General features: G+C 47.0%; 3 protein-coding genes across 11 annotated transcripts; 1 reads left to right on the forward strand and 2 right to left on the reverse strand.

Moving 5' to 3' along the window:
- Positions 1-7,342: 7,342 nt before the first annotated feature.
- Positions 7,343-37,641, reverse strand: TRIM35 (tripartite motif containing 35). Of its 3 annotated transcripts, XM_058433428.1 has the most exons (7): positions 37,148-37,641; positions 24,968-25,063; positions 20,560-20,790; positions 16,628-16,650; positions 15,643-15,761; positions 14,137-14,609; positions 7,343-10,852 (listed from the first exon to the last, which is right to left on the reverse strand). In XM_058433428.1, exons 1-7 carry the CDS (start codon positions 37,580-37,582, stop codon positions 10,559-10,561), a joined length of 1,671 nt encoding a protein of 556 aa, XP_058289411.1. In that variant the 5' UTR covers positions 37,583-37,641; the 3' UTR covers positions 7,343-10,558. The 3 variants fall into 3 exon arrangements, 2 of the variants coding, with proteins under 2 accessions (XP_058289411.1, XP_031999409.1); XM_032143518.2 differs by lacking the exon at positions 7,343-10,852 and having other exon boundaries at positions 11,545-14,609; XR_004246170.2 differs by lacking the exons at positions 7,343-10,852; positions 16,628-16,650 and having other exon boundaries at positions 14,468-14,609.
- Positions 37,642-39,550: 1,909 nt separating this feature from the next.
- On the forward strand, positions 39,551-186,924 carry PTK2B (protein tyrosine kinase 2 beta). Of its 6 annotated transcripts, XM_032144129.2 has the most exons (32): positions 39,551-39,631; positions 51,884-52,001; positions 123,842-124,082; positions 146,467-146,645; positions 147,229-147,316; positions 148,919-148,998; positions 156,686-156,748; positions 156,958-157,012; positions 157,471-157,611; positions 157,989-158,063; positions 158,849-158,950; positions 160,180-160,297; positions 160,836-160,875; positions 161,257-161,303; positions 162,485-162,535; positions 162,994-163,091; positions 163,868-163,952; positions 164,145-164,245; positions 164,514-164,629; positions 166,301-166,401; positions 166,579-166,668; positions 167,805-168,009; positions 170,431-170,539; positions 171,780-171,845; positions 173,368-173,493; positions 178,305-178,451; positions 178,599-178,634; positions 179,015-179,039; positions 180,652-180,698; positions 181,692-181,829; positions 182,070-182,150; positions 185,820-186,924. In XM_032144129.2, exons 3-32 carry the CDS (start codon positions 123,879-123,881, stop codon positions 186,033-186,035), a joined length of 3,030 nt encoding a protein of 1,009 aa, XP_032000020.1. In that variant the 5' UTR covers positions 39,551-39,631; positions 51,884-52,001; positions 123,842-123,878; the 3' UTR covers positions 186,036-186,924. The 6 variants fall into 6 exon arrangements, with proteins under 6 accessions (XP_032000020.1, XP_032000019.1, XP_032000024.1 ...); XM_032144128.2 differs by lacking the exon at positions 39,551-39,631 and having other exon boundaries at positions 51,820-52,001; XM_032144131.2 differs by lacking the exons at positions 39,551-39,631; positions 51,884-52,001 and adding an exon at positions 52,957-53,239.
- Positions 186,925-189,199: 2,275 nt separating this feature from the next.
- CHRNA2 (cholinergic receptor nicotinic alpha 2 subunit) lies at positions 189,200-204,905 on the reverse strand. Of its 2 annotated transcripts, XM_032144135.2 has the most exons (7): positions 204,794-204,905; positions 198,525-198,733; positions 197,306-197,526; positions 196,873-196,917; positions 194,802-194,911; positions 190,560-191,574; positions 189,200-189,325 (listed from the first exon to the last, which is right to left on the reverse strand). In XM_032144135.2, the coding sequence occupies exons 2-7, from the start codon at positions 198,595-198,597 to the stop codon at positions 189,200-189,202; spliced, it is 1,590 nt and encodes a 529-aa protein (XP_032000026.1). In that variant the 5' UTR covers positions 198,598-198,733; positions 204,794-204,905. The 2 variants fall into 2 exon arrangements, with proteins under 2 accessions (XP_032000026.1, XP_032000027.1); XM_032144136.2 differs by lacking the exons at positions 196,873-196,917; positions 197,306-197,526; positions 198,525-198,733; positions 204,794-204,905 and having other exon boundaries at positions 190,560-191,569; positions 194,802-194,868.
- Between the last annotated feature and the right edge of the window lie 7,040 nt (positions 204,906-211,945).

The raw sequence follows: 211,945 nt of genomic DNA on the forward strand, positions 1-211,945 counted from the left end.
TGCCACCTCCACCTCCCAGGTTCAAGCGATTCTCCTGCCTCAGCCTCTCAAGGAGCTGGGCTTACAGGCACATGTCACCATGCCCAGCTAATTTTCGTATTTTTAGTAGAGATGGGGTTTCACCATGTTAGCCAGGCTGGTCTCGAACTCCGGCCCTCAAGTGATCCATCTGCCTCAGCCTCCCAAAGTGCTGGGATTACAGGTGTGAGCCACTGTACCCAAACTTGTCCTGGAAATTTTAGAAGTCAATTATGATATACTCCACACAAATCATTGGAGCCAGTAAAACGGATGCCATAGATTTCCATAAAGGAAAATGGTACACTTACGGAATGTCTATTTAGTTGAAAAGGTTTACAGCCACTAAATCCTATACATTTGAAGATATTTAATAGCAAAGAAAACAGTAAGTGAATAAAAAGGGCTACAAAAATGTAGTGTGATCCAATTTCTGTACAAATCTCACACTTTTGAGTTTAAACATATAAAAAGAAACTGCATAAAAATGTTTAATAGTATTAACTCTGGATGGTGGAATTCTGGGTGAGTCCTTATACATATGTGTTATTCCTTATACATATTTCTGAATGAACATACATTATGTATAAATATACACCATTTACAATATGGTATATTATAATGTATATATGGTATATTTTTTATATATGGTTTATGCAGTGTGTATATTTAACAATACTTATATAGTTAAATATATATAAATTATATATAAATTTATATATGGCATATGTAAATATATATTTATATAAATTATATATAAATTTATATATGTAAATATATTTATATACACCATGTAAAAATATATTTATATAGATTTAAGGTATATATATGTATATATGTGCATATATACACACGAGTGTGTGTGTATATATATACACACATATATATACACCTATATCTATAAAACCTGCCCGTCTGCTCTTACTCAGTTTATTTCCATTTCCACCTTCTTACTCCTCTGTCTGGCAAAGTATAGCCAAAAAGCTGAGGAGGGTTGTTTTTGTTGCCCCTATGGCTTAGGAAGAGTTAATTAACTCCTAATTAACGCATTAGACTGGGAGGAGCAACTGAGTTCAGATTGGATGACAGTGACATCATGCCAGTCGCGGGAGCCAATAGCAGCGCCCCTGCCGCTGAAGTTTCTTAAGCCCCGGATGCTGTAATGAGCCTCAATGAGCCTCCTGCACCCGCTGCGTAGTAGTAGTTGCAGTTCTATACGCGGCCGGCTGAGCTCCGCGGACGCCCGCCCTGCATACCCGGACCTTCTGGGCTGTGCCTAGCGAGGGCCGCTTCCCACTCTAGTTCCTCCCCCAGCCCCTCTCTTCCAGGGACTCACCAGTTTCTCTCCGGGGAACTTCGCCGCCTTTTTCTCAGCAGGTGACTGCGTCCTGCTAATGAGTCAAGGCGGCGACTTTCCTTTGTCCCCATATTTTTCTCTTCCTCTCTCTTGGGACTCAGCCCAGGGGTTACGCACGCTCTCGCTTGTGGTGAGGCTTCCTCATAGCCTCGCAACTCTTAAAACCCTGTGTCCAGGGCACCAAGAAGCACCTACTAAACCAAACCTAACAGACTGGCGTTTTCATACCGCGACCCTTTCTCACGCTTCTCATTCTAGAAAACAGAGGAGGGGAGGAGTCGGGGGGTGGGGGGTAGGGGTCAACAAACGTGTAAACAGCATCCAAAGATATCCATGGCTAACAATATCTAAAATATGATAGATTTACAAATTTGGCATGGCACTGACTATAGTTTTAGGTTTGGCTTTAGTCAAGTAAGCTTTTCCTCATGTCTGTAAATATTCTTGTTTTTTTAATTTTGTTTTTTAAGTGGCTTCGTAGCATTCCAGCATATGGAATAATGTACTGAACTCTTCCCCTACTGTTGGATATTTAGATTATGTTCAACTATTTTCTATTTTAAATAATTCCATGATGAACAATGGATCTTTTGTACATATTTTCCTGTCCTAATATCTGAGTATTTCCTTAAGATAAATCTTAGTGAAATTATCAGTTTTCCTAAAAATATTTTGCTAAACTTTTTTCTTGTTATTCCAAATTAAATAAAAATCCCTTTGTCTAATTTCAAAACCAGACCTCTAGGTATTTTGAGTTATGACTGTCTGCTTATTCTAATTAGTTTTTTAGATTTCAGTAAAGTTTTATAGTTCTGTTTTAAAATTTAACTCAAAGTAGTTTTATATTTCAGTTGCTATTATGAATGGAGTCTTATTTCCAGTATATTTTTTTCCTGGATATTGCTGATATCAAGAGTGTTCATATTTATAAATTAATGTCATTTGAATTCACTTCACCAAGTCTTTTATTATCAGTTGATTCTTTTGAGTTTCTAGGTAATCATTATGCCACCAAACTTTCAGTGTATATCAAAGAACTTGCCTTATGTATTTGATGGCTTTTTTCTTCCAGGAAAAAAAATCTCTTTATATCTCATTTTGCCCTTTTCCTTTGAATTCCTGCCTGAAGTTATCACCATCCTGTTTTCTGTTTGGATCTGTTTTGTTAGAAACCAGACTCCTTGGTACTGTGATTCAGTTGGTCATTTAGTTTGAGATATTTTTTATCAGAAGCTGATTATAGGGTTTTTTTAATCTAATTTGAGAATCTTAGTTTTTAATAAGAATATTTAGATAATGTGTATCTGCTGGATAGCAATGATGAGATTTTCTTTTATGACTATTTCATTTGTTGTCATTCTTTCTGCACAGACTTCTTTCCTTCTCTATTTTTTCATGTTTTAGAAGAAATGTATGTATGCTGTTTTCAAGGTCTCCTAGTGTTTTAGTGGGCCCTGAAAGCAATCTTTCAACACATACTTGTTTCAATATCAGAAATACATAATAAAACAATATTTTAAAAAATAATTCTGTTCCTTCCCACCTCTTTTCCTCCATATGGGGATTTAAGAAAGTTTACTTCCCTTGCCTCCAAATTTTCTGGATTTGGTTACTATAATCTGGAGTTATATAACATGAACACTGTTATTAAATTCTATTTAACATTATATATCATCTCTTCCAAGAACAACTTTTGACATTTGCAATATAACACATATTCAATCAAATTATTCCAAGTGGGGCTCATTTATGGCATATTTTCTGAATCCTTGCATTTTGAAAATGTCATTTATTTTACCTTTGCACAACTTGTCTGGATATAAAACTCCAGATGATTCACAATCTTTGCTCAAAATCCTGTACATATTTTCCCATTATTTGTCTTTTGGCAAAGCAGACTGATTTTTATTCCTTGGTAATTGCTAGGTTTTTGTTGTGTTGTTTTGCTTTGTAGTCCTGGATGTTATTACAATTTATTTTGTATCCTATAATTCAAAGTATTTGCCATGAATTTGTTTGGAGCATGACAAGCACTTCCAATCTTCAATTCTATCAGTCATTTCAGTTTTAATTTGTTCTTATTTTTTTCTTATAGTTTTTGTTAGACTTTAATCCTCCCCCTCCCCTCTCTCTCCTCCCTTTCCTTCCCCTCCTCTTTCTTTTTCCCCTCTCCCTGTCTTCTGGCAATGTTTCTCAAATTTGTCTTCCATGTTGCTTACTCCATTTTTCTCAATCTTGGTTACAGCTCTGTTCTTGACTGTCTCTTCTATGAGTTTCAAGTCCACTGTGATCTTCTCAGTTTCCTTGCAGTGTTTCTCTATCTCACTCACTCCCTTCTCATACTCAGCCTCCTGTCCTCTTCCTCCCTCTGTTCCTGCTTAAAGAGACGGCTCCTTATTAAGGATGCCAAAGCTTCCTTCCAGGTACTGCAGATGGCCTTTTAAAGAGATTATTTTCTTCCACAGAATCTTCAGGATAATTCCTCCCCTTTGTTCTGTGCTATTTTGTCATGCCCCCATGTTGTTTTTATTTTATTTATGTTAAGAGACAGAGTCTCACTGTCACCCAGGCTGGAGTCCAGTGGTGTAATCACAGTTCACTGCAACCTTGAACTCCTGGGCTCAAGAGATCCTCCCACCTCAGCCTCTCATGTAGCTGGGACTACAGACACACATCACCGTGCCCGGCAATTTTTTTTTTTTTTTTTTGGAGACAGAGTGCAGTGGCCCGATCTTGGCTCACTGCAAGCTCCGCCTCAGGATTCACGCCATTCTCCTGCCTCAGCCTCCCGAGCACCTGGGATTACAAGTGCCTGCCACCACGCCCAGCCAATTTTTTTGTATTTTTAGTAGAGACGGGGTTTCACCGTGTTAACCAGGATGGTCTCGATCTCTTGACATCATGATCCACCCACCTCGGCCTCCCAAAGTGCTGGGATTACAAGCATGAGCCACCGTGCCTGGCCCATGCCCAGCTAATTTTTAAAAATTTTTTTGGAGAGACGGGGTCTCGCTTGTTGCCCAGGTTGGTCTGGAATGCCTGGGCTCAAGTGATCCTCCCTTCTTGGCCCTCCCAAGGTGTTGGCAATACAGGCATGAGCCACTGTGCCCAGCCTGTTGTTTTTAATTAATAGACTCAACACCGAAGGAGGTGAAATCTAAATCCTAGATTCCCTCAGCTACACATAAAACCCACACAAGAGATGAGACGGGTACAACGAACAGCAGTTGGGGTGACCCAGCTTCCAGCACCTTCCCAGCCTCTCTCAGCATCAAAGGGGGTGGCTCTGCTGTCTGGAGGCGAAATCTTCTATGCCTGTAGCACTCCTGAAACTATGAAAATGAGGACTGACAAAAACACAGAACAATAAACTACAAACCCACATGCACACCGGAAAAGGTGCTTCCTATCCCTGCCGCACTGTCCTGTACGAATTCCACCTCCCAGGATGCACCATGTTGCCACCAGTTCCCCCTTCTCTCTGCCCAGTTGCTTCCTGGAGCTTGCAGTCGCTAGGATGGTGCTGTAGGATGAAGGACAGAAGAAAACAGGATTCCTGGTCACTTCAAAAAGCAGCTGGAGAACAGTACAGACTTAGGACATGTCAGAAAACTCCCTTAATTAAAATAATGCCCTGATGCTCAGGAGAATGGCTAGATCTCACAGCTCAATTTTTGTTTCTGTGAACCCCGAAAATCTGAGACAGGTCTCAGTTAATTTAAAAGCTTATTTTGCCAAGGTTGAGGATGTGTGCCTGTGACACAGCTTCAAGAGGTCCTGACGACATGTGCCCAAGGTGGTCAGGGCACAGCTTAGTTTTATCCATTTTAGGAGATATAAGACATCAATCAATGTATGTAAGGTGTACATTGGTTCTGTCCGCAAAGGCGGGACAACTCAAGCAGGGAAGGGGCTCTCTCATCTATCAGGTCACTGGTAGATGAGAGACAAACAGCTGCATTCTTTTGAGTTTCTGATTAGCCTCTCCAAAGAAGGCAATCAGATATGCATTTATCTCAGTGAGCAGAGGGATGACTTTGAAGGGAGTGTGAGGCAGGTTGGTCGTAAGCAGTTCCCAGCTAGACTTTTCCCTTTAGCTTGGTGATTTGGGGGCCCCGAGATTTATTTCCCTTTCACATTTCCCAAATTCACTTTCTCCCTGGGGGTTGATCCAATTGTTTAGGCATTCACTCAACAAATGTCAAGCTCAGTAAGTGCCCCTGTCACATGCTGCAGATGTTCCTGGAGCCCCAGAGTGGGAGTCCTCCCTTAATTCCTACAGCTGAGACCCAGCTCTCAGAGAGCAGAAGGGCATGCTGCAAGGAGTAACCCAGCAGCACGACTCTGCAGCACCCAGACCACCTCTTTGGATCCCAAAGGTCCAACATCGGAACCTCAGTAGCGTCTGATCCTCAGGGTGTAGACAGGGGAGAGGGAGGAAGGGACAAAGCAGCTTTCGATTTGTCTGGGTGGCTGCTGAAACTCAGGCTCCATGGGCTTCATAGTTAGGGGAAATCCTCCCCAATTTCTGCCAGTAGGCTCGTCATCCATCACTTTTTGTTGGTCGTCGGTGTTTTCGTCTTTGCTTCCGTCTTCCCTGGTACTGGGCAAAGCCATGCTGGGGGCTGCAGGCTGTATGCCGCCTTAAACAAGTCGATGTGTTACTTTCCATCCCCCTTATACCTGAATTCGGGGTCTTTTGGCACCACTGTTCAACGTATTTGTATTTGCATCTGTTACGCCGCCTTCCTTTGGTTGCAATTCTGCCTCTATTCACTCCTCATAGGTCTTTAACCTGAATCCTGAGCCCCCCTCTAAAATGTGCCCGTGCCGCACGACTCCGTATCTCCCGTGCAGATCCTGGACTCCAGAGCTCTCTAATGGCCTTCCCTGTGCTTCCACCCAATGTCCCCAAACACTGCACTGACCTCACTACGCCGCAGTGACCAGCACCAGTCATTCAGGCCAGAAACCTGGCAGCCCCTTTCTCCACCCGGTCCCGTCTGTACACGGTCTGCCTGGTAATCCCACCTCCTCCAGGATTTCTAATCGCCCACTTCTCCCCCACCCCCTACCTTACCCCCACACCCCCATCTTAGTTCAGCCCCTTATCAACTGAACTGCCTGGATTATACCACATTTACTGCTGCAAACCCAGATGTTTTGAGATCTAGGGACAGTAACGCCAGGAGACTAGGGTCTGAGGTTCAGCTCTGTCACTAATTAGTCCTGTGACCTTGAACAAGCCCCCTGACCTCTTTTTTAAGCCTATCTCACACAGTGCTCAGGTAGTAGGGATTAAAATAGAGCCTACATGAGATGCTTTATTAAGTAAACAAGGGAGGTTTTGCACGCCTATAGCTAACTTAAGAGGAGGTAGAGTAAAAAGCACCAATATTTGTTGAGCCCCAAGTATGTGCCATACCCTGGTTGGGGCACTGCTCACACACCACCTCCCTCCATCCTCAGGGCTCCACACTGCTGCCTATCCAGAGAGCAGGGGAAGATACAGATTCGTGTCCCTAGAAGGGGGCTGTATGCAACCCGGCTGCCCAGACCCTCCAACTCGTTTCCATGTGCCTTTGTGTTCCTCCTGGGTCCACACTGTTGCCAGACTGTCTGTTCTCTGAACTGTTATGCAAATCCCAGCTAGTCCAGTATCCATAGAAACCAGAATCTCCCATCTTCCTCAGCTTATTCCCTGGCAGAAGAATCCCACCCAGGTGACACCCACAAACAAGGACAAACAGCACCCCAGAGAAGGGGAGCTTCCCCCTGCCCTGGGCCATCAGACTTCAGTACTTATTGTTTAGTAGTTCCTGAAGGCATTTGTCAGGTCCTCCAGTCATGGCTGGGAGAAGGAGTGAGTGGCACTGGCCAGTGTAAGCAGCTGCATTTTCGTTTTGAAATCTGGAAGGGAGATGCTGTAATCCCAGCATCTCACATCGCTAACAATCATTTTTGTCCAACCCAAATAGTTCCACTGCTACTGGAAGTTAAGGTCACCTTCACAGTGGACATGAGTCAGTATTTGTCATCATCTTTAATCTCATACATACAAGTACATACGTCATCTCTGGAACATAACAACATGATTTCATTGTGCATAATCAATTACTAATTTTATGAACATTTTTTAAAGATCTCACTCCTCTCCAGGATAACCTTTCTTATGCCTAAAATATTATGACTCATTAGTCTTTTTTTTTTCGCTAAAGTCAAAACATGAGAAAAAAGTTTCTGCTCCCAATCCCAGGTTCTGGAATATTGGCCGGCAGCAGCACCCTGAGTCAGCAATCCCTACTGTGCACAAGCCATAGGCTTTTGCTAGTGACATAAATTATGAATCACAGGATGCTAGAATTGGAATGACCTGGAAAACACATGCAAATGCCCAAGTTTCCCTGTTGACAGAAAAATGCTTCAATGGCTATATCAATCCTGCAGCTATTTAAAAAGCAGAGCCAGGTAAGACAACAGTAAACTCTCAACTGTGCCAGATCCTCTTCTAAGTGTTTCACACACTTGCTCATTTAACCTCATATCCACTCTATGAGGTAGGAACTCTATCTTCATTTGCCTCACGATGAAACTAAGGCACAGAGAGGTTAAGTAACTCCCCCAAGGTCACACAGTGGTTGAGTCAGGGTTTAGGTCCAGGTTGTCCAATCTGGTATCCCAACCTCTTAACCGCTAGAAACCTTTGTAAGGGTTCTAGTGAATTAAGATTTTAAAAATGTACATTGAGGCCGGGCACAGTGGCTCATGCCTGTAATCCCACCACTTTGGGAAGCCAAGGCGGGAAGATCACCTGAGGTCAGGGATTTGAGATCAGCCTGGTGAAACCCCATCTCTACTAAAAATACAAAAATTAGCCAGGTGTGGTGGCACATGCATCCCAGCTACTCAGGAGGCTGAGACAGGAGAATTGCTCGAACCCAGGAGGCAGAGGTTGCAGTGAGCTGAGATCACACCACTGCACTTCAGCCTGGGCAACCTGTATACTGAGGTCTCAGGTTTAAGGTTTCTGCTTGGCTTTTTCTCTGTTTTAAAACCTTAAGGTGAAATATTTAAACATGAACAAAAAGTAAAATCTATCCACTGAATAGACTGCATGAAAACATCAGTACAAACCTCCCCCTTGAGAGAAAAGGATTTTAATAACATCTTTGGGGTTTTCACCTCTTGGTTGGGTTGCTTAGGGATGAGAGCTAGAGTTGTCTGCTCTAAATTATAATGTATTGGGGTGAACAGAATATACCCATCAACAGGGTATGTGCTATGCATAAAATATCTCTGGGAAGATTGAAAAAAACTAGTAATACATATTGCCTACCGGGGGGTTGCTGAGTGTTTGGGCAGAAGAAGGAGACAGACTGTTCTAGTACATTTTGTACCTTTGGAATTCACAGCCATGTAAACGGATTATCTAGTCAATCAACACAAATTAAAGACAGGCTCCTGCTTGTCTTGTTGTGAGTACATTGCATGCCTGTACTTACTGCTTTGAATCCTATTTTTTTGGTTCTTACAACATAACCATTTTCTCATGCTACTGAAAGTTTTTCATGAACATGAGTTTTATGCAAACATTCTTGTTAAAAATCTGAATAAATCGGAGGACTCCCAAAACAGGTAACTTCTATTTCTCAATCTCTCACTTTTCTTTGGAACATTCTTGTTAAAAATCTGAAGAAATCGGAGCACTCCCAAAACAGGTAACTTCTATTTCTCAATCTCTCACTTTTCTTTGGGATTTGTCATTATTGGGAATCACAATTTCTACATTCAGAATCTCCCATTTCTGAAGAATTCACCAATGTGTATTAATCCTATCCTAGGTTTAGAACATAATATTTGGCATTTTTACCATCGTTTTCCTCATCGAATCCCCACAAGTGCCTGAGGTAGATATTGTCATCTTCGTTCTGTGTGAGGGAGCAGAGGGTCAGACGATTCAGGCAGCCCAGAAATCACAGAGCTTGCATCTGGATCCAGAATCTGGACTGTGGGCTTCATGCCACTTTCTCCTTACCAAAATGCCACCAGTTGGCCTGTGGCACTTTCAAAGGCAGCTTTCCTGCCCCGCAGTGCACGTCTCTAACCATACGTGCACTCAGCAATCATTTATTTATTTTTTATTTTTATTATTATTTTTTCTGAGACGGAGTTTCACTCTCGTTGCCCGGGCTGGAGTGCAATGGCACAATCTCAGCTCACCGCAACCTCCGCCTCCTGGGTTCAAGCGATTCTCCTTCCTCAGCCTCCCAAGTAACTGGGATTACAGGCATGCGCCACCACGCATAGCTAACTTTGTATTTAGTAGAGACAGAGTTTCACCATGTTGGTCAGGCTGGCCTCAAACTCCCAACCTCAGGTGATCTACCCACCTCGGCTTCCCAAAGTGCTGGGATTACAGGCGTGAGCCACCGCACCAGGCCTCAACAATCATTTATTATGGTCCAGCAACATCCACAGATTTGGGACCTGAAAGAGGAAATGACATGCTTCCTGCACTCCCAGGTCTCCAAGCAGAAAAGACAGCAAGGTGCTCTTCCGAAAAACAGGTGGCATGCAGTGGCAGCCCAGGGAGCCCTGGGCACGTCTGGAAAGGTACCTCCGAGCTGAAAAGGGGGACGGAGGGACAATACAGGGAGGGCAACAGGCGCTGCAGGCAGGAGGAACAATGGGACCCCGCACCCAGGAAGGCTGGGCAGGGTCTTTGTAAACAGTGGTGACCATGGTAGCAGGAGTCAGCCAGGGAGGGGTCTTGAATGTCACTCTGGAGCTGGGAAAACTCCCGCCACTGCCCCATCACTCACCACAAGGGTCATGAAAGACTTCCACTATTGTGATATTGAGCAATCAAATACTGTTGAGAGAAATTTCATCCCCCACAAGCAAGAGGAAGCAAAAAAGGAAATGGCCCCTGTGCACTTAATTCTGACCAACTGATACCTGGTGGCTGACGTGGACGTGACTGGGAGCCTGGAGGTTACTGAGGCTCTTGTGTGCTCTGAGACTCCGGTTTCTGAGGTGCTCACGCTGCTCAGACATTCAGGAGGTGGGGAGGAGCCCCACATCTACAGATGAGGAAATAAGCTCAGACAGGCCGTGTGTGCCCTAGGAGATATCACGTAAGCAGCAGAGCCAATGTGATCAGGAGATCCACAGCAACCAAGGTCAGGACATTCCAGTGACAACGGGCCCCTGGAGAGGGCAGGTGGCCTGTTTCAAGGTAACAGGAGCCTGGTCCGGCTGGAGCCATGTGTGACAGGACTGAGAAGACTCCGGGTATAAAGGCAGAGCACAGTGACAACGTGCCCTGAGAGCTTGCCCTGGAGAAATGCACTGCAGCGGGTTGGAAATGGGGTCCCTCCAGGTGACGGGAACATGAACGATGGTGCATGTGGAATGGATGCAAAAGTGGGAGAAACTGGAGAACAGGAGCCTTCCCAGGGAGCTGCTGCTTTGAGCCTGGACACAGTAATGAGAAGGAGAGTGACAGGGGGTGAGTGGAAGGCAAGGGCAGGAGAGGGGCTTCAGGGAAGAATTAATGAACTCGTGGACTAGGGCTTCCTGCCAACAGAACAACTGCCCCATCCCTGAGCCAAAACCCAAAACTTACATGGACCTAACGGCAGTATCAAAAGTGAGATTTCTAAGATACATGTACAACAAAAGAAAAAATAAATAAAAACTGGACATCATCAAAATTAAAAGCTTTAGTATTTCAAAGGACATCATCAAGGAAATGGAACAGCTCACAGAGAAAAATTTTATAATCATATACCAGTTAAGGGGACTTGTGCCAAGCTATAAAAGGACTCTTACAACTCAATAATAAAAAGACAAATAACCCAATTAAAAAATGAGGCCGGGCGCGGTGGCTCACGCTTGTAATCCCAGCACTTTGGGAGGCCGAGGCGGGCGGATCACGAGGTCAGGAGATCGAGACCACGGTGAAACCCCGTCTCTACTAAAAATACAAAAAATTAGCCGGGCGTGGTGGCGGGCGCCTGTAGTCCCAGCTACTTGGAGAGGCTGAGGCAGGAGAATGGTGTGAACCCGGGAGGCGGAGCTTGCAGTGAGCCGAGATTGTGCCACTGCACTCCAGCCTGGGTGACAGAACGAGACTCCGTCTCAAAAAAAAAAAAAAAAAAAAAAAATGAGCAAGTTATCTAAAGATAGCTGTCCTGAGAAGATATGCAAATGGCCAACAAGCTCATGAAAAGATGCTCAATACCATTCGCCATCAAGGAAATGCAAACCAAAATCACAATGAGATGCCACATTACCCCTACTAGGATGGCTAAGTTAAAAGACAGATAATAAAAAGCACTGAGGGATGTGGAGTCATCAGAACCCTCATGCCCTGTTGATGGGATATAAAATTGTGCCACCACATTGGAAAACAGTTTGGGAGTCCCTCAAGGGTTAAATAGAGTTTCCATATGATTCAGCAAATCTGCTCCCAGGCATATACCAAAGAGAAATGAAAACATATGTCCACACAAAAACTCATACACAAAAGTTCCTAGCAGTATTATGTATAATAGTCAAGAAGTAGAAACAATCCAAATGTCCACCAATCAATGCATGAAAATAAAATGTAGTACTACCATTCCATACAATGGAATATTACCTGATGAAAAAATAAAGTTGAACACATGCTACAACATGGATGAACTCTGCTTTTAAGAACATTGAAAAGAAAATGCCAAAAGAAAAATGAGTTTCAGCTCAAATTTTTTTTAAGAGGCCTAGCCTGCTCAAGTTATCCTGTTAAAAACAAAACAAAAAAACTCTTCCCATATCTAAGGTGAAAATAAAAAACATTTTTAAAGGTTTAATATAAAGAATGAGATAATTTCAGGTCAAGTTTATTATACAGAAATTATATTAATGGGTGGGATAAATACTTTACAGGAGAGGGTCACACTCTCAGACGCTTTGACTCCCAAAGGGCTTGGAGCTTTTGTGAGGCTGAGCATCTTCCAACCAGGTGCATGCACTGGTTTGCCAACATCCTCACCACGCCCAATCCAACCCCTTCACACACTGACATCGCCTACCTGGGCCCTCCTTGTGGCCGTTTGTCTAACCAGTGTACACAACATATTTATAACCAATTAATAGGTGCGAGTCATGATTTGTTTAAAATGTCAGCTTTTGTGAACTGAATGGGATGGGCAGAAGGCAGGATGCTGTCCCTGGTCAGGAATGTGACCCAGATTTTAACACTGCTCCTAGGAAAAAAAAATATTTCCTTTTATGATGCCACTTCCTGGGACATGATGAGCTGATGATTAAAAACTCTCTTCAGAGATGTGGGAGAAAAACCAAGCCCAGGGAAAAGTCTGCAGGCATGGTGGAGGAAGAAATTCGGGATGAAATCGCAAGTGGCAGAGCAAGCATAACCAGGCTGAAGTCAGCAGAGACAAGAGGGCAGCAAGGCCCAGCCTCCTCTTCCCTCTCCCACAGCGTTTAGGGCCACGTCCACGGTGCCACCCCTCTCCTTTCTTCCCAACTGAAAAGGGTGCCCGCTTTCCTTCCTTTCTGCAGTCGCTGATGAGAATTAACCAGAGGAATTTCCTCCACAGCAACTACAACAGGACATCCTCATCCAGTCCTCCTATCTCATTTCCTGGTGGGGAAACGGGCCTGGCAAGGAAATAGGCCGAAACCACGATTTAAAAAACGTTGTGTTTAAGTGCTCTGGAACCCTGTGTTCAGAGGAAATCGCTCAAGAATAGATCAATCAGAGCTGATCTGATGGAGACAGGGGATCCAGCCACACAGAGGCCCTGCATTAACTGTATTTCCTGTACTCTTGATGCTCTGGTATCTTGGGCCTCGCTGACCTGAACAGACTGATCCTCCCAGGCTAGCCAATCCCCCAATCCCTAGAGATGGCAAGCATCTGGCTGAAAGCATGCCTTTCCTATGGAAACCAACTAATCCGGAGCGATGGTGCCAGCTGCCTCCTTCACGTGGCTCTCCCAGGGCTGTCACACCCCAGGCCAACATTCACCTGTCCTGACTATCCCGGGGCCAGGTATCAGACAAAAAGGGCAATCCCTATCCTGAGAGCCACTGAAATTACTCAAGCCAGGTACCCTTAAACCTGTCTCCCCTGCTTACTCTGCCTTGCCCATTTCCTCCTGAGGAAACCAGAGGAAGTCTCTTGCCCACACGTTCCCCTCCCTCCTTCCGCCTTCTGACCCACCGTGGGGCTTTCCTATGTGGCCCCTCCTCTCGGAACCATAAGTAACAAACTCTCCTTTCCATGGCAGTCCTCTCCTCATCTAATGGCTTTACCACACCTGGATGAGATAGTTTACAACAGGCCCATTCTAGAAGTAAACATTATTCCCAGAAATCCTGGAATGGGGATTCAGAAAATTCACGTTGTGGTGTCACGACTCAGGAGAGCCTGGCCAGCGAGGTGCCACCCGAATAGCTCCTGACCGTGGGCACAGAAGGGACCAAACATGGAGAGAGGCACAGCCTGGAATCACGGAAAAGGACCAGGCAGGACAGGAGGAAGAGCCTGGCAAGGAGGCGGGGGCACAGCAGTGCCCGGTGTGGGCATTAGGAAGAGGGCAGAAAGAAAACAGTGCCGTGGCACAAGACCTGGGCAGCCCTGGGCCAGCTCAGCCATCCAGTTCTTCCTTGACACTGATGTGCAAGGGGCAGATACGCAAAGGCTCTGGAGGCCCAGCCCCCCGTGCACCCCCCAGGTAGAAGTAGGGGCGCACCTCCCCAAAGCGGGCGTGGAAGGTGTACAGGTGGCAGTGGCGCTCCGCGTCATAGAAAGACAGCTCGCCCTCCTCGCACTCCAGCTCCACACGCAGGCGGCGTGGGATGGCCAGGACCAGGGGCGATGTGGCTGGGTCCGAGGTCACGCAGTGGTCCCCCTCCACGCCCTGCGTGCGGCAGACATACCAGAAGCCCGAGCGTGTGTCGTGGTAGCAGCTGTGCGAGTGGCCCTCAGCGCCCGAGTCCTGGCGCACACGTACCACGCCCACCCGCCAGCTCTGCAGCCCCCCAAGGGCTACCTCCCAGGCATGCGAGCCCTGCGAGAAGACACGGGAGCCCAGTAGGCAGGGCGCCGAGGAGAAGCGTTCTGGGTTCTCCACCTGCACGCGGTAGCCATGGTTGGTGACGCTGGTGAGGTCATCAGATACGGAGAGCCAGCCGGCTGCGGTGTTGGGGTCAAAGGTGAAGGGTACTGCGAGCAGAGGCGGAAATGGGGAATCAGCAAACCTGAGGTCCCTTAGGCCACACGTGGATTATCTCCAGCCCCACAAACCAACCACTGTGTCCCACCTGGCCCCAAGTCCATGCAAGGAGTGGTCCAGTGCTGGAGTGGTGGCAGGGGTTGGGCTGTATCCCCCAGAAGATATGCAGCAGTCCCAACCCTTGGTACCTCCGAGTGTGACCTTATTTGGGAATGGGGTGGTTGTACATGTATTAGTTAAGATGAAGACTGGAGGAGGGTCCCCAGTCCAATATGACCCGTGTCCTTATAATAAAGAGGAGACAGACACAGATACACAGGAGAGAATGCTGTGTGATGGCGGAGGTGAGGATCAAAGTGCTGAGGGGGAGCCAATAAGGCCAAGAATGGCCAGGAGACACCAGGAGACAGAAGAGGCAATGAAGACTCTCCTCTACAGGTTTCAGAGGGGGCCTGGCCCTGCCAACATCTGGATTTTGGATTTCTAGCCTCCAGAACTGTGAGAGTCAACTTCTGTCATTTTCCAGTTTGTGGTCCTTCGTTATGGCAGCCACAGGAACTCATACAGGCAGAGACTCTTAACACTCACACGACCAAGGGATGTTAGGACAGCATGGCCCATTCCCTGAGTCAGTGATATTCCTCCCTGTAAAACCAGGACACTGTGGCTCATGTGGGCTGCAGCTGCCTTGGGAGAGGCGATCCTGGATGCAGGAGGTCTTTTATCACACAAAACACAGTTCTGAATAGACAAGAGAGCCAGTTTCCCTCTCTGAAGAAGGGACCAAGTGTCAGGGCCCTGAGAGAAGGCATTCTACCGGGAGGGTTGGAGGTGTCGGGCAGAGTGGAAAAGACCAGGGTACAGGAACCTGCCTGCTAGGGACTGGCAGAGGGATCAGCTGAGAGAGGAGGGTAGCTGTGAAGAGGTGGGAGGTGGGCCCGGCAGAGACCAGCCCTGGTGCCTCTTTGCTAACATGAAGGGCTTCCACCCATGCTTGGGACACCTGCCTGCACCCCCGCTCACCAGATTCCACAGATGCAAGCATCTTCTTCCAGACGCGATACTGCAGGGAGCCCAGGTACTTGCAGACATCAATAAGCATGCCGGGCTGGACTGGCTCTGGCTCCATGGTGCAGAAGAGTCTGGAAAAGTACAATGGGTATGGTTGGCAGGGCCAGAGCCATGCAACCTGGGCCAAACTGGGCCAACTAGAAACCAGCAACAGGACTCGTTCCCTTCCCTCAGGCCCAAGTTTCATGGCCACCTTCCCCAAGACAAGACCGGACTGGGCTATGATGGGAGATGGGCCAAGGCTGCTACCTCCCTTCAGAATTCAATCCGAGGGCTCACCCTGCCCCAACTAGGAGAAATACAAACAGGAGGTTCTCCAACATGGCTGCCATCCTTGCAGGCAGAAATCACACTTACACAACCGGCTCACGGAATGTCTGAGTTGGAAGGGACCCTAAGGACGCTCTAGTCCAACAGTCCCAAGGTGTCCTCCGGCCTTTGCTTGCACACTGCCAGTGGGAAGTGAGCACAGGGAACTCACTCCCTCCAAAAACACTCTATTCCATCTTTGGACAGCTCTGACTGGGACACAGCTCTTCCTCACTCATCCCTGTGAACCTAACAACCATCAACACAAACCACCATGGCCTAAGGCTCTCAGAGGGAGGGGGCTGATCAAGAAACAAGCCTGACATTGACTGGCCCTGAAAAATGCAGGCCATGTGCAGGATAGTGTTCTCCTTCCCTGCACGACAGGTGGGGACCCTCCACACTCAGGAGAACAACACTGCCCCAGAGCCAACTGGAACTGGATGCTGTGAGAGGGCTCTCTCCACCTGGCCATTGTCCACCTCTCCCTCTAAAACCAGGGCCAGTAGCTCATGTGGGCTGGTGCACCCAGCTGGCTGTTACCTGCTTGCCCCGGGGCCACTGGAGTTTGCACCCCTGGTATTTCTGCCCACTCTTCCCCTCCCCTCCACGGGCTTTGGCAACTTACCGGCGTTTTCGGCTCTTGTGTTTCTGAAAAAAAATAAAAATAAAAAAATAACAACACAGAGACACAGATGTAGAGGAAATGCATACGTTTCTGACCTCAAAAGAAGTCATGCATTCCATGGATCATAAGTCTTAATATTGACAAGATGTTAACAATAACATCCCTGCTATGATTTGAACATATTATCCAAAAGTTCATGTGTTGAACACTGAATCCCCAATGCAACAGTGTTGGGAGGTAGGGCCTAAAAAGAGGTGATTGGCTCATGAGGGCAGAGCCCTCACAAATGGATTAATGTCATTACTGTGAAGTGGTTTAGTTGTCATGAGACTGGGTTGCTATAAAGCAATGAACGACTACTCTGTCTTGCACTCATTTCCTCCTTCTGCCATGAGATGACCCATACCAAATGCCAGAGCCATCATGCTCCTGGACTTCCTGGCCTCACCCAGAACACTGGGCTGAATAAACTTGTGTTGTTTTATAATTTACCCAGTCTGTGATATTCTGTCACAGCAACAGAAAACATACTAAGACACTCCTTAAGTTGATCTACTGATTCAGTGCAATCCCTTATCCTAGCTGGCTTATTTGCAGAAACTAAAAAACTGATCCTAAAATTCACACGAAATTTCAAGGGACCCAGAATAGCCAAAACCATCTTGAAAAAGAAGAACCCTGGGACTCATAATCCCCAATTTCAAGACTTACTACAAATCAACAGTAATCAAGATAGTATGGTACTAATATAAAACCAGGCACTGAGATCAATGGAATAGAATTGAAAGTCCAGAAATAAACCCTCATATTTACCATCAATCAATTATTTACAATAGTGCCAAGATGATTTAATGGAGGAATAAATAGTCTTTCCAACAAATGGTACTGGGAAAACTGTATGTTGACACGCAAAAAAAAAAAAAATGAAGTTGGACTAACCCTTACTATACCATATACAAAAAAAAAAAAAAACTCAAAATGCATCAAAGACCTACATGTAGAGCTAAAACCGATAAAGAACTTGTATCTAGATTATATAAAGAACTCTTACAACTCAACAATAAAGACAACCCACGTTAAAAATGGGCAAAGGATCTAAATAGACATTTGTCCAAGGAAGATCTACTAATGATCAAAAAGCCCATGAAAAGATGTTCCAAGTCATTAGCCATCAGGGATGTGATGACATGCAATACACAAGGAGATACCATTTCACACCTACAAGGATGGTTATAATTTTTAAAGAACAAATTTTGGCAAAAATATGGAGAAACTGGAATCCACGTACACTCCTGGTGGGAATATAAAATGATACACTTGCTCTGGATAATGGCCTGGCAGTTCTTCCAATAGTTAAACCTAGAGTTACCATTTGATCCAGCAAATCTACTCCCAGACATATTTCCAAGAAAAACGAAAACATGTCCACATAAAAATTGCTACCTGAATGTTTACAGCCATATTATTCATAATAGCCAAAATAGAAACAACCCAAATGACCACTGTCTTAGTTCATTTTGTGTTGCTGTAACAAAATACCACAGACTGGGTAATTTATAAACAATAGTTTATTTCACTCGTGGTTCTGAAGCTGGGAAGTCTAAGAGCATGGCACCAGCATCTGACGAGAGCCCTCATGCTGTGTCATCCCATGGCAGAAGGAAGAAGGGCGAGAGACCACACATAAGACCAAGAGCAAGAGAGCAAGAGGGGCCCAAACTCACTTTTATAACAAGCCCACTCTCTCAATAACTAACCCACTCTGCAGTAACAACATTAACCCATTCATGAGGGCTCTCATGACCCAATCATTTCTTATTAGGCTCCACCACCCAACACTGTTGCATTGGGGATTAAGTTTGTAACACATAAATTTTGGGGAACATATTTAAACCACAGCAACCACCAACTGATAAATCAATAAATAAAATGCAATATAGCCATGTGCAGCGTAACGATGTTTCAGTCAACAAGGAAACACATATATGACTATGGTCCCATGAGATTATATCACTGTATTTTTACTGTACTTTTTCTATGTTTAGATATACAAATACTTAACAGTGGGCTCCAGCTGCTTACAGTATTCAGTACAGCAACATGCTGTATAGGTTTGGAGCCTAGAAGCAAAAGGCTATTCCATATAATCTAGGTGTGTAGTAGGCTACACCATGTAGGTTTGTGTAAGCACACTCCATGACATTTGCATAATGAAGATACTGCCTATTAATACATTTCTCAGAACATATCCCCATCACTAAACAGTGCATGATTGTATATCTATGCCATGGAATATAATTTGGCCATAAAAAAGAATGAAGTACTGATAGATGCTACAACATGAATGATGTTTCAAAATATGCTGACTGAAAGAAGGCAGTCACAAAAGGTTACATGTTATATAATTCCATGCATTTGAAATGTCTAGAATAGGTAAATCTATATAGATAGTATGTAGATTAGTGGTTGCCAAGGGCTGCTAATTCTAGTAATTACCACTCTGTTAGACTCAATTTAGGTAGCAGTTTTTATGTGGGAGGAGGAACTGGGAAGTGACAGCTAAAGCAGGGCTGCTTTTGGAGGCATGAAATGTTCTAAAATTGTTGTGATGGTTGCACAACTCTGTATATACTAAAAATCACTGAGTGGTATATTTTAAATGGGTGAATTATTTAGCATGTAAATTATATCTCAATAAAGTTGTTGATAAAAAATAAAAAGGAGTCACAAACCAAAATCATCCCTGAAAGCACTCTGGGTACTGGGCAAGACAATACTCCCAATTCCCTAAACAGAATCCTCGAGACACACAGCTTTTAGATCCCACAAAATGATTTTTCTTTTTCTTTTTCTTTTTTTATTTTTTTCTTTTCTTCATTTTTCTTTTTAGAGACAGCTCTGAACACAGAGTGATTTCATAATCAAGGACATTTTAGAGACAAGAGACTTCATGGTTCCAGGCTTTAAGTGAGGTGGAGAACTCCTAAAGGACCCACCCAGGAGATGACACTGCCTGAACAGATAACTGTCCCTGTCGCCTCCCACCCCGCTCTACAGAGACACCCCTTCCACAGCAGTCAGCTGTTTTCCAGGTACAGGAGACACCTCACCACCCTGGCCAGTTTACAGACCAGCTTTCAAGCTCAGAAATTTCCCTGTAGGAAATTTGTAAGGACCAATGGCTCATGGGGAGGAAATAAATCAATAAAAGGAAGAAAAAATGAATAATACTGTTCTATTAAAGACAGAATGGAATCATCCTTTTCTTAAGAAAACAGAAAGCCAAGGCATTATATTTAAACAAAAAATTTAAATAATTGAATGATTTTAAAAGAATTCATTTTATTAAAAGGTAGAGACAGGAAAAAAATGAGAGTAAGAGAGAGGGCAAGAGAAAGGAAGAAAGAGACAGGAGCTGGGCACAGTGGTGCACCAGTAGTCCAACCACCTGGGAGGCCAAGATGGAAGCATCATTTCAGGCCAGGGATTCAAGACCAGCTTGGGCAACATAGTGAGACTCCCCCCTCACCCCCACCTGACTGTTAAAAAATGAAAAAAATTAGCTGGGCATGGTGGCTTGTGCCTGTAGTCCCAGCTACTCAGGAGGCTAAGGAGAGAGGATCACTTGAGCCCGAGTTTGAGGTTACACTGAGCTATAATCACCCATTGTACTCCAGCCTGGGTGACAGAGCAAGACCCTGTCTCTTAAAAAAAGAAGGGCGAGGAAGAAATAAGAGGGTTTCAAGGAACTCTGCCCTGATAAGTCTTTTTAGTTTCATGAAACAAGCAGAGCAGGTCACTTGTGAGCTCCTCCAGGCCAGTACCCAGGGAGCTCCGGGAAGATGAGGTTGGCCAGGGCTGGTGGGCTGTGGCTCCCAGCTGGTCCCGGAACATCTGGCCCTGTCACTGAATCCAGACGTTGAGCTCCTTACCATGAGAAAAGAAACGTCGTCCTCCTTCATCTCCATCTGCAGCCGCTCGATCTCATGTGCCAGCACCTCCGTCTCCTCTGTGAGCTGCTTCATCTTCTCATCGGCCAGAAGTTGCTTCTGCCTTGTCTCCTCGGCCATGGCATCCAGAATAGCCTGCTCCTCCACTCTCAAGAACTCGCGAAGCTTATCAAACTCCTGCCGGATCCGGCCTTCCAGCCATGCAGCCTCCACCTATGGAAGACAGCAGGAGGGAGTCAAGGGTCAGATGTGAAGAGAACATCCATAGCCCAGCAACTTTCCCATTTTTAGCAAAGGAACTTTATGTTGAAATAAATCATGTATAGAACCCCTACAGATAAAATATCAACGTAATAGTTTATGTATAGAACCCCTACAGATAAAATATCAACATAATAGTTTATAAGCACAAATTTCTAAGTTCAGATTTCAAATGGGAAAGTCCAACAACCTAATATTAGGTTGTTTTGACAGGGTTTTTAAAAATAAAATCACAGCTTATATAGATGGCAACTGCAGTACTATAATCTCATCTACATACAATGTTCAGTTCCTTCTTTAGGTTGTACCATAACAAGGGAAGTCCTGAATCATAGAAATGAATGGCTGCAAATAGCAATGATTTTTTTAAAAGTATTTACCTTCCAATCTTAGGACTTAAACTTTGTCTGATCCAGAGGCTTTACCAAAAGAGAAGGAAGTATTCATTTTAAAACAATCATTAAAATAATATACACACTCCAAATCACAACCACAAAAAGTTTGTTTTTTTTTTTTTCTTTTTGAGACTGAGTCTCGCTTTTTCACCTAGGCTGGAGTGCAGTGGTGTGATCTTGGCTCACTGCAACCTCTGCCTCCTGGGTTCAAGCAATTTTCCCTGCCTCAGCCTCCGGAGTAGCTGGGACTACAGGCACCCACCACCAAGCCCAGCTAATTTTTGTATTCTTTACTAGAGACAGGGTTTTGCCATGTTGGTCAGGCTGGTCTCAAACTCCTGACTTAAGGTGATCCGCCCACCTCAGCCTCCCAAAGTGCTGGGATTACAAGCGTGAGCCACCGTGCCCAGCCTCACAGTTTTTTAAAAGGGAAGATAAAACCATAAATGTAATTAAAGAAAAAGCAAATAAATATTTCTCAGCTTGGAATAAGAAAGACATTCCTTGGCACAGTATGAAACTGAGAAGCCTTGAAGAAAGAATGAGATAACTGAATACATAGAAAAATAAGAGGTGTGTATGGCAAGAGACTATTCATAAAGTTAAAGACAAAAATACAATTCCATGACAACTGTTAGAAAAACTATTCAAAATGTGTGCTGTGGCAATGGCAGGTAATCTCATCTTTGGATTGAAAGTTAAATATAGATGCTCCTCAACTTATGATGGGGTTACATCCCAATAAACCCATCATAAGTTGAAAAACAGTTAAGTCAAAGCAATGAATACACCTAACCTGCTAAAAACATCATAGGTTAGCCTAGCCTACCTTAAACGTGCCCAGGACACTCACATTAGCCTACACCTGGGCAGAATCATCTAACACAAAGCCTATGTCATAATAAAGCACTGAGTGTCTCATGTAATTTATTGAATACTGTACTGAAGGGGAAAAACAGAATGGTTGTATGGGTACTCAAAGTACAGTTTCTACTGAATGCATATTGCTTTCGTACCACGGTAAAGTCAAAAAATCATAAGCCAGGGACTGTTTGTATGTTTACAGCTCTGAAAATATATGAAAAGGATTCACTGAAAAAGTGAAAATGGCCAAAAAAATTGAAAATGATCCACTGAAAATGACAAACTAGGAAATATATTTGCAACATTTATGACAAAAGGCTATTATTCTTAATGTACAAAGCACTCTTACAAATCCACTAAGAGAAAAGACAAATATTCCAAGGGAAAAAAAGAAAGTGAATTAGCATTCACAGAAGAAGCATACATGGCTATTATGCTTGTGAAAAGATGTACGAACTTACCAATAATCAAAGAAATGCAAATGAAGACAAACAGCATGGTTAACCTATCAGGCTGAAAAGACTGATAATGTCTGCGTTGGAGAGAGTAGAATCCAGGGTCATTCTTTTTGTTTTTTTTTTTTTTACATTTAGGTTCCAGGATACATGGCAGGACGTGCAGGTTTGTTACACACGTATATGTGTGCCATGGTGGTCTGCTGCACCTGTCAACCCATCACCTAGGTATTAAGCCCTGCATGCATTGGCTATTTATCCTGATGCTCTCCCTCTCCCCGATAATTCCTATCACACAAAAAAAATCAAGAACAGAGCATGGCAGGAAAAACCAGCAAGTGCAAGGTCAACTCCTGCCCAGTCACTGTGGGCAATGACGGCCTCACTGTAAAGGAATAAACACCAGAACTTTCACTTTTCTCATCGACCTGATTAACTGAATTTAATAGAAAAAGTATTAATCAGGCTGGAATCCTAGGGGTTTCCCATGTGACCTCATTACCCTCAGCCTCAGCAAAAAGCTCAGGACTCCTACACTCCCTGGGATGGGCAGGCAGTGCCGCCACATGGACAGACAGACACTCCCTAAGTATCCCCAACCCAGTCCTGTACAAGGCAAGCCAGTCATATGGCTTTAGCCACAAAAGGAAACCAAGTAAGAGAACAATGATAAAGCTACATGACTCCACGATGACTACTGGAAAAACAACTCAACAAACTCCAGCAACAGCAGGTTCATAATCTCTATTTGGAGTTGGAATTTCAACATGCATTTATGGCTCTGACATCGGATGACAAAATAATCCACTGAAAAAAGTGAAAACTCTCTCCCACCAGTTTGTTGGTCTATTAGACATCAGAAATGTTAATGACTTCTCTCTGTTGGGCACTTATATGCATTATCTTACCTGAACTTTTTTTTAAAAATCCTAGTAAGAGGGAATTGCCCTCTTTTTATAGAGGGGGGGATTAGCTTGGAGGGTTGAAGGATTTGCTGGGGAACTGGACTTAGATTTGGAAATAGGTCTGCTTTGCGGTTACTGCCCTGGCACCCAGTGTGTCACATAATCCTTTCTTCCACACTGCTCCACCAGCTCTGTGGCTCAGGGTAAACTCCACAGCCAGATGTTAATGAGGCTCCTTCCTGGGACTAATCCTCACCTATGGACACATGGTGGAGGGGACCGCAGGCTCCTGAGGACAGCGCCCAGCAACCCGGACCAGGCGTGGCTCAGCTGTGGCTAAGATGAGTCTAACAGAGTGGTAATTACTAGAAGCAACCACTTGAGAAAGCCAAAGACCAGAGCCAAGATCAACAGTCAGAAACAAGGTTGCCAATCCACACAGGACCTGGAGGAACAGAGGGTGCCATGCAGAACAACCAGAATGGGGACAGAGGGAGCCCATTCATTCATTTGATTAACAGTTATTGGTCACCTACCCACTTCACTCATTCAATCAACAAACATTTTTATTGTTCACCTATTGTGTGCCAAGAACTCCTCTAGATAACTGGCAATAGTGTGCCCTGTTTTCATTATATTTTGACAGGAGGGGATAAAAAGCAAATAGAAAACAAAAGGTAATTACAGGTAATGAAGTGTCATCAAGAAAATAAACCAGCAAAGTATGCCATCGAGTAAAAGAGGAGGATGATCAGGAAAAGCTTCTTTAAGGGAACATCTGAGCTGAGATTTTAATGGCAAAGATGCTGGGCATGTGTTCTGGGGAGAAGATTTAGTTTGCTTAAGGGACAGAGAGAAGGTGAGGCAGAGAAGTAAATGAGGTTGAGGATAGGCAGGGTCAGGCGATGGCCTTGGAGGCCATGGTAAGGAATCTGGGTGGTACTGAGGGTGACTGGAAGCCACTGGCAGTTTTAAGCAGAGGAGGGGCACGGCTGGTGTTTTTTTCTAAACGATCACCCCAGTCCATGGAAAGGAGAATGCACAAGAACGAAAGCATGAGGCCCAGGCAGGAGGCCCAGTGAGAGATGATGAGGACCTGCACCAGAAGGTGGAGGGTTTTACAGAAATAACATACTTCGGAGATGGGGGAATAGGACTGATGGAGTGGCTGTGGGAACTGAAAGAAAACAAGAAATTACATGAGTCCCAGGTCATCACTGAATGCACAGGTGGCGGTACGATGCACGTGCCATAGTGCAGATGGTGTTGGTAGCTTTTTAAATCACTCCTGTGGCTGCTGGGGTGACCATACCTGGGTCTTTAGAGGGGCCAAGGCAGAGAAGCCACAGTCAGCATCCAGGACGTGGCTGCACAGGACCGTCAGAGGTAAGGCAGCCCACCTCTACCCAGTGGGTTATGTGAGCCCAAGCCATGGCTGACACATCTTCACTCCTCCCCCGACTGCCCTGAGTGGACCCAATCTTCCCACTCAGCCCCAACATTCGCTCACCTGATTGTGCTTGGCGATGGCCTCATAGGAGCGCCGCATGGCCCAGAAGGCCTTGGCCTTCTCCCGCAGCGCATGCTCCATGTTCCTGCACTTGGCCTGACGTGGGAATGAGAGAGAGGGAGGAAGACAGTTAAGGCTGGCGGCTGGGCAGGGAGGGCAGACACATCACATTTACAACTGGGACTCCACTTCAACACAAGTGTAACTCAACTGCATTTGCCGAACCCCATCCATGCCAAGTGCTCTGGGCACAAATGGTAAGTAGGTTCCTGATCCTGAATCAGACGTCTATGGGATAAAGGGCCCTCAGACATCCTCTAGCCCAGCCTGGTACAGACTGGGAGATGTGGCTGAGAAGAAGCGAGCTGCTCTCTCTCATGTTGGTCACAGCACAGGCCGGAAGAGTGTCCCATGTGGGCCAGGAGTGTCCCATGTGGGCCAAAAGCTGGTTCATGCTGGGTCTGAATCCCTGAGCTGTGTGGACAACTGCAGACAGTGTGGTCACAGGGTCCCTTTGCAATTTCCTAAACTGAATGGGTCTGCAATCTCTAACACGAGGTGACCAACAATGGGGGTGGAGCCAGTCATTTCCCATGGAGGGTTCAGTGACCTCCCATGAGGCCTTACCTCAACATGCACAACATGCCCCTCTATACCTCGCCTGCATCCTGACATTCTAACACTGCTTGTATCGCATGGAATACTTTAATCAGCAGGCACAAATACTTTTTGTTTAGTAGTTTTTGTTTCTTAAACTTCAATGATTGTTTCTGATGTCCTTGGACGACCTGAAGAACCACTAGAGTGTTTTAGGTTGGATTCCTGCCTCTTGTACCTTAGGCCTATCATTTTTTCTCCCTGATTATCCTTTTCCATCTACATTCTCAGAAAGCTTCTCAAGTTTTTTAAGAAAAAGAATTCAAGTAATTATAAATGGTTATCATTTATTCAGCACTTACTCTGTGCCAGGGACTACACTAATCACTTGAGAAACTATGTCATTTAATCATTACTTCTTCCTAGTAGATAAGTTATATTATTGGCCCCATTTATAGGTGAGAAAGTGAGGCACAGAAGGGAAATGACCAGCCCAAGGCACACAGCTAGTATGTGGAAGGACGTGAACCTGGATAGCTGTGGAGGGAGCTGCTGAGACAGCACCCAGTGATCCCTCCCTCCTGTGAGATGAGAGTGTTTTAAGCTGCTAAATGTTGGGGTGACTGGTTATGCAGCAATAAATTATACAGATGTGTCCCCCAAAGCCTCATTCTCATCTGGACCTGATTTAGATGACAAATCTGGACTTTGGGCTGATGCTGTAAAGGGATGAGATGTTTGGGGAGCTTAGGAGAGGGCCAGTGCATTTTGCATGTGGGAGGGACATGACTCCTTATGGGGCAAAGGGCAGATTCAGGCAGGCAGCCTCTAAAGTGGCCCCAATGACCCTCACCTCCCAGTACTCATGCCCTTGTGAAATCCCCTCCTCTGTGGGCTAGTGACTTGCTTCTAACCAAAAGAATGTGGCAAGTGATACTAAGTCACCTCTGAGGTTAGGTGACAAAGGCTGTGCACACCCTGCCTTGCTCTCTCTAGCTTGCTCACTGGGATGGTAGCCAGCTGCCCATGTGGTAATTTGCCCTGGGAGTGACTGCTGGGGCAAGAAACTGAGAGTGGCTTCTGATCTACAGCCAGTGAGAGACTCAGGCTCTCAGGCCAACAGCCTGTGAAGACCTGAATCCTGCCAACAACTACACATGTGAGTGTAAATGAGGATCCTGCCCTAGCTGAGCCTTCAGATGAGACCACAGCTCCGTACCTACAGCCCCTCATGAGAGACCTTGAGGCAGAGGCACCCAGAGCTAAGGAAGGCCCAATTCCTGACCCAAAGAAACTCAAAGATAATAAATGTTTGTTTTAAGGCACTAAGTTTTGGGGCAATTTGCTAGGAAATACAGAACTAGCCCATTGGTCCCACTCAGTAGCCCATTCCTTTAAGTCTTACACTACAGAAAACAAAATCATTACTGATTTCATTTTCTGCAGTTCTGTTTTATTTTCAACTCATTTTGATCTTTTCATCTTAAGTGACAATATTTAAGATTTTTAAACGTTGTTTTCTGTAGTATATCATCTCTAATTTGCATGAGTGCCCCCATGAAACCACTGAAATGTCATTCCAATGTTTTATTTTATAGAATGAGATTTTTGATACAAAATCATGTCATAGAGTTCAAAAGGACAATTTGGTGATTTGCCAAATTAGTTATGTGACAGGAGTGAAGCAGCTGTCCATATGCATTACCCAAAGGTGTGCAGGCCCCAAAACAACACAACTCAACCCCTGCCCTTCAACCCTGGCCCTTAGGAAGTTATGGGACAATAAGGATGGGAAGGGGATAGTCCCTTGATCTTCTCAAACTTTTCAATCACTTAGAGAGTTCTAGTTTCCTTCAGAAAAGACCAATCCTAAAATGGCCCTTCTCTGAGATGTCAGCTGATGAGACTAACCAACAATTATATTACTATTGCTAGCAAGCAGTTACTATTAAGCATGTACTACACAAAAGGCACTAAATTATGCACTTTACAAACATTCTATTTAATTCAATTATTTAATTCGCATTCTCCCTATAAGGTTAAGCACTGTGAGTCCCATTATACAGAGGATCAAGTCAGACCCAGAGGAGGTAACCCTCTTGTACATGTCTCCTGGGGACACATGGGAACTCGTTTCTCCATAATATATTCCTGGGGATAAAGCTGCTGGGCCACCAGATGTGTCTTCACTTTAGGAGGTAATGCCAAACTCTTTTCCAAAGCAGTGGTACCAATTTTTACAGCAAGAGCAATGTTAATAGAAACTATTTATTGACCACTTCGATGTTTATTTTTAAGTACTCAGTAAAGTATTGTCCATTTTTCCATTGCATTGCCTGCCATTTTCCTAACTGGTTTGTGGGAATTTATTATATATACACAATGTATATCCTTGATTAGTTAGAGGCGTAATGGATATTTTCTACTTCATCATTTATCTTTCTTAATTGAAATATGGCCAAATTTATTAGTCTTTTCCTTTAGGATTAGTACACTAGTTTTAAGAAACATCTCCCTACACTGAGATCACAAAAACAATTGTATTTTTCCTCAAAGCTTTATAGCTTTGTATTATTATTATATAGCTCTGTATTATTTTCTCAAAGCTTTATAGCTTTCCTTTCACATTTAGGTCTGATGTGGATACCTGGAGTTTATTTTTGTACACGGTGTGACCAGGTAGCTCATTGTCTCAGCACCATTATTTAAAAAGACCATCACTGCTCACTGGTCTGCAGAGCCACCTCTGTCTTAAATCAAACACAGATCTGTTTCTTGGTTCTCTCCATCTGTTTCTCTGCCCATCTGTTTATCCTTGTGCCGATAACACACAGCCATAATTTCTGTAGCTGTAAAAAAAAAAAGGATTTCTGATCGGTTTCTCTTCAAGAATGTCTTGGCAATTTTTGGCCCTTTGAGGGTCATATAAATTTTAGAATCTGTGAAGTTGCATAAAAATAATCATGTTGAGATTTAGATTAGTACAATATTGTCTCTATAGATCAATTTGGGGAAAACTGAAAGGCTTAAATACTGACTAATCCACGAACATAATATATCTCACCAGTTACTTAATGTTCTTTGATAGCTCTCAATGAAGTATATTTTTCCCTATCAGAGTTTTCCATATCTTTTGTTAATTTCTTCCCAGATATCTTATTTTTTATATTATTATAAACATATTTTTAAATTAAAAAAATCCAAAACAGGGTCCCCCTCTGTCACCCAGGCTGCAGTGCAGTCAGTAGTAGTGCAATTATAGCTCACTGCAGCCTTCTGTGCTCAAGTGATCCTCCCACCACCTCAGCCTCCCAAGTAGCTGAGACTACAAGCATGCACCACGACACCTGGCTAATTTGTCTTAACTTTTTGTAGAGACAGGCCGGACTATGTTGTGCAAGCTGGTCTGAAACTCCTAGGCTCAAACGATCCTCCTGCCTCAGCCTCCCAAAGTGCTGGGATTACAGGTGTAAAACTCCATGCCTATATTTTGGTTTCTATTTACTAGTGATACATAGAAATACAACTGGTTTTGCATCTTGATTTTGGATTCAGCATTCACCTAAACTTATTAATACTCATGATTTAACTGTAGAATATTTATTTTCTACACATAGAAATCTCAGTGCAAAAATATGCAACCATATTATCTACACATGCCAGTTTTGCTTCCCTTCTTTCCAAACCTTACATCTTTTATTTATAATTCTTGGCTTACTTCACTGACAAGGCTATCCTGCACAAAACTGAATAGAGTTGGTCATAATGGGCATTCCTGTCTTTTTCTTGATCTCAATAAGAAAGCTTTCAATGTTTTGCCATTAAATGTGATATTTGCTGTAAGTTTTTTTGCTAGATATCCTTAATCAAACTAATAAAATTCCTTCCATTCCTAGTTTCCTGTTTTTTTAATCACAAAAAGATGGTAAATTTTATCAAATGTTTTTTCACTGAGTGAGATAATTATATTAAGCAACACAGAATTAGGTTTTGTTTTCCTATCCAGTCAGATCAACATTTTCATTTAACTGGAGCATTTAACACATAATTACCGATATGTTTGCATTTAAATCTGCCACCTTGTTCTGAGCTATTTGTCTTGCTTATTCTATTTTTCTTCTTCCTTTCCTTTTTTAAAATTTACTACACATTTTTTATTCCATTTTCCCCTTCTGTGCATCTAGTGGTTAACCTAGGAAATATGACATGTAAGAAGTGTGAATTTGAATGTATCTAAACAATATTATTTTGTTTGCTCTTGGTATTAATTTTAACCCTAAATATGCTTGGATTACAAATAGAACTACCACTCAAGGGGGCCTGCCTGTAGCCCAAGGAGCACATGAATGAGCAGAGATGGGCAGTAGCAGGGGCCCACGACAGATCTGGAGCATCCCCCAGCCCAAGCTCAGGAGAGCAAACAAGCTTCGATGTTAGCATCACATTATAACATTAAAGATTTTATTTTTATTTTATTTTATTTTTTTGAGATGGAGTCTCACTCTTGTTGTCCAGGCTAGAGTGCAGTGGCACAATCTCGGCTCACTGCAACCTCTCTCCCAGATTCAAGCAATTCTCTTGCCTCAGCCTCCCAAGTAGCTTGGATTACAAGTGCCTGCCGCCAGGTCCAGCTAATTTTTGTATTTTTAGTAGAGAGGGGGTTTCACCATGTTGGCCAGGCTGGTCTTGAACTCCTGATCTCGCCTGCCTCGGCCTCCCAAAGTGCTGGGATTACAGGCGTGAGCCACTGCGTCGGGCCTACATTAAAGATTAGTTATAAACACACACAAAATAGGTTTTTGTTCATACTAAAGGATCCAGAATGTGATCATATAGACTACATGATTTCCCAAAAATGACAAGTTGATTCCTTAAGCAACAAATTTCAATTGCATATTGAAGACCTTAAGCACTTTACGAAATCACGTTACCCACAATTTTCATTAACAGGACAGGTGCTCTGTGGTATAGCTGGAAGCAGGAAGGTAGGGGCGAGGGAAAGAATGAGTATCATTGCACAAGGTCTTCACAGCCCCTTTGCAAGGACTTACCAAAGTGCTAGAGTTGCATTTGAAACCAGCTCTGTCTGGCCCGAGCCAGGTTTTCTGTCTTGTGAGACTCCATACACACTGTTGCTCTGCCTGGTTCCCACCTGCTTCCTCCAACTAACCCAACATCACCTTGAAAACTTGGCTCTAATACCCCTCATTTCCTCCAGGAAGCCCCCTGATCTTGCCAGCTCAGGTTCCATTCCAGGGTCTCACAGCACCCTGGCCACTTCTATCTCGGCACTCACTATCCAGGGTCATAGCTTCTCTTTCCTGAGGGCAAGTCTTAACCTCCAGGTCCTCTCTACCTCGCATAGTGGTGCTCGGTACACTTCTGCAGAAGAAATGCCTGCTCTGCAAGATGAGAGACTTTGTTTTGTCCCCTGCATGTCCAAGTCCCTGCACAAAGTAGATGTTCAGTTAACCACCTGCCCAGTCAATGAGTACATGGAATGCCTGTGTTTTTTCTGCTATACTACCTTGCCTCCTGGACTGAAGGTTAGGGCTGGTTTGGAGCCTTGTCTTTGTCACTACCCACTGGTGAGTTGGTAAAAAGTTCCTTCTCTCTTCGGCTATCAGGCTCCTCACCTTAAAAATGAAGGCAGAAAAGTCTCTAAAGTCTCTCAAATTTCACCATTTGTTTTCAGGCAGATTGATGTAGCAGTTAAGAGTTCTGGCACCTGGCCGTCCAGGTTCAAATCCCAGCCCCTCCACCTAGTAGCAGGTGATCTTGAACATGTTCCTTCACCTCTCTGCACCTCCATTTCCCCATCTGGATAAGAGGGATAAAAAATACTACCAAGCTCAAAGGACTGCTGTGAGGACTCCACGAATCAATCCCTTAAGATGCTTACATGAGAGTGGCAGTCACATGCTGTGCATTCGGCATAGCTCTTAAGTGCCACCTACATGCCAGGTAACCTAACTCTCCTGCTGGATATGGTCCAGGTTTCTTAAACGAACAGCAAAAATGCATGGAGCTTTCTTATGCAACTCCAACTCAGTCTCCCAGATCTGTCTTTCCCCTTTGTGTTCAGACCTCATTCCAAAGCAGGTGTCTGCCAAGAAGCCCACTGCTGGAGGCCATCACACAGGAGCCTCAGTGTGCAGGGTCTAGTGAGACACCCCCCACTGCCCCCCACTCCCAATATCATTGGGTACAGGCCTGGATAAGCAAGCAACAGACAATGTCCTCTGGTGCAACTGAAGAGCTGGTAAGTCCTCACCTAAAAGCTGGGGATCAGGATGGGGGTGAGTGGTTAGGAAATGGGGAAAAGCATGGGAAGGGGGAAGACCTGGAATGTGGCTTAAGAGGTATCAAGAGTATCCTCGGGTTAGATCCAGCCAGATGGACTCTAAGATGTTGACGCCAGAAGGGGAGAGAGGGCTGGAGCTGGGACAGGGAGAGGCTGGTGGCAAAGAATGGTCATCATGCCAGTCCTGCAAGATGGGTAAGACAAGAGTCTGGACAAGGCAGCTCAGCACAGGGCTGCTGTTGAAGATGCAAGCTGGAGAGTGCTGGACTGGGAGGCAGGAAACCTGAGTTCTGATCCTAGAACTTAATTAATTAATTTATTAATTTATTTATTTATTTATTTATGTAAGAGACAGGGTCTCACACTGTTGTCCAAGCTAGAGTGCAGTGGCCCAGTCATAGCTCACTGCAGCCTCGAATGCCTGGCCTTGAGCAATCCTCCCATCTCAGCCCCTTGAGTAGCTGGGACTACAGGTATGTGCCACCACATCCGGCTAATTTTTTTCTGCTTTGGTGCAGGATCTTGAACTCCTGGCCTCAAGCAATCCTCTTGCTTCAGCCTCCCCAAGCACTGGGATTACAGGCATGAAACACACTGGCCTTGATCCACTTCTCATTACTGAGATGTAACCATTTCCTCACAAGATGTAACCATTCTGTCACAATGGAATGACGCATGGTCTGCGTCTGAGGATGTTTTCATTTAATGGTAACCTTAACCAAACCTAAGACAATCCTACTCCAAGTCACGACATAAACAGCGCTGACACATGCTTTCAGTTCGCAACTTCAGCACCAGCATTCATATTTTTTTCTTTTCTTTTCTTTTCTTTTTTTTTGAGACAGAGTCTTGCTCTGTCGTCCAGGTTGGAGGGCAGTGGCACGATCTCGGCTCACTGCAACCTCCATCTCCCGGGTTTAAGCAATTCTCCTGCCTCAGCCTCCCAAGTAGCTGGGATTACAGGCACCCACCACCATGCCTGGTTAATTTTTGCATTTTTAGTAGAGACGGGGTTTCACCATACTGGCCAGGCTGGTCTCGAACTCCTGACCTCGTGATCTGCCCACCTCGGCCTCCCAAAGTGCTGGGATTACAGGCATGAGCCACCACGCCCGGCCACCATTCGTATTTTCTTAACAGCTTACTTGCTATCAAGACATACAACTTTCATGGTCTTGTCCTGATAAGGAAAGAAGAGAAACACACATAGCAGGTAAAGAATGTGCCGGACCCAAATGAAGGCCAATCCCGTAACAAGAAAGCTCCAGAGCTCTTCAGAGAAATTTGGGTGGATTAAGTAGTCACTTGGAACAGAGTAATGGGAGAATCAGAAGTATCTTGGCCAGGAGTAGAGATTTTGTTCCAGCAAAATAAAACTTTAGAATTAATATTTTAAGTGGAATGTTATTGATTATAGTTTTGTATTCAATCTGTTCACTTCCTTTGGTTTTATTGCTTATATGTGGCGTGAGCAAGTGCTATTTATACCAGGTTTGCGTTTGTATGCATGTAAGTAATAACATAATTTAACTCTCACTGCTGGACTGTTTTTTCCTTTAAGAAGAATGCATACTTGTTCAAGTTTGAGAAACGCCACACTAGGATTTCTGAAGGTCCTTCTAAGCACTGTTCCTTGCTACAGCTCTGCTGTAAGCATGATGCCAGGCTCCCAAATCTCATCAGTCCTTCCATCAAGCACCACTGCACCTACGACAAAAATCCCAGCTCCTTAGCAGGGCCCTCTGTGTCCTGTGGGATCTGTCCTGCAGTCCCTCATCCCCACGTGAAACCTCTCTCAGTCACTGCACACCCCCACGCTGTGCCCTGCCGTCGCACCCCCGCCACACACACACACTGCTCGCCACCCCTCAATCAGCTCCTCTCAGCGAAGTCACTTCCTTGGAGACTCCTTCCCACACCCCGCCAAACAAGAGCAGCCTCTCCCTTACAATCTCCCACCACATCCTGTACTGTCCTTCTCAGGAACGTCGAGCTGAAACTATGTAATTATTAGTGAGATGATACAACCATGCCCACAAAGGCAAGGTCTAGGACCGTCCGGTCCTGTCCTGGACACGCAGTACTGGCACACAACCAGTACCTTCTGCTAGCCCTGACAGTGGTCAACAGACACTCAAACCCCTAATACACAGTCAGCTGCCCACAAGTCCAGGACCAGTGTGTGAACTGAACAAGACTCCAGGTGATCTTTAGAGCTATTTGCTCTGTGACTTTGGACAAGTTTCTTACCCTCTCTATGATTCTATCATTGTCTATAAAATGGGGATAATAGTACCTAACTGTAGCAAGCTGAATAATTATTTCCCCCAAAAGATGTCCCCATTCTAATCCCCAGAATCTTGTATGGCAAAAGGGACTGTGCGGATGATTAAATTAAGGATCTTGCTGTGGGGAGGTTATCCTGGATTACCTGGGTGGGCCCAATGTCATCACAGGGTCCTTATGAGAGGGAGGTAGTAGAACTGGTCAAAGAAGGCAAAGTGACAACAGACGCAGAATGGAATGACACACTTCAGAGATGGAAGAAGGGGCCTCTGCGAGCTGGAGAAGGCAAGGAAATAAATTCTCCCTGGAGCCTCCAAAAGGAATGTAGCCCTGCAGACACCTCGATTTTGGGACTTCTGACCTCCAGAACCATAAGAGAACAAACTTGTGCTATTTTAAACCACCACATTTGTAGCCATGTATTACGCAGTAACAGGAAACACAGGACCTGAAAATAAGTTTTTGTGAGCATTAAATTTGTTGATGTGTGAACACTGAAAAGCATCTAGCACACAGTGAGCACTGAAATGTGTTAGCTGGGATGATTTTGACTTTGCTATTCCTCACATAGTTAGTTGGCAAAGTAGTCTTTTTCTAAAGCACACATCCCATCACAAACTCCCCTGTTTAGAATCTTTCAGAGCTCCCCACAGCACACGATGGAAAACCCCCTCAGCGAGGCACACAGCTTCTTACCCAGTCCCTTCTTACCAAGTGGTGGAGGGAATCTTCCCATACCACTCCCCCACAACCACCTACCTTGAATCACACAGAACTACATCTTGTCTATTGACTGTCTATGCCCCCTGCTCAAATGGGAATTCCATGAAGCTAAGAAGAGGCCACGGCACACAACAGCCATCAGTACCCATTTGTCTAGTAAATGAGTGATTTGCACCCTGCATCAGGCTGACCACACTTGGCTCTCATTCTTCTCAGATCCATTTGGGACTAGACTACTCAGTCCCTGACATCATCCTGAGTGTCCACTGACTTGACACCATCATTCTTCTGCTAAAACCCCCAGCGTGAACCACAGGCCTCCTGGATCCTCCTGCACGTCCATCCTCATTCTAACTACCTTGAAATTCCCTCGGTGCCTGGAAAGTCAGGCTTTCCCACTTCTGGACCCTTCCAAATGCTGCTGCCTCTATCTGAAATACCCTCTTTCACCTGGCTAACACCTCCTCTTCCCCCGGGTCTCTGCTGGAAGCTCCTTGAGGCTGGAAATTGTCTATCTTGTCTCCTGCAGTATCCCTGGGACCTTGCAGTACCAGGCATCTGCTGGTGCGTGGCTCTCTGCTCTTGAGTCCTGGCTTGGCCCCAACCTGAGGGCTGTGCCTAGGTGTTCTCAGCCTTGACCCCTGCCCATCTCCTGATCAGCACCTCAGCCAGCCAAATAGGGATCAGTCATGACCTGAACCATGATCCCTCCTTTACCTGGGCCCCAGACCCCAGGCTGGCCAGCACTTATGCCAGCTGTCCCAAATCAGGATCTGCCACTTCTGCCAGTGGAAACAGGAAAAGCATTGACAGGGACCCACGTTAAGCAAAAAAGATGACAGGAGTAATAGGGTTACTCATTGAGACATGCGTACTGACAACATCTTTACATTCCCCTTCAGTTAAACTTTGTCAAATGCATTTGGAGTGGAACAGACTTCTGTATTTAAAAAGGTATTGCAAAAAAAGAAGGCAGGGCCGCAGAGGGGCCCAGAGACCAGGCACTGGGGACTCGAGCAGCTCCTCCTCTCCAGTCCATGAAGCTTCAGGCCAGCTACCCAGTGTTCTCCCAATTGGGGCTCTGACTCATGCATTGGCAGGTGATGAAATAAATTCAATGTTTCACATTCTGGGTAATTTTTAAAAGTAACAGAGGCCAGGCAGAGTGGCTCACGCCTGTAATCCCAGTAGTTTGGGAGGCAGAGGAGGGCAGATCACTTGAGGCCAGGAGTTCCAGACCAGCCTGGCCAACATGGTGAAACCCTATCTCTACTAGAAATTTAAAAAAAAATTAGCCAGGCATGTTGGTACATGCCTGTAATCTCAGCTACTCGGGGGGCTGAGGCACCAGAATCACTTGAACCCGGGAGGCGGAGTTTGCAGTGAGCTGAGAGCACGCCACTGCACTCTAGCCTGGGCGACAGACGTCTCAAAAAAAAAAAAAAAAAAAAGTGAAGTAACAGAAAATACCAGAGTGCCACGGACATGTTCAGAAAAGTTTTGTTTCAACTGATACATGTGTTCTGGGTCACAAGGGAAAATATATTGCTTCCTATGGGCTAAGATTAAACGTTTTGGAAAATGCTGAGTTAGGCTAACCATTATCTTCTGTTCATTTTTCCTTCCTATATCGAAGAATTCTCCATGTTAGTTTTGCCCTGTAAGTTGCTCCTGGGTTTATGTATAGCCACTAGAACTCTAGGTATGGAGATGCTGGTTTATAAACCAGAACAGGCCAGCCAGCCAGCCAGCCAGCCAGCCAGCCAGGGTCAGAGACCTCTCCCCCAGATAATACAAACCGTGGGATCAGCTTGGCAAGTAGGTGACTGGTTTGGGGGAAATCTTAAGGCTCCACACCCCTGGCCAGGTCTGTGGCTCCTCCTCCACTTCTAAACTGAGTGTGCCAAGCTACAGGGCTCATGGGCTGCACCCACATCCGTGCCGCTTAAAGGGACCTGGGCCACACCCGGCTGGCACAAGGGGTGCATGGCCTGGGCCCTTCAGAAGCAAGTGTCGCTGTCTTGGGAACATCATGTAACCTCAGCTCTCACTTTCTGTTCGCATTCTCTTCTCCCAGCACGGGCCCCTGGGCCGACCTTGAAGAAGCAGGCAGCCCTGGGAACCTGGGTCGGAGAGGTGGGGTCCTGCATGCTGGGAGCGAGACGCGGGCACACTGGGCTCTGGCAGGCAGGAGGGGCGGGAGCCGCAGAGCCAAGGGGTTCCGGGTTCCAGACCCGGCTCGGCCGCCTCGTGCAAACCGCTGCTCTTACCCGAAAGTCGTGGGCAGTGTCCTTCACCGGCTGCACGCGGTGCCCCTGGTGTCGGGGGTCGGCCTGGCAGGAGCAGCACAGTAGCTCCTTGTCCTCGAGGCAGAAGAGGCTGAGCTGGCCGCGGTGCAGGCGGCAGACGCGCGAGAAGCGGTAGCTGGTCCAGCGCGCGCCCTCGGCCTCCTCGCGTAGCAGCTTCTCCACCAGGTTGTTGAGGGTGTGGTTGGTGCGCAGGTCGGCGGGCGACGCGCGGTCTTTGCACACCGGGCAGGTGGGCGACACCTGCACCTCCCAGCAGCGGCTCACACACCCGCGGCAGAAGTTGTGGCCGCAGCGCAGAGTCACTGCGTCGCGGAAGGGGTCGTAGCAGACGGCGCAGAGCAACTCCTCCTTGAAGGAGCGGGAAGGCCCGGGGGACACGTCGGGGCTCCGCTCCATGGCACGAGCAGCGGGTTCAGGCGCCCGGAACTTTTGCTCCGGCCCCTCCCACCCGCCTGGCTGCCAGCGCCCGCGACCCGAGTGCTGGGAATCGCCCAGTCCCTTCCCCTAGAACGCTGAGAGACAGCGGCGCTGGCCAATCGTGCGGGGGGGAAGGGGGAGGAGGGCCGGAGGAGCCCCACCCACTTCCGGTGTGCACGGGAAATCCTGGGAGAGTGGGGCGGGCCTTTGTGCCCGCAGTTCCCGCCTCCTCAGGTCCGGGCGGGTCCCTGGCCGGGGTAGCACGGAAGGGTCTCCCAGGCGGCGCAGTAGGGCTTCCGTGTCACTGGAAACCTACTTCCGGCTGGAAATGGGAAAAGGAGACTCTTCCGTAACCAATCCCTGGGAACCTCAGGCCCGCGGATGGGAGAAACCAGAGATCCCAACTTCCTGCTTCCGAAGTAGTGGCTGGGTCTTAAAGCACCGTGAGTGCAATCACCACTTAAGTTTGCAGCTCCTTTTTGAGGACCTATGCCACTCTTGCATTAGTCGTTTACTTATTTTGGCCAGTCTTCTTCTGCCCCGCCGCGGTAAGGAGAAACAAGAGAGGAGAGGTGGCAGAAGAGCTCCGAGAAAACCTGATTCTTGTCCTGTGGTTGAAAAAGTGAACAAGTCATCATGTTTCAAAGTCCATTTACTCATGAGTACAATGGCTGTAATATCTCTGTTTCAATGAAATGTGAGGATAAAGTGAAATAAATGTGGAAAGTGCTCATGACAAGCACTGTTTTATGGGCAAGTGTCCATTAAAACAGTGAAATTGAGGACTTCTGCAAAGTTTAGCTGAAATAACTAGAGTTCATGCTCAATTCTTGCCTGGTACAGTAGGCCTGGATGGTTCCTTCAAATCTTCATTCCTGCTTCAGTTTGATCACTTTACAGCCTCCGGATGCAGAATACTTTTCACACGATGCACTTTCATTCCTTTTCTATTGGGAGACAATTCACATGTGTCATGTTCCTGCATGTCTTGAGAGAGCAGAGGCACTGACTGCCTTTTTCCAACTATCTTTTCAAGGATGTTTCTGCATTGAATAGCCCTGGAAGGCAGTATTCTTGTCTCTCCAAAGATCTGGCAGACTTATTCCCAATTATAAGAGATTTGAGTTTCCTAAACTTGGGGCCCCTCTGCTATAATGCAACCTGCTGTGGCCTTCATCACATAGTCGTGCAAGAATTAAGGCTCAGAAACTGGCCCCATGACAATACTGTGACTACTGTTATTGCTGTTAGTATTATCCTTTGTCTCTGACCCAGGAGTCTCGTATCTTTTACCAGTATTCATGAAATTTTGGCATGCAAACTTGTTAGTGTTGAAACTCAGAAAACAATACCCCAAAATGGCCTCAAAAGCAGAAATTTTTCTCTGCCTTCCTGCCCTCCTGTCTCTCAGTTCCCCAAGGATAGCCATAGAAATTAGAATTCCTTTTCCCCAAGGCAGGTCATAGAAACCAGAACGCCTTTTTCCTAAAGCCAGTCTTGAAACCTTAAAATATTACTCTAACTTTCTCTCTGCCTTTCTGTGGAAAAACCGGCCATAAAGAAATTTTCTGACTTACCTTGTTTGACTGCAGGCCGTAAGAGCCCGATTCCCGAGAGGGTCCTGCCCCATACCTGTTAGGGGTAGAAGGTGTCTGAGTTAAGAGCAGTGAATCTGTATGGGTCTGCAGCAACCTCAGTTCTTGCCTTCTCAGAAGAAAGAATTAGACTGAGGGGCATGATATAGTTTGGCTGTGTCCCCACCCCAAATCTCATCTTGAATTGTAATCCCCATAATTCCCACGTGTCAACGGAGAGATCAGGTGGAGGTAAATGAATCACAGGGATGGTTTCCCCCATGCTATTCTCCTGATAGTGAGTTCTCATGAGATCTGATGGTTTTGTAAGTGTTTGGTAATTCCTCCTATGTTCATTCTCCTTCCTGCAGCCTTGCAAAGGAGGTGTCATGCTTCCCCTTCACCTTCCACTGTGACTGTAAGTTTTCTGAGGCCTCCCCAGCCATGCGGAACTGTGAGTCAATTAAACCTATTTCCTTTATAAATTACGCAGTCAGTCTAAGGCAGTTCTTTATAGCAATGTGAAAATGGACCAATACAGGGCATAAGGCAGAAAAAAAAACTGAGGCAAGTTTCAGAGTAAGAGTGGAAGTTTATTAAAAAGTTTTAGGACAGGAAAGAAAGTACACTTGGAAGAGACCCAAGCGGGCAACTTGAGGGACAAGTGTGCCATTTAACCCTGATCCTGGGACTTCATATGCTGGCCCACTTCTGGAGTCTTGCTGCCCTCTCCCTTCATTCTTCCCTCAGTGTGAGCTGCCTGAATGCACAGTGCCCTCCTTATGCTTGGGAGGTGAGCATGCACTGTGTGCTTAGGAATTTGTACACATGCCCATCTGAGGCTTTCTTCCCTTTTCCAGTGGAATGCCCCCGGAAGGTCATACTCCACTATTTTGTCTCTTAATGTGCATGCCCAAGCTCACTCACCCAATTTCTGAAATTTTATTGGAAGCTGATTACAAATCTCAAGTGTTTTTATCTGTTTGGGAAATTGCCTATGCCTGGCACCTGCTTTAACATCAATTAACATCAGTTAACACTTTAGTGTGACAGCTGTGGACCATCAGGGAATTGTCTCTCTCTGGCCCATCTGCCAAATTATCCATTTTAAAAAGGCAGTGTGATAACTGCGAAACCATCACCTGGCATTCTTGCTTAAGGGGATTGGGGAGGATAGAGTCCTCTCCTGCCCTGCTCATGCCTAACTACCTGTAACATACCCAGAAGGAAGAAATGCATGTTCATAGAGGCCAAGAAAAATCTAGACAGACAGGCCTAGGTTCCCCACTCAGTTTATTAACATTAGCTCATAACCTTTTGTCCAATTATATTTCTACACAGCTACTCATACTTTGTTGAACCTAAGCATGAAAATGAGCCACTTCCCCTGTATCTTTAGGTCTTCATTCTGAAGGCTCCCATGTCACATAAAACTATGATCAGGCCAGGCATGGCAGATGAGGCCAGGTGCCGGTGGTGGCTCACACCTGTAACCCCAGCATTTTGGGAGGTCGAAGAAGGCCTTGAACTCACAAGTTCAAAACCAGCCTGGGCAACACAGCAAAACCCCGTCTCTACAAAAAATACAATGAGCCGCGTGTGTGGTGGTGTGTGCCTATAGCCTGAGGCAGGAAAACAGGGTGTGGAGGCAGGGAACATAAGGCCAATTCACACTTCAGTTGCGACAGGAACTATCCTCCCCATAGGGCGTAGGCCAAGTAAATGACTTTGTAACTTTACTTCATCCTCTCCATTTACATAGGGCGTACCCCAAATAACCAATGGAGTCCTCTAGAGGGTATTTAAACTCCCAAAAGTTCTGTAGTGGGGCCTTTGAGCCCCTGTGCTCAGGCCGGTTCCCACACTGTGGAGTATACTTTCATTTTCTATAAAACCCTTCATGCCTTCCCTGCTTAGTTTGTGCGTTTTTTCCAATTCCTTGTTCAAGATGCCAAGAACCTGGACACCCTCCACCATTAACAGTCCCAGCTACTCTGGAGGCTGAGGTGGGAGAATTGCTTGAATCCGGGAGGTGGCAGTGAGTTGAGATTGTGCCAGTGCACTCCAGCCCAGGTGACAGAGCCAGACCCTGTCTCAAAAAAATAAATAAATAAATTTCTATCCCTTTCCTCTTCTTAACCTTTTTGTCAGTGATTTGCAGTGAAACTTCAAGGGGCGAAGGAGATGTTTTCCCTTGGCCCACACATTAGCTTGCAAGTAGGGTAAAATCTCAGACCTTTAAAGTTCTTAACAATTTCCTTCCACACTTTTCCTCAGAATAGTCCTTTCCTCACAATGACAAGGGATGAATACCACTAACTCTAATTGCCTTCAATGTTTCTTAAATGTGGTTCATGGTTCTCCTGCAATTACCTGGGGAGTTTTCTAAAAGCAGTTTCCTGGGCCCACTTTAATCTACTCACCTCTCTTGTGGAAAGTGAGGCCCAGGAATCTTCATTTTCACTTGCACGCTAGGTGATTCTCAGGTGCAAGGAAGTTTGAGAGCAATTATCCTAGATCTATTCACCCAACAAGTTGTTGGGTCTCCAGCTATGGTTAGTGGTTCAAAAATTAACCTTAGAGGCAATATCCAAAAAAGCCACAAGATGGGGCTAACAACGCTACACTCCAGCTAGCCCTCTCCCCTCCCGCCGCAGAGAATCTTACGTCATCTTATTCTCTTTCGTTGTGTTCTCTTATCTATGTGTCCCAGTTGCTTTGTGAATCGATATGTGTTGCTTTCTATGTGTTTCATTCTGTTCTTACCTGATCTTCCTTATTTTGTTGGTTTTTTTTTTCTCATATTCTGAATGGGGCCACAAATCAAAAACAAGAAGGAAGAGTAGAAAGAACTACAATACAAAGGTTAACGTTAAACCAATAAGGCTCTTCAATCATTCTGGAAATCCAGAAAGGACTTAGTTCTAGTCCAAGCTCCACCACTACCCAGGGGCAGGACCTGGGGCATATTATTTCACTTTTCTAACTTGCTTTTCCTCCACTATAGAAGAAAATATGGAACTAATTGCTCCACATTCTGACCAACTTAGACACTCTGAAACTGTTTTATTCTTTGCATATGGTGAGGGGGTGGGTAAGGGTGACTACGACTTCACCAGAGACCAGGAAAGAGAAATCTTGGTGACTAGAACCAATCTGTCACCAATTTATATTTCTCCTTTCAGTAGAAAGGACCTTATTCAGAGGTCCTTATTGATGTTCAAGTCCTATGTATACTAGCTAATCTTCTGCAAGAGCTTACTCAAAAGTTCTCATAATCTCTAATTTCCTGCATCCCGCCTCTCAAATGCCCTGCCAAGCGCTGCCAGATTTCCAAACCCCTTGCTATCACCATGTAAATTTGTGTAAGGAATAACTTTTTAAATTGTTAAGAAAATAAATTCCCAGGTGCAGAGGGTAAAGGAGGAAATTGCCTTGTTTTTTTCTTTTTGAAACAGTGAACTAGAAAGTGGCTACTGCAAATAAAGGCAGAGATTGTTAGATTACATAAAAAGGCAAGACTCAACTATATGCTGACTACAAGGAACTTACTTTAAATGTAAGCATACAGATTGAACTAACAGGATGGAAAAAGATATACCATGCTAATGCTAATAAAAAGAAAGCTGGTATGACTGTGTTAATATCAGACAAAGCAGATTTCAGATAACAAAATATTGGGATAAGGACAACAGTTGCTAAAGTCAGCCGCAGGGCCGGCAGCAGCATCTTCAGAAACAGGCATCCTGGCACTGCAGACATAATAGACCTTGTTCATCAGAGTTACCAAGTAAATCTTTGAGGAAATCACTGCAGTCCGATGTACCTTTCCTGAGGCCTAAACTACAGAAACAAGGAGGGTGGGAGCTCTCAGTTCATCTGAATAATGCCGGGAGAACTTCTGTGAGAAATAGTGTTTAATCCAAGTAACTAGGGAAACACTGAGGGTGGTAAACTGCCTGCCTCTGGGTCATATTTGACTGCAAACATCTTTTATTTGACCTATACTTTTTTCTGTCTGTATCATTTATGATCTTTTAAGCGACATATAGATAAAATGCAACACAAAATGATTTAAGCCATAAGGGGGTGGATTATCTCACATACCAGGAAATCTGGAAGCAAAAGGCATCCACTGTTGGTTATGTCAGTGACTTTAGATTCATCCTCTCTCTGGTCAGCCTATGGCTTCCTTTTGGTTGGAAAATGACTGCAGCAACTCCAGCATCTTATCCTGATATGAACCAATGTCCAGAAATGAAATAAGGCCATTTCTCCCTGTATGTCTCATTTTTAGAGCCAAGAAACCTTTCTTAAAACCTTCCAGAATACTCCCTTGCATCTTATTGGCCAGAACTGGGTCACATGTTCACTTCTAAATTCATCCCTGGCAAAGGGAATAAGACCATCATGATTGACTTGAGCTAATCAGAATTTACCTGAATCATGTGATGAAGGCGATTACCTGAGATACATTAGGGGCTCTGCTATTTATTATAAAAGAGAGAAAATTTTCTATTAGATAGGCAGTGACCTAGGCAATATTATGTCTTCCAATCCGTGAACACAGGATGTCTTTTCCATTTCCTTATGCCTTCTATTATTTCTTTCACCAATGTTTTGTAGTTCTTATCATGGAAGACTTTTGCCTCCTTGGATAAGTTTATTTCCAAGTATCTTATTTTTGATGTCATTGTAAATGGAATTGTGTTTTCTTAAGTTCCTTTGCAGATAGTTCACTGGCTGCCTTTGCGTTTTGAGAGAAGGAGGATCTGGCTTCATTAAGCTTACTTTTCTGCATGGCAATAGACTTTTGAGCTGAATAGCAGCTGCTCCCTGTAGGAGGGACATTTGTTCTCCCATTTGCCACAGTTCCTATCCAGCCAGCTTCCCTCACATTCCCTGCTCGGCCCCTGTAGGCATTTCGGCTTTCGACCTCTTGTTTAGATCATCCACATGAAGTTACACATTGCTGCAATTCATTAGAAAGACACTGGAGTGGTACAGGAATAGACAGCCAACTTGGCAACTGGACACAACACAAAGCTGATTTTCCATGTTCCTGAAATTTATATTGAAGCACTCAATTATTTTATTGGAAACATTTTGGATGGGAATATTTCAGAAATATGTTTTGTGGTTTTTTTCTCTAAAGCATGCAGAACGTAATATAAATCATACCTCATGATGCACCAAAATAGACAATAATACTCTACTGTGCTGGCTAATAAAGTAATAGGAGTTAATGAAGTATGCAGGGTTGTTTGTCTCTGTCCTGTAAATGGCCACAGATGCTTGTGTTTTGAGGGCTCTTGCACATGCTAGGCATTTTTTTCCTATCTAGAAGTTCTTCTTGCTCCTAACAACGTATTTGCCTGCAGCAATCTGCTTTCACTTCCTAGTTGATGTTTCCTGCACACGGTGGGCTGGGACCAAATCACCACGCTTGTTAAAATTATGGAATTCGACACTGGCAAGCAAGGTTTGGGCAGTCACTCAATGCTTCAGAGCTTATCCATGGGATGTCGGGGACCAGATGAGCCCACTCACAGATGGGTGTTAGGGGTTCAGAGTCAAGAAGACCAAAGTCATAGAGCCGATTCAGAGTCGGCAGGGCATCAGGGCGGTCTCCTTTTCCAGGCAGCCACTCTTTCTAGGAGCACCCTGCAGGCCAGCCCTGCAGCGACCTGGGGAGTTATGGAAATCCTGAAGCGTGTCCAATAGCTGCGGAAACCATGTGTCCTCTGTGGCAACCATGTGTCCTCTGTGGCAATGAGGCTTTCTCTGCATGGTTTTTGTTTGTTTGTTTTTGAGACAGAGTATTGTTCTATTGCCCAGGCTGGAGTATAGTGGCATGACCTCGGCTCACTGCAACCTCCGCCTCCAGGGTTCAAGCAATTCTTCTGCCTCAGCCTCCGGAGTAGCTGGAATTACAGGTATGTACCATCATGCCCAGCTAATTTTTGTATTTTTAGTAGACACAGGGTTTCACCATGTCGGCCAGGCTGGTCTCAAACTCCTGACGTCAAGTGATCTGCCCGCCTCAGCCTCCCAAAGTGCTGGGATTACAGGCGTGAGCCTTGCGTGTTGTTCTTTAATGGAACAATTAAAAATGCTCTTCTGTGTTTTCCATCCTTCCAAAAATTGGCCCAAATCAATTTTTCAATGGTTTAACTATGTCTTTATTTTTCCCAAAGAGATTCACGTTGGATTATTTCCAAGAGCCCTTTTTTATCCTCTGTGGAAAGATCTTATTTTGTTCATTTATTTTAACTTTTTCATTATGTGCATTTTCAAATGCACTCAATATTTTAGAGAGAACAGTATAATTAACCCCCACATACCCATCATTCAGCTTGCATTATTATCAACTTTGCTATTTTCATTTTATCTCTCCCCTCTACAGATTTTTTTTTTTTTTTTTGATGGGGGAGGTGGAATATTTTAAAGCAACCTTTTTTTTTTTTTTTTTCAGGAACCCATCTTAAAAAGTTACAACAGGGCGGGGCATGGTGGCTCATGCCTGTAATCCCAGCACTTTGGGAGGCCAAGGTGGGTGGATCACAAGGTCAGGAGATTGAGACTGTCCAGGCTAACATGGTAAAACCCCGCCCCTACTAAAAATACAAAAAAATTAGCCGGGCCTGGTGGCGGGCGCCTGTAGTCCCAGCTACTCGGGAGGCTGAGACAGGAGAATGGCATGAACCTGGGAGGCGGAGCTTGCAGTGAGCCAAGATTGTGCCACTGCACTCTATCTAGCCTGGGCGACAGAGCAAGACTCTGTCTCAAAAAAAAAAAAAAAAAAGTTACAACAGGACATAATATCCATTAATGGTCAGTTATGAGCTATAGCAATAGCAAGGAAATGCACATGTATTTCTAGTTTTTCTAACAATCCCATAAGGTAAATTAATCCCATTTTATACATGAGAAAATTGAGGTTCTGCCTTAACTTGTATCTAAAAGAAAATAGGATAAATGGTGGTGTATTAGCTAGGATGCTCTGAAGAAAAGAAAAACACTGCTTATTTCTCTGTACTCTCATGTACCACTGAACAGTCACGTCTGATGCTGGATGTGCAGGAGTTTCTCCCCACCAACAACTGATTCGCCAGTGAACGCCAGCTGGTGAGACAGCCAGGTGGGAAGGGTCCCCAGAGAAACTCCAGTCAGCCTGTATACTGGGAGGAGTGTACACTGGGGTGGAGCCACAGAAGTTCCTGCTGTTTGCAGTGGGGAGGAGCCTGGCCCCTCCTTTTCCTAGGTGGTACCTGCGATTCAAACTATGAGGTAGAAAGCACATAGGGACTCCGGCTTTGTGAAGGTCCCCTGTTGCCATTTTTTTCCCTCTTCACCCAATAAAACCCTGCCTTACTCACCCTTTAAATTGTCTGTGAGCCTAATCTTTCATGGCCATGAGACAAGGACCCCGTCTTTAGCTAAACTAAGGAAAAGTCCCACAACACTGAGTGTCCCATAGTTCAGCTCAATTCAGACACTATCTACCTGGAGATAGCATCAGATCCCACAGGCTAAGGGCTCAGTCCCACAAAACTGCCCCAACTCCCCACCCTGCAACCCCGCTCCAGCTTCAGATGCCAGTAGCAAGTCCCAGGTTGTGGCCTGTGCTTCCGACTGGCTGGCTGTACATCAGGATTCCCATGACCCCTCCTTAGGTTTGATTAATCTGCTAGGGTGGCTCACAAAGCTCAGAGAAACACTTTTCTTTCTTTTGTCCTTTATTAAAAAGGATATTGTGAAGGATACAGATGAGCAGCCAAAGGGAAGAGATGCACAGGGTGAGGTCTGTGGGAAGGGGCGTGGAGCTTCATGCCTTCCCTTAAAGTGCCAACCTTTGAGAACCTCAGCTCAGAACCATGACCATGTTCTTTTGAGTTTTTAGGGAGGCTTCTTTATGTAGGCATGACTGATTACAGTGTTGGCCATGGGTGATCAATTCAACCTTCAGCCCCTTTCCTTCCCCAAGTTTTAGGGGTAGCGCTGAAAGTTCAGCCTTCTCATCATGGCTCAGTCTTTCTGATGACCAGCCCTCATCCTGAAGCTATCTAAGGGAGCTAAGATATCTAAGTCACCAGGCATCTCATTGGCATACAAAAGGCACTTTTTTTTTTTTTTTTTTTTTTTTTTTGAGGCAGGGTGTTGCTCTGCTGCCCAGGCTAAATTCATCCAGTGGTGCAATCATAGCTCATTGCATCCTCAATTTCCTGGACTCAAGCAATCCTCTTGCGTCAGCCTCCCAAGTAGCTAAAACTACAGGTGCATACCACCATGCCCAGCTAATTTTTGTATTTTTTTGTACAGATGAAGTCTTGCCATGTTGGCCAGGCTGGTCTCGAACTCCTGGCCTCAAGCAATCCTCCCGCCTCAGCCTCCCAAAGTGTTTGGATTATAGGCATGAGCCACCATGCCTGGCCTCAAAAAAACATTCTTAACACCCCAGAAATTCCAAGGGTTTTAGAAGTTGTGTGCAGGGTCAGAGACCAAATATATATTTCTTATTATGTCATAATATCACCAGTGCAGTTCAGGCAATGGTAACAGAAAGGCCAAAATGAAGTAACCCAAGCAACTTAAATTTCTTTCTCATGTAAAAGTTAAACTAGGTTCTGACTATGTCCAGGGTAAGCGTGGTGGCTGGATGACATTAGGTACCCGGATTCTTAACATCATAGACCGGATGGCTGCTCCAGGTTTCATTGTCAGGTGGAGGTGGAAAAGACAGAGTGGAAAATATTGGAGGATGTGCTCATTCCCTTGAAGGGCATGATTCTGGAGTTGTGTGCATAGCTTCTACTCTTCAACCGTTGTGGAGAACTTAATCACATGGTCGCACCTGGTCACACCTGCAAGGGAGACTGGGAAATGTAGTCTTCATTTTGGGCAGCCTGTGACCATCTGAAAGTCAGAGATTCCATTATTAAGGAAAGAAAAGAGAAAGTTCTTTTTAAGTTGAGGGCATGATTTTGAGTTCCATTCAAGCCATACTCAACTTATTTTGGCTTCAACTGTGGCCCACTTGGCAAACATAGTGATGTCTGGTTAAATTAGAGGCAGACATCCCTTGGTGACGAAGTACTTTTTTTACTACTTGTACCCGTAAGTTTTTCTTTGTCCCTTTTTTTTTTAATGGAATATCACTCCTGTCGCCCAGGCTGGAGTGCAGTGGCACAATTACAGCTCACTGTAACCTCCGCCTCCCGGGTTCAAGCGATTCTCCTGCCTCAGCCCCACCGAGGAGCTGGGACTACAGGCATACGCCACTATGCCCAGCTAGTTTTTGTATATGTCCATTTTTTTTGTTAGAATACTTATAACCATACTATTCTTTTAAAATAAAATGTATTCTACATAATAGTAAATTTACATGATGTAATTTAAATTACATCCTTTACAATGGAGAGATGCCAGTTATGTAATATCGCAGCCCTGCCAATGATGGGTTTTGATTCAGTCCTGCTCTTTACCACCTGGGAGGCTGTGAATAATTTATTTACCTTCTCCAAACTTCCTTTTCCTTTCCGCAAACCAGGAATAGGACTAGCTACTTCATAGATGGTTGTGAAGACAAGCTAGACGACAGATGAAAGTCCTTGGCACAGAGTGAACACTTGATAAATTATATGGCAGATATGTATGTACTATCTCCCCATGAAGCTTACTTTAATTGCTATCATTTCTAAAAATTATAGCCATAGAATTTTTCATAGCATTTGTATACCTATCAATTAGGGCTTCACAATACCCTGGGAAACAGGTAGAACAGATAATACTTATTTTTCTACTTTTCTAGATTAGGAAATACAAGCTCAGAAAGATAGATTCACATGCCCAAAGTCACAACCTCTTCCCTCTTGACTGGATCCTTCCTATGAGCATTGAAACCTGCTCTACTGGCTATCATCCTAAATGACAAATCAGTCCTCTTTCAACCCACGACCCCCTCCAATACCCCCTGGTCTCAATTGCCCTTGGCAGTCAAGCTTTCCAGGACTCATCAGCACATGCCACCTCTGTGTCTTCACTTTCAATTTACTTATTAGCCCACCTCACTTGACCTTTGGCTCTTCATTCATTTGCTCCTGGTAAGAGCTTCACTTGAAGTCCTCTGCTGTCTCTGACTCTTGCCTTAGACAAGCTTATCCATTCTTGTGGTTTCAAATGCCATCCCAAAAGTTAATCACCAGCTCAACCACCTTTGTGATCTCCAGTTAGTGAAAAGATAAGAGAACCTGAACCAGGATGGGTCAATAGGACAGGAAAGAAAACAAGGAATAGGAAAAATGTTTGTGGGGACTCCCAGGACTTAGAGATTGGAGATTGCATGGCTGCAGGGTAAGGAGGGAGAGGGAGAGTCAAAGGTGACTCATCTTTTGTTGACATTGACGGGGAGGGCTGGAACGGTTGTTTGAAGAGCAAGATGAGCCAGGGTTATAGACCTGAGTTTGTGGTAAGAGTGGAACATCCAAATGGAAGAGTCCAGCAGCTGAAAGGACATTTGTTCAAAGGCCTTTTTCATTATAGTTTTCTCCTTCTTTTGATCCAGTTACACATCCCCCGGACACCCCCACAATTAGGGCCTCCCACATGGTACTTGGTCAGCTTGAGATACAGAAGCAGAAGGGAAATATTTTTCTTTTCTAACTGGGGTAGATCATTATTGCAACCTATGCCATATGGACAGCATCACCATGGATAGTATCTTTTAGGGATTTCCATGGAATTTGAGGGCTCCTGATGCATTTCTGATGGTTTTTTTTAAAAGGCGATAACAGGCAGAAATGCATGACCTTGTCACCTGAGTTGCTTGTACATGACACCGGACAGAACCTAGGGAGACCTGATGGCGGAGTTGGCCACCCCAGAGAGTTTCTCAATGTCTTTTTCATTTAAAAACCTATGGGTTTATGATTCTATGAGGTAGATTTTGGAGATTTTTTTTTAAAGTGCTGAAGAATTCAAAAACCTCTGAAAACTCACCTTTCCCAGAATTGGTCCCAGCAAGATAAGATGGTAGTTCATTTATGTGGCCACACAGGGGCAGCATACACAAACTCACCTTTTCTCAAACAGGTCTTGATTGTCTTTGCTTTTAGTTCCCACTGCCACCTCCTAGTACAGACTCTCAACAACTCACCCAGGTATCTAACTTTCGTGCCACTCGGGCTTCATCACTTCATTTCCAAGCGCAAGAATACGGAGGGGACACCCACTGCCAGATGCCCTCTGACCATGTCCTTGCCATGTAGTCAATTACCTGCCTCCTCATCCCCCCACCTTCCCTGCTAACTTCAGTTTACCTCTGTCTGACTTGCCTCTCCCACCCCTGCCCAAGTTCTCCCACCTGACCACCTTCTGACCTGCTGACCGCTGTGTAGTCACCAAGATTACCTCCAAGACGCTGAGTGCTGGGAACGTGACAAATCTGTGAATAGCACGAATGGGAAGGGGTGGGGGGCTCCAGCTGTCAAGGCTGGCAGTGCCCATCAATGGGTTGTGAGCGCTATGCTGGGCAGGTAGGCCCTAGCTGCAGAGAGTCTGATCTTCAGTGGACCCAGAGTGGCATCCAGCCAATAGCTGTGGGTAGTCCACCAATTATAATTTGAGAAACATTGACTTCCTAGCTTTGTTAACTTACCTAAGTCTCCAGTTTCTTTTCAGAAATGAGGAGTCAGTGCAATCTTGGAAACTGAGTGCTTCCTCAGCACAACTCCAGGGGGCGCCATTCTCAGAAAGTATATTGTGAATAGCACCCTCTAGAATTGTGCAACAGGGCAGCCCTGGGAATCAGATTCCAATCCTGCACGGGACACAGAATAAAGAAGCTTGGGACAGGGGCTCTGGAGAGGACATTGTAGGATGAGGGTGATGCTGAGTACACTCCACCTTTTTGACCTTATGCTAAGTCCAGGTCACTTCCTCCTCCTACTCAGGAGCAAGTCTGGAGTTTTCCTAGGGATAGGGAAGAAGTGTTGCTAAGTGCCCTTGAGTGCCCGCTCACATATCACTGGCCTGAGGAAAGAGGGGACCAGCCTCTGGGCAGCCAGGCGGACTCATGTGGAGACGAGGCCCCTGGAAGGGGCTGTCCAGCACCTCTAACTATTCTTGTGCTGTCCTCAGACCCTACTTGGTCACAGCTCAGGGACCTGGTCTTCGGTGTTCAGGGACCTGGACCGGTCATGCCAAAATCCCTGGTGGTATTTATGATTTTTCATGCCTGCAAAGGGACTGGGGCCACTTTAGGACATGGAGCGATTAGGACACAGGTGCTCAGAGTACCATGTAGATAACATCTGCCACTGCGGGGGTTTTCCCCCGCCCGCCCTGCCCCCCTGCCCCCCGCCCCCCCGCCCCCCCCACACACCTTTTGGCCTCCAAAAGGCTGCAGGTGGAGTGGGCAGAGGATGGAGGGATGTTAGAAATTGGGGAGTTAACTACTCACAAGGGGCACATAACATCCAAGGATCCCATTTGCGGCCGGGGGAATGGCAGAGATAGCCCCCCAGGTCTGCCCGGCGCTCAGGGAATTGGTGGCAGCATCTATTTCAGAGTTTATGGTAAGAGGCTGGAGCCGGCACACACAGACAACACACCCCACCCTTTAAGGAAGTGGGGAGGAGAGCAGCAGGGGTGTGGTTAACAACTCAGAGGAGGAGGGAGAATCTAACCTGTCAGCCCTTTTACTCAGCCACAGCCTCCGGAGCCGCTGCACACCTACCTGCCCAGCCGACTTACCTGTACTTGCCGCTGTCCCGGCTCACCTGGCGGGGCCCGAGGAGCAGTCGCTGGAGTCCGCGCCTCCCTGGGTGAGTCCCTCCCGCCAGCCAGGGCTGAGCGCTGCGCCCGGCAGAAGTTGGAGGCTTGACCGGGTGGCAGGGGTTGGGGACAACAATTCCGGTATCCTGGGCACCTGAGCTGGGAGTTCCCGGAGAAACGGCCAGACCCAGGAAATCGGAGCCGTGGGTGCTGTGCACACGCCCGGAGCTTGCCAGCCTTCCGCGGGGAAGAGGGATTCTATTTTTGGAGTAAATTTGACACTATAGGGTGTTTCTCCCTCTTTGTCCTCTCAACATATTCAGACAGGGGAGGCTGGGGGAGGCTAGGGGTGAAGGTGTGAGGGCACAGCCAGGCTGCTGCCTCTAAAGGTCAGGTTAGGGAGCCACGGGGTTTCAGCTCCTGTCTCAGACCTCTGACTGTTCCTGCTCCCGCTCCCCGCTCCCTCCCGGGCCCTTCCGCAGCCCCTGGGGTCACAGTCTCACCCCCAGCCCACCCTAACTCTCCTGCAGCCACTCCTTGCACCTGAGAGGTCATCTTCTGAATCAAGCCATGGCTGGAGGAAAGCAGGGGTGTTCTGGGGCACAGGGGAGCTCGTCTGTGTGTGTGTGTGTGTGTGTGTGTGTGTGTGTATGTGTGTGTAGTTAACACTGGCCACTCTGGTTCCTTGAGAAGCCGCCTCCTGAGTGCCACTCAAGGGTTAAGTACGGAGCTGCCTCTGCCTGCTGTCAGGCTGCGCGTGGGCACCACTTTGGGTGGGCGAGCGTGGAGCGGCATATGGGTGATGTTCTTCAAGCCCTGCCACCTGCCCTAAGCCTCGGCCACATGACACCGGCATCTCCCTATACCCCAAACTGGGAGCAAAATCCAAGTCCGCTCATTTAAGGGGCCAGTGGAAGGACAAGAGCAGAAAGTTGTGCCTAGAGGTGGCTTTAGCCAGGAGGAACTCGGAAGCTGCGCTGTGACTGGGTCTGAGCCCACTGGGGCAGTGCACATGGCATGACCCAGTGGTGGGTGCTGGGAGGCCCCTCCACGTGGGATGCTCTCTGTTCACCCTGAGTACTGTTGCTGAAGGCCCTGTCTTTCACAACCACTCTGGGGGAGGGGGAGGAGGACACTGATGAAAAAGTGACTAAAGACAGAAGGGAGGAAGGAAGTAGTCACATTGGAGAGCCCCAGCATTGGCGGGACAGTCTGCAGTCACTCATTCAGGAGGCACTCACTGGCTTCCCACCTGCAGCCAGGTGCAGGTGCAAGGTGTGGGGACAAGGTGAGTGTGGCATGGCCTCTGCTCACCAGGGCAGTGTGGGATACAGGGTGGTTGAGGGAGGGCTGCCAGGGGAAGGTGCAGGGTACTATCCAACCCTGCACTAGAGGGCTGTGGGGGGAGCCAGTCAACAATGGCCAGGAGGGCATCCTGGCAGAAGTGACTCCAAGTTGAGAGCTAAAGGATGACTAGAAATTAGCGCAAGAGAAGAGGGGAAAGAACAGCAAGTGCAGAGATTGGAGGCTAAAAGCAGCAGGAGGCTGGAAGCAACGGGAGGCATCCAGGAAAATGAAAGTAGCTGGGCTTGTTGGGAGCCTAGAGCGTGCAGGGGCAAGGGGAAGCTGCAGGGGTGAGTGGAGACCGCTCTAGAAGGCTTTGGAAGGCCTGCCAGGCTGCCATGGCAACTTCTGTTGGAGCAACACTTGGGACCTGGAGCCAGGCAGGAGACTTCCCAGCAGGAAGGGGTTGCCAGATTTAGCCAATAAAAGCACGGGACACTCAGATTTGAATTTCAGATAAGCACTCAATGTTTTTTTTTTTTTTTTTTTTTTTTTCAATACAAATATGTCTCATGAGCTACATGGAACATACTTATACTCAAACATGATTCACTGTTTCTCAGAAATTCACATTTAACTGAGTGTCTTGTATTTATCTGGCAACCCTACTCTAGGAGAAGCTGAGGTTGGCGCAATGTTGGGAAGTAAAGGCTGGAAACTGCCCAGGCACTCTGAGAACAGTCTCAGGTCTATCTTGTAACCATTCTTCCTGGATTTTATTTTTGAGCTCATTGACTGATTGACCCTATTATTTAAAAAACAAAAAATCAATTCCTTGGTCAGTTTATTCATCTATACAGGTGAAGGAGTATGGTACCTCAGAAGAAACAACATTAAATCCAGACAGATCTGGGTTCAAATCCATGTAGACTGGTGAGCTTCTCTGACCCTCAGAATCCTCTTTTCTGAAATGAGGGCAGGAGTATCTGTGCAGGTGGTTGGGAGGATCCCTGATAATGTATGTAAATTGCCTAGTGAGTACTAAAGGAAACACGGTACATATTGAATTTTGCAACACCTTCACAGGGGTGAGCAAAGCAACAGCCACAGAGTGCTTGGGTTCATTTACTTCCACAAGTGAGCACTTGGAGGTCTCAGGTGAAATACATAGTAGGGTTCATGCTTCCAGTGAGAACTTGTGGGGTTAGCCCTTGGGTTGGGGAGAGTCTGCATTATGTTTTTGGCTTTGCTACTCCCTTCCCATATGACCTGCTTCGAGGGGTGGAGATATAACACTCTTCTTGAGGGATGGTGGGTGGGCAGAGAGTGACTCAAAGTAGAATTAACTGAAGGGAAATGTGAATGAATTAAAGTAGAGAATCCACATAAAATATTCAGCGCAGACAAATGCGCCATGAAATTTGGCTGTCATGATTCCCAGTTTTAGGATGAGTTCCTTATTAGAAAAGTAGCGCTGAGAGATAGAGGAAGTGAAGGTGCCTTGTGAACTGGATTTTGACTTTAATGGGAGCATTTGTAACAGCAAATTAGGGTCCTCCTAAAAGAGAACCTAGAGGAAGTCAAGAATTCGTTAAGAGAAAGAGGAAATGGAAAGTGTGTTTCCCTTGCGGGAACGGCTAGGTTAAAAATGGTCCTTCTTTCCAGTGGCTAAATCTCCCCATCCCCCTGTGATAAACATTTTGTCCCCAGGCCCTTGGATTGTTTGCCCAGGTGGTGTTGAGAGAGACCCTATGGCGTGAGAGGGATAGAGGTGTTCCACTGATGAAACGTTCAAATGAGCCTGCACTTGGACATGTGTCTTGAATATTTGCAAGATCAAGGTTATGATAAGTCCTGCATAAAAAGACACGTGTCATTGCCTGAGTATGGCTATAGAGCCCATGCACATTCTCAGGGAAACAGCATTCCACATTGAGTGAACCTTGATGTGAGTGCAGTTTGGGGACCAAGCAGGTCGTTCAGAAGGCATAGCCCTTCTCATAACTCTAGCCAGGATGGACCTAATTCATTCTAGACTAGGCAGTGTCCAACTTAGAGAAGATCTTCAAGGAAGGAGCCCTTGTGTGCAACCTTTTTTTTGAGATGGAGTCTTACTCTGTTGACCAGGCTGGAGCACAGTGGCACGATCTCAGCTCACTGCAACCTCCACCTCCTGGGTTCAAGTGATTCTCCTGTCTCAGCCTCCCAAGTAGCTGGGACTATAGCAACGTACCACCACGTCCAGCTAATTTTTGTATTTTTAGTAGAGACGGAGTTTCACCATGTTGGCCAGGAGGGTCTCGATTTCTTGGCCTCATGATCTGCCCGCCTCAGCCTCCCAAAGTGCTGGGATTATAGGCGTGAGCCACCGCCTCCGACTGTATGCAACCTTTCTAGCATTATGCATCCTTCAGAGACACAAACTCCCACCTGTGCCAGCCTGAGTCTTCCTATTGCAGCTCCAGCCACGTTTCATCATGCAGTGGACCCTGGAGAAAGTCCAAGTCCCTTGGACTTAGCTCTCTATAGTGACGACAGTAGCTCCATGTGCCCCAAATACTGCTAGGACAAAGGAAACTGATGGTGAGGCTAGGGAGGGGAGGGAGGCTACCCTGGGGCTACCCTGCATGGTAGGTCACTCAGTCTCTAGTTTTCCCTGCCTGGGACCCATATGTCTCAGGACCATGTGACCCTGGCCTCCCAGGTAAATGGCCACATCGGGGGATGGAGTAGAGGTGCAGAGCTGCAATGTGCCTGGGGCTGAAAGTGTGGTGATGAAGATAAGTTTTGCTGGCTTGAGGATGAAGAGTTTCCTTGCAGAGTACCGGTCAGTTCCAGGGTTAAGGAGAAAGAGCAGGGATAGTGGTGACTCTGCAACACTGATACGCCTTTCCTATCCAAGCAGTCGGATGGTCAAGAGCTCAGGCTCAGAGTCAGTCTGCCTGGGTTCCAGCCCAGGTTTGGTACCCCCGAGTGACCTTAGGTAGGTGAGTTAGCCCTAGCTTCCTATCTGCAAGATGGAGACAATAACAGGGCTTTGGGTGAGGGTGGCATGAGATAGTGTACATTAGAGAGATATTCAAAATACAGCTACTAAAACCTGAGTACAGATCAAACAGAACAGCCACCACCATTACTCTGAGCAGCGTCAGAGAGGCCCCCTTCCATGCCAGGCTCACCCCGTCAGTGCATCTTGTGGAGTCTGGGGGTGGAAGAAACAGGCCTTCGGAGGGCTGTAGCATGGACATTTCCAACGAGGATGGACTATTTCGATATTTCAACAAGCCAGATGCACCTGCTTAATAATAGCGTCTTATGCACCCACTTAATAATAATAGCATCGAAGTACAATAAAACATTCAGTCCCATAATTAGGCAGATGATATGCATCCAATAAGTATGAGCTCTCCGGTGTCTTTACACGTATGTCCATACTTGAGCTGGCGGGGCAGCACCATTTATTTTTCCAGAGGTTATAGGCCCTCTTCTGTGAGGCGTCAGGCTGCTTCCCCTGAGCACTGTCTCACAAGCATACATCAGGTATTCAATGATGTTTGTTTTTGCCTAGCCCCACTCTCAGTTCACTGTGTTTTGGGAACAGCCAGCCCTAATTAACTCTTTAGACAGCAAAGAGACTGTCTATGAATGCCCATCCGGCACTGAAGTCCAGATGGTCATGTAAAGTGTTCAGAGAGCTGACAGGCAGGAGAAAATGGTGGCTTCACTTTCTGGGCCTCCTAACACTGTGTACAAAGCTACGAGCTGTGCGAGGGGGCGGCAGAGGGGGAGGGGACAGCTTTTTGAGTCACTCTGCTATTTCTCAAGGCATAATTATTACTCATGGTGACAGTTTATTAAGAAGAGCAGACTTGAGGCTGCATGTTCGGTCACACTTTTCACCCAGATGCAATGGACAGGTTGGTTTAAATGCAGAGTTTAATTTTCAGGAGACCCTCCAGGTAGGCCACAGGCGGCCTGCAGGGGTGGACACTGCTCTGAATTTCATGGTCTTCGTGGCCTCTTACCTTTTCCCAGCACTAAGGTGGTTGCTGCTTTTATGAGGCAGCCGGTTAGTGTGACTAAAACCAAGATCAGCAATGGCCAATACCTGCGGGAGGCAAGCCTTCCCGTTTCCTAGCTTGGCTATGTTCACTAACATCTTCCCCCTCTCCAGTTCTCTCTCTTCCTTTTATGTTCTGAAATCCACCCACACAGAATCTGGCAAGATCACTCACTAGAGACAGGGGGACTCAAAGAATCCACCTCGCCTAGGGTTTAGAGCTCGGTACCAGGTTTAATTCGCATCTCCTGCATTTGTCTTCCTTTAAATTGGACCAATTCTCCCAATAATTGTGGGGGCAGACCCCGTTTTAATGCCCTTTCTTTCTTGAGGGCCTTGCACCTGATTCTGTGAGAACCTGCCCCCCACAAGCCATAGCAGTCCCACTGGTGCATATGGGGGTGATTGATAGGGAGGAGTCTACTGGGAGTTCTGACCTGAGTTTGGGTTTTGCGCTTCGGGGGGTTCCCTTCTCACCTGGGATGGAATGGCCCCTGTGGTGGTTCTGACCACTTGGAGCACCATCATTTTCTGGTTTCTTTTTTTTTTTTTTTTTTTGAGATGAAGTCTCACTTGGGTGCAGGGGCATGAGCCAAGACTACAGGCACATGCCACCACACCTGGCTTATTTTCTTTCTACAACCTCCACCTCCTGGGTTCAAAAGATTCTCCTGCCTCAGCCTCCTGAGTAGCTGAGATTACAGGCACCCACCACCATCCCTGGCTAATTCTTTTATTTTTAGTAGAAACGGGGTTTCACCATATTGGCCAGGCTGGTCTCAAACTCCTGACCTCAGGTGATCCACTCCCCTCAGCCTCCCAAAGTGCTGGGATTACTGGTGTAAGCCACCATACCCGGCCCATTTTCTGATTTCTAAATTAATGTACTATGTCCATCCCACTGCTCTGGGAACCTCAAGTGCTTCTCTGTGTTCTCTGGGAGTATTTGGAGTCAAAACCCAACCCCTCTCACCCAGCTCAATGTACACAGTCCCTGCCCCCAGGTCCCACCCCAGGTAGGTTATGAGAGATCTGATGCTGCTGCACTTTGCACCTCTGCAGAGGCTCTCGGCAGCATCTGGTCACATCCCCTCCGCTATTTAGACACGTTTGGTGCTGGCAGACAGTGGTGCCAACCAAGACAGCTGCAAGTGGCTCACTGCAAGCTTGAATCCCAGCCCCCAGCTCATTACAGGCAGAAGCTCAGGCAGTTTTTCAGCCCGGGCAAGAGGAAAGAGAGTCAGAGGGCAGGAGGCCTGGGCTTTGGTGTAGATGCTCTCACCTGTTAACTGGGGTACATTGGCTAAATCTCTTTCCTCTTCAAGCCTTCCTTTTCTCATTTGAAGATGAAGAATTGGTACTGCCTCCCTAATAGGGTAATGGAGAGACATACTTGACTGTGTGAAAATCCCCCAGAAAATATCACAGGCATTGTCCCAGGAAAAGTGATGAATTTGGGATCTGAACATGGTGGGTTTGACTCTCGACTCTGTCATACTCTGCCTGTCTGACATCGCCAAGTGATAGAACCTCTCTGAGACTTACTTTGCTCATTTGTAATTTGTTCTAGGCACTTGTTGCATGTTTCTCCCCATCACTCCCTTTACTCTCAGGGTACAGTTTTTCTTCCCCCAATTTTTTTATCTCATTTTGAGACAGAATCTCACTCTGTTGCTCAGGCTGGAGTACAGTGGTGCGATCACACCTCACTGCAACCTTGACCTCTCAGGCTCAAGCAATCCTCTGGTCTCAGCCTCCTGAGTAGCTGGGGCCACAGGCACATGCCACCACACCCGGCTAATTTTTAAAATTTTTGTAGAGACGATGTCTTGCTATGTTGCCCAGGCTGGTGTTGAACACCTGGGCTCAAGCAATTCTGCTTCAGCCTCCCAGAGTGTTGGGATTACAGGCATGAACCACCACTTCTTCCCCCTAATTTGAGGAATTATATCTGTCCTCACAAAGTTTATAGTATGGTAGGGGAGGCAGTACATGAAGATAAAGAACTGTAAGATATTTATTTAACTCCAAGTTACTTAAAGGTAAATAATGTGCCATAAAAGAGGCATGAAGTGCTATGAGATTGCAGGGCAGAGATTCCTTCTGGTTATGGACTCTGGGAATGCTTCCTGGAGGAGATGGCATTTGGCAAAGCTCTGAAAGGATAGATAGGATACACTGTGGGAACTTGAGAGGGTGGCTGTAGTCGAAGAAGAGTATAAATAACAGCAGAGAGATGGAGAGGTGTGGTTTGAGTGACTCATTTTGGGTGGAACCAAGAGTGGCAAAAGGCAATCAGAGATGGGGGTGGAATGGAAGATAAGGCTTGGACAGGGAGGCCAATGTGTTTGGGAGTTATTCTGGAAGTCCCAGACAGCCATGGGGCTTTATTCTGAAGGCAGTAGGAGCTGTTGACCATGCTGACTTTGGTGGAGGTGCGAGGGTCAGGTTCTGGTGTGTAGAGTGGATGAGAGTGAAGAGAGCTTGAATTCACATGGGAGCAGATAAGAGAGTGTTGTAATAGTTCAGGCCTCACACATCTGAATAAATTGCATAACTCAGATGCTTTGTGGTCCTGTGGAGCATCCAGGCATCCCCTGGAGGCTTCTACTTTCTCTGAGTTGAAATTGGTTCTTTGATGAATTTGAGAAATATAGAACTTATGAGAACATCCATGAGGAACCCACCATTCCTCTTCGCCTCTGTCTTCCATATTCTTGTTTCTCAGCCTGGCCGCTTCCCCCTGGGCCTCACCTCTGCTAGGAGTGTGTTAAATGCCAAGCCTATCTCAACTTCTATCTGGCAGCACCTTGAAGTATCAAGCTAGGAATATGCACTTAGATCCACAGGCCCCTTCTCCATCATGTCTCCGGTGACCATCCAGATGTGATGATTCCCAGGACCCTCCCTCCCTCCCTTAGCCCTCGCTTCTAAGAGTCTGTAAGATATTCCCACTTGAGGAGCTTGTCTTCTTAAATGCTGTATCTCAGAAATTAAACTCCTCCTTTTCTTACGCCAAACCATTTCTTCCTCCTGGCTTCTCTCCTCTTCATGGGGTTGTTCATCTCCCACACTCTCAGGTCAGAAACCTTGCTATTGCCTCCCCTCTTTCCACGCCTCCACTTTTTTCTGCTCATATCTTGCCCATCACTCAATCCTGTAGATTCTTTCTTCATGCCTTTCATTCCTTCCTTCCCGTTTCTGTGGCCCCTACTCCGACCCAAATCATATTACCTAATATTGCTTCATATTTTTACGCAAGAGCCTCGTCCTATCTCTGGTTCCCTTGGAAGCTCCCCAATGCCCGCAGACAAATCCAGCCCCCTTAAATTTACCATTCAGTGCCTCCCATAATCCAATCTTGATCCACTCTTCTAACTAAACTTTCTGCATACCCAAATGAAGCCCCAGCCAGCCTGGTGTGCTCCCCAGTCTCCGGCAAGCCTCTGCTCAAGTCCTGTGTCCTGTCTGGAATGCCAGCCCCATGTGCTTCACTAGTCCTACTTACTCCTTTAAGGCTCAGTTGGTGACCCACCCTTTTGGAGGACATCTGAGCTCCCCATGGCAGCTTCTGGGCTTCTTTGCATCCTGGGATCTCCCAGAATCTATTTTTCAACCTGATGCTACATTCCTCCAGAGCAGGGAGATGCCTTTTATTTTGTCCTTCTTCCTTACACTATCAAATTCCAAGGATAGAAAATTGCATTTCCTTGGGCCTGTGAAAAGGGATCCCTCCCTCCCTGCACACTCATGCCTGGCTCACAGGGAGTGAGCCAGACAGCGCTTCCTCATTCCCCGCAGTGGGTGTCGCAACAGCCAGTTGCAACTAGAATAGGGGCCACATCCCAAGTCTCTTGAATTCTTGCCCTGTGGTTAGGATGCCCTTCTTGCCTGTCCTGAAGGTGGAGATTTCCTACAGCCCAGAGAGAGGGAGTCAGCAGTACAGGGCAGGAACTCCATCATTTCTTTACTAAACCACTCCTAACTCTCTCTAATCTCTGTGAGTCTTGCCTTTCCCTTTTCTCTCCTCCTCCTGCTGTTGAGTACAACTAGGCCAGGCTGAATGAGAGGAGAAAGACGGGGAGGAGGAAAGAAGTTAGGCAGCCTTGGCAGAGGGTGCAATGCTCCAGGAAAATGGGAGAGATTTACAAGGCAGAGATTGACAGTTTTTAGTAACTTGACTTTGACCTCCAGTGTACACAGACATAGCCATGGCTGCTGGACTCTGAGCTTTCTGGCCCTAGGAAGCTCGAGATTTGCAAACACTTGGTCAACAATCACCTTGTTTATCTGCATTGTCACCAGTGCAGCCTCTGAGCCCTCTCCCCGTCTTTACTTGACGCTGTATAGAAAAACGCTTTCGGGGCCAAGTGCGGTGGCTCATGCCTGTAATCCCAGCACTTTGGGAGGCTAAGGCGGGCAGATCACCTGAAGTTGGGAGTTTGAGACCAGCCTGACCAACATGGAGAATCCCCGTCTCTACTAAAAATAAAAAATTAGCCGGGCATGGTGGCGCAGGCCTGTAATCCCAGCTACCCGGGAAGCTGAGGCAGGAGAATGGCTTGAACCCAGTAGGCGGAGGTTGCAGTGAGCCAAGATCATGCCATTACACTCCAGCCTAGCTGGGAAAAAGAGCAAAACACTGTCTCAAAAAAAAAAAAAAAAAAAAACGAGAGACAGAAAAGAAAAATGCTTTCTGCACCCAACACTGAACACTTAGCCCCAGCATGTGTTCATGCCCTGGGGGTCCCTGGAAGAGGGCCCAGGAGCTGCCCTGAGCCTAGAAGCCCTGGGCTAGTCGCTGCCTCCTTCATATCCCACCACATGCTATGGGATGAGTCCCCTGGGTAAGCCTGTTCAAGCCTCCTGTTTTTTATTTGTATGTGCAATCAGGGGGTGTGGGGACTTTTTAGCAAAGCTTTCTTCAAAGCAGATCTTAGGCAAGAGCCCAATATAAACCAGGCAAAAATATTCCTGTCCAGGGTTGAAGTGAGAAAACGAGGTACCTACCAGGTCCTTAAGTCCCCTCCACGGATCTCCTGGGGTGCAGGTCATCTGGAATTCTTTCTAGGTCTCAGGCTTGTGAGGTGCTCATTGTATATGTGTCATGGGAGCTGGAGAATGGCTGTAGGTGCAAATGGATTTGGAAAAGAACAATCTCGAAGTCGAAGTCCAGCCTGGGGCATGGCAGGTTTATGTATGTGTGAGTGGTGGGAGGGGCTGTAGATTTGAACTCCCTGAAAGAAGATGTGTAATTCTCACCACGAAGAAAATGCATATGTTTATGAAAGAAAGTTCATTACTATCATCTGACTCTCCAAGGCACCTGTGACCCCAAAAGATTAAGAACATCTCTTATGAGATATTATCATCCGTTCTACAAACCTTTCATAAAAATGACCTCAACCTTGAGCTCCTTTTTAATTCAGACAAACTAGGCCATAAGCCCTGTTGAGGAAAGAACCAGTCACTGTTACATCCCAAGGACACAGCCTGGTGCCTGACACACAGCTGGCATTGGGTACGTACAATGTGTGCCTGACATAAGGCAGCTCTGTTCTCCCAATAAGGAAGGCTGCTAAAAAAAATTTAAAAGCTTATTTTCATATGTAAACTTTATAGGATAATGTTGAATAGATTATTTTAGCAATACATTTTCAATCACATGCTAATAACAATACATTAACTTAAATACTGCTTTCCCCCAACTCTCCCAGTTTAGGAAACATTGTAACTGTTCACTCCCATCTCTGACATCAGTGTCCTTCTTGTCATCAGAACCCTTTCTGCTTCAGCTCTTCATGTTCTGCACGCATCATAGTCCCTGTGGTCTAAAGAGAGTTGGCTTTTTCATATTGATCCAAAAGGAGTTTATTTACTTATTTATTTATTTTTTATTTTTGAGACGGAGTATCTCTCTGTCACCCAGGCTGGAGTGCAGTGGCACGATCTCAGCTCACTGCACCCTCTGCCTTCTGGATTCAAGCGATTCTCTTGCCTCAGCCCCGCGTCCCCCTGCCCCCTGCCGCCGCCAGTTTATTTTTTAATAACCACTAATTGATACTTATTGATGAATAGTATTTTTTTGAGATACAATTCACATACCATAAAATTCACCTTTTAAAAACGTGCAATTCAACGATTTTTAGTGTATTCACAGAGTTGTGTAACCATCACCGCTTTTTTTTTTTTTTTTTTTTTGACAAGAGTCTTGTTCTGTTGCCCAGGCTGGAGTGAATGGCATAATATCAGCTCACTGCAACCTCTCCCTCCTGGGTTCAAGTGATTCTCCTGCCTCAGCCTCCCAAGTAGCTGGGATTACAGGCACCTGCCATCATGCCTGGCTAGTTTTTGTATGTTTTAGTAGAGATGGGGTTTCACCATGTTGGCCAGGCTGGTCTTGAACTCCTAGCTCAAGTGATCCTCCCACGTTGGCCTCCTAGAGTACTGAGATTACAGGCATGAGCTACCGCGCCTGGCCCTCCATCACTGCTATCTAATTGCAGAACATTCTTGTCACTCCAAAAAGAAACCCCCGTACCATAAGCAGTCACACCCTGTTCTCCACTCCCCCGTCCCCTGGCAAGACTAATCTACTTTCTATTTTTATGGATCTGCCTTTTCTGGTCATTCCATATAAATGGAATCATACAAAACTGTGGCCTTTCGTGACTGGCTGCTTTCACTTAGCACAATGTTTTGAAACTTCATCCATGTTGTAACATCTATTAGTACTTTGTTTCGTTTTGATTGATATTTATTGATGAGTAATATTTTGTTGTATGGATATGCCATATTTTGTTTATCTCTTCATTAGTTAGTAAACATTTGGGTTGTTTCCACTTTTTGACCATTGTAAGTACTGCTGCTATAAACATTCACATACAAGTTTTTTGGCAGGCATATGTTTTCATTTCTCTGAGCTATAGACTTAAGAGTGGAGTTGCTGGGTCCTGTGATAACTCTGTTTAACATTTTGAGGAACTGCTGAATGGTTTTTCACAGCATCTGCCTCATTTTTTATTCCCATCAGCAGCACTTGTTGGTTCTAATACCTCCACATTCTTGTCAACACTTGTTGTTGTCTGTAATTTCGATGTTAGCCATCCTGGTGGGGATGAAGTAGTATCTTACTATGGTTTTCGGTTGCATTTCCCTGATAATTAATGATAGTGAACATCTTTTCATGTTCTTGTTGGCCATTTGTATGTCTTCTTGGGAAAAATTGTCTGTTCAAATCCTTTATGAAGTATTTATTTTTTATGTCAACAATATAACCATTCAGTACACTGCTTTTTAGACAATGATCTTTTAAAGGTTTGTTTACAACATTTAGCACTTGAAATTTTAAGGTTATGCCCTCAAGAAAAATTGCTGAAGGAGCTAAGCTATGAAGATGCAAAGGCTTAAGAATTACACAATGGACTTTGGGGGAATCGAGGGAAAGGGTGGGAGGGGGGTGAGGGATAAAAGACAAATTGGATACAGTATATACTGCTCCAGTGGCATGAGTCCATCAAAATCTCAGAAATCACCACTGAAGAACTTATTTATGTAACCAAACACCACCTGTTCCCCAAAAACCTATGGAAAGAAAGAAAGAAAAAATGTTTGAAAAGAATAATTGCTGAATCTATGTTATAGTATGGCGGTTGCTTTTCATAAAAACCAATTCTTTTAAGTAACCTTTGTAAGCATCCCAAACTAGCCTTGATTGGGGTGCTAATACTTTTCCCAGAGAGTATATTGTTGTTCAAAATAAGATAATTGAGAAAGCAACCCATAACATGAAAGATTCTGTAAGGGCTTGGATATAAACTTTCTCCTTTCCGACAGATAATTTGGGAAAGTAGAGAGCTTTACCTCCTATTCAAGCAAATGTGATATTTAAAAATAAGTAGATGGATGAATGGACAATGGACTCATGAATGAGTGAACAAAAGAAGAAATGCAAGCAAGTAAACCAACCAAGCAACCACACCAATCTTTCCCTCTTTATTTAGGATTTTCTAATCCCCACTTAGTAAATCAGCCTTGGTCTTTAATTTACATTTTACGGAACCATATATAAAATTGTTTAAAAAACAAGTTTGCAGTTACAGATTGGAAACAAGACACTGTATTTTCTGTCACCTGGAATATCTTTATCATCTTCCTTTAAAATGGGAAGAAAGTAAGGCTGTGCAGCGTCCTGGAGGCAGTTGAGAAACTCAGACATCAAGTGATGTGATTGCAGGCCTTCTTCCAGAGTTGTAAGTCACCAGAGTGGGACTGTTAGGCTTGTGACCTGATAACAAGGATTTTCTTGGGTGGGCTCCCCAGCTCTTCATTGCTCTTTCCATCAGCACAAAGGCTTCTGGGTTGCTGGTGTTTTGTGTGGTGGCCCTGGAGGTCTCTCCTTCTACCTTCTCTGGGGTGAGACAGTCTGATCCATCTTAGTGGCCACACTCACCACCTACTGCACAGAGACACAGCCCCCTCCCATCCTTTACCATTGGTCCTTTCTTAAGAAAATGTGTGACCTGGCAAATGGTACTCTGGAGTTAGGGGTAAGAGAGAGAATGAGGAAGAATATCGGGCAAGAAGATAAGAAAGGAAGCTGTGGCCTGACATGGGCACAGAGACATGGGCAAAAGCTTGAGAGATGACCTTTAAAGGCTCAGACTCCGGAAAGGGAAGAAGTTGGGACAATGGAAAGACTGGCAGGGTGGTAACATAGCAGGCAGGCTCTGGCATAGTTGACTCGAGTGTGTATGGTTGGAGTTGGGAATCAGAGGGCCAGGGACAGTACACAGCAGTGTGGACATACATGGCCTGGACTCCTTTCCTTTACTGATGGGGGTTCGCAGGTTCAGAATTAGGAGTTCAGGTCAGCATCTATCAGAGAAGCATCCAGATCCCTTCTGTAGAATGTTAGTCCATTCCTGGGCAGGATCCCATTGTTTCCAGTGACAGTGACACCTAGTCCTTTCTTCTGTGCCTGTCAGTCAGGACGGAGTCTCACCTATCCTAGCAGGTGGCTGTTTTCCTTTTGGCTTTAAACATCTGCAAGGAATGAGTCTATGTGCTTCCTTGAAGCCATGTTTCCTATTTTTGAGAATGCAGAATTGGTGGCTTTGACATGGTGAATCTAAAGCCCAGCTCCACATCACTTAGCACCTGCTATGAGCCAGGTACCATGCAAGGCATGAGTGGTTTTGGAGGTGAACAAGGGATACTATTCTCAAGATGAAACAGTAATTCAGGCAGCCACAGTGAGACAAGATGTTCTGCATGACAGTGGAGCAGATGCCATGGAGGCAGGAAGGCCAGAGCTACCAACTTTACCAAGAGGAGGCCCAAAAGGCTTCATAGTGAGGTGGTGCTGGAGAGGATTTTGAAGAAGATAGGGGCGTGCCAGGCAGAAAAAGCGTGGTGAGGTGAGGTGCTTTACAGGTTGAGAGTACAGCATATGCAAAAATAAGAAGGCACTGAAGAAATGGGGCCTGTTTGAGAAGCTTGGAACATCTCAGGGTGGCTGGATCTAGCAGGAGCACGGTGGAGATAAGGCGGGAATGCTATAGAGACCCTTGATCCGGGTGGCTTGGTGATGGACATCATTCTCCAGTGACAGGAAGCAATAGGATAGATAGGATAGGATAGACAGTTGCAGGAATTTTTAAGCAGGGAAGAGAGTCCGATCTTTGTTTAAAGAAGACTTTGGCACCAGGCCGCAGGAGCTCTTGCACCAAGCATGGAGAAGCCTTGACTGGGCATGGGCAGACAGGCATTTCTGGGGAGTGGCCAGGGCTGCAGGCAGGGCTGAGCTAGTGCAGCAAGTGGGAGGTGCCAGCCCTCCAGGGGCATGGCCCAGGCTGCCGGCTGCTGCTCGGGCATTGAAGCTGTCCACACTGGCCGCTGGCCAGCGGGGTTGGTGAAGGAAGAACCCACTTCCTGCCTCTTGCTGCTGTTTGCATATGTGCAGTGGGGAGGGGGGCAGAGAAAACAGACAGGGCTTGGCCAGGTGGGTAAGAACCAGCCAGCTGTCAGCAAGAGGTGCAGAGGGAGAGACGGATGAAGGGGATACCTACCTGGAGAGCAAGGGGGTGGCCTGGCAGCTATTTTTGCCCCAACAGTTGGGCTCAGCTATTCCATCGGAATGATGGCACACAGAGGATGTTCAGGACTAGAAGGCGCTGTGGTGGAGGGAAGGGCATCCTCACGTTCTACCTCCCCCAGCGCCCTTCCTCCCAGAGCTCTTGGCTATACCATCCGTTTATGCCTGGCACATGTTTTCTTGAGATAAAATTATTTTTCACAAGTACATGTGTTGCTAAATGGGATGAAGGAAAGGCGGGCTCCCGTCTCGTGCCCCTTTGTCTCCCAATCATGATCTAGCAAATGTCAGGATACGGAGCTCACACTCCGGAAACATTTGTGCAGATGCAGAGAAGTTTTAGGGAAAAGATTATCAAGGAAAAAGTGCTTGTTTTGGGACGGTCTCTGATACCTGTGGAAATGAGGGGCATCAGAGAGATTCAGATAAGAACAAGATGCACAAAAGCTCATCCACTCCCAAAACAGCTGAGTGAGTGGAGGACTCCCTGGCCCCAGGATGTGGCCACTTCAGTGGAGAGTGTTCCGAGGGGAGGTGTGTGTCATGACCAAGGAGGGCAGTCCTTCAGCATAGCATGGAGTCGGTGGCATCAGAATCACTTGCAGGGCTGTGGGGTTTTTTGTGTGTGTTTTTTTGTTTTTGACAGGGTCTTGCCTTGTTGCCCAGCCTCCAGTACAATAGCACGGTCATACCTCAATGCAGCTTCTACCTCCCAGGCTCAAGCAATCCCCTCCACCTCAGTCTCCCTAGTAGCTGGGACTACAGGCACCCACCATCACACTCAGCTAATTTTAAAATATTTTTTTATAGAGATAGAGTCTTGCTCTGTTGCCCAGGCTGGTCTTGAACCCCTGGGGTCAAGTGATCCTCCTGTTAAGACAAGCCTCCCAAAGTGTTGGGATTACACAAGTATGATCCACCCCACCTGGCTGCAGGGATTTTAAACTGGGCTCCAACTCCACAGTTTCTGTCACAGTACATCTGGGGAGAGCAAGAATTGTACTTCCCACAGGGTTGCAAGTGATGTGGACGCTGCTGGCCTGGGAACCCCACTTTGAGAACCACTGCAGTGGAGGTCCCCCACAGGGATGTACCCTCAAGCACCTTTGCAATTCTGTTCCTTAGGGGTGTGTATCAGAACCCTCTACTCCACGGGTGAGATTTTGAGACACTTCTGTGCCTGTCTGCTGTTGTGCCCAGGCAGTCATTTCTTCTTCTCTTTGGTTTTGCTTTACTTTGTTCTTTTCTTTTTTCTTGAGACAGGGTCTCACTCTCTTGCCCATGCTGGAGTGCAGCAGTGTGATTATAGCTCACTGCAGTCTCAACCTCCCAGGCTCAAATGATCCTCCCACCTCAGCCTCCTGAGAAGCCACTGAGCCCAGCCTGCTTTGTTCTTAATGCTTCAAAAATAGTTTTGGTGCCCACCCTGGTTGAAACAACGACTATGTTTCCTTTCCTGCCCACGGCACCCTGACGACTTGGTTGGCTTCCCCAGTTTTTTGTCTTCGTTCCCAGTGTTCTCCGAAGGCAAGACTGCCTCTCCCAGGCTTCCTAAATTCCCAGCTCTCAGATTCCTTCGAACCCTCCCCCTGTGCCACCTCTGCCGTGCCCTTCTCCCAGCACCCCGGGTTCATCCCGTCCATGCTCCTCTGATCCCACAGTCTTCTTCCTGACTCTGTTAGGACTTTCCTTCCACCTTATTTTATCATTCATTGGACGTGTGCCTTCCCCACTTAGACTATAGTCCTGAGGATGGAGTCCTGGCACCTGTATCCCCCCTCAGTGGGTCACATAGAAGACGTGTTCCATCCATATCTGCTGAATTGCAGTGAAAAGGGCCTGAAAAACAAACCAAGGCAGACCGAGACCTGTTTACGTTGGCCCTTGCTGGACACCAGCTCTCGAAACGCACCTACCAAGGCCTGGGTGATGGGGAGGAGGAGGCGTTTGTGAAGCCACCCCTGAGCTGTTGTGGCCGAGTGCCAGGGTCCGATGTGCTCATCAGCCTTGAAAATAATTTGATTACTAATTAGCATCGCTCAGGGAACTACCACCCCCAGAGCTGTATTAAGAATGTTTTCCTCAGGCAAAAAATATGCGGGCTTTGACATCCAAGTCAGCCTCAGGAATTTCATTTTATGATTGATCCTTTTTTGTTTGTTTGTTGTGTGTTTGTTTATTTTTTGCTCGTTCTTGTACATCTTCCAGATCTACCTTCTTCTTCTGGATCTCTCAGTTGACATACAGCCAAGCCCTCCCACTGCTCCCTTCCCCTCTCAAATCACTTCCAAACATGGTTCCTCTTCCTCAAGCCTGACTCAAGGTCTTGCTCTTTTACTTTGTTACGAAAGTCACAAATGACTTTGAAATGAAGCCACTGGTGTTTTCCAGGCACATATAGTCCCCTGACCTGGGGACCCCATGTAGCCCCCAAAGCTGTGGAGTGTTCCAGATACCTGTCTGGGAATGACTGCCCTTTGCTGCTTTTTTATACCTGTCTAATGACACGTCACCCTGGAGGGGATGCTCAGCTCACAGAACGCACCTTCAGCCAGTCTCAGCCCAATGCCGCAGAGGTGCTCTTGACAACCCCATTCAACCTTTACCTTATTCATTCGCTGTTACCATGTTGCCTGCCTTCTGGCCTTTCTCCTTTAAAAAAAATTTTTTCGCCAGACATGGTGGCTCATGCCTGTAATCCCAGCACTTTTGGAGGCTGAGGCAGGCGAATCATGACGTCAGGAGACTGACAGCATCCTGGTTAACACGGTGAAATCCTGCCTCTACTAAAAATACAAAAAATTAGCCAGGTGTGGTGGCGGGCGCCTATAGTCCCAGCTACTTGGGAGGCTGAGGCAGGAGAATGGCGTGAACCCCAGGAGGCGGAGCTTGCAGTGAGCCGAGATCACGCCACTGCACTCCAGCCTGGGCGACAGAGCGAGACTCTGTCTCAAAAAAATAAATAAATAAAAAATAAAAAAATAAAAAATTTTTCATCAGTGCTGTAACTAAAGGAAAATGCACTAAGTTTGGAGAAAGGACTCCTAGACTCAGTTCCTGCCTGTATTTTACTCTTCAGGGAAATGGCATACCCCTCAGCCCATGTATTTGTGCGCCCTCTCGCACTTCTCTCTCCCCAAGACCTCCCCTCCCCAGCATGAAGTTGGAACTGATATTATTGCTCTTTTAAATTTGGAGCGATATGTCTCACTGTGGAGAAGGACGAATATCTGGTTTGCACGCAATTATTCACGCTGTATCAGCAAGGCAGGTCCCAAGGGTTAGGAGCGAGGGCTTCTCAAGGTGTGGCCCCTCTACTTCCCAGCCACGTGACCTCAGCACCTTCTGACACCTCCCATCCTCAGCTTTCCTGCATGCTGACGGGTGACAACCCCGGTGTTTTCCTTAAGGGATATTACAAAGATTAAAAGGAGCTCATAAGCATATGTATATAAAGCGCTTAGCATTCATTGGTGTGCTGCATGTAATAAGTATTCAATCCATGTAGCTGTTACTTGTATTGATGGCATATATTACTAGAAGACAGAAATATAGATAACTAAGGTCACCCAGGACCCCACCCCTCGTCCACTTGATGGCACTTGGCAGGAACTTCAGTCCCTCAGCCGGGGGCTCCCTTGGTCTGTCTACACCAGGTGTAAACTCACTTCCTTGTGCTTCTGCCACCTCTGTACTGTTGCGTCTTGTTTGGCCACATCACTCCAGGACACACAACTCAGCCCCTTCACCAATGACCCCAAGAAGTCTCAGACCATACACAACACTTACGATTTTTCCTGGAGGAAGGAAGGAGGGAGGAAGAAGAGTATTAGGGAGAGAGGCCGGGCACGGTGGCTCATACCTGTAATCCCAGCGCTTTGGGAGGCCAAGGCGGGTGGATCACTTGAGGTCAGGAGTTTGAGGCCAGCATGGCAAAACCTCGTCTCTACTAAAAATATAAAAATTAGCCAGCCATGGTGGTGGGCACCTGTAACCCCAGCTACTCAGGAGGCTGAGGCAGGAGAATCGCTTAAACCCAGGAGCAGGAGGTTGCACTAAGCCGAGATGGCACCACTGCACTGCAGCCTGGGAGACAGTGAGACTCTGTCTCAAAAAGTGTTAGGGAGAGGGTCAGATCATGTGGGCATTCCCATTCCACTACTTCTTTGGCCTCCTCCTTGCTTTTATTTCTCCCTCTTTTCCCAGAGCAATGAACAAATTATACCACCCCAGCTTCCGCGGGCCTCATCTTCTAACTGCAATGATTTAGTGAGCACACGTTTCTAAATAGTTTTCTTCTTAGGAGGACTTCTGCTGCCATCTCCTCTTCATCTTTTATATGTGTTTAAACACATGCCACATCCTTGGGGCAGAGCTGCCCATGTTGACATCTGGGCCATAGCGAGGACCTGCCTGTCCCTGGGGAATGGTGGGGCTGCTCTGAGTGAGGGGCTTAGTGGCCTGGAGAACAACCTCTATTGGAGAATCCCCCTGATTCCCCTGCAAAGGCAAGCCGAGCCAGGAGTGGGGTCTGGATGATTCTCTTTGTGAATTCTGGGAAGTACTTGCCTTCCCCAGTCTGCAGATATGACATTTGGATGATGGGACCCAGTAACCTATTTGTGCAGAACGTCTATGCTGACTTTCTGATCAAAGGAGATGAGAGGTAGGCAGCTTCTATGACATATGGGTGATTCCAGGCATGGAAAACACACAAAACCTATGACATTAATGGGAAGGCGAGTCAGGTCAAAATGTGTATACATGCCCCAGATCTAGCAGCTGCCAGGGAGGAGACCAGGACATCATGATCCTGGAGGCCACAGTAAGGGGTTGGAGCCATGGAGAGGAACTTAGAGGAGCAGGAGATGCTCACACCACTGGCTACAAAGTGACTGAGCCTGTCTGAGACACCAGACCAAAGGTGTCCAAACTCCTTGCTCCCCAAAAAAAGATTCATGTCTCATCCCTCTGCCAGAAGAGCTGTTTCTCCTACTCAGATGTTCCTCATTCCCTCTTGCAATTTTGAAGTTAAGGAGAAGCTGATTCAGCTACAAGTCTGGTTGCTGAGGACTATGGCATATGTTACAGGTAGTTCGCCCTCTTTGAGCTACAGTTTTCCATTTGCAGACGGGGAAGAGCTCATAAAAGAGGTTATGTGGATCCATGTTTTCACTCTGTTTTCTTAAAAGTACTTGCTTTCTTTGCGGGGTGCTGTGGCTCATGCCTGTAATCCTAGCACTTGGGAGGCTGAGGTAGGCAGATCGTTTGAACCAGGAGTTCAAGACTAGCCTGGGCAACATGACGAGACCCTGTCTCCACATACACAAAAAATACAAAAGACAAAAATTAGCCTGGTGTGGTGGCACACACCTGTAGTCCCAGCTACTCAGGGGGCTGAGGTGGGAGGATTTCTTGAGCCCGGGAGGTTGAAGCTACAGTGAGCCGTGATTGTGCCACTGCACTCCAGCCTGGGCAGCAGAGCCACTGTCTTGAAAGAGAAATAAAAGTTGCTTTCTGCTCTTCATGCTGCTGTGAGTGATGGAGAAAGTGAAGAGCAGTCTCCTTTCATCACAGAAAAATGGAACACCACAAAGGACCAGAAATATCCCCATTGAACAACAAATTATTTGGGGGAAAAGTGGGGTAGACCACTAAAAGTCATCCAGCCCAAACTCCTCCTCATGGAGAAAGGTCATCTTTTCCTTGAGCACCTGTTGGGAATGTTTCATCCCAACACCTCATTCCAATTGTTGGATAACGCATGGCTGGAAGGTTCTTTCTTTCACTGAGCCAAACTATCTGAAACTCACGCTCCTTTGGTGCTGAACTGCACTTGGCAATAGCCCAGAATGATGACTGTTTTGCAGTTTGACAGCCCTCAATGATAGGGAGCTACCCACCCCATTATCCCCTGATCTAGGCTTAACATCAAGAGTTACTTCTCTTCCTTGCATGAGGTGGGTTTTCAGATGTCGTGCATTTCTGGCTCTCCACTTCTGGATCAATGATTCTGTTGCCATCTTAAAAAGTCATGGCTAGGCTGGACACTGTGGCTTATGCCTGTAATCCAAGCACTTTGGGAGGCCGAAGTGGGTGGATCACTTGAGGTCAGGAGTTCCAGACCAGCCTGGCCAACATGGTGAAACCCCATCTCTACTAAAAAAAAAAAAAAAAGTTAGCCAAGCATGGTGGCATGCACATGGAATCCCAGCTACTTGGGAGGCTGAGGCAGGAGAATCGCTTGAATCCAGGAGGCAGAAGTTGCAGTGAGCCGAGATCCACCCGCCTCAGCCTCCCAAAATGTTGGGATTACAGGAATGAGCCATTGTACCTGGCCATTCTTAGGTTAGTTTGCTCAACTATCATCAGAAAGTACCACAGACTGGGCAGCTTCAACAACAGATTTATTTTCTCCCAATTCTGGAGGCTGGAAGTCCAACATCAAGGTGTCAGCAGGGCTGGTTTCTTCTGAGGCCTCTCTATTTGGCTTGCAAATGCCATCTGTTGCCTGTGTCCTCACATGGTCATCCCTCTGTGTGTGTCTATGTCTTACTCTCCTTCTCTTATAAAGACACCAGCCATACTGGATTAAGGCCCACCCTATTGGTCCCATTATAATCACCACTTTAAAGACCCCATCTCTAAATACAATCCCATTGTGAAGTACTGGGGGTTAGGACCTCAACATAGGAATTTTGGGGGACACAATTCAGCCAGAACATTCTATCTTAGCATCATCTAGCCAAGCTGATTTACCTAATCTCTGCAATCAGTATATCTCTACCTCTCATGCATTTGACCCCACTACCTCTTGCCTTCCTCCCCTGCTTCTCTTTCAAAGCTGCTCTTCCAAGAAGCTCTCATGCCAAGCAGGTGTCCAGTCTGTTTAAACACCCACAGAGATGGGGAGCTCCTTCTCTCTGAAGCAGCCCATTTTTCTGGTTTCAACAGCATCATACTCTAGCAATGTGGACCTGGAGAGGCCTCACATTTCACAAACCCACGGTGCTTTTCAATTCAGATAAAACAATCTCCAGATAAATAAAACGACCTCCAGATAAAATGAGAACTGAGTAACATATGGGAAAAAACAGAAATATCCCCGAAGTTGAAAACCAGTGAAACTGGATGCCTAAAGTCTGTCTACTCTGAGATACTCTTCTTGGGGAGCAGCTTTAAGCCAAATCTGGCCCTTTTCCTATGTTACAAATACTCAAATGTTTCTTTACTTGATTCCAGCCATGTGTGAGTACCGTGGTCTCTGCCCTGTTTCCTCTGCATGACAGGGCTCTCCTAAATTTCACTTGCCAAGACCCCTCGGTCAAAGTAAAATCAACAGAACCCCCTTTTCTTCCCACTCTGCTTTCCAGCTCTTCCCGGCGTGCACACACACCTCCTGGATCTCCAGCCTTGTGCATCATCTTGATGCCGTCGCCTAGTAACTATATGCTTAGCAACCGGTAAGGGAAGTGCGATCGCACCTCCCAGCACTGTATGTGAAGCACTGCAGACAATACAAACAGTTCCCTGGTTCTCTTTGCAGCTAGAGGAAGGTAATTGTCAGAGGTGGCCAGCATTATGCTCCAGAGATAGTGGCTCATCATCCGGGGGCCCAAATTGGTTGTTGCTTGGCTTCTACTTGGCATTGGGCAATATCTTTGTGGGGGCGGCTGGGTAGGTGGTTCTTGAAGGGCCGGATCTCTCTGCTTGCACTTGTTCTCAGGATGCCAGTGATGCAGGCTGGGCAGCTTGCAGAATCCTCTCTGCTCCCACGCAGCCCTGCCCTGTACCAAGCCACATCCCCCCACATCCCAAGCCATTCCCCGCTGCCTCTTCCGTTTGGAGGCTGTTCTTCTATGCCCTGGCACTGCGCAGGCCTCCACCTTGCAGCTGACCTGTCCTCCCAGTACCCATGCCTCTGTCTTTCCAACACCCCATCAGGCGTGTTTCTCCCTCACCACTATCACATTCTTGTGCATCCCAGCCTCAGACCACTGGGTCTGATGCCAAACAGAGGGGACTGAGGCCCGCCTCCTGCTCTCTTCTGGTGTCCTTGTTAGAAATTGGATCATTGTGACTTAACTAAAGTTTCCAGGGTGTCATGTTGCACCCAGAAAACAACAGAGAAGGCCAGAGAGTCTAGAGTCTAAAAGTGTATTTCCAATCCCAGATCCCTTTTTCTGTTTGTTTTTTGGTCTTAACTGTATGACTTAGGTCAAGTTTCTTTAACCTCTTTAAGTCTTAATTTTCTAGAGGGGATGGACTATTTGCCTCACAGGGCTAGGATGACAATTACATAAAGTACAAATAGAACCCCGTAATAAACCGCATGGCATACAGTCAGAAAACCCGTTAAATATCCTCTTCCTGTCCTTCCATCTCTGCCTCTTTGTTCTTCCTTTCAAACCTCAAGCTAAAGCCAGTTTTGGATTTGGATTCTCAGAAGGCAGCACAGTGCATTGGCAGGAATGCGGGGCAGGGGGTGAAGACTTTGGCTCTGATCCTGGGCCCCACCCCCAACAGCCCCGAGATTCCCTTCATTCCCCTGTAAAATGGAGCGAAGAGCACCTGGCATGTCTCATGCAAAGAGTTGCTATAAAGCTCAAAGGAAATAATATTCATCAATATCCTGTACACATTTCGAGATGTTTTACACATTTTAGAATAATTTTCTCGGGCAAACCTTGTCCTATTTTTGCACCTGTAAAATGAAATAAGATTCCAAAATGTCTAAAACCCCCTTAAATCCTAATATTGTGACAAACTGAGAGGTGATGTTTGCTTGGCCATCAAGGGCCACCCTAGACAGGACAGACTCCTTCATCACAGGCAGTCTTTGTTCTGAAGTTGTCAGGATAGATTGCAGTAATGCTTCCATTCTCTGTTCACGGGGGCCTATTGAACAAGGTGGCTGGTTATCACCCAGTCAAGACCTTAGCCCAGTAACATTCTGCAGGCTTCTCATCCTAGCATGGAAATGTATATAACTCTGTTCTTTCAGTAAGGAAAACAAATGAGTCAGAGCATACTCAAAGCATGGTAAAGGTACGGGGAAGCAATCGCTGGTATATAGGTGTTTGAAGTTTATGTGATGGATACTTCCATGTGTTTAGTAGCAGCCTAAAAGATAGTAGAATTTGCAAATGGGGGATACATTAAGCAAGAAATTAAAAAATGCATAACGTAAGTCACAGTAAGTCAAATAGCAGAGAGACAAACAAATAGAATTTGGATGTTATTGAAACCTTGAAGGTTGGGAGTCTGGCCAATGATGAGCAAACATTCCAGAGACATTTGCATTCTCTTCTGAGAGACTTCCCCCAGGCAATTATAGGGTCTCCAAATAACAGAGCATCTCAGCAGATAAGATGGGAGATTCAGAGCTCTCAAAGCTCTGGATTTGTCTGGAAGATCTATTTCAATGACCTTTGAGGAGAGGGGTGCAACCCCACTCAGGGACCTTGCTGTTACACGTTCTCCAGTCCCGTGACTTCAGGGCAAAGATCAGTAGAGCCTCCTGTTAATAAGTGGGGGAACTCCTGCTTCATAATAAAGTTGCAAGAGGTCGGACATAACAAAAGTGCAAACTGTTAACCCCAGTTGTAACTAACTTTTAAAACATATATGTATTTGGGGCTGGGCAAGATGGCTCATGCCTGTAATCCCAGCACTTTGGGAGGCCTAGGCAGGTGGATCACCTGAGGTTAGGAGTTCGAGACCACTCTGGCCAACATAGCGAAACCCCGTCTCTACTAAAAATACAAAAATTAGGGTGTTGGTGGCACATGCCTGTAATCCCAGCCACTTGAGAGGCTGAGTGGAGGCAGAGGTCAGTGACCAAGTCACACCAGTGTTCCACCTGGGGTCAGAGAACTTCTCAAAAAAAAAACATATATATATATATATATATATTAATATATATATATGTATTGGGCAGGATGGTCACACCTGTATCTGTAGTCCACTACCAGGGGTAAGGTGGAGGACTTGACCCAGATTCAGGAAAGAGTATATTATACCTTGAACCAGTCTGGGTGACAGAGCAAAATATATATATATATATATATATATATTTCACAAGGAGCAGTGGGATTTAATCTATGTTCTTCCTGGACCCATAGAATAGAAAGTCATGGAATCAAAGACTATTAAGCCGTTAGGAACTGTAATAATCACCTGGTCCAATCCCTTTAATCACGGGTGAGAAAAATGTTCTCCAAGATGTTAGAAATGATTAATTTGGGATTGTAGAAATGTTTCATTTGCCTTTAAAATAAAAATACAAAAATAAGAACGCATGAAAGTGACTTGCCTAAGGTTCCACAGCCGCACAGACAAAGAATTTGTCTAGACTCTGAATCCGTTGACTTCCATCCCCCTACTGGTCCCAATGGATTCCATCTGAGCTTAGAACTGAGTTTCCAAAAATATCCTTTACCAAAAAACAAACAAACAAAAAACAAAGTGTACTAATGCCTCCAACTAGTCTTTGCAATGTAAAACTTTCCGTTTTCAACATTTCAAAATCTCCAGGATAATTTCATCAACATTATCTTTTGAATAAAACATAGACTTATCTATGGGGAAACGTTACACCTAAAATGTCAGCAGTCAGCAAATCTCTCAAAACACACCTGGTTACGTAGGGTTAAAACTGCCCGTTGAAGGGCAATGTGAAAATGGAACCTCTGTTTGATTTTCGTAACCCACTTCCCACGTAGCCCGTCCACTCGAGGGAAAGAGAAACTGCTAATGGGATGGTAAAAGCAGTCTGAATGCCATCCCCCGCAGAAGGTCCTGTCTACAGCTTTTGTTCCCATGGTCTCTTCAGTAAATATGACTCAGTCTGCTGTTTGGGCTTCACCTCCTCTGGGCAGGGAGCTGACAGCAACGGCTCTGCTGTGCTCATCATGGTTGACTCAGGGGACCCATGACACGGTGGGGCTGTCTGTCCTTTTCCCCAACTGACCAACACCCTTCTGCTCTTCCAAGCACTGCTGTCCCTGACTCTTCCAGCTTTCAAAGTTCTCACCAATTCGTAAGGCTGGTGGCTCCCCATCACTCCCATTACTTTTTCTAAAGCAGTGCTGTGCACGTATCTTGATAAGCTGCCAAAGTGCTTTTTTCACCCACCTACTCACCTATAGAATTCATAGTCTCCAGTGTAGGCATGACGCATGGAAGGCCAAGGAAAGGCCAACATGTGTTCCTGCAAAAAACAAAAGCAAAAGACAGGAAAAGCCTCCCAACCATCTCACCTCTTCTAAATGCTTGTTGGAGCAAAACCACAATCTACTTAATGTCTTCAGGGGTGGAGGGTGGCGGTCATCTGGGCCAGCCTACACTTGTAAACTTCTTTTTGCTATAGAATCAGCTATGAAAGGAGCTTTCACTTATTTGGATGCTCATTATTTGATATGGTTTGGCTGTGTCCCCACCCAAATCTCATCTTCAATTCTTACATGTTGTGAGAGGGACCCGGTGGGAAGTAATTGAATCATGGGGGTAGGTCTTTCCAACACTGTTCTCATGATGGTGAATATGTCTCATGAGATCTGATGGTTTTGAAAAACAGAAGTCTCCCTGCACAAGCTCTTTTTGCCTGTTGCCATCCGTGTAAGAGGTGACTTACTCCTCCTTGCCTTCTGCCATAATTGTGAGGCTTCCCTAGCCACGTGGAACTGTAAGTTCAATTAAACCCCTTTCTTTTGTAAATTGCCCAGTCTCAGTTATGTCTTTATCAGCAGTGTGAAAATGGACTAATACATTATTATTCTATACTCAAGGGGATGGATTCTAGAACAAGAACCATAGCATTTTACATAACAAGAACAGTTACAAAGGATTGAATAAGGAGTATGGGGGTCTCCTTTATCTAAGCCAGCCCAGGCTACAGTCACCTAAAGGATACAGAGAAGTGGAGAACCACATTTTCATGGGACTGCTTATCTAGTCTTGGGATTAAAGGGGATTAATTGCAAAAATATTTAGTTAGCAATCCAAAAATATTTATTTAGCATCCACTACAGAAGAGAGCCAGAATATTTATGGTATGTTTGCCATGAGCCCGTATCAGTTGGGCTGTTAATGTTGGGGGCTGTGTTTTTCTCTAATACTCAAGGGCAGTAGGGGGTGGATGGGGAGATACCACATCAGGCTAGTCAGTCATCCTCCGCTTTGGGATGGCACTCCTTGTCCAAGAAAGTGCAAGTTCTTGCTAGGACATCTCAGATGCAGGGTGCATTGCTTACCAATCTGCTGTGGAATTTTCTCCTCCTTATCCTTTCTTCATATGGAATAGGAAAGGCCCAGCTTGGCCTAACTATGCCCTCACATGCTGATCTGTGAGTATGAGTAAACACAGCTCCTAACTCATTCACTCACACATGCTCGCTCTCTCTTTGACACACACACACATTGATCCTGTGGTCACCATAGCACAGCCCTATATCTGCCTAGTAATGGCAGACCAAGAGAGCACTTGAACAGATGAGGCAACTAGGGTAGGGCTGTTCCCAGGGGAAGCTGCTCAGGAGGCACGATTTCTACTGTCGGCTGCATAAAGGTTAATATCCTGGAGTGCCAACTCCATAAACCTTATCAGTCACTTAGACCTGACTATGGGTGGCTTTGTAAGATGTTTCCCAAGAGCAGGGGAAAAAGAGCATCAGCAGAAATGGGCCTGCCATTGAAGATGAAGCAGGGAAAGACAGGCATCACACCCCTGTTTATTGTCCCAGCACTCTTTTAGTTGCAGATGACAGAAACCCAAAAGAGAGGATTCACCTTGGCTCACATACCCAAATTAAGGGAAGATCCAGGAAGCAGCTGAACTCAGGTGTGGTGGGAACCAGGACCTCATCCCAGAACCTCAGGCATCTCTGGGTCTGCCCCTCTGCCTCTGCTTCTGTCACTCACGTCTGGCTGTCATTACATGTTGGCTTAATTCTTTCAGAACAACTTGTGCCAAAAGCAAGGAACTTGGTGGCTAATGGTGTCTGAGCTCCCAGCCATAGCCCCATCACCCAGAGAAAAGCCCTTTTCCCCAAGCCAGAGTTTAAAAAATGCCAAAGAAGAATTCTGATTAGTTTGGCTAAGATCGTTTGTCCATTTCTGGACTAACCCCCACAGCCAAAAGGGTGGGGTACTCTGTTTGCTTCCTCCTGATTAATGTGCCCCATCCCGTGGTCCAGGCCAGGACGCAGAGGAAGAGAAGATGGTGCTCTGTGATGAGCCGTCTCCACTAACAGCACAAGGCTGGCCTAGGAGGAGGAATAGTCTCACAAAGCCAGTGAAATTCTCCCAAGCAGGGAAAGGAGATGTTGCAGACAGATGAAACAATTGAGGTCCCCTGCAATCTATGTGCAAGCAGTTTGTGATTTGCGGCCAGCAGATATGTTGACTGTTGGGAGGACTGTTAAACTTGGAAAACAGAGGAAAATAGTGACATCCGAAGTGCTTGAAAAATGGCAGCGTGTAATTATGTTATAGCTGGGAACAAAATAAAACTTTGCAGAAAGAATAGGTAGTGAGGGTGTGAAGTATACGTCAATAAATCATTTACATACCGCTGGGCTGTTTGATGATTGTTGTTCTATGAAGGTAACTGAGCTTGCCTTCCTTGTCTCATTGGCCTGCTTGTAGGATCTCACCAGCCAATTTGTGTGTTTGCTCCTTGTTCTCTCTCTCCTGGGCTGGAACCCAATGTCAGTATTAGGGATGATCTTCCAACGGAATCATCCTTGATTTTCAAGGATGATATTTTTATTATACTGCTTATGTCTAGAGCTGAAAAACCACCTTGCTCTTCAGTCTTGAGGGAATGATGTTCTTACAGTAAATGACTCTTTTTGATTCTGCCTCTTAACTCCCCAGACTATACTTTGTTCTTATTCAAAAGGAGCATTAGCTCTAATACTCTGCCACAGGCTGTCTAATAACAACCTCCCAAAGATGTCCGCATCCTAATCCCAGAACTTGTGCGTGTGCTACCTTACATGCCAAAGAGACTTTGCAGATGCAATTAAGTTAAGGATAGTGGGATGGGGAGATTATCTTGGATTATCCGGTTGGACCTAAAGTTATCACAAGGGTCCTTTTAAGAGAGAGGCAGGAAGGTCAGAGTAAGAGAAGGCAGTGCAACAACAGAAGCAGAAGTCAGAAAGAGAGATGAAAGAGAGAGAGAAGAGAGAAAAGAGAGAGATTGTAAGGCACTATGCTGCTGGTTTTGAAGATGGAGGAAGGAACTGTGAGCCAAATAATGTTGTAGCCTCTAGGAGCTGGAAAAGACAAGAAGAAGGATTCTCCCCTAGAACCCCAGAAAGAAGTCAGCCCTGCTGGCACCTTGGTTTTAGGACTTCTGACCACCAGAATGGTAAGATAAATTAGTGTTGTTTTAAGCCACTAAATCGGTGGTAATTTGTTACAGCAATAGTAGGCAACCAATATAGCTACCTTTCTGGAGAGCAACTTGGCAGCATGTACTAAGAAATATAAGAGTGTATTCCTTCTGACTCAGTAATTCTAGCTCTAGGCTTCTCTCCTAGCGAAATAATCAGATCTGTAGAAATACACTTATATATTAAGAAGTTTGAGGCCACGCATGGTGGCTCATGCCTGTAATTCCAGCACTTTGGGAGGCCGAGGCCAGTGAATCACAAGGTCAGGAGTTTGAGACCAGCCTGGCCAACATAGTGAAACGCTGTCTGTACTAAAAATACAAACAATTAGCTAGGCATGGTGGCAGGCACCTATAATCTCAGCTACTTGGAAGGCTGAGGCAAGAGAATTGCTTGAACCCGGGAGGCAGAGGTAGCAGTGAGCCAAGATCACGCCATTGTACTCCAGCTCGGGCGACAGTGCAAGACTGTCTCAAAAAAAAAAAAAGTTCCAGTATTATCTAGAATACTAGAATTGTAACACCTTAGAGCCATCTGAGAGCCCTATTGGTGGCCCTATCTATATTATAATTATAACATTGTTCAAGTAAGAAAACATGGCCCCCTTAGTGATGACAGTCCCTCTCTATGTGGCTTCCAGCAATGTGTTATGATCACAGGTGGGGTGGCCTGTATTAGGAAAAGACTGTGATGACAGCTTTGCTGTTGATCTGTTGGTTCAACAAATGCTCACTGACCATGTTGGGCCCTTGGCCAGAGCTGAGGGCACAGAGTAAAGGATGTCTATGGGATTATAAGGAAGCTGCAAGAGTCTGGCCAGGGAGATGGTTATCAACACAAAGACTTCACAGAAAAGTTGGTGTTTTACTTAAAACTTGAAGGATTGATAAGAATGAACTGCAGCTGAAAAGCCAATGAATTCATGGAATGCAGTATAGATCCTCACTGCTCACCAGGAATTCTGAAGGCTCTGATGAACCGCAGCTGAAAAGCCAGTGAGTTCATGGAATGCAGTATAGATCCTCACTGCTCACCAGGAATTCTGAAGGCTCTGCGGCCTGAAGCAGGACTCGCCCTCTTGTCAAAGAGCTGCAGTCAATAGCAGAAAAACGTAAACAATGCAAATGTCCTTTAATGGGAGACTGGTATATTCATACCATGAAATACTACTCAGCGATGAAAATGAACAAACTATTGACACGGGCAACAACCTGGATGGATCTCAAGGGTATTATGCTGAGTGAAGAAAATGTTCATCTCAAAAAGTCACATACTGTATGATTCCATTGACATCACATCCTTTAAGAGATAAAACTGTAGAGATGGAGAACAAACTAGGGGCTGGTGGCGGCATGAATGTGTCTAAAAAGGGTAACCCAAGGAAGTCTTTTCATGGTGATGAAACAGTTCTGTATCTTGACTGTGGTGATGGTCTCATGAGTGTGTTCACAGGATGAAATTGCATAGAACTACATATATACCACACACACCCACACATATGAATGAATCCATGTAAAAAAATAATGAAAATGGGATCAGGCCTGTAGTTCAGTCACAGTATTATATGAATGTCAGTTTCCTGGTTTTGATATTATTATTATTCTACAAGGTGTTCCCATTAGGGGAAGATGAGTCAAGGGTACTCAGGACTCTGTGTGCTATTTGCACAACTTCCTGGGAGTTGTGCAAATATAATTATTTCAAAATAAAAAGTACAAAAAATAGCGACAAATTAAAATTCCTCTGACACTTCTTCTGTCTCCAAGAATTTTCTCACCACTTGTATGGTTCCAGAGCCACTTCAGTTGGTGTTTAAGTATTAATCCCTCATGGTCCTCACATCATTTCCAGGGGTCTTCTCATGATCTTGTAGGATAGGGAGGTAACCAGCAACTGACAGCAGAGGAGAAGGGGAATGCATTTTGCAAATCTCCAGTGCAGGGCCACCCTGTGCCTGCCATCTCCCGTAACCACTATCAGGAGCATCATTTCCCAACCACCAGCTTTGAAGGAAATTGGGTCTCTTGTTGTGAAACTGGGCTTTCTTCTCTCTCCTTTGTCAACTCTGAATGAGAGAGGGGAAATGGGTCAGGCTAGAGAGAGGAGATGCCTTTTTTGAAGAGGAGATCTGAGTGATATAAAGATATAGATAGCCAAGAGTAAGTGAGATAACAGAGTAGGTGCTCTGGCATAATAGAAAATGCACAGGCTTGGAATTACAGCTGCATTCATTCATTCATCTGATATTTATCAACTGCCTAATCTGTGCCAGGCATAGTTTTACATACTAGGGATATGGAGTGAAAATATGGTCTCTGGCCTCATGGAGATTATGTCAGATGACTACAGTTTAGACTCTATAGCTCCCCAATCATGTGACCTCTGAAAAGTTACTTAATATCTTTGAAGCTTGGTTTCTACTCTGTAAATTGGGGTTACTAGTAGTAGTTGGGGTAACCAAGCCAACCTCATTGGATTTCTATGAGGTTGCATAAGAAGGTTTACTTAGTTCTTGGCACAATGTCTTAAACATAGTAGATGTTCCCTTTTTCTCATTAGTTCTCTTTGTCCTCACTCTTTGCTCCCCTCCTTGGTAGATTGGTTAGAACCATCTAAATTCCCCCAGGGCAGCACAGGGCTGTGGACATAGCTCTGCACTGTAGGTTCAGCTGAGTTAAGCCATCCTCAGCTGAGTTGACTGCTACACAGTTTTGTAGCACTCAGGCCAAATGAAACCATGAAGAAGAAAAGAAGCAATTCTTTTTGCATTTCTGTCCATTTTTGCTTTATATTTTTAATTCTCTGTGTTTTGGTGCATATAAGCTTATGATTGTAACTTCTTGGCAAATTTTTCCTTTTTAACATGATTCCTCATAATCATATTTTTAATGTTTTCCTTCAAATCTTATTTGCTATTTTATATATCAATATCGACTTTCACTTAGTAACTGGTTTATATTTTTCTGTCTCTTTATTTTTAACTTTTGATGTCTTAATGTTTTTAGGTTTGCTTCTTGTAAACTACAGATGGCTGGATTTTTAAAAAATTAAGTCTAAGCGTCGTTGTCTTTTAACAGGCAATTTAAGCTTCTTTATTTATTAAGACTTCTAATATATTTAGTATATGTATACTACATTATTTTGTTTGCCATGCTTCATCTTTGCCTTTTCTCACCTCTTGCCTTTCACTGTATTGATTATGTGTTTATTATTTTCTCCTCTTGTAGCCTATTGGTTTAGAAGTTATATATTAGTTTTCTATTATTTTAATGGAAATAATAGGTTAAAAATAAAACCTAATAATAGGTTTCTATTATTTTAATTTTTTAACACATACTTGAATTTAAGATCTAACATTAATCAATATCATTATCCTCCTCACTAAATTGGAAGGATTTTATGGCACTTTGACTCTAATCTTTCTCTTCTCATGTCCCAAACTGTTATCCACTGGTATTATAGTGTTATCTTCTTTTCAACATCTCCCCTCCCCATTTTAGCCATTAGGATTATTATCTTGGACTTTGCATACCTTCTTTTTTTTCTATTTAGATATTGCAAATATATATATTTTTGAAACATAGTCTTGCTCTGTCACCCAGGCTGGAGTGCAGTGGCACGATCTCAGCTCACTGAAACCTCCACCTCCCAGGTTCAAGTGATTCTCCTGCCACAGCCTCCCGAGTAGCTGGGACTACAGGCATGCACCACAATGCCTGGTTAATTTTTTGTATTTTTAGTAGAGAAGGGGTTTCACCATATTGGCCAGGCTGGTCTCAAACTCCCGACCTCAAGCGATCTGCCCACCTCAGCCTCCCAAAGTGCTGGGATTACAGGCTTGAGCCACTGCGCCTGGCCTTGCAAATATACTTTTTATTGTCTTAAGTTATTCTACTTACTTCAGTTCTTGATTTTCTAATCTATAATGTGCATCTGCTTCCCCTTTCTCAAGGTGGGTTATTTGGTTGTATGGATCGTCACTGTGAATTGGGGCAGGAGGAGCAGGGTATTTGTGTGTTTTTGCTTATGGAAATGCCCTCCAGAGTTCTGCTTTTTCCTCTGCTTGAATCACTTGTCACCATCTCTGGATTTGTTTTTATTTTAATTACTTGGATTAGAATTCCCACTGCGTGTAAGTAGAATGACACAGGTTTTGGGTTTTACTTTCTCTCTTTCTTTCTCTCTCCCTATCTTTCTTTCTTTCCTGGGACCCAGACAGAGGTCAAGCTTCTTCATGCCCAGGGCTGGTGAACAGTGTTTCTAGTGCCCACCTCGTAGTCAGGATGGTATTTGCTGTGTTAATCCCTGCCTCACAAGGGTCTGGAGCCTGAAGACATCACCCTGCACGAACGTTAAACCCCCGGCCCCAGCTCCTGGGCCAACATCCTCTGATACCCAGGTGGCCTCCATAGCTTTAGTGCCCACACACTGCTTTAGATTTTTCTGGATATTTCTGACACCTGAGAATTTCTTCTCTACCACTTGGGTGTGATTAAGATGTCTTTGTTATGGTTTATTTAGCATGCCATGCATATGAAGGTGGAAGGGCCCAGTTGATATTAGGTCTGTCTATTATAGCGACTGAAAAATCATACATCCCAATGTTCTTACATTGGCAAAAGCTCACTTTCATTTATTCAGTCAACAAATGTCACTGAGTCCACTAGAATCTAGGGCTAGGGTGACGCATAAAGAGACACAGTCCTCCCTGACCTCCGAGAACTTAACCCCCAGAATGGGAGATGGGCTGGAATCAGACAGCCCAAGAAATCCATGTGCGATGCCAGCAAGCGCCGCAGAGAAGGAAGGGCATGCTGATGGGAGAGGGCTGATGCTCAGAGGAGGCCTGGCCCAGGCAGAGGTCAGGGAGGGATAGAGACAGGGAGCTGTCACAGAGGCCAGAGGACAGCCTAAGAGCATTCAGTGTTTCTGGTGCCTTCCCTCCTTCCAGGTCCCTCCCTCCTTCCAGACCCGTTCCTCCACCATGGAAGCCAGTGTGACTTGTGAGCTAGCTGGCTCCTGCTCCAGTGGCAGAACCCCATGGCGATGCAATCATAAAGGGGTGGGGGTGGGTGAGAGGGCAGGATTTCCCAGGGTACGATGCCCCAATACACTGTGAACTACCAAATGACACGTATATTCTGTGAACTTTCAAAAAAGGATGTGAAAGACTTCTGTGCAAACATTGCACCTGGGATCTTTTCACTAGCAAGATGGGGAGAAAACGCCAAAACTGCATTTCTCTCGCCCTCTGGGTCTAGATGTGGGGATTTCTTCTTCCAGATGACAGCCAGGAAGGGCCCCCAATTATTCTCTAAATAAAACATGTTAGTCTTTCAAATGGTCAGCAGGGTGATGTAGGGAAGGGTGGGCAGGATTTGTGCTTTTTGTTGGTATAAAGTTAAGGGGTACAAGTGAGTGTGATTTTGTTACGTGAGATACATTGCATAGTGGTAAAGTCTGGGCTTGTAGTGCAACCATCACCCGAATACTATATATTGTACCCATTAAGTAATTTCTTATCCCTCACCCCCTTCCCACCCTCCTGAGTCTCCAGTGTCTATTATCCCACACTCTATGTCCATATGTACAAATTATTTAGCTCCGGATTTAGCTTTTTACTTCTTTTTTGTTTCCTTTTTGTTTGTTTGTTTGATATAGGGTCTTGCTCTGTTGCCCAGGCTGGAGTGCAGTGGTACAATTATAGCTCACTACAGCCTCAAACTCCTGGGCTCAGGTGATCCTCCCATCTTAGCCTCCCAAGTAGCTGGGACCACAGGCATGCACCACCACGCCTGGCTAATTTTTTATTTTACTTTTTATACAGACAGGGGTCTCATTTTGTTGCTCCAGCTGTTCTTGAACTCCTGGACTCAAGCAATGCTCCCACTTTAGCCTCCCAAAGTGCTGGGATTATAGGCATGAGCCACCGCAGCTGGCCCAGATTTGGCTCTTTAAAGGAAAGAGCAAGCCCTGGACCTGGCAGGGTGGGAAAATGGCCCCAGCTCTCCCTCTGACTTCAGGGAGGGACCTTGGATAGGGGGCTCATGGGCTCCAGGCACCTTCTCTGTAAAATTGGGTCATACTAAGGGAGCTGGACGGCCTTTCTGGTATCCAAGACGGTCTCCCCAGGGGTGGTGGTTGTGGCTGAGGCCCACTGCCTGCTTTTCTGGTGCTCTCAATGAAGTACGGTCCTGGGGTCCTCTGTATGTGGATGGACTGGGCTGTGGAGTCTATCCGCTCCCCTGCTCCCCTCCACACCCACACACTGCTCTTCACTGATAACCCCGATGATGCAGACAGCCTCCCTCGGGAATTTTTCTCATCCTCCTATTCATCATTGCAGTCAGCCCTGCCCCGTGTGCCAGGCAAGCACACTCTATGTGTTCGGAGGTGGCGCGCCGAGCGTGCCCTGTCTGATGTTTACTAACCAACCTGACTAGGTCTGTGGGTGAGAAGGGCAGGCCCCGTTTCCCTTGGATCTTCCTTTTATGGACACAAATCGCTGACCTGTCTGGGCAGGCCTGCTCTAATCCAGGTCTGGCCCTGAGCCTCCTGTCATTTTGCTGACCCAGTTCGTCATCCTGGAGGCAGGGCGTGAGTTGAAAAGTTGGAGCCTCAGGGCAGCACCAGGAGCCTGCACTTTCCGGGGCCTCCCCTTCTCCCTCCCCTAGGCTGACCTGTCCTCCCCTCTCCACTTCCTGGGCGTGACTCACAGGCAGGCCCTATCGGCATGGCAGGTATGTGTCATTTCCTTATGCTGGTGAGACCCAGACTTTCAGTGTTAGCACCCCCACACTGTGGCTCTTCTAGCCCGATGGAGAAGGGCTAAGGGTTTCTAAAGTCATTGACCTAGGGATTTACTGTTGGGATGAATTTCTCACCTGGGGGAGGTGTTCTGTTTTTGCTGAGAGATGACTGTGGGGAGCAGGGTTCTCTGTTCCTCTGACACTAGTCATCCTCCTTCCTGACACCTGTGGACCTTTAGCAAAGCAACACCCCACCCCCACCTTCACCCTGACCCCAGCAGTGTTTTCTTTCCCCCCACCAAGACTTCCTTGGAACCCTCTGGCCTTGCCAAACCCCCTTTGTAGCAGCCTCCCCTTCCAGCAGAGACAGGAGGGACCCAGCCTCGGGAGCCTGTCTCTGAGAGACAGGTGCAGGCAAAGAGCCGTTACCATGCAAAATCTAGAACTGTTCCCACGTGAAATCTAGAACTTGTCCCACACGAAATCTAGAACTGCTCCCACACGAAATCTAGAACTGCTCCCACTCGAAATCTAGAACCACTCCCATGCGAAATCTAGAACCACTCCCATGCGAAATCTAGAACTGCTGGGTGGAAATGAGGTTTAGTAGGCGTGGCAGTGTCACCTCTCTGGAGCATCTTCCCAAGTCTTTATGACAAACAGGGATACCCTCATGGCCAGAGTCAGCTGGGAATTTTTATGGAAGCAGCTCCTTGGATAGCATCACTCCTGTTCTCGTCATGGTGGAAAATGAGTAAAAACTCAGGATATCCCACTGGCCCTGGGCAAATTCCCTCATTGGAGTAGGGACTAGGACAAGGGCCAGCCCATCCTGTCAGGCCAGGGCACTTCTGTGGTCTTCAGCCCAGTTCTGAGGGCCCCTCTTGAACCAGCTTTTGGGAAGCTTTGAGGGAGAGAGGGGAGCCAGAGATGACATGTTGTGAGAAGTGTTTGGAGGAACTGAGGCAGGTCCAGAGAAGGCCTGGGAGAGCAGAGGAGCTGTTTTCCACTAGTGAAAGGTCAGGAGGTGGAAGTGAGATGGGTTTTGTTCTGTGCATCTCCATGAGCAGGCCCAGGAAGTTACAGAAAAGTAGATTCGGGATGAATATAAAGGAAGGCTTTTTAATAATGAGAGCTCTGAGCAATGGGACAGTTTGCAGAAATGTTGAGATAGTGAGTTTCTCATCACTAGAAGAATTCAAGCAGGAAGTGGGCAAGAGGGAGTGCCCGCATGGTCTGGGATGCAGGGCATGGACTCTGACTGCTCTTGCTGCTCTGAGCCTCTGTGATTCTGATTTGGGTCTACCCCTGCCCTTCTTGCAAGTCCTCCTTTTTCTCATCATGGACCTCTTCCCCGGAGCCAGGCAGAGGCTCAGGGGCTCACCCGTGTCCTGTCTGAGTAGGCTGCGTGATGACTATTGATTGGCCGAAGCCCCAGAAATACCTGCCTTGTGCTGGGCTGTGACAGTCACTTGGCGTTCCTGGGACATGTTCATGTGAATTCTCATCGGCGGCTTCACCCACCCCCAGTCCTGTGGGCCACGATTACTCTCCTACGTGCTGGAGATGAGGAAGTGAGGAAATACCCAGGGCGCTGCAGGGCTAAGATTAGACCAGGGCCCGGCCGCCTGTCTTGACACATGCGCACAAGCAGCTCCCCCAAGTTAAGAGCCTGTGTACCAGCTGAGTCCCAGGGCCCGGGGCTCTCCACACACTCTACATACAAACACCTGGCAAGGAGTCCTCACAACAGCGCTGAAACAGCTGCATCAGCGTCCCCATTTTACAGAGAAAGAAGCTGGGGTTCAGGATAGTTGGTGCATGATAGTCTGTGCATGACTAGCAAGGGATAGAGCTGTGGCTTGTGCTCAGCTCTGCCCTCTGTGCCAGTGGCTACCACCAGAGGCTGTAAGCTGCCTTCCATGCGATGCACCCCAGGCAGCTCAGAGAATGCACCTCAGGGGCTTCAGCCAGGGCAGTTTGGTTCCATGCTCCTGGGTGAAAGATGGCCTCCTCCAAGAATTCCAGGTCCTATGCTAAATACAACTGGGAAAAAAGTGCATAATGCACTATTTCCAGCTTACCAGAAACCTGGAGCCCCAAAGGGTAAACACAGCACATTTACAATAAGCAAGATGTGCTGAAAAGGGAACAGCAGCCATGAAGAAAAGCTTCCTGATGGAGGTGAAACTTGAGGTGGGCTTTACCAAGAGGAGCCTTAGGTAGGCAGAGATATGGAGACGTGGGACGAGGAGACATTACGCTCAGCACTGCAGGGACTGAACAGAATTTTGCTGTGAATTCTTGAGCTACAGTTAAGCAAGCATTATTGACTTTCCCACTTTGTCTACCTGCATATGAGTGATCCCAGAACCTTCCAGCCCCACCTTCTCATCCTGACTTGATGAGCAGCCTCACTGACGTCCAATTGACGGGAGAAGATTGTAAGCAATATTCACTCTTCTTCTAACTGGCTGTCAATTCCTGTGGATTCCACCTTGGGACATCTTCCTTCATCTACTACTTTTTCCTCATTATCACCCCCATCTTGAGTAAGACACTACTTCTTCTTGCCAAAATCAATGCATTTGTCACTCGATTGCTGCCCCAGGGTTTCTTCCTGCAAATCCGTCCTATGCATAGCTGTGGGTAGTCACCTCTGTAAACCTTGACACTTCTGATGACATCTTCAGCAAGCCTCAGGCTTTCCTGCAGTTTTGCCCATATACATTCTAAGTTTTTCTGACAGCTTTCAACCCACGTCTTCTTGTTTGCAAACCTATCCAGCCTGGAAGGTCCAACTCATATCCTGCCTTTTCCATGAGGTGAAATTAACTTTCTTCACCCGTGCTGCTCCCCAGACATAATTTCATGTCCCCTTCTCTTGCGCTAACCACATTGTGCTGCATGGTATTATTTGGTGGTGATATCTGTCTCCCCAACTTGGCTGTAAGTCCCTGGATCACTGCTTACTCCTTTTGTACTCTCTCTCGTCTGCAGACCTGGTGGGTATTCAAAGGTGTTTGTTGAATTGATTGTAGTCACAATCCCCACAGTTCATCCCTAGCCCGAGGGAAGGCAGGACACCCATGACACCTTAACCTTGGCCTCTTTCTTTGGAAAAATAAAGAATTTAGCAAGAGAGGGACCTGCCTAAGCCTTGGTTTATTTCCTCTGCAACATGGCAAAGTCCTGTATGTTTCCTTGAGAGACAGTGTGGTGTACTGGTTAAGGAAATAGGAAACAGATCTGCCATTTCCTACCTCTGTGGCACTGAGAGAGTTCCTTTAATCTCCCATACCTCAGTTTCCCCACATGTAACATGGTAGGAGAATGATAATACCAACTTCTTTGCTTTGTTTTGCGGATTAAATGAGTTAACATTTGTCACTACTCATTAAAAATACCCCAAAGATATTTATTATTTTAAGGTTATTATGAGTAGTAGCCTGTGCTCCGTCCTAGAAGGCAAAATGCACACACCCTAAAGCTAGGAGGGCCTGAGATGACCCTGGTGATGGGGACTGTTCCAGCCAGACGTTGCTGGTAATTTACCTTCCTTTTAAAGGCTGTAAAACTGCTCCTCAGTTGTGAAATAAACCAATGAAGGACTTCGGACTTAGCCAGTCCTGACAGAAGCATTTCAAACAGAACCACTAATCATACCTGATGTTTTCATCGTTTTCTGTTGACACTGCCCCAGAAACATGAGGCTTCTGGCAGCCAGCCCTGGCACACCTGCCTCATCTCTTCGTGACACCACGTTTCAAAGAAGCTTCCTTGTCAAATAGGAGAAGGACCCACCTGTGCTACTTCCTGTGATTGACAGGAAGTTCTGAAACCCAAAGAAGCAAATCATGGCTCTTGGGTCTTGGGGTGGCACAAGTCACTAGAAAATCTCACTCCATTGCTGATCCTAGAATTAGTTCAGCCTCCCTGAGGACAGATCCACCCCAGTACCTCCCACCCCTTCAATCTCTCCATCCCCCGGTGGGAGGCTGTCTACTTCTTTTGGGGCTTTGGACTAATCTACCCAGTTCCCATCTTCTGAGGTTTTGTGCTAATCTTGTTTGTCTCCTATGTGTACAAAGCAATCACCCAGGCAACATCCAGCTTCTAGATTTGGGTGCCCAGAGTTCATGTGGTGCCATGTTGGCCTTTGCCTAATTAATTTTAGGAAGTCTTTCCACCAGCCAGATCATGGTCTGCCAAAAATCCTATGGAGTCAGTTCTAGGCAGAAGCTGAGCAGGCATCTGGGCATGGCAACAACTTCTAGCCTCTTCCTCTTACCACTTGGCCTCTTGCTCCCAGGCAGGTATTTCCTGAGCCAGGGTTCCTGTGCAGGTCAGTCTTTACAATATGCAAATTTCTTGTGACCCAGCCCATTTCCCCCCCAAGGGAGGCAGGAAGTCCTTTTTGAAATTTCTGAGCACACACAACAGAGGCTGGGAGAGGACCAGCTCTGAGACTCCCACTCAAGCATGTCAAGGGGTGTTTGTGGCTGTGTGGCTGTGTGTGGAGAGCAGAGGGCAATGCTGGGCTGGGGCAGGGGAGGGTGCAGAGGAAAGGGTGTGGGGGAGGGAGGAGCTGCAGCCTCAGACACAGAATTGGACTGGGAAAAGAGGATGCGGCAGAGGAGGAGGCTGAGTGTGGTGGCTCGGCTGGCATTGGAATGATAAATGTGAGGAGGTAGAAGGTGCTTGAGACCAGGGTCTCTGGAGTTCTAGAAAAGCCTGGGCCTCTTCCATGTTTGGAGTCTCTCTAGATTAAGAAAGAAGAAGAGACAGAAATAGCCAAATAGGGTAGCAAACATTATGATGTTTAAATGTTTACTTTCACCAATTAATAGTTTTAAACACACACGCACACATGCTGCACACACACTGACTACATGAATGGATTCATTTAGAAATAATGTCAAGGGCTCTTTGTCCTGTGAGGCCTGAGCCCAGTGGCCATCCTGGTTTCGGGAGCAGCCCTGCCTGAGAGACCCTCCAGTGGGCATGGTGGCAGCTGGAGGGTATTCCAGGCTGTTGAACAAAAAGTCCAGAAAGTCCATCTGGACTGGTCCTGCTGGGGGTGGTGAGGGACTGAACAGCCCAGGTGCGGGGTGTCTGGGCTTGCCCACCTGTCCATGTTTAGCCAAGTGTCCATTTCAACAAAAAGGAAGGTGACAGGCTCCCAGGACGATGGCCTTTCTCCTCAGTCACCCCAGGTCAGCCCCCAGCAAATGCAGTGGGGCCTTGATGGGGAAAGTCCTTTCAGGGTTTGTATCAATTTGTTTGCATTGTTGTAACAGAATATCAGAGGCTGGGTAATTCATAAAGAAAAGAGGCTTAATTGGCTCATGATTCTGCAGGCTGTATAAGCATGGCATCAACATCAGCTTGGCTTCTGGTGAGGCCTCAGGAAGCTTCCAATCATGGCAGAAGGGAAGAGGAGCTGGCATCTCACATGGCAAGATAGAAGCAGGGGAGGTGCCAGCCTCCATTTTAAACAACCAGATCTCACATGAACTCATTAAACTCATTACATGGGGAAGGCACCGTGCCATTCATAAAGGATCCACCGCATGACCCAAACACCTCCCACCAGGCCCCACCTCCCACACTGGGAATCACATTTCAACATAAAATTGGAGGGAACAAACATCTAAACCGTATCAGGGTCTCTTTGATTCCACAAGAGCCAGGGGAAAAAGCAGGCCCCATGGAATAGGGTGCTTTGGGGATGGGATGGGCCTCTATGGGTCCAAACCCACGCTGCCCTTGTTAGCAGATGCCAGATGGCCTAGGACTATCCTTTCTCTCTGCCGTGGAGTGAGTGCGTGATGGACAGGTGGCTCCTATTAGAGCTGATGCTTACATGGGTGAGGGAGGGGAACAGCTATGTCCCCAAATATCCTGCTTTCTTTGCTTTCCTTCCACTGACGAGGACTCCCTCCTTGACTGAACCTTAGGCAGGCTCTTCTGAGCCCTCTTTTTGGCTCCCCCGCCCTGCTCCTTGGGCTGCTAAGCTCCAGAAAGTCCAGCAAGAACAACCCCCTCACCCCCTACCCCGCCACCATCGCTACCTAACCAAATTCCCCTTAGTATTCGTCCCTCCACTGACTCCCTCACCTTGCCCACTGGCTGTGAATCCCCAGCTGTTCCTCTTGTGGTTGGAATTGAGTTCAATCTCCCTCCCCTATTGGAATAGTCTTGGCCCTATTGCAATAACCTGGAAACAAGCCTTCCTGCCTGATTAACTTCACCTGGTGTGATTTTGCTCCTGCTTACATGTGCAAGCACACACAAGCTCTTAACACAGACACTTAGCAAACCCTCTGGTTCCATCCCATTGTCTCATTATCTCTTCTGCTCCCAGCAACGTTGCTTGAAAAGGATATTCAGGTCCAGGGAGAAGGAAGCCATCTGTCCCACTTGGCCATGGAGCTTCTGTCCAGGAACACTGACCACTCTTGCTGGGGTCTGGAGTGACGGCAGGGCCACACTCTGCTCTGTCATGTGCCTGCCCTGGGCCCTGGAGACCCTGGAAAGAAGAACTAGGGCTGCTGCCTTGGGCTAGGAAGGAGGAAGCAGGGGCGGGCACGGCGGAAGTGGAAAGAGATCCAGGAGTGTCTCCCCTCTCAGGACCTCTCTCATTCCAGCCCTTGTGAAGGGCTGTTCTAACCCTGTTCCCTCAGCAGCAGTCTCTGTCATCAGAGGCGTTTCTCAGCATCTCTATTTTGGAGCTGCAGCTGGTTGCTTCTCAGAATAAACAGAGCTGTGATATTATATTGAAAGCAGAATGGAATAACATCTCTTCCTTATGCCCTTCCTCTTCCCCATGTTTTCCAACCTCCACTTCCCTCTTCTTAAAGGCCTTGCCCTAAGACCTCTTCCTACACACCCCTTGCCCTACAGCTTACCTTCTACCCTCTTATAATCACAGGATCCCTTCACTGGCATGTAGGGGGACCTGAGATGACCAGGCCGTGTGCTGGGCCTGGGGGCTCCGCGGGTTTCTATCTGCAAAGAACCCAATGCCAAGTGACATAGGAGTTCATGTATTAAGAACTTAAGGCTTAGTGTGGTGACTCACGCCTATAATTCCAGCACTTCGGGAGGCTGAGGAGGGTGGATCACCTGAGGTCAGGAGTTTGAGACCAGCCTGGCCAACATGGTAAAACCCCATTTCTACTAAAAATACAAAAATTAGCCAGTGGTGGTGGGTGCCTGTTGTCCCAGCTACTGGGGAGGCTGAGGCAGGAGAATTGCTTGAATCCAGGAGGCAGAGGCTGCAGTGAGCCGAGATCGCACCACTGTACTTCAGCCTGGGTGACAGAGTGAGACTCCATCTCAAAAACAAAAGAAGTTAAGGCTGAGTGTGGTAGCTCATGCCCATAATCCCAGCACTTTGAGAGGCCAAGGCAGGTGGATCACCTGAGAGCAGGAGTTTGAGACCAGCCTGGCCAACATGGCAAAACTCCCTCTCTACTAAAAATATAGAAAAACTAGCCAAGCCTGGTGGCATGTGCCTGTAACACCAGCTACTCAGGAGGCTGAGGCAGGAGAATAGCTTGAGCTCAGGAGGCAGAGGTTGCAGTGAGCTGAGATCACACCACTGCACTCCAGCCTGGGTGACAGAGTGAGACTCCATCTCAAAAAAGAAAGAAAGAACTTAAGTCAGAGATTATCAGAGCTGGTCCAGCATTCTGCTTCAATGAGGCAACTGAGGTCTCCATTGAAGATGTGTTGGGCTCAGGGTCTCAGAGCTCCTGGGAGTTCAGGTAGGAGCCATAACACCCTGTGCGGTTTTCCTCGTACCTGGCTATATCATTATCAGAACAGCTGTGTTGTATTGAAATCAGTGAAAGGGAGCTCAGTGCTGCAAGAGTCAGAGAAATCAGACCATTGTTTGTCTTGGACAAAGCAGATGTGCACTACCCAGTGGATTTATGGACTGAGATGGCTTCTAGGAAGAACAGGGCAATCAGAGATGCTTTCCGGATACCAGAGGGTGGGAAGGTTTAATCATTAAGGAGCAAACGAAGTGTATGTGGCCACATTCGAGACCAAGTTATTAGCTTACTCTTTTGTAAACCAGTAAGTCTGACAGTGTGTGAAGGCCCAGGCATATCACTCACCTCCTCTGTGGTCTATCCAGAGCCCTTCCGTTACGACCTTCATCCTTTCCCTCTCTTGTCCCTTACCTGTGGTTGGTATGATTTCCCTTTTGTAAAATGTGCCTAACTCCACTCACCACCCATCCTCTATCTGCCGATCTGCTGTGTAGCTTCATCCACATGAGACTCAAGAGCAATGCAGAATGCAAGGACAGGGAGTTCCTGGAAACTGGGTATGTTGCCTCACGACCTTCTTCTACCCAGGCCCAAGTGTGGTCAGCCTCATCTTGCTCCGTGGTCTCACTTCTCAGCCTGTGCATCAGACCTTTTTCCCCTGTTACCTGAAAGCAACTCTGTGATGAAAAGAGGATGATCTGAGACTTCAGTGGGTTTCCTCTCTTGGTTTTCTCTTATTTTTAAAGAGAAAACTGTGGTGAGACTCTCGAGTTAGTCTTTTTAGTTTTTTTTTTTTTTTTTTTGAGGCAGAGTTGCCCAGGCTGGAGGGCAGTGGTGCAGTCTCAGCTTACTGCAGCCTCTGCCTCCCGGGTTCAAACGATCCTTCCACCTCAGCCTCCCAAGCAGATGGGGCTACAGGTGCTCGCCACCACACCTAGCTAATTTTTATATTTTTAGTGGAGACCGGGTTTTGCTATGTTGGCCAGGTTGGTCTCAAACTCCTGGACTCAAGTGATCCACCCACCTCAGCCTCCCAAACGCTGGGATTACGGGCATGAGCCACCACACCTGGCCCCAAGTTAGTCTTTATAAGCCCCAGTGGAATGTCCAGGAGTAAAGCTGTCAGCCTGGGGGTAGCTTGGGCTTGCTGAGCATTGAGGGAGCTACACGGAGGGCATTCTTGCCAGCTGAGAGAGTTGTAGTTGTGAATGCCAAGGTCAGGGGCTGGAGGCGGGCCTGGTTCTTCCGTGCACACTGGGAGTGGGCATAGGGTGAAGATTGTGAGTTTTGAACTCAAGGGACTTAGAGGTATGTCTCAGCTCTACCATTTCTTAGTTCTGTTACCTTGGGCTGGTTATTTATTGTCCTTGAGATTCCATTTTCTCATCTGTAATATGGGAATATAAACAGAATCTATTTTTATTTTATATATATATTTTTTTGAGGCATAGTCTCACTCTGTCATCCAGGCTGGAGTGCAGTGGCACAATCTTGGCTCGCCGCAACCTCCACCACCCGAGTTCAAGTAATTCTCCTGCCTTGGCATCCGAGTAGCTGGAATTACAGGCATGCACCACCATGCCCTGCTAATTTTTGTATTTTTAGTAGAGATGGGATTTCACCATGTTGGCCAGGCTGGTCTCGAACTCCTGACCTCAGGTGATCTGCCCACCTTGGCCCTTCAAAGTGCTGAGATTACAGGCATGAGCCACCATTCCCGGCCAACAGAATCTATTTTAAAGAAGAGTTCATTTCTTGATTTCAGGAATAATCTACTGAGCACCTCGTCTGTGCCAGGCACTGATCCAGGCAGAGGCGCATGGCCTGGGAAGGACCAATATGATGCTTGAGCTAGGGACACTCATATGTTCTGCAAGGGGAACGCGGTGTTATGTGGATTGCATAAGAAAGCATATATGCATTGCTTAACCCCATGCCTGATACATACAAAGCACTCGATAAATAGTGGTTGCTATTGTTATTATATTCAACACTAGAAATATGATATAAATGTGGTCAGTGAGCCAGAAGAGGAGCTTTCATTTGATAAAATTTTCAGTTTCTTCCTCAAAGCTGTAACTGTCTTTTGATTAAAGGGAGTGTATTAGTCCAAGTTCCCCAGAGAAACAGAACAAACAAGATGTAGAGATGTCTATAAAGAGATTTATTACGAGGAATTGGCACACAGGAATATGGAGACTGGCTAGTTCCAAGATCTGCAGTCGGCAGGCTCAAGACCCAGGAAGAGTTAATGTTTCAGTTTGATTCTGAAGGCAAGAAAAAGCTGGTGTCCCAGTTGGAGGGCCCTCAGGCAGGAGGAATTCCCTCTTACTCAGCAGGGGGGTCAGCCTTTTGTTCTATTTAGGCCTTCAACTGATTGGATGAGGCCCCTTCTATGCAAAAGCACTCTCACAGACTCACCCAGAATAATGTTTAACCAAATATCTGGGTACTCCATAGCCCAGTCAAGTTGACACAGAAAATTAACCACCACAGGGAGCAATGGCCAGAGGACATCATAGCTGAGAGAGCCTAGAGGAGAGCTGAGGACACCTGGGCTGTGCTGGCAACCACCCTGTTCTGGAGGGGAGGGTAACCCTAGCTGAGGTTGGGACAGAGGATGTAAACTAGTGGTCCTGGAACTTGATCCAATCCAAAGACGTGTTTTTGTTAGCTTATACTGTTTTGTAAATCTGCACTAGCATTTAAAGATTAGAGAGTTCATACACAAAGTCCAAATTTCCACGTAAACATTTCCAAAGTCTATGTGGCCACTTCAAGTCTTCTCTTGAAAGATTAGAAGTGGCCACATAGAGGTCAAGCATCCATTCTCATAAGGCAAGCATCAGCTGAACCCAAGCCACAGCTGCCCCCTGAGCCCAGATACCCACTATCCTATCGTCTTAGGCTCCACCAGCCATGCCTGATGGGCTTCACTCATGCACATTACCACTGCTGCTGCTTTAGCAGAAAAGACACCCAGGCCTAAACATCAGGGCCCTGCCCCTGCCACAGTGGGGAGCCCATGGCAGCAGCATGCTGTGTTCTGTGTGTGGGAGCACAGCAGGGAGGCAGCATGAGTCTGTGTTCAAAGCACACATCAGACATCTTACTCCCTAGTCCCCACACAGACTTCTCCAACGAGCTGCTGTCTAAAGCGTTCCCCGTGACCAGAGTCTTTGCATAGTTCTTTGCCTGGGGAGGGGACTTGGGTAGTGGTGGGAAAACTCTGCCCCCTCCAACTAGAAAGTAGCTAAACAACTGGAGAGAATTGGCCTTGCGCAAGCAGCTAGGAGAGGACCCATTGCTCCTTCTGCCTCTATATTGTGTAAGTTTATCCCAACATTTAAAACTTAGAGCTGGGTATAGTGGCACACACCTATAGTTCTAGCTACCTGGGGGGCTGAGGCAGGAGAATCACTTGAGGCCAGAAGTTGGAGGTTACAATGAGCTATGATCACACTACTGCACTCTAGCCTGGATGACACAGCAAGACTCTGTCTCTAAAATAATTTTTTTAAAAAAAAATTGGAGATATCACATTAAAACTCTCATGAAAAACCAGCAGTGGTCATATGGAGGTCAGGCATCTTTTCAGGGCAGGGTGTCTTCTCCTTCTGGTTTAAAGCAGGAGAGGCCCTGAGAGAAGAGCCTTGGGATGGGATCTTCTAGAGCCACAGAATAGTGAAAAATACACCTCTCGAACAAGAGGTGTTTAGGTGGGAGAAGAAAAGCCTCTAGGGAACCCAGAGCTGCTGCTTGTAAAAAGCTGAGGAGACATCGCAAGGAGGAGGGATTGAACCAACCCTGCATGTCCCCAGAGGACAGAAGTCCAAGCAGAGACCAAAGCAGTGAGAAAGCAGGCTTGCGGTGAGTATAATGCAGGCTTTACAACCAAGGAGAGCTCCTTGGAAGTGGGAACGCCGATACATAGGTGGTAAATCCTGATGCTGAGAGGCAGCAGGGGCTGCACATTGGGGCTTCTGTCTTTTTCATGTGCAGTGCACATAGACAGTAGAAGTATTTGCAGGGCACACAAAGTAGACTGGCGGGGATTTGAAACCCCAAAGGGGACTGCATTTAAGCCTAAAGGTTCAAACCATGACTGGCCTGTTTTGAGGATACTTGGGATTTGTTTTAATCCAGTATGGTAAGGCATGCAGATGCAGAGATGACTGTCATGAAGGAAGAAGTTCACATTCACAGACTCCTCATAACAGGAGTCCCAGCACACCATACAGGGCCCCGTGGGGCAGCACGGGTGGGTCAGGAGGCGAGAGAGTGAGAAAAAATGTAAGCAGGAGCATTTGTTGTGATTTCCGTGGGAAGGAACATGAAACAGCATAGCAGGTTTAGGATTGGCTCATGTGAATAATTTCAGCAGGCTCTGGGCTCTCGCATAGGCACTGTCCCCAGTTACCTGGTACCTACTCTGGGGTGATTAGGACAGATGGATAATGGCCTCCAGTGTGAGTGTGACAGGAGGCGGTTGCAAGTGTGGGCTCTGGATGGGTTGGTTTGCATATATGAAAGGCAGCTGTCAGAAAATTGCTGGCCCTGGGGAAAGCAGTCCCTCCAGGGTCAGTGGGGCCCCATGTCAAACATCAAATGTAGAAACGAGAAAACGTGGTTATTACGAAGCCTGGCCCACATCCCTTGAGGGCTGAGGGGATCAGTTTGCCCAGGTGTACCAGATGCAAAGCACTGCACTACGTGATGTCTGCAATTCCTTTCAGCCCTGAGATGCTGTAAATCTAATAGCATAGTGAGCTGGAAATGACTTGGGAGTCCAGCCTTATCTCCTGTTTGAACAGAAGGGACCTGAACCAACTTGATTAGTCTTATGATGGATTATAAAGTGGGGACTGGAACTCAAGGCTTTCCCCCCATCCTGTGAGGCTGGAAGGGGCTGATGGGAGTGACACGACATCTTCATCCGTGTGATCTCACAATCACAAGGAGGACATGGGCTCAGGAGTGCCCAGGCTGCAGCATAGGGAGTTTCTGGGGCAGAAGGAAGGTGTGGGCAGTAGCACAGTCCCTGCCAGACCAGTGAGGCCCTCCTGAGTCCCCTTACCCTGTCCTTGACACGTAGGGAACTCAGAGCCTAAGGTCTTAGAGCCAGGATGTAGCCTGGGATGAGGAGACCTCAATCTGGTCTCAGCTTTGCCCTGAACCAAGTGTCTGACTTGGGCAGTTGAGTTTCCCTCTCTGGTATCACCCTTCCCAACGGTCATCCAGTCATTTCTAAAGCATGCCATCATCATTTCTGTTCAAATAAAGATCCCTTTGCCCCACCCACTAGATCTCACCTGTAGGTCCAGGGCAGAACATATGTGTTTCCCTTGAGGAGCATCCAGGTCCTAGAATCCATCGGACCCTTCCAGTGTTAAATCCTACAATGCTCTGATTGACTGCCTCCCAGTCATAAGCTACTAGGTAGTGAAGGGCTGAGAACCAGACCCCATGTTTCCTGCCTCCGGGGGCTGTGTTCTTTCCCTGTCCCATGTGCCTCTCCCCCAGTGGGCACCTCCCTCCTCCCCAGTTATGCACGGGTGCCCCCAGCTATATAGAAGTGTGCCATGTCCGCTCATGTCTGGTTTGATATTCTGCCTGTACGACCTGTTTGTTCTCAGAAGGGCCGTGGGCTGCACTGGTGAGCAGGGTACCCTGTGTTCTGGAGCCTTCATTCCCCTCACCAGGCGCACGGCCATGCAATTAGGCACTTGTCACATGACGCCAATGTTGACAGCCGAGAATAGAACCCAAGAGTGGGAGGTTAGTCTGCTCAGCCGTGCTGTGGGATGAAGAGGTTTGTGGTTGCCACCTCAGCTCGAGGCTGAGGAGAGACCAGAGCTGAGTGGACCAAGCATCAGACAGGAGTCCCAGGTGTGGGCTGTAAAGCCGTGGGAGAGAGTCCAGGGGTGCATGATCTTCAAAGCCCATTCAGGTCTAAAGTCCTCAGAACCCAAGACCTAGACCCAGACAGCAGGGAGCTGTAGAGTGGGTTCAGGCCAGGCCAATCCGGGCAGGACCAATAGAAGGCTGCCCCCACCCCAACTAGTGCCATTGGCCGTTCTGGGAGGGAGCAGTCTTTGGAGACTTCTGGTGATCATCACTGGTGTCAGCAGATCTTGTCCAAATTGATTCCTGTGGGCTTTTTGAGGTCGGGACTAAAATGTGTCTGCACAGCAGGTGGTCCTGGACTGGAATGATCTTGAACCATGCAAACCCTCATGTTGCTTTTTGTCAGAGGCATGTGAACAAGAGCAACTCCATCTTAAACAGGAGCTAGGTAAAATGAGACTGAGACCTATTGTGTTGCATTCCCAGATGATTAAGGCATTCTAAGTCACAGGGTGAGATAGGAAGTCAGCACAAGATGCAAGTCATAAAGACCTTGCTGATAAAACAGCTTGCATTAAAGAAGCCAGCCAAAACCCACCAAAATCAAGATGGTGACGAGAGTGTCCTCTGGTCATCCTCACTGCTACACTCCCACCAGTGCAATGACAGTTTACAAATGCCATGGCAACATCAGGAAGTTACCCTGGTCTAAAATTTCTGGTCTAAAAAGGGGAGGCATGAATAATCCACCCTTTGTTTAGCATGTCATCAAGAAATAACTATAAAAATGGGCAAACAGCAGCCTTCAGGACTGCTGTATGGAGTAGCCATTCTCTTACTCCTTTACTTTGTTAATAAACTTGCTTTTACTTTATGGACTCGCCCTGAATTCTTTCCTGTGTGAGATCCAAGAAACCTCTCTTGGGGTCTGGATCGGGACCCCTTTCCTACAACATTTTCACTCCTGTGTTTAGAACCAGAGACTCGCTGTGCAACGTGGGAGTGAGGAGGGTGCAATTCGTGTCTCACAGCTCCAGAGGCAGAGCTTCCCCCTGCAGGTAAAAGGTGTAAAAAAACGCCTTTAACGTATCCTAGGAAAGACCTCTCTGGTACTGAAAACCATCCAGAAATGGAATAGATAGGTTGTTTTTGCCAAAAGGGGCCCCTGTCATTGAAATATGCAGATGCTTGAAGGAACCAGAGGATCTCAGGTGATCTGTGATCACGGCCAACACTCAGGGTTGGGGATGTGTAGTTTACCACGTACATGACAGATATTATTTTCATTCATGTTCACAACAGTTCTGGGAAAGATAGTGCTAACATGCCCAACTTTTATGGGTGAGTACACTGAGGTTCAGGGAGGTAACAGGATTTGTCCCAGATGATTTGACTGGGCCAGGACAGAGCTCCAAAAATGTGCTTGTTTCATGCCAGTGTGATAAGAACTTTGCGCACCTGGCATCCTTCTTTGGCTGCCGTGGGGAGGTCTTAGTTCTAGTCCTGATTCTGTTTCCGGCTGAGTGTGGTCTTAACCCTTTCTGAGCCAGTGTCTCCTTCCTGTAAATGGGCCAGGGCCACCTCCAGAGGGAGGAGAGAAGACAAAGAGCTAGTGCTCTGTGAGCTCTCTGTCACGAGCACTGCCTGTGTCACGGGAGGGTATTTTTACTGAAGGGCGCCATTACATTAAAATGGAGACTCCATTTCTAAACAGGTGGGCACATTAGCTCTAGCTGGAAGGAGCCTCTCCCAAGAGCACAGTTCACAGGTAAAGATCAGGAAGTGTTGGGTGCAGGTGGAGAAGGTTCTGAAAAAGGTAACCTCCTCCCCTACTTAACACTATTCCTGGTGTCACCTGCATCGTCAGTCCTCAAGGGATTACTTGAAAGCTAGCACCCCCCAGGGCATTTACTTTGGGGAAGGGAACATCCCTACCTTCGGTTCCCTCACTTGTAAAAAAACGAGGGAAATCCATGAGTTCTCATTGTTCAATTCCCACCTATGGACACAGGAAGGGGAACATCACACTCCGGGGACTGTTGTGGGGTGGGGGGAGGGGGGAGGGACAGCATTAGGAGATATACCTAATGCTAAATGACGAGTTAATGGGTGCAGCAAAACAACATGGCACATGGATACATATGTAACAAACCTGCACATTGTGCACATGTACCCTAAAACCTAAAGTATAATAATAAAAAAAAAAAAACGAGGGAAGTAAACACAAATTATCTGACATTCCCTTTAGCTCTTTCCTGCCATTGGTGAGTTTACAATCTTAGTTGTTACTTTTCTCTTTTATCAATATCTCCTTCTATCTTTTTCTTTCTTTTCTGCTTTTCTCTCCCTCACCTTTTCTTCCCTCCACTGTCTCATATCTCCCTCAACAACCAAGGTCTCTCATTGTAGCTAACGAGTTTAGCTCCCAGAATTATAGGCCAAGACAATGATCCTGGAAGCATCAAATCTAGTCCAGGGGCTTTAGCCCAGACCTTAAGGAATCCCGGGCTATGCTGAGGGATTCAGGGGGGTTCTGCAAGTATGCAAGTATTTTCAGCCAAACAATGAAGAAATAAACCACTTCAGGAGCTGAACGATCACTTTAAACAGTATGAAATATTCATATGCAAGACTGTTGGAAGAACCTCCCTCTCACCTAATCCCCTCACTTTTTAGATGAGAAAAGCTGAGGTCAGATAGATAAGGTGATGTCTCCAAGTTATCCGAGTGTCGCTCTGGGGTTTAAGTTGCATGTGATTCAAAAGAGTATAAAATCTTACAGCTTATCCGTGTGTGTGTGTGTGTGTGTGTCTGTGTGTGTGTACATAAGGCAATCAAAACATTCTGTCAATAGAAGCAGAAGAGTAGAACTTGGTTCCTTCTGGGGCTCCTGAAAACTGGGGTGTAGACATAACCCGCACACTCCACTCCCACCTGCTTCATCTTATCCCCCACCCCAAGTGGAGCTAGGGGAGAGCAGCACACAGTTCCCCTCCTCACTGGCTGTCTCCTCCCTGCTGCCTCTTGTCTGCGGTGAGGCTGTGGAGAAGTGGGTTGCTGTTCTTTTTTCTGACTTCCTGTGTGCTTCAGAAACCTCAATGAACAAAGAGCTAAAGGAAGAAAGGGCCCCGGCACCGTTATGCCAAACATAGACTCACATCCGACATGGGGGAGCTGGATGCCCGATTTTTATAGAGATGAAACCCAGGATTCAGGATTCCGACTGCCCTGTTCCCAACGTGGCTGCATGGGGAATGCCAGTGCTTGGGAGCTGGAAGTAGGTCGCAGGCTTCTCATTCTTTTCAGGCTTAGGTCTAATGTATTTAAAGAGGTAGCTGAAGTGAGTCTTTAGATGTATCATGGAAATCAACATAAAAGGGAACATTTAATTTCCTCTCTGCAACCACTGTTTTTTGTTTGCTTTTGGAGACAGGGTCTCATTCTGTCACCCAGGCTGGAGTGCAATGGCACAGTCATAGCTCACTGAGCTTTGAACTCCTAGGCCACCTCACCCACCTGGGTAGCTGGGACTACAGGCACATGCCACCATGCCGGGGTCTTTTTAAAAAATTTTTGTAGAGATAGGAGTCTTGCCTGTGGCCCAGGCTGGTCTCAAACTTCTGGGCTCAAGTGATCTACCTACCTCGGCCTCCCAAAGTGCTAGGATTACAGGCGTGAGCCACCACACCCGGCCTACCACAGCTGTTTTAATTTCTCTGTTTTCCCTCGGTGTACAACTCAGCTGTAACCATAGGAGCACATTTCCATAGATAATTTGCATATAATCTCTGGAGTCTTCGTATTCCCTTAATTGAATATGCCTAAGTAGTCTGCTTATTACTTACCTTTTAGCACACATAAGTTAATTTACGAGTGAGTCTCTCCATCCAGGTGAGAACAGCATCGCAGGGAAAAATTTGTGCCTTTTTTTTTTTTTTTTTTGAGATGGAATCTAAAAAAACTGGACCGCAATGGCGTGATCTTGGCTCACTGCAACCTCCACCTCCTGGGCTCAAGCGATTCTCCCGCCTCAGCCTCTCGAGTAGCTGGGATTACAGGCTCCCATCACCACGCCCAGCTAATTTTTTTGTATTTTAGTAGAGACAGGGTTTCACCATGTTGCCCAGGGTGGTTTTGAACTCCTGAGCTCAGGCAATCTGCCCGCCTTGGCCTCCCAAAGTGCCAGGATTACAGGCGTGAGCCACTGCACCTGGCCTTGTGCTTTTTTGATGTTGTTTTTGTTGTTTATTATTGTTTGGACGACACATTGCTGAGCTTTCTGTCCATAAGCTCCTGTTCTCAGGGACTTGCTACTCACATCATGATCCACAGGAGACTCTCGGGGTCAGGTCTTTCTCTGCCCAGCCCTGGCTTCCTGGTGCTGTGTTCAAGTCTGATTTTGGATCCCTGAGACCTTTTTCTCCTACCTTTCTTCTGAAAGGATAACAGTCATTTTGTGACCTTGCTCAGGAAATTTTCAGCTGGGTTTTCCCTTTGTATTTTATTTGATGTTTTTAACCAGGGAGGGAAACTCCTGCTACCATGTGAGTTGTGCTGGGGAGACTTGCCAGAGAAGAGCTGCCTGCAGGGGGATTTCTCCCTACCACATTCAGGGTTTCCCTACTTTGGAAGCCTCGTGGCTGGAGTCTTAAAGGCCAAAGTTCCCCCAAATTTTCTGAACGCTGAATGATTGAAAACACCTATTTTTTTTTTTTCCCATTTTACCCAAGCGCCCATTTCCCAATAAAGGGCTTGGGTAATGACAAGAAACTAAAACTGAAACCACAACTCTGCTCTAAAATAAGAGACTCAGAGACACCCAGGAAGGGCCTGGCTTTGAGACTTGTCACTCCCTGAGATCCACTGTGGCACCAAATGTTTGCCAAGCTCCGCCCTGGGAGGGAGGCCTGAAGCCTGGGAACTGGGAGACCTGGGTCCCAGCAGAGAGGCCTCACCATGAGTGAGTCTCTCTCGATTCAGTTCTCACAGTGAGTTGAGGGCCAAGCCAGCCATTCTTCAGCCTCACCGGGTGGGTACCAGAATCACCTGAGATGTTAGGAGGGTGGGGAAAGAGGGAGGTGTTGGTCAAAGGGGACAAAGTTATTTATGTAGAATGAATAAGTCCCAGAGATCTAATGCACAGCATGGTGACTGTACCTAAGCATGCTGTATTACATATTTCAGATTGGCTAAGAGAGTTGATTTTTAAAATTTTAGTAATTTTTTAAATGTATGCATAATAACTGTACATATTTATGGGGTACAGAGTGATATTTGAATATATATATACTCTGTGTAATAATCAAATCAGAGTAATTACCATATTCATCACGGAAAGCATTTATCATTTCTTTGTGTTGGGAACATTCAAAATCCTGTCTTCTGTTTAAAAATATACAGTAAATTATTGACTCTAGTCACCCTACAGGGCTACAGAACATTAGCACTTAGTCCTCCTATCTAGCTTTAATTTGGTATCCATTAACCAACCTCTCTCCATCTACCTTCCACCCTGCCCTTCGCAGCCTCTAATAACCACGATTCTCTCTACTTCCGTGAGCTCAACTTTTTTAGCTCCCACTTATGGGTGAGAAAATATAGTATTTCTCTTTCTGTGCCTGACTTATTTCACTTAACATAACATTCTCCAGGCTCATCCATGTTGTTGTGAATGACAAGATTTTGTTCTTTTTCATGGCTAAATAGCACTCCATCTGTTGATGGGCACTTTGGTTGATTTCCTATTTTGGCTATTGTGAGCAGTGCTGCAATCAATGTGGACGTGCAGATATCTCTTCGACATGAAGATTTAATTTCCTTTGGAAAAATCCCTAGTAGTGGGATTGCTAGATCATATGGTAGTTCTAGTTCTATTTGTAGTTTTTTTGAGGAATCTCCATACAGTTCTCCGTAACAGTCACACTAATTTACATTCCCACCAATAGCGTTTAGGAGTTCTCTTTTCTCAACATCCTCACCAGCATTTGTTATTTTTTGTCTTTTTGATAATAGCCATTCTAACTGGGTGAGATGCTATCTCATTGTAGTTTTGATTCGTATTTCCCTTATGATTAGTGATATTGAGCATATTTTCATTTATCTGTTGGCCATTTCTATGTCTTCTTTGTTTTTCTGAGACGGAATCTCGCTCTGTTGCCCAGGCTGGAGTGCAGTGGCGCGATCTCCTCTCACTGCAACCTTTGCCTCCCGGGTTCCAACGATTCTCGTGCCTCAGCCATTGGAGTAGCTGGGATTACAGGTGCACCAGCATGCCCAGCTAATTTTTGAATTTTTAGTAGAGAGGGGCTTTCCCCATGTTGGCCAGGCTGGTCTCGAACTCCTGACCTCAAGTGAACTGTCCACCTTGGCCTTCCAAAGTGCTGGGATTACAGGTGTGAGCCACCACGCCTGGTTGTATGTCTTCCTTTGGGAAATGTCCTTTCAGATACTTTGCTCATTAAAAAAAAATTATTATTTTTTACCATTGAGTTGTTTGAGTTCCTCATGTATCCTGGATATCAGTCCCTTGTTGGATGAACAGTTTTCATATATTTTCTCCCATTCTACAAGTTGCCTGGTCCACTCTGTCAGTTGTTTCCTTTGCTATGCAGAAGCGTTTAGCTTGATACAATCCCATTTGTCATTGGGAGGTCAAGACAGGAGGATTGCTTGAGGCCAGGGGTTCAAGATAAGCCTGGGCAACATAGTGAGATGCTGTCTCTATCTTTTTTTTAAATCTCATTTGCCTATTTTTGCTTCTGTTACCTGTGTTTTTGAAGTCTTACCTGCAAAATATTTGCCCAGACCAATGTCCTGAAGGATTTACCCTGCTTTCTTCTAGTAGTTTTATAGTTTTGAATCTCACATTTTAGTCCTTATTCTGAGTTGATTTCATGTATAGTGAGAGATAGGGATCTAGTTTCATTCTTCTGCATATGGTTATTCAGATTTTTCAGCACCATTTATTGAAAACACTGTCTTTTTCCCAATGTATGTTCTTGGCATCTTTGTTGAAAATCAGTTAGCTATAAATATGTGGATTTATTTCTGAGTTCTTTATTCTGTTTCATTTGTCTTTGTGTCTGTTTTTATATCAGTACCATGCTATTTTGGTTACTTTAGCTTTGTAGTATTTTTGAAATCAGGTAGTGTGATGCCTCCAGCTTTGCTCTTTTTGCTCAGAATTGCTTTGGCTATTTGGGGTCTTTTTTGATTCTACATGAACTTTAAGATTGTCTTTTCTATTATATTTCTGTGAAGAATATCATTGGTCTTTTGATGGGGGTTGCATGGAATTTGTAGAGCGCTTTAGGTAGTATGGTCATTTTAACAATATTAATTCTTCCAATCCATGAACATGGAACATTTTTCCATTTTGTGTGTGTGTCCTCTTCTAATTCTTCCCACCCCCTCCCCCAACCACCATACACACACACACACACCAAGATGGAGTCTTGTTCTGTCACCCAGGCTGGAGTGCCTTGGTGCAATCTTGGCTCACTGCAACTTCTGCCTCCTGGGTTCAAGCAATTCTCCTGTCTCAGCCACCCGAGTATCTGGGATTACAGGCGCGTGCCACCACGCCTGGATAATTTTTGTATTTTTAGTAGAGACACGGTGTCACCATGTTGGCCAGGCTGGTCTCGAAATGGCTGGTCTCGAGCTCCTGACCTCGTGATCTGCCCACCTCGACCTCCCAAAGTGCTGGGATTACAGGCATGAGCCACCCCGCCTGGCCTCTTCTATTTCTTTAATCAGTGTTTTATAGTTTTCATCATAAAGGTCTTTCTTGGTTAAAAAATATCCTCTCATTAAATTTATTCCTACTTATTTTATTATGATTTTTGTAGCTATTATAAATGAGATCATTTAGTTTTGTTTTAGATAAGGTCTCACTCTGTTGCCCAGGCTGGAGTACATTGGCACCATCATAGCTCACTGCAGCCTTGACCTGGGCTCAACTGATCCTCCCACCTCAACCTCCTGAGTAGTTGGGGCCACAGGTGTGCATCACCACATCTGGCTAATTTTTTTTTTTTTTTTTGAGACAGAGTTTCACTCTTGTTGCCCAGGCTGGAGTGCAATGGTGTGATCTCGGCTCACCACAACCTTCGCCTCCCGGGTTCAAGTGATTCTCCTGCCTTAGCCTCCCAAGAAGCTGGGATTATAGGCATGAGCCACCATGCCTAGCTAATTTTTTTGTATTTTTAGTAGAGACAGGGTTTCTCCATGTTGGTCAGGCTGATCTCGAACTCCCGACCTCAGGTGATCCTCCTCCCTCAGCCTCCCAAAGTGCTGGGATTACAGGCATGAGCCACCATGCCCGGCCCAACACCTGGCAAATGTTTAAATGTTTTGTAGAAACCTGGTCTCCCTATTTGTGCAGGCTGGTCTCAAACTCCTGGACTCAAGCAATCCTCCTGCCTCAGCCTCCCAAAATGTTGGGATGACAGGCATGAGCCACTGTGCCCAGCCAAGATTACTTTTTCTATTTCTTTTTTAGCTAGTTGATTATAGGTATACAGAAACACTACTGGTTTTTATATGTTGATTTTATATCCTGTAACTTTACCGAATTTGTTTATCAACTCTAAACAATTTTTGGTGGAGTCTTTAGGTGTTTCTTTATATAAAATCATGTCATCTGCAAAGAGGAACAATTTGACTTCCTCTTTTCCAACTTGAATGCCTTTCGTTTCTTTCTCTTGCCTAATTGCACTGATTAGGACTTCCTAGAGAATAGATCTTAAGTGTTTTCACTACAAACACAAGAAAAGGTAACTGTGTGGAGATGAATATGCTAATTAGCTTGACTGTAATAATCAACTTGCTATACAGCTCAAATATATACAATTTCAGTTAAAAATATTTTATAAAGAATCACCTGAGATGTTATTGAGAAATACAGATGGCTAGGCCCCAACCCCCATGGTCTCCGTGCACTAGGTCAGGTTAAGGCTTAGAGATATTTACACTATATATTCCAGCGATGCCAAAATGCATGTAGACAGGGTGAAGAACCCAGGGACCAAGTGCTGTCTGAGGTTGTTTCTCATCTAACAGCAACGTTTTACCATTAGAATCCAGAGCCCCAGAGGACCTTACTCTGGGGGTGTCTATGGAATGAGGCCTCCTTCTTAGGTAGATCTGTACTCTGAATTATAGCCAGAATCTTCATCACTGCAGGGTGTAGCGGTAAAGAGCCCACACCTGTAGCCCCTTCTAACTCCACTTAAATCACAGTTCTGCTCTCTACTTGCTGTGTGGCCTTTGGGAAGTTGCTCAGCCTCAGAGACCTCATCCGTGAGATACGGGGTAATAGTACCTACCTTTTGGGTTTTTCTTAGGATGGACTGGGCTCATTGTGCATGGAAAGTGCTAGCCCAGGTTTGGGCTAGGGAAGCACTCTATTACCTGCTGCTGTTTCTCAGAAATGAGCCCTTTGGCATGGAGAGCTGGAGGAAGAGAACGTGTGCTCAAGGTCTCAGGGCTGGAGAGGAAATCATGATCATGGGGTGGCAAAGAACCTCAAGGCACTGCCAGACACTCTGGGCTCTTGGAGAACTGTTCAGAGTTGGCGATAACTTTCTGTAATCCTAGGCATCTCTTCTCTTGTCACATTTCATTGAGATATCTGTCTATCCTATTTAACCCAAACCTGATTTTGGATAGGATCCAGAAATCTAGGTGAATTTCAGGGGCCTAGTTGCTTCCTCATCTGACTTGGTGGTAAGATCAGCCCCTCTCTGTGGGCCATGTGGAGAGTACAGAAAATAAAACTGTATCAGGGCCGGGTGCGGTAGCTCATGACTGTAATCCCAGCACTTTGAGAGGCTGAGGTGGGCTGATCACTTGAGGCCAGGAGTTTAAGACCAGCCTGGCCAACATGGTGAAACCCCCTCTCTACTAAAAATACAAAAATTAGCTGGGTGTGGGGGCGGGCACCTGTAATCCCAGCTACTCGGGAGGCTGAGGCATGAGAATCACTTGAACCCGGGAGGCAGAGTTTGCGGTGAGCCAAGATCATGTCACTGCACTCCAGCCTGGGCGACAAAGTGAGATTCCATCTCAAAAAAAAAAAAGAAGACTGTATCCAAGAAGGAGCTAGAGATTGATGCATAGGAGAGAGGTCCAGTTTTTATCCTTGTGCAATAGACTTTACACATTTCTAAAATATATTTAACCAAAATAACAATATTATAACCAATGTAACTTAAGATCTTTAACTGCATGCAGTTCTAAATGTGGACTGTGTTTTTATGTAGTTCTAATCAGTATGTAAATTTCATTCTCTGTCACTTAACTTTTTATATAAATCTTTTCATGCACTACTCATATTTTTATCATAGTTTATCATTATTGCTAGTGCTCAGACTTCCCCCTGAGCATTTTGTTTTGATTCTCATTATTTCACTACTATAAATAGTACAGCTAGGAACATCTTTGTGCAAATGCTTCACACCCCTCGCCTTGGATAGATGCGGTATGTTTCCCAACGTTGGGTAGCAAGATCAACACATGTGAGTTATTTTGTATTTAACTTCCTTGCTTCAGAAAGCCAGTTCTGAGTAATTGGCAATTGTACTAGTTCATTTCAAGTCCATGAACATAAGTTTTTCTTTTTTTTTCCCTAGGTAACTTGGCTTGTTGAATAGGTTTATGGTGGTTCCTTAAAGTTGTTTTTATTAGCATTTTCAACTGCTGAGGGCTTTTCCGTCTATTTTTAATTTTCTCAAGCCTTTTCACACACAGGTGGCATCCTGTTTGCTTGAAGGGGCATTAAAATTGCTGTTTTATCCAATTCGCATTAAAATGAAAGCTAAATACATCTACAGATGGGGGCTTGGTCATGTTTAATGGTTTTGATATCTGTTTACATAAAGCAAATGTTTGGCGTATACCAGGTTTGCAAAGAGTGGCAGACTAGAGGGTTGGCAGGTGAAGCTTGTTCAAGAGGATGGTTTTGTTGGTTTTAAGGTGGTGAGAGATGGGAAGCTACATCTGTACAGTTAGACTTGGGTTTATACTTTCTAGTTAAAAAAAAGTACCTGAGTTTTTTTTTAATCATCTACTTTTTTTCTGTTTATTACATGTATCATAAAATATACCTGAATCAAGTCCTACATATCCACGACTATGTACATATTAACATGTCAAAAGTCTGCATTCCTTTCCATACATGTATGAGGAATTTGTGTTTGAGCAGAATTCTGGGGGCTACATCAGAAAAGCAAGTTCATCTGGGCTGTACTCTTTGGCACAGAAATAAGCTTGATGTGTGGAGACCAAGCTCAGAGCAGGGGTGGAGGGAAGGTTGGGGGGCACTCACTGCTGGGATGTAGGCTGTGGACTGTGTTTGTTGGGGTACAGTGGGAAATCTGAGCTCTGGTCTTATCTCTGCTACTGAAGAAAGGGGACCCCAGGCAAGCTGCTCAGTCAGTCGCTTTTCCTCATCCTCAAAATGGGAGAGCAGCCTGCCTTGGGGGATGTCAGTGAGGTAGCAAGGGTGCAAACGCTATGAAGGGAGATTCAGTGTGTGATATGCAAATGTGAAGCTCCTCTTCCTCTGGCTGTTACATTTCTTCTTAACGTTGACTTGGGCGAAGGAGTCAGATCCATCTTTCACTGGACAGTCCTACAACCATTCAAAACCAGCAATCCATCCTGCGTTCCCATGACTCACCCTGTCTTTGGTTTTAGGGGTCTGCAGCATGTGATAGGGCTTTGTTGAATGCCCTTGCCCTAGAAGACGGCCTCTCAAACCCCAGGCCCTCAGCTTTCACTGCTGAGGTGGGATCGTGTGTGCAGAGCCCAGAGGGAAATCACCATAGTTTCTTAGGGGTTTTCTGGTAATCCCAACACTACATTAACTTTTTTTGGCAGCCACATCATAATGACTAACAGTGAATCTACAGTTAGCCTAAATCCTATTTTTTAATCCATCCGCTGCTAAACCACATCTTTCTCATCCTAGACTGGGGAAGACATTTTTTTTTTTAAATCTACATGAAGAATGGCTCATTTATCCCACTTCACAAGTTGCGTTTTGTTAAACTTGGCATGACTTACCAGCCTGTGAGGATTTCAAGAACTTTTTTTGATCCTCTGTTAAAGCCATAATCTCTCCCAATCCTGTGCTCAACTTGATACTTCTTGTTTAATAACCACAAGCTCCTTCATACCCAATTAAAAGGTGTGAACAGGAACAATTAAAACAACAGTCTGCCATCCAGGTTAATGCAGACATTTGATTAGCAGTCTTTAGAAGAAACCATTTGACCAGCTAGGAATTCACCTGCTATCATCTGACCTCCTTGTTAACCTCTCAAGAAAATGGGGAAGAACTCAGACAAATTGAAGCATTGATTCATCATGGTACCAAATTTCTCTGCTCAACAACCAACTTTGTAACCCACTCAGAGGGGGACATGAGATTTGCAGGAGTTGGAGGTTGAAAGGGAAGGAAAAAGCTGAGATCATGATCTGAAGAGGAGAAGTTGGAAGATAACTTAGTTTGGGGTTAAAGATGACAAAGAGTGTGGTTTTGAAAATAACAACTTTCAGAGGACTGGAGAGTAAAAGAAAAGAAGCTCTTGGGAGGAAGGGGCACATGGTAAGATGCTATGTCTCCATGCACCTTGTACATTGTTGTCTTGAAGTGCTGGGTGGTGCCACCACTACAGGAAACAAGTGGGCTATCAAGGGTCAGAGGTGGCTTGAGGCCGGGGACCCTGAGATCTGCCCTTTTTGCCCAGTCTGTGACTGTTCAGACAGTGGTATGCTGGAACCAATTCTCACAAGCCAATGGCGTCCATTTCTCCCCAACTCCCCTTTCAGTGCCATCGTGCTGGTAGCTTGGAATCAGCCACAATGGAAGTATTTACACCAGAGAAATTGGCAAGTGCTACAAATCAAGGCATCCTTCTCTCAGATTGCCAGTGGCCACACACACACCAGGCACTTATTCTCGCTGCCCCCTGCGGCCTCCCAGCTCACACCGGTGCTGTATCCTTGTGCCAGATTTATACATGGATGATGTTCAAAAATTTCTTAGCAGATTGCCACCTTCTGGTCTCATTTCCCAATGACCTCTCACCCATCCTCTTCACCAGCCCTACAGGCAGCATGTCATGGGGTTTCCTGATCTTTCTGGGTCACTTTTTCCTAAGATCCTGAGGCCCAGTAGGCAGATTCTCTTCTGTGATCCTCTGCTCCCATGCGTAGAGTTCTATTAGAGGCCGTAGCAGGCTGTGGCTGTTTTTGTGTGTTTTGTTCTGTTTTATCTTTTTTCTTTTTACTGGATTATGATCTAATAGATGGGGACCTTCTTCCCTCTCCTGTTTATCTTCATAGCTCCAGGTGTGCTATGGCTCCTGAAACATAGGAAGGCAGAGAGAGGAGGGAAGGAAGGAAAGAATGAAAGAAGAAAGGAGGGAGGGAGGGAAGGAAAGAAGGAAGGAAGACAGGAGGGAAGACAGAAAGACACTCCAGCCAAAAGGCATTCATGACCTGGCAAGTAAGGAGCACGATGAGTATGATTTTTGAAGAACTGAGGGAAGAATGGAGCCCAGAAGTCAAATAGGACATAAGAAAAATCTGGCTAGCTGCAGGGATCAAAGGCTTTGACGGGAGGGGAGGTTCCCTTAGCAAGAAAGCACAGGGTAATGCATCCCTGTTGCTCCCCTCCTGCCCCACAAGACCCCCCCAAGTCAGCTGGCCTCTGGGCTGGCAGGAGCTGGCAACAGAGGGATTCCCGGTGAGTAATGGGTGCGGGGGTGGGGAGCTGAAAACGTGGTAAAGTCTCAACAAATGCGTTTTGAATTACATTCAATTATAGCTGGCAATAATCACAACCTTTCTGGTTCTTTCCTTCGCAAGGTAATGGGGAGAAGGCTTGGAGAGGAGGGAGGTGATTTAGCAAATGCTGGACTGGAGGGCCCTGGAGCAGGCAGAATGCTGGCCCTGTGGGAACTGAGGGCTGAGATGGCTCTGCCTGGGGAGGGGGCACTGTGAGGAGCCAGCAGGGCCCAGCCTTGCCCAGAAACCTAAGACCAGCTCCCTGAGACTGCAAGGTCATTGCCAATTAGTTAAGTGGCTGCACTCAGCAGGCCTTTGGCTAGGAAAGGCCTGTGTTCTCCATCTTGTTGATGTGGAAACAGCAAGGGGAAGTGACTCAGAGGCAGAGTGGAAATAAACTGTGTGTCTCATGACATTCTGACTTCTGCTAGATCCAAAGGGCTGTGCTTGACTGTCTCCTGGGAAGCTTCCTTCCACGGACAGGCACCTGTGGTGCTCTCAGGACAGGCAATTAGGCCGTGCAGGAGCGGAGGAGAGGGAGGCGTGATCTGTGGAGGTGGGGCAGGTGCATAGAGGAAAGCAGGGCTGGGTGAAAAGGCAGCCTTGGCGCACGGAGCACTGGAGGTAGAAGGGGCTGCCACAGCCACCTGATCCTGCACTTAGGAGGTCAGTTTAGATTTTTTAAAATAAGATTTAAAGGCCAGGCATGGTGGCTCATACCTGTAATCCTAGCACTTTGGGAGGTTGAGGAGGAAGGATCACTTGAGGCCAGGAGTTCAAGACCAGCCTGGGCAACATAGAGAAACCCTATCTCTATATAAAATAAAAATAAAAAATTGAACTAGGCATGGTGGCATATACCTGTAGTCCCAGCTACTTGGGAGGCCAAGGCAGGAGGATCACCTGAGTCCAGGAGTTTGAGGCTGTAGTGAGCTATGATCACATCCCTGAACTCCAGCCTGAACAACAGAGCAAGCCCCTATCTCTAAAAAATAATAATAATTAAAATTAAATTTCAAAATTAAAAAGTGGGTCTTAGTATTATGTTTCTAATTCTCTCTTTTTCCAAGTCACAGACGCTTAAAAAATGTATGTGCCAAGGAGTTTACAGAAGTAACGGAAGTAACGTCTGATCCTCCAGAAAATTCTGCAGGATAAGTAATAGTGACCTCATGCCCCAATAGAGGAAACTGAGGCTTACAGAGATTATCTTGTCCAGATCACACAACGGGTCCATGGCAGAGACTTAAGGCTGCCATGTTGCCACACTCAAGTAATGGCCCAGTTGTATAGCTTACCAGCCCTGAAGAAAGTGGTTTAAATCCAGGTTTGAATGAGTTAGATGTACACGCCTTCTCTCTGACAGCATACGGCCTTTCTGACTAATGGTCCCCTTTCCACACTCTCTCAAATCAGGACCAGAACCTTTTTTTTTTTTTCCTTGAGGTGGAGTTTCACTCTTTTCCCCCAGGCTGGAGTGCAATGGTGCAATCTCAGCTCACTGCAAGCTCTATCTCCCAGGTTCAAGGGATTCTTTTGTCTCAGCCTCCCGAGTAGCTGGGATTACAGGCACACGCCAGCACACCCAACTCATTTTTGTATTTTTGGTAGAGAAGGGGTTTCACCATGTCGATCAGGCTGGTCTCAAACTCCTGACTTCAAGTGATCCACCCACCTCAGCCTTCCAAAGTGCTAGGATTACAGTCGTGAGCCACTGCACCCGGCCAGAAACAGAACTTTCAGTCCTCAAGACCATGCATTTTATGTTTGGGACTTTCAGCATCCCCTCTGGTGTCTGCCTCCCCAAGAGGCTAAGCTGTTTACTGAACACAAAGTGTGTAACATTACCCTATAATGTCTTCAAGGGCAAGAGTTAAGTTTTCCTGTGATATTTATTCCTGTAACCCTAGCATCTCCCCTGTGCCAGGAGCACAGTACTAGGTACAGTTACAACCTGGTACATCTGGAAGGGACTTAAATGCTGCTTCAGTTCCCTCTTCTGCAGGCAGGTCAATGTCTCTTGCCATTCAGGAAGACCATAATTTATTTTCTTCCTGAAGATCTTAAGAACTTAGAGATTGTCCATCCTCCTGTAGTACCCTTTGCAGATTTTGGCCAAGAAGTTCTTACAGCCAATCAGAACTTTTCCTGTTTTAATTTGAGCCCATTTCCTTGTGTTTGTTATTCTTTGACTTTGACTGTGGCAGATTTGGGGGCCAGGAGGCAAACCGAAGCCCAGGATGGCTCAGAGCCAGAGTTTTCAGTGGTGCCACGGGTTGTAGTCTCCTCTGACTCTGCTCCAAGGATCTGGGGCAGACCAGGAAGCAGGGAGGATGGAATGCCAGGGCTTGGAGAGCCAGGAAGAAGGTCTGGAGAAAGGGGCAGAGTTTTTGGCTCATGAGTTGAGCATCAGAGGATTTTGTGATCATTAAAGGCCAGAGATAGGCTATTGACGAGTAGTTCAAATAATCAGACAATATTTAGAGGCGTGAACAAGTTCTGTCATCAAGAACAGGAGCTGGAGTCAGCAGATTGTTCTCATCTCTTCCTAACTTAGCATTCAGCGGTGATGTGCATTGGTACCTGAAGGTCAGTCATGGTGGGAATTTTTACACTACAGAAATTGGCAAGTTCTACAAAGCAAGTTTTTTTTTTTTTTTTTTTCTGGAGCACTACTGACAGGAGGAGCAAGATACAGGAAATACAGGTCATCAGACAAGATTTTGGAAAAAAGGCAAGTGAAAATAGTCATGATGATAGAGCCTTTCGCTGGTGTCCCACTTTATTGCTTACAAGGAACTCTCACTTATATTTTCTCACTTCATCCTCACCACCCTTCTATGAGGAAAACAGGGTAGGCAGCGTTACCCTACTATATAGGGGAGGAAAATGAGGCTGGGAGAGGTAAAGTTACTTGCACAAGATTTTAGAGCCAGTCAGAAAATGAGCTGGGAGCAGAACACAGGCAGGGTGAGCGCGAGGGAAGATGGCATGGAATTGAGAGCCTATGTTCTACCAAGAAACTGAAGAGGGCTGGCAGATGCCTTCCTTTCATGGAACCGTTCATTTACTTTGCTTCAAAGAGTTCTGAGTGTTCATTACAGATCTGTGTCTACAAATCAGAGTTTTGGGTGCACTTGAGGAAGTTGCCATGTGTCAATAGAGACGTGGGCACCACCTTCCTGGGCCTGAGGCTTTTGATCAAACCTATGTTCTAGTGTTGAGTCCATCCAGGACCTCTCAAGACAAAGTCCTGGCACAAGAAGGGTGATTATCTCTAAGCCAGGAGAGGTTCTGGATTCTTCACGGACCAGGGATATTTGATGCTAATTGTCATCTTTATCTTTCATGGAGTTTTTGCCGCCCTTCTTCGAAGGCAGCTGGGGAAGTGGGAGAAATTGTGGGTTTTGATTCAAACCTGCTTTGGGATCTAAGTTTGCTACTTAGCAGGCATGAATCCTTGACCAAATGGCTTAGACCTTTTTGAGTGTGTCATCATCTGTAAAATGGCCATCTTTACTCCTGCCCACCTCCCAGGATTGGGCAGCAGATTGTTGTGCAAAGCACTTGTGTTTCTGTATAGATTTTTAAATTGTAATTACTTTTGGAATGAGCATCCACAACAGAAGTTTCTGCTGCAAAGGGCTAAAGGGAGAACTGAGGAACTTGCATCAGGCTGAAGGTAGAGGTAGATTCTGGGTGACAGAAATGACTTTGCTGAAATATTTCTCCTTGAGCTATATTGGTGACTGCAGTTCGTGGCTCTTGAACCAGGGGCCAAGGGAGACTGATGAAGATAAGACACCAGGGTCCTCCAAGCACGCTGATGATGGTGTGGGCTGCATTGGGTCTGATGTACAGTGTGAATCTTTCTCTTTGGTCAGGACCGATATGGGAGTTGGGTCCTGAGTGGGCTAGACCCTGCCCAGCCAGGCTGCGGAATGGGAGGACAACTATCAGGGTGTGGTTTCTCATTGCTACATTTTTTTTATTAATAGACTATTTTTAGAGAAGTTTTTGGTTCACAGCAAAATTGAGCCGAAAGTGCAGAGAGTTCCCACATGCACCCTGCCCTGACACAAGCACCGCTTCCCCCACTATCAACATCCCACATCCCCTAGAGTGGCGCATTTGTCACAGTCCATGAACCTGCCTGGACACATCACGATCGCCAAAGATGTCCAGGGGCCTCAGGGCCATAGGCTTACTAGATACAGTAGATCCTGAAGCTGGGACCTGCTGCATGTGCGGTGCCTCCATAGCTGCATATACAGTCACCTGTCACTTAAGGGTGAGGATGCATTCTCAGAAATGCATCATTAGGCAGTTGTGTGAACATCAGAGTACTTACAGAAACCTAAATGCTACAGCCTACTACACACCTGGACTATTGCTCCTACAGACCTGTACAGCAGATTACTGTACTGAATACTGCAGGTAATTACAACACAATTGAGGGTATAAATACCCTAGATCCCTCACTCTCTGGGTTGGGTACATTCTGTCCTGGTTCCTAGAGTTTCCAGCAGGATTAAATGGCAGTTGCCCAAATGATCACTTACTTGATCACTCTTTTTGACTGTTTTCCCTTCCCTATCATCATTTCTCTGGTTTACTTACACAAACCTAGATGGTACAGCCTAGACTATATGGTATAGCGCATGGCTCCTACAACCCTGTACAGCAAGTTACTGTACTGAATGCTGTAGGCAATTGTAACACAGTGGTAGGTATTTGTGTATCTAAACATAGAAAAGGTACAGTAAAAATACGGTGTAAAAGATAAAAAATGGCGCACCTGTCTAGGGCACTTACAGTGAGTGGAGCTTGCAGGACTGAAATTTGCTCTCGGAATCTGCGAGTGAGTGTGAGTGAATGTGACAGCACAGGACATTGCTATACACTACTGTAGACTTTATAAACATGGTGTACTTAGGCTACACTAAATTTATTTTTTAAAACTGTATTTCTTTAGTAATAGATTAACCTTAGCTTACTGTAATGTTTTTACTTTATAAACTTTTTTAAAGCTTGTTGATGCTTTTGTATAATACTTAGCTTAAAACACATGTGCATTGTCCAACTGTACAAAAATATTTTCTTTCTTTATATCCTTATTCTATAAGCTTTCCATTTCTAAAGATTTTTATTTTTTATTTTTTTACTTTCTAAACTTTTTTATTAAAAACAAAGACCACAAACACACACATTAGCATAACCCTACACAAGATCAGGACCATCAATATCACTGTCTTCCACCTCCACATCTCGTCCCACTGGAAGCTTTTCAGGGGCAGTAACAGGCATGGAGCTGTCATCGCCTATGAGAGTAATGTCTTCTTGTGGATACCTCCTGAAGGACCTGGCTGAGGCTGTTTTACAGTTAACTTTTTTCTTATAAGTAGAAGCAGTATACTCTAAAATAATCACAAAAAGTATCATAGAGTAGGTACATAAACAAGTCACATAATCTTTATTATCATTATCAAGTATTATGTACCACCCATAATTGTATGTGCTAGACTTCTCTATTCCTGGCAGTGTGGTGGGTTTGTTTATACCAGTGTCACCACAAACACGAGTCATGTATTGTGCTGTGACCTTAGCACTGTTACGATGTCACTAGGTGAGACGAATTTTTCAGCTCCGTTCCACTCTTCGGGGACCACCATTGTATATGTGGTCCACTGTTGCCTGAAACATTATTAGATATGCCATATTGTGCTGTGTGAGTGTATTTGCCTGTTGTCTCTCTGACTAGAGTGTGTGCTCTTTAGGGAAAGGCATGCTTTTCTCATCTTCATACCCTGTAGAAAGGCTGCCACTGCTCCCTCCTGTGTCCCCTGGGCCCTGCCATTTCAGTCCAATCCTCTCTTCTACCCACCTGCCGCCAGCTCTGCACCTCTGTGCCTGAGGACTTTCTCAGCTCTCCCTTGTGCAGAACTGGCTGGATGTGCTGGAACAATGACTGTAAGAGTGGTGTATAGATACCCCAAATCCCTCCCTCTCTTGGTGGGGTACATTCTGTCCTGGTTCCTAGAGTTCCCAGCAGGATTAAACTGTGGTTGTGCAAGCGATAACTCACTTGATCACCTTTTTAGCTGTTTTCCCCTCCCTGTCATCATTTCTCTGATGTTTCCTGGGGTTACCTCTCAAACGACTTCACCCTGGATTCCTTGTTGAAGGTCAGGGGATCTGGGATACATCTTCACTACACAGCAGAGTACTGGCACACAGGACATGTCCAGCAGATGTTTGTTGGAAAATGGTATGGATACCTCCAGAATAGACAGATACTTCTAGAATATATATATCTTTTAGGTAAGAATATATATATCTTAAAGCAGATTGCATATTCTCTCCATAGGTCTCATGCCACATTTTGCTGCCCTTGTGGACTCTGAGCTTGGTGCTGCCGGTTGTCTGCCTGCCCCTGACCTGAAGGACATGCCCAGCTCCTTCTCTCATCCTTGCCTCTCTTTTGTATCTTCGTAATACATATTCACTTTTTAAAAAAGGAATGGTTCTTTGAAGCTAATGGCTTCTAAACATTTCTTTTCTATTTCTAAATCTTTTCTTTTCTAAATCTTTCTATTTCTTTTCTAAGTGTGAATAAATAAATACAGGCTATGATTCCACTTTTCAAATATGTGACTCCATGTTGGTGTTTTAACATTGCCGACTCCATCATTTTGCCCCCAACTCCTGGTCAAGGAATTTCCCTCCCTCTAAAATCAAAGGGGATATTTTTCTTTAAGAAGGGGTTTCAGGGTAAGAGCTAAGCTGTTCTAGAACAGTGGTTTCCAACCCAGGCCAAACGTTAGAAAAATCCTGGGAAACGAATATGTCAATGTTCAGCCCAGACCAATTTGACAGCAGTCTCTGAGGACAGGGCTTGGTTTAGGGTTTCTGAAAGCTTCCCAAATGATTATGTGGAGCTAAGGCTGACGCCACCCATCTAGAGCTAGAACATCCACTTCTTCCTTTGGGCATTCCCTGCTTTAGATCAGTGGGAGATAAACCCTACTCTACTGAGTTGTATTGGATCTAGAGGCCCGGACCAATGTTGCTGAGATTCAAGGTGAACTACAGATTCCTAGGATTCTTATCGTCTACATCTGTGTCAACCCAGGCTGTCAGCAGAACTGGGCTGGGTTTTCTAGAGTCCCAACTCAGCTCCTTCCCACGTGCAGAATGCCCTTCCCTGCGGGGCTGCTGGGCAGAGCACTGTTCCTCTTGAATCCTCCTGCATGTGATGAGTGATGTCTATGTGATGAGCTCCTGTCGGACGGAAGTCTCCCACCCTGAAAGTATTTGATGGCAGCTGAGGATGGGGGTGGACAGCATCAGTTGACAGCCTGGCCCTCCACCTGGGCCCTTTCCTGCCTTCATTCCCATTCCCTCCTGGCCACTTTTCTCCAGTCTGTTTCTTCTCGGATTTTCCCCCTTGTCCCTGTTCCTCTCCTGCTATTTTCTACTGTCTCGCTCTTTGCTTTTTCTGCTCAGCTGTGCCTTGGAACCAAGCTGTGACCGCCTCCTCTCACAGCTGCGTTTGCTAAGGGTGGGCCCCTCGCCTGGGTGCCAGGGTGGAGGGAGGAATGGGTCGGAGAGAGGGGCTTCCAGGAGACAGAGCTCATACCCCTGGGAGCCCAAAGTCTGGGTTTCATACCTGGATGCTTCTGCAACTTGCCCCTTTCTGCTGCAGCTTTCCCAGTCAAGAGAGCCAGGTGCCTTGCAGGGGAGCTTTTGGGAATGGGCGAATATATAGCATTTGTGTCTGTCTTGGAGCTCGGTGGGTGCTGTTCCTGGGGCATGAGGTATGTGGACCTGTGTGGGGCTCCTTCAGGGCTGACCCTCTGCTGTCTCTGCAGGACTGCAATGTGCCGGTCTTAGCTGCTGTCTGAGAGGATGTCTGGGGTGTCCGAGCCCCTGAGCCGAGTAAAGTTGGGCACGTTACGCCGGCCTGAAGGCCCTGCAGAGCCCATGGTGGTGGTACCAGTAGATGTGGAAAAGGAAGACGTGCGTATCCTCAAGGTCTGCTTCTATAGCAACAGCTTCAATCCTGGGAAGAACTTCAAACTGGTCAAATGCACTGTCCAGACAGAGATCCGGGTAAGTGTGAAGGCGTCTGCTCTGTCCATCTGTCTGTCCCTCTGTCTTCTTCCTGGGCAGCTGAGCAGCTCTCTTGCAGCCTCGCAGCTCTCCCATATCCACCCCTGGGTGGAAGAAGTGAGGTGGCATCAGAGAGATGTGCTCAGCCTGCATCACCAGGCCTTCTCTCCAAATGTTCGCATACTACTTCTCTAGGAGCCTGGGAAATACATGTTGTAGCCTTTGCTTGAACCCCCAGATCGTTTGGCCTCTGATTCAATTCATTTCAACTTATTAAGTATTTATGATACTTGAAGCTCTGCAAGGGACTTAAAAGCTCCTATCCTCAAAGAGTTTACACTCTGATGAAATAGGAATTAGAGATCCACAAGTGATTGCATTAAAAATAGAACAAAACTGATATAAGACTTGTGTGCTAAGCAGGTAGAGGAAGGCGCCGGTGGGGCACTTAGAGGATGATAATGAAGTAAAGGTGCTTTGAGCCAGGCGGAGGGTTAACAGGCCTTGCCTGGCAACACGTCCTTTTACTCACTCCTACCCAGAATCACAACATCTGTTTTGCAGGTCCAGGTACCCACCTTCATCAGGGCACCTGGACACCAGGATGCCAGTTCACCTTAACCAAATGTATATGAGCTTGTCATCATAAGCAGAGCTCCAACATGCTGAACTAATTTCAGTTATCTACATTTATTGAACAATTACTGTGTGGAGCCTAGGCCAATCCCTCTACACACATTATTCCATTAAATCTTCCCAGCATCCCCATGAGTAGATACACTGAGGACATACCTTTCCTCTGCCCAGAACACCCCTTTCTGATGATGGGAGGGAAAGCCAGATTGGTTCTCAGAAGGTTGCTTAGTGGGTAATTTGAACAAAGGAAGCAGGAACTTTCGGGAAAGCTAATCAGGCCTGAGGACATGGGATGAGCCATCTCCAGCTCACAGCCAACCCTTCCCATGTCCTGAAAGCCAGTGTCCCTAAACTCCATGAATGTTTCCTTTGGTTAGTACTGCTGTTCCCTGGCCACGTCATTCTGGCTGCCTTCTGCTACAGCACACGCTGTGCTTCCACACCACCAGAGCAGAGCGTAATTGATTACGTCACTGTCATGGCCAGTTATCACCATTGATTACAGTTTGATTGGCTCTCTCTGTTTCCTGTAACTGATTTGATTAGGGCCTTGTTTGCTCATCTTTCTGATATAGAGGCACAATTCTGTCCTGAGAGTAAGCCCTGGTCATCTTCCTCCAGGAGGATGTTTTCCTCTCTCTTTATCCACTTTGTGAGTCTTCCTTTGGGTATATCACTTTTGCAAAGAGCTGATGCCATCCACTGTGAATTTTACTAGTTTAATTTTCCGAAGTTAACCTGATTTCCAAGTTTAGGGAGGAGCAACTCATTGTTCTTTTGTGCTGAAAAACAGAGAGCAGCTGGTTAGTTCAGATTAGGACATGTTCCATGGAGTCAGCAATGAAAAGGTCCTGAAAAAGAGGTAAGATTTAAAGCAGTGACACTGGGGACGGGAAGAGGCTTTCCAAGAGTGGGGAACAGCATGTCAAAAGGCAGGGAGGCCTCTGAACAGTAAGTAGTTCAGTTTGACTGGAGTATGGATTATATTTAGAAAAGTATCTAAAGTCAAGATCAAAAAGGAAAGTTGACAGCAGAGAATGAAGGGCCTAGAATATCAGGCAGAGAAATTTGGAAATGGACAGGCACTAGGGAACAACACATATTTTTAAGCAGGGGCAAGATGTTCCTGGAGTTGTATGAAATACCCTGCTGGGTGTTTAAGGGATGAAAGTAACACAACAGGCCTCTGGAGAAGGCAATCAGAAGAATGGCTTGAGGCATTATCTGGGGTCAGTGGGGAACAGAGGTGGAGAACAGAAGTGACTGACTTCCAGGAATATGTCCAAGCCTTCTGATTTTTCCTGCTTCCAATGTCTCCTGCAGGCAAAATGCCACCTGCTTATTGCAAATAGCTGAGGGTTTAAAGCCACCTAGACTTCTAGCCAAGTCCTGCTCCATCCTTACTGGTTGTGTGGCCTAGGACTTAATGATTAACTGATCTGGGCTTCAGTCTCCTTACCCGGGATTCATGCTGTAAGGATTGGAGATGGTGGAGGTGAAGCACAAAGCACATAGCAGTGCCCATAACTGGAGGCTATTGATTGTGTGGGTATTAGGTTATTACCCAGCTCAGGAATCTCCAAGGGCCTCTAATTGCCCAGAGAATAAAGTGCAAATTGTCTTCTTTTGGTGTCTATCCAGGTATCTGTCTTACTTTCAAATAAAGAAGTAATATGATCAGATTTGTGTTCCAAAACAGCAACATGGCGTTCTGCAAGATGTTAAGAAGTGTGCCCTCAGGAAGGGAACGTGTGGTCAAAAAGATTGGGAACTGTTTGGTTAAACAATTCTGAACAGATTCTTTTGCAATAAGACTTCTCAGAACCTTAAATAGGCTGATATGCCTGGTAAATCACTAAGAAAGGCCACAGAGGTGATATTTTCTTAAATAAACAATTTCTTATTTGCCTAAAAATCCCTCCTTTTAAACCACTATATCTCTGGACAATCATTTAGGGAACTTTTTCCCCTAAACTCTGACAGCAGAGAAAAAAGGATTGAATTAAAAAAAAAAAAGAAAAAAAAGACTGGCGAATGGGAGATGGGTTAGGAGGCTGTGGTCATACTGCAAAAGGAAAATGATGAGGACCTGGACTAAGGGAATGGTGTTGGGAATAGAGATAAATCAACATAATTGAGTACATCTAAGGAGGCAGAGTCAATAGAATTTGATGATTAACTAGATATAGGGAGGGAAAGAAAGGAAGGAGAGAAGGATGACTCAAGCTTTTGCTTGGGCGACTAAATGGGTGTTGGTACCATTCATTGAGATCCAAACAGAGAAAGGGAGGGCGTTCTGAGATTTCAGCTTTACATGTGTTGTGTTTAAAGTGTTTATGAAACACCCCCATGGAGGAACGTGGGTCTGGAGCTCAGGAGGGAGAAAGAATCTAGAGACAAGATTTGGGTGTCATTATGCAATGGATGCCACACAAATGGGTAGGATCACCCACAAGGAATGAGTAGAATAGAAGAAAAACAGATCCAGCATGAGGTCAGGCATTCGAGACCAGCCTAGCCAACATAGTGAAACCGCATCTCTGCTAAAAATCCAAAAAATTAGCTGGGCGTGGTGGTGTGCACCTGTAATCCCAGCTACTCAGGAGGCTAAGGCAAGACAATCACTTGAACCTGGGAGGTGGAGGTTGCAGTGAGCCAAGATCGCGCCATTGCACTCCAGCCCAGGCGACAGTGTGAGACTCCATCTCAAAAAACAAACAGAGATCCAAGTGGGAAACCTGGGGAAATCGACTTCTAAAAGGCTGATACAGAAAGAGCAGCAAATGAAGGAAAAACAAGAATCAGTCAAGAGAACCAGGAGAAAAAGAGCAAGAGAACCAGGAGAACAGAATCTGAGGAGCCCAAGGCAGAGGGGGCTTTAAGGAAATAGTGGCTGATAGTGTCAGATGCTCAGAAAGGACAGCAGATAAGGTTAGAAATAAGTGCATGGCTTTAGCAGCAGGTGCCAGGAATCATCTTTTTTGGGCAATTTTAGTGGAAAGATGGGGGCAGAACACATTGTGCAATGAATTATAGTGGAGACAGTGAATATAAGTAACATTTAAGAGAGGTTTTGACCAAGAAGGAAAAGAAAGAAGGGAAAGCTAAAGGAACAGTGTTCACTGCGGAGGGAACAGCATGTGTAAAGGTCCTGAAGTGGGAAGGCACATAGCAGGTTTGAGACTAAGAATTGCTTAAGTTTGGCTATTTAAACCATGTTAACCATTTTGGTTTTCATTCCGTCTCTTATGGGAAGCCACTGATATAATTTAAACCTATGAGTGATATGAGATTGTGCTTTTTAAAGATCACTTGGGTTGCATAATGGAAAATGCATTGGAGGAAGGCAGGAATGGATGTGGGGAAATGTTATGTGGCTATTACATTGAATCAAATGAGAGATGACAGTAGCTTAAATTAAGATTATAGCTGTGGAGATAGTGATGGTGATGGTGATGGTGTGTGGTGATGGTGATGGTGACAGTAGTGGTGATGGTAGTGATGATGATGGCAGTAGTGGTGATTGCAGCTAGCACTTTGGAAAGCAATAATATGCATCATCATATTGACTTCTCAAAAGAACCCAATAAAGCACAAACTATTATTATTTCCACTTCATATATAAGGAAACTAAGCACAGAGGATTTAAGCAAATTGCCAGTAAGGGGTGAAGCCTATTTTTAAACCTAGGCAATGCCCTTCCAAAGCCTGCACTCTTAACCACTGTGATCAATGGAGAGAAGTGATTATAATTCACAGAATTGAGGAGATGAAAGGCTTTTGTAATGACAGGAGATTCATGAATGAGGAAGAGGGAGATGTGAAGAATGGCAGCCCTGGTCTGGGTGGTCAGGGTCCCATTCCCTAAGATGAAACACACTGGAGGAGAAATCCACTGGGGAGTGGGGAGTTCACATGCCCAGTTTTGGACCTGTGGAGTACAATTGAGACACATTAACATCTTCACATGGAAATGCTCAGTAGATCCTTGGATACATAATTCTGGAGGAGGGAGCCAGGTTGGTCGTAGACACTTGAGTGAGGTCAATCCAACCATCTGATGGTTGAAGCATGGCTGTGAATGAGATCATTTGGGAAAGGGTTCTGAATTACTCCATCGTCCACTCCACAAATGTTTGTTAGATCCTCCCATGTGCCTGGCGCCATGGTAGCATGGCCTAGGGTATTAGCATATCCCAAAACACAGGTGTACTCCCTGCTTTCATAGGGCTTCCTGGCCAAGAGTGAGACTGACATGGACTCACACTAATGAATGAACCTTCTCAATCTGAAGCATATGCTCCTATAGGAAAACATAGGTCTTGTGAGAACAGGTCACCATCATCATCTCCATGGCTACAACCTCAATTTAAGCTACTGTCATCACTCATTTGATTCACTGTAATAGCCACGTAACATCTCCCCACATCTATTCTTGCCTTTCTCCAATGTATTTTCCGTTATGTATCCCAAGTTATCTCTAAAAAGCACAATCTTATGTCACTCCTAGGTTGTGAGAGCAGGACTGGGTTTACATGCAGAGGAACAGCTTTGCTGTGTAGTGCCTGTTTGGGGATGCAGTGTCCAGCTGGGAGTCCAAGCCCAACTTCCTTGTCTGGGACCCTCTTGGAGCAGCCCTTCTTCTCTCTGCTTCCTGACTTCTTTTTGCAGTCTCCTTTCCTAGCTTAGCTTTATCCTTTGATGGATTTTTCTACTTCCATCTTTGTATCTTCCTTTCCTCATTTTCCCAGTACTCAGAATGCTGCCAGCCCTTTCATATTTGCCAAGCACATGTCCTTCCCCAAGAACACTTCTGAGATCCTGACACCCCCACATAGCAGTGTCTGATCAAATGGAAGCAGTCGCGAATCGCCCTGAACAGTCCACATGGCAACACATTTCCAAAACATAGTTACTCCATGCATATTTGCTGATTTCATGTTTTGGTCTTTATTCTCTACTTTTTTTTCTGCAGATGTAGTAGCTTCATGGTGATTTCTCCATGTTGTAAAAAGCTTTGTGAATAAGCGCTGGCCCCTGTGCCTAGGACCTAAAAGAAATTAGGCAGGTGTTGCAGAGAACAATGAGAAATTGATTTTGCTCTTCTGGATTTTCTATTTCCTTTTTGTTTGATATTCATAGGAAATTGTGTTTGTTTAGGAGCTCTGAATTTCTGGAGCAAGCAGAGGCTCATATCATTATATTTTTCTCTAACGTGCTATTTTGCTTGTCTGGGAAAAGGGGTAAGATGACACTCTGAAAACAACTGGCAGAGCGGCACCCAGACGTGCCCACACAGGGCGGCTCTCTTTGGCTCTCGCTGCTGCTGCTGCTGCTCCTCCTCCTCCTGCTCTTCTTCTGTCTTCTTTGTTCTTCTTTCTTCTCTCTTCTTTCTTCTTTCTTCTCTCCTCTTTCTTTTTTCTTCTTTCTTCTCTCTTCTTTCTTTTTTCTTTTTTCTTCTCTCTTCTTTTTTCTTCTTTCTTCCTTTCCTTTTCTTCCTCCTCCTCCTCTTTCTCCTTCTCCTTCTCTGCCTCCTCTTCCTCCTACTTCTCCTCCTCCTCTCTCTGTCTCTCCTTCCTTTCCCTCTCCTTTCTCTTCTTCTCAAGCCATATGTCATGATTTGTCTCATCCCCAGTTTCCATACATTGTCCAGTGATGACTATCCGCAGTGCCCCTGCCAGTCTCAAATGTATCATGATATGGGTGATAATGACATGATAATGACATGGTCACCTTCGTCTAAGGCCCTGCTCTCTCCTCTCCCTGCCTGGCACACTGACAGGCTGGCTCATGGTGTTTTCTCCCTCCGGCTTCCTCCAGTTGACCCACTCTTTTCATGTGCTCATCTCTGCCTATCACGAGACCATCTTTTCTCACCCAGGAAGGCATTGAGCAGAAGAAGAGGTATTCATCTGGGGTATGGTGTTGTTCAGAGGTGCCAATGGAGCCCTATATCCAAAGCCCTCTCTCTCAGCCAGTTTCTACCAAGCTGGAAACCTGGGTTCAAGATTCATCCTTGTTTTGTCCTGAAGCATCACCCCACTCAGAATTCACATTCACATCCTCAGGAGGGGCAGAGGCTGCAGCCATCCTGTGCCCTCCCCGCCCAGTCTAGATGCATCCCTCCCACCCACAGCAGGGACTCCAGGTTGCAGGGGTGGCCTTGGGCATTGCTTGCCGGGTGCAGGAGGAAGGCTGTCCAGTTCCAAATGCAGCCTGGTCCACACACACCTGTCCTCACCACCACCCGTGTGCATTCAGTGATCATACAATCCCTTCTAGAAATCCCCAGAGGCAGACTGCAGATGTCAGAACCCATTGACTTTCCCCTTCCCTCCTTACACCCATCACACACTCATCCCAGTTAGCTTTGAGTTTAATCTATTGTTACTCAACCAGGCACAGGGTGCACAGGGTGTTATGGACTGGATATTTATGTCCCCTCACCCCCAAATCCATATGCTGATGCCCTAACACCCAGTGTAATGGTATTTGAAGGTAGGGGTATTGAAAGGTAATTGGGCTGAGGTGAGGTCATGAGAGTGGGGGCCCTATAATAGGATTAGTGTCCTTATAAAAGAGGAAGAGGCTAGATTCCTCTCCCTCTCCCCCTCCCTCCCTTCTGCTCTCTCTCTTCCCCTCTCTCTCTCTCTCTCTCTCCTAGCCATGTGAGGACAGAAGGAGAAGGTGTTCTTCTGTAAATGAGGAAGCTCGCACCAGGAACCAAATCTGCTGTACCTTGATCTTAGACTCCCAGCTCTAGAGCTGTTTAGAAATAAATGCTTGTTGTTTAAGGTGCCCAGTCAGGGTGATTTGTTAGAGCAGCTCAAGATGACTGGGACACAGGCCAGCAGTTCCCTGTGCCTGGAAGAGCAGTCTCTGGCACACAGGCCATTGGCTCAGGTTCTCTGTATCTGGAACAATCTCTGTCACCCTCCTTCAAATGCTGCTAGAGTAGAGCCCAAGGTCACAGTGCAAGAGGTAGGGAGGAGGAGGTTACTTGTCCTGGTAAGTTGCCATTTTTGAAAGAAAGGTTACCCTAGAGAGAATAAAATGGAAGCACACAAGGCTAGTCTCCCATGCATGAAAATAGTCCTTGAAAAAGAGGAAAGGGTTCAACCAGGAAACCACAACCCAGTGCCATGGTATTTTAAAAGGTATATTCACAAGGACCTTCTGCACCCCCTCCCTGTTTCCTGTGTGTGCTCTGCAGGCCAGCCCGCCCCCACACAGACACCTACAGAGGCCAGCACAAGGTAGAAACGCAGGTTCCGGGCCTTTGTGAATCTCCACGCCCACATTCATTGCATCCACAAATTGGCAGTCACGTGCCTGGGCTTTTGTTTCTATTTTTAATCTGGTAGTTGCATTGCTGAATGTCCTTGTTAGAGACTTTTATCACCTCAAAATGAATGCTTTCAGGGTGTTAAGTTATGCTCACTTGAATTATTTTGTTCTTCAATCACTTTTTTTAGAATGATCCCTTACATGTGTTGCAAAATCAGAATGTATATAACCAGTGTATCAGTTTTCTATGGGTGCCATTGCAAATTATCACAAGCCTGGTGGCTTACAATAGAAATGATTCTCTCACAGTCTGGAGGCCAGAAGTCCTAAATCAAGGTGTCAGCAGGGACTCAGTTCTCCTGAAGGCTCTAGGGGAGGATCTCTCCTTGCCTGTCCCAGCTTCTGGTGGCTCTAGGCATTCGCAGCTTATGGATACCTCACTCCAACTTCTGCTTCCATCTTCACATGGTCTTCGCTCTCTCTGTGTCTCTTTTCTGTATCTTTTACAAGGATGCTTATCATTGGATTTGGGGCCACTCAGTCCAGAGTGATCTCATCTTGAGATCCTTAACTTAATTACATTTGCAAAGCCACCCATTTTTTTTTCCAAATGAGGTCACATTCACAGATTCTAGGGTTAGGACATGGACATATCTTTTGGGGGCCACCATTCAACCCATTATGACCTTCAATTCAGATCATAGTATCTGTCACTGGTACCTCCACTCAGGCACACACAGACCAGTGTACCCAGATGTACAGCAGTGAGTGGGCCTTTTGTCCACTTAAAAGCTTTAATTATGTCATTTTGGGGTATGTGCAGAAGAAAATAGAGGCTCACCGAATATGTTTGTCAGCTCTTCTCCCCAGGAGCCATTCCACACCTCCTGGAAGTCAGCATCGGGAAATGTGCAGGGGCCCTTTATAGTTGGCACATTGTTATGATTCTCACGATGATTGGGGCTGGGGCTTGGCATTTGGTGGGTAGGCCGTTGCCATGGGTGAACAGTCCCATACAACAAAGAATCCTCCTGCCCCAAGTGCCAGTGGTACCCTGTTGAGATTCACTGATGTGAATTAGGAAGCATTATGGTACCATGAATGCTCTGAACCCAGTCCCCACGTGAAAAATAAAACTTTACCTGTCATGTTGAAGCAACACCTGCCCCTCCTGCTCTGAGGCAGACACTGCATGTCACCCGAAAGAATCGTATAGTAACTGCTTTAAAAGATATTTTAGTAGGGGGCTTTGGGGGGAAAAATCTATGAAAGCCACCTGGTACTCTCCCAACTGATCTTTATTGTTTCTTCATCCCTCCTCAATCTCAGCGTGGCATCAAGAACCCTTCCTACAGTTTATGGGTAAATCAGAATTTTGACAGAATGGTCTCATTTTTAACAGAACATTTTTATTTTTCAGAGACACTTATATTCTGCTCAGTATAGTGAGCAGAAAATAAAGGCCTTTTAAAGAAAAGGCCTTTTGTTACCTTTTCAGCCTTTTTTCTGCCTTCTCAGAGCTCTACTTCCCATCTTCACACACAGCAGAAGGTGCAAGGGAAGAGCCTGCTATCCAGGCCCTGGGAACATAAAACCCTTCATGATTCTCTTGCTCCAAGCAGAAGGAAGTCGTTTTTCTTTGCATTGCTCATCCCGGTCACTGGCATGGCCGGATCAGCTGTGGTCATGACCTGATCATCTTATGAGGCTCCTTGATTGCACTTCACCCACCTGCTGCTGGTGCTGGCTCCAGCTCACAAACGGCCTCAGATCCCTTTCTTCAGGGATTGCTTCCTTCAACTGCCTGTACCGCTCTATAGGGCTCAGCCTTTGGAAGCCTTTAGAGCCACTACTGGACAGTTGCTCCCAGGAGGTGGGTCTCCCCAGGTGCCAGTTCCCACCCAGTCAGGGGAGTTAGAGGCACCTCTGGCCCAAGGACCCCGGACTCCATTTCCGGCTCACATCTTCATGTCTTAATTCTAGACTTCTTGGGTTAATCAACTCCTCAGGTTGACTTGACCCTTGAGCCATGTTCATCCTTCCCGCTTGCCCGTCACAATGCTAGCTACCGTTTTTTGAGCACCTGCTCTGCACCTACCATTGTGCTAAGCTCTTATGTGTCTGTAACCCACATAAAGCCAGCCAGTTGTTCTGACCTTGAAGCCAGTCTCAGTATAGCATCACATTCCAACATATATTAGTCTGCCATCTAAAAATAACTGGAAATCCATTTAAATCTTTACTGTAATCTCTTTGAGGGAGAGAACTGTTGGGGCTCAGAAAACAATACCCCCAAATGAAGGCCTCAGCAGCAGCCTCAGAAGCAAAAGTTTTTCTCTGACTTTCTCCTGCCCCCTGTCTCTCAGCCCCACTCTCCCCCAAGGCACCGTAGAAACTAGGATTGTCTTCCCCAAGGTGGGTCATAGAAACCAGAACCTCTTTTCCTCCACAGAAATCCAGCCATAAAACCTAAAAATATTCCATGTAAAAACAGGCCATAAAGAAATTATCTGACCTACATTGTTTGACTATAGGTCATAAGGCCTTGATTCCAGAGAGGGCCTGCCCTGCACCCAGCAGGAAGGAACACTGCTCAGAGAGGCCAAGAAGAATCTAGACAGACAGGACTGTCTGGGTTTCCCCACTCAGCCTGTTAACATTAGATCAGACCCTTCTCCTCTAATCATATTTCTACATGACTGTCCATTGTTTGCTAAACCTAAGCATAAAAATGGACAATTTCTTCTCTATTTTTGGGTCTTTATTCTGAAGGTACCTGTGTATGCATATTAAGTAAATTTGTATGCCTTTTCTCCTTTAATCAATCTGCCTCATTTCAGTGATTTTTTCAGTGAACCTTTAGGAAGCCAAAAGCCTTGGTCCCCACAGGGGATATCACTGGGGGATCGCTGTCCAGATAGGTAGTAAAATTTATTAAAATTCTCATAACCATATACCAATTAAAAATAAAACAACTGTCTGTGTCTGTCTAACCCGAGGTCAGACATGGAGCATTGTTTTAGCTCTAACTGGTCAATGTCTGTATTAGTCTCCTAGGTCTGCTGTAACAAAGCACCACAAATAGAGTGATGTGAAACAACAGAAAGGTATTGTCTCATAGTTCTGGAGGCTAGAAATTCAAGATCAAGGTGTCAGCAGACCGTGCTCCCTCTGAAGTCCATAGGGGAACCCGTCCTTGCCTCTCCCTGGCTGGTGATTTGCCAATGGTCTTTGACACTCCTTGGCCTGCAGCTGCATCACTCAAATCTTGCACCATCTCCCTGTGTGCATGTCTCTCTCTGCATTCACACTTCCCCCTTTTTTAAGGACGCCAGTCATTTTAGATGACAGCCCACCCGAATGACCTCATTTTAACTCGATTAGTCTGTAAACACCCTATAAAGTCCCGCGCTAAGGCACTAGAGGTTAAGACTTCAACCTATCTTTTTGGGGAACCACAATTCAACCCATAATGGTATTTTACTAGATAGATGTGTAAAGTTTTTTGGAATCCAGGGGAAGAAACAAAAACCTTATCACAGGGAGTCAGGGAAGGCTTCCCAGGGACCCTCATAGTGCTCACTGGGCCTTAAAGCATAACTGAGAGTTCACCAGGAGGAAAGGACAAGGGGGAGAGGGGAGCAAGGGGTCCCCCAGGCAGGAAGAATTACATGTGTTCGGCACAGAGGAAAGCAAGAGCATGCTGTGTTGGGGGAAGAAAGAGCAACCTTGGAGACCAGGCACAGAGCATATTGTGGGTACAGAAGGGATGGGACTGGAAAGAACATGTGGGAAGAAACCCCAAAGGGAGGTTTACGCCTTGTGTTCATTAGTTTGGGTCTTATCTGATTGTATAGAAAAGGAGCAACCAATGAGGGATTTTCCACCAAAATCACCTGCGTTGATTTTGTCCCCAACTTCAGAGTGACACCTTCTTAAATAAAATTTAAGCAAGACTTATTTTTATTTTTGAGACAGTTTTGCTCTTGTGGCCCAGGCTGAAGTGCAATGGTGCGATCTCGGCTCATTGCAACCTCTGCCTCCTGGGTTCAAGTGATTGTCCTTCCTCAGCCTCCCAAGTAGCTGGGATTATAGGCATGCACCACCATGCCAGGCTAATTTTTGTATTTTTAGTAGAGGCAGGGTTTCACCACGTTGGCCAGGCTAGTCTCGACCTCCTGACCTCAGGTGATCCTCCTGCCTCGGCCTCCCAAAGGGCTGGGATTACAAGTGTGAGCCACCATGCCTGGCCTAAGACTTTTTTTTCAACAAAAGCTTAAGTGTAGTTTATTTATTAAAATGTTAAGTATAGTCATCTTACTAAAACAAACAAACAAAAAAGGATACTTCGAAAAGAGTAAGTAGGGTGAATTGAATTAAGCCTGGGAAGCAGTTTGCAGGCCACTGTCCCAGGTGGGGTTCCTGGGAAGCAGACCTGGGTGGGAGGCTTGCATTGGAGGAAGCATGTTGATGGGAGCTCCCAAGGCACACAGCTAGTGGGAGGGAAGAAAGCAGGATGGGGCAGAGCAAAAAGTTGGGCTGCGATGCAGCCACAGCAAAGGCCTCAGCCCATTCCACTGGAGCCTTAGAGCCCAGAAGAGCTGTCCCAAATCAGGATGAAAGGACATAGGTATTATGACCTTGTGTTGACCAGTCACTGGATATGGATGGCCCCTAGGAAGGGTGTGACCTTAGGCAAGGGCCACTCTTTGAGTGAGAGCAATCCTGGTGGAGGACAGTGGGGGACTCAGCTATCATGTTCTTTCCAAAAACCCAGCCACTAACATCAAACATGTTTAATAAGCTTATTAAGAAAAAAGCTAAAAAGATTAGGTATTTTATTAGAAATAGGTGAGCATGAGAACATAGTGAGACAATAGAGATCACTGAAGAAAGTTATAAATGGATGAGCACTGACAAAAGAGAAGGAAAGTAAGCTGAGTAATTAATTCATTCAACCACCTTTTCCTTTTTGGAAGTAGATTATCCAGGGCACAGAGACAAGCCATCCCGTCCTGTTGCTTCTTTGTTTCTGACCTATAGGAAGAAAGGCCAGAGAATAGGGAGAGAGGCAAAGGTAGTTTGAAGTCTTTACGCTATTTGATAAAGCAACTAAATCAGTGTTAGCCAAGCAGGAGGAAAAGCTATAGACATTTTAATGTTTGCAAGAAAGCATTCAAAGGCTCTTAATAACCAGGCTGTGAGCCATGGGCAGTCGGAGAGCCTGGAAGCCCTCCTATGGGAAGAAGCAAAGGTCTTCCTGTAGCAAAAAGGAGTCCTGGGCTTACCTAAATAGCAACTGATAAAATTAAGACAGTTTTTAAAAATCATGTCACATATGGCAATCTAGTGAGTAGATAATCATTATATACTGTCATTTTTAAAAAGTGATTTATTAATAGAGAAAGAAATATTGACTCAGTGGTAGCGGTCAAGGAGCTCTGGGTGGAGTGCTGATCTTGCTGCCCCCACTGTTTTCTTTTTTTTTTTTTTTTTTTTTGAGACGGAGTCTTGCTCTGTCGCCCAGGCTGGAGTGCAGTGGCGCAATCTCGGCTCACTGCTAGCTCCGCCTCCCGGGTTCACGCCATTCTCCTGCCTCAGCCTCTCCGAGTAGCTGGGACTACAGGCGCCCGCCACCACGCCCGGCTAATTTTTTGTATTTTTAGTAGAGACGGGGTTTCACTGTGGTCTCAATCTCCTGACCTCGTGATCCGCCCGCCTCGGCCTCCCAAAGTGCTGGGATTACAAGCGTGAGCCACCGCGCCCGGCCCTGTTTTCTTGAGAAGCTGTTTATGTATGAGAATGATAGAGAAGAGGATTCAGGCTGAGGAAGGCAGGGCTCATGCAAGAGCCAATGCAGGTGAGAGCATGTCAAATCTCAGCACTTACCTTTCTGTTACCCCAGTCTGGCCACCCCCCTGAATTCACACCATACCTTTCCACCTACCTATGAAATGTAAGAAGCTCTTTGAGGCAAGGGCCTATGTGTGTGCACGAGAGCCCCTAGCTCTGTTTTGCATAGTGAGTATGTCATAGACAGTTGCTGATGGTTTGAATGAAGAAGCCATTCTGCAGCTTAACATGATGAGGCTGCAGGGCTGCAGAGAGGGGACTGTGGCTCAGGGAGCTTGTCATCCTATTGGAAGTACATGTCAAAGTTGGGTTCTCACCCTCGTTTGTATGACTCCAAAGTTAGAGCTCTATCTGTGTCACTCATGGTCAAAAACCTTGTTTCCCTCACCTTCTGTGTGCCTAAAGGATTGGCACAGTTTGCAAGGCAGTCCTGCCACAATGCACTTCTAGAGTTAGCTCAGACTTCACAGGCTGAGGGTGCATCCTCCAAAAGACTCCCTCCCCTCACACCCCAATTGCAAGCTCCAGGATTCCCAGGCCATTCACACTTCTGACCAACTGGCTACAAGTTTGGGGGTTTCCTCTATCCCAGCAGGTTCAACAGTTTCCTAAAACAACTCACAGAATGCAGAAAAGTGTGATTCTTACAGTTTTATCATATAAATGAGAGCCAGCCAAATGAAGAAACATACAAGACAGGTCTGAGGGACCCCAAACAGGAAGATTTCATATCCTCAGAAGGCTTTGCCCTCCAGACACACCAACAAGATGTGCATCACCAACCAGGAACTTCACCTGAGCTTTGGTGTCCAGGAATTTATTAGGCCTTATTATACAGGCATGGTTGATTGATTGGTTGGTTGATAGAATCATTGGCCACATAACTGGACTCAATCTCCAGCTCCCCTTCCCTCCCTGGAGGTCAGGCTGATACCATGTGGCTCAAAGCTTCAACTCTCTGATTACCCAGTTGGTCTTTCCAGCATTGCAGCCCCCATCCTGAGGCTAGCAGATACCCACCATGAATCACCTCATTAATGTAGATTCAGATGTGGTCTGAGGAACTCACAGTGAAGGACAAAGGCGATCCTAACTCTTGGGAAATTCCAAGGGTTTAAACACCCCCTCTGCAGAACCAAGGACAAAAACTCATCAAATTCTTTATGATACATCATCAGTAACCAGCAGTGGTGACATTGGTGGCTCCCCCAAGAACTTCAGGTTTGCCCCCCAGGAAAGAATGCACCACTGGTAAGAATCTGCCCAGCACCAGACCTCCCAAATAGTGCATCTCATACTTAGAAAGCTCCCAAGGTCTTCCTTACCTGAAGCTGAAATCTATCTTCCTATGAAGATATGTTAGGTGAAGAGTCTCTTAATGAATTTCAACCCCAAGGACCTCAAGTTAAACTTTCCTCCACCTTATCTACAACAGAAATTGGTTGCTTCTTAGAAGGAAATCTGAAAAAAAAATTTTGTGCGAGCAGAGTCCTGGAGAGTTTCACCAACTAGAATCATTAGCTGGATTTAGTCTGACCCCTCTCAGAGACTGTGGGTGGGGGAGAAGCTGCAGGGCCATGTCTGGCCTGATACAAATCTTATTCAACCCCTTGATATGGTGCCTTTACTTCTCATGTGGCTGGGAATCTCCCTCCCCAGAGTCTCTTCTTTTTATTTTGAAATTACTTCATACTTTTTAAAAGGTTGGAAAACAGAAAACAAAAAACAGGGCTAAGGACTCCCATATAGCTTTCTCCCAGATCCTCAATGGTTTAAATTTATCATTTTCTGTATTACCAGCTCAGTGTCTTCATAAGCAGACATACATGCATACACATACACAAATATGCCCATTATCATTATTCTTTTTTCTGAACTATTTGAGAGCAAGTTGCAGCATTGCTGCCCCATCACCAGAATGCTCCAGGGTTTATCTCCCCAAACAGGGACATTCTCCTACAGAAGATGTGCTGCATACATCTAAATCAGGAAGTCAGCGTTGCTATAACACTCGCTTCCACACCATAGACGCCATCCAGATTTTACCAACTGTCCCAGCAGTGTCTGTTTTTCCTGTCTGATCCAGGAGCACACATTGCACTTAGCTGTCATATCCCTTTAGTCTCCTCCAATCTGGGAGAGTTCCTAAATCCAAAAAAGTACAGGCCTTTTGTTCTATAGGTCCCTGAGGAGGCTCCTCATCCTGGGTCTCATCACTAGATCAGGCCACAGACTCGTGGAAGGAAGATCTCAGCAACCTTGCTTCTCTCTTCTTGGTGCATCGAGGCAGGAAGCCTGCTGTGCTTACCCGTTCCACCACTGGGGATGTAAACCATGATGATCGGTTGTTTGTGTCTGCCAGGTTTTTTTGTGCATTTGATTAGTACATTCTGAGGCTGAATGCACTGAGATCATGTCAATATCCTATTCATCATCAAACCTCCACCCTCCAGCTTCATCACCCATTGACGAATCCTGCCTGAATCAACCAACACTGAGTTTGTTGCCAAATGGTGACTTTCTATTTCCATCCTTTCCTCTACATTTATTTCTTGGCATTCTATACAAGGAAGAGTATTTTCTTCTTCCCCAATTATTTATCTGTCTTAGATTCTATTTTATTTGGCAGGATGTAACTCATTCCTATGATATATTTTAATACTTAAGTTATCTTAGATGTGGCCCATGTGAGTTCCTTCAGGCTAATCCTGATTTGTTGTTATGGGTCCCCAATGTTCTCTAAACACTTTGTTTTTATATGGCACAAAATAACATTCCAGGCACACCTTGTACTTTTCCCCCTAGCCCTGAAATCAGCCATTTCTGCAAGGAACTTTGGATTCTTTAAGTGGAGAAGGATATTTGAAAACTGCAACTTGGTGCTGGGGTGTGCAATCACTATGGGCTGTCACTGCTTCTTCTTCTTCTTCTTCTTTTTTTTTTTTTGAGACAGTCTTACTCTGTCACCCAGGCTGGAGTTCAATGGCATGATCTCTGCTCACTGCAAGCTCCGCCTCCTGGGTTCACGCCATTCTCCTGCCTCAGCCTCCCAAGTAGCTGGGACTACAGGCATCCGCCACCACACCTGGCTAATTTTTTTGTATTTTTTAGTAGAGACGGGGTTTCACCGTGTTAGCCAGGATGATCTTGATCTCCTGACCTCATGATCCGCCTGCCTCAGCCTCCCAAAGTGTTGGGATTACAGGCGTGAGCCACCGCACCCGGCCGGGCTGTCACTGCTTGTAAGTCCTTTCCATAAATGAAGCTCAGTTTCTCTCTCTCTCTCTCTCTCTCTCTCTGTGTGTGTGTGTGTGTGTGTGTGTGTGTGTGTGTATCTCTTTCTATCTATAAAACCATGAGTCACACCTGTACTTCCAATTCCAATCCCACCTCCAAAGATTTCAAAAATGATGAGATAGGTTGGCTAGACTCTCTAGGCTCCCCATCTCCATAAGGGTTTCCCATTATCCTCAATACATTTACTTCTTTGCTCACTCCCCCTGTTTGGTTACTTCTTTGCTCACTCCTCCTGTTTGGTTACAACCTCCTAATCACTCCAACCATGTCTCTTGGCCCAACTCCTTTGACCCCTGACCCTGCCATCACCTCCAAAGGAAGGAAAAAGAGAAGAAGATAGAAAGGTAGAGAAAGAGAAAAATAGAATGAATTTTGCTTTGTTTTCCCAGTCTGGTTTACAGAGCACTAGTCTGTGTAGGAGATTGCTGTGTCAAAATAAGGCTAATATTCTGTTGTTTGGGGGCTATTTTTGTTTGTTTGTTTTTTAGTATTTACCTTGGGCCAAGCACCGTTCTATGGAGTTTTATCTAATTTAATCCTCATAAAAGCATTCCAAGTTGGTACTATTATTTTGTCCATATTCTAGATGAGAAAACCAAATCCAGAGAACTTTAGTGTGTACCCAAGCATATCCAGCTGGGTGGTGGTGGTGGGTAGATGGGGCACTGCTGCAGCCTGGCACCAGGGCTTGTGCTCCTGGCTATTGCTAGTCTGCATTTCAGTTATCCATGACTTAAAAGGTGCTCTCTGCTCCCCAACCCTCTCCCATTTGCAGAGAACACAGATTTGTTAATAAAATAGCACAAATATTTCAAAAATGATGGGATAGCTTGGCTAGACTAATCTTTCTCCAGATAACAATGATGAAATCTGGACAAAATATAAAAAGGGAACTCTCTGCAAGCACTGGTGAGTGCCAATAGCAAGCACAAACTAAAAGGAAACCTGCTCTTGAGAGCTAAACTGTGATGAATGAGATCTGCAAGTTTGTGGCTTTTTGCCTGAGAGAACTTTCCAGTCTGGAAGAGGGCTCCAGGGGCAAAAATCTGCAGCCTTACTAGCTTAAAGTGTCAGAGGATACAATATGGGACTGGCAGAGCAGCAAGAAGATTAGCAGAAAATCATGGACAGAGTAAGCCCCAAAATAAAACATTAATTTTTAAAAATAATTTATAGAAGCAAATTTCTAAAATTTATAAATTTGAAATTTATGAACTACTTAGAAATAAATTTAACAAAAGACCTGCACAATATATATGTTGAAAATGATAAAACATTACTAAAAGAAAATAAAGAAGACCTAAATAAATAGAGAGATATACCATGTTCATGTGTTACAGGCATCAATGCTGTTAAGATGCCAGTTCTGGCCAGGTGCAGTGGTTCATGCCTATAATCCCAACACTTTGCAAAGCCAAGGTGGGAGGATCACTTGAGGCCCAAGAGTTCAAGTCCAGCCTGTTCAACATAGCATGAGCCAAACTCTATAAAAATTTAAACATTAAAAAAAATGCCAGTTCTCTCCCATTAAGCTATAGATTTAACACAGTCCCACTCATAATGCAGCAGACTTTTTAAGAAGAAAGTGGCCAGCTGATTCTAACATTTATGTGGACATGCAAAGACCTAGCCCAATAATCTGGGGGATGGGGAACAGCAGAAGACTTAACCCTATTTGACTTCAAGATCTCATGTAAAGCTACAGTAATGCAGACAGTGTGGTTGACATTGGTACAGTATAGACAAAGATCAATAGAAAAGAAATGAGAGTTCAGAAATAAAGCTAGATGGCCAAATGATTTTTGACAAAGAAAAGCAATTCATTTGGGAAGGGAAAGTCAACAACCAATGCTGAACAACCATAGATCTATATTTTTGAAAATGAATACCATATACAAAAATTAATTTACAATAGATCACAAAACTAAAAATTAAAACTATGAAGCTTATAAAAGAAAACATAGAATATCTTCATGACCTGGAGGCAGGCAAAGATTTCTTAGGATACAGAAAACGCTAACCATGAAAGAAAATTTTGACAAGTTAGACTCTGTCAGAAGACATTGATTAGGCAATGCAAAATAGGCACACTACAGACCTGGAGAAAATATTCATAAAATACATCATACAAAATACTTTTATCTAGAATGTATAAAAGTCTCCTACAACTCTCCTGCAAATGAAGACACAACAGAAAAAATGGGGAAAAGATTCAAACAACCACTTTACAAAGGAAGGTATATGAATGGCCTATAAATACATGAAAACATGTTCAATATCATTAGTCATCAGAGAGATGCAAATTACAAGCACAGTGAGACACTACGCACCCACCGAGATGGCTAATATTAAAAAGACTGACAACGCCAAATGTTAGTGAAGATGTGGTGTAACAGAAGTCTCATGTCACAGCAGAAATATAAAATGGAATAATCCTGACAGTTGCTCATAAAGTCAGACATACATCTATCTTTGATCCAGTAATACCTCTTCTCAGCATTTATCCACAGGAAATCACAACATATATTCACAAAATACTTGTACATTAATGTTCATAGTAGTTCAATTCACAATAGCCAAAAATTAGAAATAGTCCAGGTGTTCGGAAGCAGAGGACCGAATCAACATATTGTGATTCATTTACAAAGTAGAACATTACCGATTGATAAATAGGAATGAATTTCTGATATATGCAACAACATGATAGATCTCAGACATTATGCTGAGTGAAAAAAGACACAAAAAAAGTGTATGCTAAATGATTCCATTTATTTGAAGTTCTAGAACAGGCAAAACCAATCGAAAGTGGTGGGGGTAGGGTAAGGTTGTCTGGAGAGGCGGGAGGTAGTGGGCCATGAGGGTGGACTGAGAAGGGATATGGGGGAGTTTTCTGGGGATCTGGAAAGTTCTATACCTTAATTGGTATGTGGGTTACACAGTTGTATTCATGTGTCAAAATTGTATAGCTACAATTTATGCATTTTAATGTACATAAATTTTACATTTAAAGAAGAACTGTAAAAAAATAATAGTTGAGTCACAGTCGGGGAGTGGGTGGTGATATCGATGAAGCAAGAAGGCAGAAGGTTGGTAATTGTTGAGGCTGGGTGATGCGTACATGGGGGTTTATTATACTCTTCTGTTTACTTTGTATATGTTTGAGATTTTTGATAATCAACAGCACAGGGGTTCTAGCCCTGAGGAAATTAGATATTAGCCAAGTAGGTTTCAGCTGGAGCAGGAGAGGACTGTAAGTTCAAAAGCACCAGTGGTGGGGGCTCCAGGAGGGACTTGGGAGTGATGTGGGGGCTCTGAGTAATGCATTATTCAGGATGACAGTGGACAGAGCAGGGCAGAAGGTCAGGGACAGGAGAAATGGGTAGAGAGGATGACAAAATGGTTGACTTCACGGGCTTGCACTCCTCCCCCAACCAGATGTCCCTCTCACTGTAGGAGTGCCACTGATCCCAGTCTTCATCCCCTCCAGGGACTCAATTCTGATTCCTGCATTGGTTAGTTACAACTGCTCACAAGTGCATTCCGTGCCTCGGTTTCCCCATCTGTCTCACAGAGCAGTCATCATCCTTTGTGACAGGCATTTTCTTTCCTAATGGGGAAGGGATTTTTCAGGCTGAGGGTCTTCTAGTTTCACAACTCCCTGGAGTCCAGAAGGGCTAGCAAGAGGCAGCTAGCCCGAGACAGATGGGTGCCCAGGCAAGCAAATAACTGGGCATTCCTTCAAACCAGGATTATCTAAATATTAGCATGACATTTTCCTAGTGGAGAGAGAAGGAAATTTATTTCCTTCTGAGAAAAATAATATGCCTCCTTCTTTTCATTCCAATTAAGGAACTGATTACAGTTGATTTACTAAATTAGAAACTGTATTAGGAGGCATGTTAAGAAAATGTAAAATCTAAACAATCAAGTGCCCCTCCTCTTTTTGGTCTGACAGCAACCTATTATGCATTATTCAGTCTTTAGGCTGATGTAGGCTTGGTGGCATGCACATTGCAGACATATCCAACAGAGACAAGTTGGTGCCTTCGGGTTTTTAAATTTATATCCCAGAGGACTCTCTGCTGTGTCCGGAGTGAGCTCAATTCACCAACAATATGTAGAACTACATGAGAAACCTGAGTTAAAATGGTACCAAAGTCTGGGCTTAGTGGCTCACGCCCGTAATCCCAGCACTTTGGGAGGCCGAGGCAGGCAGATCACTTGAGGTCAGGAGTTTGAGACCAGCCTGGTCAACGTGATAAAACCCCATCTCTACTAAAAATATAAAAATTATGCAGGCGTGGTGGTGCATACCTGTAGTCCCAGCTACTCAGGAGGATGAGGCAGGAGAATGGCTTGAACCTGGGAAGTGGAGGTTGCAGTGAGCCGAGATCGCATCACTGTACTCCAGCCTGGGTGACAGAGTGAGACTCCATCTCAAGAAAAAAAAAAAAATGGCACCAAAGTGATTTCAGAACTAGGCAGGGCCTTACAGATGGACTTCCAGGCAGCTGCCCAGTTGGCCCACCTGTTAATCCATCTCTGGCTCTAGGCCGGGAAGCTATGGCATCAGTCTGGGAGACAGGCAGTCTATTAACCACTGGTTAACAAGAAAGCAGGAACAAGAGGGCACCTGGTTTCTTGCCAGCACTCATTTCTTGTGTCCCTGCTCATGGGGTGATTGTGGCACTTAATCCTTCCAAGTGAATCTTGTCCTTATCTTGTCCAGCCCCACCACTCCATAAATCAACTTGGCCTAGTAGAAATCCTCAGAGTCTAGTGTCCCAGGATTCCAAATCCCAGTTAAATTCCATGGGTTGTGGGACCTATATTAGTTTCTCCATCAGCCACATGGGATGGTAACACCTGCTTCCCTGTGTTATGTGGATTCAATGAAATCATGTCTGCAAAGGGCCTAGCAGTGCCTGGTGCAGGAACTCAGCGATGCTGGCTAAATTGCAAACCACTCAGAAGGTCTGCTGTTCACATGGTGGATGTTCAGTAATTATTAATTGGTTAGATTGTAATGACGTGCAGAAGCAAATTTTTGGTATTCTTTGCCTCTTTGCATTTTCTCCTTCACTTCTGCTCTTTCAGTTCCTCTATCTCTGCCTCATTTCACCCATTTGTCAATTTATCAGATAAAGCCCATTGTGTACAGATCTTTCCCTAAGTGCTAGAGAATCAGAGACAAATTGAACATGAAGACAGAATCCCACCCTAGAGAATCACACTTTTCGGGTCTGATTGAGAATTATGGGAGCCCAAAGGTGGGCAGCCCTGAGTCATGCCTCTCTCTTCTCCTCTGCAGGAGATCATCACCTCCATCCTGCTGAGCGGGCGGATTGGGCCCAACATCCAGCTGGCTGAGTGCTATGGGCTGAGGCTGAAGCACATGAAGTCTGATGAGATCCACTGGCTGCACCCACAGATGACGGTGGGTGAGGTGCAGGACAAGTATGAGTGTCTGCACGTGGAAGCCGAGTGGAGGTAGGAGTGGATTCCTGGGCTCTGGAAGTCGGAAGGAGAAGAATTTAGGGTGGGGAGGCCCTGGGAGTTCCTCCCTTAGAGCACTCCCCTGCCCCAGAAACTTCTAGCAAACCTGAGTGGCATTCTAGGCTTAGTGTTCCTCCAGTATCAAATGCATGTATTTTCCAGGACCTAACCTGGGCTTCATAGACTATCCCCATCCCAGAGCAGACACCTAAAGATAACCCTAAACGGGATGCTGACAGTGCTAGGGGAAAAGAAAGACAGAAGGGTGGGGAGGATAGAAAGCCCAGGTCCAGGGCTAGCCTGTGAACCTAAGAGAAACAGCTGCCATGCGGGAGAAAGGTGGAGAGTCAGGGATAGCTCAGACCACCACCTGCCAGCCACCTCCCTGTTTATGGTCCCCTGCCCAACCACAGAGGAGGGAAAGAGAAAAACCAGCCGTGAATGAGTAGCCACGAGACCCATGGGCAGCCCTTCCCTTTGCACTGGGGAATGGGCTTGCTTCTGCCCTTGGGGTCCTACTCCTTTCTTCAGGCACCAGCTTCTCTGTGTCAACCCGGGTCTGAATGTCCTGTTGCAGGTATGACCTTCAAATCCGCTACTTGCCAGAAGACTTCATGGAGAGCCTGAAGGAGGACAGGACCACGCTGCTCTATTTTTACCAACAGGTAAAAAGTACTTTATCTTCTTGCCCCGAGGCTCCCATTGCACCTCAAATGCCAAGCATGAACCGTTCTCTCCTAGGGAGATAGAAAGACAAAGCCCAGATTCTGGAGGGCCCAGGCTAGGAAGCTTCTCTTGAAGAAGGTGCTTGGTCTATGGTCAGTGGCTCCAACCCTGCTTTTCTCTCAGTATTTAAGCACTGGCTAAACTGCCCCATGTGCTCCCAGCTCCTCTTGGACTTTTCTGGTGGCCCAGGAGACCTGGCTAGTGAAGCAGCAAGAGCAGGTCCAAGATGAATCCTGCAGTGCTTACTACGCAGCTCTGCGGACTGTTGTCCACTAATCTAGCTCTGCCATTCACTAACTTGATAGCCTGGAGGAGCTCATTTACTTGCCTGAAGCTGTTTCCTCTGCTATAAAATTATTATGGGAATCATAAGAATAATACCTACTTTATAGGGTTGTTGTAGGGACCACATGATATCATTGGCCGCTAAACTGACTCTCCAAAGAAAAATTCCCTTACATGTAGCACTTACCTATTTATTTATTTATTTATTTATTTATTTATTTATTTATTTATTTATTATTTATTTATTTATTTATTTATTTATTTATTTATTTATTTATTTATTTCAATGGGTTTTTTGGGGGAATAGGTGGTGTTTACCTGAATAATTTCTTTAATGGTGATTTCTGAGATGTTGGTGCATCCATCACCCACGCAGTGTACACTGTACCCAATGTGTAGTCTCTTATCCTTCACCTCTTCCCACTCTTTCCCCAGAGTCCCCAAAGTCATTCTTATGCCTTTGCATCATCATGGTTAGCTCCCACTTATGAGTGAGGACACACAATGTTGGTTTTCCATTCTGGAGTTAATTCACTTAGAATAATGGTCTCCAACTCCATCCAGGTTGCTGTAAATGCCATTATTTCATTCATTTTTATGGCACTTGCCAATTTCCATGGTGTAAATACCACCCCCCTCCTCAGCCTATTTCAAGCTACCAATAGTATACCTACTTGGCTTAAAAAACTTCTGAAAACTTAATAACCAGCTCTCAGCAGCTATTTTGAGCATCTCAAACTTCCTGGACAGAATGCATATGGAGTGCCAAGCCCAGCACCAGGTGCAGAGCAAAGCGCAGCATCAGCAGGAGTGGCCATTGCTATTTTCTGTCTGGTCTTAGTTCCTTCCAAGATCTCCCTCCTGGTTTGCTAGAGACTGACCTAGACTTTTCTTGGCCTCTGAATGACATTTATCACTACTTACCAACAGGGCTTTGGATAAATTACTGACTCCTTGCAAAATTTCAGTTTCCTTCTATCCAAAATGGGGGGCAGGGGAGGGGAATCTGAACTTCCTGCCTGTGGAGCAAGGAGAGAATGCCTGCAAAGGCACCTCAAAAACCTCACAGGCTCAGCCTGTGAAGGCACAAGCACCCCTTCCCCTCGTGCTCTCCATCCCTGCTCCATGCTTGCTTGTGGTGGGGTGGGTGGCTGTCACTCAGGGAGGCAGAATAAGGCCCTTCATCTTCTGAGGCCTCTGTGCAGGGAGTGGGAGGTGAGGGTGCAAGTCTGATGCTTGACCTTTCTCCCCACCAGCTCCGGAACGACTACATGCAGCGCTATGCCAGCAAGGTCAGCGAGGGCATGGCCCTGCAGCTGGGCTGCCTGGAGCTCAGGTATGTGGCCTTGAGGGCTCTGCTGGGAGGGTGCTGTGCTGAGCTCTGGGCCGGCCCGGCCTTTCCCCATGTCCAAGATGGGAAGCAGGAATGAGTGTGTGGGAGCCAGGAAGGGGAGAGGTGGTGACCGGCAGCAGGTGAGGCTCTGAGGGGCTGGGTGTTGGGTCCTCAGGATGGCAGGGGTAGGGGGGCCAGCCTCCTCCCTAGTCTCACTCTCCTGGCTCCCATTGCTGCCACTGCTCTTGCCTGCAGGCTGCTGGCTTCTTCCATCTGTCAACCACCTTTGCTGCTGTTCAAGCGATTCAGCAGATGTTTCTTGAGCACCAGACTAGGATCTGGGGGACATTCGAGGCTAGAGATGTCTATCTGTGTTGCTCATTGCTGTATCCCCATCTCCAGTAGGCACTTGATCAATATGTGTGGAATTGGTACATCATCCAGAGAGGCCCTCACACTTCCATGTTGGGGAGGTGACAGATGTGTATACAATTAATCATAATACGAGGCAGAATGAGGATGGCACCAGCTTCCATGTAGGAGCCATTCATCCTGCCCGAGAGCATCAGCAAGAGGGTATCTGAATTGCTATTGGAAGGAGGAGAAAGATTTCAATCAGCAGAGAACAGGGGTCAGGGGAGATACACTCCAGGCCCAGGGATCAGTGGAAGGAAAAGCATAGACTGGAGAATCGTGAGCTTGGAGGGATAAGTTGGGGCTGATGGTGGAAGACACCATCGGGACAATGGCAGTCCAGTGATATCATTAGAATGACATTGTTAGAATGACATAATTAGAATGGCAGTCTAAAAAAATAGGCCTTATTCTTGGCTGCCAGGGGGTCATTGCCATTCGGGACTGAGGAGGGTGATATGGCTGACCTGTGCTCTAGCCCTGTCTTGACCAGGGCAGCACCAGTGAGTTTCACCATCCCCTGCCTTTTCACCCTCTCCTTCCCTTCTCTCTACCCCTTCTCTATCTTAGATCAGTGGTTTTAACATCTGCTTGCAAATCATATTCACCTGGGAGCTTAATAAACTGGAGACGTCCTGGCCCTACCCTTGGGAGATTTGATTTGGCAGGCCTGGGTGGGACCTTATCCTAGGCATTTTTGACCAGCCCCCCAGGTGACTTGAATGCCATTAGATATATGGGTTGATGGGAGGACTTTCAGGATGACTGCCAGGGAAATCGTTGGCCAAGGATTACTTCCTGTTTTCTGGAACTGCATTTCCGGAGCCTTATCTGTGACCTCATGGTTAATAGAGAGTAGAACTCTGCTGCGGCGTCTACGGAGCAGGCTGGGGGGCACTGGGGAATTCTGGCCCCATCGTGATTCTCAGTCAGAGAGAAGGCTGAGGAGTCCTCCGGTGGAGGCAGTGGGGTGGGAAAGGGAGAGTCCCACTTTGATTTCAGCATCTGAGGCTGTTGGTATTAGCAACAGAATAGGTCAAGGGCAGCTTCGAGGGCTGCACATTTCATGACTTTGTCTCAAGAAGCAAGGGAGCATTTGAGTCTTCTGTACAGAGGAGGCCTGTGGTCCCTGCAGCTGCTTAGAAGGCAGCCCAGCTCACTGCCATTAGTAATAATCATGATAGCTCAGTGCTGGCAGACCAGGGCAGTCTGCAAAGTTTATTTTATTATCTGTGCCTTTTATCCCTTCTCAGACTGCTCGGCTCCTATGTCTTGCATTACATCCTGTACCATCTCATCTTCCCCTCTAAAATTAGACAAGTCAAAAAAGCTTATCTTTACCTTTTTATTTATGGATCTCATACCTGGGATGCTAGCATCACTTTGAGACACCTATCGCTTGTCACCTGTCAAGCAGTCATCACTTAGTTGTAAAACAGCACCACAAAGACCCATTAACATTCTATTTTATTTTATTATATCCTCCAGTCATCCCCAAACTATTACTGGTGGTAGCCTAAGCTCCAGGCACTGCACTAATGTATTGGAGGACAGGGCGAGGCATCCGACATGACTCCTGTAGGTAGTATTGTCAAGAGTGTGACTGCTGATATCTGCTATAACCAATGCAGGATGATTCTAAAATCCACACTTGTTTTGTGCAAAAGACATATTGTTTCACATCTCCTGAGTGTGAGGAACAGAGTCAGAGAGATGTTCCTATGCTTACTGGGTGACCATTGAAATGCCGGATGTATGATATCAGGGAGAGGATATGGAAAACACCTGTTTTGTAAACAGAATAGAAGATTTGCAGGTCTAATAATTTTTAAAGTTGAATGCAGTTATTTGTTATGATGAGCCATTTTAAAGTCAAGTTACAACTATTTCTCGCCCAGAGAGAATTGGACACACTTCGGAAAATCAGGCCATAAGGCAGAATTTTCTAGGGCTGTGGCTCTTGCCTAAAAATGTCCCAGAGTGTGGGGCTACCTACAAATCATGGGCAATAATCCCTTGTCCTATTAACATCATTGATTAGGTCACCTGCCTTTAGATATACAGCATCTCCAGGAAAAAAAATTGTGTTATTTCCTAGCTTAAAAAAGAGGTATGATGTATGCCTGAGATATGAGATTAGTGAAATGAATCCTCCATGGAGTCATGTGTTTCCTGTGTTACTCTGGGCAAGTCGATTACCCTCTCTCTGCCCGGATTCTTTCATCTATAAAATAGGAATGATCATAGTAACATTATAGTAACGTTATGTTACTATAAAACATGTTATGTTACTATATAACATTTGTTATACTATATAATATATATGTGTTACTATATAACATATATGCTACTATATAACATATGCTACTATATAACATATATATGCTACTGTATAATATGTATGTTATGTTACTATTGTATAGTATTGCATAGTATACTATTATACAGTATTATATGGTATTGCATACTATACAATAGTAACATAACAAACCTTGCAGGGTTGTTACAAAGAATAAATGTTAATATATTTAAGGTACTTAGAGCAATGACAGGGACCAAAGTATTCAATAATTATTTATTATATTTTACCTACTTTTTTCTCTTTACCCTTCTTTTGTTTATTTATTTTGAATAGACTTTATTTTTTAGAGAAGTTTTGGGTTCTCAGCAAAATTGAACAGAAGGTACAGAGTTTCTATATACCCCCTTCCCCACACATACACAGCCTCCCCCACTATCAACATTCTCCACCAGAATTCCCCACCAAAGTGGTGCATTTGTTACAATTGATGAGCCTACACTGACACATCATTATTACCTAAAACCTGTAGTTTACATTAGGGTTCACTCTTGGTTATTGTATGTTCTGTGGGTTTGGCTAAATGAATAATGACCTATATCTACCATTATAGTATTACAGAGTAGTTTCACTGCCCTAAAATTTGTCCATACTCCACCTACCCATCCCTCCTTCCCTCTAACCCTGGCAACCATTGATCATTTTATTGTTGCCATAGTTTTGCCTTTTCCAGAATCTCATATAGTTGGAATGATAGCTAGTTAATTTTATTCATTTATTGGAGGTGCTTTATAAATGCCAAATGTTTGATCTAAATAATGCCTATAAATGAAAGTTTGAAATTCATGGCCTCTATTCTGGAAATCAGTACCTGCCCAGTTTGAGGAACCAAATAACCTCCCCCTTGATCTGAGACACCTAGGACCATTGTCCACCCTCAGCAGAGCCCTGAAACAACAGCAACAACAACAACAACAACAAAAGAGAATGAATGTGTAACCCCAGATTAGTTAAGTAACTGATAATAAATAAAGATTGGAGAAACAACACACAGCTTGCTTTGCTTCAAAAGGCATCTTGGTTTGTAGTTAATTTCTATTGATGTTTAGAAGAAAAAAGTAACCAACTGGATTATTTTAGTTGTTTCCTTATTTTCTGCTGTCCTTACCTGGGTATCAGTCATAGGCCTGTATCTGATTATAGACTCCACCGCTGTCCACCTGGTGTTAGCTACTCAAAATTGCAGGCTTGAGCTGGAAGGACCAATCAGGCACTAGAGGGCACTCCAGGTAGGCACAGCCTCACTCAGTGATGGCGGTCTGGGCATATCTGGGAGACCTGGGTGCCCCTGGAGAGCAGCTGAGATGGGACTCAACACAGAAAATTGGGAAGCTACCTTGCTGGGGAGAGCAGCATCTCCCTTGAGTGATGGTTACTAGTTCTCCCAGACATTCCAAGATGTTCAGTTGCTCCAAATGTTAGAAACACCCAGATTGTGGCACATCTGAATGATTGGACAGTCTTGTCAATGGTGACTATGTAAATGATCTTCGATGCCTGAGAGAAGGGTCATTTGGGACACAGGGAGTGGGCTAAGCAAGCTGGATTCAGGAGATTGGGGTGACCTTGATGTGCTAGCTGAGCTTCCTTTACCCTAACAAAACATTTTTGCATTCACTACCACCTTGATCACGCTAAAATGCTCTTATTTTTTTATGTGACTTAATTGTTCAGTGTTAATTTCAAAATGTGTTTACCCTTTCATTTAGCTAACCCTGTTTTAAAAAATTTAATATTTATATATCCCAGTCTTCCAAATTCTTTCTTCACAAGTCTCAAAGTTCATTTATTCATTCAACAACAGATCGTAAGCCTGGAGTGGCTTTAGGAGACCACTCTCCTTCATGGCTGGGAAGCAGATCTCACCCCGTGGGTGGGTGATGCATCCTTCCTGCTTGGCACAGTCTTTTCATTTCCCTTTTCAGCGTAGTAAACTCTTCTATCTTCTGGCACCTTTAGAAAACGTACTGAGCCCGTGTTACCTGCTTGTCCTCTACATACATAGGAAACCTCAGCGTGAGCCTATGAGGTGTCAATTACAAGCAGTGTGACCATCTGGTCTTCCCATCAAGCCAGCTAAGGGTCTCTTCATCTTAAAGCCTTTTCTGCCCCATCCTGACCCCCTCCAGCCTCCTTTGCAAAACCACCGTACTTGCACACAGCTCTGTGAGGCAATGACATGCACCAGATTGTGAAAATCTGTCAAATCCTTGGAGTCAGAATGGGTGCTGCCTTTGCCTGGCACATAAGAGCTCAATACACAGTTGAATAAATGGATAACTGAAAGAACTGAAATCTTCTTCCTCAGTGGACCTTTGCCAACATTTATTCTGTTAGAATTAAATAGTTGTGTACAGCAAGCCAATGTGTTCAGTTACCTACGAGTATATTTTATGGCTCACTCAACCCAGGGGAACTGTAGATGACCAAGCTGCCTATAATCACCCTGAGGTTTCTTATTAATGTGGAGATTGAGCAGGTAACACTGGCTTGAAATGTTTTCTGAAGCTGCCATGGTCAATCGTATGGAATTTGGGGATCTTAACTGCAGGCACTCTTCAGGTGGGAGGAGGAAGAGGAGGAGGAGCTTCCATCCAGGGGAGAATCCTGGGTAGGCTTCTCATGTCCTATACCTCAGAGGCCCCCAACCTTTTGGGCACCAGGGACCAGTTTCGTGGAAGACAGTTTTTCCATGGACCCTGGTTGGGGTGGGGGATGGTTTCAGGATGATTCAAGCACATTACATTTATTGTGTACTTTATTTCTATTATTATTACATTGTAATATATAATAAATATACAACTCACCATAATGTAGAATCAGTGGGAGCCCTAAGCTTGTTTTCCTGCAACTAGACAGTCCATCTGGATGTGATAGGAGACAGTGACTGATCATCAAGCATTAGATTCTCATAAGGAGCGTGAAACCTAGATCCCTCGCATACATGGTTCACACTCCTATGAGAATCTAATGTCACCACTGATCTGACAGGAGATGGAGCTCAGGCAATATAGCAAGAGATGGGAGACAGCTGTAAATACAGATGAAACTTTGGTCACTCACCCACTGCTCACATCCTGCTCTGTGGCCACCTTTCTAACAGGCCAGTACTGGTCCATGGTCCAGGGGTTGGGGACCTTTGCTACACCTGAATGTCGTTCCTATCTGCCAGTCTTCTGGTTTCCAATTCCGCACATCTGCCCTTAGCAAGAACATCCCATCTCAGGCACCATTGCTTACCTCCCTCTGTCAGACGCTCAGTACAGAGAAATAAGGGTAGGGAAGAACCCATCTTCTTAGTGTTTTAAGTTCTCTTCTTGGATCGAATCCCCAGGGTTTTCTAGCCTCACTACTAGTGACATTTGGGGCTGGATACTTCTTTGTTAGGGGGGATTGGGGGTGGGCTTCCTTTGCATTGAAGGATGTTTAGCAGTATCCCTGGTCTCTACCCACTTGATGCTGGTAGCACTACCAACCCCCTACTCCAACTAGGTGTGATAACCAAAACTATCTCCAGACATTGCCCAGTGTTTCAGGCTGGGGCACAGAGTGCAAAATTGGGACCATATTTCTTAAGAGGTAATTACTTATTTTGCTTGACAATACATTCAAAGACACCATTTATTAAAAATTATTAAGGATATAGCATTTTACATTTTACATTTTTATTGGATATTTCCTCTATGATTTCATGCCTTGAGTGTCTTCTTTTTAATTTTTTTGAGATGGAGTTTCACTCTTGTCACCCATGCTGGAGTGCAGTGGTGCAATCTCGGCTCACTGCAACCTCTGCCTCCCGGGTTCAAGTGATTCTCCTGCCTCAGCCTCCCGAGTAGCTGGGACTACAGATGTGCGCCACCACGCCTGGCTAATTTTTGTGTTTTTAGTAAAGACAAGGTTTCACCATGTTGGCCAGGATGGTCTCAATCTCTTGACCTTGTGATTTGCCCACCTCGGCCTCCCTAAGTGCTGGGATTACAGTCATGAGCCACCACCCTCAGCCTAACCTTCCTATTTTCTAAACACAAAAGTTTCTAAACAGTTTCTAAAAAGAACTGTCTAAAAGTCATTGCTTTTGAATCATAAGTTACTTCCCTCACTCTGTTTATATTATTAGTTGCACAAAACTTTTACCAGATATTTATAAGGATGCCTGAATTAAAGGAACATTGAATGGCTTTAATATAAGATCAGGAGTAGGATAATGTCTGCAGCAGTCAATGAAATTACTAGACACAGTGACCTAGACAGGGAAGGGAGGCTGGCACATGTGAGGACATTAGCTATTTGGTCTCAGCTTAAGCCACAATTGCATAAAACTATTTATCAAGGCATACATTTTTGGGGGAAATGAGACTTAAAGAATATGAGTAAAATATTAATAGCTGCATCCTCTGGTAAGACTATGAATAATTTTATTTTCTTCTTCTGTAAGTCCTAAAGTTTGTATATATACAGTGGTACATTTAACAAGTATCTAAATGAACACACAAACATACACACATATAATATCTCAGAGATAGCAAATAAGTGAAAAGGAAATCACAAGAGTCCCCCAGGACCTGCAGGTAAAGGTCAGTGTTCCTAGGCTGATCATTCAAGCATTGGCTGCCTTGGGCCTTTGTTCTTAGAGGCCACAGATGGAGCCACCATCTTCCTCCTCAGCCCAGTATCTGCCCATTCCTAGAGTGAGTTTCCTAGGATGCAAGGCTGGAGTCTTCTCTTGGAATGACATTTGTGGGGTTTCCTTTTCCTCACAGGTCAAAATACTAAATTTTATGACTCTCCTAACTTCCTTTCTCCTGATGATTCCCACGTATGGCAGGGGAAGGGGGCTTCTAGTGGCATGAGGTGCCCTGGGTCTGACTGCCTCATTCTCCAGCCTTCAGCCTCCCTCTCCACCACCTATTTCTCCAGGCGGTTCTTCAAGGATATGCCCCACAATGCACTTGACAAGAAGTCCAACTTCGAGCTCCTAGAGTGAGTTCTGGGATCACCCATCTCCCCTCCTTTCCTGTCCTTCCATGTGTACTTTTCCTCCTCACCCTCTCCTCCACCCCTCCCCAGACCAGAGTCACACAGGGCCCGTCTTCAGGTCCCAAAGCCCTCTCACCTCTTCCTGATTGGCCCGCAGTCCTGGGATGGGGGTGAGGCGGAGTCACATGCTGCCTTTTTCTTCCTTCTTGCAGAAAGGAAGTGGGGCTGGACTTGTTTTTCCCAAAGCAGATGCAGGAGAACTTAAAGGTGAGGAAACCAATGGGCAAGGACCTCTTCATGTTGATTCCCAAGACTAGAGTGTAAGGGATGAGGCTGGGGCTGGGGATACTCAGAGAAGCCAGGGCATCTGCACGGCCTTGGGCATTTGGACACAGGACCACTAAATGCACCGAGGGGTCCTCTCTGGGGCTGGGGATCCAACTGTGACATGCCTGGGCTCCGGCTCCGCATCGAGGCCTTATCAGCTCTGTGGCCCCAGTACTGGGAAGCTACCCCTTGCCCCCTCCACCTCCTTCATAGGGTTACAGGGAGTCTCCCTTGAGACAATGGGTATGTGTTTTAGGTCATAGATCACAGCTGCTTTTGGGGCAAAGGCCCTGGGGGATCATTTTCAAGCAGCGGGCAGTCTCTCAGTGAGACTCTAAGGGAAGGAGTGAGACCTGGGAGGAGCAGGCATTGCTCACACTGCCCATCCCCTCCCCCAGCCCAAACAGTTCCGGAAAATGATCCAGCAGACCTTCCAGCAGTACGCCTCACTCAGGGAGGAGGAGTGCGTCATGAAGTTCTTCAACACTCTCGCGGGCTTCGCCAACATTGACCAGGAGACCTACCGCTGTGAACTCATTGTAATGGCGGGCTCTCTTGATCCTCTCCCTGACCTGGATCCCAGGCCTCTTGGGAAAAGGGGCCAGGAGGGGGCAGGGAGAGGCTCCAATCGCTGCAGATTCTCAGGCAGCAGGGCCTCGCTGACCTGCCGTCGGTGGAAGTCACAAGCACCCCCTTGCCTGAAGCAGGCGCTGAAATGTTGGCCTCCAGCTCTGGGAGGTGGGCAGGACAGGCAAGGTGTCAGGAGGGGAAAATCCATATGGCCAGCATTTCGGTGGGAAGGAGCTGGAGACCCAGGAAACAGTGGCTTGTGTCTAGCTTAGGGAGCTTTTCTTCAAGTTTCTGAAGAATGGGGAGGACAGCTCTGGGACAACAGTCCACTCTCTTTTCATTCCAGCAAGGATGGAACATTACTGTGGACCTGGTCATTGGCCCTAAAGGGATCCGCCAGCTGACCAGTCAGGACGCAAAGGTAGAAAGACCGGGGGCAACCCCACCCAGCCCCAGGCGGGGAGGTCTTCCCCTCTCTGCTGCCTCCTGCCCTGTCTGCCCCTTCAATTCTTCTTGCCCCTGTTGCTGAGAGCAGAGTTCTTCTAAGGCCATGCCCTGGCTTGAGCAGCAGTAGAGAGCATTTAGAAATGGCAGCATAGGGCAGATGGCCCTTTACATCCCTGTGACTGTCATCTGCACAGAGGTGGTTGGAGGGGGAGACAAGGCCACTATGATTACTCGCAGAGCTCAGCAGTGTTGCTCTCTCAGTGACAATATGAGGCACGATTCCCTTGGAAGTCAGGGGACCTGGGTCCAGTCCTGGCTCCACTGCCAGCTTGGCACATGATGTTGAGCAAGTCCTGGCTTTCCCTAGACCTCATTTTCTCCTTGGCATAGGGAGGGGCTTGGTCTAGATCAAGCTTGTGGTCCCAGGACGGCTTTGAAAGCAGCCCATCACAAATTCGTAAACTTTCTTAAAACATGTTGAGATTTTTTGTGCAATTTTTTTTTTACCCTCATCAAGTAGTGTTAGTGTATTTTATGTGTGGCCCAAGACAATTCTTCTTCCAATGTGGCCCAGGGAAGCCAAAAGATTGGATGCCCCTGAACTAGAGGATACTTCTAGCCTTAATAGTCTTTGATTCTCTCTTCATCTCCCAGAGAAACTCCCAGTTCCTCCTCACCCCAGCTCTCCAATACTGACCAATCTGCATGGCCCAGTCCTGATAGTGGGATGGTCTGAAGCTCCCCCTTCTTTTCCTACAGCCCACCTGCCTGGCCGAGTTCAAGCAGATCAGGTCCATCAGGTGCCTCCTGCTGGAGGAGGGCCAGGCAGTACTTCAGCTGGGCATTGAAGGTGCCCCCCAGGTGAGTGTCTCTGGGCACCTGGCAGCTCTGCAGGGGGTATAATGGCAGATTGGGAGCTCTTGCTCAGACCAAAAGTCTGACACGCAGGAGGCCAGGAGCTTCCTGGCTTTGGGGATCATGTTAAGAAAACTGCACCAAGTTCTTAGACAAAAGGTACCAGGATGATGATAAATTGTAGGAAAATTCAGGAAACAGTTTTTTTAATGTCAGTAAAGAAATTGGGAAGGTTTTCAGGTAGTGGAATGTTCAAGGTGACCAGAAATCAGGTATAAATCACAGGCCTAAGTTATACCAAGAGAACAATGACGTGGACATCAAGGCCTCAAAAACATGGGTTTGTTTTTGTTTTTGTTTTGTGTGTGTGTGTGTGTGTGTGTGTTTTGTTTTGTTTTGTTTGTTTTGTTTTGTTTTGTTTTTGCAGTAAAACACCCAGAGAGACCTCAGGCTGCAGAGCGCTCATCTCTCTCTCCTTTCACCCATCTGTGCCCTGCCCCATTGCCTCCCCTTCCTCTTTCTTTCCTTCCTTCCTTCCTTCCTTCCTTCCTTCCTTCCTTCCTTCCTTCCTTCCTTCCTTCCTTCCTTCCTTCCTTCCTTCCTTCCTTCCTTCCTTCCTTCTTTCCTTCCTTCCTCCCTTTTTTTCTGACAAAGTCTCACTCTGTCGCCCAGGCTACAGTGCAGTGGTGCAATCTCAGCTCACTGTAACCTCCACCTCCAGAGTTCAAGAGATTCTCCTGCCTCAGCCTCCTGAGTAGCTGGGACTACAGGTGCATGCCACAAGGCCCGAGTAATTTTTGTACTTTTAGTAGACACAGGATTTTGCCATGTTGGCCAGGCTGGTCTCAAACTCCTGACCTCAGGTGATCTGCCTGCCTCGGCCTCCTAAAGTGCTGGGATTATAGGCATGAGCCACTGCGCCCAGCCCCCTCTTCTATTTTCTCAGTTTCTGCTTCTATTTATTGAGCACCTACTAGGTACCAGGCATCGTGCTGTGTGCTCAGAGGCCAAAATAAGTGAGGCCTGGGACTGGCCTTTGGAGAGTATGGGAGTACAGGTGAAAGGGGTGACAGAGTGCGGTCTGGACTCCAGGGCAGGGCCCCAGGAGAGGTGCAGACAGCATTGGCATCCAAGCAAGGGTTGTGGCAGGGGTCCTGTTGTCTCTTCTCCAGCCCTGGGGGTGGTCTCTAGCCAAGGCTCTGGGGTCTCACCCTTGGCCGGTCTCTGCTCCGCAGGCCTTGTCCATCAAAACCTCGTCCCTAGCAGAGGCTGAGAACATGGCTGACCTCATAGACGGCTACTGCCGGCTGCAGGGGGAGCACCAAGGCTCTCTCATCATCCATCCTAGGACAGGTGGGTTCCATTTAAAGGTAAAGTGGCTGGACCATGGGTGGCAGCACACCCGAGTCCCCAGAGGCGGAATGGCAGAAGCTAAGCCACTGATGGATAAGTGAATGAGGAGGCTTCCCCCACAGCCCAGTGGGAAGCTTCCAATGGGCCCACCTTAGGCTTTAAGCCCTGGCTGGTCCACCTACCCACAGCCCTGCTAATCAAGATCCACATAGCGGCAGCTTCTGGAGGAGAGGCGTTTTAGCCCCAGCAAGCTCAAAGCCATTGCTAGAAGAAGGCTGGTCCTACCTGTGTGTCTCTGTCTTGGGTCAGATTCAGGAAGCAGGGGTCACAGCTGGAGCACGTGAAATCTGGCCTGAGGCATCCTCCAAGGAGGATTCCAGTTTTGGCCCAAGGCCTCCCTAGCTCCCAGGCTAGGAGAGAATGGAATTAGGGGCTGGGGTGGGAGGAGAGTCCCTTGTAGGAATAGTGAGGAGGTCAGTCACCCACCCAGGCCGCTGTGTCCCCAGCTCCAACCTCCTCCTTCCTCCTCTCTTCCTAGATGGTGAGAAGCGGAACAGCCTGCCCCAGATCCCCATGCTGTGAGTACAATGGGGTGCAGAGGACAGGGCCCTGAGCTCAGCCTGTGCTGCTGAGAGGAAGAAGAATAAACCGGGAGTCCCCACCTCCATAGTTTCTGGCTTTCAGGCCCAGGAGAACCCTGGAAAAAGGATGATCTTTCCCTCCCAGTAAATACCTGCAGGAATATTCCTATGCCTTCATGCCACCTGGTGTTATCCTCGGGGGTCACTGCTGTCCCCCAACTCCAGCCCCCAGCAGCCTGGGCTGTGCTCCCAGGTCATTGCTAATCTGGACAGACTACTTTTCCACGGGGGGCAGGAGGAGAGGGCAGGCCAAGGCTGCCCAGGGGAACATTATCGGGCTCTGAGCTCACCTGGCTTCTGCTCTCTCACCTCCTACAGAAACCTGGAGGCCCGGCGGTCCCACCTCTCAGAGAGCTGCAGCATAGGTGAGCTGCCCGCTGCATCCTCCACCTGCTCCAGTTGCCTCCCGTCTGCTTGCTCCCCACTGCCTGCTCTCATGACATTGCCGAGGGTTTCCTCCAAGTTACAGAAAAACGATCCTCCCCCATAACTTCTCAATGATGGCTTTAAAATATCATGAATTGTAGCTGGGTGCAGTGGCTCATGCCTGTAATCCCAGCACTTTGGGAGGCCAAGGTGGGTGGATCATTAGGTCAAGAAATCAAGACCATCCTGACCAACATAGTGACACTCCATCTCTACTAAAAATACAAAAATTGGATGGACATGGTGGCATGTGCCTGTAGTCCCAGCTACTTGGGAGGCTGAGGCAGGAAAATAGCTTGAACCCAGGAGGCAGATGTTGCAGTGAGCTGAGACTGCACCACTGCACTCCAGCCTGTCAATCCAGCAAGACTCCATCTCAAAAAAGAATCATGAATAGTAATCGCTAGTGTGTATTGAGTACTTAGTACATGGCTTAGACAGCTTGGGCTGCCATAACAAAATACCATAGACTGGGTAGCTTAGAACCAGATACTTTATTGCTCACAGTTCTAGAGGCTGGAAGTCCAAGATTAAGGTGCTGGCTGAGTCTGCATCTGGTGAGGGCTTCCATCCTCATTTGCAGATAGCTGTCCTTTCACTGTGGGCTCATGTGATGAAGAGAGAGTTCTGGCCTCTCTTCTTCTGCGTATATGGGCACAGATCCCATTATGGGGGCTCCACACTCAGGACTGCACCACCTCCCAAAGGCCCCACCTCCTAATCCCATCACATTGGGAATTAGGGCTTCAACAAGGGAATTTGGGAAGTACACAAACATCCAGTCCTTAATGGTATTAAACATGCAACAGGTATTATTTGATTCAATCTTTATAGCATCCCCCAGTATTCATTTCATAGAAGGGAAAACTGAGATTAAGGGAGATTAACCAACTTGCCCTAAATGGTACAAGTTTGGGAAGCAGAGAGCAGGGAGTTCAGCTGAGGTGCCCTGGGCTCTGTGGCCACTCTAAAACCTGGGCTGGGAGCCTGGGACATGCCTGGCTTCTCCTCCTACCCCCTTGGGCTCCACTGGCCTCCAGCAGGGAGCCCCACACCTGATTCCTGGCGGTGCCCACCGAGGGCATCTTGTCCACGGCTGGGCCTCTTCCTGTCATTCCAGAGTCAGACATCTACGCAGAGATTCCCGACGAAACCCTGCGAAGGCCTGGAGGTAGGTTCTCGACCCCACCACAGCAACCGCAGTCAAGGCCCTGTGAAATGACGTGGCAAGGACTCTGGTGACACCACAGGGAACATTCTTTTCCTCCTTTATCCTCCCTTCGTGCTAGACTTAGACAGTGGCAAACCTGAGATGCCTTGGATTTGAAAGCTGAGATTTTTTTTTTTCTCCCTATAACTGATTGATCTTTTGTGTGCCCATGGAGCTGTGTAGGGATTCTAGTAACTTGGACCTGGGACCCAGCCTTCAGAGGGAGCAGGGTGATGGCTCTTCCCTGGGTCTGAGACAGTGGAACATTCTAGACTCCCATTTCCCCAGCCCAGCCCCTGGATCTTGGCTGAGGTGTTATAGATCTGGTGACGCCTGGCTTTAGAGACTGCAGACACTCAGGTTTCCTAGGGGATACCACTGATCTCTGTGATCTGCAACTGTTTTCTCTGTCTGTGCAGGTCCACAGTATGGCATTGCCCGTGAAGATGTGGTCCTGAATCGTATTCTTGGGGAAGGCTTTTTTGGGGAGGTCTATGAAGGTGTCTACACAAATCACGTGAGTTCCAGAATCTTCCCTTACATTCCTCTTCCACATGTCTGTAGGGTGAGACAGAGCTCAAATCGGAGCAGGTTGGAGTTGGCACAGCCTTCGTCCACTTGGGGACTCTTGCCCCTAAGGGCCTCTTGTCCACTGGGCATGGTGGCATTTATTAAATACTCAAAGAGTGGTGGAGACAAGAGTCATTTCCAAGAAGGGTAGCAAAATACCAGGGGTGAAGATATAGGCAGAACCTGGAGAAGGGTCAGTATTCTTGGTGGGAGAATACAAAGGGGGAGGTGGGATAAGGACAGTTCTGAGAAAAGGTGAGGCAGGATATGGAGTTAGTGTCAAAGCCAGTGATGGGGCAGGGCAAGGCTGACTGCTGTGGTCACGCTTCTAGCAGGCCCGGGGAAAAAAGAAAGAGGCAGTAAGAATGAAAAATCCAGTGACAGAGAGAGAAAGGCCCAGCCCCCAGGCATGATAATGGCCTGCAGGTGCCTCTGGCTTTGGGCAGGTCACACGGCCCCTCAGTCTCAGTGTCCTCATCTGGATGGGCAGGGGCTTGACTCATTTGACCACTAAAGCCCTTTTCAATTCTAACAGACCCTGATCAAGAAGAAGGGGAGTGGGGAAGGAGAGGAGAGGAAGACAAAGGGGAGAAGAAGAGAGACATAGGAGAAAGGGGCCTTCCCTGGCAGCAGAGTCTGCAGGAGGCCATGGGGAGGCCAGGAGGGAACATTCTGCTGAGCGCTGGGCTGGATCAAGGGGTCCTGAACACACTCTTGTTACAGAAAGGGGAGCAAATCAACGTAGCTGTCAAGACCTGCAAGAAAGACTGCACTCTGGACAACAAGGAGAAGTTCATGAGCGAGGCAGGTAGGGACCCCTGAGACCAACCAGGCCTCCAAGGTGGGAGGGGCTTGGGCCTGGGAAGAGAGGGGTGAAGAGTGCAGGGACCCATGTTGGAGGAGGGGTCCCCATCCTCCCAGCTAGAAGAGCAAAGGCCTTTTCTGAATGGAACGTTTGAGCCGCTCCACCTGTCCCTCTTGCCCCCCACCCACACTGCAGTGATCATGAAGAACCTCGACCACCCACACATCGTGAAGCTGATCGGCATCATTGAAGAGGAGCCCACCTGGATCATCATGGAATTGTATCCCTACGGGGAGGTGAGCTAGAGGACCCTGCGATGACAACTGGGCTGCAGCATGGGGGGCATTCAGAGCACAGCCCATTCCTCCCAGCTTCCTGGCTTCTGTGTTCTGCTGAAATAAGCCAGAGGCCCTGTTTGTCAAGGAAATTGCTGGAACATTTTGCCAGCTTTGGGTTTGTCTCCCGCCGTCCCCAGGGAAGGGTCAGGGGTTGCCAGCACACTGGTCCCCTGGCTCCATACTGGGACCAACCAGGGGTCTTGATGGCACCTCCCCATTCCCGCAGCTGGGCCACTACCTGGAGCGGAACAAGAACTCCCTGAAGGTGCTCACCCTCGTGCTGTACTCGCTGCAGATATGCAAAGCCATGGCCTACCTGGAGAGCATCAACTGTGTGCACAGGTAGGGGTGGAGGGGGCGGCCGGTGGTATGGAAGCCAGGCCTTCACCGGATCCTCAAGGCATCTAGGTAGAAGCAGGGCTTGTGGGTGACACAGAGCAGTGTTGGAATCCCAGGATTGGCCCAGCAGCTTTGAGCACTTGAGCAGCCTCTCTGACCCTGTGTCCTCATCTTTAAAGTTGCAGGCACTGTATGTACTTCATGGGGTTGTTACGAGTAACTCTGAAGTCCGAGGTGTCTGTCTATATCTCAAGACCTTCTAGCCCCTCCCCCGTGAGTGCCAGGAAATCGCCCCCAACCTTGCTCAGAGCTTGCTCACCTCCAGCTCACTGGCTTGGTGGCACATGGCTCAGGAAGAAGGGACTGGGCTGGAGCAGGGCCAGGAAGATCCTGGGGTCCTAGCCCAGACATCACCCTGGTTGCCAACACCCCTGGGCTGCCGAGTCCAAGCCTCCCTGTGGCTGTGGAGTTGGCCCCTGCTCTACCTGGCTTTGTTCCCATTCCCTGCCATGAGAACCTGACCCCCAAGGGAGTCAGTGGTTGGGCATTACCCACCATTGACATTGGCTCTGTGTCCTTGTGCCTGATTCTATGGAAAGCCACATCAGGGGATAAAACCCTGCATTCATTCATTCATCCAACAAATACTGTGGAACACCTCTCAGTGCCAGGTGAGGGGACAAAGTCATGACGAAAACAAGCAAAACTCCTTTTCCTCGTGAAGCTTACTTTCTAGCATGAGGGTCAAACTGGAGACATCAATTCTTAGGACAAAGGTGGTGGGAGGATAGATTCGTTTCTTTTGTTTGTTTATTTGAAGTGTCCATGCTTTTAAGTCATCATTTCAACTATAAAAACAAACACTAGAGAGTGGAGCCTGCCTGTGAGAAGCAAGCAGGCAAACTAGTTTGGGGTTGGGAGTGATGGCAAGAACACAGGGTAAACTGAGTCAGCGGTGCATCTCCTGGGAGGAACGAGAGCTCAGCTCTGGAGTAGCCTACCTGGGCGACACCCTTTTCCACGGGTGAGCTGATGGGCAAGTTCCTTCAGCTCCCTGGGTCCGGTCTCCTCCCCTGCACCAGGGGGGTCTGAGGGTCTCTATGTCATGACTCAGGGTGTGTGAAGCTCTCGTGCGATCCTGGTATCCTAAGTGCCCCATAAGAGTTAGCTGTGCTGCCTCTGCCACTCCTGCTGTACCAAAGACCTAACCAGTCCTGTGGAAATGCAGATGAGAGAGAATACCTGTGTTCAGGGAAGTGGTTGGAGTTTATCCTAGAAGAATCACCAGGTGATAGCCTCCCTGGCATGGGGGACTGTGTAGGCAACAGCACAGAAGTGGAGTGTAGCAGATGCCAGGAATCTGAGCCAGGCTTCAAGCTGGAGATGCATGAAGGGGTGACGGGAGACAGAGCCCAACAGCAAGAGAGAAGGAGATGGCAAAGCACCTGTGCGTGTTGGGGTGCAGAGGGGCCAGCTGGGCTCCCACCTGAACTGTGCTGTAGCAAGACCACTCGGTGGGGGCAGTGACCCACAGAAGCTGCCCGATTCTGCTCTGGAGGCCGAGTCCCTGGCTTAGACTCTTGGTCTCTTTTTCCATCTGTCTGTCCATCTCTCTGTTCCTGCTCTCATGGGGGTGGGCAGTGCCTCATCCTGGTCTTGATGCCCTTCTTCCAGGGATATTGCTGTCCGGAATATCCTGGTGGCCTCCCCTGAGTGTGTGAAGCTGGGGGACTTTGGTCTTTCCCGGTACATTGAGGATGAGGACTATTACAAAGGTGAGGGGGCTTCCCAGCCTCTGCATTGGCCTTGGAGGGGTCGCTGAAGCCAAAAATTCCAGAAGAAGGAAGTCTACAGTTGGACAGCCCAGGCTAAGGGTCTTCAGAAAGTAGGATGTATTTCCGGATAATTCTGATCTTTCTTCCCTAAAAATCAACCTCTTTGCCCACCCAAAGCCTCTGTGACTCGTCTCCCTATCAAATGGATGTCCCCAGAATCCATTAACTTCCGACGCTTCACGACGGCCAGTGACGTCTGGATGTTCGGTGAGTGCTGATTTGGGAGGGCATGAAAAAGGGTTCAGATTCTCACCTCTGAACCAGGCTAAGGGGGTGGGTGCAGGGAGCAGGGGTCTGCCCTCCACCCTCCATTCCCAGGGCTCTATTTTGCTGTGGCCACTGAGAAGTCTCAGAGGTGGGGAGGCCAGTAGGGGTAGGAAGGGGAGTGACCCAGGCTAAGGACTGGCCTAGGCTGTGCAGGCTCATCTTCCTGGAAGAGGCTCTTGTGACATGTGTGCTCAACCTACCAGCCCCAGAAACTAAGACGAAACTCTGTGACTTAGAGAGGTACAGGAAGGAGAGAGAGCAAAGGCAGGTGTAGAGAGACAGCCTCTTACGGAACACCTCCTGCAGACCATCTCACTTAGTGCTCCCACAGTCAACCTTGTAGAATATTATTATTACTCTCATTTTCCTGTTAAGAAAACTGAGGCAGGCCGGGCGCGGTGGCTCACGCTTGTAATCCCAGCACTTTGGGAGGCCAAGGCGGGCGGATCACGAGGTCAGAAGATCGAGACCACGGTGAAACCCCGTCTCTACTAAAAATACAAAAAATTAGCCAGGCGAGGTGGCGGGCGCCTGTAGTCCCAGCTACTCAGAGAGGCTGAGGCAGGAGAATGGCGTGAACCCGGGAGGCGGAGCTTGCAGTGAGCTGAGATTGCACCACTGCACTCCAGCCTGGGTGACAGAGCGAGACTCCGTCTCAAAAAAAAAAAAAAAAAAAAAGAAAACTGAGGCTCAGATGAGTCAGGAGCCTGCCCGCAATCACAGAGGCACCAAGTGTTGGTGCGAGGCTTCCAATTCCAGCTTTACTAAGGAGTGGCTCCCCTCCCTCCTAAGAGAAGACACTTGTGGTCCCAATGACATGCCATGACTGCCACCTCTTGATCCTGCAGCACCCTGACAGGGGTCCAGGGAGCAAGGCCTTAGGTCACTTACTGCAGATGTAGGTCACTTGTCCCTCGGGCAGACCACCATGGTAGGCAGGACCCCAGGGTGCTGGAGTGGGAGGAAGGACCTCAGGAGCTGATCCTGGCCGAGACTGAGTGCTAATGGCGACGGTGCTCCTGGGTGGGAGGGACTGGTCTCCCCTACCTGGGGCCTGACGCTCCCTTCCACCCCAGCCGTGTGCATGTGGGAGATCCTGAGCTTTGGGAAGCAGCCCTTCTTCTGGCTGGAGAACAAGGATGTCATCGGGGTGCTGGAGAAAGGGGACCGGCTGCCCAAGCCTGACCTCTGTCCACCGGTCCTTTATACCCTCATGACCCGCTGCTGGGACTACGACCCCAGTGACCGGCCCCGCTTCACCGAGCTGGCGTGCAGCCTCAGGTGAGCATAGAGTGTGGGCTGTGGGCTGGGGGCCCACCAGCTGCACCAGGGAGCAAGACCAGCACACAGAGAGGTTTGCACCTCATCTCCCTAAACAACACAGGTCAGGGTCAAGGACGGGAGGCTGAAGCCAGTTCACTGTCAGATATGAGCTCAGAGATAAGGCGGCCCTGGGGAAGCCTGACTCATCTGGGCATCTGTCAACACAGAGCACAGAGCCTTGTTCATAGGATGTGCTCAGAAAATATTTTCTAGGTTAGACTCAAAAGCCTGAGCCAGACTCTCATTGAAGTGCCTGTGCTCTTTGTGATGTTGAGGCATCCTACCTGCTTTCCTCTCGCCTTGTCTCTCAACTTTGATCTTTCCTCCCAGATAGCAAGGAAGGGAGTGATCTTTGACCTGTTATCAAGACAATGACCCAGGGGCCACCCCTCCCTTCTGAATGAGGGATAAGGGACCTGAGGGCCCATCAGTGCCCAGGAGCCATGATTCCCTAGATCTGGGGAGGTCACTGGGGAAGAAGGTCATCTGTTTCGGAGGTTCAGGGTCCTCCAGTTTTCTTGGTGGCAACCCTGCCATTAGCCCTCCTGCGGGAGATCTGACTTCTTTTGGTTTCCTCTGGGCTGGGAGTCAGTAAGCATTTTCTATAAAGGGCCAAATAGTAAATATTGGGGGCTTTGCTGTTTATGCAAGTCTCTGCCAAAACTTCTAACTCTCTTAGCTCAAAAATAGCCATAGACAATACATCAATGAATGGATGTAGCTGGGCTCCAGTGAAACACCATTTTGGCTGCTGAAATTTGAATTTCAAATAATTTTCATGTGTCATAAAATATTTTTTGTCTTTTAATTTTTTTTAGTCATTGAAACAATATGAAAACCATTCTTCATTTGGGGCCATATAAAAATAGATGAAAGGCCAGATTTGCCCTCTGGGCTTTTATTTGCTGAACCCTACTTTAGGGAGTCTGGAACTTAATTGACTTGAAATATTGTGATTTTAAATATTGTAGTCAACATGTTGGCTTGTTTGGTTTTAGGGCAAGAAAACAGCCCCTGAAAACTGCCTGGTGGGGAGGCACCCCAGGGAATGCCGGCAATGCCCAGGCCAGGGGCACTGGGGGTGACCCTGCATGTTTTCTGTGGGACAGGGCCTTCAACATCATCTGCAAAACCTCTGGCTTAAAAGGCCTCTCTGTTCCTGTCTATCCCTTCAGTGAGCCTCCCAGTTATCTGACTCCTCTGTTGGTCCCTTGTATGGGAGGTTTGAGAAGTCAAAGGGCTACAGGATAAAAGTATTTGAAAGATATGATTTGGGAAGGTAAAAGCCCTGGGGGGATGGAGCTGGGAGTCCTGATTCACTCTGATGCCTTGAGAGCCACAGAGAGCTGTGCAGGCGCCTCTCCTGGGCTGAGAGGTGTTCCCATCTGGGCTGAGAGGTGTTCCCATCTGGGCTGAGAGGTGTTCCCATCAGAGGCACCGGCCAGGCCGCCACCACAAGTGGAGGTGGGAGCAGGTTTCTGGTGTGATCTGGAAAACACTGAAAGACTCAGAAGACCCCAGGTTGCTTCCTCAGGCCACCACCTGACACTTCCTCCTTAGAGTTCAGAAGGGATTTGATCAGTGTTTCCTAACTGTTCCAGGGAGGAAAGGCCCTTCTAATGTCAAATTCTGAGTGTCTCTGTGTAACAATAGTTATATTTTAAAAATCTTTTGCTGAACAACATGTAGTAGGCTATATAATGCATTTTTATTATACATAATAAAATATATACACACTTGAAAATATAGTATTAAGCGTCACATATTCAGTAGTAGATAATACTTGCTACCCATATGAACATGTGGATTCATGGGCAGTAATAATTCCAGAGTCTTCTGGGGTCTGTGATTCCAGGTTATGAGCACTGGATTGGGTAAGAAAGGTGAGAGACGCGCACATGGCTTGCCTGGGAGTGAACCCACATGCCTCATTAGCACACACCAGGGATGCATTGGGGGATGTTTCATGAGAAATAGGAGATGTAGATTCTAGGCCAGGGCCATGAAGTTGGCTGGGACTTTGGAAATCTACATAGGGGTTTGGTGCCAATCACAAGCCCAGGAGGGCAAAAGGCCTGAGGAGTGGGGCTGCAGTCAGCCTCCTGCTGCATGTTTGAGCTGGGACTGGCTCCCAAGGATGCTGTTCCACCTTGGATCCATTCCTGTGATCCTCCCAACCTCAGTGTGGCGTCAGAGCCCATATCCAAGCCTGTCTCAGGGGGCTGTCCGCAGTCCACTCTGCAGTGGAGATCAAAACGGAAATGGGACCTAGCAGCCTTGCCCAGGCCTCTCTGGGCTTCCATGGAGTACAAAGAGGAGCCCCAAGGAGCGTCTCACTTTGACCTTGTTTCTCTCCTTATCTGTCCTGATTCCCTGCAGTGACATTTATCAGATGGAGAAGGACATTGCCATGGAGCAAGAGAGGAATGCTCGCTACCGAACCCCCAAAATCTTGGAGCCCACAACCTTCCAGGAACCCCCACCCAAGGTAAGCCAAGCCATGGCCTCATAAGTCCTGTGAGTCAAAGCAAAGCCAGGTCCCTGTCTGATCCATGTCCCCCTTACTGCACAGGCAGGATGCCCCCTACAGCCTTCTCTCAGTCCTTCACCCAGCATCCACCATCACTGTCAGCATGTCACATCAGTGCCCTGGCAGGTGGACTTGGAGATAGCAGCCACCTTGTGGGATAGCTGGGTCAAGAATCATTCCTCAAAAGTGTCCCCTGAGGGGCTGGGCTTCTCTTCTAGGTGTTTTCTTGGAAACAAATGAGATCCCCCTGAGGACACATGGATGGGAAGTATCCTGGGTCTTTTAGGTCCAGTCCCTACATCTATACCCCCCATGGCCACCCTGAGCTCAGGAGCCAGGGCCCTGCTGCCATTAGATGGGTGGGTCTGAGAGGCCGTGCCTGTCTTAGTCAACTGGAGCTGCTGCAACAAAAGACCACAGACCAAGTGGCTTAAACAGCAGATGTTTATCTCTCACAGTTCTGGAGGCTGGGAAGTCCAAGATCAAGGTGTTGGTGTCTTGTGAGATCTCTCTACCTGGCTTACAGACAACCACCTTCTCACTGTGTTTTTACCTGGCAGACACAGAGTGGTCTTTCTTTCTCTTCTTACAAGGGCACTAATCCCATCATGGGCTCCATCCTCATAACCTCATCTGACCCTAATTACCTCCAAAAACCTGCACTTCCTTAATGCTATCACATTGGGGGTTCAGGCTTCAACATGCAAATTGAAAAGGAGGACAAATATTCAGTCCATAACAATGTCTGATCCCATCTAAGGCCTTTTCTCACTTGTCCCTCTTGCCTGGCATGTCCCACCCCTCCCTGCGGGCCTGGCTCAGTGTTCATCTCCTCCACGCAGCTTCTGTGAATGCCCAAGCCCCTGGTGTGCTCCTACCTCTGCATGCCTGTGGCTCTGGAGCTCTGACTTGGCGGGTGCTCCCACGTATAGGGAGGCGACACATGCACCAATCATTAACCCTCCAATTAGCCATAGCCCTAGGAGGGCAGTGAGGTGGCTTCTTTGTACCTTCCACCACTCAGTAGATAATCAGTGCTCAATAAATGGATGCAAAATGAGTTTCATGACAGCTTTATCCCTCAACTTTCCTTCCTTCGGAACAAGCCTGAGGTGTCTTTGACCTGATGTTCCCCTTGGTGAGTTGTGTTCACTCAAGGAGAGGGACAGAGACTGACCCATCTGTGTTCTCTCTCCAGCCCAGCCGACCTAAGTACAGACCCCCTCCGCAAACCAACCTCCTAGCTCCGAAGCTGCAGTTCCAGGTAAAGATAGAACCAGAGGACGGGAACTTTAGGTCTACCTCTCATCCAGGTCCTGAAACTCCATTCTTGTGCCTTAGAGGAGCAGCAGTCACCCACTTGGGTGATGGAGATGGCCTAGGTTGACTCTTCTTTGGCATCCAGAACAGAATGCAGACTCAGATCACAAGAATTAAAATGCAGTTCTCCCAGGCTGTGCTCAGCTAAGACCTGCCTTAAGCCCCATCCCTCTGTCTACAGCATCTGCTGCTTTGTGTGCCTGCCTGCTGCTCTCTCCCCACATGTAAGGCCTCCCTGGCATCCTTCCCAGAAGGAATCCCAGGGAGTATTTCCCAGCAAATGGAGTGGCTCCGTGGGACTCCCCAAAGAGGCCCCAACCAGAACCTGGGTGGCCATTGAAGAGACAGCAGGGTTTTACCTGAGCTTTCTCCCAGCTCCATTGTCCCCAACCATGACTCTTTCCCAGGCTGTGGGTCCCTGATCCTGAACATCTCTGTTCTGTGTCTCTCTTGCCTCTAGGAGAGGGGAAGTCCAGTCTCCTCTTATTTCTTCTCTTGCATCCCCCAGCTCAGAGCCGCTGCTCAAAAATTGATCCCCTCAACCACCAGAAATAATGTCCATTTAGTTGGTGCCCTTTATAGAAAGATGGTGTCCCATGGGCCTATATTTATTCTCAAGGAATGCCTGAGTGCCAAAACAAGACCATCTGAAGACTAATAGATAAATCCTCTTCATGTGAAGAGAAAGCCTGATTCAGAAGATGGAAACATCATTCTGAAAAAAAAGAAATATACCCATATGCAATATTTAAAACAGGGAGTTAGGTGGGGTGGCACACACCTGTAGTCCCAGCTACTAAGGAGGGTGAGATGGGAGGATTCATTGAGCTCAGGAGTTTGAGACCAGCCTGGGCAATATAGTGAGACCCCATCTCTAAAAACAAAGAGTAATACAATAAAATTGTGATATACTTATTTTTTAATTAAAAAAAAATTCAAGGCAGGCATGGTGGCATGCATCTGTAGTCCCAGCTATGTGGGAAGCTGAGGCAAGAGGATCGCTTGAGGCCAAGAGTTTAAGGCTGCAGTGAGCTGTGATCATACCACTGCATCCCAGCCTGGGCAACAGAGCAAGAGCCTGTCTGAATTTTTAAAAAACAATTCATACATATCTCTATAAATTGGTGTGTTAACCACATCAGTCAGTTTGTAATGCAACTGAAACAACTGTTTTCTGGAAAGTCCTGAAGGAAGAGCCCTGGTCTCAGTGGGTCAGTAACCAGCATGGACCCCACTGTGTGCAGAGCATCTTGGGGGAATGTTGGATGAATGAGAGGCTGCGCTGCTCCACCATCTCTCTCGGAGCAATGGAAGGCCCACGTCGTGTTCTTTATTAACTCCTGGAGAGCAAGACCCATCCCCTGTGGTGCTCATGCATGGTTTCTTTGTGCTCGTGTTTGTAGCAGCTAATTGTCCACCTTCTCGCTTTGTCCCGTGCCTTGTGCTTCTTTGCTTTTCCTGAATAGGTTCCCGAGGGTCTGTGTGCCAGCTCTCCTACGCTCACCAGCCCTATGGAGTATCCATCTCCCGTTAACTCACTGCACACCCCACCTCTCCACCGGCACAATGTCTTCAAACGCCACAGCATGCGGGTAAGAGGGCTCTGCATGCTGGTCCCTGCCCGGACTGAGGAGGCTGCTGGAGGGAGGTGGCCAGGGACACTGGAAACCCCATGTCCTCAGCTCAGAGGGCCCTCCCTGCTCTCATGCACCAGTCAGGCACCGAGGTGGGACTCTATGACTTCCTTCCCTTTGCAAACACATCAGGGGCTGGCGGCCACACCAGGCACTGCTCTGGAGGACACCAGCTGGACCTAACCTGCCCTTGGCCATGCTGGTGCTATGGCTAGAGATGTATAAATCTCCCCTCTCCTGAGCCCCAGGGGTAGGGGGATCCATGGCAGCATGGAGGCTCCTAGGCAGGGCACAGCACAGCTTAGTGGTGCTGGAGAGTATCCTTCCTAACTGATGGCTTTGGGTGTGAAATCTCTCCTCAGTCAAAGGAAAGGCTCCCTTGTGGCCGCTCCCCCTTCTGCTTTTGTTCAGGCTGCTGCTGGGTGAGAAGGAGTTTAGGGCTAGTGGGAATACAGGCTCATTAACTGGCTAGAGCAGGGACCTAAGCCACCTCCCTTGTCAGCTCTTTGTCACGGGGGGGTTGTTAACTTTTGGTGAAGCCCGGAGTGCTTCATGGCTGGCTTCTGATTGTCAGGTCTTGTGTGAAAAAGACACTTTTGCTTATAACCAGATGCCCACTGGTCACCAACCACCTTCTTCCATACAAATGGCCCCTAGTGGTCAGTTGCCATGAACACCTGATCTATTTTACTAAACCAACTAAAACACTTGTTTTAGTTCTAACTCTGCATGCATGCGTAATATTTCAGGCTCACTAAACAAGACTAAAATTTTTTTTGAAAACTATTAGATGTTTATCATAATATATTTGGAAGATGTAGGTAAGTATGCTGATATTACTTTCATGCCATTGTGCTTAATTTAGTAGAATTTTGAAATGAGCATGATAACTTAGAATTCCAGGCACTAAGATTTTTGGTGAAATCAATTTTCCTCTGACCTACCTCGTTTTTCTCTTTTATATTAATTTAACCAATTTCTGTCTTTGCATGTGCTTAACAATAATAAAACTACATTTTTAAGCATGTGCTGTAATTTAGGCTGTGTTGGGTTCCTCCACCCTCCTGCCTTTGACTCTCTATTCATAATTGATTGTTTTAGTAAGTTTTGCTTTAAATTGTGTTATTTTAGAAAGAAGCTATTTTGCACATTTGAGGGGTAGCATTGCCTTCGTCCAATTCCTGCTTTTCCAGAAGGACCTTGTTCAGTTCCATAAAGAGATTGTGCAGTAAGAAAAAAGACCTTTTGTATCAGGGCTTTAGAAGTAATTGCCATAAGGAAAATCTGCCTAAAAGAACATAATGAGCATGTCTTTAAATAAACAAACCCAAAAAAGTTAAAAATATAAGCTCTATTTTATGACACAGATCAGAAACACTGAGAAAGTCTCCTCCAGGTAGAATGCTGAGAAGTATAATAAGCTCCTCACAAAACATTTGGAAGCATTTAACAAACATTCAGAGGTGGTGTTCCCAGAAAAACAGTTTTTCTGCCTGACTCATCAGGGAGTCTGTGGGATGCCATACCAGCATTGGGATGGCAGCAATCTCTCTCTTGAAGACTACACAATTGAGCTTTAAAAATAATACAATTCAAGGCCAGGCATGGTGGCTCACGCCTGTAATCCCAGCATTTTGGGAGGCTGAGGTGGGTGGATCACTTGATGTCAGGAGTCTGAGACCAGCCTGGCCATCATGGCAAAAACCCGTCTCTACTAAAAATACAAAAGATTAGTCAGTGTGGTAGTGTGCACCTGTAATCCCAGCTTCTCAGGAGGCTGAGGCAGGAGATCACTTGAACCTGGGAGGCAGAGGTTGCAGTGAGCCGAGATTACGCCACTGCACTCCAACCTGGGCAACAGAGCAAAACTCTGTCTCAAAAATAAATAAAAATAAATAAAATAAAAATAATACAATTCAAAACAGTAGGGCTTGCTGTGATTGCTGGATGCTGTCCTCGGTGCTGAAGGGGGGAGGCTCTGCTTTCAAAGCGCTTACAATAGACCTGAAGGATCAGACCAGGTGCACACTTACCTGTAATGCAAGCCAGAAGGTTGTGGTTACCACAAAGTGGGAGTTCAGAGAGGAGGATAACCCTTTCCAGCTTCTATTTAAAAGTTTGGCCTTGAAAGATGGGAAAGATGTGGACAGGAGGAAACAGATTCAGGGAATGGAAGAGGCAGAAGCTTCAGTAGGAGCCAAGACTGAGTGGTGGGAAACCACAGGACAAGTGCAAGAACTGTTGGACTACAGCAGGAAGGGTACTTGTGGATGTGGAAATAAAGCCAACAGATGGGTCATAGCCAGATTGTGGAAAGTGTCACAACTTACATGAATCATTTTAAAACACCATGAGTACCCAATTCCTTTTAAGAATAGAATGTAATTAGCAATGTAAGTATCCATTACCTAATAAGAATACTGGAGGTGCATTTCAGCAAAACCAACCTCAAAGAGATTCCATTTTTTTGAGCGTTCATTTTTCTCCTTGCGTTTTATTATGAAATTGGAAGCCATCAGGGTGTCTCCTAATCTATGTTTCTTAAAAAAGGTGGTACGATCAGGCCTGGGGCATGCTAGGCATTTTAGTGGTGGAATCTTCTGTCAGCACTTATAAACTTACAAATACTTACAAATACTTGTAGAATTTTCTTGATTCTAGTAGCTCATCCCACTGGCACTTGCCATACTCTTCCTTAACCCATACATTTTTCTCATATCCAGAAATCCCTAACTCTATATTTAGAACTTTAGACACTTAGCTCCTGTTTGTCACTATTTGTCAACATCCTGGGGCAGCCATGCCATTGTGTCTGCAGGTGTTGACATTCAAGTGGGGATTTTTATGGCCTTAAAATGTCCTCATTTTTGAGTATCAGCCTCTGATTAACAAAACCTATTTTATTTTTATCAATTCCATGATTATAAAGTACTCTTACATGCTGGAATTTGCTTTCCTAAAATAAGGTCTAGCTCAATGGTTCTCAGCTAAGTTATTTTCCCTCTGAGAGGACATTTGACAATGTCTGGCGGCATTTTTGTTACAAATGGGGAGGTGCTATAGGCATATATTGTGGGGAGGCCAGAGATGGTGCTAAGCATCCTACAATGCACAGGAAATTGCCCTGGAAATAAGGTCTTGTCTGGCTCCAAATGTCAATAGTGCTGAGGTTGAGGAGCCCTGGTCTAACTAGTATTTACTTAACCCCATGAGAATAAGAGCATCATATAGTTTAAAATCACTGTCCTCCCAGCACCCAGCCCTGCCACATAGTAGTTGCTTAATAAATAATTGTTGAACAGATTAATGAATAAAGAATATTTCAGCAAGAAACCTAACTTGTGGGGAAACGTGTGATTAGAAATTGAGGTTAGTAATTGAAGCTCAGTGTACACTAAGTAAAACATCCCAATATAACCACTTTTAAACCATATTGTAATATTCAAGTGTGTTTTGTAGGGCTTAGTGAGGAAACTCTTTTAAGAGGCTTGGTAGGAATTATTGCTTGCTAAATGTAGATAGAGATAATTGTTAGCATCTTCTGCAAGTGACTTGTATGCAAATGGCCACTTCAAAGCAAGGAACTGAGGGACCTGCCAGCTTAGATGTCACAGAAGAATCCTGCCCTAGCAAAGGCAACTCCTGGGCTTTGTGCAATCAATAGAATACCAATAATATTCCTCCTCCATCTGTCCAGGAGGCCAGGGTCCCAATGTGCAGCACAACAAGAGCAAAATAGTTTAGAGGCACTGAGCAGATATTTATACAAACGAACCATGGGGGAAGATTGAAGGAAAATAGGAAGACATGCAATACTTTCTGTTTAGGAACTAGCAGCTAAAATTATGAATAGGTCCAAAGCCCCAGAGGTAAGTTAAAGCAAGAGTTAGATTGCTAGATCTAGGAAGAGGAAGCATTTATCTTCTCTCTATCAAGCTATATTTCTTTGAATTTTGTTTTTCATTTTATCTATTAGTTCGTGAATTTCTTCTAATCATTGGTTAAATAACTCAAGCTATGATTGCATTTATCTTATCTCTATAGAGCTGTATTTCATGAAATTTTGTTCCTTATTTTATCTCTTAGCTCATGCATTTCTCCTAACATTTAGTTAAATAACCCAAGCTATTATCTTAATAAAGAGTGTGTCTTAATAGGAAGGCATGATTGGTGGGTGCATGCTGTTGCTTATTCTCTCAGTCTGTGCTCATTCATGGACACACGTGGGACTGCACACTGTGAGGCTAGAGGCAGCACCCCTGTCTCTCAAAGCTTCCAGACCTGCCACCTTGGTCCTTAGGTGGAGATAGCATCAGAAGGGTGTGATGCTCTCCAACTAAGCAAAGCCAGCCCCTTGGAAACCCTTTGGATGCTTTTAGTAGATATTAAAATAGATTTTAATGGACTTTAATAGATTTTCTTTTTAAAATATATTAAATGACAACAGGCATCACAAACACTGAGATAATAGTAGGGCAGTCACTTGATAAAATATCATGAGCAGATCATGTAATCATTTGAATACAGCGCACGTTGACCAAGGGGTTCTCGGGTTGGGTGTCACATTGCAACGCAGATGCATGCTTGGGGCTGATACCCAGTAACTGTCTGCACATATAGCTCTAGGTTTAAGAGCAAACTTATGAGAAAAAAGCAGCTGGCCAGGCCAAGGCTTGCAGCTGCCATGAGGTTCTTCAGAGGACTGTCCTTCCCTGAGTCTGAGAGCAGGGCTCATTGCATCCTCTCCCTTCTCTCTGCCGTCCTCCCAGGAGGAGGACTTCATCCGACCCAGCAGCCGAGAAGAGGCCCAGCAGCTGTGGGAGGCTGAAAAGATCAAAATGCGGCAAATCCTGGACAAACAGCAGAAGCAGATGGTGGAGGACTACCAGTGGCTCAGGCAGGAGGAGAAGTCCCTGGTGAGCACCCCAGGAAGGATGTCGGTGCCCTGCACCCATCTGTGTCCTATTCTACCTCCCCAGGTGGCTGGGGCAAGTATCCTCTGCATTCTTAGTGCTTTCAGCTCCAGAATTCTAAGTCCTTCGCTCTTGTTTCTTCCTCTGCAGGACCCCATGGTTTATATGAATGATAAGTCCCCATTGGTGAGTCGCCAGGAAGCCTGGCAAGGCCTCGCCCACCATAGGACCCACCCCCTTGCTCCTACCCGCAGGCCTGCCCAGCTCCTCCTCAGTGGCTTTCCACGTTGGGAGGGTGTCTTTTCCTTTTCTGCCAACCCCTACATGGCCCTTTTCCTGAACTCTCCTGTGATTGCGCCCTTAGCGCTGTCTGTGGCCCTCCCCAGGGCCCCTTGGCCTCCCAGAAAGGTCACTTTGGGTCACAAGCTGCTCCCAGAAGCACCCCTGACCCCATGGCTGTAATCTCTAAACACACAGTGGAGGGACTGGGGAATAGGTAACGGGGGAGGGGGTTGTCTCCAGAGCCACATGAGTGACGTTCCTGTTCTCTTTCCTCCTTCCTCCAGACGCCAGAGAAGGAGGTCGGCTACAGTGAGTGTTCCCGCCCTTCTTCGGGGGGTTTCCTCTTGGTACCTTGTGCAGAGCCACCATCCTTGCCCACCGCCCAGGGCAGGGAGCAGCAGAGTCTGTCTGTGTTCCCTGCAGCATCGGCCATGATTTATTTCAGAGCATGTGGGGCAGGCCAGCTTCCCCTCTGTTCCCTCCACCCCATTCCTCTCCCTGCCCAGCGCCCTGCCCATCTCTCTTTCAGCGGCCACGTCCTCAGGCCCCTTCTCAGATCATCCCCTTCCTGCATTAGTTTGGGGGAGTTGGGAATTCTCTCTTCCTTATTTCCTGCTCTGTCGGAGGCTCCTGTGGGGAAAGTTAAGCAGTGCCACCTGCCTCTCCCAGTTCAGATTCATCTTCTGTAGGCCTGAGGGACAGAGGGGAGAAAGTGGGAGGGGCAGCTGAGCTCTCATGCTCTCTCCAGAAGACCCTGTTGCAGGCAGGGAGGGAAGAGCCAGCAGTAAGCCCCAGGCCTGGAGGGGTGGCACTGAGGAGGATGATGATGACAGCAGTCACAGAGAACTGGACACAAGTCAGGCATGGGCCTGGGACCATTTATTATCTTCTGAGGCACAGGGTGGTTAGGTAACTTGTCCAAAGTCACACAGCTAATAATTGGCAAAGCTCAGATTTGAACCCAAGCCTTCTGACTTTAGGGTCCCTTCTGAGCTCACCCTCTTATCTTACAAATGAAAATTAAGGCTCTGGGAGTGTGAGCTGCCTGGGGTGGTCACAGAGCTCTTTGGTGGCAGAGGTGAGAATAGAAGGCCAGGTGTGATGGCTCACACCTGTAATCCTAGCACTCTGGGAGGCTGAGGTGGGAGGATCACTTGAGCCCAGGAGTTTGAGACTGGCTTGGGCAACATAGCAAAACCCTATCTCTACAAAAGATTAAGAAAATTAGGCATGATAATGCATGCCTGCGAGCCCAGCTGCTCAGGAGGCCGAGGCAGGAGGATTGCCTGAGCCTAGAAGGTTGAGGCTACAGTAAGCTGTGATCACGCCACTGTGCTCCAGCCTCGGTGACAGAGCAAGCCGTGTCTCAAAAAAAAAAAAAAATAGAACAAAGTGTGCTGAGTGGACTTGTGTGTGTCTTTGCTCTTCAAAGTAGGAGTGAATAGCGTGTTTCTGCTGCAATTTTGCTTCCTTCAGCCCCAAACACTCCGGGAAAACCATTAGAGAATTCACACAAATTTACCCCATGAGCTGCTGTCTCCCCAGGGTGGGGGCACCACAGATACCTGCTGGCTTCAGAGAGAGAGGTTTCTTCCTTTCAGATCACCCAGTACTGTTCCTCAGGCCTGGTGTCCATCAGGCAGGAAGCCCAAGCCAGAGCCGAGGCACCACTACAATCCCCCCATCTTGCTGGGACTTTGCCTTTTTCTTCATATGAAGGGGACAACAGTGCTGTCCCTGACTACAGCAAAACCGGGGAGACCAGGAGGTTCTTTCCCCTGCCCGCTTCCTGGATTCAGAGTTAATTTCCCTGAAGTCTCCTAGTGGTAGAGGGGAGGGGGCTCATTTGATGTCAGCAGGTACAAAGGGAAGGGTTGGAGTGCTGAGAACTGCCCCCCACTCGCTGTTCTTTTTATTGCAGTGGAGTTCACGGGGCCCCCGCAGAAGCCCCCGAGGCTGGGAGCACAGGTATGTGTTGGCTCTGCTGAAACTGATAAATGAGAGTGAGAGTTGCACAAGACTGAAGACCATGGTCTATGAAAGCTTCACAGTTCTCAGATAGAATCCAGTTTAGTGTCCTCATGATACAGATGAAGCCCGGGGTTAGGGGGTGGGTGGCGGGGTGCCTTGCCTAAGGCCACACAGCTAATTCATGAAAAAGCAAGAGGAAGAACCAATCTCCCACCCTCCATCCCCCTCCCAGACTTGGAGTAGAGCTCCCTGGTCCAGCTTCAGGGAAAGGGGTGTGGGCTCCTTCCCTCTTCTGAGCCTCCTCGCCTGGTTTCCAGCACCCATTGTCCTTACAGCCATCTGGGGTGGTGCTGGCTTTCTTTCCCCTGGAACAGTGGTTCTCAGCCTTGGCTGTCCATTAAAATCACCCAAGGAGCTTTGAAACTCTCTGCACAGGCCAGGTGCAGTTGCTCACACCTGTAATCCCAGCACTCTGGGAGGCCATAGCAGGAGGATCGCTTGAGCCCAGGAATTCAAGACCAGCCTGGGCAATATAGCAAGAATCCGTCTTTACTAAAATTTTTTTTAAAAGATTAGCTGGACTTGGTGGCATGCCTGCTACCCAGGAGACTGAGGCAGGAGGATTGCTTGAGCCCAGGAGGTCAAGGCATCAGTGAGCTATGACCGTGCTATTATACTCCAGCCTGGGCAACAGAGTGAGACCCTGTCTCTTCAAAGAAAAAAAGCCTGCCTGCACCCTATGTCCAGGTGGTGGTTCTATTAGTCTGTTGTGAGGCTACCACTAGTATTCTGTTAAGGCTCCCTGGCTGGAAACTGCCCCAGAAGTGGACAGGGGCAATGCACCCCGGGACAGGGCACGATTATTCTAAAGAAGAGTCCTTTCAAATCGGGCTGGTGGTGGAGTTGGCCGCAGTAGTGCCTGCCCAGGAGAGAATCTTGCAGTGCCCCTGGCTCTCCCCTACTCACTGGCCACCTGCGTCTTCCCCTCAGTCCATCCAGCCCACAGCTAACCTGGACCGGACCGATGACCTGGTGTACCTCAATGTCATGGAGCTGGTGCGGGCCGTGCTGGAGCTTAAGAATGAGCTCTGTCAGCTGCCCCCCGAGGGCTACGTGGTGGTGGTGAAGGTGAGAGCAGGGCTGGGTTGGGGAGGTGGAGGCAGCTCAACTCTGCCCTGGAAGGAAGGGGAACTGCGCTTCCTGTTGACGGGTGCAGCAGATCCTCTTAGAGCAAGCTGGGCCAGGGGAATTGAGTCCTAGGCCGCTCATGGGGGGGCAAGCACCACCCCAGGAAAGCTCTCCCCAGGGGAAACCTGGCTCTCTCCAATAGCCAGGAGTGGTGGCCATCCTGCCCCTTTCTCTCCCCAGAATGTGGGGCTGACCCTGCGGAAGCTCATCGGAAGCGTGGACGATCTCCTGCCTTCCTTGCCGTCATCTTCACGGACAGAGGTGAGCGTCCCATCCCAGACAGTGCCATAAGCTGTCGCTTTGCTCCTTTACCCCCACCTGTTCCTGCTTATGCTTCCATCAGAGGCTCATGAGGGCTGCCTGGACAACCTCATGTCTGTCCACTGAGTCCCCACCAGGTGGGTTCTATGTGGCTTATCCCATCAGCTACCACCAGAGGGCTGAGAGGGCACCCAGGGACCTGGCCAGAGGCTAGCCAGGATTTCCTAGTTCGGGTCTCCAGATGATGGCAGTGAATTCTTTCTGAGCTTATGCTAAAGCGGACACACTTCCTTTCCCCGCTCCTATTATCGTTTGTCTGGTTGCCTTGCCGTCTGTGTTAAGATTAACATGGATGTGTCATAGAAATAGCACTTAAGATTTCTTTAATTATTTAATCTGATCTTCTTTATTTAAATGAGAAACAGTCACTGAAAATCAAAACAAGAGTCTTGGTGCTCCACGAGATGTTACCTGCGGTAGGAAGAGTAAAGGCCCCCAAATATGTCCACATCCTAAGCCCTGGCACCTGAAAACATGCAAAGAGACTTTGCAAATGTGATAAAGTTAAGGACCTTGAGATTGGGAGATTGTTCTCAGTTATCAGACTGGCCCCAGTGTTGTCACAGGGATCCTGGGATCAGGGGTCCTGATCTTACAGGGATCTCTGTGACAACACTGGCTGGGTGTGGCAACTCACATCTATAATGCCAACCCTTTGGGAGGCCAAGGCAGGTGAATTGCTTGAGCTCAGGAGTTTGAGACCAGCCTGGTCAACATGGCAAAACCGTACAAAAATTAGCTGGGCGTGGTGGCCTGTGCCTATAGTCCCAGCTGCTCAGAAGGCTGAGGTGGGAGGATAGACTGAGCCTGGGAGGTGGAGGCTGCAGTGAGCCGTGGTCATAACACTGCACTCCAGCCTGGGTAACAGTGACATTCTATCTCAATAAATAAGAGGGAGGCAGTGAGTGACAAGAGACACACGGTCAGAGTAACAGATGTGATGGATGAGGGAGGCCGCAGGCCAAGGAAGGCAGCAGCCTGTCGGAGCTGGAGAAGGCAAGGAACAGGTCTCCTCTGGAGCCTCCAGGGAGAACCAGCCCTGTGGCCACCTTGACTTTAGCCCAGTTGGACCCACTTCAGACTTCTACCCTTCAGAATTATAAGACAATAAATCTGTGTTGTTTTGCGCCACTAAATTTCTGGTAATTTGTTGCCAAAGCCATAGGCACATAATACAGTGCCATGGGACGTTTGTTGGTTGTCCCTCTGGAGTCCTTTGATCCCCTGCCTCCCAGTGGCCAGCCCTGCGGCACAGATGACTACCACATCCCGCCACTGTCCCCACTGTCAGTGGCTGCCCAAGCAAGGAGAAGGCAGGCGAGTTTGGGCCAATTCCTGGCCTCTCAGGGGCAGTGACAACACATACAGGAGCCCTAGGTGGGGCTGTGGGGCTGTCTTGTCTCATTTAAGAGCTCCTTACCCTTGGGATGCCAACCCATTCATTCATTCATTCATTCATCTACTTCATTTGTAAATACCTCTTGAGCACCAGCTATGAACAGGCATACCTCATTTTATTGCACTTAGCTTTAATTGCACTTCCCAGATACTTCATTTTTTACAAATTGAACATTTGTGGCAACCCTGCAATGAGCAAGCCTATTGGTGCCATTTTTCCAACAGCACGTGCTCACTTTGTGTCTCTGTCACATTTTGGTAATTCTCACAATATTTCAAACTGTTTCATTATGATTATAACTGTCATGGTTGGTAATTGGTGACTGGTGATCAGCGATGTTAGTATTGTAATTGTTTTGAGGGGCCATCATAAACTATGCCCACATAAGACTTATCAATAAATGTTGTGTGTGTTCTGACTGCTCCTCCGACCATCCATTTCCCTATCCTCTCCTTGGGCCTCCCTTTTCCCTGGGACACAACAATATTGAAATTAGGCCAATTAACAACCCTACAGTGGTCTCTGCATGTTCAAGTAAAAGGAAGAGTCGCCCACCTCTCACTTTAAATCAAAAGTTAGAAATGATTAAGCTGAGTGAGGAAGGCATGTTGAAAACCAAGATAGGCCAAAAGATAGGCCTCTTCTGCCAGTTAGCCACGTTGTGAATGCAAAGGAAAAGTTAGCTACTCCAGTGAACACATGAATGATAAGAAAGTGAAACAGCCTTATTGCTGATGTGGAGAAAGTTGGAGTGGTCTGGATAGAAGATCAAGCCAGCCACAGCATCCCCTTATGCCAAAGCCTAATCCAGAGTAAGGCCTTCAATTCTATGAAGGCTGAGAGAGGGTCAGGAAGTTGCAGAAGAAAAGTTGGAAGCCAGCAGAGGTTGGTTCATGAGGCTCAAGGAAAGAAATCACCTCTGTAACATAAAAGTGAAGGTGAAGGAGCAAGTGCTAAGGAGAAGCTGCAGCAAGTTCTCTAGAAGACCCAGCTAAGATCATTGATGAAGACGGCTCCACTAAACCACAGATTTTTCAATGTAGATGAACAGCTTTCTATTGGTAGCAGATGCCATCTAGGACTTTCATAGCGAGAGGAGAAGTCAATGCCTGGCTTCAGAGCTTCAAAGGACAGCTGACTCTCTTGTTAGCGGCTAATGCCGGTTGAAGCCAGTGCTCATTGGCCATTATGAAAATCTTAGGGCCCTTAAGAATTAAGCTAAATCTACTGTTGAGGTTTACCACTCAGAAAATAGAAGATTATCTTCAAATATTACTACTCATTTACAGTGCAGCTACTCAAGAGCCCAGATGGAGACATAGAAGGAGATTAATGTTTTCACTGCATCCATTCTGCAGCCCATGGATCAAGGAGTAATTTCTACTTTCAATTTCTATTATTTAAGAAATACATTTCTAAGGCCATAGCTGCCATAGATAGTGATTTCTCTTATGGATCTGGCCAAAGTTCATTGAAAATATTTTGGAAAGGATTTACCATTCTAGATAATTTTAGGAACATTTGTGATTCATGGGAAGAGGTCAAAATATCATTAACCATTTGGAAGAAGTTGATTCCAACCCTCATGGATGATTTTGAGGGGTTCAAGCCTTCAGTGGATGGCTGGGTGTGGTGGCTCACACCTATAATCTCAGCACTATGGGATGCCAAGGTCAGAGGATCACCTGAGGTCAGGAGTTCGAGACCAGCCGGGCCAACATGGTGAAACCCCATCTCTACTAAAAATACAAAAATTAGCCAGGTGTAGTGGCAGGCACCTGTAATCCCAGCTACTCGGGAGGCTGAGGCAGGAGAATTGTTTGAACCCAGGAGGCGGGCATTGCAGTGACTTGAAATTACACCACTGCACTCCAGCCTAGGCGACAGGAGCGAAACTCAGTATCAAAAAAAAAAAAAAAAAAAATCAGATTCGCATTTTAGGAAGTATGAGGGGATGTTTCCATGAAGGGACGGTCAGGCTGGGCTTACACAGAGTTGGCTGAGTTCTGAGATGTCTGTGATGTCAATCCTTGCAGACCTGACTCGACCCTGCACGGGGTGTTGCATTCAGCCCACTCCTAGGTCTGATTTGCTTCCAGGGAACTTCTGATTGCTTTGGCCAGCACGCAGGTGGACACCTCTGTGGCTTCCCTATTCTCCAGGCACAGACTTTGTGGCCTCTCAGCCTGTCCTGTGTGATCTTCCTACAGATCGAGGGCACCCAGAAACTGCTCAACAAAGACCTGGCAGAGCTCATCAACAAGATGCGGCTGGCGCAGCAGAACGCCGTGACCTCCCTGAGTGAGGAGTGCAAGAGGCAGATGCTGACGGCTTCACACACCCTGGCCGTGGATGCCAAGAACCTGCTCGACGCTGTGGACCAGGCCAAGGTTCTGGCCAATCTGGCCCACCCACCTGCAGAGTGATGGAGGGTGGGGGCCACCTGCCTGTGTCTTCCGCCCCTGCCTGCCATGTACCTCCCCTGCCTTGCTGTTGGTCATGTGAGTCTTCCAGGGGGAAGGCCAAGGGGAGTCACCTTCCCTTGCCACTTTGCACGACCCCCTCTCCCCACCCCTACCCCAGGCTGTACTGCTCAGGCTGCAGCTGGACAGAGGGGACTCTGGGCTATGGACACAGGGTGAGGGTGACAAAGATGGCTCAGAGGGGGCACTGCTCCTGCCTGGCCACTCCTCCCTAAGGCAGCCTGGTCCATGCAGGGAGCTCCTGGGGGTAGGGTGTGTCACGTGGTACCCCTAGCTTTATATATGGACATGGCAGGCCGATTTGGGAACTAAGCTATTCCTTTCCCTTCCTCTTCGGCCCTCAGATGTCCCTTGATGCACAGAGAAGCTGGGGAGGAGCTTTGTTTTGGGGGTCAGGCAGCCAGTGAGATGAGGGATGGGCCTGGCGTTCTTGTACAGTGTATATTGAAATTTATTTAATGTGAGTTTGGTCTGGACTGACAGCATGTGCCCTCCTGAGGGAGGACCTGGGGCACAGTCCAGGAACAAGCTAATTGGGAGTCCAGGCACAGGATGCTGTGTTGTCAACAAACCAAGCATCAGAGGGAAGAAGCAGAGAGATGTGGCCAAGATAGGACCTTGGGCCAAATCCGCTCTCTTCCTGCCCCTCTTTCTCTTTCTTCCTTTACTTTCCTTTTCTTTCTTCTTTTCCCTCTTTTCTTACTCCTCCTCTTTCTCTCGCTGACCCCCATTCTCATCTGCACCCTTCTTTTCTTGCGTGTTTGCATAAACATTCTTTTAACTTCTTTCTATTTGACTTGTGGTTGAATTAAAATTGTCCCATTTGCTTTGCGGTTTGTTTTGTTTGTTTGATATGCCCTTTGGGGGAGAATGGGGACTGTGAGCCAAGCCCTGGAAGAAACCGATTGTGTTCATGTTGGACAGAGATCAAGGGCTGTCCAGCGCTGGTCATTGGCCAAGGAGGTTCTAACTGTGATACCCGGCAGTGGGTCAGGGGTGTGCGCTGGCCCCTTTGCCCTTGCAGGGACAGTGGGGGCAACTTTCCAGGAGGGACCCAGAGCAGTCCCCTCCATGGCCACATGAGGAATGCCATGTCATTTCTCTCTTAGTGGGCCCCCAAACCACCCAGGCTCTGGAGGGGCTTGGGTGACACTGGCGATGTTGAAGTGTGGCTGGCGAGGAGAGGGCCGCACAGTTGAGTGAACAGTAGGTGCAGCTTTATTTAATCTCTTTATTCACATGCAAGATGGATGGGAGACGTGGATAACAGGAGTGAACATCACTGTCTCAGGAGAGCAGGTCTGGGAGCGTGGACCTGAGAGCTCCGAGGCCTCTGGAGAGCAAGTGGGAGGAGAGGGGAGGGTGGGGGCTGCATGCACCCGAGTAGAGAGGAGCCAGAGACCAGATGAGCAGGGGGGTTGTGGGAGAGAAGTGAGGCGTGGCGGGGCCTGGGCCAGGGCGTCACAGCCAGGCCGGTTTCCCCTGGGAGGTCAGGGAGAGATATTTTGGGGTTTGGAAGGAGGGGACCCCTAGGACCAAAAGGAAACTGGAAGCTTGCCCTGCTCGGCTTCCTGCCTGGAGCCTCCATGCTGTCCCAAGAACCCAATTCCCACATCTGTTAGCTGCCAAGGTCCCACCCTCCAGTCTGGACAGAGTTGGGGAGAGGTCTGGTGCCCGATCCCAGGAGCAGCAGCTCAGCCTGGGATCCTGGGTGCAGCCTCAGACTTTGAGGTGGTGCATCCTCGGCCTGGGATCCTGGGTGCAGCCTCAGACTTTGGGGTGGTGCATTGCATTCCAAGGTGCACGCACAGGCTGCACTGAAGGGTTCAGAGCAGGTCAACACACCTCGGGGCTCTGGGATAGACGAGGCAGGCTGATAAGGGAGGGGACCACAGCTTTGCCATCTACACAACAGTCCTGGGGCCCAAACAATCCAGCTTGCTCCCCTCAACCACTCAGAACAAACGCCTTAAGTGCTGACCCCACTCACCCGGCGCTGTGCTAGGTGCTGGAGGTGGGAAGAATAACAGGCACAGGCCCTACCTTTGAGAAGTTCAGAATCAAAAGAACTAAAGGCAAAGATCTTCAACTCCCAAGTGAGGCCTCCTTCTGATGGAGGCAGGCACAGGGAACAGGGTTCCTGGGGAGGGAAGTAGGGGTGGAGGGAGGGAGGACAGGCCGAATGAGATGAGTTTGAGGTGGGTCAGGAGCAGCTCAGGATGGTCTTTCTTGTTTGCCCGCTGCACGTGTAGGGACATATGGAGCCCCTGCAGGCCGTGGCTCTCAGCTCTGCCAGACCTCCTGGGGGCCGGCTGGTGCAGCGCCATTTTGCAGCAAGGAAGGGAGAGGAATGACGTCAAGGAGAAGCCTGGAGGCTCAAATGTGCTTCCAGATGGATGGAATAGCCCAGCCACCTGTATCCAACCATCCATCCCTCCCCGGTAGGGAAGATCTGCCCTGTACCTCCACCTCAGGTGCAGGCCCTGCCTCCCGCTTCCTCCCCTTCCGGAAGAGCCCTTATTACTCCCCTGCTGACCATACAGCTCAGCACCCTGCAAACTCGGACAGACTCCGAACTTCAACCCCAGCCTGGCTTAGACAGACCCCACCTGGCTCTCCAACCTCCCACCTCACCTGGCTGTTCTCCCTGGCACTTTGGGCTCATTTCCAAATCTAAACATTGTTCAGAGCCCTTCCACCTCCAAGGAACCCTCCCCTTTGCCCCCATGGCCCCTCCTTTGAGGTCTGCATTCCCTTCCTCGTTACCCTGGCCCCACTGTCCCCCTGGTTGACCCTTCTGTCACTTAGGGTCTGCACCGCTGCTCCAGGAGAATTCTCTGCCCCACTTGGTCACCACACTATTGTGACCTTCTGCAGAGCTTCCCTAGCTCCTCCGTATCCAAAACAGGGCTTTGCACACAGCAGGGCTCTCAGCCCTGGTACAATAACTTTAAGCTGGATGGAAGCCTGCAATGCCTGGGTCAGTGTCCAGACTCTGCGGAGAGACACCTGCTCACCCCAAAGGGGACACCGGAGGCAGCTGCAGCAGAGATGGTCAAAAGATGGTCGGCGGGGGTGCCCTGGGAGCCAACTCAAGGGAGGTGCAGTCAGATCATTCCAGCTAGGAATGGAGGCAGAAAGAGGCCGATGGTCCCCAGGAAGCAGACGATGATAAACAGCCAGAGGAAGATCCTGTCAATGACCATGGCAACGTACTTCCAATCCTCCTTCACCTGTGGGGAAGACAGCACACAGTGACAGGGGCCAGGCCCGGGAAAGGGGGATGCATTCCTCCCATGCACAGCCCCTGCACAGACGACCACTGGGGGCAGCAGCAACTGCCCCACAGAGACCTTGGGGAGCAAAGGTCAGCGCAGGGAGCAGGGTGGGTGGAGGGGAGGGATGGGCTGTTTCAAGGCTCCAGTAAGCTCCACTGATGATTCCCCTCCCATCCCAGCCCCTCCACATGCCCAGACCTGTCCATATTATGCTCCCAGACTATAGGTAAAGGAGGCTAGAGGGACACAAGGAGGTGGCAGGACCACCCATGGGCATGGGCCCTTCTAGGGGGCCTGCAGTGACTTCAATGCAACACCAGACTTTGCTGCTCAGAGGTTGCCTCCTCACCCACCTGCTGGAGCTGGGGAGAGGGAAACAGGCAAAGATGGCTGGTACCCCAGGCAGGCTGGGAGTGGGGCGGGGGCTTTGTAGAACTTGGGCTCACAGCCCAGACAAGGGAGCCTGGATTCTCCACTGCTCCTGGATGACATCATGATTAATTTTCTTATCTATTCATCAAGGCCATTCAGTAATAACCTCCCGGCCTTTCATCCTTCCCTAGGCTGATCAGAATTTTGTGCTAGAGTAGTGGCCTACTCACATAATGGCAGACAGGGGCTGGGGCAGGGGTCAGGGTGGGGCCAGTGCCATGGCAGGGGCGGGGGAGCGGAGTCCACCTGGCACAATCAGGAATCTGCAGGGCTTGTGGTTGAAGAGTGAAGTTTGCAAGATCCTCAGGAGCCCATGAACAAGGAGGCAGAGGAAGAGACCATCCAAGACAAAAGACAAAGACTGACGCTGCAGCAGCTGACTTTCTGGGTCTCTCCTGAAATGGTCCCCCTGCCTCCCACCACCTCCAAGGCAATGGGGGGAGCTGGCGGCCTGAGGGAGGCACGGGGTTCAGTGTCTGGGATCCTCCCTCTCCGGCTCTCAGCCTCCCTGTTAGGCTGAGCTGCTCATGCCTGACCCCGTGGTGTGTAACCTGCCACCTGCCAATAAATGTCCTCAAAGCAGCCAGCTACATGTGCTCTCTTGCTATCTATTCCATACTTCTAAGGACCATGACTGAGGGAAGTGGGCCCTCACGAGAGGGGCCTGGGCTGCCCAAGCTCACACTCTGCGGTGGGGTGGTTCCCCGCTAAGTTGGTGGGGCCACCCAGGCTGGCCCCTCTCCCGACCCCAACACACCGAAGAGTCGGCATCCTCAGACCGCAGGTGGTCAGCAATGTAGTGCACGCCTTCCAGTGCCTTCTGCATGTGGGGTGATAGCAGCAGCTCACCCTCCTGCAGCACAGTCTCAGCCTTGGGACCTGAGGCCCCAGAGTGAAGGTGGCCGTGGCTGCAGAGGGTGCCCACAGAGGGGGCTGCATGACCTGCACATGCCCATCTGTCCTCCTCCTCCACCACCACCTCCCTTTCCTCAGCATCCACATTGCTCTCCAGCCAGTGATAAGACGGGCTGAGCTTCAGGCGTGGGGGGCGGCAGAGCTCCAAGGGTGGTGGGGGCCGGTTCATCAGAAGCCACCGGGGCACACAGCCCAGAAGGGCCCCCCGCACCCAGTGAGGCATGGTATGGGTGCTGGGGGAGCGGTGGTGCACATTGAGCACGAAGACAGTGATGACGATGGACAGGGTGACGAAGATCATGGTGAACAGCAGGTACTCGCCGATGAGCGGGATGACCAGCGAGGTGGACGGGATGATCTCGGTGATGAGCAGCAGGAAGACGGTGAGTGACAGCAGCACCGAAATGCACAGTGTGATCTTCTCGCCGCAGTCGGAGGGCAGGTAGAAGACCAGCACGGTGAGGCAGGAGATGAGCAGGCAGGGGATGATGAGGTTGATGGTGTAGAAGAGCGGCAGCCGCCGGATGACGAAGGCGTAAGTGACGTCGGGGTAGATCTCGGCGCAGCAGTCATACTTCTTGCTGTTGTAGGTGCCCGTAGCGTTGACGATGGCCCACTCGCCGCTCTCCCAGTAGTCCTTCAGGTCCACTGTCTGCTCCATCTGCTCCAGGTCGATCTTGGCCTTGTCATAAGTCCAGGAGCCAAACTTCATCTTGCAGTTCTGCTGGTCGAAGGGGAAGAAGGTGACGTCGATGCTGCAGGAGCTCTTGTAGATGGCCGGGGGCACCCAGTGCACAGTGCCCGTGGAGAAGAGGTGGGCCTTGGTCATGTGGGTCACTGCAAACTCCCCATCTGCACTGGGGAGAAGAGAGGAGCTGGGGAGACCCCTGCACACCCACCTGCCTGAGCCAGCCTACTCAGAGAGCTGGCATCAGGGGAACCCCAAGAACCAAGTCAGACCCGGCCACACTGGCGGGGTTTATTTACGAAAATGTGTAAGTCTCCCCCGGCATGCACATTTATAGCCACTGAGCTGTCTTGTCAATTACTACCTTTTTAAATACAAAAGGAGGAATTGTGAGGAATAGAAGGAAGTACCAAGAATTCTAAAAACAACCACTAATAACATTTTGATGATATATATGTATATATATAAAATGTAAAACCATTATATATACATAATCTATCAATATATGGCAATCATATATATTTGTGATCATGGGGTATGTGTTGTTTGATTATCTATTTTTATTCATTTAATATTTTATTTGCAGTAAGGAAAGAGTTGAATAGACACAACGCCAGCCACGCCACAGGGGAGAAGGAAATAGCATTCAAAACATCTCTTCCAAAGTTCGTGCATTAGGGGTTTTTCAAAGGCAGTTTTGGGGAAGGGGTGGGTGTGGCCAGGTGCTTGCTGCTGATTGGCTGGGTGGAGATGACATCACAGGGGGTCAAAGCTGTCCTCCTGCGAGCTGAACATTTAATAGAGTGATATCTATGAGTCTGTTTATCTTCCCTAGCAGATGATGAGTCAGCACCTCAGGAGGGCGATCCCTTTCCACCTGGGATCATCCTTGCTCAGAAGAGACCTAACAACTTTGCGAGTGAAGATACTACCTTGAATGTACCCATTTAACATGCGTTTTTGAGCCCCTCATCCACTAGGGCCTGTACCAGAGCTGTGCAGAAGAGGAATATGAGAAAGGTCCCTGCCTTTAAGGAGCCATGAGGAGATGAGACATCTCCAGGAACCACTGCAACATCAGGGACGCAGTTGGCAACGCTAGGAGGGCAGTCTGAGTGCCACCCAGACCCTTTGGGGGAAAGCTCCCTTCTGGGAGGTGGGCAGGGTCATTGAGAAGCCTGCCATTTGCAAAAGGCCTTGACTGATGGTAGGATTTGGCTGAGAAATGGGCAGAGAGCCTTCCAGTAGAGGGTCACACAGGGACAGAGTGTGAATCAGGGGTATCGTGGGACTGGGCATTTAAGGACCCACAAGGAGTCTGGGGACACTGAAATAGTGGTGACCAGTCGGGCAGCACTTCCTGGAAGCTTCAGCCCCTGATTCCACCAGGAGGTGGCTCGGTGGGCTCCTGCTCTAGTCTTTAACCATCTTCCCTCCCCTTCTAATCCCCACAGTCAATCCTAAAATCCAAGAAATCAGAAGAGTGCTTGGGAACAGGCGGCTTTTTTCCCCCATGGAGTAGTTCCATGGTAGAGATATGGGCAGGCTGGAAATAGGAACTTTGAAAGGGAGTAACAAATACATTGAGACAAAAGTTAAAAAAAAAAATTTTTTTTTTGAGGCAGAATCTCACTCTGTCATTGGGCTGGAGTGCAGGGCTGTGATCTCGGCTCACTACAACCTCTGCCTCCCAGGTTCAAGCAATTCTCCTGCCTCAGCCTCCCAGGTAGCTGGGACTACAGGTGTGCACCACCACGCCCAGCTAATTTTTGTATTTTTAGTAGAGACAGGGTTTCACCAGGTTGGCCAGGGTGGTCTCAATCTCTTGACCTCGTGATCGGCCCGCCTCGGCCTCCGGAAGTACTGGGATTACAGGCATGAGCCACCGCGCCCAGGCAAAAACAAAAATTTTTTTAAGCATTTTGTTTATCACAAACAATGACCACTAGATGGCAACATGTGCTCATTTGGGGGAAGGAAAATTGCAAATTCTTTGATGCCTTCCTGTTAACCTTGAGTGGGGTATCTGGGTGGAGGGGACCCTTCTCTAAATGTCAGCAAGACTTCAGCTTGGAATTTTGTCCCCCCCAAAAATTTCTTGTAATAAATCAGGTAACACTGGCTGAAGTCTTATTGGATAATCGTCAAACTCGAAGTCATATTTGATGTAGGACTTTGCTCTTGACCTCTGCCACAAGTACAGGAAGCGGAAACTAGAAGGATCCTGGGTGCCAGCTGTGGGGCACAGAGATATGACAGGGTGAGGAGTTCGGGAGTCCTGCAGCAGCTGCAAACACTAGGCACCTGCTGTGTGAGAGCTGCCAGTGTAAGAACCCAGGATGAACACGTGTTCACCAAAATGGCTCAGGTGAAAGGGCTTAGTTCTGACCAGAACTGGACAGTATAAAAAAAAAATCTGACCCATCTGAAGACACAAAATCCAGAAATGGGTTGCTTTTCCTTTTATTTCATTCTTTAAAAATAGCATTTCCAAAGTAGGATCAAATGAATTGGGAAACGCTGGGCTAGGTGGGTGTCTTTGCTGCAGAACTTCTAATAACATTTTTTAAAATGCTATTGTGTTCTGCCATTTTCCAAAGGACTTGGGTGGGGATGGGGGTGGGTGTTATGACATACAATGTTATCCAAAATTACTTGACCACAGAACTCTTTTTCATACCTATTTATAACTCAAAGAAGCCATGCTCCTTACAGCCCCACCTTAGAAAACATTTTTAGATGAACATAACACCAAATATCTTTTCATTTTAACTTCTTTACTTCTAAGGGAAGAATTGCCTGATACCAAATACAGAAATGAAATTATAGATGTGTATTTATTCCATCAAAATATTTTTTATTGATTTACTTTTGTCCACTGGGGCTCTCTTTAGACTCCTCTGCCTTCTATTAACTTCTTGTCATTGTGGTCAAAGATTACTCCTTTTTAGTCTTAAAGACAACTACAAAATAACATGATTGGGAAAAAGGAAACTGCATACCAAGTGAGCACATGCCCTTCGAAGGTGCTGGCCCGATGCTGCCTGCCTGTCTGAACAACACTGCCACCCCTCACAACTCCAACCCCGAGGTATTGTTTTTTGAGCCTGCACCAAATTTTTCAAAGAATACTCAGTATTGACAATCTCTGTCCCTCTAGCACAGTGCCAGGCACTGATACCTAAAAGGTGCTCAGCTGCCATTCATTTTGGTGTAGAGTGAGAACAAAAGGAAAGAAATGAAGGAATAAAGAGAGAGGCAGGGGAGACATGCTCAGCACAGCAGTCGAGAAGGAGGCGAGGAAGCTGACACCAGGGGTGCCCTTCCCAAGGCCATGGACCCGGCCCTTGCAAGTTGGCCTCCCCTCATCCCCCCAGGATCCCAATGGCTTCCTACTTGTTGTAGAGGACAATGTCAGGGATCCAGATCATCTCAGAAGGGACCCTGAGAGATGTGATGTTGCCAAAATCAGCAGGGTTCCAGCGCAGTTTGTAGTCGCTCCACTCCTGTGTGTGGGGAGGGAGTTGTGTCAACCTCGCTTCCAGGGAGCAGCCTAGGGCAAAGCTAGCACACCCCAGGGATGCCCAGAATGGGCCAAGCAGCCCCCTTGGAGCAGCCAGGGCTCCCCACCCAGCCCAGAATAGTGGAGGGAGCTGCAGTGCTGGGAACGTGCTCTGAGCAAGTAACCAACCTTCTCGCTTTGCCTGGACTTTAGTAGTCAAGGTCCCAGGCACATGAAGTTCACCCTTGTCCTGCCTCTAGTCCTCGTTCTGCCAATCCCTGGCTGGACGACCTTGGTGGGCCACCTCACTCATCTCTAGTGAAGTCTCTCATTTTTAGTGCATCACAGTTTATGGTTTGTTTTATGCTCTCCATCTAGGAAAAGCCTCCATGGGAGAGCCAAGCAGGGAATGAGAGCAGGTGAAAGTATCTCCCCATTTAGCAGATGAGCAAACTGAGGACCAAAGACAGGAAAATCAACCTGCCAGAGGCATACAGTGAGGCAGGGGTGTTACCCAGGGACCTTCAAACTGCACTCCCAAGTGCCCTACAGGAGTCCCACCAGAGACGGGATGTCTGGGCCCCACCCCTGCCTCCACCAATGCAGGTCCAGCTCAGTCCCCCTGCCTCCATCAGTTTCATATTCTCTCCGTAGTCCATCTGTCAAGTTTTCAGGTCCAACTTGAAATTTTGAGGCACCCACACCAAATTGGGGTATATTAATCCTCCCAGGCATGTGGCAGTATTTTGTGTTATTCTCATTTTGCAGATGAGGAAACTGAGGCTCTGAGAGGTTACGTAGCTCATCCAGTATCACAAGCTAATCAGAGGCATTGCTGACTGGCCTCAAACTCCAGTACTCCTTCCTTGCCCTGCCACCCCAACCCTGAAGCCCAGGTGGCCAGCCCATGGGGACAACTGTGGCAACCCAGGTTCTAGGCCTGCCTCCCTGCACACACACACACCGCATGACTGGGTAGCTTCCAAGTTCCTGCTTCCCTCTGGCCCTCAGCTGTCACATCTGTAAAGATGAGATGAGTGACCCCCTAATAGCTCCTGGGTTACAGCATCAGAGAGAGGGAAGCCTCCAACCTAAGCGGGATCTGTGCGCCCTTTCCTGAGTCTAACTGGGCTCTATGACTGTCTTAACCAGTAGTATACAACAAGATCAGTGCTGGCCCAGTTTCTTTTACTCCCTGTCTCTTGGGACTCTCACTCTGGAATCCCTGAACCACCAGGCAAGATGTCTGACTCCCCTGCTGGAGAGACTCTGAGGGTGCCTGAAAGGGGTGAAGGGCCCATCTGAGTCCAGCCTTCCAGAACCTTCCAGCACCTTCCAGAGCCTTCCAGACATCCCTGCTAAGGGACAGATGTGTGAATTAAGCTGTCTCAGACCCTCCAGACCAGATGAACCCTCACTCAAATATCACAAAGTAACCCTAGTGGTCACCATGTGAAGCAGAAGAAACCACCCAAACTCCTGGCCATAAAGCCATGAGATACAGTGAGCTGGGAGCTGCTGTGAGCCTATAAGTTTGGGGGTATTTGGGTGGCAGTATAGATATTAAGCACTCAGCGTTCTCCCATAGAAGGAGCCTGGGACTTGGAGTCAGGCAGAGCTGGGCCCCCTTTTCCAGCCCAGCTTCTCTCTGCTTCATGATCTCCTGAGCTGTAAAATGGGCAGAATGAGGCCCCCATGGGGTTTTGGGGAGGATTCCGAAGTAGCAGGGATGAACGGATGCCTGCTCCCAGGAAAGCACCACTTGGCTTTCTAGTGCCTGAGGCTATGTTCCGCAGGCCCTGTGGAAAAAGTCGGCTTTGGGAACATCCCACATGGCATCTGCTTGGTAAACTAAGTTCAGGGTCTTGCTGTTCCTTGGTCTTTCACTAGCAAAGAAGTCCTGGAGGGGTCTGGGGTCCATGGATTCCCGGTCCCCACCGCCTGGACTGGAGGAGGGGCCCTCACCTGTTTTAGCCAGACGTTGGTGGTCATCATTTGGTTCTTCTCATCCTGGCCCAGAGAGAGAGAGAGAGAGAGGAGCAATTAAAGGGATGGGTCCAGACCCAGAAGGCAGGGTGGAGTGGGATGGGCTGTTTTCAGACCCTCTGATAGGATACCCCAAGCCCAGCCCACCTGCCACCCACTCTGAAACCTGCCACCCTTACTCAGATTCTCCAGGGTCACACAGGAACTGCTGCCAATCAATGCCCTCCTAGGAGGGAGCTCCAGAGCTGGGAGAAGGGAGAGTGTAGCTGCCCTGGGAAGAGCCATCCCCACCCCCACCCCAGGTCACTGCTGTGATTGAGGGCAGGGCTGGGGTAGAGGAAGGAGCAGGGGGAAAGCGGTGGGTGGTCTGGGATCTCCTTCCTCGGGGCCAGCGGTGGGAAGACAGGCGCACCACATCGATGAGCTGAGCGATGGACAGTCCGAAGCGCACAATCACCACGTCTGAAGTGTTGGGCACTGGGCGCGCCCAGCGGTTGTAGCCCCGGAAGAGGTGTTTGAAGAGCCGGTCCTCAGCCTCGGTATGCGAGCCTCCCTGCGGCAATGCCGTGGGACTGGGAAAGGAGAGTGGGTCTCCAGGAGCCCTGGGAGGTGGGTGCTTAGCTTCCTCTCCACCTGCCATCAAATCAGAGCCACTCAGCCTCACTGAGCCTCAGTTTGCTCATCTGTAAAATGGAGATGCTTATCCAGCACCTATCTCAAAACATTGTTGAAGATGGCAGATGACAATGTCTATCAGAGCTGAGCACAGCATGAGAAGGCTGTGAAGTCGGAGCTCAGGAAAGGTCAGCTGTTTTGTGATGTTAGAGAAGAAAAGAGTGAGAACTAGTGCTGCAGGTAGAGAGGGGAAGGGGCAGAGGCAGGGAAGTGAGGAGACTTGAATCTAGAGACAAGATTCAGCCCCATATGGAGGAGTGCCAGGGGGACAGGGAAGTGGAAGAGACGCCTGGTCTACGTGGGGGGCTGCAGGGAGAAGGGTTCCAGCAGTGCAATGAGCCTGGCCAGGGTAAGCAGTCTCCCGTTCCCACCCACTTGTCCGATGAACCATTAATGCTAACAGGGAAATGGACCGCTTTGGGAACCTCCCCAATTTTTTCTTAAACCATGGGCATTTGCCACTTGCTATCAAACAAAGCTTTTCAAAATGTTTCTATGGCACTGCTCATGTCAGTTTTCACTGTGTTCAGCAAACAGCTTCACCCCTTCAGGGCTCTGCTGTCCGAGCAAGTCGAGAACTACAGCTCCAAATCCCAGAGAAACGTGTCAGCACCATCTGGGACAGAAAGCGCTGTGTCCCGAGTTCCTCCTGTATCCCGGATTCTGGTCACAAACTTTCGTTTAATCCTCACAATAGGCCTGGGAGGTACACAACACTATTTGCGTTTTGCAGCTGAGGACATTGAAGCTTGGGGACATTTAAGGTGACACAGATGCTAATGTCAGAGCTGTGATCGCCCCTCCACCTCTCCCAGTGGAACCAGCCACCCGGCTGATGGCCTCTGAAGTCCCCTGCAGCTTTGACGGTTGCAACACGTCCACCTGCAGACTCCCTACAGTTTGTGAGCCCACAGGCATGAGATGAAGTCTTACAATGACAGGTGACAAGCACTCACCTGCTGGGGTCAGAAGGAGCCACCACAGGCTGAGCTTTGTGAATGACAGGAACACAGGACAGGAGGGGCCCATGGCTTCTCCTGAGCATCAGGAGGTCAGGTCAGGGCTTTGCTGTGGGTTGCACCATGGACCATGTCCCCAGAAGAGCTGCTGCTGGATTCTGCGAGGATTCCGCTGGATTCTGCGAGGCTTCCTCTCACCACCAAACCTGAGCAAGCCCAAGAAAGGGCTCTTAGGGTCGTGCATCCTTGACATAGACATATTTCTGTTTCTCATGCTCCACACAGGCATGAAATGTGAGCAAAAGGCCCTCAGCAGCTAAGTGCTCCTGGGCTCTCCCTGGCTTATTGAGGAATCAACCTCTTCCTCTTTCTCCAGAGTCAGCCAGCGACTCTGCCCTAAGACCAGCCCTGATCTACTGGACAAAGGAGAGCACAGGATGGGACTGAGGTCCCCATTGCTTTGCCTAAGTGGTCATCTGTAAAACGTGGATAATCATACTGCAAAGAGTGGTCAATAAAAGAATCAGGGTACTATTCACAAGATCCAAAGGGTGGAAACAGCCTTTTGTCCAAACAAATGTCCATCAGCTGATGAATGGATGGACAAAAGGCAGTAAATCCTTACAACAGAACATGATTCCACCATAAAAAGGACTGAGGTGCTGACGCTTGCTACAGCATGGAGGAACCTAGAAAGCATTGTGCAAAGTACCAGAAGCCAGTGGCAAAAAGCCACATACTGAAGATGATATTGTAAAATATATATTTGGTCTTCAATCCTATTTCCTGGAATACAACTCCTAAGATACTTGGAATCTCCAAAATGATATCTTTTTGCATGACTGGTGGCTGGCAGCCCCTAGGCAGTTGCAGGATGGGGCTGGTCACAGGAAGACGAAGGCAGGCTTTAAAGGGTTGGGACTTTCAGCCCCACCCCTCAAACCTCCAGGGACAGGAGAGGAGATGAAGGTTAAGTTGATTGCCAATGGCCACTGGATTAATCAATCATGCTGCATAATGAAGCCTCCATAAAAACCCGAAAGGACAGGTTTTGAAGAGCTTCTAATAGCAGAACATTGGAGGTTCCTGAGGAGTGATGAGCCCAGGGAGGGCGTGGAAGCTCCGTGCCCCTTCCCAAACCTTGCCGTATACATCTCGTCACCTGTATCTTACACTATCTCTTATAAGCTAGTAAACGAGTGTTTCCCTGAGTTCTGTGAGCCACTCTAGCAAGTTAGTTGAACCCAGGGAGGGGGTCATGGGAATCCCAATTTATAGCCAATGGGTTAGAAACACAGGTAAAACAACCTAGGACTTGTGATCGGCATTGACACCGGGGGGCAGTGTTGGGGACTGAGCCCTCGACGTGTGGGATCTGCGCTGTCTCCAGATGGATGGTGTCTGAATTGAATTAGAAGGCACCCAGCTGATCTCTGCTGCAGAATTGACAGCTTGCTTGCATGTGAGGAGAAATCCCCACATCTTTGGGGGTCACGGAAGTCTTCCGTGTTGATTGTTGTGGGGTGAGAGCACAGAAAAACAGTTTGTGGCTTTTCCTACACGTTGTATGATCCCATTGATATGGAATATGCAGAATAGGCAAATCTATAGAGACAGAACGTAGATTAGTGGTTGCAGGGTCGGCAGGAAGGAGGGATGGGAAGTGACTGCTTAATGATCACTGAGTTTCCCTTAGAGGGGATAAGAGAGCTCTGGAACTAGATGGTGTGATGTTACATCGATGTGTGAATATACTAAAATTCACCAAATTGCACACTTTAAATGGGGGAATTTTATGGTATTTGAATTATATCTCAAAAACAGTTATTATCAAAAAATAAACAAACACCTCGTGGATTAATAAGCAGCAGCTACCCCTCTTGACTGTGGCGACAGTGATATTTGCCAAACATGGAGAATCAATACACAAAGGGTTCCAGAAGGACACAGATGTCAAAGATGGGGTAAATATAATGTTTCATATGAAATGAATGTTTCATAATTGAGAAAGTTGGGAAAAGCAGTATTTTAAAATATTATTTTATAGAGTATTTGATTTAAAACATATATATATATCACTAAAATGACATTATTGCCTTAAAAGCTTACACATTCAAATTAGCTTTTTTTGAAACAGCCCCCCTTATGGGGAGAAGAGCAAGGCCTCGTGTTCAGGGACACATCGTGTATGTGGCCTAGAGAGATAACAATGGCTCTGCGTACAGCTAGTGGGTGCAGGATTTCCTTTGGGAGGGTGAGAATATTCTGGAACTAGATAGTGGTGATGGCTGCACACTGTTTGAATTGTACTAAATGCCAATAATGATCAATTTTATGTTATGTGTATGTAGCCACAACTTTTAAAAAAAGAATAAGGGTAAAAGTGGCTTTAAAAATATAAACCAAGGGCTGGGCACGGTAGTTCATGCCTGTAATTCCAGCTCTTTTGGAGGCCAAGACAGAAGGAGTGTTTGAGCTCAGCAGTTCAAAACCAGCCTGGGCAACATAGTGAGACGCCCCCGCCCCGTCTCTACAAAAAATTCAAAAATTAGCTGGGCATAGTGGCACGTGTGATCTCAGCTACTGGGGGGCTAAGAAGGGAGGGTCGCGTGAGCCTGGGAAAGTCAAGGCTGCAATGAGCTATGATCTTGCCACTGCACTCCAGCCTGGGCAACAGAGCAAGATCCCATCTCAAAAAGAAAATAAAAATAAAAGTAAACCACCGGGTATGAGAGAATCAGAATTATTATTCACGAAGTTGTGAAACCACTTCTATCTAGTCATTCTCATCCCCCCCGTCCACCCTGACCCAGCCTCTCAACAGTGCTTCTGGCATCAGTAATCCTCCATCTCTCCCAGGGCCAGTTGCACCAGCCCATCCTAACCTCCTGGCAGGAGATGAGAGCAGGGCTGGCGCTGGCAAATGTCGCTTTGAGTCCTGGCCCCACCACTGGCTGGTGATGATCTGTGAAAGGTCACTCAATCCCCCTGGGAGTTTGTCTTAAGATAAAGATTGCACACTTTCTGCCCTGTGGGAGGAGTGACGGGAGCAAACGGGATCATTTGTGCCCATGAAAGTCCCTGGGGAACTGCAGAGGGCTGGTCAAGGAACAGGTTGCTCTTATGGTTGTCAGGGCCCATGACCCAGTGGCATTGCCCAATGACAGTTTGTGTCAAGTAGAAGAGGAATGTGGGAAGGATCTGATGTGAATTTCAATGTGTTGGAATTACTGGCATATACTGACTATAAAACAGACACCAGAGTGTTTTGGGGGAAAAGGGCCCTCCTGCATCAATTTCCCCAGAAGGTTTCAATTAAAAGACTTGTTGGAAATAGAGGATTACATTTTTCTTCTGTTCCCTCGGGAGAATATTGCCCCTGTCCACGAGGTGGACAGAGCTACCTGCAAAAGGTACGCAGGGCAGGAGGAGGGCTCCACGAGCCTGAAGAAGGAGACCAAGGCTTGTCACTTAATTTGGGGGGCAGCACTCCGTCAAACATTTGCACTCATAGTGTGATTGTTTATCCTTTTCTTTGTTTATCTTTCCACTACCTCATTCATTTTGTTGTTGTTGTTGTTTCATGCTTGGACTGTAAGAGAATGTACTACCTCATTCTTCGTCAGGGCCAACAGTGTGCCAGGCACCAGGAACAGGGAACTGAGTGAGCTTGAGTAGAGAAGAACCAAAAGGAAGGAAAATGCTAGAGTCTCATCCACTTGCCCACCCCTAATGTGCGGCATGACTTTATTCATTTAGCCCCATTGCTTCCAAAGCCATCCAGGGAGGCCCCAAGTTCCCCGAGGCATCCTTTCCAGGCTTTCTACAACCCTCCACTTTGGGAAGCTCTTCCCTGAGTCTGAATCTGCGTAAGCATCTGAGAGATGCTTGAGTTGAGTTGACTTGAGTTTAGAGACCCTAGTGTTGGCATCAGAGATTAAATCTCGTTAATACCCAGGGGAAACTGCAGAGCAGGTGAAGTTTTTTTCTCTGCTCTCCGCAATCATTCAAACACCTGACAATCACAAAGCTGCCTTTCTGGTTCCTTGTCTCTTGTCTCTTTCATCCTTTCTATCCTGGAGGATTTAGGATCCTCAAAGATCCCATGCCCTCCCCCATTTACCTGTGGCTCAATGCCATCTAGAAGTTTCATTTGCTAGTTAAAATAAAAAAGAGTTGTGAAATTCCATTGCTTATGTCTACTTTCATACAGGCATGAAGTTTTTGCTAGATATTAGAACACAGGGCTGATTTGGTGCAGGGAACGAGGATTTCAGAATCCCCCTTGATGTTAATTCCTAAAACATCTTCCTAAGAACACTGTGCATTTATGTTGTTTTCAGGTTTACAAGGTACTTTTGCAGCTTTCACCTATTTGGGCCTCACGTGACCCCTAGGAGGGTGTGGGGAAGAGATATGATTATCCCTTTCATGTAAGTAAAAAAAAAAAACTGATGTTCAGAGAAGTTGAACAAAGCCATATAGATAAAAAGTGATGAAGCTGAGATTCAAGCTAAGATCTTTAGCTTCGAAACTAGAATGCAATAAATTATAATGTGGTGTTAACTAGGGGGGCAATTTCATATTAGCAATTCAGTCAGTACTCACCTGTGTTCTGTAGACCCTAGCACTGTGTCTGTCATTGCTAAGCCACCATCAGGACTGAGGTCTGTTCAGGACAAGTGAGGAGAGGGGACAGGCACCTCACCCCAAAGCTAGGCCCACCTGGATCCCAGATTCTAGCAGGTTCCTCTAGTGCAGATTCACTTTCTCATCCAGCCAACCAATATCATAGTTGCAAATTCCAAAGCTATCATCTGTTTCACCTTTTAACCTAGTGCATTTTTTTAAAAGGAGATTTTTTTTTTTCTCCATTAGTGAGAATCGGAATCCAGGCATGCTAAAATTGCATCATTTAGAGATCCAAGGAGAGCCACCCGGGAACCCCCAGAAGAATGTGCAAATAAGATGCAGTGATTCTAGAGGATGTATTCCCAGCAAGATGCCTCAAATCTGCATCCCCTGTGATGAGCCCACTATATCATTTCATTTAATTTGTCACTGGAAACCAAAGGAGGAATTGTTTCAGGTGATTGACAGTAATTAGAGGGAACTTCCACCTCTGGTTAGGAAGATGTCAAAAGAAAAACAGCTGCACACTTTGACCCTCTAAGTGGCTGGATTGGCAGATTTGGGGAAGAGGAGAGAGTGGGATGAGATCCCTAATTGTAAAGTGGGTCTGGGTGAATGGGGTACACAGAGAAGCCTATGTAAAAGAGATTGCATACGTAAAGCGCTCAGACATCAGTGTCCCCACTGGGCTTGTGTCGCTGCTCATGTACACCAGTGCCAGGCCACCCCCACCCCACCCTCACACTCACTGCAGCATCTCTAGCCTGCCTGAATCCTGGTTCCATGGAGGTCAAGGTGATTTGAGCTCACTTCCCTGTCCACGGTTCTACTACTGCTGTTTTCAACTTCCCACCCACCAGTCCACATTCTCCTCTTTTTACTAACATTTCCTTCTCCCGAAAGGATGCTTCCATCCCACCTGGTTCCTTTCTGCTGTCCAGAACCCCCCCAAGCATATGGGTCTCAGCTTTTTCACAACTGGCAACACTACACTCCCAAAGAAGCCCCTCCATTAGAGAAACCAGTACTGTTTCTTCTTCTAAATAAATTCACTAGAGGTGCTTAGGGGCTAGAGAGTGTATTTCTAGCTTTTATATCTGTTTTGCTCAATCACAGAAGTTTAACACTCAAGGTTGGGTGGGATCTTGAAGGTCATCTGAACTACCACACCAGCTGATGGAGGAATCCACTTCACAAATGCCAGCCTTGGAACAAGCCCAGCTGTCAAGAACTTGAAGAACCTTGGAAGGTATCTACCTTCTAAGTCAGTAAATAGCATTGGTGTCTTTTAGCCCTTTTAAAGGACATAGACAATTTACAGAATGAATAAATAAATGAACAAAAGAAGGGACAGCAGTAATAAAGACATAGGAGCAGATACAGTGTAATAAAGCCACTATTCCTGAGACTGGGCTAGCCATCCTAGCCAGGAGGTGTTCATCGTCACCTGGCTGTGGACAGCCCCAGCAGGGACAGCCAGGAGACTAAAATATTTCTAGGAGCAGGTGACATCCAGCATTCAGACATAACCCCCTCCTGAGTACCCAGAAACTGCTAGTATTTCTTTGGCCCCACATCCACAATCTCTCCACATGCATGCCACCCTCAACATAAGCCTTGGGCACCTTTCTTACCTGTGGTTAGAGAAGAAAACAGGTCATTGAAAGGATGCAGAGAACCAGCCTGGCTTGGAGATTCTGGGCAGCTGACAAAAGTCACCCCAGAAATAGAGTGGCAGGTACAGCATAGAGCTCAGTCACTTCATTTCAAACAGAGGCTGAAGAGTGAGGGTTTAGGAGACACCCCGTCGAGCAGAAGAGTTACATGAGAGGCATTTGGCTTCCCGGGGATGGCTGGGCAAGCTCTGCAGAGAGGTGGGTTTTCCTGGGGCTGTCCAGCTCTGGCAGCCAGAGTGGCTTCATGCAGGTGCCACTGAGGACAGCCCAGGCAGCCCAGCACAAGCGATTCTGCAGGTGAAACCCAAGCCTGGCCCCAGGAAGGGATGAGGGCTCAGCACACAAGCACACAGGCTCACGCTGCTCTCTTTCTCTCTCTCTCTCTCTCTCTCACACACACACACACACACACACACAGCCTCTCTGGAGGGGAAGGAGGAGGAGCCTGTGACTCTCCAGCCTATGTCCAGTAGGGACAGATGCAGCTCTGCCCTTCCTCTGTCCAGTCACCACGATGTTCCCTTCCCTGCTCTCTGGACCCCTGGGCTCCAGGATCACTGCCTGGGGCCCCTGAGTGCACCCACAGGTTCTGGGTCCTGGGTCCTGGGTCTGTCTGTCAATACAGCTTCACTGTATGTGAATCCACTTCACAAATTCCAGCCTTGGAACAAGCCCAGTTGTAAAGAACTTGAAGAACCTTGGAATGTATTTACCTTCTAAGTCAGTAAATAGCGTCGGAAAAATTGGAGTAAGGACAGAGCTACCGGCCAGCCAGCCTACGGTTCTCTCCTTGCCCTCCTCCCCTGTGAGACCCCTCCCCCTACCACCCTAGAGGACCACCGGTCACTTGCGCAGCCACCCGGTGTGGCTGCTTCTCTGTCACCCCCTCAGCCTCCTTGCAGGTGACCTTGCCTTTGATTTTCCAGTGAAGCCTCCTTTTGTCTAGCATCAGATCAGGACTCCTGTCTCCTCCTGTGCATGGCGAATCCTGGCCCACTGTGATCTTGACATCACCCCATCTATTAACAGCCTGGGCTTTCTCAGACCCTCCCTCTCCTCCCCACTCGTTCTTTCCCTTCAGCCCCTAAATAAGCTCATCCCCCACCCTCAAAACACTCTTCGCTTTTGGCCTTTCCCTCAAGCTACTTGCTAGCTCATCTCCCTTATTTTGTTAAAAGCAAAGGCCCTGGACATGACCCGACCACAAACTGCTGAGGTTGAATTTCTAGCTCTGCTCTTGAACAGCTGCATAATCCTGGACAGGCCTCTTCAGCTTCCTATGCCTCAGTTTCCTCAGATGTAAAAAGAGGATGTGAACAATGGCTCCTGCCTCGTAAGTTTACTATGAGGAGTCGATTAGCACAAATAAACACAAACACACACATACATTGTGTGTACACATGTGCATGCGATTGCTAGCATCACCTTTTGAGAGAATTAAAAGACATAAAATACCAAAAAACCATAAACACTCGTATTTCCACTATTCATAATTAATAAATGTTAATATTTTACCATATTTACATATATATATAAAGTTAGATGTATACATGTTTCATCTGGAGACTGAAGGAAGGAAGGAAAGAAGGAAGGAAGGAAGGGAAGGAGGGAAGAAATAAGAAAAAAGGAAAGAAAAGAAAATCACAGCTTATATCCATCAGGATTCTTGGTTGCAAGCAATAAAAACCTACCAATTACTTTAAGTGGAGAATGGTTTTATTGAGGAACAACGGGTGGTTCACAGAAGCACCTAGAAAGCTGGAGGGGCTGCTTGGAGAGCAGGGAGAAGAGGGGAGCCTCTGCCCCGCGGCCAGCATAGTGGGTCCTGCTGCTACAGAGCTGCATGTGAACTTGGCACCGTCATGGGTGCCACTGTCACCGCTATCCCTGGAAGCAGTCGTCCCTGCTGCTGCCACCGCTGCCACAGTTAATTCTCCTCCAGCCCTGCTCCTTTGTGTCACTAGCTCTGCATACAAAGGTCGAAACAGATGCATCTGATTAAAGCATGTGCTCCCAAACCAGATGCCAGGAAGGCCAAGGAAGCAGGAATCTGAGGTTTTGAGCTTCTATGTGGAAGGTGGGCTCTGACCACTTCAAGAGGGGGGACATTCCTGAAATATTTGAAAGTTGTTTCAATGCTGGAAAGCACCCCCCTCCCCACCACCCGAAATCTAGCTCTTTGGCTCCTAACATCAGTGCACACTCGATTTTCCATCATGACACTTTGAAAAAAAATGTTTGCACCTAATTGTCCTAAAATTTGCACCCAGAATTTGTTTTAATCAGGTTTGGTAAGACATGCAGACACAGAAGTGACTGTCATAAAGGAGGGAGTTTATACTCACAGATCCCTAGAAACAGGAGGGGTGGCACATCCCCACAAGGCCACACAGAGCAGCACCAGGGAGTGTCAGGAGGTGGAGGGCACAATGTGGGAAGCTTGGCCCCGAGCCTTTATGAGGTTGCCCTGGGAGAGCCGGGGCAGTGCAGGGAAACAGCTTGCGATGAGATAGTTTGAATAATCTTGGTGGGCTCTGGGCTATAGGAGTGGTCTCTAATTGCCCAGTACCTAGCTCTGAGGTGATTTGGGGCAGGAGGAATACTGGCTCGGTGTGTGAGAGTTAGACAAACTGGGCTGTTGGGGATATTGAGTCAAGATTATGCAGAGGGCTTGTACTATAACTGTAGTGCACCTGCAAAAGCTGATCGCAGGGGAGATGTAACAACGTTGGCTGTTAGTTTGGCCGTGCACATAGTGGATGCCAAACATACAAATACAGAGTCTAGCAGAATGCAACCATTCCTCACACAAGCAAAAAGCCTTCCCCTAACCCCACCCTAACTCCACAGGGATAGAACCCCAAGTCTCACCAGTGACCATCCAGCTCCAAGTCCAGCCTCCTGCTCTAATTCCTGACACATGTGCCATCTTGAAATTCTGTTTTCTATGGAATAAATCATAACATTCATCCAAAACACACACATAGAAGGTAATGGGGTGGGCAGAATATGAAATAAATTAGCAAAGCCAGTAAGAAAATACAGACAGGTACAGTGCTCCTTGTAGTAACAGATCATGAGGTTAGAGTAGGTATGTATTGCTTTCCTCTCCAGCCATTCCCCAGAATAAGCATCTACTGTATTCCACAAAAGCCAGATTGCTGCCTTCTCAAGCATGTAAGGCATTCACTACAATCAACTTGCCACCAAGTGAATAATTTGAACCTCTAGGCTCTGCCAGCACGTCCAGAGACCAGAGTTTGCCACTGCTACTGGGAAGATGAGCATTCGGGCCACACTGGGAACAGCTTCTGTAATCGGAATCACTTAAGTTTACAATGAACCACTGACATTCTATGAGACCCATTTACCTTAGGTAGCATTTGGAGATCATCAAAATTACCACTTCTGCATCCTTACATCCTTTGCTGGTGGCCCTAATCCTTGGGATTCCTCTGGAGACATTGTATTAATGGCATTTATCGTTTTGTTAGGTAGGGGGCACTACACAGCTTCCTCTTGCTTCCTCCTTCAGCAGACGGATGATGGACGTGTGCAATTCATAGGTTTGGATTTGTGTTGCCGCCTAAATCTCGTGTCAAATTGTAATCCCCAATGTTGGAGGTAGGGCGTGGTGGGAGGTGACTGGATCATAAGGGTGGATTTCTCCCTTGCTGTTCTCATGATAGTGAGTGAGTTCTCACAGGATCTGGTGTTTTAAGAGAGTGTAGAATCTCCCCCTTCTCTCTTCTTCCTTCTGTTGTAGCAATGTGAAGACGTGCCTGCTTCCCCTTTGCTTTCTGCCATAACTGTAAGTTTCCTGAGGCCTCCCCAGCCGTGCTTCCTGCACAGCCTGCAAACCGTGAGCCAATTAAGACTCTTTTCTTTATAAATTACCCAGTCTCAGGTATTTACAGCAATGTGAGGATGGACTAATACAGCCATGTACTGAGAAGTTTCCCTAACTCTAACCTTGGGACGGAAGATTCAAACCACTTCCCACACTTTCCTGTAATTGAGATGATGGTTCTTCCTCACCAATGCACCTCTCAAGGTCTTGGAAAAAGAAGTCTCTGATGAGTCCTTCCACATCAAGAGGAAGGTGAGCAGGTCATATATTAAGAAATCCATTCCAATATTCCTGTTCCTCCAAGTCTTCCATTACATTGAACTAATTTCTGGCATCTCATCTTCACTTTGCATGGACTACCAGTTGAGCAAACTGTGAGTACTTTCTGCAGCTGTTCGACTTTGTAGACTAAACCCAAATCTTTAGAAAGCACACCCCTGTCAGCCAAACTCTACTTCAACTTTCTGTCCTTGGTCTAGGACCTCAAGAGTCCATTCCTGTGTATATTCACCAGATTGTGACCACAAACAAGCAGAATCTTGCAGGCTTGGGGTTGTGTTTTATCTTTCTTCTCAGGTTTTCCCATGCCTACCTGCCAGGACATGTGGGGATCTGACTCTAGTTGAAGTCTAAAGGCAGGGAGGGGGTGGATCATGAAGAAAAATGGTTTACCTGGGGTGTGTGGTGTATCCTTCAGGCAAGGATGTGACAGGATTTTCAGCTTAGGCAGGAACAGGCTCATCAGGCAGAGAAAGAGAAACATTTTTCATTGATAAGGAAGGCTCCATGGCATTTATCATGGAAATCTTCCCAATTCTTTTTGTTGTTGTTGTTGTTGTTGTTGTTGCTGTTGAGATGGAGTTTCACTCTTGCTGCCCAGGCTGGAGTGCCATGGTGCGATCTCGGCTCAGCACAACCTCTGCCTCCTGAGTTCAAGCGATTCTCCTGCCTCAGCCTCCTGAGTCGCTGGGATTATGGGCATGTGCCACAATATCTGGCTAATTTTGTATTTTTAGTAGAGATGGAGTTTCACCATGTTGGTCAGGCTGGTCTCAAACTCCCGATTTCAGGTGATCTGCCCGCCTAACCTCCCAAAGTGCTGGGATTACAGGCATGAGCCACCGCGCCCGGCCCCCCAATTCTTAAAGTCTCATTTCTTCCAGTCAGTGCTATGAACTAAGTAATGCAATAATTGGGCAAATCACAGGATTGAAATTTGAGCTTGAATTTTAGCCACCTGGGAAGTTACGAATTAGTTGCCTCACTTCTGAATGCACTTTCAATATATCTCTTTAAGTGTTTCTCCTTCAAAGTGTGCACGATGTTATGCTTTCTCAATAGAGAACAATGTAGAGACGTTGCAGGAGGATGAGAAGGGGGGTCATTGCTGTTTCTGACACAGGTGGGGCAATGGGGCATTGCAGCCTCCCCATGGCTGTCACCTTTCTGAGGCCCTCTTGACATGGAAACAAGAGACCCACGTGATCTGCCTGCAGTTGACTGTGGCCAGAGGCCACATGTGAGGAAGACTACAAAAGAACTCATTTAGGAAGAAGAGACTGGCCAAGATCACCAAAAGGGTGATTGTAGATAAGAAGAAGAAGAGGTCCAAGGACCAACTTTTTATTTAGAGATTAGGACAATGATGAGCCTGCAAAGGAAATCAGGCAGGAGCAGCCTCGGGGAGAGGATGAAAGCCAAGCGAGAAAGGATCTCAGAAGCCAGGAAAGATGGCCTGCTAAGGAAGAGAGAGGAGCAGCGGGGCCAAAGTCTTCTGATAGGTCAGGTGCCATGAGGACTTCCATTGACCTTTGGATTTAGCCACGTAGAGGTTTTTTTGGGATGTCGGCAAGATGACTTTCAGCAAGGAGTAAAGACAAAAGCATGATTTCAATGAGTTCAGGGGAGAATGGGCCAAGAAGGCTTAGTGATAAAAAGTAGGAACAATTCTCTCACAGACTTTCTCTTTAAAAGAGAGAAATACGATGGTAACTGGAGGGAAATGTGGGCTAAATATGTTATTTTTGTTGGTATGAGAATGAGATGATCCCATGAGGAGATAACCAAGAATGTGGGAGATGGGCATTGTTCTCTTGCCTACAGGCGCACCAAATCTAATGCCTCAGTAGAAAGCTGGCCTCGGCTAAGAGTGGTGGGGCCTGGACATTGTGGCAGCAGAGAATCTGCCTAGGTGCAGGTAGGTGGGTTGACAGGGGGCTGGGATACAGTGGAAGTTTTCTGATTGTCCCAATTTTCTCAAAGAAATAGGAAGAAAAGTTATTGCCTGAGAGTAAGGATAGGGGAGAGAGTATTGGAGATGCAAGCAGAGAAGGGAGCTTACATAGTCTTCTAGGAGATTAGGAGAGAAAACGGATTAGAGAAGAATAGTAGAATTAGTGGGTCTTCAGGGACAATTCAGGAGCTGTGATGAGGACCAAGAAGGACAGCTGCCTGTCCTTGCCCAGTGGCACAGGGGAGGAGGGGAGAGAACACTGAGCACTTGCAAAGACTGCAGTGGGGGCCAGGCATGCGGTGGGGGCCAGGCATGCAGTGGGGGCCAGGCGTGCCGTGGGGGCCAGGTATGCGGTGGGGGCCAGGCATGGTGGTTCACACCTGTCATCCCAACACTTTCGGAAGCCGAGGCAGGAGCTTGAAGCCAGGAGTTTGAGACCAGCCTGAGCAACACAGCAAGACCCCATCTCTACAAACAATTTAAAAATTAGCCAAGCACAATGGCATATGCTTATAGTCTGAGCTATTCAGGAGGCTAAGGTGGGAGGATCACTTAAGTTCAGGAGTTCGAGGTTACAGTGATGTAGGATTTTTCTTCTCAATCACTTTGCAAGCTTGGGACTTCTGGCCAGCGACACCCCACACAGGCCCCGCTTGGCTAAGCTGGCATGCCTCAGCTTGCCTGTGTTATAGCTTATACCCATGTTTGGTGGTTCCCAATCTCTTGTACTGCACCCAAAAAGAATGAAGATATGCTGGACATTGAAGGGTGAGAAAGGTGGAGAAGACTCTTATTGAGTGACGAAACAGCTTTCAGCAGAGAGGGGACACGGGGGTGGTCCCCCTACCCAAAGGTGGGAAAGTCCTCCTGTGTGGCTGGGTCGAGGGCCTTTTATGGACTCAGGATGGGGAGTGCATGCTGATTGGTTTGTGAGTATGCAAAAAAGGTTAAAGTGAAGACACCACTCAAAGGTAGGCATGACAATGCAGAAAACAAATTAGGAAAGGGTAGGTATATGTCAAATAGG

Source organism: Hylobates moloch, unplaced genomic scaffold (assembly GCF_009828535.3).
Source record: "Hylobates moloch isolate HMO894 unplaced genomic scaffold, HMol_V3 SCAFFOLD_22, whole genome shotgun sequence".
Taxonomy (NCBI): Eukaryota; Metazoa; Chordata; class Mammalia; order Primates; family Hylobatidae; genus Hylobates; species Hylobates moloch.

Excerpts from the sequence above, each read along its gene's own strand:
- TRIM35 (XM_058433428.1), bottom strand. The coding sequence starts at position 37,582 with ATGGAGCGGAGCCCCGACGTGTCCCCCGGGCCTTCCCGCTCCTTCAAG. Across the intron at positions 20,791-24,967 it reads CCATCGCCAAGCACAATCAG|GTGGAGGCTGCATGGCTGGA; the intron begins GTGAGCGAATGT and ends TGTCTTCCATAG. Across the intron at positions 16,651-20,559 it reads ACGACGTTTCTTTTCTCATG|AAACACAAGAGCCGAAAACG; the intron begins GTAAGGAGCTCA and ends ATTTTTTTTCAG.
- PTK2B (XM_032144129.2), top strand. The coding sequence starts at position 123,879 with ATGTCTGGGGTGTCCGAGCCCCTGAGCCGAGTAAAGTTGGGCACGTTA. Across the intron at positions 164,246-164,513 it reads AATTGTATCCCTACGGGGAG|CTGGGCCACTACCTGGAGCG; the intron begins GTGAGCTAGAGG and ends CCATTCCCGCAG. Across the intron at positions 170,540-171,779 it reads TCCAGGAACCCCCACCCAAG|CCCAGCCGACCTAAGTACAG; the intron begins GTAAGCCAAGCC and ends TTCTCTCTCCAG.
- CHRNA2 (XM_032144135.2), bottom strand. The coding sequence starts at position 198,597 with ATGGGCCCCTCCTGTCCTGTGTTCCTGTCATTCACAAAGCTCAGCCTG. Across the intron at positions 197,527-198,524 it reads GCTCCTTCTGACCCCAGCAG|GTGGAGAGGAAGCTAAGCAC; the intron begins GTGAGTGCTTGT and ends ATTTGATGGCAG. Across the intron at positions 191,575-194,801 it reads GACATTGTCCTCTACAACAA|TGCAGATGGGGAGTTTGCAG; the intron begins GTAGGAAGCCAT and ends TCTTCTCCCCAG.